Here is a 271,075-nt window from a genome sequence, read left to right on the forward strand (position 1 = left end):
CGCACCACACGCCGTCGGCCCGGAAGCGCCCAGCCCCCTGGAAGGCGGAACCATCGGGCCGACCCCTCCAGCAGGCTGAGCCGGAGACCTTCGGGCGGGGAACCCACTCGCCCGCCATCTTGCCGGGGCGGAGTCCGGGGCGGAGCCCGGGGCGCGCGGCCGCGGGCCGCCAGCAGTGGGCGGGGCCGCGCTGGCCGTGGGCGGGGCCGCGCCGCCGGCGGGGAGGAGCCGGGGCATGGCGACCGCGGAGGGCGGCGTGCGCGCGGGGCGGGCGTCCTGCCCCGGAGCCCGGCCTGGCGGGGCCCAGTGCCGCGCCGCAGGAGCGGTGGGGCCGCCCCCGGGACGGAGCGGCGGCGGAGCCCCGCGGTCCGGGGAGCGCACCCCCGCGGCCGTGGAGAAGCGGGGCCCGTACATGGTGGCGCGCGCTCCCTCCCTTCAGGCCAAGCTGCGTGAGTGAGGCCGCGCGGGGAGGGTCCCTGCGGCCTCGGCAGGGGCCGAGACGGCTGACCCGGGCCTTTACCTTGCAGAGAAGCACCGGGAGCTGGCCAGGGCGGTGCTGCGGAGGAAGGGCGTCCTGGGGGCCGCGGCCTTCCGCCCCGACTCGTCGGCGAGGAGGTCTCGGCGGGCGCGGGGGGACGTGTGCGGGCCACGGCGGCGGATGCGGGCGTCGTCGGGGCCCAGCCCGGGTCCCCCGGCGGGGATGGCGCGGGGTGGGGGCGGCCGGCCGGGCCCGGAGGGACCCTGTCCACTGCCTGCCTTCACGGACGAGGCTGGCCGGGGCTGTCTGCCGGGTGGTGCAGAGAGGCGGGCGGGGGGCTGCTCCGGGGAGCGGGCGGTCAGTCCTCTGGGTGGAGGGGAGGCCTCTGCCCCCCACCCCGAGGCTGGCCGGGGCTGTCTGCCCGGTGGTGCAGAGAGGCGGGCGGGGGGCTGCTCCGGGGAGCGGGCGGTCAGTCCTCTGGGTGGAGGGGAGGCCTCTGCCCCCCACCCCGAGGCTGGCCGGGGCTGTCTGCCCGGTGGTGCAGAGAGGCGGGCGGGGCTGTCATCCGTGCTTGCTCTCCGCTCAGGTCGGTCAAGTTTAACAAGGGCTACACGGCGCTCAGCCAGAGTCCAGATGAAAACCTGGTGTCCCTCGACTCGGACAGGTGAGTGCCCCCCACCCAGGTGCCCCTCTCTCCGCCAGGGTGGCTTGGTTGCAGGACTGCTAGGTAATCCTGCGGTGGGGTGGGACCGACCTGCCCCCTTGTCTCTGCCCCTGGGGCTGGGCCGACCTGTCCCCTTGTCTCTGCCCCTGGGCCCGGCCACCTGCCCCCTTGTCTCTGCCGCTGGGGCTGGGCCGACCTGCCCCCTTGTCTCTCTGCTCCTGGGGCCGGCCACCTGCCCCCTTGTCTCTGCCCCTGGGGCTGGGCCGACCTGCCCCCTTGTCTGTGGGGAGCGCTGCCCTGCTCCTGGGGCTGGCCAACCTGTCCCCTTGTCTCTGCCCCTGGGCCCGGCCACCTGCCCCCTTGTCTCTGCCCCTGGGGCTGGGCGGACCTGCCCCCTTGTCTCTGCCCCTGGGGCTGGCCAACCTGCCCCCTTGTCTCTGCCCCTGGGGCCGGCCACCTGCCCCCTTGTCTCTGCCCCTGGGGCCGTCCCGGGTCTGCCGGCTTCACCGTGAACCGTGTGCTCTTCTCCTAGTGACGGGGAGCTGGGATCCAGATACTCCTCCGGGTACTCCTCTGCAGAGGCAAGTTCCGCGCAGCACCACCGCTCTGCCAAATGCTTGTTTGGTGCCTGCTGCGTGCAGGGCACGGCGCCAGGCTTCGGTCTGTTCTCCTCCCCCAGCAGAGGTATAGGCGCTGAGGAGAGCTCTGGAGAACCCTCGGGGCGGAGATATCCAGGCCGCACCTTAGCAAAGGAATCCTCTTTTCAAAAAGATTTGTTTATTTCAAAGTCAGAGTTACAGAGAGAGAGAGACAGAGAGAGGGGTCTTCCATCCGCTGGTTCACTCCCCAATTGGTCGCAGCGTTCAGAGTTGCGCCAATCTGAAGCCAGGAGCCAGGAGCTTCTTCCGGGTCTCCCATGTTGATGCAGGGGCCCAAGGACGTGGGCCATCTTCCACTGCTTTCCCAGGCCACAGCAGAGAGCTGGATGGGAAGTGGAGCAGCCGGGACTGGAACCGGCGCCCCTAAGGGATGCCAGCACTGCAGGCAGCGGCTTTACCTGCTGCGCCACAGTGCGGCCCCAGGAAAGGAATCCTTGCCGGATCCCGGCTGAGCGTTTACTAGCCTGGACTTGCCTCATGCTTCTTGGAATGTGGAGCTCACTACCTCCAGGGCCTGCTGCCCACCGATCTCAGTCCTGCCTTGTGGTGGAGAAGCCCTGTTAATCCCAGATGTCCTTGCAGCCTGGATCCCTGACCCAGGCTTGCCTTCCCGTGTCACACAGTAACTCACGATGCCTGTCTGTTACTTTAAGAAATTGTTTGAAATCCAGGAAGACACACACAGAGATCTCCCATTCATTGACTGATTGCCCAGTTATCTGCAGCAGCCAAGGGTGGGCCAGGCCAAGGCGGGGAGCTGGGGACGCAGTCTGGGACTCTCACACGGGTGACAGGGAGCAGCTACTGGGGCCAGCACCTGCTAGCAGGACACTGGAGTAGGCCAGGACCCAGCCCAAGCAGCACCCTCAGCGCCGTGCTGAGCGCCTGCCCTGGGTGTCCTTCCTCTGCTTGTCCGTTACCCGAGGTCACCGTCCCTGCCCCTCTTGCCCATTGCCACCAAGCTTGCCGCTCCCTCGCTGGGCTGGCCCGAGAGCACTGGGCTGGCCCGGTGGCCTCGCAGCTCCCCTGGCAGAGGGGGCTGGGGACGGGACTGCACAGCACTGCTGTCTGGACCGCGGGCTCGCTGCACCTCTGCCATAGACGGGGGTAGTTTGCGAGCGGTGTCTAAGGTTGTTCACCTTTAGACCACAGGAAAGCTACCGTCTTCCTCCTGCCCGGCGCAACAGTGAAACCAGGCTGGCGAGTTCCACCTTGCAGGACCCAGTGCTGCTGACCCCGGAGGGAAATGAGGCCGCGCGGCACTCCCCAGCCCCTCCCGGCCGTGAAGGCGGCCATTGCTGGTGGCCCGTGGGCATGGCCAGGGCCCCCTGATATTTCCGAGGGGCCAGGAGTTTTAGTGAGAGCTCCCTGGGGTGACGGCACTAGCCAGGGCTCTGGGTGTCCTGCAGTCCAGGGAGGAGTGTGGACAGCGGTCACTGTTGGCTCGCGTCCTGGCTCACGGTCCCCGCCTCTCCTCCTCAGCAGGTGACCCAGGAAGTGAGCCGGCAGCTGCTGCAGGACGGGTATCACCTGGATGAGGTTCCTGACGACGAGGACCTGGACCTCATCCCCCCTAAGCCTGTGGCCTCTTCCGCGTGCTCCTGCTGCTGGTGCTGTCCTGGGGACTCTTCGTGCACCCTGCAGTAGGCACGGCCGCCCACGCGCCCTGCTCGCAGAGCGCAGCAGAACACTGGAGGCACTGGCCCCTGCGAGGCGGCAGGTGCAATTCTGCACTTTCCCCTGCTGCTGAGCAGACCTGGGGCGGCGTCCTGGTTCTCGCAGTGGGTGACGCGCTGCTGTCGGGGAGGACAGGGCAAGCTGCGTGCCCGGGCTGGGCTGGGGGCGTGGGTGGAGGTGCAGAGGGCACTTCACGGCTGTGGCTGGGACCAGTTCCGGGAACTCCATGTGCCCTCCTCCCCTCCCCGGCTCTGAGATGGGCTGCCGTTGCTGCTGTTAGACCTTTGTCCTTCAGGTTGCACCTGTCTGGCTATGGCAGGGGACAGGAAGGTGGCCTGATGGCTTCCAGTATGCCTGGCCGTGGGTGGGGCCTGCCCACCTGGGCCAGCTGTCGGGTGGGTTTAGTGACGGTCAGCCCCTCCCCGGCTGGCCCTGGAAGCCTGCGGTGTTGTGTTTGCCAGGAGAGGGAGCTGCACGGAGCAGTCAGTGTGCTGGTGCACCTGTGTGGGTTTAGGCCTAAACCGATGCTCACAGGATGGGGGGGACCTAAGGCAGGTCTGGGCCCCACCTGGGGACATCATGTGACAGAGCAGATCATGTGACAGGCTCCAGGGGCCGCTCTCCCCAGCACAGCACAGCCTCTCTGGCCCTGGCCGGGGCACAGCACGCGGGCATTGTTTCCCACGACCCCGTGGACGGCAGTCTGCTATTCCAGGCCTCTCTCTGGAGTTTTCCCGTGGCCTCCTTGTTTTGTGTGAATGGGAGTGGATCGCCTCCCCAGGCCGAGGCAAGGCAGGATGGGGAATGAGGTGATGAGGCCCTGTGGCCACTAGAGGTAGACGGACGGCACGGGCTCCTCTGCAGGCTGCTGGGGAGAGCCCTGCTTGTCGCCTGTCCGCTGTCCTCGGGGAGTCCCTGCTGGGGCTTGGTGGGCGTGTCTGTGTGTGTCAGTGTGAGAGGCCAAGGGGACTCCCCTGTCCAGAGCCATGGCTGGCCTACTCTGCTGGCGGCTTCATAAGGAGACGGGACTGAGCTGGGCCGTTCACCGGGGCCTGGGCTGCAGGGCCAGGTGGTGACCCTGTGCTGCCCAGCCTGCAGGGCGCGGGAACCCTCCATTCGGAATCTGTGTCCGGGCCTTCCTGCTTCTGCAGAGGTGATGTGGGAAGGGATCGGATGTAGGGCAGGTCCGACAGTGGGGGCGCCCAGGGCAGCCAGCTGTGGAGCCACACTCTGGGCAGCTGGTCAGGGAGGAGGAGCCTGGGAGAGCAGGTGGCAGGCCTGCAGAAGCAAGGCCCGAGTGCTGTGGTCCGCGCTGGTGTGCTTGGCTGTGGCCAACCCTGGAGAGACGGACGGGTCCAGGACTGGGCCACCTGTGTACGAGCACAGTGCCTCGTAGAGGCACAGCAGGCCCAGAGCAAGGGGCCGCAGTGAGGCAGGGCGCAAACGGTTGGTCACGTGGGGCCAGGGCCGCAGGCCGAAACACCCACAGAGGCACGGAGCCGCACTGCCTCACTTCCGAGGGCTGGGTGTCTGCAAGGAGGCGCCGCACGGGGTTTGCGCCACTCGGCTGCTCTCGTCCCGCTCTGTATGTTACAATAAACGCGGTCCTGCTGCTTGAGCGGCGTTGCTGTTGCACTGGGTGTGTAGGCCTGGGTAGCCGCTGCCCTGCGGTGGCGCCCCCTGCTGGCTGCCCCCTGTGCCTGCGATGAGCAGGCCCTCGCCGGTCACTCCTTGGGGTGGGCTCCCTTTCGCAGACCCTTCCTGTCTGGCTCATCTGTATTTTCTTAACTGAGAGGATTTGGAAGCCAAAAAACCAAAACACTTCCTCAAGGTGGTTTCCTGGAACTGCACTGCGCACGGGCGAGCGTGGGGTCCAGACCCTCGCCCCCAGCAAGGAGCCGGAGGCCTGCGCGTGCCTGGGCTTGCAGGACAGAGGGGATGCCCTCTGAGGCGCTCCCTGCCGGCTCAGGGGAGGTGGCTGGGCTTCCCCTCACACAGGAAACACTGTTCCCGAGGCGGGGCTTCTGGTCAGCAGGTCCATCTCTGCAGGCCGTGTGCAGCTACTCAGGTTGCCCTGTGGCCTGCACACAGCCAGGCAGTGCACAGACCCACAGCCATGGCCAGGAGCTGGCTGCTGACCCTGGCCACAGGCCCCTGCCTCCCCACTCCCCAGGGAACCTGAGGTAGCAAAGCACGAGTGGTACGGGGTAGCCTCGGCCTGCAGTGAAGGTGGCCTCGCCCAGGGCCAGCACTCGGTACGGGGTAGCCTCGGCCTAGCAGTGAAGGTGGCCTCGCCCAGGGCCAGCACTCAAGATGCTGGCATCCCCCACGAGCATTGTTCCACGTCCCAGCTGTTCTAACGAGCCTTGGGAAACAGCAAAGGATGGCCCTAGTGCTTGGGCCCCTGCCACCCACACAGAAAACCCAGAGGAAGTTCTGGGCTCCTGGCTTCGGCCTGGCCCAGCCCCAAGCTGGTACAGCCATTTAGAGCCCATCAGCAGAGGGGAGGTCTCTGTCGTTCTGCCCTTCAAGTGGTCTGAGAAGATGCCCTTGTCCCACACAGGGCTCCTGGGCTGAGTCCCAGCTCCACTCCTGCCAGCTCAGGACCGAGGAGGCCGTGGTAACCCACATGGAGACCTGCAGTGAGCTCCTGGCCCAGGAAGGCTGCTATGGGCGTTTGGGCAATGAACCAACATGTTGAATTTTGTCTCTTTTCCTCCTCTCAAATAAGTACAAATTAAAAATTGGGCTGGCGCTGTGGCGTAGCAGATAAAGCCACCGCCTGCAGTGCTGGCATCCCATATAGGCACCAGTCTGAGACCCAGCTGCTCCACTTCTGATCCAGCTCTCTGCTAGGCCCTGGGAAAGCAGTAGAGCATGGCCCAAATCTTTGGGCGCCTGCCCCTACATGGGAGACCCAAAATAAGCTCCTGGCTTCTGGTTTTCAGATCAGCCCAGCTCCAGCTATTGCGGCCATTTGGAGAGTGAACCAGTGGATGGAAGACCTCTCTCTCTCTGCCTCTGTAACTGTCTTTCAAATAAATAAGTAAATCTTAAAAAAAAAAAAAAAAAAAAAAAAAAAAAAACTTGACAACACGGCGGGGGCCCCTGCTCGCTCCAGGACGGGAATGCCCAGGGCCGCACGCTGTCCACCCACAGCTCCACACGAGTGATCTTTAATGGCTCTGTAGGCAGCAGTCCACAGGCTTCCTCTTCCTGCGGCTGGGGGAGTGGGTGGGCTGGTGGGGACTCCTCAGACGCCGCCTGGCCTCACGTGACGGGGCTAAGCTAACACACAGCTGACGTGGGCCAGAGCAGGCTGCTGCCTCCCGAGCCTAGGGCCTGGCCAGGTGTGGGGCGAGACTACGAGTGGTGCATGGCCCTTACTGCAGATGGCCAGCCTGGGCGCGCTCCGCAGTCACCACCTACAAGCCACTCCTCCGGGGCACGGCCGTCAGGGCGGGGGCCCAAAGGCCACTGGCGGAGGAGAGCTGGGCTGCGCCTACAGCAGGCAGCAGGCACGGAACAAGAGCAGGTCCTCGGGCACGGTGAGCCGCAGTGAGACGCTCTCGTTGGCCCCGATGAAGAGCACCCCGCCGCGCCGCAGGGCGATGGCCGCCGGGGCAGTGGGCGAGCTGGCGGTCACTGTCCCCTGCACCACCAGGAGGATGCTGGCTGAGTCCAGGGCCATCACCTTGTATTCAGTGGCAGAGCCAGGGACCTGGGCAGGGAGAAACACAAAGGGCAGAGCTCAGCCTCGGCTCGCGTCAGCGCTGGGGCCTGGGCCCGGGCAGTGAGCAAGCTCGGCCGTGCTCCCCGGCAGCAGGGAGGCCGCGTCCGCTCCCTGGTCCCAAGGAGTGGGCAGGTGTGGCTGCCCCCACGGGGAGCTGGACAGCACGAAAGCCAGCCCCGGTGGACGTCACACGTGACCCTTGCCGGGTTCTTCATGCCCCCACTCACCTCCATCTTCATGACTGTGAAGTCCGGCACGGGGGGGTCGTAGATGCTGAGGCAGGGGTCTTCCTGACTCCGTGCTGGGTGGAAGAGCCGGTCCTGGCTGGGGCTGGGGCTGTAGCTGAGCATCTCACACAAGGTGGGCACGTCGATGAACTTGGGCGTGAGCCCAGCGCGGACCGTGTTGTCTGAACACGCCATGCACTCCACGCAGTCTGGGGACAGACAGTCCTGTGCTGAGCTGCAGAAGGCTGCTCCCGCGTTGGGCTCTGCGGGCTGGGCCTCCTGACCGAGCTCCGCCCCACAGGTAAAGCGGCACGACCGGCATTTCCTGGGAGAGTGGAGCTAAGACAGCGGGAGAGACAGGTGCCGGGTCGCCCGCCTTTGTCAGGGGCTACCAGGGGAACCTGAAGCCCCCAACCCTGTGGTCTCCCACTCAGAATCCTGCACCTGCGGGGATAAGCAGTCCACAGCCAAACCGTGACGGTGCCCTCTGTGCACCGTCAGCACCTCAGGGAGGACCGTGCACCCAGGGGACACCCCCAGCCTCCGCCCAGCACCCAGGTGCACTCGACACCCTGCTGGCTGCTGCCCTGCTGAGCCTGGGACCCTCGGAGGGCCGAGCTGGCTGGTGCTCAGAGCCGTCTGTCCAGACGTGGACACGAGGCCCGTGGCGGGGAGCTGAGGTGGGGCTCACCTCCTTTCAGGTAGGCGTGGGGCACGTTGGCCTCCAGGAACATGGCCTCCCCCGGCTTCAGGGTGAGCACGTTCAGGAAGTAGATGGCGAAGCAGCCGATGTCTCCCGGGTACTCCTGGTGCAGCTGCAGCAGGAGCTGCCCGTGGACGTCCTCCATGTGGTTCCCGGCACACACTGAGGGCCACAGCACAGCCCAGGGCCACTCAGGGGTGCTCGGCTCACGCAACACCACCCCTCACCACAGCTCACCTGCGTGCACGCCCAGCACCACACTGGCCGCCGAGAGGGCTGGACTACGGCCCTCCTAACCTCAAAATGTGGGGTCAGACAGTTCTTTGTTGTGGGGGCTGCCTAGGCATTTGGGGTTTTCCACAGCACCCCTGGGCTCTGCTCACCAGATGCCAGCAGCATCCACCCCTGCCACGCCAGCCAGGTCTGCAAACCAAACTCTCCAGACAATGGCCAAGTGTGCTCTGAGAACCACAGCTCCCGGAGCTCAGGCCCCATCTGGGGATGACCCACAGGCGTCCACGCGGGGGACCACCGTGCCCATGGACACTAGAGTCCCCGTCTCAGGCCCTGTCAGGGGATGACCCACAGGCGTCCACACAGGGAGCCACTGTCCCCATGGACACTAGAGTCCCCGTCTCAGGCCCTGTCAGGGGATGACCCACAGGCGTCCACGCGGGGGACCACTGTCCCCATGGACACTAGAGTCCCCATCTCAGGCCCTGTCAGGGGATGACCCACAGGTGTCCACGCGGGGGACCACCGTGCCCATGGACACTAGAGTCCCCATCTCAGGACCTGTCAGGGGATGACCCACAGGCGTCCACGCGGGGAGCCACTGTCCCCATGGACACTAGAGTCCCCGTCTCAGGCCCTGTCAGGGGATGACCCACAGGCGTCCACGCGGGGGACCACCGTGCCCATGGACACTAGAGTCCCCGTCTCAGGCCCTGTCAGGGGATGACCCACAGGCGTCCACGCGGGGAGCCACTGTCCCCATGGACACTAGAGTCCCCATCTCAGGAAGTCTGTGTCCCGGGCCAACAGCAGAAGCAGAGGGTGCCAAGGGCCAGCCTGGGGACCGCGCAGGAGGGCGAGCTCAGCTGACTTGGGGGGGGCAGGGGGGTGCTGGCTTCTGGGGGGCAGAACTGGGTGGGGGCGCAGAGGCAGAGCGGGTTGGGTTTCCCTGAGCAGAGACAGGTGGACGCACAGCGTGTAGATGCTGCAGCCGGTCTGGGCTTTCCACACCAGAAGGGCCACGGGCCCACGGCACAAGGTCTGAGGAAGACAGCTCTCACACAGTGGCGGGAAAACCTCGCACCTGGCTCATGAACCACGCCCCGGGACAAATCCTGGCTCTGCCACGCCCCCGGGACAAATCCCCAGGTCAGAGAGAACCCGTGTCGACACAGACTCACGGGAGCTACAGGGTGTGCCTGCGTGAACTCTGGGCAAGAGTTCTGCTGTGAGGGCCGAAAGCCAATGGGGAGGGCGTGCAAACTCCCCCCCACCCCCCACCCCCCCACACCCTGCAGGAAACAGGGCCTGCGGGGGTGGAGTGGAGAGAGCCCGTGGCTCCAGGCAGCAGAGGGGAAGCACTCTCCGCCTGTGCCCACAGGGACACGGCCACACCCTCAGTCACTTCCTGACCTCTCCTTAGTGAGCAAAGGTTGGGCACACAGGTGGTGTCTAGGGAAAGAGCTAAGGATGGCCCGTAGGAGGCGGCGGCTCCCCTGTCCCCCACAGCACAAGTCCAGCTGGGGGAAGCGGCTGCAGGGTGGGCGAGGAGCTGAGTGCCCCCTCCACGGGGGGCGGGGAGCAGCAGGAAGCAGCAGTCAGCCTGGGAAGCCCAGGACCCGGCAGCGGCAGGGCCTTCGCCCCTGCCCACCTTGCTGGGAGATGCGCATCACCAGCCGGTTGAGCTGCTCCACCACCGCCTTCTTCTCGCTGGTCATGAGCTGGGAGAAGCAGCGCCGCAGCGCCGAGGCCACGGCCTGGGAGCCGCTGCCCACACTCTGCTGCAGCTGCGTGGCCGCGGCGTCTCCGATCAGGAACTGGAACTCGGGTACCTCTGCAGGAGTCGGGGCCCGCGTCAGGAAAGGCAAGAGGGCGGCCCAGAAGCGGGAAGCTGGAGGGCCCCCACCCTGGCCCTAACCCTGCGGGGGAAACCTGCTCAGCCCCCGTCTGGCCCACCAGCCCCTCGGCTCTGACTCCTGGCCGGGTCCCCACGCGCCCCAGGCCCAGTGCGCGTGCCCGGAGCATCCTGCCCAACCTTACTCTGAAGAAAGGCCACGATCTCCTCCACTGGCCGGAAGCCGCACAAGCCCTGGAAGGAGGTGAGGGCGATGGCCATCTCGGGCTTGTGGTTGGCGTCGGGGTAGTGCTGCGGAGCCTGGAGGTGCAGCTTCTCTGCCAGCTCCTGGGGGCGGCCGGGGGAAGACCGTGGTTGGGACGCAGCCGTCACGGACCGAGGACCCACAGCCCTGTCTTCCCCTCCCGACACCGGAGAGCGAATGACAAATGCGATCGAGGCATGATGCGGAGACCTGGGGTTCAGCCAGCCCCGGGCAGGGAAGTAGGCCAAACTGGGGGGGGCACAGGGGCAGACGGTGAGCCAGGAACCCCAAAGGCCAGAACTGGCCGACACTAGTGAGCTGTGTGACCCCTGCTCTGGGTCTTGGCCTGCCTCAGGCTGGGACTCAGAGCCCTGTCCAGGAAGACGCCACAGGTGGGGCTGGAGACAGCCAGTGCCACGGCGGCAGGTGAACAGACCTGGGGCGGGGAAGCAGCCCCGGAACCAGGCCCCAGGCGCAGGCTGGCCAGCTGGCCGCTCAGACTTCCCTGCTCCCGTGTCCCCAGCACTGGCCTAGCAGCGCTAAGTCGGGAGTCAGCAGATCTAGATTTAGCTCTGGGCTGGAGCCTGCTGGGGGTAGGAAGGGCAGCAGGGGAAGCCCTGGGGGAGGGGCACCCCTCTCCGAGCCCCTACCTTGTTGGGGTGCGCCTGGATGGACAGGGCCGTTTCCACCGAGAGCACTTTGAAGAGGAAGGGCAGCTTGCCGTGAAAGGTGGCCTTGACCTTGGAGCCCAGGCAGTCCTGGTTCTCAGCAATCCACTGGCCTAAGGTCTTCTGTGACCCGAGGATCTTGGCATCCCCCCGGGGGTGTGCCCCCATCCACAGCTGCAAAGACAGGGGGGTCTTGAACACCCCACTCTTAGGACAAACGCCCACGCCCAGGACCAGCGCGCTCCCTGCAGGACGGCCATCGCTCAGGCCATTGTGGACACAGCAGGGCCCACCCCCGACCGGGTTCCCTGTGACTCGGTTACTGCCCTTCTGTCTGTCTGTCCAGGAGAGTGACAGCTGCACCGTCAAGGTCACTTACAGGCTGAGACTCTCAAGCAGCCCCGTGGGGGGTTAACACCGGCTCCTCCAACCTCAGAGGCAGGGGCTAAAGGCTTCCTGTGCTGTGGTTGGTTTGCTTTTTTCTCTACCACACGGGCAGGAGGAACAGTGGTTAATAACGTTGCAAAAAAACTCAAACAACTGATCGTCCAGGAGGGCTGAACTAAAACTCCGCAGGTGCTGACAGCTGTCGGGGGCAGCAGGGTACGGGGAACCTCTCGTGGTGCCCGCTCGGACCCTGGACCGGCGCCGACCCGAGGAGCCACGGCGGCCCCCCTCAACCCTGAGGCCGCCCACTCTTCCCGGCTGATCGCAGCCCACGGCGCACCTCTGCGTAGGGCTGGTCCTCGGAGATCCGGGCCGACGGGTCACTGCTGGCCAGCAGCCGCGCCACCTCGCTGCTGGCGCCCGTCTTCCCCCAGGCGTACTGCTGCACCACGCACGACAGCGGGAACACTGCGGGCACAGGCAGGGGTCAGCGGGGCCAGCTGCCGCGCGCCCCGCGCCTCGGGCGCCAGGGCTGTCGTTAAGGGGTTCGTCGGTTGCCGTTGCGCTCCCTCCCTCCCGCCGGCCTCGGTGTTCCCATCTGTAGGATGGGCAGTAGTAAGGATCCGGTGCTGACGCGAGTGGAGAGCCGCGCTTAGGTGCCGGCGAGTGACACGAGCGTGGCCGGGGTCGGCGGAGACCCCTGCCCCGGTGGCCGCAATCCCTGTGGCAGGTGGCCCCCCTCCTCTGCGCGACGCCCACCCCTCTTTCCGCGGAGCCCCGGGGGGAATGGGTGGGTTCGATCTGGCACATCATGCCGGGATCAGGCCCTAGGACCCAGGCCGCCGCCACGCTCGCCGCCACCCGGCCCACGGCTCACCTCGCGGACCCGCCATCCTCGCAGGTCCGGGACCTGGCTCGGCGCACGTCGGCCCTTCCCGGCAGCCCCCGCGGCCCGCGCCCAGAGCATCACGGGAAATGTAGTTCTCAGGCGCCGCGCGCTCCCGCACCTGCGCCGGCGCCCGCGGACCCCTGGGCTTCCGACGGCAAGCTTGGGTCTCTCTTCAGCAGGCGCATGGTTACCGGGAGCTTGCTGAGTGCCACGGCGGCCACACAGAGAGCCAGAGCTGAGGTTCTGGTGAGGGATGGGCAGGTGTACGCAGTCGTATAGCAAACAGGATGCCAAAGGCAGCAAAGGCGACAGAGCAAGGGGCCGGGAGTGCAGGCCGTATCCAGAATTGTTTTCTAATTTTTTGCAATTTGAGAGGTTGAGACACAGAGACCTCCCATCCGCTGGGTCACTCCCCAGATGCCCTCAACCGCTGCGGCTGGGCTGAGATGGGAGCCAGGAGCCGGGAAGCCGTCTGCCTCCCCTGTGGGCAGCAGGAAGCCAGTGACTCGAGTTATCACCACTGCCTTCCAGGGTCTGCACTGACAGAAGGCTGGAGTCAGGGCTCTGAGCCGGATATGGGACCCAGGCATTCCAGCGTGGGACGTGGGGATGGCGGAACACCTACTCCGCAAGGCAGAATGTAAAAGGTTATGGGAGGGGCAGCACTGTGGTGCAGCGGGTTAAGCCGCCACCTGCAACACCAGCATCCCATATGGGTGCCGGCTCAAGTCCCAGCTGCTCCACTTCCAATCCAGCTCCCTAGTAAAGCGCCTGAGAAAGCAGTGGAATATGGTTTGAGCACTTGGACCCCTGCCACCCACGTGGGAGACCCGGACTGAGTTCAAGGTGCTTGGCTTTGTCCTGGCCCGACCTCACCCATTGCAGCCACTTGGTAAGTGAACCAGCAAGTGGAAGATCGATCTAATAAATAAAAATTTTTAAATATTTATTTTATTTGAAAGGCAGAGTTACAGTGAGAGGGAGAGACAGAGAGAAAAGGTCTTCCATCTGCTGGTTCGCTCCCCAGTGTCCGCAATGGCCGGAGCTGGGCCTGTCTGAAGCCAGGAGCCAGGAGCCTCTTCCGGGTCTCCGAGGCAGGTGCAGGGGCCCAAGCACTTGGGCCATTTTCCACTGTTCTCCCAGGTCATAGCAGAGAGCTGGATCAGAAGAGGAGCATCCAGGACTTGAACCAGTGCCCATATGGGACACTGGCGCCTCAGGCCAGGGCTTTAACCCGCTAAGCCACAGCGCTGGCCCTATAAATACTTTAAAAAGGGGACATTTGGGGCAACAGTTAAGTCACCACTTGGGACACTTGCATCCCACATCAGAGTTTCCAGGTTTGAGCCGGACTCTGCTTCTTCTTCTAGCCTCCTGCCAATGTGCACCGTGGGAGCAGCAGGTGAGGCTCAAGTACTGGGTCCCTGCCACCCACGGGGGAGACCCAGACTGTCTTCCGGCTTCTCCCTGACCTTTGGGGGAGTAAACCAGCAGACAGGAGATTCTCTCTCTCTCTCTATCTCTCTTTGCCTTTCAAATAGATATTTTAAGAAAACCCAACAACTAAAGGCTGTCTGGCTAAGCTTCATTGAAGAGGTGGGATCTGAGCACAGACTCAGAGCTGGGGAGGGAAGGGTGTGAATTAGCCAGAGCAAAGGCCCGACAGTGGGATGGAGGGTCTGCCTACGAACTGCTGACGGAGCTGGTGCTGTGGCACAGTGGGTCCGCGTCCTGAGTCCAGCCTCCTGCGAATGGGAGCCCTGGAGGCGGCAGATGATGGCTGAAGTAGTTGGTTCCCTGCTAGCCACATGGGAGGCCTGGACTAAATTCCTGGCTTTGGGCTCTGGTTCCAGCCCAGTCCTGCCATTGTGGGTGTTTGGGGAGTGAACCAGCAGATGGGAGCCCTGTCTGTCTCTCTGCCTTCAAATAAAAGAAGTTGTGGGGCAGAAGCCGCTGCGTGAGAGGCTACAGTCCCGTAGCAGAGCGCCGGCCCCAGTCCCAACGCCTCTGCTCCCAATCCAGCTTGCTAACGCCCCTGGGAAGCGGTCTGAGGGCTCAAACACTAGAGCCCTGGCCATCCACGTGGGAGACGCCGACGGCGTTCCTGGCTTCTGACTTCAGGCTGGCCCGGACTCGGCTGTTGGCAGCCATTTGTGCAGCGAACCTGCAGATGGAAGACTGATCTCTGCCTTTCAAATAAACAAATCTTAAAGGGGGGGGGGGGGGCAGCACAGTGGTGTAGAAGGCTAAGCCTCCGCATGCAGCGCCGCATCCCACATGGGCGCTGGTTCGAGTCCCGGCTGCTCCACTTCCCATCCAGCTCTCTGCTGTGGCCTGGGAAAGCAGCAGAAGATGGCCCAAGTGCTTGGGCCCCTGCACCTGCGTGGGAGACCCGGAAGAAGCTCCTGGCTCCTGGCTTCAGACAGGCCCAGCTCCGGCCATTGCGGCCACTGGTCAGCGGCTGGACCCCGTGCTGCAGAGAGGAAACGCGAACGGCTCGCAAGCTCCCTTGAGGCCACCTTCAAGTCCCACTCCGCTGGGCCCCAAAAGGATACAACTTGTCGTGGGGGGGAATAGGGGCCGGGGGGCCGCGCGCTCGCTCTGAGCTCACTTCTGGCGAGGACCCCTCCGTCCCCCGACCGGGACCCGTGGGAAAGAAGGGGTTAATTTACGTCAGAACACAAAGTTGCCGGGGGTGGGGCGTAGGACTTGGAGGAGGCAGGTGGGACCCCCAAAGCGCGGCCGGAGAGACGAAAGCCCAGGGTGGAAGCGGGCGGCCGACCCGAGCTGTCCAGTGGGCCGGGCAGAGGGCGGGACGCACCTCTGTGACGTCACGAGGCCGCGCCCCTCGGGGAGGGCGCTGCGCATGCGCCAGAACGGTTGCCTCGCTCCCGGAAGTGAAGGGTCTGCTCAGAGCGCCGCTGGGTCTGTGTGCCCGGAGGCAGCAGCGCTCGCGGAGCTCGCCTGCCGGCCCCCGACCGCCATGTCGGCCTTCGACACCAACCCCTTCGCGGACCCAGTGGACGTAAACCCCTTCCAGGTAGAGCCCCTGACTCATAAATCTCTAGAGGGCCAAGGGCCTCCGCCCGGGCCTCTTTCACCGCAGCCAGGAGACGTGGCGTAGGAAGGACGGGCCACCTGCCCAATGGGAGAGCGGGCTCTGAGCGCTGGCCTATCGTAGCGTCCGGAGGGCGGGAGTAGCAGCAGGTGGCACTGAGGAGGGGGCGGGGCGCTCTGGGCTGAGAAGGCGGGCTCTTTGCAGTCTCGGGGGGATGTAGCCCCTCTAACTGGGCACTGCTGGGGAACAGGACTGGAGCGGGCCTAGGCGGACCCTCGGGGAGATGCCCTGGCGTCAGGGGGAGAAGCCAGGGGTGGCTGTCACGTTCCCACCGTCTTGGGAGGACACCTGTCATGAGCCACTTGTGGAGACAGAATGACAGCACCCTAGCGAGGGATGGGAGATACGGGGAGAGCCCAGGACATCCCCGGCTGCCGGTCACCAGCAGCCAAAGTAGCGTATAGAGCACAGGAGAGCGCCTGAGGTTACCGGGAGGAGGGGTGGGGGGCTGGTCCAAGCTGCAAAATGGCCTTGGGTCTTAGAATCCCACGCCGTGGCCGTGGGTCTGGTTTGAAGCGGGTTTTGACTAGATAAGAGAGCCGAGGGAGGGAGGAGGGGCGAATTCCTGTAAGCGCAGGAGCGCTGGCCTGGTGGACCTGTGTGTGATGGCGGGCAGCTGAGACGCGGTGACTCCGGGCTGGCCTGACCTTTGAACAGTCAAGGAGGAAGCAGTCTCCCTCCTCGAAGCCAAAACTCTCCTGCCTTGAGGCAGTGGGCAGGGGGGTGTGTTGTTTGTTTTTCCCTGTTGAAGAGCTCCCGTGCGTGGGCAAGCCCAGTTCTGGGGAAGTGCGCCCGTGCTGACTGGTGGGTGAGCCCTGTCCGGGGTCGCCAGGCGCATTCGCTCATCCCGGGCAGCTCCCGCGCTCCCTGCAGGTGTCGGGCCGGAGAGGCCCTGTGCCTGGCAGAGCGCTTTCCCACCTGAGGCCCTCCCGGGGTCAGCGCCCAGGCGGAGGGGACGTGGACTGAATAATTCCGCGCGCTCAGGAGCCTGGAAATTGTTTGCTTCTTTCTGGTCTCAAGGTGACTTGGCCAGCAGGAGCCCTCAGGGCGGATTTCGTAGCTTGTTCGTTGTGGCATCGGGCAGTGCAGAGCCTCTCTCTGGTAGCTTAATGCTTGCTGACAGCCTTGGCAAGGCCTGGTCCCGGCGCAGGCACACGGCCGCCTCCCGGCGCAGGCACACGGCCGCCGCTCTGTTAAGAAGGAACGCTCGCATTTTTCTGCCGTTTGCTCTCACTCACAGAGCTGTTGTAGGATGCTGGAGTCTGTGTGCGAGTGAGGAACCCGCAGCCCTCGCCCCCGTTTGGTCCCGTGTGCGTGTGCTGTCGCTGACAGGAGAGCGATCAGCTGTCCCGGGCGAGGCAGCGTGTATTAATAGCTCCGTGAAGGTCGCAAACCACATCTCCCGCCCCAGCAATGACTGCGCAGGCTGCGGTAGAAGAACTTCTGCATTCAGGCCAGACGGCCTGTCCATCAGACAACCCCAGGATATGCAGGACAGGAAGCAGCTGTGGTCCCGGAAACCGGCAGCATCTGGTGGGGAATGCTGAGCTGCCCGGCCCCTCCTCCCCCTCCCCTGCCCCTCCCCCTCCTCCCCTCCCCTCCCTCCTCCAGAGCTGGGTCTTTCCCCCTGCAGAGAAGCAGCTTTAGGTGTGCGCCCCCCAGCCCCTTCCCTTTAGAGGGAGGGGCCTGCTTCTGGGTGTGAGCCCAGCTTCTGGTACTCAGGGTGTTGGCCCCGAGCTCAGGAGAGCAGCTGGGGAAGTGGCAGACTTGAACTTGCACACCTCATCGGTTTCTGTCGCCCACATTAGGGCTGACGATCAGGGTGTGCTGAGGGCTCAGAGCCCGTGGTTGACTGCTGGAGCCGGGAACGTTCTCGGAAATCTGCTCCCAACCCCTCCAGTTTAGAGGCGGGGAGACCCAACCCAAGTGGCGAGTGGCGATGGGGCAGGCCAGTCACCTGACTAGCAGCCTGGAGGGCCCGGACCTGGGTCGCATTTCCAGGGCAGTGCTGTTCTATTTATTTGTTTATATTTTATTTATGTAAGAGGCAGAGTGAGCAAGAATGAGTTCACATCCACCGGGTCACTCCCAAAGGCCCGCAACAGCCAGAGCTGGGCCAAGCCGAGCCAGGAGCCGGGAGCTCCATCCAGGGTCTCTCACTGTGGTGGCTCCTCTGCCTCCCAGAGTGTGCATTAAACAGGGAGTGGAGCGAGGCGCAGGAGCCAGCAGTGGAACCCAGTCTGGTGTGGGGTGTGGAGTCCCAGCTGCTGGGCGGAGACTCCGCTGCTAGACAGCCCTGGGTTGTTTCACTGTGGTGGAGGAGAGAATGTAGCAGCATCGCCCTGGCTGCGGCCGCCATTCTGAAGTCAGAGTGCTGGCAGCGCTGAAAGTACAGACTGGTCCTAGCTGTTTCTTCCCAGTGAGAGGATGGGCTCATGCCAGTCTGTGCTTTTCGAGACAGGGTCCTGCTGTCGGTCACGCCAGTCCTGAGCGCGCCCAGCGTTCTGTGGGCCCTGTGCCACGTTCCTGCACGAGCCTCGGGCTGGTTAAAGCTTTGAACAGTGCCCCGGCAAAAGCGTTCGCTCGGCTTTCTCTGACCCAGCATTTCTGAGTCATCCAGCCATGGAGCCCCATTTCTCTCACCCTGGTAACATTGTGGGACCGTCCAGTGGTCGACTTCCTCACCCCTGTGCTTCCTCAGGCCCCTGCTCGCCCACCCCAACCCCACAGTGTGGACGTGGGCTTTTACCACCTCCTCCTTGCATGCCATTCTGGTTGGGGTTTTTAGAAACCTTCCTGTGTAGTAAGAGCTGTGAGTGGGACGTCGGGTCCCCAGGGAGCAGCAGGGAGCAGCACCTCCTGGAAGGAAGCAGGAAGCCGCACTCCAAGCGTTGGCCATTTCACAACCTCCCGGCACACCCTGATTCCTGTTTGTTAGGGTGCGTCTGCCCTGTGCCTGCTGGGTACCCCACTAAGCCTCCTCAGGCAGGGAGGAGGCAGAAAGCTAAGGGAAGTGCTGTCCGGTTCATTTTTCGACAGTCTGCTGAGGTCAGACCTCCCTGGCGGAAGCCTGCACTGTTGTCCCCGTGGCACTGCTGCCGGTCACGCGGCCCGACAGCTTTGATCGCCAGGAGCCGGCTGGGCCAGGTGCTGGTGCGCAGGGAGGATTCAGTGCCCGCCGTCATCCGGTCCCACCCGAGCGCCGCCACCTTGCACTGGAAAGATAATCTCAGTGCTGTGGCTGCTGCCTGGGCCCGGGGATGTTTCTGTCCTGTGGGAGGAGGAACATGATTTGGGTGTGAGCAGAGTTGCACAAAGTTCCCTGCATCCTAGCCCGACTGCCGCGTTGGACCTGGCAGAACCACCGGAGAAAGGGGCGGTGCACCTCAGCGTCTGCAGACACAAGGCTCTCACAGCTCACGGGACGGGGCTGCTCCTGCCGGGATGGCTGCCAGGGGGCGTGGCCAGAGACACGGGTGAACTTCGAGCCTGCGCTTGTTTTCTTTGGAGGCGCTTGGCATGGGACGGTCCTGTGTTCAGGGAACGGTGATATCCAACCAGGACAGACAAGAGGCACTTGGCACTCGCTCGGAGAAGAGCACCGTGTGCGTTGGCAGGGTGTGACTCACGCATCAGGTGTCCCTGGAGACGCTCACACGTGCGTGCACATCGCTGAGGCCCGCTGTGCACAGGCCTGTGCGGGAGAGCGAGGCAGACGAGCAGAGCACACGGTCAGTGCCTGCCGGGGCACGGTCACGGACGCTGACAGCGCACCCCGGGTAGGGATCGCGGGAGGGCGGGCAGCGTCCTGTGGCAGAGAGGGCCTGGCAGACAGGAAGACAGGGTGTCTCCCGTGGAGCACCCAGCGCCGCTCCCGCGTGCTGTCACCCCGCAGCCCAGCCACCTGCTCACTCCCAGGGTCTGAGGTCTCCTGGGGAGCTGTGAGCCCCGGCGCGGCTCCTGTTGTGACACGGCTGCTTGTTTGGCCAGTCTCTCTTACAGTGTCCCTGCCATGGTAGTGCTCGCCACCTCGGCCCGTCTCCCTCCGTCTCATGCATCTGGGAGGACCCGGCGTTCTGTCCTTGGCCCCGTTCTCTCCTGCGCCCCTGGCTTCTGCAGCCCTCCAGTCCTGGGTGTCCGTGTTCCCAGCTCCCAGCCGGGCCTCGCCAGGCATCCCTAGAGCCCGTGTTCCCCTTCACGCCCTTCATCCCGAAGAACCTGCTCGTCCTCACCCAGGATCTCTGCCTCGGTTGGTGCTGGTTCTGCTCCTTCCCTTCCTTTCCCTTCCCATGCAGCCCTGCCCTCCTTCGTCCCCTGACCAGCACAGAGCTCCGAGGCCTCTGGCCTTGGCCTGACGAGGGTCTCTGGAGTCCCTCCCCTCTTGTCCATCCCCCCGTCACTCAGGTCATCCCGTCCTCTGCCATCGTCTTCTCCCACAGCCTGCCACGCGCCTCACCGCTGGCAGATCCCCAGTCCTCACTGCCTTAGGGTCAAGTCCAAGTTCCTTCAGTGCCTGCCCCCGCCCTCTTCCCACCAGTTCCCTGGCACTCCTGGCTGCTCTGCACAGAGTCCAGGCCCCCTCCGCTCCCTGGGCACACGCACAGGCAAGTTCTTCCTGGAGATTCCGTGCCTTTGTGCCTGTGGCTCCTGCCTCCCTTTTCCAGAACTGTATTTTGGTATTTATATACAACAGAGCCTTTTCTGCATTGCCGCACTGTCTTCATAGCCATGGCTTTTTTTTTTTTTTTTTTTTTTTTTTTTTTTTTTTTAAATTTATGAGACAGAGAGAGAGAGGGAGGTGCTGGTTTACCCACAAATGCCCACAATGGGCAGGACTGGTCCAGGACAAAGCCAGTAGCCCAGAGGAGGCTGGGTGGAGCAGGATGGGAAAGCAAGGAGCCGTGCAGAGGCTCAGGCCCAGTTAGGACCTGTGAGATGCGGGAAGAAAGCCCAGGCCTGGCAAGCCTGGGTCTTGTCTTTTTTTTAAAATTTATTTATTTTGTTTGAAACAGAGCTACAGAGAGATTAGGAGAGACACAGAAAGAGAGGTCTTTCATCTGTTGGTTCACTCCACAAATGGCCGCAATAGCTGGAGCTCGGCCAGACTGAAGCCAGGAGCCGGGAGCTTCTTCCGGGTCTCCCATGTGGGTGCAGGGGCCCAAGGACTTGGGCTATCTTCCACTGCTTTCCCAGGTGCATTAGCAGGGAGCTGGATTGGAAGTGGAGCAACGGAGACTCGAACTGTTGCCCATTTATATATATGCTGATATATGTATGCATTATATATAACATATTTATATGTATTTTAAGATTGATTTATTCTGTGTGGAAGACAGAGTTACAGAGAGATGGCCCCCTGCCAGGCTGTTTCCCCCCATGGAGGCGCTCGCTGTCCTGGAGCGTGGTGGGCTGCTGCCTCTTGCTTTCCCTCTGCGGTCCACCTTCCCTCCGTCGTCAGTCTGCCCCTGCTGTGGTCCCTGGCCCCTCTGGGAGTGTGTCCACTTGTCTCAGCTGCCACGCCGTGGTCTCCAGAGGGCGAGGGCTACTCCTCACACCTCTGTCTGCCGAGCAGGAAGAACTGAGCACAGACTTTCGGTCAAGGGCCTTAGCGGCCAGAACGACGCCGAGTGGGTTTTAGGTTACTTCTCCCTCGCAGGTGAAATGTGGCCTCGACTCTGACCCATTTCACAGGCGGTGCCCGGTGAGTGGAAAGCAGCCCGATGCTTGACTGTGTGTGCCTCGGCGTGGAGCTGGCACTCCTCCTCTAGGCAGTCAGCCCGTGTTGATGGTGTTCCAGGAAGGAGTCGCTGGCAGTCACCCCCGGGACGGACTGCTGTGTGTCAGGCTTCGGGGTGCTTCCCCTCCCCAGCTTACCATCCTCTGTCCCTGGAGACAGCAGGCCTAGGGTCTTTCTGGCTCAGCCACTGCCCGGGGCTGACACAAGCAGCGTTGCTTGCCAAGCTGCTGGACAGCTGCTCCTCCCCCGTGCCCCAGACACACCAGATCTATTCCCATTTCTTTTTTTTTTTGACAGGCAGAGTGGGCCGTGAGAGAGAGACAGAGAGAAAGGTCTTCCTGTACCATTGGTTCACCCTCCAATGGCCGCCACGGCCAGCGCACCGCGCTGATCCGAAGGCAAGAGCCAGGTACTTATCCTGGTCTCCCATGGGGTACAGGGCCCAAGCACTTGGGCCATCCTCCACTGCACTCCCGGGCCACAGCAGAGAGCTGGCCTGGAAGAGGGGCAACCGGGACAGAATCCGGCGCCCCGACCAGGACTAGAACCCAGTGTGCCAGCGCCGCAAGGCGGAGGATTAGCCTGTTGAGCCACAGTGCCGGCCCAATCTATTCCCACCTCTGCTCAGACCGCCAGACAGCTGCTCCTGTCCCGTGCCCCAGACACGCCGGGCCTAGTCCCACCTCTTCCAAGCCCTTCCTGCTAATGCACACATCCTGGGAGGCAGGGGTGTCGCCCCGGGTGGCGAGTTCCTGCCACCCACATGCGAGATCCAGATGGAATTTCTGCTTCTGGCTTTGGCCTGGCCCAGCCCCACTATTGCAGGCGTTTGGGGACTGAACCAACAAACACCCTCCTCTCTCTCTCAGCCCCCCTCCCTGCCAGTCTACCTTTAGAATAAATAAATCTTAGAAAGTAACTAGTACCATCTGGGTGCAGGGTGGAGCAGTTGGGTGGCTGTGGACAGTGGGTCTTTAGGGCAGTGGGCAGAAATCTCCAGAGGTCTGAGGTTCAGAGAGAGCAGTGGGCCCTCGTCTTTGGATGACTCAACACGGGCCAGTTCTGCACGGTTGCCAGGTGAGTCGGTGTCGAGTCCCCGCCTCCATTCCTCCACCTCCCTCCCTCTCTGGCCAGGCCTCAGCGTCTCTTGAGCTGCCACAGCTTTGAGACAGAGCCCAGGCCTGGTGAGAGGTGACATGGCCGACGCCTTGGCTTTTGCAGCTCCTCTGCCCAGGCAGGGTGCCTCCGGGCCCTTGGGCCACCGCTGTCCTGCGGGAGCCCCTCTCCCCGTGCCCTGGCATTTGGGCGGTGCTCCTGGGAGTCGGGGCCCTGCTGCGAGCACTGTTGACCAAGGTGGGCTCCGCTCAGGCCTTCGCCAAGCACGGGGTGGGTGGGGTGCAGTAGGATGTTTACTGTCAGTCCGGGCCAATGCCCACGGCACCCCCAGGGCCCCTCAGGCTGCTGGGGTGAAGGGAATGGTGTCCTTCGTGGTGCTGAGCGTGCGTGCCTTGGCCAGGTGTGTGTGCCAGCACCTGAAACTGGCACCAGAGCCGGCCTCTCGCCCCTGGTCCTGTGTGACTCGGACTCGAGTAACCGGTCCCTTGGGGCGTGACTCTGAGCCACTTGTCTTTGGCTCACCTCTCAGGTGTGGCCAGCACATGCATCAGAAGGGGGAACGGTTTCTGAGCCCCGGATCCTGCAAGAAACCAGGGGCCTCTGCAAACCCACAGCCACCCAGGCGTGAAGTACTGCAGGCCCGTTCTCCCGCATCGGGTGTCTCCCAGACCTCCCTGTCACTTTGTCCAAGTTGCAAGAGCCACCTGGGTGGACCGCCATCATGTTTGGAGCAAGGCGGGTGGGATGGGGACTGTGGAGGGCAGGGCTGGCCAGACCCAGAGAGCAAGTTCAGGCAGTGTGCCAGGGACGGTGGGACGCAGCCTCGCCCTCTAGGAGACAGAGGTGTGTGAAAAAGCTGGAGGAGCCGCCAGGCAGCTCGGCAGACCCGCCAGGCCATCTCAGGGTCGGCCATCAGCACTGTGGTGCAGGACTGGGTGTAGAGAGGCTCCGTGGTGGAGGCGAGACTGGGCCTGAAGATGGGTGTGTGTGTGTGTAGGTGTGTGTGTGTAGGTGTGTGTGTCTGTATCTGTGTGTGTGTCTGAGTCTGTGTGTGTCTCTCTGTGTGTGTCTGTCTGGACCTGGTGGCCCCTGTCCCCTCAGGCTGTCCCTCCAGGCTGGGTGTGGCTATAGCTGCACCTGTGCCCTCACCTATTGTAGTAGGGGAGGATGTGTGTGTGTCTGTGTGTGTGTGTCTGTGTGTGTGTGCTGACACTGACCTGGAGGGGAGACAGGGTGTCTGTGCGTATGTGCGTCTGTGTGTCTGGTTGTGTGTGTCTGTGTGTGTGTCTATGTGTGTGTCTATGTGTGTCTGTGTGTGTGTCTATGTGTGTGTGTCTGTATGTGTGTCTGGTTGTGTGCCTGTGTGTGTGTGGTGTGTGTCTCTGTGTCTGGACCTGGTGGCCCCTGTCCCCTCAGGCTGTCCCTCCAGGCTGGATGTGGCTATAGCTGCACCTGTGCCCTCACCTATTGTGTAGTAGGGAAGGGTGTGTGTGTGTGGGGGTGTCCTTCTGGGTAGGGGTCAGGTGAGGACAGACCCACCCAGACCAGCAGGGGGCCCCTTGGGCTAAGAGATGGCAAAGGTCAGATGGGAAAACTTGGATAAGGCTGTATTCTGAGGACATTTTTGTAGTTTTTGAAGAGAATCCAAAAACAACAATCAAAAACACTTTCCTGGCCTTTCCTGTCCCTACTCCCAGCAAGCATGTCTGATTCAATCAAGTCAGCGCTAGCAGCGTGTTTGTGTTCCAGAACCTTCACCAGCCTTTAGAACGTAACAGGAATGGGTGCTTTCTGTGGAGCAGTGAATCAAACAGTAGCAGAAGGCTGAGAGCGAAGTCGGGCTCTGCCCCTCCTGGAGCCGGCACCGCGACCACTGTGAACCTGGGCAGGTGGCGGGGCCTCTCCAGGAAGGGAGAGGGAGGCAGCTGTGCCCTGGGAGGGCACCCCGCGGCCACACCTGCGCCAGGGGTCCCCAGTGCCTCCCCTCTCCGTGACTGATGCTTCTCTTTCCCCTCCCAGGACCCCTCTGTGACCCAGCTGACCAATGCCACGCAGGGTGGCCTGGCTGAATTCAACCCCTTCTCCGAGGTTGGTGCCCACCTTCTGTGCTTCTCCAGGTGGTGCCGGGGTCCCCAGGGCGCAGAGCCCCGCAGAGCCCCAGGCAGCGAGTTCTCCTGTGTACTCAGGGTGGTCCCCAAAGGTTCTCCCTCGGGATCTGTGACCGGAGGCCCCTGCCGAAGTCAGGCCTGTGCCCGAGAGCTCCGGCTCCCGAGAAGCCAGGGGTGTCGCCCTGAACCTGGGGCTGCTGGCCAGGGAGCTGTAGAGGGAGCACCCCTCCCCCGCATGCAGGGACAAGTCACGTGCCATGGGTTTGCCACTCTCTTCCCTCCTTTGGATCTGTCCCACGCAGACAAATGCGGCAACAACGGTTCCTGTCGCGCCGCTTCCGGGGCCCTCGCAGCCAGCGGTTCTCCAGCCCTCGGTGGAACCAACCCAGCCAACGCCCCAGGTATGGTGGGCAGGGGTCCCAGGGCTCCTGTGCAGGAGGGAATCTCCTGGGGCCCAGCAGAGCCCTCTTGCCCCTCCCTCCCAGGCCCTCTTGCTGTGGTATTTGGAACTGTTGCTTGTGAGGGAGGAGCTGCCCTCCCCTCTGGTGTCCTCAGCCCCCCACCCCCACCCCCACCCACGCCAGGCGCGGCTCATGGTGTCCTCAGAGAGTGTCTGGCCCGCGGGGTACTCCAGGCCCGCCCGGGTCTCCTGCCCAGGGCCAAGAGTCTCCCTCCCCTTGACCTCATTTATCCCTCCTGCCTTCCTGTCTCCCTGGGTCCCCACACAAATATGGGGACTCCTGTCTGCTCTGTGCCCACCCAACACTGCCCTGCTGCCTGTGCCCTGCCCCGCGCTGCTCGCTGGCCTGCAAGCGCGGCCCACGGTGGAGGGTGTGATGCGGCTCCGGCTTAGACAGGCCGGCAGGCTCCTGCCTGCACGGTTCCTGGTGGTGAGCCAGCTCTCAGAGGGCAGACGCTGCTGGCAGGAGATGTGCGCTCAGGGACAGCTGCATGCAGAAGCTGCGCAGGTCGGCAGCGTCTGGGTGAGCAGGAGGGCCCTAGAACTCTGGCCTGAGCAGTGACAGTGGCAGGCAGGGGCAGGTGCTGGGCGGGGCCCTTGAGCCCCTCACTCGGAGGAGAGAAAGCCTGCACAGGGCCATGAAAGCCAGGCGGCTCAGGGCCGGCCCCGGCTGGGGTGACTGGCTCAGGTCTGGCAGACCTGGGCAGCTCCTGGGGGGGTAGGGGCGGGTTGCCTCCTTGCTCCGACCCTGAGGTGCGGTGCGCAGGGTCAGCCACTTCGCATCCCCTCCGGGCTCTGGCCTCTCTGGGTCTCTGGCTGTGAGTTACTCACTTGTGAGTTCGTTTCCTCTTTACTCGGACCCCCAGAGGTCACTGTGACTGGATTCTACCTGGACTCCAGTGTGGGGGGCGGGGAGTCACGGGGGATAGGCCCCTCCCTCAGGCTTAAGGCTGAGGGGAGAGGTCATGTGGGAACAGCAGGGCCTGGTCCCGTTGGCCTCTGGGGGCCTGCCCGCCCGGGCTGACCCTGCTCCTGTTGTCTCCTGTGTTCGGTCGCCTCCCCCACTCCCTGTCCTTTCCAGGCCGTGGCTTCTGCAGCCCAGGCAGGCCTGCTCCGGCAGCAGGAGGAACTGGACAGGAAGGCTGCCGAGCTGGACCGCAAGGAGCGGGAGCTGCAGAACACGGTGGCCAACCTGCACGGTACGGGGGCTGCTGGGCCTGGCCACCCTGCCCGGCACAGGACAGGGGCTCTGAGCCGCCGCCTTCCCGGGGCAGCCTCGGGGCGCTGCAGGCTCCTGAGCAGCTCAGAGGCGAGGAGCGCGGTCGGCTGGAAGGTGGAGCCTGGCGGGCGTAGGTGGTTCCCGCCCCCCGCCCCAGCTCTGAATCCTTGACTTCTTGGACAGCGTGGGGTCTGGTTGACCCCAGCCCCTTGCTCGTGAGTAAGGCCTGGTTGTCGTGCCAGGGGCTGGTGCAGGCTCTGTGCATCCCAGTGTTTGGAGCCCATGGCCTTGGAGTGAGCGCTCTCCCAGCCCACCCGATGCTCTGTGAAGACCTCAGTGGCCCGGGGGCGGGGTGCTGTCCGCCTTGGGCCGGCCGGGTACGCCTTGGGCTGCTGCTGAGGCTGGGCCCTCACCCGCCCTCCCTTGTTCCGTCCGCGCAGTGAGAGAGAACAACTGGCCGCCCCTGCCCTCCTGGTGCCCGGTCAGGCCGTGCTTCTATCAGGACTTCTCCACAGAGATCCCTGCCGACTACCAGCGGATATGCAGGATGCTCTACTACCTCTGGATGCGTGAGTGTCAAGCCGGCCGCTCCCCTCCTCGTGGCGGGCACTGCCTCCTGCCCACGGCTGCCCCTGTCTGGGACCCTCCTCGACAGGGGTGGGCAGGGCGAGACAGCCGAGACTGGTGCCTGCAGAGCTCATGGCCCTGAAGGCCCCCCCAGGTGACAACCTCCATCCGTGAGCCCCAGCTCCGAGGGCCAAGGGCAACACTCCCTCTGGTGCTCAGGGGGCCATGCGGGCCCTGGGAGGAGAGTTGCTAAACACAGAGACTTCATTTCCCAGGGGTCAGCCTCCCGGGAAGGGGCTAGCACTGCCCGGGAGCAGACCCAGCCCTGTGCTGCCTCCGCGGCTGCCCACGGCCCAGCTGCTGGGGCCTCCTTTGGCCACTGAGGCCAAGCGTCTCTCCCCCCCCTTCCCAGTGCACTCGGTGACTCTGTTTCTGAACCTGCTCGCCTGCCTGGCCTGGTTCTCGGGCGACAGCTCCAAGGGCGTGGACTTCGGCCTCTCCATCCTGTGGTTCCTCATCTTCACCCCCTGTGCCTTCCTGTGCTGGTACCGACCCATCTATAAGGCCTTTAGGTGAGTGTGGCACGGGCCGTGCGTCCTGGGCCTCATCCGTCTCAGAGCAGCACAGACAGGGGTCAGCACTGTCTTCAGCTGTACCCATGCTGTGTCTCTGGGTTCTTTTGTTTGGTTGGGTTTGTTTTTTAAAGATTTATTTATTGTTTGAAAGGCAGAGTTACAGAGAGAGGAGGAGAGACAGAGAGAGAGAGTTTCCATCCGCTAGTTCACTCCCCAAATGGCCACAGTGGCCAGGGCTGGGCCAAGCTAAAGCCAGGGGCTTCATCCAGGTCTCGCATGTGGGTGCAGGGGCCCAAGCACTTGAATCGTCTTCTGCTGCTTTCCCAGATGCATCAGCAGGGAGCTGAATCAGAAGTGGAGCAGCTGGGACTTGAACCAGTGCTCACATGGGATTCCAGCATTGCAGGCGGCAGTCTTTGAACTAGGCACAGGAGACCAAAGGAGGGAGCAGGAACCTAACCCTGACCCTAACCCTGACTCTTAGTCTTGCTGCTCCCAGTCTGGCCGGGCTGTGGTATGTCAGTCACTGCCGGGAGGAGGGATCTCTATGGGGGACCACGGGGAGCAGGTGCTCAGTGCTGTCTCCAGGCACAGTTACACTCCACAGTGCCTTGTGCATCCAACTCAGCACCAGTACCTGGATTGTTGAGGTTGATTTCTTCTGAGAGGAAGAGTGTGGTTGGGGCAAGAGGCACAGTCACCACACAGACCCCGGGAGTCGGGCCAGAGGCAAGCAGCCTGCAGACTCGTTTATTTCAGTTGCTACAGCAGCTAATATAGCCAAGACAGCCAATCCGGTCAAGGGGCGGTCTATGCCCTAACCAATCACTGCCTGTTGCCAGGCAGTTTCTGTTGCCAGCAGCCATCTTGGCATGGCCTTCTCATTCTACCACATTTCCCCCTTTTTGTTTATTTTTGAGCAACGGGAGGCATGATTCTTGGCCATACCATTGTTGACCCGGTTTCCATGTGGTCTCTGTACGCGGCTGTGCCTGTGTTAGGTTGTCACCCAGGGGATCTTACCCGTCGTTGACTAACCAGCGCTCAAATCAAGAGACCACAGGAGTGCTTGCTCAGATAGGGGTAGGAATGAGGAACAATGGTAATCAGGAATGGCATGACCGCACACAGGCTGTGGGCCATTTGAGTGGCTGACCAGAGCTAGTGGGGTATAAAGCAGTAGTGGATGTGGCTATGGGCAGTTTCTCAGGGTAGGATGACAGGGCAGGTGCGGGCCGGTGCCGTGGCGCAACAGGCTAATCATCCACCTCGTGGCGCCAGCACACCGGATTCTGTCCCGGTTGCTCCTCTTCCAGGCCAGCTCTCTGCTGTGGCCCAGGAGGGCAGTGGAGGATGGCCCAGGTGCTTGGGCCCTGCACCCCATGGGAGACCAGGAGAAGCACCTGGCTCCTGCCTTGGGATCAGCGCGGTGCACCAGCCACAGCGTGCTGGCCGCGGCGGCCATTGGAGGGTGAACCAACAGCAAAGGAAGACTCTTCTCTCTGTCTCTCTCTGTCCAGTCTGCCTGTCAAATAATAATAATAATAATAATAATAATAGGGCAGGAGCGTCTGCTAACAAGGCGGAGTCTCGGTCTTGTTCAGCTGGTTCTGGTTGGCTGTCAGTTGCAGGCTTGATGTTTCTGGCTGGTACCCAAATGGGCTGCCCCACATTCTCTGGAAAGACATAAGCATATCCTCGACCTTTGGTTAGCAGAGGGTGTGGTCCCTTCCATTCTCCTGCCAGGGGGTCTTTCCACCTAACCATAGGGGCTGGGGTCTGGGATGGAAAGGATCCCCAGTGTTTATAAGCTGGGCTGATCCCTTGGGAATCAAAACTAAGAAAATTGATAGTGAAAAGGACTTCAGTCAAAGCAAGCTGTGGGTCTGGGGGCATATGGAATGAGAAGGCCATGCCAAGATGGTCGCTGGCAACACTGGACGAGATACAGGGACCGCTAGCAGATGGACCTCCCTGCCCCCCAGGGGTTTGGAATTGTACCTCGGAGCTGCTGCCATCAGGGCTGGGATCAGCAGGCAGGACCTGAGCCCTCGCTGTGTCTGGCTGCCGGAACGTGGGGGGTGGGGGGTCGGCCCTTGCCAGGTCTTCCCTACGCTCACTACCCCTCGTGTATCTTCTTCCCACCTGGGCCTACGGTTTGTTGTTGATCAACAGGGAGCGAGGGAGAGACAGAGATCTTCTGTCCTCTGGTTCATTCCCCAAATGACTGCACGAGCCAAGTCTAAGCCAGGCAGAAGCCAGGACCTGGAGCTCCATCAGGTCTCTCACAGGAGTGGCAGGGCCCAAGCACTTGAGCCTTCCCAGGCCATAGCAGGGAGCTGGGTGGGAAGTGGAGCAAGTGGGGCTGCATCAGCACTCTGATACGAGATGGCAGCATTGTAAGCAGCAGCCCGACCCTCTGCGCCACACTGCCGGCTCCGGCCCCACCCTCTGCGCCACACTGCCGGCTCCGGCCCCACCTCTGCGCCACACTGCCGGCTCCCGCCTGCGGATTTATTGTTCAAGATTTATGCCCTTGCCTCGGATTTTCCTGCCTGTTATGAAATGCAAAGAAAACACTGCAGGATATGGGGCGTTAGGCTCCAGGACACAGCTCTCTCAGCTCTTTGAGGAAGGCACGAGGCCCTGGGCCCTTGAATTGGAAGGCGTGCGAGGCAAACCCTTCCTGATGGTGGTGGACGTCCGTGTCCTTAGGGTCCCCGGGGGTCCCCTGCCCCGCTGGTCTCAGGAGAAGAGCTGTCACATCACATGCGGGTGCTGAGGAGCACGGCCCCAGCCCCCTGTGACTCCTGTCTCTCTCTCTCTCTCCACAGGTCCGACAACTCCTTCAGCTTCTTCGTCTTCTTCTTTGTATTTTTTTGTCAAATAGGGATCTACATCATCCAGCTGGTTGGCATCCCTGGCCTGGGGGACAGGTGAGACCTGGGGGACCCCAGAGGACCTGGGCCTTGGGCGTGGGGTTGCAGTGACCTGGGCTTGCAGGGCTGTGTCCTGCCTGGAGTCGCGCCTGACGGAGTCTGCACAGGCCCTGGGCCTCTCTGCCGGGGCCGCCTCTTGCCGCCCCTTCCGAGCGTGTGGCTCCTCAGTCCTGGCTGACGTGTCCGCTTCTGCCCCGGTGGGCAGGGAACATTGCACACAGGCCAGCCGGGCCCCTGGCTGGGCGCCCGGGCCTGCAAGGGCCGCACTATTTTGGTGCTCGCCCTCCAGCGGAGCTGGCGACGTCCAGAGCGGTGAGGAGGGGCCTGGCCCCCGGCACCCTGCTCCTTCTCGCCCGCTGTTGCTAACCCGGCCCCTTTTGATCAGTGACCTGATTTCCCCCCCGGGAGCCAGGCGAGACCCTGATGGGGAGGATGTGATTATTCACTGCTGTGTGCGCCCTGGCCCAGCAGCCCTGCTTGGCTCTGGCGCACCGAGCGCCGTGGCCTCCTAACGTGTTTCTCAAGGCCGCCGGTGACTTCTCTCTGCCACCTTTTCTGTTACTGTAAAACACACACAGCGTCAGGTTGACCATTTGATTTGCCGCAGAAACCATTTAAAGATGCACAGCTCTGTGGCTTTTAGGGCATCCGCTGTGTTATGCAGTCACCACGCTGTCTGGTTCTGGAACGTTCTTGTCACCCAGAAGGAAACTCCAGACCCATGAAGTACCCACTCCCCCGGGCCCCTGGCAGCCGGGAACCTGCCTACGGGTCCGTGGCGTGGCTGGTCCCAGGGTGCACCATGTTGGGTGAGCGTGAGCGCCTCACCGCTTCTGTGGGTAGACTGCCTTCAGTCCCAGCTGATAGACGGGCTTGGGCTGTGTCCCTCGGAGCAGAATCCCTGGGCTCTGTGAGGATTCTCAGCCGTTCCTCCCCCAGCAGCGTGTGGGGACTGTAGCTTGTCCGTGTCCTCACTGGTGCTTGTCATTTGCTGCTGCTTTTTCTTCCTTCTTTTAAACTGCAGCCAACTTAGAGATGTGGTGTTTGCTTGTCATTTGGATTTGCATTTCCTGAATGAATAATGATGTTGAGCATCTTTTATGTGTTTGGCCATTTGTGTGTCTTTGGAGCTTTGTCTATCAAGTTCTTGCTAATCTGTTCTTTGTAGTTCAAAAATTCTTTATATATTTTGGATACTAGATCCTTACTAACTTATAAATTTCCTTTTTTTAATTTTTATTTTTATTTATTTATTTATTTATTTTGTCAGGCAGAGTGGACAGTGAGAGAGACAGAGAGAAAGGTCTTCCTTTTGCCGTTGGTTCACGCTCCAATGGCCGCCGCGGTAGCGCGCTGTGGCCGGCGCACCGCGCTAATCCGATGGCAGGAGCCAGGTACTTATCCTGGTCTCCCATGGTGTGCAGGGCCCAAGGACTTGGGCCATCCTCCACTGCCCTCCCTGGCCACAGCAGAGAGCTGGCCTGGAAGAGGGGCAACTGGGACAGAATCCAGTGCCCCAACCGGGACTAGAACCCAGTGTGCCGGCGCCGCAAGGCCGGAGGATTAGCCTAGTGAGCCACGGCACTGGCCAAAATTTCCTTTTTTTTTTTTAAAGATTGATTTATTTGAAAGGCAGAGTTACAAAGAGAGAGAGAGACAGAGAGAGGTCTTCCGTCTACTGGTTCAGTCCCCAGATGGTTGCAATGGCCAGGGCTCTTCCAGGTCAAAGCCAGGAGCCCAGAACTCCACCCAGGCCTGCCCGTGGGTGCAGAGGCCCAGGTACTGGGCCGTCCTCCTCTGCTTTCCCAGGCGCACCAGCAGGGAGCTGGGTTGGAAGTGGAGCGGCCGGCATCACAGGCAGTCTTTGTCCGTTCTGCGTGTCGTTTCGTTCCTGTTCTTGTTCCCTTTGCGCACAGATTCTAGTTCTGATGGTGTCCAGTTTCTCTTTTGCTCTGGCCGCTTGTGCTTTTGGTGTCGTGAGTCACTGGTCACGGGCTTGAGTTCTGGCCCTGCCCGGTTCTGCCCAGGTGAGCTCTGCTGCCTCCCACGGTGTGGCCACATCGAAGGCCGTAGGAGCCACCTCTGTGTCCTGCTAGGAGTTTCACAGTCGTGGGTCCCCCGTCCTGCACACGGCTTCCCAGTGTCCCAGCACCGCTTGTTGAAGGGCCTGTTCTTGCCCCCTGAGTGTTCTGGGTGCCCTGTCCAAGCACACTGGACCACAGGTGTGCAGGTTTGGGTCCGCTCTGCTCTGCTGATCTCCCTCTGTCCTGAGTGCCGGCCCCGCCCGCACTGTTTTGAGATCAGGGAGGGGACATGACAGGGTGGGGGGCTGCGGGCCCTGGCTGGGAGGGCAGGGGACCGGGCGGGGCGCCGCCTGGCCGCACGTCCCTCCTCAGCGCAGTTGAGGGCAGCACCATATCTCCCCTCACGGCTCGGGAATCCATGTCCGAGTCGCCGGCGGGGGACGGGCAGGGCAGTGTGGGCCCCTCCCGGGCCCATTCCCACTCTGCCCCCGGCTTCCTCTTCCCTGTGCAGTGGTTGGATTGCAGCCCTGTCGACGCTGAAGCAAGAGTCGCTGGCCGTGTCCATCATCATGATGGTGGTGGCCGGCTTCTTCACGCTCTGCGCCGTGCTCTCTCTGTTCCTCCTGAAGCGGGTGAGTCGGGGGCCGGGCGGGGCTGGCTCCCGGTGGGCCCGGCAGGCGGGCTCTTCTCACGGCGTCTCTCCCCCAGGTGCACTCCCTGTACCGGCGGACAGGGGCCAGCTTCCAGCAGGCCCAGGAGGAGTTTTCCCAGGGCATCTTCAGCAACAGAACCCTCCGCGGCGCGGCTTCGTCCGCTGCCCGCGGCGCCTTCCAGGGCAATTAGTGCCGACGGCCCCTGCCCAGCCTCGCTGTCGCCTGCCTTCTGAGCTGCACTTTCCTGGGTGCCTTACGCGTGGTCACGGCCGGCACGGCCGCGGGGGTCCAGCCGTGGCTCTCCTTCCGAGCGACTGGCTGACCGTCCACCAGGGGAGGGGCGGGAGGGACAGGGCCTTTTTTACACAAGACAAAAGAGAAAAAACACAACTGTCTGTCTGCTCGGCGGGGCCCCGGGCGGATCCCTGGACTCAGTGGGCTGAAGCTCTCCGCTCCCCGGCGCTGGGGGCGCTGGCTGGCCTGGGTCCACCCACCTGGAGTCCGCCCTCCTGCCTGGGCTGGCGGGCGGATAGCTCTGTTCCCCAGGTCACGCGGGATGGCCATCTGGCTTCCAGAGCCGCTGACCTGGCTGCCCCCGGCCCCAGCACCCACCGGGTGGGGGCCCTCCCCGAGCCCTTCTCTCTCGAGACTTGGTGCCCGCGCAGAGGCGCTGGGAGGAGTCGGGGACTCTGACCCGCAGCGTCCTGCCCTGCCTCTGCTGTGGTTGGCCCGGCCCCGTTCCCGTTCCCTTGACTTCTCGGTGCTGGGGCACAGCTGCCCTTTGCCTTAGCCTCAGCGTCACCACCCCTGCCCCGCCCCAGGAGCTGCGTCCCCAGGCAGGACCGAGGGGCCCGCAGGGTGGAGCCTGGGTCACCTTCACTCGCCCTGTGCCAGCACCGGTCCTCCCCAGGCCGCGGGCCTCGGCCCTGGACTGCCAGGCTGGCCAGCCTGCCTCCCTGCCGCCTCCTGCCTGTGGGACCCGAGGCTGCCCTGAGGCTGTCCCGGGGCTGGGCCGCCTGGGCCCAGAGGCGCCCAGTGAGGGCGGCAGCCACCAGGGTTGTGTAAACTCTTCTGATATTTTCTCCTCCATGTACAAATGTATATGTTATGTCTCAATTTTTGTGCTTAAATAAAGATTTTCTGACAACACTGGTCTCGGTGTCTGGTGGACTTGGGTGACCTGTGGGCTCGGGGCGGAGGCGCTCCCGGAACAGGTGCGGACAGGTCATCAGCCCCTCCCAGAGTGCAGGTGGGCGGCGCACGGAGGACCACCGGGCCTCTCCCCGAGGCGCTTTCTCCCCCAGTACTTCCTACTCGAGGGAGGGGCCCCGCCCCGCCTGGGAGGACCCCCCTCAGCCGCCGCTCGACCCGCCTGCTGGCCCCGGCTCACTTCCGCCCCGCGGGGCCCGGCGAGCGGCGCGACCGCCAGCGCGGGGAGGGGCCGGCGGGAGCGAGGGGCCGGGCCTCCAGCGCGGGAGGGGCCGGCGGGGGCGGGGCTTCGGCGGCGAATGTGGGGCCCGGGCGGCGAGAGGAGGAGCAGGCGGCGGCGAGGGGCGGGGCCGCGGCGGCGAGGGCGGGGCCGCGCCCGGCCTCCTCCCCGCTGCACTTCCGGCGGGCGGCGCTGGGGGCAGCAGGGAGCCCGCGCCCCCGCCGGAACCGGGCGAGCACCTGGGCGCGTGCGCGGCGGCCGCGATGGCGGGGCCCGGCTGGGGCCCCCCGCGGCTGGACGGCTTCATCCTCACCGAGCGCCTGGGCAGTGGCACCTACGCCACGGTGTACAAGGCCTACGCCAAGGTGCGCGCGGGGCCTCGGGGTGTCGGGCCCCGGAGCAGCGCCGCGCCGCGCTCGGGCTGAACGCGCGCCCCGGCCCCGTGGAGCCTGCGGGCCGGGGGACCGCCGGGTGGGCTGAGCGCAGTCCAGGCCCGGGAGGAGGGGGCGGCTGGGAGACCTCGGGGCTGGGGTCCGGGGGCCCACGGCGCGCCTCTCCGGCCAGGCCGGGGCCCCGCCCCCACAGCAGAGCCCACAGCTCCCGTCCCCCCAGAAGGACACTCGCGAGGTGGTGGCCATAAAGTGCGTGGCCAAGAAGAGCCTGAACAAGGCGTCCGTGGAGAACCTGCTGACGGAGATCGAGATCCTCAAGGGCATTCGGCACCCCCACATCGTGCAGCTCAGGGACTTCCAGGTGGGCGGGGGCGGGCGGGGCGGGGCCTCCCGGGGCGCTGCGGGGAGGGCGCGGGCCTCAGGCCGCCGGTCCGCTCCCCGCCCCCGCAGTGGGACAGCGAGCACATCTACCTCATCATGGAGTTCTGCGCGGGCGGCGACCTGTCCCGCTTCATCCACACCCGCAGGATTCTGCCTGAGAAGGTGGCCCGGGTCTTCATGCAGCAGCTGGGTGAGCGCCTGCGACCCCCGCCCTGGCCTGGGGCCCCTCTGAGAGAGGCAAGAGACCTGTCCCAGGGCCCAAGTGCTTTGGCAAGGGAGGGCGAGGTCTCACAGGGCTGGGGCAATCCCGGGAGGCTTGCAGAGAGGCGGCCGGGCAATCCCTTAGGGTTGACCGCAGCCGGGAGGGGCAGGGCAGGGGAGGCGAGCCCGCTGACCTCCCTCCCTGGCTGGGAGCCGCGCCCCAGCCAGCGCCCTGCAGTTCCTGCACGAGCGGAACATCTCCCACCTGGACCTGAAGCCGCAGAACATTCTGCTGAGCTCCTTGGAGCGGCCGCACCTGAAGCTGGCAGGTGTGGGTGTGGCGCAGCGGGGAGGGGCTGGGGGGCGGGGTGTGCGGAGGCCTCCCCGGCCCGGGCTCCCTGCACAGCCCTGGCTCTCACAGAGCTCTCTGTTGAGTTGTCAGACACTGGGCCCTGTGGGCAGGAGGTGGGACCCTCCTCAGGTGCCACACACAGGCCCAGCCGCACTGTGGGTGGGCTTAGGGCTTCAGGCTGCGTGTGTCCAGGCTTGGGGTCCCTGGAAACAGGCCAGGGTTTGGTGTGAGGCCAGCCTCAGGATCTGGCCTGAGTCAGGGTGGAGTGTGCACCGGCAGCAGGGGGGGAACAGGACCCCTCCCCCCTGGCGGGTTGGGAGCAGGGGGTGGGGGGGCGGGAACAGAAGCAGCTGGAATTGGAGCCTGTGGCCCGGCCTTGCCGGCAGACTTCGGCTTCGCCCAGCACATGTCCCCGTGGGACGAGAAGCACGTGTTGCGTGGCTCACCCCTCTACATGGCGCCCGAGATGGTGTGTCGGCGACAGTACGACGCCCGCGTGGATCTCTGGTCCGTGGGGGTCATCCTGTACGGTGAGACCCCCGCCCCTGCCTGCACTGCGCACCCCTGCCCGGTGTGGGCCGGGCCTGGCTTGACCCTGTCCCCCCACCGCCTCTCCTCTGCTGCCGTCCACAGAGGCGCTCTTTGGGAAGCCCCCGTTCGCGTCCAGGTCCTTCTCGGAGCTGGAGGAGAAGATCCGGAGCAGCCGGGTCATCGAGGTGGGTCCGGCAGGGGACGCAGGGCCTGCCCACCGATGGCCCTGCCCACCCTGTGGGGACAAGGCCAGAGCAGGCTTGGGCCCAGCTTCCCCCAGCGTAGTCCAGGGAGGGAGAGCAGGGCCTGAGCAGGCTCCTCCGGGCTGAGGGCTCCGTGCGCAGTGGGGGGGGGGGGGGGGGAGTCCGGGGAAGGAGGCTTGTTCCTCTGGGTCTCAGTTTCTCCACCCGTCAAGCATGGGCGCCCTGGGCTGGAGGCCACGGAGCCCAGTGTGATGTGTCCCCGCCCCCACTCTTGGGCAGCTCCCCCTGCGGCCGCCGCTCTCCAGAGACTGCCGGGACCTGCTGCAGCGGCTCCTGGAGCGGGACCCCAGCCGCCGCATCTCCTTCCAGGACTTCTTCGCCCACCCCTGGGTGGACCTGGAACACATGCCCAGCGGGGAAAGCCTGGCCCGAGCCGTGAGCAGACGGGAGCGGGGGTGGATTGAGGGGTCCCGTCCGTCCCCTGGGTGGTGAGCAGGTGACGTGCCCCGTGAGGGCAGGGGGTGGACACAGACGTGGACGGAGCTGGGCCCGACCCCGGCCTGCTCGCTCCGCAGACCGCCCTGGTGGTGCAGGCCGTGGCGAAGGACCAGGAGGGGGACGCAGCCGCCGCCTTGTCACTCTACTGCAAGGCCCTGGACTTCTTCGTGCCCGCCCTGCACTGTGAGTCCTGGGCAATGCCCCGTGGGTGGCTATGGCCGTAGCTGCGCTGGACAGGTTCCGGGCGTGGCCCGGCAGGGGTTCCATGGGGCGTAAATGGGGACGTAGTGTTTCGGGGGTGCTGGGGGTTCGTGTGGACCTTCCGGACCCCTCGTACCGACACCCGCCTTCCACAGACGAGGTAGATGCCCGGCGAAAGGAAGCGATTCAGGCAAAGGTGGGTGCCGGGCTCCGAGCTGGCAGGGGAGGCGCTGAGGGTGGGCCTGGAGGTGGGTGCTGGTGAGAGGTGGGGTCCAGCCCCTCCTTAGCCCCTCGGCCCCCTGCAGGTGAGCCAGTACGTGTCCCGGGCTGAGGAGCTCAAGGCCATCGTGTCCTCCTCCAATCAGGCCCTGCTGCGCCAGGGGCCCTCTGCCCGCGACCTGCTCAGAGGTAGGCCCCGCCCCTGGCCCACCCGTCTGGTGCCTAGCACACCAGCCTGGGGGTGGGGGGCAGCAGGCTGGGGTCCACTCACCCTGAGCTCTGCCCCTCATCCCAGAGATGGCCCGGGACAAGCCACGCCTCCTGGCTGCCCTGGAAGTGTCTGCTGCTGCCATGGCCAAGGTCTGTGTGCCGTGGGGGTCCCGGTGGGGTGGGGAGGACTCCACGTCCTGACCCTGAGTGGCCTGGTGTCCCCCACGTGGCTGCAGGAGGAGGAAGCTGGCGGGGAGCAGGATGCCCTGGACCTGTACGAGCGCAGCCTAGGAGAGCTGCTACTGCTACTGGCAGGTGTGCCCCTGCCCTATCCCTGTCCCCGTCCCCGGGGCTGGCTGCCCCTGGCAGGTGTGCCCCTGCCCCGTCCCCGGGGCTGGCTGCCCCTGGCAGGTGTGCCCCTGCCCTGTCCCCGTCCCTGGGGCTGGCTGCCCCTGGCAGGTGTGCCCCTGCCCTGTCCCCGTCCCTGGGGCTGGCTGCCCCTGGCAGGTGCGCCCCTGCCCTATCCCTGTCCCCGTCCCTGGGGCTGGCTGCCCCTGGCAGGTGCGCCCCTGCCCTATCCCTGTTCCCGTCCTTGGTGCTGGCTGCCCCTGCCAGGTGCGCCCCTGCCCTATCCCTGCCCCGTCCCCAGGGCTGGCTGCCCCTGCCAGGTGTGCCCCTGCCCTGTCCCCGTCCCCGGGGCTGGCTGCCCCTGGCAGGTGCGCCCCTGCCCTGTCTCTGTCCCCGTCCCTGGTGCTGGCTGCCCCTGGCAGGTGCGCCCCTGCCCTATCCCTGTTCCCGTCCTTGGTGCTGGCTGCCCCTGGCAGGTGTGCCCCTGCCCTATCCCTGTTCCCGTCCCTGGTGCTGGCTGCCCCTGGCAGGTGTGCCCCTGCCCTGTCCCCGTCCCTGGGGCTTGCTGCCCCTGGCAGGTGCGCCCCTGCCCTGTCTCTGTCCCCGTCCCTGGTGCTGGCTGCCCCTGGCAGGTGTGCCCCTGCCCTGTCCCCGTCCCTGGGGCTTGCTGCCCCTGGCAGGTGCGCCCCTGTCCTGTCTCTGTCCCCGTCCCTGGGGCTGGCTGCCCCTGGCAGGTGTGCCCCTGCCCTGTCCCCGTCCCTGGGGCTTGGCTGCCCCTGGCGGGTGTGCCCCTGCCCTGTCCCCGGGGCTGGCTGCCCCTGGCAGGTGTGCCCCTGCCCTGTTCCTGTCCCCAGGGCTGGCTGCCCCTGGCAAGTGCGCCCCTGCCCTGTCCCTGTCCCCAGGGCTGGCTGCCCCTGGCAGGTGCGCCCCTGCCTGTTCCTGTCCCCAGGGCTGGCTGCCCCTGGCAGGTGCGCCCCTGTCCTGTCCCTGTCCCCGTCCCCGGGGCTGGCTGCCCCTGGCAGGTGTGCCCCTGCCCTGTTCCTGTCCCCAGGGCTGGCTGCCCCTGCCAGGTGCACCCCTGCCCTGTCCCCGGGGCTGGCTGCCCCTGGCAGGTGCGCCCCTGCCCTGTCCCTGTCCCCAGGGCTGGCTGCCCCTGCCAGGTGCGCCCCTGCCCTGTCCCCGGGGCTGGCTGCCCCTGGCAGGTGCGCCCCTGCCCTGTTCCTGTCCCCAGGGCTGGCTGCCCCTGCCAGGTGTGCCCCGTCCCCGTCCCCGGGGCTGGCTGCCCCCTCACCACCTGCCTTCTCTCTGCAGCAGAGCCCCCCGGCCGGAGGCGGGAGCTGCTTCACGCCGAGGTGCCTGCTGGGTTGAGAGGGTTGGGGGCTTCTCTTCCCCTTGCTGTCCGCTCCTACCTGTGGGGACCCCCCTGGGTTCCCTGTGGAGTCCCCCACCCTCAGGTGTCCCAGGTGTGGGACAGGCCGTGGGGCTGCTGCAGACAGGATGGCTTCCTGGAGGAGGGAGCAGGCAAGGGGCACAGAGGGCCCTGGAGAGCATGGGGAGGAGTTCGGTGGGAGGCCCCTGACAGCCGTGGGCTCGTCTTCCCCGTGCAGGTCCAGAACCTCATGGCTCGAGCTGAGTACCTAAAGGAGCAGGTCAAGGTGGGCGCCGGGGCTCCCTGGGGCTCAGGGTGTGGGCCGGCCCCCGCCCAAGGCCTCTCCACCCGTCTCTGTGCCCTTCCTCCCGCAGATGAGGGAGTCTCACTGGGAGGCCGAGACCCTGGACAAAGAGGGGCTGTCGGAGTCGGTCCGCAGCTGTGAGTCCTGCCCTGGGGTCTGGCCCTCCACCTGGGGGTGGCCCTGGACTCTGCCTCTCTGGCCAGAGGCCTGAGACTGGCTCCACCCCTCCCCCCCACCCCCCCAGCTTGCACCCTGCAGTGACCGGGAAGGCTGGATGGAGAGGCAGCCGCGCCAGGCCAGGCTGATGCCCAGGACTTGGTGCCCCTGCAGCCCGGGAGAGCCTCGGCTGGGCACCTCTGGGACCCCATGCCCCAGGGTCCACAGCCTCGCTCGGGACCCCCGGACCGCAGAGGTGTGCCAGGGCAGGATGCTGCAAGGAGAGGAGACTTTCTCCCATGAGACCCGTGGGTCCTGACCCCGTGTGGCAGGCGCCCCAGCATGGGCAGCAGTGCCCTGCGTTCCCCCGTCCTCGTCTCCCTCCCTGCACTGGAACAGGGCCCGCAGAGCCCCTCAGGGACCACCCCGCCCATAGCCCTGCCCTCCCGGGTTCTGGGCCCTGCCTGCTTCTCAGTACTTTCCAGTGCTCCTGCAGGCACGGAGCAAACTCCCTTCCCGGGGTGGGCTGCTCCTGCCCTGGCCTGGGCCTGGGCCTGGGCCTGCCGCAGCCCCGGGCTACCCGGTCCTGGGCCTGGTGCTGCTGTGACCCTGGCAGCCCCTTCCCTTCCCGGGGTGGGCTGCTCCTGCCCTGGCCTGGGCCTGGGCCTGGGCCTGCCGCAGCCCCGGGCTACCCGGTCCTGGGCCTGGTGCTGCTGTGACCCTGGCAGCCCCTTCCCTTCCCCGGGTGGGCTGCTCCTGCCCTGGCCTGGGCCTGGGCCTGGGCCTGCCGCAGCCCCGGGCTACCCAGTCCTGGGCCTGGTGCTGCTGTGACGCCAGCGGGTGACCCTGGCAGCCCCTTCCCTTCCCGGGCTCATGGGGACAGAGGGGCTGACCCCTAGAGAAAGGGGCACACCTGGGCTCTAGGCAGCGTTCTCTGACAGAGCTGGGGCGTCGGTGCCCGAGCCCAGCTGTAAGAATGCACTCCCTCGTTTCGCTATTAAATTATTTTCTCTACTTGTGCAGCTCTTCCTGCTCAGAGGCTGGGGTGGGTGCACCTGCCTCCCGACCTCAGCGCCCAGGGACCCAGGAGGGTGTGGCTGGCCTGGGGTGCGTCCCTCTGTACCGTACACTCCCAAGCCCCAGTCGGGGGCCCCTGGCCTCCCAGTGCCCCCTCACCCTGTGCTGGTGAGAGCAGTGAGCTGCACTGGGGGAAGGGCACCTTTTGGGGTGTCTTATGCTCAGAAACCTCCAAGCGGTCACCCTTCCCTGCGGGCTCTGCCCTGTCCGCCCATGTTTGGGTGTGACCAGCACTTTTGGGGAGCAGACCTGGGGACTTAGAGGTGCGCGGGCACCTCCAGGGAGCCACTGGGGAACTCCTGAGAGTGCCCAGGAGCTCCGTTACCCTGGGTGTTAGAGGACTGGCCGCTGGGGGGCAGTGTGGAGCGGCAGCGCCCAGGGCCGGAGGGGCGGCCATGGTGCTGCCTTAGCTCCCCAGCCAGGAACCTGGGGACCCACTGTGGAGTCCGGTTCCTTCTTAGTAGAACCAGTTTGAGGCCGAGTGCCCAAGGCAGTATGTGGGGAGGTGCTGTGCTTGGGCCGGGCGTCCGGAAATGGGCCAGACAAGGGGCCTTGGTCGGGAGGCGGATGAAGACTCCAGTGGTCTGCCCTGCCGGCTTCAAAGGGGTGCAGAGGGGTGAGCACTGCCGGGGTGGTCCAGGAGGCAGAGGCCGGCAGGGGCGCCCGCGACCTGGGGACTGGGAGGAGGTGGCCAGCGCTAGGACCTCTGCTGGCTGAGGCCTGTGGGGAGTGGGCAGACCCGCTCTCCAAAAGCTGTTCTTCCTTTGGGGCGGGAGCTTGCACTTCGCGCCTTCAACACGGGGCGCACAGCACACCCCAGCCTTTCCTCCCACCTGCCCCGGCCCCTTGGCCCCTCCCCAGGAAGCAGTGGACAGGCCTCTGGGCAGACTGAGGGGCCCACTGTCCCCATGCCCACCTGCCCCTCCCTCGGCTGGCTGGGGAGCCAAGGAAGGCTGTCGGTCTGGGAGGAGGTCACCCAGAAGGATCCACCCCGTGGGGAGTGGGCCTGGGGGAGGGACAGGGACACGCCACTGCCCACTTCCCCCAGCAACTCGCACCGCACTTGGACCCTCGCGGTCCCACGGGTGTGACAAGAGGCGGCTTCCACCTCTGTCCCAGGGGCCCAGCTCCCTGCTCTCCCCAGGCTCCCCCCCAGCCAGCCTCAGGCTGTGGGGCTGAGCCTCAGCTGGGTCAGCAGGCAGTGAGCTGCCCCAGATGTCCCCAGTGCCTGCAGGGGGCTCATGTGTGAGGGACCATCTGGCGGTGGGGACTGGGAGACCCTCCACCCTGCAAGCCCTGGCCACCCTCCCCTGCTCCTGCCAGGGACCGCCTGTATCTGCACCCTCCTTCCCCAGGGTCCTGGGCCTGAGCAGTCAGGATGGGTGCAAGGCAGCAGGTGGGGCCCAGGAGCACCAGAGACCCCCCTCCCCAAAATCGCTTGTGAGGCGGAGCCACAGCCCCTGGGACGCTGGGGACCCGCTCAGGTGTCTGCTTCCCCTGAGAGAGCACAGGGGTGGGGTCGGAGGGGCTCGCTCTCTCACTGTCCTTCAGCATTTCCTGTGTCCACGGGGGGGGGGGGGCAGTCCAAACCCTGGTGCTCTGATGGAGCGGTTTTGGCACCATGAGAGGGACGTTGTGGTGGCAGATGGTTTTCTTGGTGGCCTCACATCACACCGGAGGGGTGGGCCCCCCGGGAGCGCGTGATTGTCTAAATAGGAGGGTGTGGAGGGGAGGGCAGGGCACAGCGAGTGCCTGGTGCAGCTCTACTTCCAACCCAGCTTCTTGCCCATCACACCCTAGGAGCCGCCAGTGATGATGGCTCCCGTAGCTGGGTCCCTGCACCCACAGGGGAGACCAGGATTGGGTACCCAGCTCCTGGCTTCTGCTCCATCCAGCCCCAGGCTATTCTGGGGATTTGGGGAGTAGACAGGCATAGAGGATCTGTGTTTCTGTCTCTGCCTTTCAAATAAACGAAAATAAATAGAGGACAGGAGACAATGAGTCCAGCGCCCAAGGGCTTGGGAGAGGGGCCAGTCAGCCCCCAGCATGGAGCAGGGCTGATGGAGGGGGAGGCAGGGTGGGGCCAGCAGAGCCAGGCACCCAGCAGCCTGCTCTCTGCCCATCTGAGCCCCAGACCCGGCCCCCCCACCCCAGCACCTCCCCCACACCACTGCAGGCATTCTACAGACAGGTGGGCTCCTTAGGGTCCCCAGGCTGTGAAGTGGGGGCCAGTGTGGGGGCTCAGCCCCCTCCCACTCCCTGGCCCGGGGCCCCAAGCAGCCCTCTCTATGGGGTTCAGTGGATGCTGCCCCTCCTCAGCTCTTCCCCGCCCACCCGCCCCCAGCCCTGCTAACCACTGAGGGGGCGGGGCCTGTCCAATCCCATTAGGCAGAGGGCCCCTGGGGCGGCCTCCCTGCCTGCCGACGCTGCCAAGCCGGGCTCTGACTCAGGTCTCCTCCAGCTGCACCAAGGTCAGGAGGGGTTGTCGGTGGCCACCAGCCCTTCTCGGGGGGATGCCCGGGAGAAAGAGGCCCAGTGTGACAGCCCGAGCAGCCCTGTCCTCACCCTGTGTCCTTCCAGGCCTACCCCCTTGTCCGCCTGCCCCCACCGTCCCCTCCAGCACAGGTTGTGTGTCCCTTATTTTACACGGAGCCCTGATGGAGGCTGTGCCCTTGAAACCAGGCCTGGTGTCCGCTCCCGCCTGTGACTCGTGGCTGCGTCCCCGCAGGCCGGCACCTGGGCAGCAGCAGGCCAGGGCCCCAGACCCTAGGGTGCCCCTGCACACACATCCTGCCCCAGCACAGGTGATGGGGGAGATTGGAGATTCCTGGTTTTGACGAATGACTGCTCTTCGGGACGTGGATTACTGCCCAGTTTGGGGCTAAGGGGGCTCCCAGGGAACGGTGGAAGTCGGAGTCGCCCAGCAGCGCCCCTGCCTGCTTCGCTTCCATGTCTGTTAGGCAGGCAGCTAGAAGTCAGCCTGTGTGGGAGAGGCCTGGGGAGGACCAACAGCCCGGAAGCACCCCAATATTTTACACTGCAAAGTCCTGCCCAAACCCTGATAACTTCCCAGGTGGTCTCGGCCGTTCCCCCAGGGGAAGCTCCCCAGGAGAGCCCTCTCCCCTCAGCATCAAATGGAGTGTCAGGCACCCTAGGGGAGGCTGCCCTGCCAGGTGGGCTCCCCGCTCTGATAGCCCCGGGGAGTGAAACCGGCAGCAGTTTCTCCTCATTTACACTCAGCAAACCCTTTGTACTGGAGGCGGGGAGGGGCGAGGGGGGGGGAATAGACCCACCCCCTTAAAACCCAGCCTAAGCAAACCGGGCACTGTCTCAGGCTCTGTCTGAAGAGGTGCCCATCCAGTCCTGCGGATGCCCTGGCCCCAGGGAAACCTGGCCGCTTTGCTTTTCCCTGCTCTCTGTCTCCTGAATTCTTCCTTGCGCGAAGACAAGAACGCTACACTCCACTAACACTTCCATCTCCAAAATGAGGAGGTGAGCCGGGCACGGGGCCCCAGATGGCTGCGGTTGAGCTGTGGCCTCTGGTGGCGCCCGTCTGGCCCATGAGCAACCCCACCCACAGCTGCGTGCCAGCCCCGGGTCCTCCCGCCCAAGTCACTGGGCCTAGAGCCATGCCAGGCTATGCCGGCAGAGAGCCTGCACATCTCCTAGGGGCTGCCACTGGGGGTGGGGGGCGCCTGGTCCGGAGGGCTCCTCCCAGCAGAGACGCCCCTCTGGGGACAGGCGCGAGGGCCGGAGGGCGGGAAGAAGTGGAAGGCCGGCTCGTCGTGGGGGTCTTTATTCGTCACTGAGCTGGGAGAGAAGACTCCAGCTATGGAATCCAGAGAGACTTCTACAGGAACAGAAATGAGCTGGGCCCTGGGCCCAGACAAGGCCCAGAGCCGCCTGGGCCGCTGTTCCGTGCCAGCTTCATCCTTGGCGCCGCGCCCCTCGCACAGCAGCGCCCGGCTCCCTCGAGACTGTGGCTGCAGCTGCTGCCCTGAGCAGGGACGGGGAGAGGCTGGGAGGCCCTCCACACCTGCCCGGCCCAGTCCCACTTCACAGAGGACAGAATGAGGCCCAGGGGACAGAGACTCTCAAAGACCATCAACAAGAAGACCGGCGCTCCAGCCTCCAGTCTGCACAGGGCGACCGCCCAGAGCCCCTCCGGGAGCATCCGAGTGTCGGGGTCTAGAGGGGCTGGCCTGGGCGTGGCGCGTCTGCCCAGCATGGGCTCTGCCCTCGCGTGCTGGTGTGCTGGGTCCCTGTGTGGCTCTCACACGTGCTCCCGGGTGCAGGAACGTGGGCCTGGCCCTACACTCCCCAGAAGCCTTCCCCAGGCTGAGCGGAGGGTGGTCCTGGGGGCTTTGCTCCCAGAAGGCCAGCTTGGAGCTTGGATGAGACGGGTTCCAGGGCTAGGGCGGGACGGGGAGAACAGGGCCCCAGGCGGGGTGTGGGTCCCCCGGGGGCTGAGACACACCCTGAGCCCTCCTGTGGGCAGCCCCAGGGAGAGCGGTCACATGATGTAACACTTTTCAGCTGACTGCTTGAGGTCCCCCAGGGTGGCCTGGGCCTTGTCCTTGATGGAGCCGAGGTCCAAGCCAGGGAGGCTGGCCAGCTGCCCGAGGACGGAGGCCTTCTCCTCCTCTTCCTCCGTGTCCTCCTCGATCATCTTGGCCAGCTCCCGGGGCAGCTCCACGTCTCCCCCCACCATCTGGATCTGGCTCTCGTCCGTCTCGTTCTGGAGGGAGGGGGGAGGGAGAAGGCCGGTCCATGAAAGGGCAGGAGGGGGCTTCCTGGCCCCTAGGCTCTCGAGACTGGAGGATCTGCCAGGGAGTAAGGAGACGGAAACACCCAGCCGGGAGTCCCACTGCTGCCGTCAGCTCAGGCATGTGCTGGCTGTCGTGAGCTACACAGAGGGCACAGCCAAGGATGGCACCATCGTCCACCGTGCACCTGACCGACGGATAGCCCTGTGAGGTGGGTGTTGCTGCCTCCACTTTACAAATAAGGACCCTGAGGCTCAGATACACGAGCAGCCTGCCTGCGTTCACACACGTGGTGGGCAGGGGAGCCACCGTCATGCAGCCGTGAGCACACCTGTGGTCACTGCAGGACGCCCAGTAAGGGCCGCTGCACCTCCCTGGCCCTGTCCAGCTGGGTCCCGCGCAGTGGCATCCAAGTCCTGCCTCTCCTACTGGGCACAGGGTTCCATGGTGGAAGGAACCAGTCCGCCCCTAGCTGGGTTTGTGGGCAGGCTCCCCTCTGAGAGCCTTCAGGACCCTGGTGCCCTGTGGGGAGCCCGAGGCGTGGCTGGGGGGGAGGGGCGGCGATAAGTGCAGCGGAGGGAATGTGACATTCAGAGTTGATCTTGGATTCAGCAGAATGGAGCCCTGTGCGTCCAGTCCCCAGTCAGAGGCTAGCACAGTTCTGGGCGCACGGAAAGGAGTGGCCGAGCACCTATCTTGAAGCAGATTTACACTGGAGAGGAGGGAAGGGGATTTCTGTGCGCAGACCCCAGGCCCTGGAAAGCAGCCCCCAGCCCAGGCACAGCGGGCTCAGGATTCAGAGCCCAGAGCAGCCTCCGCCCACCCACCCACCGGCTGCACCACTCGCCACCCTGATGACCCCAGCTAAGCCCCTTAATCTCTCCGGGCCTCCGTTTCCTCATTTGTTGCTGTGAGTGACAGCTACCTGGCAGCCGTATGGGGAGGGCAGGGGAGGACAGGAAGGTCAAGGACCCAGGACAACACAGACAGCGACCTTTCTTTCCCAGCCGGCCCTCCAGGTGTGTTTGGAAGCACCCCCAGCCCACTCCTCTGAGCACCCACCTCTTCAGTAAGGTCCACCACCTCTGGCTGGGGAGGAGAGAGGTGGTGAGAAAGGCCGGGGTTTGCTCCAAAAACAAACAAACAAACAAACAAACAACCTGTCCATCTCCAGAGGACTTTACCCCCTCAACATCAAGCTCTGGCCCTGGGCAGGCACCTGCTCACATCAAGTGACTGAGTGAGGGAGAGCAGGACCCACCGAGCACTGTGTCGGTCTTACCCAGGCTGAGCGCTGCTGAGGAAGGAGCCTGGGGCCAGGAGCTCAGGGCCTGGGATGCACCCGGCAGGTGCACCCCGCTTACCTTGGGCAGCCGGTATTTGTCTCGGAAATGACTCCGCAGGGTGGCACGCTCTGCCTTCCTCTGTGCAAACTGTGCGTCCCTCTCCATCCTGCCGGGCACAGGGGGAGGGGGTGTCACTGCCAGGGATGAGCGAGGGGTCTCGAGCCCCCAGGGCTGCCTGCAGCAGTCCCACCTGTGTGTAGCCAGGGCAGTCCTGCCCAGCTGTGGGGTCCGTCCTTGTCCTAGCACCCATTGTCGCACTGGATGGGTCGAGCAGGCTCTTGCCACAGACCCTAAAAGTTCCACACATCACACCTGCTCTCTCCTCCCTGCCTGAGAGGCTGTGCCTTGGCAAAGAAAGCATTGGGACAGGCTTGGAGCTGCCACCACATTAGGGCTGGACTTGGGGAAGTCATTTACCTTCCCTTCTGTAAACTGGGGATAAGAGTTTGCAATTTACACGGGGTTTTCAGGACTAAGAGAAATGACAGTGCCAGGTGCCGGTTACTGTGCTGAGCCGGCTGCATGCATCAAGCCATTTGCTCTTCAACACGTAGGGTGGACACTATCACAGAGAGGTCGAGAAACTTGCCTAAAGTTACCCAGCAGAATCTGAACCCTGGCAGCCTACTCGCTCTGGGGTCCAGCCCTAAGCCCACCGGAGCTGCCCCCGTTCCAGCCCTGGGAGGTGGGGGGGGGGGTAGGCAGGGTCACTGCCTGAGAGGGTCCCCATCCCGACATCAGCCTCCCACCGCCCAGGGCTCCCCCGCTTCTCAGAGCCCCAGCTGGAACACGCAGGCGGCTGGGACCAGATCGGATTAAGGGATTACTGGTTCTGTCAGAAAGGCACGTGCACCCCTTCCCCATCCCAGGCCCCTCACTCCTCCTGAGCGGGGTGCTGGGCGACTCCGGGGACAGCCTAGAGGGCAGGGACCCGCCGCCCCTAACACTGTCTACCAGAGTGGGGTGAGGGCCTCGGGGCTCGAGTCCGTCCCGCGCTGGCGGAGCCGGCGGCAGCGGGCGGGCGGGGGCGGGGGTCGCCGGAGCCGGGCGGGGGCCCCCACTCACTTCTCCTCCACCAGTTGCCTCTGGTACTCCTCGTACTCCTCCCGGCTCATGCCCTGCGCTTCGGCCGCCGACTTTTCCCCGTCTCCCTTGTCCTCGCCGCCCCCCAGGCTGCCGGTGAGGTTCTTCAGCTGGCCGCCCACCATGGTCTTCACCATGAACGCCATGGTCTTCGCGGGCCGGGCGCCGGCCACGTCCGCACCTGCTTCAGCACTGGGCCCGCGGACAGCGCCCGCCGCGCGCGCTCGCCGGCGCCGCCCGCCCCCGCCTCCGCCCCCTCCCCAGAGGGGCGGGGGGCACGCACGGGGCCGGGCGGGCGGGGCCACGTGCCCGCTCCCCACTCCCGCCTCTCCCACGTGCCTCCCTCAACGCCAGCTCCGCCGGGCGCCGCGGACCGCGCAGCTCGGCGCGCGGTGGGTGGTAGGGCATCCTCCGGGGAACGGGGCTGTGCGGACGGGGGTCCGGGGGTCCGGAGCCCTGCTCCCCTCTTGGGTTTCGGCAGGGAGGTGGGGCAGCAGCCTGGGGGCAAAAACCTTGCCTTGAACTCCATCCCGTTTCCCCCGCCCCTTTCCCCACACCCCCCGACCCCGGCAGCCGCCCAAAGAGCTTGACAGGGAATGGGGGGGGGGGTGGAGACCCGAGAGCCGGACACCGCATCCCAGTTCAGGCTCCGGGAGCGGGGGGCGGGGTGGGGGTGGGGGTCGGGGCTCCCAGGGTGCTCGCTCCTGCGCCTGCCCTGCTGCCCTTGGAGCTGCGGGGAGTGGGGGTGCGTGGGAGATGCCTCTCCTTGTTCTGGGCGCGTTTGGGGAGAATGATACACAGATGTGGCTCCTGCTGCCCCTCTAAGTGCAGACGTTTGAGGGCTCAGTCCATGCCTTGGCCTCCTTGCTGGCGTGGAGCGCACACCTCGCTCCCTACCCAGAGGAGGCGGAAGCCTTTGGGAGAGATCAGAGGGGGAAGCTGGGAGGTCAGTGATGGTGCCAGAGCCTGGGGAGGCAGAGATCACTTTTAATAAGGCGGGAGCTTGCCAGCCGCCGAGGTGTGAGCGGGGGTGGGCACCCAGAAGACGCCACGCTGCCCACTTGCCAGTGAGAAGGGGCTGTGGTCAGGCTTGCGTGCTGGGGGAGACGGGCTGCCTCCTGAGAGCCCCCAGGGCGCTCCCGATGCGTGGGGCAGGGCCCTGAGGAAGGCCGCCTCTGGACAGACACTCCCGGAAGCGCTTGTCCAGCTCCTGTCTGCTGCCAGAGAGAGAAAGGGGACCTGGGTCTCGGTCTTCCGCGCTTTTGAAACCAAGCCCCCTACACTCACGGCACCACAGCCCCCCCTGCCTGGGACCAGCCGGGGCTCCCTGGGCCTGCCACGTAGCTGTACACTCCTCCCCCACCACACCCGCCGGCGTCGAAGAGCTGTCCCAGGCTTCCTGCCATGTTGCACCCTCGTGCACGTGCCCCAGCCTGTGTCCATGGCCACCTGTGCCTTCTCTACACGTCACTGCACTGCCGGGGCCACGGCACAGCCCCACGGATTTTTCTGGACTTGAAATCTCACCACCTTCTTTCCTGAGGCCCTCGGCACACCCCACACCTCTAAGCAGCGCACCCTCACTCCACAAACACCCCCCCAGCAGAAAGGGTGTCCCCCCACCTCTCTAACTCGCTCTCTGCCCCATTTCACAAACTGCTCCTGCCCTGTGCTCCAACAAGACTCGCCGCTGTTTCTCCAGCGTGCTGTGCTGTGTCCGAGCCCCCACGCCTTTGTCACCCGTCCCCGGGCCTCCTCGGGGCTGTTGCCTATCCTGTAAGCTGAGAATGTCCTTGTCACCTGATGACCCTTATCAAGTGTCCCTTCCAGGCTGGGTCAGGTGCTTTGTGCCACACTCCCATAGACCCTGAACTTCCTGTGGGCACGGCCCTGGTGGCCCGTGTGAGTGTCCGAGAGCTATGTGAGAGCAGGCCTCGGACTGGGCAGGGAGGGGGTCTGTGCCTGGTCAGACGATGGGTCCCAGCCTGTGTTGTCTTGCTCCTTCCCCGAGGGTGGTCTGGGCAGCTGCCCTCTGGAGCCCAGTGCCCCCTCTCCAGTGGACAAGCTGCAGCCCAGCACCAAGGATGCCCATGGCACGGGAAGCCCTGCCCAGGGAGAGCCCACCTGAAGTGGACGTAGCAGAAGAAGGCCACAGTCTGGGCGAGGAGGAAGAGCAGGAGGACGCTGGGCCGCAGGCAGGAGGAGACCCCTGGGCACGCACTGGGCGGGCAGGGGGCCTGGACCGCTGTCTTCTGAGAGGGCAAAGGGAGGGGGCTGGAATCTGGGCCATGTGCGGCCCCGTGTCTCCCCGCCCCAGGCTCGGGGTGCCCTGGCTGTTACCCAGGGAGCCTGGAGGAGGGGCAGCAGATGAAGCTGCCTCCCCCACCCCGGCTCCCACGGCTCCATCTGTGAGAACAGCTGGGAAGGCCCAGGGCCTGGGATCCTCAGGGGTCAAGAGAAGAGGGGGAGACTCTGACAGTACCAGGCAAGGAGGAGGGCGAGGGGAAGGCCGAGACAGGGCAGGGGCTCCCCTGACAGCTCCTCCTGCCTGGTCACTGAGCGCTGTCCCTGCTCCCTCCCGGCTTGGTCTCCATCCCCGCAGAGAGCTGCACACCCAGGCAGACAGGCAGGGCGCCAGGGGTCCTGGGAGAGGGGCTGAGCCCGGGGAGGGGCTCCCCCGCTCTCCCGCTGCCCGCCCCTCACCACCACACTCCGCAGGTCCGTCTGCAGGAGCCCGAGGGTCTGCTCCAGCTCTGACAAGTGGTGCTTGGTGCCCACGGGCAGGAAGGAGACCCGCGCTCCCGAGGCCATCAGAGCCGCAGCGTCCCTGGCAGGGGGAGAGCGGGGAAGCTGCAGCCAGAGGTCCTGGTCCTTTCCCGAGATCGCCAGTGGTGGCGGCACAAGGCACACGGAGGACCGGACGGGCCTCTTCTTTCCGCCCCGACTTTCTTCCTGCAACCTGAGACAGCTCTCCCTGAGCGAAGGCTCTGCCGGAGCTGTCTCAGCCCCAGGCTCCCCCCGGGCGCTGCCTTCCATCCCAGCCCGCTGGGCAGTCAGCGCCTCTCCCTTGTGTCAGCCAGGCGTGTGCACGTGTGGGGCGGGTGGTGTTGGGCGCCAGCCGCAGGATCCGCATCCACACCATGCAGGGGCTATCCGAGCCCCGGGCCCCGTAGGCAGCTCTCTCCGAGCCCCGGGCCCGCAGTGGGAGGCGGGGAGGCCAGAGCAGGGCCCGGTGAAGTTGGGGACTGTCTCCTCCCACTGGCCTGACCCCAGCCCGGCTCTTTCGGAGGACCCCATCAGAACATTCCCTCCTCCTTCCAAGCTAAAAGAAGGCTCCTGTGTACTAATCCCCCCGGGGCTGCGGGTGCACAAGTCGCTTTTGAACGAGGACTTGGAATCCTTAAACTTGGTTCCATTCAAATCCAGGTCAGCTAGCAAACCGCACCCCACCTCCAGCCCTGCCAGTCCCCAGGCTTGGTGCCGGGTGGTGAGGGAGGGAGGGGCGGCGACCACTTCAGGCAGCAGAGCGACTTGGTGGGGGCTTCTCCTCCCTCTCCCTGCCCCCTGCCCCCCTGCCCCCCTGCCCCTCACCGCATCTCTCGCAGGGCCTGGAGCAGAGTCCGCTGTCCACAGAGCAGGGTGCTGAGCTGGGCAGAGTCCTGCAGGAGGCCAGCCCGTTGTCCAGGGTCCAGGTCACAGCCCCTGTCTTCTCAGCCCCCCTGGCCCAGGGAACACAGCCTCCCCACCCCCACCCCCCACTCCTCCTCCCAGCAGTGTTAGCCGATCACCTGCACTCTCCTATTTGGACACCTGGCGTTTACCACGTCCACCTGGGCTGCTGGAGCTCCCCCAACCCCTCTCCCCAGGGATGCCTCCCCCTTCCCTTCTAAAGGTGGTGCTGCCCCGCCCCCCCGCCCCCCCAGGGAGTCTCCTTTGCCTCCTTCTTCCCCCAGGGCCGCTTCCAAGCTGGGGCCAGTGCTGATCAGCACCTCCCCCCTCCCTGCTGCCCCCACCGCACTTGGGTCCCTATCCTGTGACCTGGAGAGGGGCCGCCCCTCTTGGGGATGGATGATGGAATCTGGCAGGAGGGGTCCAGGGCCTGGAGCGGGAGCCCCTCCCCTCTGAGCCACTCCGGCCCAAGGACACAGGATGAAGCCCTCACACTGTCACAGCCCGGCTGGCCTCCTGTGCCCAGTTCCTACCACCTGGGCCGCTGCGGCCCTGGGGCATGGCTCCCTAAGGGAGCCGCCGGGATGGCAGCCCCGCTGAAGCAGGGTTCTGGTGCAGCTGAGCGTGCAGCGAGCCGTGTGCACGCCGAGTGCTCCATGCAGATTAGCACCTGGTCTATTTCTGCCTTCGCCTGCAGCCCCCAAATACCTGGCCTCCTTTGCTCTCCCAGCCCCAGCTGCACCTGCCCTGCCTGTCCCTGCCGGCCTTCTGTCCCTGCAGGCCCTGGAGGAGACCAGCCCCCGGCTGGAGCACTGGTTCCTCTTCCAGGCAAATCAGAGCCCACTTGGTGCTGGACCAGGCCTGCAGGTGGAATCTTAGATGCCCGAGGGGCCACTCACCCAGCCTCCCTCTGGCCGGACCTGGCCTGGGGACCCCAGCTGCTGCTTCCACTGCCTCCGTGCCTGGGCCAGCTGCTCAGAGAGACCCCCGAGGGCCTGTAGGACCCGGCTGTGCCGGCTGAGGCTCTCCTCCAGGTCAAGGAACCTTTCCTCTGGGGGGTGGGGCAGAGCTGGGTCAGGCAGCCAGTGGGGGCGGGGCAACAGCCTACCTGGGGGTGGGGCTTCTCAGGGAGGGGCACCAGGAGGTGTAGCTTCTGCCTGGAAGACCCGCCCCTGGGAAATGTGCCTGGGGGTGTGTTGAGCCCCAGCCCCCAGGCCTCCCTCGCCCCATTGGTTACAGGACTCCTGGTTCCAAGGGAAGAGGCTCCCCTGCCCCAGCTGCCCACTCCCCGGGTCCCCAGCCCCGCCCTGGGCACCGGCGTCCGACTTCGGAATGACATCCTCCCGAGCGCCCAGGGCCAAGGTTGCCTGCAGCGCCTCCAGCTGCCTGGCCAGGCGGAGCTGCTCCAACTCTGGGAGCGGCTTTGGGGGAGCCTGGATGGGGAGACAGGAAGTCCAGCTGGAACCCAGGGGAGGTCCAGGGGCAAGGGGTGCCCTCCCGCAGCCCGCTCCCTGACGAGCCAAGCTCCAGGCAGGGGAAGAGACCTGCTTCCAGCTCCCAGCCTCTGCCCCACCCCCGCCGGGCCCCATGCCCTCCCGCCTCAGGCCCTTGTCCACACGGCTCCTTCAAGCTCACGTCCCACAGCCTTCTGTGGCCCCTGGCTGGTCCAGACCCCGTCCTCACGCTCCCACAGCCCCCTGCGCCTGCTGGTTTCCGGCCGCCAGCTCCCTCCGCTCTGAGCTGCCAGCCTGGGGGGCCGTGAGGGCAGGGCCTAGCCCCCGGCACCAGGCCTGAGCATAACTCCAAGATCCTGCGTGGCAGCGCTGGGGGGGCGTCGGTCACCTCCGGGCCCGGCTGGTGCAGACTGTAGGTCAGGAAGGCCAGGACGTCATGGTCATCTAGAAGGCGGAGGCAGGGGGAGGTGGGCCCCCAGCCAGCACCCTGCCCAGGCACCCAGCTCTCGTGGGAGGGCCAGGCAAGCGGTGGGCAGGAGGGAGGGCCCAAGGGCTGAGCCACGCCCTCAGCCAGAGACAGTCCCCAGCACGTGGGGAAAACGGACAGTCCAGGTGCCCCCTGGCACATCCTGGGCTGGAGCGGGGACCACGCAGCACCCTCAGGGCCCAGGCCTTGAAGCAGCCCCTCCTCCAGCCTGGCTCTGATGTCACTGTCCTCCTCAGGAACCTTCCATGGCTCCCCAGTGCCTAGAGTCTAAAGCCCAGATCATTGCAGCGCCCTCATAAGGATGTGATGAGGGCTAACCAAGCCAGCGAGGGGTGGTGCCCTTGTACACCCGGTGTACGGTGCCCAGTGTAGAGTAAGCTCCGCACCACAGACACCAGCAGTTCAAGGACTCCGCGCTCCAACTGCACCTGTTCTTCAGCAGGTGCCCCCGGCATCACGCCCCTAAATGCCCCCACGGCTGTCCTGCTGCTGCTTGCCCGCGTAGCATCCAGTTGGGGTGGGTGCACACCGTGGGGAAGTGGCTCAGTCCCCAGCCAGGGCTCTCTAGAACACTGGGTGAGCAGGAGCTGCTAAGCACAGCCCCCCTTCCCACCAGCCTGGAGGGAGCCTCACCTGCCAGGGTGCTAGTGGCTGCCGAGACCCCAAAGAAACCTCCAGGGGCCAATAGCAGGGGCCCCACCTCGACACAGACCTCATCGGGGTCATGGGGAGTGAGGCCGCTGTTGGAGGATACCTGCAGGGCATGGAGGCATGGAGGCAGTGAGCCCCTCCCTCCCCTGCAGAGTTGGGGGGGGCAGGGCATCGACCCCACCTCTGACTCCCTGGCCCCCGCCCACCGGCCCGCAGTCTGGAAGGACATGTGCGCAGTGGATGCTGGGGCTCCGGGTGTGGGTGGAGGGCCCTGTGTGTGTGTTGGCCTGTGTGTGCCAGGGACCCCGGGGCGTCCGTCACCTAGATGGCCCGCCACGGGGCAGGGCACTCACACGCAGTCTCTGTCCCCAGTAGGTGATCCGTGCTCTGAAGGGGTATGGCCGGTTCCGGAAGTCCCGACGACAGAGGCCCAGCACCCGGCTGGCCCTGCCCCTGTGGGCACTTGGAATGCAGCAGGCCACAAAGGACCCATGGCCGGGCCAGTGGCCAGCAGCTGCTCTGCCCAGGCCTGCAGTGCCGCCCTGCCCCCTACACACTGTCTACTCCAGTGTCCCTTGCCGTGGTTTCTCACTGAGGATGGAGGAGGAAGCAAGCCCTGGCCAGCCGAGGGTTGGGCCCTGTCCCCCACAGAAGGGCCAGGGGCCTCCCTGTGACCCCGCCCCGGAGGGCAGAGGCCTGCGCTGCCAGCTGCGGGGTGTGCGCCCGCCATGCCCCCGGAGCCCGTCCCTCACCCGTCCTCCCTTCGGCCCAGGTTCCCCCGGGCAAGGCTTCTCTTCCTTCCCCTTTGCGATGAGGGGACAAGTCCTAGCGACAAGGACAAGGTGGCCAGCCCCTCCCTGCCAGGGGAGTGGGAGAGCAGCCGGAAGGGAGCCCTGAGCTTTGCGTTCCTCTGGGCACCGTGGGCAGCTCACCCCAGGGCACCCGTCACCGCCGCCTTCAGCCAAGAGGGGGCGAGGCGGCACAGAGCAGAGGGGAGCCCGCCCCGGCGCTGCGTGACCTTGGGCAGCCGCCTCACCCCTCCCCGCCCACGTTCCGGCCTTTACGAGGAGGACACTAACTGCCGCGACCTCGTAAGGGTGTGATGAGGGTTAACCGAGCCAGCGAGGGGAAGGCGGAGGGCTCTGTGCCCGGCGCCGTGGATGCCAGCAATTATTCTAATTGTTACAAGCCAGGGGCTGTTTGCTGAGGGCACCGGCAAACCGGCCCAACTACTGGGGAGGGCGGAGAGCCACGTCAGCTGTGTCATCCGGAACACGGGAGAGGCCCGGCTGGGGCCCACAAGTCCGGGCTCCCGTCTCAGCCCTGCCAGCGGCTCTGTGTCCTCGGGCCAGCCACCTGCTTCCCCTGGGCCTCGGAGGCCTCTGCTGATCCCCACTTACCAAGGGCATGGGGGGGGAGAGGGGCCCTGGGGTGTGAAATGGTCATTCCAGGCCCGCCCCTGTCCTGCCCCTTGGCACTGGGCGGGGCGGGGAGCTCAGGGGACTGAGGGCTCCTGGGCCACCTGCGAGCTAACTGGTCCTGGGGCCCCGGAAGCCTCGCTGAGGCTGTGAGTGGAAGTCCCGTCCTGGGGGCAGCTGGCGGCTCAGAGTGGGAGGCCAGCGAGGATGGCGGCTTGGAGGCTGGGGGCCCGGCGGGGCGGGGGCAGGAATGCCGAGGGTAGCACAGGGGGCTCCTGCCAGACCCTTACCCGAGCTCTGTGCTGGGGCTGTGCCCCTCACCAGCCAGCACGCGGATGGCAGGGCTGTCCTGTGTGGGAGGCGACCATCAGCCGAGCGGGCACAGGTGAGGCTGGGGCGCCGGTGGGGGCAGGAGGCGTCCACTCACCTGGGCGTCCCCGGCCGAGGAGTCCAAGAGGATCCCGACGCCGTCCCACGAGGCTGGCCCCCCCAGGACAGAGCCCACTCGGCCCCTTTCCCGCGTGTACCACACGGCCTGCAGGGCTCCAGCCCCAAAGTCAGGGCTCCCTGCAGGCCGCGGGAACCCCAGGCCCATGGCCCCCTCCCCCTGGGCTCCAGGTCAGGTAGGGGAGGGGGGGCACTCACCATACCCTGGGCCCCCCGGCGCCCCGGTCCCGTCACCCTCAGCTGCACCTCCACCTCCCAGGCAGACAGCAGGACAGGGGCCCTGCTCCACACGGCACCACCCCGGTCCCTCAGGGACGGCGCCAGGCGTACTTCGTCCAGGCCCAGGATGGCGTCTGCGGACAGCACAGCTCAGGGTCCCCCTGTGCTCGTAAGAGTCCATCTTACAGGTGAGCAAACTGAGGCCTCGCGAGGGACGGGGAGGGCCTGGGAGCACAGCCAGGGAGGCCTCCGACTTGTCCACTGGGGCCACGCCCGGCTTCCGGGGAGAGCGGAGGAGGGTGGGAAAGCAAAGGGCAGAGGTGGGAGCTGCCCGCCCGACGGTGAGGAAGGGGCAGAGGGAGGGAGGAAGGGAGGGAAACTGAGGCTGGCTCGGCAGGCGGTGGGGGGAGTGGAGGGCAGAGCTCCAGCTGCTCCCCACCCCCTGGCCTGCCAGCCTGGACGCTGGCCCGGGGCCAGGCCATGCAGAAGCTGCTGATCCAGTGTGTGTTCTGCAGAGCCCAGGAGTGGGGGAGGGGTGGGGAGGCAGGAGCTCCCGCAGTCAGCCGTGCACAGGATCCTGGGCCCTGCTCAGCCCTGCATGGCCTGGCTGGACCCAGGGGCACCGGGTGGGTTTGCTGAAAGGCCAGATTAATCGATCAGCAGGCGGGCAGGTCTCACTGGGTGACCTTGGAGAATGTGGCTCCACCCCTCCCCGCCACTGGCATGGCCCGTGACACCCCCGACTGGGCAAGGCCCCCAAGCAGCAAGGGAGGCACAGGCGGGCCTGGCTCTGCCGCTGTGGGGAGGCGGCCCGCTCTGTGCCGCTGTGGGGGACGGGAAGAAAGACCCTGGGGTGGGGCCGCCTGCCTAGAGGGGGTCTTTGGTTCTGGCCTCTGCCGGGAACCATGCCCGTTCTGAGAACGTACACCTCATGGACAGAAACACGCAGCTGATCTGCTTTCTCTCTTTGCTCTGCCCTCTAGGCGGCTCTGAAGGAAAACCGTGGCCTACTTCTGGGGTGGGCAGAGCTCAGAGCGGTGTGGGTTTGCGACAAGCCGCTCCTCTCACGCCCCCTCTAGCCCGAGTCCCGTTCTTCCGGCTCTCCCCTCTGCTGTGGGCCTCCACAGATCCCTTGCCAACAAGACTGGGTCGGAAGCAGACTGGGGGGTCTGGTTAGGGGGGCTCTGAGCACAGACCAGTGGGCTCGATGCCCCTGAGCTCGCTTCCACCCCAGCACACACACCGGGTGAGAGGTGGGTAGCTGGTCTCTCTCGGGCAAAACTGCAGACAGGAGGGGCCGGGCAGGTGGGGGCTTGAGGTCTGAGAGGCAGAGGAAGGGGAGGGGGTCCAGGAGAGGACAAGGGAAAAGTCAGAGGCAGACAGGGGAAACTGAGGCTGGGGGTGGGGGGTGGGAGGAGCAGGAGCGAGTCTGGGAGGGGCTCCCTGGGCAGAGGCTGGCCCTGGCGCACCCACTGCGCACTCTGGGGTCCCCGTGCCTGGCCCTCACCTCCGTGGTGGCTCCAGAAAGACATCCCAGCCCCAGGCGGTGCCAGTCCCGGTCCTCTGAAGCTGAGCTTGTACTCAAACCTGCGACGTGGAGCACGGCCCCCCGCAGGGCCCAGGAGGAGGAGGAGGAGGAGGCCGAGCGAGGGCCCTGGCCCACGGGTCCCCGGCATTGTGCAGGGAGCTGAAGGCCTGGCCCTGGGGTGGATCGTGGCTGCGAGGCCAGGGAGGGGCTCCTGGGGCTGGGCCAGGCGGGGAGGAGCTGGGTTCTGGCCCTCACCTCTCCCTCCGCCTCCCCTGCACAGACATCCGGTTCCTTTTTGACCCTGTGCCCCCTGCTGCCTGCAGCCTGACCCCTCCCCAACAGCCCAAGCCCCCTGGCCGCTACCCCTCAGCTCTGGCACCCCCTTGGCAGCCCCGGCCTGTCCCCGCTAAGGGAGATGGGCCTCTGTGATGGGCCTCTGTGTCCTGCGGCTCCCTGCATGCCAACCACTCCCAGAAGCCATCCTTGCCAGCACCCCGCCTTCCTTAACAAGTGCCCTGGGAAACGGGGCCTTGAGAGACAGAGCAGGGGCCGGCGCCGTGGCGCAGCGGGTTAAGCCCCTGCCTGAGATGCCGGCGTCCCATAGGCGTCTGGGCCGCCCCACTTCTGACCCAGCTCCCTGCTGGTGCACCTGGGAAAGCCCTGCACCCACGTGGGAGACCTGGATGGAGTTCTGGCTGGCTCGGGGCTTCAGTCTGACCCAGCAGCCAGAGCGGGAGTGAACCAGCAGATAGAAGATCTCCCTCCTCCCTCCCTCTGTCAACTAAATAGAGAGAGCAAATGAATGCAAGATATATCAAGATATATGCCTTGTTTGGAGCCCAAATGTTTAAAAAAGATTTATCTATTTGAAAGGCAGAGCGTTAGGGAGAAACACCCACTGGTTCATTCCCAAAACGGTCACAACAGCTTGAACTGGGCCAAGCTGAAGCCAGGAGCCAGGGACCCATCCAGGTGTCCCAGGTGGTGGCAGGGGCCCACGTACGTGAGCCACCGCCGCTGCACGTTAGCAGGAAGTTGGGTCAGAGCAGAGCAGCCAGGACTCCAACAGGCGCTCTGGTATGGGAGGGCGGTGTCCCGAACAGCGGACCCACGATGCTCACCCTTGGGTGTCAATTTTAACCCAGCAACTGGAAAAAAAAGGGGGGGATACCATTGCAGAAATTTAAACAATGGATTTGATTCTATTAAATAATTCTTAATTCTATTAAATAATAATTATTAAAGTTTTTATGAATATCATGGTATTGTTACATTTTAACTTTTTTTAATGTTTATTTATTTGAAAGGCAGAGTGAGAGGGAGAGGGTCTTCCGTCTGCTGGGTCACTCCCCCGATGGCCAAAACAGCCAAGTCTGGACCAAGCTGGAGCCAGGAGCTCCATCCAGGTCTCCCCCATGGGTGGCAGGGACCTAAATATCTGAGCCGTCCCCCGCGGCTTTCCCAGGTGCACAAGCAGGGAGCTGGATCAGAAGCGGAGCGCCGGCTGAACCCGCTGGGCCACACTGCCTGTCCGTGTGGCTACATTTCTTTTTTTTTGACAGGCAGAGTGGATAGTGAGAGAGAGAGAGACAGAGAGAAAGGTCTTCCTTTTTGCCGTTGGTTCACCCTCCAATGGCCGCTGCGGCCGGCGCATCTCGCTGATCCAAAGCCAGGAGCCAGGTGCTTCTCCTGGTCTCCCATGGGGTGCAGGGCCCAAGCACTTGGGCCATCCTCCTCTGCACTCCCTAGCCACAGCAGAGAGCTGGCCTGGAAGAGGGGCAACCGGGATAGAATCCGGCGCCCCAACCGGGACTAGAACCCAGTGTGCTGGCGCCGCAAGGTGGAGGATTAGCCTATTAAGCCACGGCACCAGCCGTGTGGCTACATTTCCAAAAGAGGACGCTTCAAGTCTGTGGGGAAATCTCTAAAGAGACGTGCGGGGCGGGCGCCTGGCCTGGCAGTGGGGCTCCAGGTAAGGCGCCCCCGTGCACGCTGGGTATTTGGGTGCCACCCTTGGCTCCAGCTTCTGGCTAGTGAGGACATCTGGGGAGCGAGACGGCAGAAGAGACAGATCTCGCTCTGCCTTTCTAATTAAAATACATGTATTTATTTATTCTTTATTTTAAATACACAGATACAGACAGAGCCAGAAACAGACACAGAGATTTTCCCACCCACTGGTTCACTACCCCAAAAGACTGCAGCAGCCAGGGCTGGGCCAGGCTGAAGCCAGGAGCCTGGAGCAACATCCGGGTCTCCCACGTCGGTGGCAGGGGCCCAGCTGCTTGAGCCGCCGGTGCCGGTGTGGAAGGCGCCTGAGCGGCTTCTTACCCGCTGCACCAAACGCCTGGCCCGGAGTTTACTTTAGTGCACAGGATTTTTTTTTTATTTTTGGACGGCAGAGTGGATAGTGAGAGAGAGACAGAGAGAAAGGTCTTCCTTTGCCGTTGGTTCACCCTCCAATGGCCGCCGCGGCCGGCGCACTGCGCTGATCCGATGGCAGGAGCCAGGTGCTTCTCCTGGTCTCCCATGGGGTGCAGGGCCCAAGGACCTGGGCCATCCTCCACTGCACTCCCGGGCCACAGCAGAGAGCTGGCCTGGAAGAGGGGCAACCGGGACAGAATCCGGCGCCCCGACCGGGACTAGAACCCGGTGTGCCGGTGCCGCAAGGCGGAGGATTAGCCTGTTAAGCCACAGCGCCGGCCGCAACAGGATTTTGAGACCCATACACAGAGGGGTCCTTAAAGTGTCCTTGGGGAGTGTGTACTAGGAAAAAACTGCGCATAGCTTTCAGGTTGGTTTTTTTTTTTTTTTAATCAAAATAAATATCTTTTACTTCAATTTTTCATTTTTAAAAAAAAGTTTATTTGAAAGGCACAGTGACAGAGAAGGAGAGAGGTCTTCCATCCTCAGATGGCCGCAACAGCCAGGGCTGGGCCAGGCCGAAGCCAGGAGCCAGGAGCTTCATCTGTCCTCCCCGTGGGTGCGGGGCCCAAGCCCCCGGGCCATCTTCCGCTGTTCTCCCAGGCACAACAGCAAGGAGCTGCATCGGAGGCAGAGCAGCCGGGACTCGAACCGGCGCCCACAGGGGATGCGGGCGTCATCTCAAGGGTTGGCTCAACCTGCTGAGCCACGGTGCCGCCCCGATTTCCGCACGTTTTGAACTTTGGAACTTACCCTGGGGCTAACGCGTTGTGGGTGCAGTGACAAAGTATGTCTGGGTTTGCTCGCTTCACAAAGATCCCAGAGCCGGGGCGAGCAGGTGGGGTGCACATGGCCCAGAGTGCGAGCCCCGGAGCTGGGAGGGGCGCGGGGGCTTCCGGCCGCGCTTCCCTCTGCTCTCCCGTCTGCCGTGCCCGATGGAGGCTGGCTCTCCAGGGCGGCGCAGGTGCGACCTGGCAGCCAGGTGCTAAGCTCCACCAACTGATGACAGCCCAGGCTGTACGTGGAAAACTCGGGGACACGTTAAGAAGTCATTTCTCGACAGGAAGCCCCCGGCCACCCCGACTGGGGCTCCCCTGTCAGTCCTGGCTTCTGCCCCACCCCCACCCCGCCCTGAGCTCCCAGCTCCTCCTCGCCCCCTCCCTCCTTGGCCCCCACCCCGGCTGCGCCCCTGGCTCCCAAGCCTTGCCTGGCCTGGCAGGGGACAGTGCGCCCTCTGCGCCAGCCCCCAGGTATTTCCCGCTGACTCACCCCCTCCGCCCAGGCTGCTCTCTACCCTCGCTCTCCTTATCTGAGAAATGGGGACAACGTCCACTTCCCGGAGTCTGGAGGGTCCCACTGGGGTGGGCTGGCAGCCGGCGAGGACCCCCTCACCCACTCCTCAGACTCCTCTGCCCCGCCCAGCCGCGCCCGGCGCACCCCAGCCTCTCCCTGTCCCCACGTCCCTGTCTGTGCCATCAGAACGGGCGTCCCAAGTCACACGTCGGCCCTACACCCCATCCGCAGCCCCCGCCACCTCCTGAAGCCAGGCCGCTCACGGGGTCTGCACGGCCTCCACCTGTTCCCTAGCCACGCCCCTCGGCACCTGTGCCGGCACACCTCACCGCCTCTGCCCAGGCAGCGCCCTTCCTCGGCCAGGGTGGACCTCGCCCCGCTGCCTGGCACCTGCAGTGGGTGGAGTCGCACGAGGACGAGCTGGCCCACTCACGGCTGGCACAGAGCAGAGCAGGCAGGGGCGAGAGAGGGAAAAACAAAGCAAGAACACAGGAGGAGAGTCAGAGACAGGGCTGGGGCGGGGCGGGGGTGGGAAGCACCAGCTCTGCTGCCACAGCCTCTGAGCGCCCCGCCCTGCCCCCCCCCTGCAGACGGCCAGGCCCAGGGCCCCCTGTGGACAGAAAGCCAGGGCGGGGCTCCCCAGCTGCTGGTTAGCATCTGCCAGGGCACGGGCCGTGTCCCGCCCCATCCCGCCATGGAGGCCTCCCCCAGCCTCCCCAGGCTTCCCCGAGCCCCTGCCGATCTCCCACACGGCCTCCCACTCAGCCCCCTCCTCTGCTCATTGCTACCTGGGGTCGGCCCCCCCAGGGCAGGTACGACAGACATCAGCAAGGTCCCCTGGGTGCTGAAACCCTGTGTCCCTGGCGGGGTGGCACCGGGGGGGCTCCGCTCCCAAGGTCCTCGCCACTGCCGGGCCCTGCCGCAGCCGCCTCCTGTCCACCGCTCCGAGACGACGCTCCTGGGCCCTTCTCCCTTCTGGGCCGGGGTCAGGCCTGGCGCTCCCACACCCTCTCACCTGGCCCTGTCCTCCCTGCCAGGAGCAAGTGCGTCCCCACCCTGGTCAAACCTTGTCCCTGGGCTGCCAGGGCTGCAGCTGGGTAAGACCAGTCTCAACTCATCGCTCACTCTCGGTCCCCTCCCTCCAGTCCCAGCCTCTGCTCACAGTTAAATGCAGCCTCCTCCAGGAAGCCCTCCCTGATCTACCCACATTCCTGAGGCACAGTCTCTCTGGAGGCACTCATCAGTGTGTCACTGACTCCACAGGGTCTCTGGCTCACCACGGAATCCTGGACCTAGCACAAGTACGTATTCAAGTATTTGTGAATGAACAGGCGGTGTGGCAGATGGACTGGGGAGCCGAGGCGGCGGCTGCACCGGGCAAGGAGACCACAGAGGAGGCTGGAGCCACAGCGGCGCCTGGGACACCCCCCCGCAGGGCACACTGCAAAGTCAGGACCGGGGTCTCAGGTGCCGCCTGCAGGGAGAGGAGGGCACAGGGCAGTGTCTACCAGGCAGCTCCCCCAGCCCCTGTCCCAGGGCTGCCCCAGCCCGCCGTGCCCTTCCCCACCGCGGCGGCCCCGGCGGCGGGCTGGGGTCTCCTCAGTCCAGCAGCGCACGGGGGCTGGGGGTGGGCGGAGCTGGCACACCCCGGGCGACACCGGGATGCCCGGGCCAGGGCCTCCTGTCACGTCTCCTCCGCTCCCAGGCCGGACACTGCGGTTCCCAACGTTGCCCAGGGGGCTGCGCCCGCCCCTCGGCCCCCCCCCCAACCCGCGGTGGGCCCAGCCCTCCCCGACACAGCCACAGCGGCGCGACCCCCGCCCCGGGAAGACACAGGACACTCACTCGTGCAGCTGACACAAAGCGGAGGCCACGCGTGCCGGCCATGCTCCCCACCCACAGACACGGGGGACGGACAAGACGGCCGGGCGGCGGAGCGCGGCGGGGTCCGCACGGAGCGTTTATTACGGCTGCGGCTCACAGGCGGCGGCGCGCGACCCCCGGGCCCCCCGGCGGACGCGGACGCGGGCGCATGCAACAGTGCGACACGGTCAAGCGCGGCCGAGGCGACACGGGACGCGGACGGACACGGGGTGGGGCCCAGCCCCCCACCCGCACAGGCAGGCCCGGGTCGGGGAAGGGGGAAAAACGAGATTCGTACTTCTTGTAAAATGCCCACTGGCTGGGTACTTTTTCTCCTTATCTTGAAAAACAATAAAAAATAAACACACGGAAAAAAAAAAGTCTCCGGGAAGGAGAGGGGCAGAACTCTAAGTCAGCCGGCGGGCGCCCCGGGCCCGGGGCACAGCCCCCTCCTCCACCGCCTCCGCTGCTGTCCCCGCCGCGGCCGGCAGGGGGCGCCCAAGCCCGCCGGGCAGGTGCACCGGGCAGGTGCGGGGCGCAGGTGGGGGGCCCAGGACGCTGGGCTCAGTTCAGGGGCCGGGTCCGCGGCCCACCGGCGGACCAACCGACTGACTGGTCATCCAGGCTTGGCCCCGCAGGCCCGGGGCCCGCGGGCGCCGGAGGTCACAGGTGCAGCTCGTGGGTCTTGATGTGTTCCAGCTGCTCCCGCAGCTGCAGGAAGGAGGGCCGGGAGGCGGCGTCCAGGCGCCAGCAGTTCTTCATGACCTCGTAGACGGCGGGCGGGCAGCCGTCCGGGGCGTCCATCTTGTAGCCCTTCTCCACCCGAGGGACCACATCCTTCAGGGGCTGCGGGGCAGGGGGGCAGGTTAGCGCGGGCCCCGGCCTGGCCCCGGGCGGCAGCGGGGGGACCCCGCACTCACAATTCTTGGGTAAGGCACTCGCCCGAAGGAGTAGATCTCCCAGAGGAGGATCCCGAAGCTCCACACGTCGGACTTGGTGGAAAACTTCTGTGGGGGGACGGTGGGGTCAGAGCCGGCCGCGCGTGGGTGTGGGTGGGTGGAGGTCGGGTGGGGCGGGTGGGGATGGGGCCCGCGCGGGTGTGGGTGGGGTGAGTGGGGTGGGGCCTGAGCGCGGGTGGGGCGGGTGTGGGTGTGATGTGGTGGGGCCCGTGCGCCCGGGTGGGGGTGGAGCAGGTGTGGGTGGGGCAGGTGTGCAGCCTGAGTGTGGGTGCGGGTGCGGTACGGGTGGGGATGGGCCCAAGCTCGGGTATAGGTGTGGGTGGGGGTGGGCCTGCGCGCCGCCCCGCCACCCACCTTCTCCCGCAGGGCCTCGGGGGCCGTCCACTTGACCGGCAGCTTGCCCGTGTCCTGGGTGCTGGAGGCCTCCTTGGTGAGGCCGAAGTCGCTGACCTTGGCCATGTTGTCCTCGGACACCAGCACGTTGCGGGCGGCCAGGTCCCGGTGCACGAAGTTGTTGCCCTCCAGGTACTCCATGGCCTCACAGACATCTCTGCACGGGTGGGGTGGGGGCTCAGGGGGCGCCATGGCGGGCCGGGGTCCCCTGCCCCTGAGCCCCCCGCCCCGGGGGCGGCCCCACTCACAGCGAGAACTTGAGGAGGCAGTCTCCGCCCAGCACCGAGCGGCCGCGCGACCGCAGGTAGTCCACCAGGCTCCCCTGCGGGCAGCGGACACCAGGACCCCGAGTCAGCCCCGCCCCCAGCCCGGCAAGGGCCAGGACCACGCCCTGCACCCACTCTGTGGAGGGCCCGGGGAGGCTGGGACGGGGCGGCCACTGGTCCCGGGTCACGGTCGGGGGGGGGGGGGGGCCCACCTTGGCCATGTACTCGGTGACAATGTAGAGCCCGCCCTTCTCCTCCACGATCACGCCCAGCAGCTGCACCAGGTTGCTGTGCCGAAGTTGCCTGCGGCCGGCCGGGTGGGCGTCAGAGTCCGCCCCGCCCCCGCCCCGCCCCCGCCCGGCCGCCGCCCCCCGCCCGGCGGACTCACGTCATGACCGAGGCTTCTGCCAGGAAGGCCTGGGCCGTGGCGTCGCTCTTGATGCACTTCACGGCCACTTTGTTGCCCCGGTAATCGCCTAGCATCACGTCTACGGAGAGCAGAGGCGCTGACGCCCCGTCCCTGGTCCCCGGCCCCCGGCCCCAGCGCCCCCCCCCTCCCCGCCCCGCCCCATCTCCGGCCCCACCCCCAGCGCCCACCCCGCCTCCGGCCCCGCCCCCCAGCGCCCACCTCCCAGGCCCCCGGCCCCAGCGCCCCCCTCCGGCTCCGCCCCTCCAGCCCCGCCCCCAGCGCCCACCCCGCCTCCGGCCCCACCCCCCAGCGCCCACCTCCCTGGCCTCCAGCCCCGCCCCCAGCACCCCTGCCTCCGGCCCCGCCCCCTCACCTCCGAACTCCCCCTTCCCGATGGTCTGCAGCAGCTTCAGCTCTTTCATGTTGAGCGCCCAGCCACCTGCGGGGAGGGGTGAGGCTGGAGACGGGCCTGCGGACCCCGAGCAGGGGATGGCCAGGGGCGGGGCACTTACTGCGGTAGAACTCGTCCTGGGCGGCCACCGTGCCCTCCATGACCTTTGGTTTGATGAGGCGCGTGCACAGTCCGTCGGCGTCCGAGGTGTAGTGCTGGGGGGGGGCAGGCCAGGGCGCTCACGCAACGCCCAGCGCTCGCCGCCAGAGGGCGGCAGAGGCCGGTCCCACCCAGCCCGGCTAGGCTTTGACGGGGAGGGCGCCCCATTTCTGGCAAGCCCAGCCCCTGACACGTGGCCTGTTCTCCGGGCTGCTCCACACCTGGCGGTTGCTACCATTCCGGGCCTCACCGGTATCCTGAACTTTGGCTGGCTCCAGACACCAAGCTCCAGCCAGGTGCGCTCAGAGACCAGGCTACCCCAGGCCAGGGAGTACCGGCAAGGCGGCCGCCTGCGGCTGGGGGCTGCGTGGGCACTGCCCGGGCAGGTGCAGGAGCCTGGGCCACCCCGGGGCCGCCGCTCTGTGAGTGCCTGTGAGATCCCGGCCTCTGGGTCCATCTGCCGGGCCCTGGACTGCTCACTGCTCTGCACCTGTCTCCCAGGCTCCGCAATGGGGATAAAGCCCCCCCCCCCATGGCTGCCCCGCGGGGTCAGGCGTGAGAGCAGCAGGGCCCCCGGACGCCTGTGCCCGCGCCCCAAGGCGGCCTGTGTGCGGGCGCCCGCCGGCCGGCTCACCTCCACCAGCTGCATGAGGTTCTCGAAGTATACCTCCTCGTCGATGCTGAGCTTGCTGGCGTGGTACATGATGCGGTAGTGCTCCACCTTCCCGTCGCAGCTCACGCACAGCGTGTAGTCCCCGGGGTAGTTGGTGCTCTCCCGCACCAGGAACAGGCCCGTCTCCGGCGGGTACAGGAGCCGCTCGGCCTGCTCCCGCGTGATCTTGCCGTGGAACCAGCTGGCGGGGGGAGGCCCGGGGGTCACGGTGGCCCGAGGGGGCGGACCCCGGCGCCTCCCCCCTGCCGGGGTACTCACGGCATGAGGCTGAGCTTGGTGCCCGCCTTCACGCCCTCTCGCTTCTGGACGTAGTTGGCGGGAATGATGCCCTCACGGCCCACCTTGTTCTTGGCTTTGTACCAGTTGGGGTCCTGGGGAGAGGGCGGCCCACACCCTCTGAGGCTCTGCCGGCCCCACGGGGGGCTGAGACCCAGGGCAGCCCGGGGCGGGGGATCCCCGTCTACCTTGGTGACGGCCACGATGGTGAGCACGTCTCCTTTGCAGAAGGGCAGGTCCTGCTCGGCGGTGCCGTGGAAGCTGTACTTGGCGATGCACTCCGTGCCCGAGGGCCAGGCGGCCTGCAGGGGGGCGGCGGCCGGGACCCTCACCCACACGCCCTCCATCCAGGTCACAGCCTCTGCAAGCCCGGATGAGGCGCCCCTTCCGCCGCCCTAAGCCATGCGGGGCCCATGCCTCCCGCTACCTGTATCGCCGACATGGTCTCAGGAGAGCTGGTGTCCCCGAGTCACAGCAGGGCCGGCCTGTCGCCTGGTACCATCAGAGCTGCAGGGAGAAGGGGCAGACCGGCAGGGAAGGAGCTGTGAAGCCCAGGTCACGAGGCCCTCGGCCCACGCGGGTCTTTCACCGACACGCATGCCCAGCCTCTGCCCCTGCACCGGGAGACAGCGCACCCGTCCCCCGAGATGGGCAGAGGGGCAGAGGGGCGCGGCCAGCAGCTCCATTCATGACCAACCTCGGCCCGCACCTGCCCAGCTGCCCGCCGAGGGTGACACGGGGACAGCAGGGAGACCATGCTGCCGCGAACACGGAGAAACCGGCCCTGAAGCAGGCGAGATGGGGGCCTCGCGGTGCCCAGGGATCGAGGCTCAGCCGGCGCCCTGCCCGCCGCTGCTGCTGGGACAGCTTCCCGTCACGTGGGACAGTGCTGATGCCAGCCGCCAGGACAGCACACGGCCTTGGGAGCCAGCAGGAGCCCGGGACACGGCCACGTCCAGCCTCAGCCCCAGGGTCACGGACAGGCAGAGCGGAGCTTCAGCCCCGGCTCCTTCTCCTAGGGCGCAGCTGAGGGCCAGTGACCACCCCCACTGTGAGTCCCAGGTCCTGCATCCAGCAAGGGGGTCCGGGACCCCTGGAGCAGGCTGTGGAGTGTCTGGTGGGTTAACCCCTCAGCGCCCGGCCACAGAAGGGCTCCCTCCCCCCGAGCACTCCTGGCCCCTCGGTCCCGAGGCCAGCCCGTCCACCCCAACGCCTCAACAGGGACCAGAAGGCCCGAGGAGGACGGCTGGAGCCCACCCACATCCACACAACTGAGTCCCCCCAGCACAGGAGGGCCCTGCTCGGTACGGGAGAGCTGTGAGCTCCTCGCTCCACCTTATACGGAGACTCCCATTTGATCCGGGGGGTGGGGTGGGGTGGGGGGGCGGCCAGAGGGCCCTTCTGAGCGGGGGCCCTGCCAGCTCGCCCCTCCCCCACCCTCCCCCAAGCGCACCGCCACCGGGAAGCGTGCAGGCTGCAAGCTGCCAGTCACCCCCAGCTGTCAGTTTGCAAACACTGCTTCCGGCCCGCAGCTGCCGCCGCCGCCGCCTCCCCACGGCCTGGATGATAACAGAAATAATGGCAGGCCCGGGTGCCGGGCGCGGGGTCTGTGCCAGGCCCGGTCCTTGGCACGTGCGGATCCTCAGCGCCCTGCCGGCTGTGGCGGGGGCTGTCATTACTCCCAGCTTACAGGAGAGGCCCGGGCGGCCCCGGCCCAGGCCACCCCTCCAGACAACGGGCAGGCTGAGGCGCCCCTGGGGGGGCCCAGCCCCTCTAGGAGGATGCCCAGCGGGGAAGCCCCTCCCCTGCCAGGTCGGAGGCTGCAGACCCAGGCCTCCTCCCTGGGCGCTGAGTTCTGTCACGTGACCTCCTGGGGCCCACCCCTTCCTCCCAACCTTGGGGTACAAGCCCGCTCCCGGGAGGGGAGGCGGCCTGCACAGCTCCAGCTGCTGTCCAGGGTGCGGACAGCCAAAGGCAACAGGAGCCACTGAAGGACGATGGTGGCAAACAGGCCCGGGCTTCACAGCAGGAGACAGGCAGCCGCCTGCACCAGGTGACGGGGCCCAGCAGTAACAGCCAGGGGCCGAGCCGGGGCCTCGTGCTGTGTGGCACTGGCCGTGCACTGCTCCTTCTGTCCAACCCCCCCCAGCCAGGAAGCCACAGTCCGAGGGGACCAAAAGCAACTGACTCCAAACTCCAACGTCACTAAACATTACCACCACCACCGCCCCCCATCCAAAGGTGGGAGAATGTTCCAGACTGTTCTAGGTTAAACCGGATACTAAAGAAATATGCAATCGAGGCTCAGTGAGTGATCCTAAAGTAGATCTTTGATTGAGGGAAAACAGCTACGAAAATCATTTCTGGACCACTGGGGGAGGGCACTGGTGTGGAATTACAGCCGGTGTCCAGAGGTGTGACGGTGGCACACGACGGATGGGTTAACAGTTACACTGCAGTGAAACAAGGCACCAGGAAAATACATACGCGGGGGTGGGCATTTGGCACAGCAGCTGAGATGGGGCTGGCACTGTGGCATAGCGGGTAAAGCCACCCCCTGCAGGGCCAGCATCCCATATGGGTGTCAGTTCGAGTCCTGGCTGCTCCATTTCTGATCCAGCTCCTTGCTGATGGCCTGGGAAAGGAGTGGAAGATGGTCCAAGTGGGAGACCCCAAAGAAGCTCCTGGCTCCGGACTTCACCCTGGCCCAGCCCTGGCTGTTGTGGTCATTTGGGGGAGTGAACCAACAGATGGAATATCTCTTTCTTTCTCTCTCTACCTCTCTCTTTCAAAAAAAAAAAAAAAAAAAAAGAGAGAGAGAGAGAGAGAGAGAGAGATGACCCTGCCTGGACACCTGCATCCTATCTGAGAGCTGGGTTGAGTTCTTACTTCTGACCCGGCTCCCTGCTGATGCACACACAGCAGGTGACGGCCCAAGCGCTCGGGCTCCTGCCACCCACAAGGGGACACCCAGCTGGGGTTCTTGGTGTCAGCCTGGTGCCGAGCCCAGTTGTTGCAGGAATCTGGGGAGTGACCCTGTGGATGGATGATCTCTCTCTGTCCCTCTTGCCTTTTTTTTTTCTTTTTCTTTCTTTCTTTTTTTTTTTTTTTTTTTTTTGACAGGCAGAGTTAGGCAGAGAGAGAAAGGTCTTCCTTCCGTTGGTTCACCCTCCAAGTAGCCACTACGGCTGGTGTGCTGCACCGATCCGAAGCCAGGAGCAAGGTGCTTCTCCCGGTCTCCCATGCGGGCGCAGGGCCCAAGCACTTGGGCCATCCTCCACTGCCTTCCCGGGCCATAGCAGAGAGCTGGCCTGGAAGAGGGGCAACCGGGACAGAATCCGGCGCCCCAACCGGGACTAGAACCCGGTGTGCCACTGCCACAGGCGGTGCCAGCCTCCCTCTTGCCTTTCAAGTAAAATGGAAATAAATAAATATGCGCACCCTTCGCTGGATCCCACTAGCTGTAGATCAAATATATTCAAAATGTTTCACCCGCCCTGAACAGGTGGACTTTTCTTTGCTGCACAACACGGCAGGGCGACACTGCCCTGAGCACCCCCACTGCACCTGGCAGACTCATCTCCGAGACGGTGCAAGTACCCCGAGGGCACGGGTCAGCAAGGTGCAAGCACGGGGCCACTTCACAGAGGCCTCACCAGTGCCTCTCCAGGAAACAGAGAGTCCTGGACAGTCACCACGGATCCCAGCAGGCCACTGCAGACACACAGGCCTACGCAGACACAGGCCGAGCAGGCCGAGCAGGCCGGCGTCACAGGGCACCGGCGAAGCCAGCTCCTGCAATGCCAACGCCCCTGGAGACCTGGGAACCCTGCTTCCCAACTGATTCGACGGACGAGGGCCTCGCCCACGTGCCTGGGCCCCTGCACCCACGAGGCAGACCTGGGTGGGGTTCCAGGCTCCCGGCTTCCACCTGGCCTGGTTGTCACCGTTGTGGGCATTTGGAGAGCAAACTAGGGGATGGAAGATCTCTGTCTCTTTCTCTTTGTTGCTCTACCTTTCAAACACATAAATACAAAAAAATAAATAAAAAGGCTAGGTGCAGCTCATACGATGCTACTTCAAAGCGGCTGTGGAAAAACATTAAAGATAAGTTTATCTTGGTGCAACAAAATCCTAAAAACCATAGTTTTTTTAATAAGCTTACTTTTATTTCCTTTTTCTATGAACTTTCTGAAATCCCCTGCTGCTACCAGCTTTTTTTTTTTTTTTTTTAAGATTTATTTATCCATTTGAAAGGCAGAGGCAGAGAGATGACTTCCATCCACTGGTTCACCCCCAAGATGGCCGCAACGGCCAGAGCTGCACCGATCTGAAGCCAGGAGCCAGAAGCTTCTTCCGGGTCTCCCATGTGGGTGCAGGGGCCTAAGGACTTGGGCCATCTTCTACTGCTTTCCCAGGCCACAGCAGAGAGCTGGATGGGAAGTGGGGCAGCCGGGACTCGAACCTCCGCCCCCGTGGGGTGCTGGAGTGGCAGGTGGCAGCCTCCCCCACCACGGCCCCACCAGCTGTGTATGTAAAGACGGACACCGCGCTGGCTGCAGGAAGTGGCAGCAGAGAGGGGTGAAGTTTAAGGGACATTTGCTTCTTAACTGCACTATTTCCTGTTTCGTCTTTTTTTAAACCACATGTATCCATTACCTCCCTCCAGTAGAAAACAAGCCACATTTTAAAAGCTGGCTCGCGGAGGCCTCCCTGGGTCCCGGGCAGGACTGGGGACCACGGAGCTCATCACAGCTGCATCCCAAGTGCCTGCAGGCGCTGAACAAATGAATGAACAAACAGGGAGGCGGCCGGCCGCGCCACACCGGGTCCCGTTAGGGACAGGCTATATTTAACCCCACTGGGACAGCAGCTGCCTCCCCACCCCCACGCGGCTCAGGGACGGGGCCCTGGGATGTGGCGGGGTGAGCTCTTCACTGACTTCCTGCCCCAAAGTCTGCTCCCAGCAGCCCTTGAGCCGGGGTCCCGGGAACAGGCTGGGCATTGTGCCCAGGCGCTGAGGTCAGTGGCCACAGCCCCAGGCAGGCCTTTCTCGGGAGCCCAGACCGCCGAGCAGGGGGGGACGAGGGAGGAATTGGGGCCAGGAACTCCCAGGCTGCCCTCTCCCTGCCCCCCTCGCCCAAACGCCGCTGGTTCAAGGGGCGTGGGAGCCTTTGCCAAGTGTTTACACCCAGCTAAAAATACCCACTAAAAGGGGAAGTGTACAGGGACCAGGGGGACGCAGAGCCGCAGCCCCTAGAGACGCTACGGCAGCCACCGGACCCAGCTGGACTCTGTGGGGGCGGGGTCAGCAACAGGAAGGGCCCAGCCTTCCCAGGCTCTGGGCAGTGCTTAGGGAGCCGCCCTGTGCGCCCAGCATCGCCCGTGGTGAGCGGGGAAGGCACCCAACAGAACCAGAGCGAGGACCTGGCCCCGGCCTCCCGGCTGTCCCCAGTCCGCTCAGCACTGTGACAGACCGAGCAGAGAGCGGCGCAGCCCGGGGGGCTTCCAGGAAGAAGGGGTGGGGGTGCCGGCGTGCCACAGAGGCGCTAGGCCTGGCTGCAAGTTTCCTCCAGCTCACCGGCCAGCCACAGCAGAATGAAGTGTGGGATCCCGGCACGCCCTGGGGAAGGCAGCGCACCTGTGGCGGAGCCCAGCAGCTGGGCTGGTTTGGCGGCAGTGAGATCTGTTTCTGCATGGCACCTGACACCCCGGGCCGCACGAGGCGGGCGGAGCGGCCGTGGAGTCCCACTGACCCCAGTGGCCCAGGCCCAGGCGTCTCAAGGTGGGCAGCAGTGGCATCGCACACAGGACCCGTGGCGACGCCGTCACCTCCCTGGGCGTCCGCAGGCAGGACGGGGAGACACCTGCTTCGGCTCCAGCGCCCGCTGCCAACCCCACTCTGGGACCCTCAGCCTTCAGCACCCCTGGCCCCAGGGGAAAATGGCCGAAAAATGCTAAAAACCCGATTACAGCAGCGCGATGTCTTTTCCCCTGCCCTAGTGACTCAGTGGGACCGGAACCCTGTCTAGCGGTTTGGGCAGAGGCGGCCGATGGGGAGCCGCCTCCCCCCCCACCCCCCACCGCTGCAGCCGACTGGCCCAGAAAGGTTTCTAATTACCACTCAGAAACCTAATTACCTACAGGCGCGGGCAACGGGGACTGTGGGCCTCCCTAGGGCCCTCACCCAGGCCTCGGCGGCCCCCAGCCCAGCAGCACAGGCTGTGGCCTTTGCATCCTCATTTGCCTACATTTGCATAAAAGCCACTGGGCCCTGACCTCCCAAGAAATTTTCCAAGTCCTGCAGCGTCCCTGGCCCTCACCCCGAAGTCTCCCAGCCACAGGAGACCGTGGCCCAGAGGCCCCCAGATTCCTGGCCTCCTCATTTCATAACTGGGAGCGGCAGAACTGGCAGCCTGGAGGTGGCACAGGGCCGCTGGCGGGCCAGGGGGGCTTAGCAACGCCCTCCCCCAGCAGCACAGGAACCAGAGCAGCTGCCCCCACCCGGCGCGGCCCCAGAGGGTCCCAGGAAACGCAGAGCAGGGAGCTGGGCTCCGCAGGCCTCTCCTCCCCCTTCCTTGGGCAGCAGAGTGGGTACTGATGACTGGCAGGCACGGGGGGAGGGGGGTCTGCCCCTGGCCTCTGCTCCGAGAAGCACAGAGCCACTGGCGCCCACTTCGGGCTCCGTGCAGACCCCCTGGCCTTGCACAGAGAGGCCTGGAGCTGGCCCAGGGCCACACAGCAACCCCAGAAGCTCCACACTAGGAGCTCTGTTCCCACCCTGCTGCTTCCTCAAACGCTCCCTTATTTGCATGGGCCCCTTCCTAGCCAGGAAGTCCTCCAGGTTGCTCTGGCCCACGTGGCTCCCCAGCTTCTGAGCTCCCACCAGCCCTGCCAGGAAGCTGGAACCACAAGCCCCCACCCCGCCAAGTGACCCCACTGGCCAGCGGGGGAGCTTGTCCCAACCTCCTGTGACCCTGCAGCGTGGCCAGGCACAGACGCCCGCGGCTGGGCAGATCCCGGGCTGCCAGGCAGGCAGCCGTGGCGGACGGGGTCACAGCACACCCAGGTTTCCACCCCAGCGACCGACCGCAGGCCAGCAGAGCGCAGGAGCGTGGGGGCGCTGGCAGCCTCTCTCCTGCTCGCTCGCAGACCCGGAAGGGGAGGGCGACGGCGGGAAGCTGCGGTCGGAGGGGGTGCAGAGCTGTCCTCCTCACTGCACCTCAAAACCAGGAAGAGAAACTGAGGCGGCCCAAGGGCAGGCTGTGCTGGGCTGGACAAACCCTGGGCCTCAGTTTCCCTGGGAGGGGGAAGTGGGCGCCTCTCTGCCAATCTGCCTGATGACGGGTGCAGGCTACGCCCAGCAGGCGGTGCAGGCCACCTGGTGCCCATTCGAGGCACACCCCCAAATGGTGGCGCCCTCCCGAGCCTCAGGCCGGGCGGCCTCACCCGAGCCACGCAGGGAGCACACCGCTTCTCCTTCCCCAGCTCTTTATTTTTAGGTCTGAATTTGACTTTAATCGTTAGTTAGCGGATTCTATTTCCAGCCCTCGGATGAAGGGACCGAGAGGGGAGGGAGGAGGGAGGAGGGAGTGCTCCCTGCTGGGCGTGGGGGGCGGCCCTCTCCTCCACCCATCCTGTCCCCGACTGAGGGCAGAGGGAACTGAGAAATACCCAGAGGGCTCGCGGCAGCCAGGCCAGCATCTTGGGGTGGACCCCACCCTGTGACCTCACCGCAGCCTGAGCCGTGAGGCCAGAGGGCGGCAGCGATGCCCGCTTCCCCTGCACCAAGGCCGGAAGCCGAAGCCTGGCAGCCAGCGTGCAGGTCCCGCACGCACCTGCCCGGGGGACCCTGCCTGGGTTAGCTCCCGTGCGGCTATGGGGTCTCGGGCCCAGGGAAGGCCAGGCGCAGGCTGGCCGCCGCCTCCCTCACCCGCACACTCAGGTGAGGCACCTGTGGAGCAGTCGTCCCTTTGCCCGGCCCCTCGGCCTTGGGACAGGCTGGGAAGACCAGGCTGGCAGGGTGGGGCCGTGGAGTGCCCCGATGGATCCTTGTCTGAGCCTCAGGCTCAGGAGGCGTCTGTGTCCCAGGGAGGGTTGCGCTGGCCTCGCCCAAGCCAGGAGGCAGGAGGCAGCTGGGCACTCAGCTCGGATGCTGCGAGGCCGGAAGGCTGATGGGTGGGGTCAGGCCGGACACCAACCAGCGGCCGTCTCCCCAGGGCCAGCCCCGGGCCTGGGCCAGCCAATCGCAGGGTGACGGGGAGGGGAAGGCAGGCGAGCCAGGCAGGGCACTGGCCAAAGCAGCCCAGACCCTCCGCCTGGAGGGGGCTCTCTGGGTAGGGACCCATGACTGGGGCCCTCCCTGCACCCCCTCCTCGTGAGGGGTGAGGAGAGCAAACGGGCTGTGCCAGCATCCCCATTACATAAAGGACCCTGGCTCCGGGGGTCAGGGACCTGTCCATCGTCCATCCACTCTGGCCGACGTGGCGCGGCCGGGCCTGGCACCCGCGTCGGCCAGCTCCTCTCTTGGCTGCTCTTGGGACACACAGGGATGACCCCAGGGACAGAGGGGCACACCGCACACGCCTGGCCCGAGCGCCCGCGGCCCTCTGCAGCTTTCTGAGGCAAAGTCTCCCGGAGCGCGAGGCCCCCCGGGAGAACGCTCAAACTCGGCATCAGCAGTGGCCGGCGGACAAGGCCTGCAGCCCCCAGGGAAGCTTGGGGCCTTTCTGCTGTGGTTTCTAAGATTTTCTGCTTGGCTTTGCTGCTGGTTGTTGCTTTCTAAGTTGGGAAAACGAGACACCCGTAACTTTCGTACAGTGACCCCAGAACCGCCTCCGCGGACCCCACCTGGCCCCCCTCGGGCCCAGGTGCCCGGGCCACTTCTGCCATGGCGCAGACCCGTGGGGACGCCGCTCTGTGGCCTCTTCCCCAGACTCAACGCCTCTGCCCTTTGGGGACATGTGTCAGGGTTCTGAAAGTCCTCAAGAGGCACGGCCCGGAGCTGCACCCCGCCACCCGCCCAGGCTCTGCCTGCTCCACTGGGGTGGGGGGCTGAACCGGGCCCCTCTCCCTCACGGGCTCGGCCGGGGGCACCATGCGGGGCTCGGCCTGGCGGAGGCAGGCGGCTCCTGGTGCAACGCAGAGGGCAGAGTGGCCACTTCTGAGAGCGAGGGCGGACCCGAGGTCACCGAACAGAAACCACATCCCGAAGCCGTCCTTTCCACACAGGCGGGGGCCCTGGCCTGCCCCTCAAACCCCCCAGGCCTCTCCTGGCAGGCTCCAGCTCCAGGACCCGGCTGGGTCTCCTCCACTGTGCGTGTCCCAGCAACTGGCAGAACCCCAAGCAAAGGCGGCCCCCCCACACCCTCCCTCCTCTGCCCGGTTTCTGCTGGGACCCCCAAGGCCCGGGAGGTGGGGATCGGCCCCTTAGGTGTTCCCGCTCCCACAGAGTTCCCATGCCAAGGTGCTGCCAGTGGGGAGGGGGCTCCCAGGCTCCTGCACGGACAGAGCCACTGGAGGCGTGGGGAGGCCCGGGTGGGGGTCATCCCCTGCAGGGGGCACCCTGCCTCAAGCACCGGGGGGGGGGGGGGGGGGGGGAATCTCAGGGCAGTGGCAGAGGCGGCTGGGCCGGAAGCCCCCTCTCGCCCTCCGCAGGGGAGCACGTGCTCACCCCACAAGGCCCCCTGGGGCTGGGCCTGCGTCCTTGATGGGCGAGGGTGCACCCAGGGCTTCCCCCCACCAGCAGCAGCCCCGGCCTCTGAGCTGGGGGCAAGCACTGCCCGCCTCATCATCCCACCTGAGGCCAGGGGCAGCTGTCCCCCCCTCTGCCCTGCTGAGCCGCAGGTCCCCGCAGGCCGAGAAGGGAGCCCCAGTTAAGCTCCCAGGCTCTGGTGGCTGGACACACCCCTTCCTGACACCTGGCCCCGGCCCTGAGGAGCCTGGGAGAATGGGCTGAGCCCGGTGGCAGGAGGTGGAGGCACGGCTATGGCCTGGTGTCACCTCCACCCAAGACCCAGGCCCTGCCCAGTGTCCCCACCCAAGGGTCAGAGGTCTCTGAGAGTGACAGCTTCAGGCCCTGGACCTGGGTCTCCAGCAGGACTCAGGGGTCCACTGGGGCTTCCGGGCCGGACCAAGGCAGGGGTCAGGAGCAAGCAGGCCAGGGCACCTGCAGAGGCTCCGGCCCACACCGATGCTCTCCCCCCCCCGGGGGGGGGCGGCCTCCGACCACCTACCCACCCAGAGCTCCACCGTCCGGAGCTGGGGACCCGACAAGCCCCGTGGGCTGCAGGCGGTCCCTCCCTCCCTCCCGGCCGGTTCTGACAGTGGCTCCCGGGAGAATTCGAACCCGAGAACGAAGGGGCGCCCCAGGCGGTGGGGGGTGGGGAGTGGCCGCGGCGGCGGCGGCGGCCACGGGAGCGGGACGGGCCACCCCGCGCGCGCCCCCCGCCGCAGGCAGCCGGGCACTCACCTCTGGCGGGGCACTGCGGTCCGGGCGGCATCAGCGGCCGGCGGGCAGGGGCGGGGCGGCACAAAGAGCGGCGGCGCGGCCCGGCGGAGGAGGGGGCGGCCGCGCGGCCCGGGCCGGGCGCGAAGAAAGGCGGCGGCGGAAGGGGGCGCAAACAATGTGGCCCGCGCGGCCCGGCGGAGTTCCGCTTCCCCGCGCCGCCCCGGGGCTCGCCGGGCGGACGTCGCGCCGGCGGCCGGGGGGGGGGGGCGCCCCGGACGCTCGATCGGGGCCGGGGGCTGCACGCCCCGCGGGCTCGGCGGCCGGACGCGGGCTGGGCGGGCGGGACGGCGGCCGCGGGCGCCCCGACGGCGGCGCGCGCGCGCGTGCGCTCGGACCCCGCCCGGCAGGACCCGGGGCGGCGGCGGGCGGGGGGCGCGGCGGCGGCGGCCACCCTCGGCTCGCCCGGGCTCCGCGGGAGGAAGCTCGCAGGCCCCGGCGAGAGGAAGCGCGGCCCGGATCTCCGCCCGCCGCAGCGCGCCTGCGCGAGGGCCGGCCCGGCGCGGCGGGGCGCGGGGGGCGCCCCCTGTCGGGCGCCGGGGACACCGCGGGGGGGTGTGTCCGCGCCGGGCCTCGCGGGCCTGGCCGCGCGAGGGTCCGTCCCGGGGAGCGGCACCCCCGGCCCGCGCGCCGGCCCCGGGTCCGGGTCCGGAGAGCGCGCCCTCGCCTCGCGCAGGGGGCGCTCCTTGGTGCGCGCGGGCTCCTCGGGCCCTGCCCGGGCCGGGGGGGCTCCCAGGAGGACCGCTGGGTCGCCGTCCGGGGGTTCTCGGAGGGTGGGCGGCAGACTGACCGGCCCGGAGACGCTCGCCAAGCGGGAGGTGGTGCGCAAGGTGCGGCGGTGGGAGCTGGGTTCCTGCAGCCACGGGGCTGGGAGGCCCGGACAGCCTCGCCGGGACCCTCTTGGACTTTGCGCTCAGCCCGTAGGTGACAGTGAGGGAGTAAGCGGTCAGTAGCTGAGTGACCCTGGCCCGGTGTCTGAGCCTGTCTGTCTCTGCATTTGATAAAACGAGGGAAATAACAGTTTGTGCTTCTCCGGGGTTTGTGGAGAGGAAATGAGTTAATATGTCTAAATTGTTTTGCGTGCAGCCGCCGGGCGCACGTGGTGGGCCCTCGGGTAAGTACGGGCTGTTATCATTCACCGCCGTGGAGGAGGGGCGGGGAGGGGTCAGCCCGGAGCTGCGGGAGCTGGCAGTGGGCTCAGCCGTGGGCAGGCGGACCAGGAGGTTCCGGGCACCTTCTGGGAATGGGCCTGGAGCGAGGCTCTGGTGTGGGGGGACAGGAGGATGGGCATTCTTCCTGGTGGACCGGACTCACTGGCGAAGTCCCGGGGGACCAAAGGCACGAGGGGGCCGTGGAGACTTTGGGGGCCCAGAGGAGGGAGAGGGAGTGCCTGGGATGCTGGGAGTTGGAGGCCACCGTGCCCCTGACCCTCCTCCCCAGGAGAGGAGTGGCAGGTTGGCCCTCTGACCCCTGGGAGGAGGCACCCAGAGATGGGTGCGGGGTGATGTTGAAAGAGTGTGGATTTGGGTTCAGCTCTCAGAGTTCAGCCTCCTGGGGCTGTGTGACCTTGGGCTAGTTACTTAAGGTCTCTGGGCCCAGTTTCCTCTTTTGTAAGATGAGGTGTGCACCTCCCTCCGGAGAGAGGAGAGATGGTGCAGATTCAGCAAGATAAGAGCGGGTGGAGGGGGTGGCGCTGGGCTTAGCTGGTTTCTCTTTCTTTCCTCTGAAGGCGAGATGGACCGATAACCGGGCTGGCGGATGGATGGGGGGGGGGGCTCTGGGCCTGGGGGAGCGCTGTAGCTCTGCAGAGGCTTCTGGAAGGAAGTGATTGCCACGTCCCTCCCCCAGGGCTGGGTCAGCTGGTGGAATGGGAAAGCAGCCCCTGGGGGGACGTGGGGAGAACGAATTCCCCTTCCAGTGTGGTCACCAGCCTGGGTGTCTTGGACCCCAAACACACTTGACATTTCCACTGCGCTGGGCTGGGGCTTGAACTTTGGAGCCAAACAAACCTGTGTTGGAATCCTGGCTCCACCTGTTCTCTGCTGAGTGAAATCCGTGTTTTAGCCTTCCTCACCCCCAGCCCCTGGGGGTACAGTCAGCAAAGTCTCCTCCGCCCCCCACCTGCCCGGTGCCTCCCAGCCTCTCCCGGTCACTCACTCTGCAGGTGGGCACTGCTCTGGGGGTGCTGGGACCCCGGGAGAGGAAGAACAGATCGAGCAGGGAGGGTGGGCCACACCCCAGGAAGGGCCCGAGCTGCAGAGTGGGGGAGGTGGCTCTCCACACTGCTGTCCACACAGTGCCTCTCTGGCCGGGGAGGCTGCAGGTGCAGGGCTGGCCGCTTGGGGCTGGAGCTGCCGGGAAGACAGGGCCAGGCTGGGGTGACGCTCAACACCTCGTCCTAGGACAGCGCTGGAGACACCTGTGCAAGGTGGCGATGCCGGCCTGCCCAGGCTGGCCCACTTGTCTCCTGCGAGGTGGGTGGGGGGCAGAGGCGAGCTGAGCGGCTGGAGCATCCGCAGGGCGTGGGGCGTGGGCGGAGCTCTCCCGGCTTCCGGCTGCACTCAGGAGCCACAGCCCACGCAGAGCCGGGTTGGTGGCCAGAAGCCAGAGCACCGTGCAGCCAGGGTTCCCTCCCCTGCCTCCTCCCCTCCCCTGAGATGACAGTTTAGAGAAGCGAGCGGGTGTGAAACTGCTCGACACTCACACGGTCTGGGCAGTCCCCTGGGGCAGAAAACAGGAAGCCAAGATTAAAGGCAGATTTCCAGCAAAGTCCCCTCTACTTCCTGCAGAGCAGGTGCTCAGCGGGGCAGCCAGCTCCCCCTGCCCACACCTCTGGGCCCCGCCTCCTCGGCCTTGGCTAGGCCAGCACCGAGCCTCTGCCCCGGCTCTGGGGGCCGCTGTGGAAGGAGCCGGCACCGGGACACCCAACCGTGGCACGGACAGGAAGCAGCGTCCGTGGGCCGGAGCAGACAGAGTGGGGGGTCCCTGAGGCCAGGTGTGATCCTGCGCCAGCCCCGAGCTGTGGGGTGGGAGTCGTGGGGAAGGGGGCCCAGCGGGCGAAGCCACTGCCTGCACCGCGGGCATCCCACCGCGGGGTGCCTGTTCCAGTCCCTGCTGCTTTGCTGTGGGCCCTGCAGGCAGCCGGGGAGTGAACCAGGGGATGGAAGATCTCTCTGTCTTTCAAATAAATCAATAAATCTTTAAACACACACACACGCATGCACACACACACAATCGGTATTCTTAAAAAAATAACTAAAGTGGCAGAAAGGCGACCTTCTCCACAGGCAGCCAGGAGCCCAGAGCAGCCTGCAGACTGGGTCCCCAGGGAGGGGAGAGCACCACTGGGTCCCTGGGGGGGAGAGCAGCGGCCGCCCAGAGCGGGGCCCACTTGCTGGGTGGCCAAACTGCTGTACTCACTGCCAGGGGCTCCCATGACTTTCCCCTTCCTGACCCACCAGCGAGTGGGCTCTTGGGGTCTGTGCCAAGGCAGGCAGCTTGCCTCCCGGGGCCTTCCCCACTCTCCCCCCAGGCCTGGGCACCCAAGTCCCAAAGCTGTCTTTGGGGGGCAATGCACCTGCCCAAATTCAAGAGTGTTCCATTAAAAAAAACCACATTTATTTATTTGAAAGGCAGAGTTACAGAGAGAGAGGGAGAGAGACAGAAGGAGAGGTCTTCCATCTGCTAGTTCTCGCCCCAGGTGGCCACAATAGCCAGGGCTGGGCCAGGCCCAAGCCAGGAGCCAGGAGCTCCTTCCAGGTCTCCCATGCGGGTCCAGGGGCCCCAGCACTTGGGCCATCCTCTGCTGCTTTCCCAGGTGCGTTAGCAGGGAGCTGGATCAGAAGTGGAGCAGCCGGGACTTGAACCCGCGCCCATACGGGATGCCCACGTTGCAGCAGCAGCTTTACCTGCTGCGCCACAGCGCCGGCCCAGGGGTCGCACACTGCGTCTGGGGTGTCACTCAGCCCTCCTCAGGCGGGGTGGGTCTATCAGAGGGTGACGCAGGCCCCTGGTTCTGGGGACAGATCTTGCTTCGCCGCGGGCACAGCCTTTCCTCCTAGGCCTGCTGCTCCTGTGAGCTGTGGGAGACACTGGGGCTGGGGCTGGTGGGGGCTGCCGGCACCGCCACCCACTGTCGTTCCTCGAGCACCCACAGTGTGCGGTGCGGGGCGCCCTTGCTGTCCCTGGGTGGCTGTGGAGCCGGCACTGGTGGCACATACCAGGCACTTCCTAGGCAGGCAGTCTTGGCTTCCGGCACGGGGCTGGGGGGAGGGGGCTGGCACTGGTAGTAGCAGTGGCAATGACCCAACCCAAGTCCAGTGGGACCTGCAGGACCCCGCCCCCTGCCATGGCACACGCCCCTCCTCCTGGGTCCCTGTCTCCCCAGACAGTTCTGCCTGGGGATGGGGCCGGGGCGGCAGTGCGGCACGGATGCTCAGCCAGTTCCCAGGAGGGCCAGGCCGGGCTGTGTGAGCGCCCAGCACAGAACCTGCAGGAGGTGCTGGTGAGGGGAGGAAGGCTCTGAGGTGGCCTACCTTTGATCGCAAGGCTGCAGGAGGGAGCAGGGAGAGGTAGGGAGGCCGAGCAAAACCAACCAGACGCTTCCCTGTTCCTGAATGGGTGCGGCGCCTCCACTCAAACCCCTCGCAGTAGAGCCCAGGGCCTTGTTTACCCATGAACGAGCCGGCCAGCCTGCGGTGGGCGTCTGGAGCAGCGGTTGCGATGCCTGCCTCCCACATCCGGGTGCCTGGGTTCGAGTCCCACTTCTGCTTCCGGGTCCAGCTCCTTGCTGATGCAGACCCTGGGGGGCAGCGGTGCTGGCCTGGATAGCGGGGTCCCAGGCCCCCAGACGTGGGAGACGCAGCTTTGGTCGGGCCCAGCCCCGGTTGTTGTAGCTTAAGATTATAAAATAAACTGAAAGTATACCACTGGAAAACTTGAGGGAGGAGGAGAAGGAGGAGGAGGAGGAGGAGGAGGAGGGCGGGAGGGCGGGGTGGGAAGCATCTCTATGCTCCTAAATGTATCTATGAGATGGGGCTCCTGCGCCAGGCTTCCGCCAGGAGCCCGGGGCTTCCTCCAGGTCCCCCACACTGTGCAGGACCCAAGCACTTGGGCCATCTTCTACTGCCTTCCCAGGCCACAGCGGAGAGCTGGATCGGAAGTGGAGCAGCCGGGACTCAAACCTGCTACACCATAACACCAGCCCCCTTAAATTTTTAAAAATTTATTTAGGCTGGTGCTGCGGCTCACTAGGCTAATCCTCCACCTTGCGGCACCGGCACACCGGGTTCTAGTCCCAGTCGGGGCGCCGGATTCTGTCCCGGTTGCTCCTCTTCCAGCCCAGCTCTCTGCTGTGGCCAGGGAGTGCAGTGGAGGATGGCCCAGGCCCCTGGGCCCTGCACCCGCATGGGAGACCAGGAGAAGCACCTGGCTCCTGGCTTCAGATCAGTGTGGTGCGCCGGCTGCAGCGGCCATTGGAGGGTGAACCAAAAGCAAAGGAAGACCTTTCTCTCTCTCTCTCTCTCTCACTGTCCACTCTGCCTGTCAAAAAAATAAAAATTTATTTAAAAGGCAGACAGACAGGGAAAGAGAGCTCCGACTGGCCAGTTCACTCCAGATTCCTGCGATAGTCGGGGCTGGGCCAGGCCGAAGCCAGGAGCCAGAACGCCATCCTCGCCTGTGTGTGTGTGTGGGTGGGTGTGGGTGTGTAGGTGTAGGTGTGTGTGTGGGGGGGTGGGTGTGGGTGTGTAGGTGTAGGTGTGTGTGTGTGTGTGGGTGGGTGTGTAGGTGTAGGTGTGTGTGTGTGTGGGTGGGTGTGTAGGTGTAGGTGTGTGTGTGGGGGGTGGGTGTGGGTGTGTAGGTGTAGGTGTGTGTGTGGGGGGGTGGGTGTGGGTGTGTAGGTGTAGGTGTGTGTGTGTGTGGGTGGGTGTGTAGGTGTAGGTGTGTGTGGGGGTGGGTGGGTGTGGGTGTGTAGGTGTAGGTGTGTGTGTGTGTGTGTGTGGGTGGGTGTGGGTGTGTGGGTGTAGGTGTGTGTGTGTGTGTGTGTGGGTGGGTGTGGCAGGGACCTAAGTAAGTAACTAAGCCGCCCCCAGCCCGGAAGCTCTGAGGTCGGGGCCTCTCCTCCTGCAGCCTCCCAGGGTCCCCTCTTCCCTGCCGCTCTGTAAGGTCACTGTAGACGCTGTGCCCAGGTCCCCAGCTCCAGCCCCCCTGCTGGTGGCCACAGGAACCTGCCTCAGGGCCGGCAGCTCAATGAGCCCCTTTGTTTCAGAGACTCCGTAGCCTGAAGGGCTTGGGTTGAACCAAGGAGGCCGGCTGAGGGTACCACTGAGCAGGGGCCCGGGGCAGCAAGGGGTGGGCTCTGAGCTGGGGAGGGGAGGCAAACAGGACCGGGTAAGGGGTGGGCTGTGTGTGCAAGGCCCGGGGTCGGGGGTGGGGGCAGAACCTGTCACCCCCACAGCTTGAGCTGCTGTGATTCACAAATTACAAAGACCCCCCCCCCCCCTCAGTCTGGGTGGAGAACTCACGGGCTGACCTCCAGGAAGCTGCCAGGACCCCTGCCCTCTGCTGTGCCCACCACGGCCCCTTCTGTGCCTGGATCCTGGTCTGCAGCTTACATGTTGGCCCAGGGAATGGGCCCGTGAATTTCGGTTCTTCCTCTTCCCCCTCCCCCTCCCCCCTCCCCTCCCCTCCCCCTCCTCCTCCCCCTCCCTCTTCACCACCACCACCACCATCCTTCCCAGTGCAGGCCCCGTGTGTCTGTTTTCACAGCTGCTGGGGTGGGCTCCTGCCTTCCCCCCTGCCCAGCCGTGAGACCAGAAGCCTAACTCGCTGGCCTGTCTGAGCCTGGCTGCTTCTCTAGAGCGGGGATGAGGGGGGTGTTGGGCACAGCCTGGGCCGCTGGCACCCGCTCTCCGTGTGCCTGCACGCACAGCCTGGGAGGCAGCAGGTGATGGCTCAGGGCCTTGGGCCCCTGCCGCCCACGTGAGGACCCGGATGGAGCTCCCAGGCAGACGGTGCTCACCTCCCACTCCCGAAGCAGCCTTTGCGGCTGCCCTGGCTCTCGCCCCCGTCCTCCGAGGGCTCAGCCGGCCTCCCCGGCTTTGGTCTGTGCCGAGCCGATGCATTGAGAGCCCTCGTTCACCTGCTCCCTGATGCGCAGGACAAGGCTCCTGATGTTGCTGCTCCCGGAGCAGCTGGGGCCGGGCAGGGCTGCAGCGGCCCGGGTCCTCACCGGCGTCCGGAGCTCAGAGCCACGGAGCTCCGTGCCACTCAGTGCCCCGCCGCAGCCCTGGGGCCCCAGGCGCTGGTGTAGCCCCAGCTTCCTCCCTGGGGTGCAACTTCAGGAGGGGACGGTGCGAAGGAGGAGTCAGGCTCGGCTTTCGCAAGCCACAGCCAAATCCTCCCCGGCCAGGAGCTGTTCCTGTGGTCTCTGCAAATGACCTGGGGGCCAGCGCCCCTCCCTCCACCATGGGTCCAGTGGTCTGGAGAGCGGGTGTCGGCAGGGACCCAGGCACTGGAGCCACCACGGCTGCCTCCCAGGATCCACACCAGCAGGATTCCAGAGTCGGGAGCTGGGGCTTGAACCCACGAACTCCGCCAGGGGACGCAGGCATCACCTGTGCCCCGTCCATCCTAACCTGATCTCGGGCTCCGGGGGCACCCTCCTCACACAGGGGCCACCTGCAGGGGTCCAGCCACCTCTCCCTGCAGCCAGGGCCGGCTCTGGTTGGACAGATGGGCCCCTCAACCGCCATGCATTGGCCCCGGCAGCCTGGGGCCTTGAGCTCGTGGGAGACCTCAGCTGCTGCTGGTGCCGCCATGGCCAGCCCTCACCACCTGGCTGGCTCACCATGGGGTCAGGCAGAAGGGGAGGGGGCAGCCCTGCCTGGAGCTGCAGGCTGGAGTCCCCAGGGCTCTCGCTGTCGTGGACCGATTGGGGGGATGGGGTGGGGTAGGACGGAGCTGGGGGGCCTTCAGACCCACGAGGGCGGGGCCTTGGAGGGACTTGGAGGCAGCCTCTCCCTCCTCCTGGGGGCAGCCCCTTCCCCAGGCCCTTCTGAGCATTCCCGGGGCCTCCTGGGAGCCACACAATTATTTTGTGCCAGTGTCAGCCCAGGTCAGTTTCTGTTGCTTGTGACTTAGAACCCGGCCTGGCGCCCCCAGCCCCCGGTGGCGGGTAGGAGGATGAGGCAGGGTCTTGCGTGGGAAGGGCCAGGTTCACGGCCTCGATTAGACAAAGGCCACTGTGTCCCCCGCATTGGGCGGGCCTGGCCTCCTGCCCTTTTTTTGAGATGGGGTGGCCTGGGCTGGTCTGAGGGGGAGCAGCGCCCCCTGGTGGCCAGAGTGCAGATCCGGGGGCAGCGGCAGGGGAACTACCTGGAAGTGGGGGGGTCACGCTGGCCTGGCCTGCAGGGCCTGAGCTGTTTGGATTGTTAGGAGCCCCAGGCTCGGCCAGGGCCAGGGCCAGGGCCAGGGCTGACTGCTCCCTGCTGTCCAGACGAGCTGAGGCAGAGAAACCAGGGCAGCCGGAAGGGAAGGAGATAAGGCGCTTCCTGAGAGCATGGGCGAGCGGCCAGCTGCTGACCGCGCTGCAGGACCCAGCCCTTCCAGAAAGCACGCCACGGGCCCCTGTCTGGCTCTGGAGCTGGACGGCCAGACTGGCACGTGGCTGCAGGACTGCCCAGGTCCCCTGCCTTGGGCTGCTTCCTGCTTCCAAGGCTGCCACCGCACTGGCCCCCGGGGCTGCTGGACTGGCCCTGAATCACGAGGGCCAGGCTTGGCGGCACGCCCGCCGTGCCTGCGTCTTTGCTCCTTTGCTCCTCATCCCGGATCTAATCTGCAGGACAAGGGGGACCCTCAGAGGCCCAGCCCGATCCCTGCAGGCTCCCTCTCTCCTGCCCCCTCCTGGGGTCCCTGGGTTTGCCTGGCAGCAAAGGGGGCTGTGAACTGGGCCAGATGTTTGCCTCCAGCTAAGCCACTGGAGCTGCTGGTGAGGGGCAGCAGGGCCTGGGTGCAACCGTCCTGGGTTCCACGTGGGAAGCAGGCTGGGGCCAGGCAGCGGGCTCTTTGAGGGGGCAGCACGGGGCACTGGTGCTAAGTTGGGGTGTCTGGTAGTTGGGGGGGCAGGCGATTCTGTAGGAGCTGCAAGAGCCACCACCAGCCAGCCTGGGGTCAGAGCCAGCTCTGCAAGTGACCAGAGGCGTCCTCCTGGGCAGTGACCCCACATCTGCACCTCTGTCCCCTCCTGCTTGGTGACACCAGCCCACCATCCCCCCCCCCCCGGAGTGCTGTGCTGGCCCCGTGGGGAAGCCCAGGAGGGCCTGCCACAGAGCAGGTGTCAGGGCCCTCAGCGGATGCTCGCGTGGACTCGAGCAGGCAGCCTGGGGGGGGGGGCAGGGGCGTGGCTCCTTGTGAAACTGGCTGCTCCCGTCTCCGTGCCCTGGGTGCACCTGTTGCCAGGTAAGTGAGCAGTGAGAGTGAGGAGGTGAGGGCTGGGCCTGCACGTCAGTGTTCCCCAGCGTGCCCAGGCTCGGGGGCGGTGAGCTCTCTGGGAGCATGAGAACAGGAGCTGAACTTTTAAAAAAAAATGTAGATATATTTTCATTTTACTTGAAAGGCAGAGAAACAAAGATCTTCCATCCACTGTTTACTCCCCAGATGGCTGCAACAGCCAGGACGGGGGGGGGGGGATGCGGGGGTCTCACGTGGCTTCTTAATTGTTGCACCAAACGCCGGCTCCCTGGACGCCCGGGACAAGGACTTCCTGCTTGGGGTGAGTCTGGGGAGGCGGCCAAGCAGTGATGGGAGCAGGTGAGGGGAACCCCTCTGGCCGCGCCTAGTGACCTCTGCAGAATTGCTGCGTAGGAAGGAGCTGAGCCTCGTTTTTCCTTAGGTTGTCTGCTTATTTGGGGAGTGGAGGAGGGAGTGGAGGCGTCCCCAGGACTGCGACTAGGGGAAGCGCGCATTACTGCAAGTGGCCACGAGGGGACAGTCAAGACTGCGTTCTCACGGCTCCAACTCCGGGCTTGCAGTATTGGGGGCGGGTCCCGGCCTTGGAATGGGGCACGGGGATAGGAAAGAGGCGGAGGGGGCTGGGCTGGGGAGGAGGGGCCGCTCCACCCCACACCTCACAGGCTTGACTCTTTTAGGAGGGCGGGCAAGGTGGGGAGCTTTCCTTTCAAGGCGGGGGGGGGGGGGGTCCGGGTCCTGGAACAGGTTGGCAGAGCTAGAAGACTTCCAGGTGTAGCTTCTGGCTCATCCGGGAGAGAAGGAGAGTGTGGCTGCAGAGGAGGCCTGGGGCAGTGCTGACCCCAGGGAGAAGCACCGGGAGGGCGGCTCGAGGCGAGGTGGTGGCTGGGGACTGCTCTGAGCCGCGCTGTCATGGCCTGGCTGGCAGCATGGTGGTGCTGGCTGTGCTGTCTCTCCCCAGAGGGTTAGCTCACTGCCTTAGCCACCCTGTGGCTGGCTGTGGAGGGGTGCTGCCAGGCCCTCTCTGGGGGAGCAGTCGGGCGGTGGGGAGAGCCGGCCCCTTGTCAAACAGGTGCAGCCCTGAGATACAGGCAGAGAGGGCCAGGAACCCCGTGGCGCCACGCCGGGGAGGCAGAGGCCAAGGGGGCTCAGCTGAGGGAGGCCAGCTGCTCCAGGGCCCCGCCTGCCCGCGAGCTTGCAGGTACACAAGACATACGCTCTCGCTCGCACACACTTGGGTTTGCACACACTCACAAAGCTGCATTTGAAGGGAGACACGGTGCAAGGACTGGGGCAAAGGAGATGACTCAGCTGTGGGAGGGAGGCACAGGTGCACACAGCCCCCCCCCCCCCCAGCTCCTGGGATGGGTGGGGCAGGCGGGGCGGGTGGGGAGGCCAGCTTCTTCCTCACCGCCTGCAGCAGGTCCCCGAGCACACAGACAGAACAGCTCCAAGTTCACGGGGCCGAAAGATCCGGGCTTGAGCTCCGGCTTTGCCTTCTCCCGGAGAAGCCTCTGGCCTCTCCTGTCTTAACAGAGGTTCCTGCCTCGGAGCCTTTGCACGCCGGTCGCCCTGGATTCCACCTCCTCTGGGGGGCCTGCCCTCCCCCTCCCACACACACCCTGTCTCTGTCTGCGTCTTCCCGGCAGCTTGACGCCAGGCGTTGTTTGGGAGCTGTTAGTGTCCCTCTCCCCTGGCCTGTGGGCTTCTGAGAGCAGAGCAAAGCCTGCTGGGCTCGCTCAGTGCTCAGTGCCGCGTCCCCCCGGGCAGCTCCGCCCAGCATCGTCAGAGACCTCGTGTGTGTGGAAGAGGACATCTGTACCCAGGGCGCAAAGCCCAGAGTTCAAAAACGGTGACTTCCGGGGCGCAGTGGGTACAGCTGCCGCCTGCAAGGCCGGCATCCCATCTGGGCACCGGTTCTAGTCCCGGCTCCTCCACTTCCGATCCAGCTCTCTGCTGTGGCCTGGGAAAGCAGCAGAAGATGGCCCAAGTCTTTGGGCCCCTGCACCCGCGTGGGAGACCTGTGGGTGGTGTGAAGCAGTGCATGGGAGAGCTCTCTCTGCCTCTCTTGCTACCTCTTCCTCTCTCTGTAACGGCCCCTCAGATGAGCTGTTTAGTCGTTTTTCCTATGGTTAGAATCAATGCCATTCAACGTGTTGGGGGAGAAGCGGAGAAACCGGGACTCAAGCCGGTGCTCTGGCACGGGATGCTGTCGCCAGCGGCAGCAGAGCCCACGCTGCCACTACGCCTGCCCCTCTGTTTTGTTTTTTTTTAAGATTTATTTACTTGAAAGTTGGGGTTACACAGAGAAGGAGAGGCTGAGAGAGACAGAGAGGTCCTCCACCCACTGGTTCACTCCCCAGATGGCCGCAATGGCCAGAGCTGCACCCATCTGAAGCCAGGAGCCAGGAGCTTCTTCTAGGTCTCCCACGTGGGTGTAGGGGCCCACATTGGGGACCTGGATAAAACTCCTGGCTCCTGGCTTCGGCCTGGCCCAGCCCTGACCGTTATGGCCATCTGGGGAGAACCAGTGGACGGAAGATTCTCTCTCTCTCTCTCTCCCCCCATGCTGTAACTCTTTCAAATAAATCTTTAAAAAAAATTCACTTGTATTTTCCTCTTCTGTGAATGGTTCATGTTATTTGCACCTTTTTTATTCAGTTGTTTTTGTTTGTTTGTTTGTTTTGACAGGCAGAGTGGACAGTGAGCGAGAGAGACAGAGAGAAAGGTCTTCCTTTTGCCGTTGGTTCACCCTCCAATGGCCACCGCGGCTGGCGCGCTGCAGCTGGCGCTCCATGCTGATCCGATGGCAGGAGCCAGGTGCTTCTCCTGGTCTCCCATGGGGTGCAGGGCCCAAGGACTTGGACCATCCTCCACTGCACTCCCGGGCCACAGCAGAGAGCTGGCCTGGAAGAGGGGCAACCGGGACAGAATCCGGCGCCCCAACCGGGACTAGAACCCGGTGTGCCGGCGCCGCAAGGATTCAGTTGTTTTTTGTAGGGACTCTGCCTATTGAGGACATTAGCCATTTATCTGTGTATCCGTCCAGGGCCCAGCTCAAGTCAGCGGAATCTGCAGGTGGCATATGGGGGTGGGGTGGGGTTACTTAGCTGGGGGCGGGCAGGGAGCAGAGGGAGGAGGCCCAGGGCAGGAACTGGGGTCCCCATGATCCCTTAGGGCCAAGGGCAGATGGGCTTCCTGAGCCGGGGGGGAGGGGCGGGGGGGAGCTGACAGCACACACCCTTGCCTACCCATGATTCTCTGGAAGGCAGGATGCGTTTATGGGGGGGGGGGTGTAGAATCGGACTTCTGCATTGCAGCTCTTAGATCTGTGTCACACTCAAGGCTTTTCCCAGCCGGCGCTCCCGCGACTCCAGGTGCTTCCGAGGCCCCATGGTGTTGGTTTCCACGCTGAAGGCCTTTGGTGTTGGGCGACGGGGGTGGGACTGTGGGCCCCAGAGAGCTCGTCCACCCTGAAGTGTTTCCACCAGGAATCAGATGTGTGCTTCAGTACCAACGGACACGGCTGAACAGGTGAGCTTTGGTCTTGCTGTCGCCCACCCCACAGCTGTGCACCACCCTGAGGGCCCCTCTCAAAGCCCCTCCACCCGCCGGCCGTCCCCTTGGAGATTGCGAGAGGAAGTAGCTCCAGGGGTCTCCCAAACAGGCTCACCGGTGGCCTGGGCCGGCGGTGATGGGCACAGACACACGTGCCCGGGGGAGCATGGACCTGGGTGGTGAGGTGTTCCCATGTGTGTGAGTCTGCCAGGTACGTGCGTGCTCTCACCTGGGCGTGTCTGCAGGTGTGCCGCCCCCTCCCGTGCCCTCAGGGCGGAGGCAGTCCACGATCAGCCTTCCTGCGATGAGGGTTGGGGGCAGCTGGCAGGGTAGCTGGGCAGGTTTCTGCGCCTCCTTCTCCCTGGCCATGGTTACACCTGAGCTCAGGGAGGCCTGGACCTGGTGACGCTGTCTCTGTGGACAGGGGAGCAGAGACCGTGCCCAGAGCTGCAGGGGGCCGTTGCGGGAGAATGAGGAGCAAAACGCAGGCAGGTGGATGTCGGCGCCCAGCCCCACGGACAGCCCTGCTGTGCGCTGGAGCTTCCACCGTGCACCCAGGCCAGGAAGCTTAAGGAACCAACCTGTCCAATCCTTGCCACTCAACACACAGTCGACAGCTCCAAAGTTCTGGCCAGCCGCCTGCCAGGCGAGGGCGTGCTGGGCTATGTTGCTGGGCGTGGATCGAGCAGCTCCCAGCCCTGCCCCAGAGCCCTGCTAGGGTGACAGTAGAGGCACCTGGAGCCCAGGAGACCAGGTTTGGCTGGGCGGGAGCGGGAGAGGGGGAGCGAGTTTGGTGCAGAGCTGAGCGGAGGCCGGGATCTGCAGGTGCGCTGGCTGCCCTGCGGGGATTTCTGCCTGGGCTGTGGGCGCCCGGCTGCCCCAACCTGCATCCTATCCACTCGTCTTTGCTGCTCAGCCCCTGGGCCCCCGGCTTCCTTCCTGTGGCCGCTCACTCAGTGGTCAGCACCCATGGAGACTGCTGTGGGCTGGACCACACCCGGCAGCTCCACAGATGAGGGTCAGGATGCCTGGATGGGGCAGCCCCTCCAGAAGACAGGCTCGGGGAGCCGGTGCAGGTGGCGGCGTCCTGGGCCTCCCTGGCAGGGGCGGGGGCCTGTCCCTATGGGAGGTGAGCTTCCTCCGGCAGCTCCTTCTCACGCAATGGGCCGGAAGGGGTTGGGGGCCCATTGTTCCCTGGCACGCCAGCACCCCCAGCCCTCCCCAGCTTCTGGGGGAGGGGGGAGCAGTGGAAGGAAGTGGGGCCTGGCAGGGCCCCAGGGAGAGGACGCAGGCTCCCGGGAGGGAGTGCTGCCTCCCGCGTGGACGGCTGGTGCGCTCCCAGCTGCACGTGCGCCACACGCACCAGCCTGGAGACCAGCATTCCTGGGGTGTGTGTGCGTGTGTGTGTGCGTGTGTGTGTGCACGCACCGATGGGTACCTGGCACATCATACAAGCTCGCTAAGCCTCCTACCAGACCTGCAGGGTAGGATCATCCGCCCAACTGCTGGACGTAGAGAGGTTATGTAACCGGCCCCAGCTTAGTGGCGCTGGACCCGGCTCTGGGATCTGCCGGTCCCCTCTCACTCCAGCACGTCTACTGGGGACTGGACTTGGCGGTCAGCACTGCCCAGCAGGGAGCGGGGCTGCCCAGGTGAAGGGTGGGCTGGCATGCTGTCAGGTGTCACCGCGGTTCCCCCAGAGCACCGCTGGGCACGCAGAGCCACAGATGGGGCCACTGCCTCCCGAGAGTCCCGGCCGCTCCACTTCCAATCCAGCTCCATGGTGATGAGGACAGCCCAAGTGCTTGGACCCTGCCCCCCCCCCCCCCCCATGGAGGACCCAGATGGAGTTCTTGGCTCCTGACTTTGGACCTGGCTAATGTGGCCATTTGGGGAGTGAACCAAAGGATGGAAGACATCTCTCTCCTTTTGTTCTCTCTCTCTCTGCCTTTCAGATAAATAAACAAATGTTTAAAAGAAAAGGAGAGGGAAGCAAGTAGTTTCCATTACCTGCTCAGTTCCCCTAATATTTATAATCTTGCAAAAATAGCTCCACTTATTATAACTGATGAGCCAACGCTGATTTAAATTTTTTATAAAGATTTATTTATTTATTTGAGAGGCAGAGTTACAAATAGAGAGGGAGGGACAGAGAAAAAGAGACATCTTCCATCTACTGGTTCACTCCCCGGATAGCAGCAACGGCCAGAGTTTTACCTGCTATGCCACAGTGCTGGCCCGGCTAAGATCAAGTGTAAAATTCATTTTGGGGCCAGCACTGTGGTGCTGTGGTGCAGTGGCCTGGGAAAGCAGCAGAAGATGGCCCAAGTGCTTGGGCTTCTGCACCCACGTGGGAGACCCGGAAGAAGCTCCTGGCTCCCGGCTTCAGATTGGCCCAGTTCCAGCTATTGCAGCCAACTGGGAAGTAAACCAGCAGATGGAAGACCACTCCCCTCCCGCCTCTGCCTTTCAAATAAATAAATAAATCTTTAAAAAATTTGTTATTTTATTTTTAAAAGATTTATTTGAAAGGTGGAATTACAGAGAGAGAGAGAGAGAGAGAGATTTCAACTGCTGGTTCACTCCACAAATGGCCACATTGGCCAGGCTGAAGCCAGGATTAGGAGCCTCTTCCAGGTCTCCTACGTGGGTGCAGAGGCCCAAACATTTGGGCCATCTTCTGCTGCTTTTCCCAGGCCATCAGCAGAGAGCTGGATCGGAAGTGGAGCAGCCGGGACTCAAACTTGCCCACATGGGATGTGGGCACTGCAGGTTGCACCCACTGCGCCTCAGTCCAGCCACCCCCACCCCCAATTTCTTTAAAGACAGTGGCGCAGGTGCTCCCGTTGTGCAATTGGTAGCGTGGGGTACTTAGGAGATACTGTTGCAGTTTTTTGATGAAATCCTGTAGCAGACGCTGGGGGTCCTCCTGCCTTCCGCCCTCAGTGTTGGACACCCACAGGACACGGGCCCTCCACTGCTCTTCATCCCCTTACCATGGGCTCCTGACGCCCACTGGCGCTTCTGCTGTCTCCATCGCTTTGCCTTTTCTGGGGGGTCAAAGGCCAGGAATCTCACTGCCTGTGCCCCCCCCCCCCCCCATGCTGGCTTCTTTCCTCAGCCTCACGACTTCTCATGGCTCCGAGAGCTTTTGATCACACCCAGTGTTTGCTTGTGTCCTTTTCTTTTCTTTTCTTTCTTTCTTTCTTTTTTTAAAGATTTATTTATCTATTTGAAAGGCCAAGTTACAGAGAGGTAGAGGCAGAGAGAGAGAGAGGTTTTCAATCGCTGGTTCCCTCCCCAGATGGCCGCAACGGCCAAGCTCAGCTGACCTGAAGCCAGGAGCTAGGAGCTTCCTCCAGGTCTCCCACATGGGTGCAGGGGCCCAAGGACTTGGGCCATCTTCTGCTGCTTTCCCAGGCCACAGCAGAGAGCTGGATTGGAAGAGGAGCAGCCAGGACTTGAACTGGCACCCATATGGGAGGCCAGTACTGCAGGTGGTGGCTTTACCTGCTACATCACAGTGCCAGCTCCACTTGCCTTTTTTTTTTTGTTTTTAATTTTTTTTTTTTTGACAGGCAGAGTGGATAGTGAGAGAGAGAGAGAGACAGAGAGAAAGGTCTTCCTTTGCCGTTGGTTCACCCTCCAATGGCTGCTGCGGCCGGCACATCGCACTGATCTGAAGGCAGAAGCCAGGTGCTTATCCTGGTCTCCCATGCGGGTGCAGGACCCAAGCACTTGGGCCATCCTCCACTGCACTCCTGGGCCATAGCAGAGAGCTGGCCTGGAAGAGGGGCAACTGGGACAGAATCCAGTGCCCCAACCGGAACTAGAACCCGGTGTGCCGGTGCCGCAAGGTGGAGGATTAGCCTGTTAAGCCACGGCGCCGGCCTGCCTTTTTTTTTTTTTTTTTTTTTTGACAGGCAGAGTGGACAGTGAGAGAGAGACAGAGAGAAAGGTTTTGCTTTACCCTTGGTTCACCCTCCAATGGCCGTTGCAGCCGGCATGCTATGGCCAGTGCACTGTGCTGATCCGAAGCCAGGAGCCAGGACCCAGGAGCCAGGTGCCTCTCCTGGTCTCCCATGCGGGTGCAGGGCCCAAGCACTTGGGCCATCCTCCACTGCCTTCCCAGGCCACAGCAGAGAGCTGGCCTGGAAGAGGGGCAACTGGGACAGAATGTGGTGCCCCGACCAGGACTAGAAGCTGGGGTGCTGGCGCCGCAGGTGGAGGATTAGCCTGTTGAGCCGTGGTGCCAGCCCCACTTGCCTTTTAAAAAGAATCGTGGTTAGGGCTGGTGTTGTGGCGCAATTAGGCTGCAGCCTGCCGTGCTCCCATCCCGTATCCAAGTGCCTGTTCACAGCCCAGCTGCTCTGCTTCTGATCCAGTTTCCTGCTACTGTGCATGAGAGGCAGCAGCTGGCGGCTCTAGTGCTTGGGCCCCTGCATCCACATGGGAGACCTAGAAGAAGCTCCTGGCTCCTGGCTTCTGCCTGGTCCAGCCCTGGCTGTTGCTGCCGTTTGGGGAGTGAACCAGCAGGTGGAAGACCTCTGTCTCTCTCTCTTACTTTCTCTGCCTTTCAAATAACACGTTTACGAACTGTGTGAGAACACACACATTGTACCGTTGTAAGTGTTGTAAGTGCACAGCTCAGCGGTGTCAGTGACACTCACGGTGTTGTGCAGCCGCCGCCCCGTGCGTTTCCAGATGGTGCCCAGCAGACAACGCCCAGCCTGCCCCTGTCGGCCCCCCACGGCCTCTGCGACTCCGCGCCCCACGTCCTGCCTGGATGTGCTCTGCTGCGTCATCTCTGTTGCACCTGCTTCCTTCACCGGGGCCTGGTTCCAGGGTGACCGTGCTGCTGCCCGTGCCAGGAATGGGACTGCACAGGGCCCAGAGTCTTCATCGAGGCCACACACACACTCACACACACATACACACATACACACACACCCAGCCCACACACATATACACACACTCAGCCCCTCCCACTCAGACACACACACACACTCAGCCCCCCACCCTCCACACACACTCAGCCCCCACACACACCCAGCCCCCCCCCCAGCCCTGCCTGGCTTCCAACAGCTTTTGCATCAAAACGAGCTTTCCTTTTTTAATCCCATCTCCCACACACTTTCTGAGGTCCCGTCACACAGGTGGGATGTGTAACCCCGTTTTGTGGGCCAGTCACCTCGCGATGGGCGGTTGGGGTGTCGTCATGTTTCACCTTTGGGAACAGCGTTGTTATGAAGCTTTGGGGCCGAGCTCCTGTTTGAGCTCCTGTTTTCAATTCTTTTGAGTACGCACCTCGGGGTGGAATAGCTGGATCCTGTAGCAATTCTGTGTTTAACCTTTAAAGAGATTTTATTGATGGACTCGTGAGGCAGAAGGAGAGAGTTCCCATCCACTCATTCTCTCCCTAAAATCCCTGCCATCGATTGGCGCTGTGGCTGAGACAGGGGGGAGCCAGGAACCTAGAGCTCCCTGCGGGCCTCCCACGTGGGTTCAGGGACCCAGTTACTCGAGCCGTGGCTGCTGCCTGCCAGGGTCCACATGAGCAGGGATCTGGGTGGGACGTGGAGCAGCCAGGACCTGAACCAAGCACTCCAGCGTGGGGTGCAGGTGTCCCACGCCCTGACTTCACGGCTCTACCTCAACCCCCGCCCACTTTTGAATTTGGTTGGTTGATTTCTCATTGCTAAGACGTGGCAGTTCTTCACGGTCTGGATATCGGTTCCTTATCAGGTGCGTATTCTGTAAACCTTTTCTCTCGGTCTCTGGGTTGACTTTCACGCTCGATATTGCCTTTTTTTTTTTTTTAATATTTATTTATTTGAAAGGCAGAATTACAGAGAAGCAGAGGCAGAGAGAGAAAGAGAGATCTTCCATCTGCTGGTTCACTCCCCCAAATGGACGTAACAGCCAGGGCCGGGCAGGGCAGAAGCCAGGAGCCAGGAGCTTCATCTGGGTTGGGCCCCTTCCTCCCCAGGCGCTTCACGTGTTCAAGACTTGGGCCAGAGCAGAGAGGAGCTGGCCACTGAGCCTGGGACATAGCCCCGGGCCTGGGGAGCGTTGCGCTCTGGGCAAGCAGCCAGCCACAAGACCATTGGTGGGCATCGGGACAAGGAAGCCGCAGACAGAAAGTAGAGCGGCCACTGCCCAGGGCTGGGTGGCAGGGGAGGGTGGGGGTCTGGGGGCGGGGCGGGGCATTGCGGAGGGATGTCCTACAAGCCGGTGACAGACGGCGCAGGTCGGATCTCAGCACAGCTGTTATTGTGAAGAGGAGAGGGTGGCCGAGACCCCAGAGTGCCCGCCGCAGCGCCGCCCTCACTGGACAGAGAAGCGCGGGCGAGCCTGGATGTGCTCACAGCGGGGGTGCTTCATGGTGAGCCCGTAGATGGGGGTCAGGTCCACGGGCACGCCGGGTGGCACGCTGAACTCCAGCCGCTGGAGCAAGATGGCCAGGAAGAGGAAGACCTCCCACCTGGCCAGGGTCTCCCCGATGCACCTGCGCTTGCCCAGGCCGAAGAGCATGACCTTCTCACTCAGGGGCTTGTGGATGGCCGCGCCGTCCGCCGTGAGGAATCGCTCGGGCCGGAACTCCTCCGGGTCCCCCCACAGCTGCCTGCGAGAGGAAGGCAGGAGATCTGACCCTGGTTCACTCCCCCGTTTGCCTGTAATAGCCGAGGCTGGGCCAGGCTGAAGCCAGGAGCTCAGGACTCCACCCAGGTCTCCCACGTGGGTGGCGGAGATCAAAGTACTGGAGCCGTCACCCGCTGCCTCCCAGGGTGCCCGGTAGCAGGAAGCCGGAACTGGGCCTTGAACCCAGGCACTCCAGCATGGGACGGACATGGGCTACGGCGTTCCTGTCTCAAGCGTTGTACCAAATCCTGCCCCCAAACTGAACTCTGTCACTTATTTCTTTTATAAAGCTTTCTTTCACACGATTAGCCTTGAACTGGGCATGGTGGCACAGACGGCTTAGTTCTGGTGCTCGCAACGCTTACAGGAGAGCACGGTCAAGTTCCGACTCCTCCACGTCTGATCCAACTTCCTGCTAACGTGCTCTGAAAGACCGCGGACAATGCTACACAAACGGGGGACCTGGATGGAGGTCCAGGCTCCTGACTTGGCCCTCCCCCGGCCCAGGCTGTTGCTGGCGTTTAGGGAGTGAGCCAGCAGATGGAAGATCCACCTTCCTCTCTCTCCTGCTCTCTCTTAGTTGTTCGGTCTCTCAAGTAGACAAAGATAAACATTAAAAAAATAGCCTTGAAGATAGTGCTTTTTAATATTGATTTTTTTTTTTTGCTTTGTTTAAAGCAAATTAAAACGTGTTTAACTCCACGTCTCTGGCGAGGGGACTCAGCAGTGTGTCTGGGTTCATGCCCTTATTTCAGAGTAGTTGTTAATAGCACAATATTGATAGCACCTTCCATCGCAAGAGTGTCCCAGGTTGGCTGGTAGATCACACGTCCTCTGCCCATGGACTCAGTGTGGCCTTCCTGGGAGAGGAGGCGGCCCATTCACACCAGAATCACCTGAGGGGCTCCGCCTTACCTGCCGAGGTGCGCTCTGGGGGCTGGGGCCAGAATATGGAGCAAGCTTCCCGCCCAGCTCTATTTTTTTAAAAAATATTTATTCATCTGAAAGTCAGAGTTACACAAAGAAAGGTAGGTAGCGAGCGAGAGAGAGAGAGAGAGAGAGAGAGAGTGAGTGCTTCCATCTGTTTGTTCACTCCCCAGATGGCTGCAATGCCCAGGGCTGGGCTGGGCCACAGCCAGGAGCCAGGAGCCTCCTCCAGGTCCCCCACGCAGGTGGCAGGAACCCAACCACTTGAGCCATCTCCACGGCCTCCCAGGGTGCACTGGTGAGGAGCTGGAGCCAGGAGCTGGATCCAGAAATCAAACCCAGGCACGCAGGCGTCCTAACCACCAGGCCAGACACTTGGTCCAGTGACCGACTCTTACGTGCACTAACGTCTGAGAAACGTGGTCTGAGCTTGGCCATCTGGACAGGCTGTGTAGCAGGTGCCGCCTCCTTCCTTCCCCAGACCTGCTCTGAGCAGGCAAAGCAGCCTCCCGACTACCCAACCTGTGCTTGTCTTTCCACGAGGGACGCATACTCACGGGTCGTGGTTGATTTGCCACTGGTTTATGAAAATGCAGCATTCCTTGGGAATGTGGAAGCCGTTCAGTGTGGTGTCCCTGGTGGTGCTGTGGAGGGAAGAGGGCTCCATCAGGCTCCAGGCTGGGGCAGTCTCACTCCTGTGTCCACTGTGCCCCAGTGCCCCGCCCCCCATGTAGTCATGGGCCCCACCCTGGGAGGCGGGGTGAAACTCCCTCCCCTTTCCCCAGCTCCTGTCTTTAAAGCGAGTTTGCTGAACTCTGCGCTCAGCATGCATTTGGCCATTCTGGGAGCCGGCACTGTGGTGCAGCCAGTTGAGTATCTGCTGCTCCACTCTGACCCAGTTCCCTGCAAATGCACCTGGGAAGGCAGCAGGTGATGGCCCAGGTGCTTGGGGCCCCTGCACCCATGTGGGAGACCAGGACGAAGCTCCTGGCTTCTGGCTTTGGCAGGACCCAGCCCTAGACTGTTGTGGTTGTTGGGGGGTGAACTAGCAGATGGACGATCATATGGATAGTAGGGGCCCAAGGAGTTGGACCACCACCCGCTGCCTTCCCAGGCACATTCGTGGGGAGCTGGATCAGAACTGGCACAGCCAGGGCTGGATCTATCTCATAGTGGGCTAAGCCTCCACCTGCAACACTGGCATCCCATATGGGTGCCAGTTCTAGTCCCAGCTGTTTCTCTTCCAATCCAGCTCTCTGCTATCACCTAGGAAAGCAGTAGAGGGTGGCCCAAGTGCTTGGGCCCCGTACACCTGGGAGATCTGGAAAAGGCTCCCGGCTCCTGGCTTTGGATCAGTTTGGATTGGCTCAGCTCTGGGTGGTGTGGCCATTTGCAGAGTGAACCCGCCTATGGAAGACCTCTCTGTCTGTCTCTCCCTCTCTCTGTCTGTAACTCTAGCTCTTAAATAAATAAATAAACCAATGGAAGGCAGACCTTTCTCTTGGTCTCTCCCTCTCACTGTCTGTAACTCTAACTCTCAAATAAAATAATTAAAATCTTAAAAAAATTTTTTTCAAGAAAAAAGTGGAGCAGCCGGGACTTGAACCGGGCATTGATATGGGGTGCTGACATTGCAAGTGGCGGCTTAGCCTGCCGCACCACAACAGCCTCTTGCTTGCTGCTGAAGTCAGTGTTCACTAACTCGCTTGATGTTGGTCAATTTCAGGGCCTAATCAAGGCTCGGTGGCTGTTAGGTCCTGGCAGAGAACGAGGCTGGACCTGCCAGGTGAATCTAAGATACTCCCGGAGGGCAGGTTTGCGTCGGGATTGGCCCCGGGGCAGAGGCAGGGCTGTGGGAGCCGAGGAGAGGGTGGGGGTCATTCCGGGTCCTACACATGCACCGTTGGAGGCTGCTGGGCTGGGGCAAGGGTGCTGGCAGGGAGGGAATGGGTGCAGAGCAGAGGGAGCGCTGTGATCTGGGTGTGGCTTTCTGTGGAGCGTGGCAAGGCCTGGGGCAGGCGAATTGGCCGCCTCACCTGTGGGGGATGGTGAAGGGGACGAAAGAGGCATGTCGGAAGAGCTCCAGGATGAAGGCCTCCAGGTAGGGCAGTTGGGGTCTGTCGGAGAGCCGGGGCCGCCGCGCCCTGCCAACCACGGCATCTGCAGAGCACCAGGGGTGGGCGACGGGCAGAGCTCAGGGCTGCTGTGACACTTGGCACCTGTGTCACTCTACACGGGGCCCCACTGCTCCCCAGCATCTTCGGGGGCAAGGGTGGGCCTCACTGTACATCCAGGCTTTCACAGAGCAGGTGCGTAGCAGGCATCTGTAGACAGATCAAGCCCAGCCACAGGGTCAAGGGCACCACCTACCCAGTTCCTCCTGGATCTTTCTCTGTATCCTGGGGTTGGTCACCAGGTACATGAGGCTCCACGAGAGTGCAGTTGTGATGGTGTCAAACCCTGGGCGAGATAGGAAGGAAGGAAGGCAGGACCAAGGAGACCCGTGTTAAGCAAGCGCCTGCCAGGGAGGGACCAAGCCGTACCTTCCTCTGACCGCAGCCCCTGAGCTTCCTGGGGACAGGGCTGGGCTTCTTGGCGTGGACTTGGGACGTTGGTCATCAGCTGCCGGCATGACAGGGGCCTAGGCTTATAGGTCAGAGGGTTCTTTATCGCTCCGAGGGGAAGCTGAGGTGCGGAGGGGGAGAGGGACTTGGAGCAGTTTCCAGGGGGAGCTGGTGGCACAGCTCGGGCCAGGTTCCTGTGTCCTGTGCTAGCTGGGGTGAGGCTGGGAGGCCGTCCGATGGGCCCTGGGGCTGAGCGAGGGTTGGGTGCCCAGCAGGCACGGGGTGGGGGTGGAGGGGCAGGGTCCCGCCCCTACCAGCTCCAAAGATGTCGTTGACCAGGTTGACGATCTTCTCCTGGGGGATGAGGCCACCGTTGGCCTTGGAGTTGTTTTCACTGTGCTTGAAGAGGGCACCCGTGATGTCCTGGACGCTGTTCTGAAGGGACACGGGCTTAGGGCGCCAAACGCCGGCCCCGGCGGGTGGTGTGTCCTTGGGTGCTGCCCCCCTCCCCTGCCTGGGGCTCACAGCAAGAGGCTTGACCCCTCTCCCAACAACCCAGGGTCCAGTTTCAAAGGAGGAAGAGGCCGGTGTGAACAGGGAAGCGAAGCGAAAGCAGAGCTGGGGATCAGCCGCTGTTGGGGTTCAGGTTCTCGCAGGACAAAGGCTGAGGGCACCCCCCACGGTGCTGGCGGGTCTCCCAGGGCCCCTGATGGGGAAGCGGTAAGGGTGTGGATTCTGAGGGGGCGTGGTTGGCCCTAGGCCACATGGCTGGTCCTGGGGCGGGGGGGTCCCTCGGCAGGTGCGCCCGGGGCTCACCCTGTCGAAGTCCTCATAGTGCTCCCGGACCGTTTTCTGCAGGAACCGCAGGAACCTCCGGTTGAAGTCCTTGAACCTCTGCAGGGGGCGGTTGGGCAGGTAACGCAGGATGGGGAAGAAGTCCACGGGGCTGCCGGAGGTGGCGGTCTCCACGAACTCGCTGCTGTTCCGCACGAGGTCCAGCATCTCCTCACTGCTCTGTGGGAAGTGCCGCCCAAAGCACATGGCCCCGATGACCCTGGCCACGGACACCACCAGCTGGCTGTAGGCGTCGAAGCGCCCAGCCACCGCCATCAGCTCCCGGAACCTGCCGATGAGGTGCTCGGCCTCCTGGCTCACGTGCTCCTCTAGGTAGCAGGAGCTGGAGGAGGCCGGGTCGGAGGCGATGGAGAAGCTCTTCAGGGAGTCCTGGGCCAGGCGCCGGCGGGCGGCCCACACGGGCCCTGAGTCTGGGCTGAAGGTCATGCTCTGGCCCTCGGTGATGAAGGTGGAGCTGTAGAGGTCAGGCCGGCCCTTGAAGTCGTCGCCCTGCCGCACCAAGGCCTGCTTGATGGTGTCCAGGCCGCTGAGCACCACCACGGGCGTGGAGCCCAGGCGGATCTGGAACACGTCCCCGTAGCGCCGGCTCAGCCGCGCCAGCGCCACGTGTGGGTTCTTGCCCAGCGTCAGCACGTGCCCGAGCAGGGGCCAGCCCCAGGGCCCCGGCAGACTCTTCAGGCCTTTGGGGACCCGAGGCCTCGAGGCCCTGACTGCCCAGAACACCAGGCAGAAGACGACAGAGGCCAGGAGCAGCTCGGTGACCGAGAGGGGAGCCGCTGGGGACATCGCCATCTGCAGCAATGGAAGGGGCGAGGCGGGAGGGGCCGGGCTGAGGGTGGGGACGGAGCCACTCCTCCATCCGTGTCCTCATCCAGGCTCTGTGCTTGGCTGCCTGCCTGCTGCAACCCAGAGAGGCTGAGAACTCCCAGAGTGGGCACCCAGGATGCGGAGGTGGGCCCCCAGCACTGTGTGTGTGTGTGCGCACACACTCCGGGGGTTGTGCCAACAGGCCCCCACCAGGGCTGGCTTCCTGCCGGCAATGTGGAGCTCCCCCGCCCAATGACACGGAGGAGGCGAGGTCCCAGGGCTGCTACATCAGCCTCTGGTCCATACCAGGAAGGGTGCCTCTCTCCACCCGCAAGGATGAGTCCCTGTCCATCACAGCCTGGGAGGCTGGGGTTGGGCAGCAGCCTTGGCCAGGCCACCCTCGTGGCTAGCGAGGACCCTCCCCTCCTCTCCCCGACTCCGAGGAGGGACCCTTGGAGATATACTAGGTTAAGCCGCTCCCTGGAGAATGGAGACACTGGCCTGCAGAGCTGGTGTAGTTACGAAGGCCAGGGCTCAGGCCTCCTCCAGGTAACCCAGGGCCCCTCCCCACCCCATCACTGTAGAGCAGGGAGTCCTGAAGGCCGAGCAACTTACCTGTAGAGGCAGGTAGGTGCTTCAGATCGGCGGGGCTGTGGGGGCTGTCCACTGCGGCAGGCTCTGGGCGAGGGGGCCTTTATGTTCCCTACCACCTATCAGGTTGGCCCAGCTGGCTGGCCTGGTCACCTGATGTCAAAGTTGGATCACTGAACAAAGTCGGAAGGATCAACCCTCGGCTTTGGGCCATGAGCCCTCAGCTCCGCCCACTCCCCAGGCCCCAGGCCAGCTCTCTGGGGCTGGGCCAGAGAGGATCATGGTAATGGCCAGCTCTTCAGTAGATGTCCAGTGCTGGTGGATTTGCTTCCCTCCGGGGCAGACAGGGCGCTGGCCCCAGAGGGAGGGTCCCTGCGGGCACTTGGTCCAGGGGCCCACGGCTGCCCCTCTAGTGCCCCCCCCCAACAACCTATGACACCAGCCAGCTCCGCATCTTGGCCTGAACCTTCTAGAAAGTTCCCTCATGATCCCGCCTCCTGGGTGAGACACAGTGAGAAACTAAAGAGCAAATGAGGTTGTCCGTGCGACATGACGGCTCCGGCCAGAATCGCTGAACCAGAACTAGACAAGGGCTGCTCCGGAGGTGGGGCGGCCAGATGCGGCATGCGGAATGTGGCCAGCACACAGAATCTTTCACAGGCTGCAAAGGACAGCTCTGGGAGGAACTGGGGACGTGTGACCGTGACCGTGGCCAGGAGACGGCATCCTGGGCTGAGGGCTGGTCTTCGTCCATCTGCACACAGCAGCATGGGTGTGAGGGGGCTACCCTGGTTTGTGGGGAGAGGGGAGTGCTGGTTAGGGGTGGAGTGCCGTGACACCGGCCGCCTGCTTTCAAATGCTTCTGTCTTTCATCGCTCCCTTTCATCCATCTATTATCATTTATCAATCATCTCTCAATAAGAGATCCATCCTCTATCTACCTGTCTATCCATCATCTGTCTTCTATCTCTCTGGCCATCCTCTATCTACCTATCAACCTGTCTTCCCATGGACCCGTCATCTACTTATCTGCTGGTATCGATTTAACATCTATCGGTCATCTATCTGCTGTCATTTACGTACCCTCTGTGTATCCATTGTCCATCTAGCAATCATCTGCCTGTTATCCAAGTGGATGACATCTATCTGCTATCTTTTTTTAAAAAAAAGGTTTTATTTTTTATTTATTTGAAAGGCAGAGTTACAGGGTGGGGGGAGACAGAGAGAGAGAGAGAGAGAGAGAGAGAGAGAGAGAGAGAGAGAGAGATCTTCCATCCGCTGGTCTGCTCCCTGAATATCCACAACGGCAGGAGCTGTGCCAACTCGAAGCCAGGAGCCAGGAGCTTCTTCCCGGTCTCCCATGCGGGTGCAGGGACCCAAGCACTTGGACCATCTTCCACTGCTTTCCCAGGCCACAGCAGGGAGCTGGATCAGAAGAGGAGCAACCGGGACACAAACTGGCGCCCACGTGGGATGCCGGCACTAGAGGCGGTGGCTTAGCCCACTACGCCAGAGCACTGGCCTCTCTGCTCTCTCTCTCTCTCTTTCTCTCTCTCTCTCTCTCTCTCTCGTCTGAGAAACGTCAGCCTTCTGTGAACGTACAGGTGCTCACTGTATGGAAGGGGCCTTTAAGAGAGGCTCAGGTCTTGGCTGGGTCTGCATTTGCAGCTCGGGCTCCCGTGTCCACTCACGCACGTCTTCCGAGTCTGGCCTGCCGCCGTCGTCTTTAGCTGCTTGTCTGCTTCTCTCAGCCTCCTCTGTGAAGACACCGCCTTGTGAAGTCCCACTCATGACTGCCACATACTGCGGCTCGAGGGGTCAGCCTGGGGCGTGCAGCTGCTGTGGCCCGGTGGGTTAAGCTGGGACACCTGTATCCCCTATGGGCGTGCTGGTTCAGGCCTTGGCCACTCAGCTTCCAATCCAGCTCCCTGCTAATGCGCCTGGGAAGGCAGCAGAGGACGGCCCGAGTGCTTGGGCCCCTGCACCCACATAGGAGACCCGGATAGAATTTTTTTTTTTTTTTTGACAGGCAGAGTGGACAGTGAGAGAGAGACAGAGAGAAAGGTCTTCCTTTTGCCGTTGGTTCACCCTCCAATGGCCACCGCAGCTGGCGCGCTGCGGCCGGCGCACCGCGCTGATCCGATGGCAGGAGCCAGGTGCTTCTCCTGGTCTCCTATGGGGTGCAGGGCCCAAGCACTTGGGCCATCCTCCACTGCACTCCCTGGCCACAGCAGAGAGCTGGCCTGGAAGAGGGGCAACCGGGACAGGATTGGTGCCCCGACCGGGACTAGAACCCGGTGTGCCGGCACCGCAAGGCGGAGGATTAGCCTAGTGAGCCGCGGCGCCGGCCCGGATAGAATTTTTGACTCCTGCCTTGGCTGTTGTGGGCATCTGGGGAGTGAACCAGCTGATAAAAGATCTCTCTCTCTCTCTCTCTCTCTCTCTCTCTCCCCTCTGTTACTCTGCCTCTCAAATAAATAAATATTTTAACGATCTTTTAGAAAAGATTTATTTATTTGAAAGGCAGAGTTACAGACAGATGGGGGGGACAGAGAGAGAGAGAAATCTTTCATCTGCTGGCTCACTTCCCAAATGGTCTCACCGACCAGGGCTGGGCCAGGCCGAAGCCAGCAGCCAGAAACTCCATCTGGGTCTCCCACATGGGTGGCAGGACCCAAGCACTTGGGCCATCCTCTGCTGCCTTCCCTGGCACATCAGCAGGGAGCTGGATCGGAAGTGGAGCAGCTGGGACTCAAACTGGTGCCCACGTGGAATGCCGGAGTCACAGGCGGCAGCCCCCCACGGGGCCACCGCGCCAGCCCCTCCCTCAATTTTGAATACAGTGCGGGTCGCACAGTGGGTGTGTTCTGTCCTTACAGCGGCCAGCGTGGACCTCACAGAGGGGCTGGCACCAGCAGGCAAGCAGCTAACAAGGACCCGCGGCAGGCCCAGGTTGGTGCGGAAGGCGTCATGGCCGGAGGGGGTCCCCTGAACTGACCCTGTTGGACCTGGTACCTCACTTCCTGCTCCCGACTCTCAATGTAAAGTATGTTTGAGGTCTCTCAGGGCTGAAAATAAAAGTCAACCAGGGGGCGGGGGTCAAGCCTGGTGGTTCAGCTGCTGGCATCCCACGCCTGATTCCGGCTCATGCAGCCCCCGGGAGGCAGTGGGGACGCCTGCTCCCGGAGCGGGAGATCTGGGTGGGTTCCTGACCCCCAGCAGGGCGGAGGGCACAGAGCCAGTGCGGAGGAGCCCTGAGAGCCTTGAGCCACAGCTGCAGTCCTTGCATGGGCCACACTCCGCTTGGCAGCCTCTCCACAGCCGCCCTCACGGGGCTCTGCCTTCTGCCCGCTCCCCCCGGCACCCCTGTTCTGCTGGGCCAGCGCCCAGGAGCTGCAGCCTCCCTCCTGGTCTCTCTCACCTGCACAAATGGCCTCTCTGCACGACCCCAGGTGAGGGGCTGAGTTGGGCTGAAGGACGCAGGTGGGGCCTGGTGTGGGTTTGTGCCTGGAGAGGGGGAGGAGCTGCAGGGGGTGAGGGAGCCGGCTGGGGAGGGCCCTGCAGGCCGCAGTCAGGAGGCTGCTCCCTGCATCTAGAATCTTCCTCTGTAAGGGGCGGGGTCTCTGCCTCAGCACAGCTGCAGGTGGGAGGGCGGAGGGCTAAGGGCAGCAGGGAGCAAAGGGGCCGCAGACGCTTGGGACCCGGCTCTGCTGGCGTCCCAGGGCCACCCCAGCCAAGCCACCTCCAGCACAGCTCCCACAGGGCCCAGACGCAATGGACCCACCCTGCCATGGCCCTCGGCAGCCATAGTGGGGGCGTCCGCAGACATGATGAGCCCCCAGAGTGGGCCTGTTGGAGGCCATTCGATCCAGGGTCCAGCTGTTCGACAGGAGCGACCTCTTAGGAGCCTGTCCAGCCTGGGCGGTCTTGTTGGGTTCTGTCACTCAGGGGCTCAGCTGGGTAAGCCGCCCTGGCTGGCCCCTTGGGTCAGAATTTTTTTAAGGTTTATTTATTTATTTGAAAGGCAGAGATTCAGAGAGAGAAGGAGAGAGAGAGAGAGAGAGAGAGAGAGAGTGCTTCCATCTGCTGGTTCAGTCCCCAAATGGCCACACTGGTCAGCCTTGGCTGGGCCAGGCCAAAGCTAGGAGCCAGGAGCTTCTTCAGGGTCTCCCACGTGGGTGCAGGGGCCCAAGCACTTGGTCCATCTTATACTGCTTTCCCATCAGAAGTGGAGCAGCCGGGACTCGAACCGGCGCCCATGTGGGATGCCGGCACTGCAGGAAGAGTTTTAACCTGCTGCACCACAGCTCTGGATCCCAAGGGTCAGCATTGTTTTTGTTTTTGTTTTTTTTAAATATTTATTTATTTATTTATTTCAAAGTCAGAGTTACACAGAGAGAGGAGAGGCAGAGAAAGAGAGACAGGTCTTCCATCCAATGGTTCAGTCCCCAACTGGCTGCAATGGCTGGAGCTGGGCCGATCTGAAACCAGGAGCCAGGAGCTTCTTCTGGGTCTCCCACGTGGGTGCAGGGGCCCAAGCACTTGCATCATCCTCCACTGCCTTCCCGGGCAGCCGGGTCTTGAACCAGTGCCCATGTGGGATGCCGGCATTTCAGGTGGAGCCTTAGCCTGCCACACCACAACGCCGGCCCCAAGCCAGGCTCCTTTGAGAGTGAAAGAGGGCACCTTTGTGCTAATGTCAGGACGACAGCTTAGACCAAGACCGACGTGGGAGAGCCTTAATTACAGCAGTCGGGAGCCAGGGAGCCAAGGGTCTCTGGAGACGGGCAGGGGAGGATGGGATGGAGCTGAGGACTTAGAGCTGGAGCGGCTGGATGGGATGAAGGCGCAACTGGAGACACGTCCCAGGTCTCCACCCACCCAGATTCGCAAATAGCCACGGCCCCAGCCCGCGCAGGGACGCCCGTCTATGCTCCTCATACTCCATGATGGCCTTTAACCCCCTCCCCGGCTGCTCCTGTAGCATTTCCTGACCCTGCTTTGGGGGGCGGCTCCTGTCGGTCCCCTGCCACAGGGCCCTCAGCGGTACTGGCCCAAAGCTCTGGACTGGACGACTCCGCTGAGCCCAGACCTCAGGCTGGGTCTCTGCCCCTCCAACCCAGAGCCCTCTGTCCTCCCCACTGCCCACTGCCCCTGGCCCTGCCCCTGTGCGCCTGGTATTGATCCCTGGGGAGCCCTAGCCAAGTGCTTCTCACGCAAAGGCATGGAACTTTGACCTAGGAATGTGCTCAGCTCCAGGCCAAGGTCCTCGAACCTCCTGCCCAGCTCCCTCCTTCTCTGTCCAGTGCCCAGTGAGGGCCCCCGTCCCAAAAAGGGCATGCCTCTCACAAGCCCATGCACCTGCCTCTTGCCCAGGAGCCTGAGGGCTGGGCACCCTGGTCCAGAGGCCAAGCTCGTCCACCTTCTGCCCCCGTGGGCCAGTAAATCGTGGTGCAAGGGCCCTGTCTAGTGGACAAGAGGCCCGAGAGCCAGGTTCTGCTTGGACCTGCTCTGTGCTGTGCAGGAGGGCTTTTGCCCTCCTGACCTCAGTTTGTCCAGCTGAGAAATGGGAGAACTGGCTTTTTAGCCGATGAATTGGCCAGAGCCAAGAGCCCCTTGGAGGAATGCGAGCAAGCAATGCACCTTCTACGGAGAGATGGGGTTTCCTGAGACCCTGGTCAGGAACCCCAGCACGCGGTGGCCTCCCAGCACCCGAGCCCAGAAACCCAGCACATGGTGGCCTCCCAGCACCTGTGTCCAGAACCCCAGCACACAGTGGCCTCCCAGCACCCGAGCCCAGAACCCCAGCACGCGGTGGCCTCCCAGCACCTGTGTCCAGAACCCCAGCACACAGTGGCCTCCCAGCACCCGAGCCCAGAACCCCAGCACGCGGTGGCCTCCCAGCACCCGAGCCCAGAACCCCAGCACGCGGTGGCCTCCCAGCACCCGAGCCCAGAACCCCAGTACGCGGTGGCCTCCCAGCACCCGTGTCCAGAACCCCAGCACACGATGGCCTCCCAGTACCTATGCTCAGAACCCCAGCACGCGGTGGCCTCCCAGTGATTTTGAAGTGAGGTTTTGGGGTCCGCGCTGTGGCATAGCGTGTAAAGCCACCACCTGCAGCGCCAGCATCCCAGTTCAAGTCCTGGCTGCTCCACTTCCAATCCAGCTCTCTGCTTGGTCTGGGACAGCAGCGAAAAATGGCCCAAGTCCTTGGGCCCCTGCACCCATGTGGGAGACCCGGAGGAAGCTCCTGGCTCCTGGCTTCGGATCGGTGCAGCTCTGACCATCGCAGCCATCTGGGGAGTGAACCAGTGGGTAGAAGACCTCTCACTCTCTCTGCCTCTTTGTAACTCTGCCTTTCAAATAAATAAATAAATAAATAAATAAATAAATAAATCATTTTTAAAAATGAGGTTTTGCATTTTTTTAAACTTTTTTTTTTTATTTGACAGGTAGAGTTATAGACAGTGAGAGAGAGAGACAGAGAGAAAGGTCTTCCTTCCGTTGGTTCACTCCCCTAATGGCCGCTACGGCCAGCGCTGCGCTGATCAGAAGCCAGGAGCCAGGTGCTTCTCCTGGTCTCCCATGGGGTGCAGGGCCCAAGCACTTGGGCCATCCTCCACTGCCCTCAGGGCCACAGCAGAGAGCTGGACTGGAAGAGGAGCCACCGGGACTAGTGCCCGGCACCCCAACCGGGACTAGAACCCGGTGTGCCAGCACTGCAGGCGGAGCATTAGCCTAGTGAGCCGCCGCGCCGGCCGAGGTTTTGCTTTTTTTTTTTTTTTTTTTTTTTTTTTGACAGGCAGAGTAGACAGTGAGAGAGAGAGAGAGACAGAGAGAAAGGTCTTCCTTTTGCCGTTGGTTCATCCTCCAATGGCTGCCATGGCCAGTGCGCTACGGCCAGCGCACTACGCTGATCTGAAGCCAGGAGCCAGGTGCTTCTCCTGGTCTCCCACGCGGGTGCAGGGCCCAAGAACTTGGGCCACCCTCCACTGCACTCCTGGGCCATAGCAGAGAGCTGGCCTGGAAGAGAATCCGGCGCCCCAACTGGGACTAGAACCTGGTGTGCCAGCACCGCAAGGCGGAGGATTAGCCAAGTGAGCCACGGCGCCGGCCGAGGTTTTGCATTTTTCAAACAAACACTCGGGGTGCTGCCTGGTGGAGGAGGTGGAAAGAGCATAAAAAAGGTGGGAACTCAGGCCAGAGGCTGAGTGCACAGGTGTGGAGTTGGTGACACCTCCCTCAGGTGGCTGTCCTCAGAGTGATGGGCGTGGTCTTGCTCCAATCGGACCTGAGCAGCTCAGACCCCTGCAGCGTCCCCCGTGGCTCGCAGAGGCAGCCCCGTGGCGCTCAGCCAGGGCTCCCCACTCAGCCAGGGCTCCCCACACACGGCAGGGCTGCTCCCCCAGGACCCCACCCACCCACCCACCTCAGCCTTGCTGCTAGGTCTCCCGTGCACGGGAGGGGAGGCACCATTCCAGTGCCCTGGTTCTGTTCCCCCCACTCCCACCTCCATCCCAAAACCGGCGCTCCTGCACCAGGTGCTGCCTTCATCCACGCACCCGGATGACCACCCTGCTTTGAACTGCGACCTGCTCCTTCGCTTTCTACCTGGTTCCCTCCCTCGGAGCGCAGACCCCCTGTGCCTGGCGCACAGTAGGCGCTTGCTACTTATTTTGCGCAAGGGAGAGGTGGGTGAGGGGCAGGCGAGGCCGGGTTCTGGCCTGGGCCGGTGCGGACCACGCCGACGACGCCGTTCGCGGGGCTGGGGCCGGCTGAGTGATGAGGGAGCAGGGGACAGGTTGAGCCAGACGCGCAAACACGGCTTTTGTCCCCAGACACCCCAGATCGGGAGGGTTCGGCCTCGCACGGACGGCGTGGCGTCGGACCAGGCAGCCTTGGGCGTAGACCCAGAGCGCGGACGGGACACGCAGGCCGAGGAGCTCCGCACGCAAGCCCGGGCCCTTTGCCCGCCTCGCCCCCTCTCCAATCGCGCGCCTGCGACGCTCGGGCGAGGCCTTGGCCCTTTAAGAGCCGCGCCCCTGGCCCCCTCCCCCCACTTCGCGTGACTGCGCCGGGACCCGTGCCCAGCCAGGGACCCGGGCGGCGAGTTGGCTGCGCGGGCCTCCGAGCCCTTCTCACGCAACCCCTGGGCGCCGCGCCCCCGGCCAGGTGGCGCGGGGAGGGGCCGCGCGACCTCTGGCCTCTGCAAGCCGGGCAGGTGCTCCGCGCCCCTCCGCGTTCCCCCCTCGCACCCTGGCCGGTCCCGGGGGCCCCCTCTAGCCCTTGCGCTCTGTCGCCCCCGCAAAGGGCTAGCGACCCCCCTGGCCTCCTTCCCGGAGCCGAGGGGCCACCTCGAGGGCCAGGGTCCGGCGGGAGGTGGCCCCGGGTTGCCACGCGCCTGACCCCGGAGGCGGCGCCCGGAGAGCCCGCGCGACCCTCGGTCCGTGAGCGCGAGCTTCGCCCGGTTGCCCGCGCCCTGGGGGACGGGGCCAGCTCAGCGGCGCCTCCGGCCTTCCGGCGGCCGTGACCTCGGGCACAGGGTCGCTGAGCTTCTCACGCGAGCAGGGACTCAGTAACCCCGGGGGAGCGGTCGCCAGCGGGCAGCCCCGCCCCGCCTGGCCGGTTGGCTGGGCGGCGGATGGGGGAAGGGGGACTGGCACCGCCGTGTCCCGGTCGGTGCAAAAATGATGGTGGGAGATCCGGATCTCCCGACGGAGCTCCTCGGGCCCCCTTTTCCGGGTGAGCTCCGGCCTCTGCCTCAAACCCCCGCGATGCATAAGGGGGTGCCTTGTAACTGGGGGTCCCAGGTATCCACAGCCCCCACCCCTTTATGTGCAGGCACCTAGATGAGGCCTCCCTGTGGAGGTCTTGTCTGCCCCCTCCTCCCACTTCTCCTCCCACTCTGGAGGGCCCCCAGCCCTCCACTCCCCCCCCCCACCGCGGGCAGCCCCTCCCTCCCCCCTCCAGTAAAGGAGGCGTGGCCACATGCAGCCTCCTATAAAGGTGGCAGTGCCCTGGCCCTCACCCTGGAGGTGACCGTGTCTTGGAGTCCCCTCTCGCCCTCCAGGGAGCTCTTCCAGAGGAGCTCAGCACCTTGCATCCGCAGGTGAGTGCTGGGGTGCACCTCCCAGTGAAAGGGACATTTTGGTGCCTACAGGGTTTCCTAGGGAGCAGTGGAGGCCGGGATTGTCCTCAGTGGCCAGTCAGTCCAGCCCCCAGTAGGGATACTGAGGCCAGGGGAAGAACAGGACTTAGCCCAGTTCCTACGACGTGTTCCAGACCTGTGCGTACAGACACCAGCCCTGGTCGGGACTCCACGGGCAGCTCCAGCTCCATGCCCACACACCCCGGGCAAGCTTGGAGCTGCCCCCATGGGGGCCACCTGGGGGCTAGGATGAGGACACAGCTGAGGCTGTGTTGGGGGAGGGGGTCTTCTCTGGGTGGGACGGCAGACCCAGGGAGCCTGCCGGGTTCTTCCAGCTGTACCGTGCCCTATCTAAAGGCAGCCCCAGTGGGCTCCTCTTTCCCAAGTACTGCTTACCAGAGCGCTGTTTTGAGTAGGACACACACACACACACACACCCCTGTGCTCTCCCCAGCCACTTTCCCTGTCCGTGGGCTCCTCTGCAGGCAGGCAGGCAGCTGTGGGGCAGCCAAGTCCATGGGCCTTCGCCTCCTCCCGTTGTACATAGCTGGAGGTCCCTGGACACCCACTGAGCAGGAGGGGCCCCCGTGGCCACCAAGGCCTGGCAGTGGCCCTGCTCACCCAGGGACTTAGAATCTAGTGTACTTGGGGATTCGGCTCCTACAGGAAACCTGCCGGCAGCAGGAGGTGGCTCTGGGGCTTGAGGTGGGAACGTGGAGCCCCTACTGTAAGACGGAGTGGGCGGCCCCTCCAACAGGACACAGCTGGGTGGCTCTTGGTCTGCCTTCTCTCACAGAAAGGTAAAATGACATCGACACCCACCTGAACCCCAGCACCGGGCCTCCTGACCTACCCGCAGCCCGGGGCCCCAGACAGAGCCGGATCCGTGGACAGAGTGGTCCACGATGCACTTGCCCTTCCTAGACCAAGCCTGCAGGCAGTGCTGTCTCCGCTTCTGCTGGGTTCAGGTCCATTCCTGACTCCCTGGGTTCGGGTGGCCTGGTGGGAGTCTTCCATTGACTCTCTGGCCCCTGGGGACCGGCAGAAGGGGCCGGCGGGGACTCTTCATTCATTGAGAGTTGAGCTCAACAAAAATCCTGGCCGGGATTTCTGTGACTGGGAGCTCCACCTAGCTGATCTCCAGCGGCTTATAAACCGCGGGTGGGAGGAACTCATTGAGCTGGGCTGAGAACGGTGTGGCTTTGGCAGTGGCCTTTGCGCTGCCTGCCCAGCGTAGCCCCTGGGATTGGGCAGCAAAGAAGCAGGGTTCTGGGAGAATTATTCCTCCAGGGCTCCTCAGAGGCTCGCAGCCTGCTGGGGGGGCCGAGCCCCGGCTCAGCACTGTCCCCAGGTGGCTCAGGGCCAGTCCGTGCCCCCTCTGCAGGTCAGCCTTCCCTAAGCGTGCAATGAGGCCAGAGGACTGGCTGATGGCGAGGGTCCCGAGCGAGAGAGGTAGGACTCGAGGGGACTCGGTATGCTCCCCTCCGATCCTGTGCTTATTCCAGTGTGCCACGGGCCACTTGGACATTGAGGACGCCATTCTCGGGCAGGAAAGTGTGCAGATGCAATGGCCCCGGCACCGGGTGGGACGCATGGGGAGGTGGGGGGAGACGCTGCGGACGCCTGGGAGCTGCGTGTTGCCACTTCCTGGCTCTGCGACCTTGGGCGAGTCACCTGCCTTCTCTGAGCCTCACCTCGGCCTCCCTGGCAGGCTTGTGGCCAGGACAGAACGAAGAATGACTAGGATGTTCTTGGCTCAGTGGGGCAGCTCAACAAGCGGCTTCTCCCCATAGCTTGCTCCGGTGTGTGCCTAGTGCGGCGCGCTGGGTGGGAAGGCTCCCCCTCACCCCCCACCTGACGGCCGTGTTGCTTTCTTCCTGCCCTGCCCCTCTGCAGCCACCAGGGAGACCCCACGCCCGCCATGGTTTCCGAGTTTGGACTCCCCAGCTTCATCTCAGCCACCGAGCTGCTCCTGGCCTCTGCCGTCTTCTGCCTGGTGTTCTGGGCGGCTGGAGCCTCAAAACCTCGGGTCCCCAAAGGCCTGAAGAGTCTGCCGGGGCCCTGGGGCTGGCCCCTGCTCGGGCACGTGCTGACGCTGGGCAAGAACCCACACGTGGCGCTGGCGCGGCTGAGCCGGCGCTACGGGGACGTGTTCCAGATCCACCTGGGCTCCACGCCCGTGGTGGTGCTCAGCGGCCTGGACACCATCAAGCAGGCCTTGGTGCGGCAGGGCGACGACTTCAAGGGCCGGCCTGACCTCTACAGCTTCTCCATCATCATTAAGGGCCAGAGCATGACCTTCGGCTCAGACTCGGGGCCCCTGTGGGCTGCCCGCCGGCGCCTGGCCCAGAACGCCCTGAAGAGCTTCTCCATCGCCTCCGACCCGGCCTCCTCCAGCTCCTGCTACCTGGAGGAGCACGTGAGCCAGGAGGCCGAGCACCTCATTGGCAAGTTCCGGGAGCTGATGGCGGCAGTGGGGCGCTTCGACCCCTACAGGTACGTGGTGGTGTCGGTGGCCAACGTCATCTGTGCCATGTGCTTCGGCCGGCGCTACGACCATGACGACCAGGAGCTGCTGAGCCTCGTCAACCTGAGCGATGAGTTCGGGAAGGTAGCGGCCTCCGGAAGCCCAGCCGACTTCTTCCCCATCCTGCGCTACCTGCCCAACCCTGCCCTGGACACCTTCAAAGACCTGAACGAGAGGTTCTACAGTTTCACCCAGGAGAGGGTCAAGGAACACTGCAGAAGCTTTGAGAAGGTACGGGGGATGGGCCGCAGGGCCGGAGAGGCGGAGGGCCCCGGGGGGCTTGGCAAGGCCTCAGGGAGGCATCACCTGGGGTTCAGAAGCCAGCTGAGGACCTGGAACCTCTCCACGAGCCAGACCGCAGTGACCGCTCGCCGCAGGCTCCTGCTCCAGCTGTTCTGGGGGCCGGGAAGGAAGAGCTAGAGTTCGTCTCCTGGCCTCCTTTCAGGAAAAGGGTGGGAGGCACATCCCGGTAATAGCGCAGCGCTCAGTGCATCCGTGTTGCTTGAGTCGGGGCTACTGTGTTCTTTTTTTTTTTTTTTTTTTGATAGGCAGAGTGGATAGTGAGAGAGAGACAGAGAGAAAGGTCTTCCTTTTTGCCATTGGTTTACCCTCCAATGGCCGCTGCGGCTGGCGCATCTTGCTGATCCGAAGCCAGGAGCCAGGTGCTTCTCCTGGTCTCCCATGCAGGTGCAGGGCCCAAGCACTTGGGCCATCCTCCACTGCCTTCCCGGGCCATAGCAGAGAGCTGGCCTGGAAGAGGGGCAACCGGGATAGAATCCGGCGCCCCAACCGGGACTAGAACCCGGTGTGCCGGCGCCGCAAGGCGGAGGATTAGCCTGTTAAGCCACGGCGGGGCCGGGGCTACCGTGTTCTAAGGCAGGCCAGAGCCTTCGAGGGGCAGCTGCAGGGGGTGCTCGGGGGAGCGAGGCTCCAGGTGTGGGATAGTGCTCACCTGCGGCCCCCCCCAGGGCCACATCCGGGACATCACAGACAGCCTGATCGAGCACTACCAGGGGGACAGGCTGGACGAGAACGCCAACATCCAAGTGTCGGACGAGAAGATCGTTGCTATCGTCTTGGACCTCTTTGGAGCTGGTAGGAGCTACCCCCGCCCCGCACCCTCGCGGCACCCACGTGCCCTGGCTCGCCAGCTGCGTCACTTTTCCCTCTCTTCTACGCCGCCCAGGGTTTGACACCATCACAACTGCCATCTCCTGGAGCCTCATGTACCTGGTGACCAATCCCGGGGTACAGAGAAAGATCCAGGAAGAGCTGGGTAGGTGGTGGGGACGGCCTTCAGAGGCTCAGGCGGCCTTCCCAGACAAGGTCTGTGCAGCCTCTGATCCACCACCCCCGGGTGCTCTGCAGATGCTGTGGTTGGCAGGGCGCGGCGGCCGCAGTTCTCGGACAGACCCCAGCTGCCCTACCTGGATGCCTTCATCCTGGAGACCTTCCGACACACCTCTTTCCTCCCCTTCACCATCCCCCACAGGTGAGGCCCCAAGGATCCACTCCTGTCTACCAGGCATCGCTGCAGTCCGCGTACGTGGTTAGGGTGGTGGTGGGAGGCAGGGGTTCCCCTGTGGCCAGGAGCCTGACTGAGCCTCCCCCTCTGCAGCACCACAAGAGACACCAGTCTAGGTGGCTTTTACATCCCCAAGGGACACTGTGTCTTCGTGAACCAGTGGCAGATCAACCACGACCCGTGAGTTGGGAGGGACAGAGACAGCTCCGAGCCTCCTGGGTGTGGGCGGCTGTCTCAGCCGGTCTCCTGGGGGGCTCAACCCAAGCGAGGGTCCTGAGCCCCTCCCCACCCCCCACCCCCCGCCGAAACACCACTGCAGCTGCCTCCCTCTGGTTCCAGGGAGCTGTGGGGTGACCCCGAAGCCTTCCGGCCCGAGCGGTTTCTCACCCCCAGCGGTGCGGTGGACAAGGTGCTGACGGAGAGGGTGCTGCTCTTCGGGCTGGGCAAGCGCAGGTGCATCGGGGAGACCATCGGCCGCCTGGAGGTCTTCCTCTTCCTGGCCACGCTGCTGCAGCAGGTGGAATTCAGCGTGTCGCCCGGCGCGACGGTGGACATGACCCCCATCTACGGGCTGACCATGAAGCACGCCCGCTGTGAACACTTCCAAGCAAAGCTGCGCTTCGAGGCCTAGACTCTGTGCCCCGGGCCTGACCGGGCAGCCTGTGCAGGGGGACCTGTGCAGGGGGCTGTACTTCCGCCTGAAGCTCACAGCCACTGGTCGCGCCGATTCTGTGCTGTCTTGGCCGTGGGCAAACCGGAGGAACTCAGCCTGCCCCCTCCTCTGGACTTGTCCCTCTGCGTGTTGGCCGCGGTGGGGGCCCCACAGGAGCTGCTGGAGGGAGGAGGCCATGAGGGCCTCTGAGGAACTCTGGAAGCCCCCACGCCCCACGGGTGGCAGGCCCCGTGTGGGTGCTGACTGGCTGGGGAAACACGAGAGTGGGCCCCATCAGGGCCTGTGCAGCCTCGCTGACAACCCAGAGCAGCCAGGAGTGAAGGGTGAGACAGCCCAGGGTGCTGGCCCCCAGAGGGCTGAGCCGTGTGCCCTGGGGGTCTGGGACACTGGGCCTATGGGACAAACAGGGCCTCCTCCTGGGAGCAGAGAGCGGAGCGGGTGCACGTGTCCGGGTGCCGGCACAGGGGCTGGTGTTCCCAGCGCCTTCTCCACGTCCCGTGTTAAAATGTCTGTCTTTAACATTAACGCCCTGTGATGCGCTTGCCTGCTTGCTTAAGAGCCGTTTATTGAGTGTAATAGAGAGGATTCTAACCAGCCGCGTGGCGGTGTGAATAAACACACTACCCAGATGTCCTGCGTCCTGCAGGTGCACACTTTGTGTCTTGAGTGAAGCTGGCACCTGTCTGGCTGTCCCCTGGGGCCCAGTCTTGAGCTGGGTTTTCCTGGGGTGGGGGGCAGAGGGTGCAGCCGCTGTTCTCAGGCAGTCTGCCTGGGCCGAGGCCTGATGGCTTTGCTGTCTGCCTTGGCCTCTGGCAGGGAGGATCCTCTGACCGGGTCTGGGGGACTCAGGGTTTAACATCCTGCTTTCCAGGGTTGAGGGAGGGACACACAAACACGTCCTCCAGTGAATTGTGGGCAGGTGCGAATGGGAGGGAGGGGTCCAGAGCCAGGGGTGGGAGAAGCCCCTGCAGGCCAGGGATGCCTGAGCCCAGCCTTCCTGAGAGTGGAGGGAGCACCTCCGTCCCCTGGGGCTGCCGCATTAGACAACACGGTGAGCTCGGGGGCAGCTTGGGTGAGAGAAGGTTCACAGCTCGAAGCTGTGATCTGCGGCTCAGGTCCTGCAGCCACGGTGGGACCGGAGGCTGATACCAGACTGTGGCTCAAGTTTCTTTAAGATTTGTTTATTCATTTGAAAGGCAGAGTGACAGAGAAGGAGAGACAGAAAGACAGACAGACAGGCACACACACACACACCCCTTCCATCTGCTAGTTCATTCCATAAATGGCTGCAAAAGCCAGGGCTGGGCCTGGCCAAAGTCAGGAGCCAGGAGCTCCACCCTGGTCTCCCACATGGAGGGCAGGGACCTGAGTCTTTGGGCCACGATCTGCTGCTTCCTGGGAAGCACTTAGCCGGAAGCCGGATCAGAAGCAGAGGTGAGCTGGATCCCTGGCACTCCAATGTGGGTGCCCCAAGGGATGGTGGTTAACCTGCTCCCCACAAGGCCCGTTCTTCAGCCATTCTTGTAGTGGTTTATTTTGTATCCCAAAACACAGAGGAGCCTTGAAACATGTTCAGTGAAAGCAGCCAGGTGACACTGTAGCACCGTGGGCTAGGCTACAGCCGGGGTCACCCACATCCCACATCAGAGCAAGTCCCAGCTGCTCCACTTTCCATACAGCTCCCTGGAATGCACCTGGGAAGGACGTGGATGATGACCCAACTACTTGAGGCCCTGTCACCCACCTGGGAGCCCAGGATGGAGCTTCAGGTTGCTGCTCTTTTTTTTTTTTTTTTTAATTTTTATTTATTTGACAGATAGACAGTGAGAGAGAGAGAGAGACAGAAAAGTCTTCCCTCTGTTGGTTCACCCCACAGATTGGAGCTGTGCCAATCTGAAGCCAGGAGCCAGGTGCTTCCTCCTGGTCTCCCATGCAGGTGCAGGGGCCCAAGCACTTGGGCCATCCTCCACTGCCCTTCTGGGCCACAGCAGAGAGCTGGACAGGAAGAGGAGCAACCGGGACTAGAACCCGGTGCCCATATGGGTTGCCGGCGCCGCAGGCAGAGGATTAACCAAGTGAGCCACGGCGCTGGCCCCCAGGTTCCTGCTCTTTGGCCTGGCCCAGCCCTGGCTGTTGTGGGCATTTCTGGGATGAACCAGCAGATAGAAGATGGACCTCTCTCTCTCTCTCTCTCTCTCTCTCTGACTTTCAAATAAATTAATAAATCTTTTTTTTAAAAAAAGACACAAAAGACCACATATTGTGTGTGTGCATCTCACAGCGTTTGTGGAAGCTGGAGGGAAGCGATAAGTCCGTTCTGGTGCGAGGTTGTTTAGAAAGTAAGCGGGTGCCAGATCTTCCAAAAGTTCGTGGAAAGTGGGCAGCGTGCGCGGGAGGCAAAGCGTTTGCAGCACGACAAGCTTATTTTTGAATTCGATTTTCCACAAACTTATCAAAGTGGCCATGTTTGATTTCATTTATATGCAACGGAACAGGCAAAATCAGGGGCCTGCGTTGTGGCATAGCAGGTGAAGCCACTGCCTGTGTTCCATATGGGCACCGGTTCATGTCCTGGCAGCTCCAGCTCCCAGCTACTGGCCTGGGAAAAGCGGGGGAAGATGACCCAGGTGCTTGGGCTCCTGCACCCACGCGGGAGACCTGAATGAAGCCCCTGGCTCCTGGCTTCAGCCTGGCCCAGCGCTGGTCATTGCGGCCATCTGGGGACTGAACCAGAGAATGGAAGATTGAGCGCGCGCTCTCTCTCTCGCTCTCTCTTTGGATCTGCCTTTCAAATAAGTAAATAAATCTTAACACAAAAGAACTGTATGGGGCTGGCGCTGTGGCATAGTAGGTTATGCCTCTGCCTGCGGCACCGGCATCCCTTACGGGCACTGGTTTGTGTCCTGGCTGTTCCTCTTCTGTCCAGCTCCCTACTAATGCACCTGGGAAAGCAGTGGAAAACGGCTCAAGTGCTTGGGCCCTGCACCCACATGGGAGACCTAGATGGAGTTCCAGGCTCCTGGCTTCAGGCTGGCTTATCCCTGGCTGTTGAGATCGTTTGGGGAGTGAACTAGCAGGTGGAAAATCTGTCTCTCTCCTCCTTCCTCCCTCCAGGAAGCTAAAAAAAAAACAAAACAAACAAACAAAAAAACAAATGACAAACTCCCACAATCTCAGCCTGTTTCTCTTTTTCTCTTCCTCTGCCTCCCTTATCTTTGGCCTTGAGAGAAAAGACAGAGAAGGGCTACTTGGAGTTGAGAAAAAAAATTTGCAAGTTTAAAAATTGGAAGCATGGAAAAAAACTTCACTTAGCAGCTGTGGGTATAGATATGCTAATGGATGGATAACCTACATGTCAGACAGATGACCTCAGAAACACGCTAGGGGCCAGCACCGTGGCCTGGCAGTTGAAGTCTCCACCTGTAGTGCTGGCATCCCATATGGGCATTGGTTTGTGTCCTGGCTGCTCCACTTCAAATCCAGCTCCCTGCTAGTGCACCTGGGAAAGCAGTAGAAGATGGCCCAAGTGCTTGGACCCCTGCACCCACGTGGGAGACCCAGAAGAAGCTCCTGGCTCCTGGCTTTGGTCTGGCCCAGCTCTGGCTGTCGCGGCCGTCTGGGGAGTGAACCAGCAGATGGACAGACTCTCTCTCTTTCTCTGTTTATAACTATGCCTCTCAAATAAATAAACAAATCATCCAAAGAAAGGGAGAGAGAGAGAGAGAGAGAGACTAATACCCGACCACCCCCCTAAAAGGTATAACTACTGATATTTGGGGGCCCAGGTCTCTGATCTGCTGGCTCACTCCTGATTCTGAAGGGGTGTGCTTTCTTTCCTGTAATAAACTTGTGTGGTTTGAGCCTCAACCAATTCATTGTACGAGATTCAAAGCAACCTGGCCATGCCTGCCTTTGCTCCACCCACAGCCATTAGTGTTGCAAGATTAAAAAAAGATTCAGGCCGGCGCCGCGGCTCACTAGGCTAATCCTCCGCCTTGCGGCGCCGGCACACTGGGTTCTAGTCCCGGTCAGGGCACCGATCCTGTCCCGGTTGCCCCTCTTCCAGGCCAGCTCTCTGCTGTGGCCAGGGAGTGCAGTGGAGGATGGCCCAAGTGCTTGGGTCCTGCACCCCATGGGAGACCAGGAGAAGCACCTGGCTCCTGCCATCGGATCAGCGCGGTGCGCTGGGCGCAGCGCGCCTACCACGGCGGCCATTGGAGGGTGAACCAACAGCAAAAGGAAGACCTTTCTCTCTGTCTCTCTCTCTCTCTCACTGTCCACTCTGCCTGTCAAAAAAAAAAAAAAAAGATTCAGCTCAATTTGAATTTCACCTGTTCAGTGCATCTTGTGTATTGCGTAAGGATACATCGCACTAAAAGGTTACTAGAGATCTGGGGACCAGCTTGAGACGGGACTTATTAGACGTAAGCCTCTGTCTCCTGCTCTAAATATACTCCCTTATAGCAATCAAAACAGAGCTTATGGGGCCGACACCGGGTGCAGCAGGTCATCAGCACTGACCTTGCAGCACCAACATCTAATGTTGGAGCACTAGTTCGAGTCCCAGCTACTCCACTTCTGATTTAGCTTCCTGTCAAAGCACCTGAGAAAGGTGGCCTTGAGAGACCCCTGCCTTCCACATGGGAGACCTGGATTGAGTTCCAGGCTCTTGGCTTTGGCCTGGCTCAGCCCCAGCCACGGTGGCCATTTGGGGAGTGAACCAGCAGATGGAAGATCTCTCACTCTCTGTCTCTCCCTCTTTCTCTCTGTCACTTTGCCTTTCAAATACACAAATCTCTGAAAACATAAAAAATTACAAGGGAATGGAAAAAGATCATTTGATAAACAACAGAAATAAACAGGATTAGCAGAGGCAAGGTGTGTCCAGTGGACTCTCCAAAGCATTCAACTGAGCTACAAAGCAGTTTGATATCCTAAGATAACAAAATAGAGCAGAGACGGTGCTGTGGTGCAGGGGCTTAGGCCACTGCCCATGACACCGGCATCCCATATGGGCGCTGGCTCGAGTCCTGGCTGCTCTGCTTCTGATCCACCTCCCTGCCACTGCATCTGGGAGGACAGTAGAAGATGGCCCAAGTGTTTGGGCCGCCCCCGTCACCCATGTGGGAGACCTGGGTGAAGCTCCTGGCGTCAGGGTGCTGGTTGGAGACCTGGCTACTCCGCTTCTGACCCAGTTCCCTGCTGATGCGCACCCTGGGAAAGCAGCAGGTGATGGTCCAAGTGCCTGGGCCCCTGCCACCCATGTGGGAGACCTGGGTGAAGCTCCTGGCTCCTGTTTCTGGCTTGACCCGGACCTGGCTGAGGAAGGCATTCAGGGAGTGAGGCGGCAAATGAAAGATTTATCTATCGCTCTGCCCTTCAAATTGATGAAAATAAACATCACAAGTGCAGGGTGGGAAGTGGGGTTACAAAATAATGCCCTGGATATAAAAAAAATAAATAAATGAACAAATAAACAAACAAACATACATTACAAATTATATCAGATGAAAAGAAGAATAAAATCTGAAGCATCGTATTTCCTGGTTTCAGAATCTACTAGAGGAGCAGCGTTTGACACAGAGGCTGAGATGCCGCTTGGGACACCCCGTTCCACATTGGAGTACCCGGGTCCAAGCCCCACCCCTGCTCTCCATCCAGTTTCCTGCTTCTGTGCGCCCTGGGAAGGTGACAGATGGCGTCTCAAGCAGTGGGAGACCTGGATGGAGTTCCTGGCTCCCGGTTTTGGGCTGGCCCCGCCCCCGCTGTTGTGAGCACCTGGGGAGTGAACCAGCAGATGGAAGATCTCTCTCCCTGTCCCTCTGCCTTTCCAATAAATGAAATAAATCCTTTAAGGAAAATCTATTGACCAGGGCTGTGTCCTCTATCAGAGTACCTGGATTCAACACCCAGTGCCAACTCCTAACTCAAATTCCCTGCCAGTGTAGACACTAGGAGGCAGTGTGATGGCTCCAGTAATCGGGCTCCTGCCTTTGGTCATTCAGCAGGAGCAAGATGATGGGGATGGTGGGGTGGGCACAACAGTGACCTCCCGAACCCCGGCCTGGGGCGACAGCAGGGGTGGGCACAACAGTGACCTCCCGAACCCCTGCCTGGGGCGACAGCAGGGGTGGGCACAACAGTGACCTCCCGAACCCCGGCCTGGGGCGACAGCAGGGGTGGGCACAACAGTGACCTCCCGAACCCCGGCCTGGGGCGACAGCAGGGGTGGGCACAACAGTGACCTCCCGAACCCCGCCTGGGGCGACAGCAGGGGTGGGCACAACAGTGACCTCCCGAACCCCCGCCTGGGGCGACAGCAGGGGTGGGCACAACACCGACCTCCCGAACCCCGGCCTGGGGCGACAGCAGGGGTGGGCACAACACCGACCTCCCGAACCCCCGCCTGGGGCGACAGCAGGGGTGGGCACAACACCGACCTCCCGAACCCCCGCCTGGGGCGACAGCAGGGGTGGGCACAACACCGACCTCCCGAACCCCCGCCTGGGGCGACAGCAGGGGTGGGCACAACACCGACCTCCCGAACCCCCGCCTGGGGCGACAGCAGGGGTGGGCACAACACCGACCTCCCGAACTCCCAGCTGGAGTGACAGTAGTGTTTGCGGCAGAGAGAACCTCGTGATGCGAGATGGGTTCTCCTGTGAGTTGAAGAAGTCCTTCAGCTTGGCTGATGGAACCCTAACCCCAGGGAAACACAAGAGCAAGAGCCGCCGTGCCAGGACTATCAGCCGCGTCCAGGTGCGCTGTATCTCCTTTAATTTCACGGCAAGGTTGTCAGCTGTTGTCTCCAGTTCCTCTCTGGAGTTGCACAGCTCCAGTTTGTTTAAAAAATAAGTAAATAAAAAGACACAGCTAGGAGTCAACCCTGAGCCTGATCCACACATGGTCCCAAACGACTGGAAAGCATTAAAATAAGTGGATGTGGGGTTGGTGTTGTAACACAATGGGATGAGCCGTCGGCATCCCGTATGGGGCTGCAGGTTCAGTCCTGGCTGCTTTGCTTCCGAACCAGCCGCCTGCTGTCATGCCCGTGAAGGCAGTGCGTTCCTGGCTCCGGGTTTTGGCCTGGTCCCGCCATGGCTAGTGCAGCCCTCTGGGGGAGTGAAACAGTGGATGCAAGATCTCTTGCTATCTGTCACTCCTTTTGAGCAAACAAATAAATAACTAAATCTTTAAAAAGAAATATACTTTATAACTATAGACGTGACCTCTTGTTTCCGGTGTGGCAGTAAGGAATCTTCTCTGTGTCCTAACAATGACTAAGAAGCTAAACAAGGGAGGGGCCTGGTGATTCAGTCGCTGGTTGAGGCATTTGCGTCCATGTCAGAGGGCCTGGGTTTGGGTCCTGGCTCCACTCCTGCCTTCAGCTTCCTGGGAGGCAGCTGGTGATGACTCAGGTAGCCGGGTCTCTGCCACCCACACGGGAGACCTGGTCCCTGTCATTTTATGTCGTGGACATTGACAAACTGACTTTAAGATTCATGCGGAGGGGCCAGTGCTTGGCGTAGTAGGTTCAACTTCTGCCTGAGGAAGTTTCTTAAAAAACTAAACATACCAGGGTCCGGCGTCGTGGCATAGTGGGGTAAGCCGCCACCTGCAATGCTGGCATCCCATCTGAATGCCAGTTCGTGTCCCTGCTGCTCCACTACTGAGCCAGCTCCCTGCCGTTGCCTGGGAAAAGCAGCAGAAGATGGCCCAAGTGTTTTGGCTCCTCCACCCATGTGGGAGACCTGGAAGAAGCTCCTGGCTCCTGGCTTCAGCTTGGCCCAGCCCTGGCTGTTCTGGCCATCTGGGGAGTGACCCAGCAGATGGAAGATCTCTCTAACCCTTTAAATAAATAAATCTTAAAAAAACCTGTAGGCTGGCGCCGTGGCTTAACAGGCTAATCCTCCGCCTTGCGGCGCCGGCACACTGGGTTCTAGTCCCAGTTGGGGCGCCAGATTCTATCCCAGTTGCCCCTCTTCCAGGCCAGCTCTCTGCTATGGCCCGGGAAGGCAGTGGAGGATGGCCCAAGTGCTTGGGCCCTGCACCCAGATGGGAGACCAGGAGAAGCACCTGGCTCCTGCCATCGGATCAGCGCGATGTGTCAGCCGCAGCAGCCATTGGAGGGTGAACCAACGGCAAAAAGGAAGACCTTTCTCTCTGTCTTTCTCTCTCTCGCTATCCACTCTGCCTGTCCAAAAAAAAAAAAAAAAAAAAAAAAAAAAAACAAAAACAACCTGTAAAAATATCAAAAGATCCAGCAATGATGCTCCTTAGTGTTCACCAGACGAACTGAAATCCTCTGTCCACCCGGGAGCCCGCACACAGGTGTCTACAGAAGCTGTATTCATAATTGCCAAAACTTGGCTAGCAACCAAGAAGTCCTTCACTGGACAAACTGACGCCTCCAGACAACGGGATGTTATTCAGCATGGAAAGAAATGAGCTGTCAAACCACGAAAAGACAAGAAGGAGCCTACAATGCACATTGCTGAGGAAGGGAAGCCAAGCTGACCCGACTCCACGACATCCTGGAAGAAATGCAACTGTTAAACAGGAAGACAGGAATTAGCTCACGCAGGATCGACGCTGAGGCATAGTGGGTAAAGCCACTGCCTGCAACGCCGCATCCCATACTTCTGAGCTAGTTCCCTGCTAACGGCATGGGAAGGCCAGCAGAATATGACCCAAGTGCTTGGGCACCTGCCACCCACATGGGACACCCGGATGAAGCTCCTGGCTTCAGCGTAGCCCACTGCTGGCCATTGTAGCCATATGAAGAGTGAGCCAGTGGATGGAAGACTTCCTTATCTCTCTCTCTCTCCCTCTTTCTGTAATTCTTTCACAGTAAATAAATAAATTTTTTTTTTAAATGAGCTTATGTGTGGAAAAGGGGCCTAAGGAAAGCAAAGCTCCTGTGGATAGGAATGTAGCAGCCCGGTATTTTACACAACAAAGTCTTGTCCATATATCAGCCTTCTGCCCAGAGAATGTCTGCCTGGTGCCAAGTGGGGTGCCCAGTCTGATAACACTGGGACACAAAACCTTGGGAGGAATTTCACCTGTTTCACATCCAGGAAGCCCTTCATTGAGGAAAAGAGGGTAGGGGGAAGGAGAAATGGTGGGAAGGCTGGGGCCCCACACCCTACAGGTATAGGGTTCCTAGTAGGAACGTGGACCAGGCACTCTGGAGAGGTGCCCGTCTGTTCTGACAGATCACTACCTCATTGAACCTAGCTGCCTCCTTACTGCTACTCTGTCTCACTCGGAATTCTTTTCTCATGGGACTCCAAGAACCTCCATTCCAGCTGTCGCTGCTAACGAAACTATGGAGGATCGGTGGTTTCCAGGAGTTCCCGGGACGGAGAGGGAACAGTGGAGCTTGGAGGACTTTGAAAAGGGCAGTGGCTTTTCTGTGTGACACAAGATGGATGTCATTAGACGTTCGTCAAAACCCCTAGAATGTACACAGTTGAGAGTGCGCTAATGTAAACAGACTCACGGGGACAGCGTGTCAGTGGGTCCGTCATCAGACTGTGGCACAGGGTGCCCACGCGGGAGAGAGGCTGTGGGTGTCTGCGTGTGCAGCAGACCCGTGGGCACTGTATCTCCTTTCTGCCTTCTGTATCTACTACTTCCTGCTCACTATCGCCCCAAACCTCCAGCTAACAAAAGAAGAGCCAGGGCCCTTCCAGCCTGGTGAATCTGGTGATGCGTGTGTGTGTGTGTGTGTGTGTATAATCCTCTAGGGAGTGGAAACATCATGAGTTTCCTGTTTCAGAATGGCCCTTCCCAACTGGTTGGAAGAGTTTGGACCCCCAAACCTGGCTCACTCGCCAGACGTGTGGAAGAGCCCACCTCTGACGAGGGGGTGGTGGAGGACGGTAGGTATTTATGGACAAAGTTCAGAGTGAGATCCCGGTTGCCTTTGTTTAAGGGGTTGGGGTGAAGGATTTTATGGACTGGAGTTGGGGCTGCGAGGTGCATGTTCAGCTCATGTCCAAGTCCCTGGTTGGCCAGGGATGTCCTGCCCTTCAGGAAATGTTTACAAAGGCCAGGCAGCTTCAGCTGGTGGTGCTGGTGGGGTTTCCATGCAGGTGGTAGGTTCTAACCAGACCTGGAATTCCCCTGGACAAACAGCCTCCAACAATGCTGGTCAAGGTTCTTATTTATTAGAGAAGGAAATTAGAATCTTTAGGGCCAGCTGTACCACCCCCTCAATTCAGTGGATCCCTTTTTATTTTTTGACAGGCAGAGTTAGACAGTGAGAGAGACAGAGAGAAAGGTCTTCCTTCCATTGGTTCACCCTCCAATGGCCGCCATGGCCGGCGCTGCACCGATCCGAAGCCAGGAGCCAGGTGCTTCTCCTGGTCTCCCATGGGGTGCAGGGCCCAAGCACTTGGGCCATCCTCCACTGCCCTCCTGGGCCACAGCAGAGAGCTGGCCTGGAAGAGGGGCAACTGGGACAGAATCCAGTGCCCCTACCGGGACTAGAACCCGGGGTGCCGGCGCCGCAGGCGGAGGATTAGCTAAGTGACCCAGGCGGCCGGGCGGCCCCAGTGGGTTCCTTTTGTTACGCGTTGATCCTAGAGGACAGGCGCCGACACCTTGGGCTAACAGAGACAGCAGAGAGGCTGACGTCTTATCAGGGACATCGGTGCAGGGGTTCGGTCTCACTCCTCATCTGACTTTGGGAGGCCAGGTTTGAAACTGCTGCCCTAGTCCATGCTGTCCACCCAAGCAGTGATTCCCAGACCACGTCAGGCTTCAGGTAGGGCCTCGCAAACTTTAAAGCCTCAAATTCCTCAGCGCGCTCACTCTTGGACTACCAAGACTGTAAAACGCCCGAGGGAGCAGCGTGGCGCCTGTCCGTGTCCCCGGAGCAGCCCAGCGCAGGCTGGCGGATTCGCTTTTTTTAAAAGATTTATTTGAAAGTCAGAGTTACACAAAGGAGAGGCAGAGAGAGAGAGAGAGTCTTCCATCCGCTGGGTCACTCCCCAGATGGCTGCCACTGCCTGCGCTGCGCCGATCTGAAGCCAGGAGCCAGGAGCTTCTTCCGGGTCTCCCACATGGGTGCAGGGCCCAAGGACCTGGGCCATCTTCTACTGCTCTCCCAGGCCACAGCAGAGAGCTGGATCGGAAGTGGAGCAGCCGGGACCCGAACCAGCGCCCATATGGGATGTCGGCGCGGGAGGCAACGGCGGCGGCTTCCCCCGCCACGCCACAGCCCCGGCCCCCAGACTGGCGGATTGTAACCCCACAAAGGCGCCGCAGCGGACCCACCGCGGCGGGACTACACCGTTTCCTGCCAGGCGAGGGCAGTTGGCCGCTCAGCGTGTCCCTGGGCTACGACCTAGCAAGGAGCCAACAGGACCCGAGCAAAGTGCTCATGGCGCTGGGCCCCCGTGGGCCGGGCCGTGGAGTCGGGGTTCAGGCCCACGCACGATTCCACGCGTACGTGGGCGGGAGGGGCGGAAGACGGCTGCCCACGCGAGTTTTCGGAGAGCCGCGCCCTCCCAATCTCTCAAATTTCCCGGGCGCCACGCCCCCTCGGCTCCCGGCGCGCCCGCTCCGAGCCGTCGCGCCGGAAGTGACCTCACGACGGCGGCGTGGCGACGCGGGGGCGCTTCCGGCGGCGGCGGCGGCCGTGGGGGTGGGTGTGGAGAAGCCCCCTCGGCGGGTCCTGGCCGAGCTGAGTTGCCGGCTCGGCGTGCTGCGCGGAGGAGGCCGAGCCCGGACGGCGCGGAGGTGGGAGCGAGGGCGGCGGCTGCCGTGCGGGTGCTCGTGGGCAGGGGCTTCCGGGGCCGCGCGCCTGGCGTGCTCCCGGGCCGTGCGGCCCCCAGGCCCTGGAGACCTCGCTGGCGCTGGGGGCGGGCTGGGCTCGGGGGGTGGCGGGGGCAGCGCGCGCGAGCTCGTGGCCGGCGGCCCGTGGAGACCTCGCGGGTGGAAGGGTGTGGGGGTGTGGGAGGCGTGGCGCCGGGCGGCCTGGCCTGCGGGCCCTCCCCGGGTTCCGCGGCGCCGAGCCCGCTGGTTGCCAAAGCCGGGTGCTCATCCCGCCGGCACAGCGGTGCCTTTCGCCTGGGAACGTCGTGGTTTTGTTTGTTTTTTAATTGAGAGACACAGGATTCTCGGTGGCTGGATGAAGTGGACATGTCCAGGGTTACCCTTGCTGGGGGGTGCGGGTGGGGACGAGGAACTAGAAGTGTCCGGCACTGTGGCCGCAGGCGTTGTACATCTTCACTCCGGACATTTTCCGTTTCATTAAAAAAAAAAAAAAAAAAGTTGGTTACAACTCGCCGGGCGGACTCCGGGCACCAGTGCGCCAGGACCTGTGGTTTCAAAAGCGTTGCGCTAAAATGCCCGCGGTTTCTTGTGTTCCTGAGGTTCTGTGACGGAGCGGGTGTCGCAACCCTGGGGACGACGTGTCGGTTTCTCGAGGTTTGTTGAGCGCTTTCTGATAACCCGGTGGGCAGCCGGGGGCGATTGGCCGGACCGTGGCGGACTTGGGCGCACCTCTGCCTGCAGAGGCCTGCTGGGTGGGCAGCGCGCGGCTGGGACGCGAGGTGTGAACTTGAACTCTGCCTGGAAGCCTTGCTTCCCCGCCTCTGCGAAGTGGAGAGGGGAAGGGTCGTTTGGTGGAGGACGGACTGCCCAGCGCTGCGTGAGGCAGGGCCTCTGCCGACGCGAGTGTTCACGCGGGCCCCACGGCGTCCGCGGCACCATCAGTGATGGCGTGGCCTCTGTGCGGGGAGGCGCAATTTCTGATTCAGCCTCTGTGTTTCATGTGCTTCTGTCTACATTTTCTGATGCTTCTTGAGTGAGTTCGGGTCGTTTTTATCATTCTGGGAATTTGCCCGTTCCCTGTTTTTCCTTTTTGTTTTTGAACTTGTATCCATTCCGGTTTTCATACAGAATTTTATCCTGAAGCACAGGTCATCAAACTTCTAGTTTTTTATTTTTATGTTTTAAAAGGTTTATTAATCTGAAAGGCAGAGTGACGGAGAGAGGGAGAGACAGAAAGATTTCCGTGAGCTGGCTCGCTTCGCAGAAGGCTGCAGCAGCCAGGTGGGCCAGGTGGGCCAGGTGGAAGCCAGGAGCCTGGAACTCGGTCGGCGTCTGCCATGTGGGTGGCAGGGCCAGGGACTGGGCCGCCTGCTGTTTCCCAGCTGCATCAGTAGGGAGCTGGATCAGAAGCGGAGCAACTGGGACGGGAGGCGGTGCTCTCTGACAGGGGGTGCCGCTGTGCCGCGGCATGAGCCCCCATGGAGGTTTCTCTGTGAAGAGCCGGAGGTAGGCATTGTGGGCTGGTGCTTTCTGTCTATGGCTAAGCTCTGCTTGTAGTGCAGAAACCTCCATAGATGATAGGCAGGCAATTGAGTGTGGTTGTATTCCAGAAAAACTTTATTGGTAGCGGGCCAGATTAACTGATTCTTAGCCATTCATAAAATAACAAATTGTAGAGTCAAAAGCTTTTTGGTACCTAATTATCACATAGTCAGGTTTATGAAAGAGCAGTGTGGGGGCTGCGCCATGGCGCAGTAGGTTAATCTTCCGCCTGCGGCATCGGCATCCTGTATGGGCACAGTTCTAGTCCCAGCTGCTCCTCTTCCTATCCAGCTCTCTGCTGTGGCCTGGGAGAGCAGCAGAAGATGGCCCAAGTCCTTGGGCCCCTGCACCCGCCTGGGAGACCCGGAGGAAGCTCCTGGCTCCTGGCTTTGGATTGGCACAGCTCCGGCCATTGTGGCCATGTGCGGAGTGAACCAATGGAAGGAAGACCTTTCTCCCTGTCTCTTCCTCTCACTGTCTGTAACTCTACTTCTCAAATCATTAAATAAAATCTTAAAAAAACAAAAACAAAAAACGATGTGGAAGTTGATGCCTTGGTTTAACTACTTCTCTGTTCCGGTCTGAAGACTGGGACTTCATTTCCGAGGTGTTCTAGAGGGGATTCATGCATTTTTGTTGCTGTGTTTGATCTTTTAAAATATTTTTATTTATTTGCAAGGTAGTTACAGACTGAGAGGTAGAGACAGACAGAAGGTCTTCCATCTGCTGGTTCACTCCTCAGATGGCAGCAACGGCCGGAGTTGGGCCGATCCAAAGCCAGGAGCCTCTTCTAGGTTTTCCACGCGGGTGCAGGGGCCCAAGCACTTGGTCCGTCTTCCACTGCTTTCCCAGGCCTTAGCAGAGAGCTGGATAGGAAGAGGAGCAGCCGGGACTAGAACTGACACCCATGTGGAATGCCGGCGTTGCAGGCAGAGGATTAACCCACTGCGCTGCAGGGCTGGTGCCGCTGTGTGTGTGTGTTTACAGGCTTGGTCCCAAGTGTGAGCAGTAGTAGTCTTGTTGATAAAAGGAGCTATGTGAATGGAAAGGTGGTGTGTGATATGCGATGTGAGCTTCCTCCTGTAGTCTTTTTTTTAGCAATTAAAAAAATTTTTTTTTAATTTTTATTTATTTTTTAAGATTTATTTTATTTTTATTTAATTTTATTTGAAAGTTACAGAGAGAGTTAGAGACAGAGAGGTCTTCCATCCGCTGGTTCACTCCCCAGATGGCCGCAACGGCTGGAGTTGGGCCAATCCGAAGCCGGGGGCAGGAGCTTATTCCAGGTCTCCCACGCGAGTGCAGGGGCCCAAGGACTTGGGCCATCTTCTACTACTTTCCCAGGCCATAGCAGAGAGCAGGATTGGAAGAGGAGCAGCCGGGACTTGAACCAGCTCCCATATGGGATGCCGACACTTCAGGCCAGGGCTTTAACCTGCTGCGTCACAGTGCCGGCCCCCCTCCTGTAGTCTTAGAGATGAATTCCTGTCCTGTGGTTGAGGTCATTGAGACTCAGATCATTCGCCAGGTCACACTGCTTGAGGATGTCCAAAAGTGAACCAGTGCTGGGATGTTGGACCTCACAACTCTGTTTTTTTTCTTCATGTTGCCTATGGAACATGGAAGGTGTGGATTTAGTACTAGAATTGTGCTAGATGGTTTCTTTTCTTTTCTTTTTCTGTTTTTCAAAGATTTATTTATTTATATGAAAGACAGAGAGGAGAGGCAGAGAGAGGGAGAGAGAGAGGTCTTCCATCCGCTGGTTCACTCCCCGATTGGCCACAACGGCTGGAGCTGGGGCTGATCCAAAGCCAGGAGCTTCTTCTGGGTCTCCCACGTGGGTGCAGGGGCCCAAGCACTTGGGCCATCTTCTACTGCTTTCCCAGGCCATAGCAGAGAGCTGGGTTGGAAGTGGAGCAGCTGGGACTCAAACCGGTGCCCATGTGGGATGCCAGCACTGCAGGCAGCGGCTTTACCCGCTATGCCACAGCGCTGACCCCATTTTTTTTTTTTTTTAATTTATTTATTTGAAAGGCGTAGTGACGGAGAGGGAGAGACAAATCTTCCATTGACTGGTTCACTCCAAAATGGCTGGCCCCAGTGACGAGGGCTGAGCCTGTTTCCATGTGGGTGGCAGTACTTGGGCCACCTTCTGTTGCTCTCACAGGTGCACTAGCAGGGAGCGGGGAAGCAGACAGCTGGGACTTGAACCGGCACTTTGATGTGGGATGCCTGAGATGCTGGTGTCACAAGCTGTGGCTTAACCTGCTGTGCCACGGTGTTGGTCCCCTAGATGTTTTCTTTTAAGATTTCTGACATCGTCAAGATTTGGATGCTACAGATACCTGTGCACCTGTCCTCATGTGTGGAAAGCTCCTTAGATTTCCAGAAATCCGTGACTACTCCCTCCCTCACAGATTTTTTTTTAAAGATTTATTTGAAAGAGCGCGAGAGAGTGCTTCCATCTACTGGTTCCCTGCCCAGATGGCCACAATGGCCAGCGGCGCGCCAGGCTGAAGCCAGGACATTAATCTGGGTCTCTGATGTAATTCTGATTGTCCTTAGCAGTTGCCCCTTGGGTCTCAGGGCTATGAGTTCTGTTGATGTGGTCGATGAGATGGAGGTAGCCAGGTCTGTAACTAGTAGTTGACTTGTATTTCACCGGTGGTTTTTTCAAGGGCCTCCGTTCCGTAATGGATGGGGGTCTTTTAGGGTCACCTGACTTGTTGTCTGAACTGAAGGCTTCTTACCAGAGAAGCGAGACAGTGAAGTCCTACACTTAGTTTGCCATTTCGCAGTCCGGAAACCCTGATAGTTGAGAATTTAATCAAAATATTTCTACACTTAAAAGTAACCTGGAAAATGTTAATGTTCTGATGTCTGTGGTTCCCTTCGTAGCTACACAGATTGCTAGGATAAAGTTGAGTAGCAAGTGAGCAAAGTAAGTGGTGGAGAGCTGGCTGCAGCAGCACGGCATTTTTCTGAGAGGTATTGTTGATTGTTAACATTGTGGGTTACTCGTGAAATAACCAGTTCTTTCTAGAGGTGGGATTGGTGGAAGGATTCACTGTCGAAGATAAGCTTTTCGTGGGAAATGTAGACTTCTCTTGCTGTACATCAGACCCTGTCACTGCACTTCGACACAAGGTAGCAGAGAAATGGATTGAAGGCTATCCCAGTGGTGTGAGAGCAAAGTGACAGATGTGTTAGTGGCCTTGCCTAGAGGTGCTTAAGAAATGGAAACAGCAGAAACAACGAAGGGCAAATCAACTTTGAGAGCAAGCTACTGTCCGAAGAATAGTTCATGAAGTTTCAGTACTTGGGAAGTGAGGAAATACTTCGTTGGTAGAAAAGCACTGTGGGTGATAGCCAGAGCACAGGAGGTAGCCTCTGCTCCTCACCAGCATGAGTGTGTTGGAGTGGTGGTACGGGAGCTGGCGGGTGTGGAGGAGCAGGAACCTGCATGCCGTGGCTTGCCTGCGTGCAGATTGTGAAACGGTCCAGCGACTTTAAAAGCGAGCAGTTTCACGTGAAGCCAAGCGGTGTCTCCTCTGTGACTTTCTGTGTGAAAGGCCTGGCAGAAGTGGGTGCATTTGTGCAATGCAGGTGCTTGTGAGAATGCTAATGGCTCTTCGCTGGAGATAACCCACTCTGTCGAGAGGAGAGTGGATAGGCACATGGAAGCTTACTTACACAGTAGGATGGCACGCCCTGGAGGACAGGTGACCTTACGATGCCTGCAGCAGGGATAGCTCTCACAGACGGACTGTTGAACACAAGAAGTCAGGGGGCTTGTGGTGCAGCGGGTTAAAGTCCCGGCCTGCAGCACCGGCATCCCATAGGGGCACCCGTTCGAGTCCCAGCTGTTCCACTTCCCATCCAGCTTCCTGCTAATGGCCTGGGAAAGCAGCAGAGGGTGGTCTAAGTCCTTGGGTCCTTGCACCCATGTTGGAGACCTGGAAGAAGCTTCTGGTTCCTGGCTTCGGGTCAGCTCAGCTCTGGCTGTTGTGGTCATTGGGGCATTGGGGTGTGAACCAACAGAATGGAAGACACCCCCCCCCCCCCATCTCTCTCTCTCTCTTGCTTTACCTCTATAACTCTTGTCTTTCAAATAAATAAAATAAATCTTTTTTTTAAAAAGGCACTTTAAATGGTAACTTTTCTGATTCTATTTGTGTGATGTTCAAAAATAGGCCAGACTAACCTTTCATGATAGGTGCCAGAACAATGGCTATTTTTAGTAGGACACAGTGGAATTTTAGGGGTGCTGGACCTGCTCTCTGTCTTTCTCTGGGTGATGGTTACTCGTGTGAGTTAACGTGTGAGGATTTGTGGAGCTGTGCAGCTGACGTACACAGGCTTGCTCTGTATGCTCGACCTTGGTGTGAAGTGGGGATGAGAGTCCTTTGTGGCTCCTGGAGCCCCCTCAGCTGAGACTTTTGATTGCCGAGGTTGTGATTGCCGAAGCCCCTCCTCAGGGTCTGCCTCTGACTGGAAGCCTAGTGGTGGCAGTGGGCTTGTAGGTTCCTGTTTTCTGTTAATAAAAGACTTCTTTATAAAATAAACCTCCTTGAAGAGTTTCTTTTTCACCTACTTGAAAGGAAGAGCGAGAGCTTGATCTTCCACCCACTGATCCACTCCCCAGACGCCTGCAGCAGCCGGCCCTGGGTGAGGCTGGAGCCTGGGAACCCTGGAGCTCCCACCTGGGACCCCGCAGAGGTGGCAGAGACCCCAGTGCTGGAGCCAGCAGAGCCGGCGTCTGCTGGCTCCTGGGATGCGTTACTAGGGAGCTGGATTGGGAGCGGAGCAGCCGGGGTTCAGACTGGTGCTCTGATACAGGGTGCAAGCTTAACAAACAGCCACAGTGCTAGCCCCACCGAGTCACGCATTCCTGATCACACTTTATAGAGGGAAGTTTCTGATAAAAGGAAAGGCAGTTAAACATTCAGTGGTTACTTTGAAAATTTTTATTTATTTGAGAGAGAGAGAGCTCCCATCCTCTGGTTCACCTCCTGGTTGCCTGCAGCTGGGAACCAAGTTCAGGTCTCCCATGTGGGTAATTGGGCAGGGACCCAATGGCTGAGCCATCACCACTGACTCCCAGGGTCTGCATTGGTAAGAAGTTGGAATTTGGAGCAAAGCCAGGCACTGAACCCATGAATTCCCACATGGTGTGCGGATGTCCCAACACAGTGTCTTAACCACTACGCCAAACGCCTGTCTCATGTAGTTACTCTAAAAACATTTTTTTCTATTATTATAGAACTAAATTGGAAAATATATACTTGTCAACTAGCATTCACATTTTCAAAGTGTTAAAATTTCTACGCAGTTTTTATTAGCCTAATATAAACTTGACTGCATAACATCAGTGTTACTGGTCCTGGAGGCAAATTTGGTGGTTTTTTTTCCTCAGCTCAGTATAGAAATAAAAAACCGGGAAACAGTTTGCGAAGAAGCAGAAACTATTTTTTTGTTCATTCAGTGCCTTAATGATACACGTCAGAGGTGGTGGTTTTGCCTATAGGCTAAGCTGCCATCTGGGACACTCACATCCCGTGTTAGAGTACCAGGTTCAGTGCCTGGCTCTGCTTCCGGTTCCAGCTCCCTGCTCAGGTGCACCTGGGAGCCCGCAGGTGAGGGCTCAAGTGTTTGTGTGTCTGCCACCCACAGGGCAGAATGGGAGTTGGTTCCCAGCTCCTGGCCTGGCCCAGCCCTGGCTGTTGTGGGCATTGTACCAGCAGATGGGTGCTCTGCCTGTCTCCTTCCCTCCCTCTCTTGTCTCTAATCTCTGAAATAAAATGAAAACAAAATGGAGAAGTCTAAGCCCTTTTTCTTTGTATGACTGGTGAATTTCTGGTGTTTTAAAATTCTTGTTACTGCAGGTTTTCATTCTACAGCTATCTAAGTATCAGAGTAGTTATGACGGAGTGTTAATGAAGGAAACTTGTGCTCCTGTGACGTGAATAGACAAAGGCTGAGCAGGAAAGGGAAATGAGTCTGAAGTGTGTGTGCTGTGTGCTTCGGCATCATTGTGAAAGCCGTGTTGTGGTGGAGACTTACTTGCTGTCTTTTTTTTTTTTTTTTTTTTAAGATTTTATTTATTTATTTGAGAGGCAGAGTTAGGGAGGGTGAGAGGGAGAGACAAAGAGAAAGGTCTCCCATCCACTGGTTCACTCCCCAAATGGTCGCAACTGCCAGGGCTGAGCTGATCTGAAGCCAGGAGCCAGGAGCTTCCTCCGGGTCTCCCACGTGGGTGCAGGGGCCCAAGCACTTGGGCCATCTTCTGCTGCTTTCCCAGGCCACAGCAGAGAGCTGGATCGGAAGAGGAGCAGCCGGGACTTGAACTGGCGCCCATATGGGAGGGCTTAGCCTACTATGCCACAGCACTGGCCCCAGCTTGCTCTCTTACATTTTTACATGTCTGTGGATAATTGTTGCCCTGGGCGGTGGGCGTGTGGGGGTTCCTTGTGTGTGGGGGGGTTCCTTGTGTGTGTACGTTTGAAGTCTTCAAAGCCTGCTGAGGCACTGCTGCTCTTATTTCCTGTTTCTCTGCCCGGCTCGTGGTACTGGCGCGGGAGATCACTAGAGAAGGGCTTGGCGCTGACTCATCCCTAGGGCTGGGCTTGCTCGTGCTTTGGCTTCTTACGGGACAGACTCTTTACTATATGAACGTTCTTTTTATCGAACCTTCGTGTGCTTTTTTTTTTTTTTGCTCTCTTTGCTTCTTTTAAACTTCACATTTTATGTAGGCATATGTCTGAAATTTATGTTTGAAAACAGCTTGAGGACCGGCTCCGTGGCTCACTTGGTTAATCCTCCGCCTGTGGCGCCAGCATCCCACATGGGCACCGGGTTCTAGTCCCGGTTGCTCCTCTTCCAGGCCAGCTCTCTGCTGTGGCCAGGGAGTGCAGTGGAGGATGGCCCAAGTGCTTGGGCCCTGCACCCCATGGGAGACCAGGAGAAGCACCTGGCTCCTGCCATCGGATCGGCGCAGCACCGACTGTGGTAGCCATTTGGGGGGTGAACCAACGGAAGGAAGACTTTTCTCTCTGTGTCTCTCACTGTCTACAACTCTACCTGTCAAATAAATTTTAAAAAAATATTAAAAACAGCTTGAAAAGTATTTTATTTCTTTTTTGCATGAGTCACTGAAACCATCAGTGTTTCCTTTGTGCTCAGCGTGTATGTTAGGTTTATTTCAAGTTCTGTTTCCTGACTTCCGTGATTCCAGAGGTGTTAGTTTCAATTCTTGTGTAGGATTTCACACGGAGGATGTTTTAAGAGTGCTGTGTTTTTAGAACCATTTTCAAGAAGAGCCAAGGCGTTTAGGTATCAATAGATGCTGCAGACTTTGAGTGGCTAACTTCTGTCACATTTGCTGTGTCTGGTTTCACCCATTGATTAAATCCCTGAATTGAGTTCCTCTTACATTCTGGGTACTCTTACTGGGCTGAACAAGACAGGTAAGGTCCTTTGCCCTCTTCTGGTAGGGTGCCGCACACTCTATGAACAAACAAGGTGAAGAGAGGTGTTGGGTGGTGCTGAGCAGCCAGGGAAGGTGTCTTTGAGGTGTAAGGAGGTGTCCAGTCCCCGAGCGGAGGAGAGGAGAGCATTCTGGAGAAACCTGGTTTGTAGTTCTCGAAGAGCAAGCTCCAGTGGGTTTGAGAGCAAGGCAGGGGCCGTCATGCCTGGGGAATAGTTAGGGTGGGGGGAGTGTCATGATTTCTGTAACGTGAAATGGGATAGGTCAGACATCTTTGTTTTCCATTTTCTTAGTTCGACTATTTGGCAGACTTTGCCTTTCTGTATATTTTAGAATCAGCTTTCCAGTTTTTCCAAAAAGGTCAACTGGTATTTTGGTTTAGAGTTTGTATTTGATTCCTCCATCAGTCTGGGAGAACTGACAGTACCTCCCTAAATCCTTTCACCCGTGAGAGGAATGCATCTCTCCGCTGCTGTAGAACTCCTCGGATTTCTCAGAGTCCTTGCTCGCTTTCCTTGTAGAGTCCCAGCAGCTTCCTAAGGGTTATCCCTAAGCAGTTTGTGTTTTTAAAATACTATTGTGTTACTTTAAAATCTCACTTGCAGTTGTTGTCTGTTGCTGTTATCTGGAGTCCAGCTGGTTTTTCTGCATCGGGCTTGTGTGCGGCCTTGCGAGCTCATCCGTGTAGTGAGATTTGTCTCTCAGCATCCTTGAGTAGTCACTGATCCTGTCATTGCAGATGTGCACCGTTTCCCTTCTCCTTTCCAGTGCTGAGGCTTTTTGTGTCATGTTTTACTGCTCTGGTTGGGACCTGCAGTGATGTTAAACGGAAGCACACGTGGTCAGAGTGCAGAGGCTTGCTTGGAGGGAACGCGTTCAGTTTTCACCATAAAGTATGATGTTAGCTGTCATTGCTTTGTACACACTAGCCTCCGTGCCCTCCACTATCATAGATGGGTGTTGTATTTTATACTGCCTGCATCTGGTGACCACATATGATTTCCTCATGTATTTTGTTAATGTAATGATGGAAGACATTGATTATTTATTCATTTTTGAAGATTTATTTATTTATTTGAGAGGTGGAGTTACAGAGAGGCAGAGACAGAGAGAGGCCTTCTATCTACTGTTTCACTCCCCAGGTGGCCACAATGGCCGGAGCTGTGCTGATCTGAAGCCAAGAGCTTCCTCCAGGTCTTCCACATGGGTGCAGGGGCCCAAGCACTTGGGCCATCTTCTACTGCTTTCCCAGGCCACAGCAGAGAGCTGGATCAGAAGTGGAGCAGTTGGGACATGAACTGGCACCCATATGGGATGCTGACACTGCAGGCAGAGACTTAACCCATTACGCCACAGCGCCAGCCCCGATTCTTTTAAATTAAGCTTTATTTTGAGATACTGGTAGGACCATATGCAGTTATAAGAAGTAATACACAGGGGCCAGTGCCGTGGCTCACTTGGTTAATCCTCCGCCTGTAGCACCGGCATCCCATATGGGCGCTGGGTTCTAGTCCCAGCTGCCCTTCTTCAAGTCCAGCTCTCTGCTGTGGCCCGGGAGTGCAGTGGAGGATGGCCCAAGTGCTTGGGCCCTGCACCCCATGGGAGACCAGGAGAAGCACCTGGCTCCTGGCTTCGGATCGGTGCAGCGTTGGCCGTAGCGGCCATTTGGGGAGTGAACCAACAGAAGGAAGACCTTTCTCTCTGTCTCTCTCTCTCTCACTGTCTATACCTCTGTCTAATAAATAAATAAAAAGAAGTGGCCGGCGCCGTGGCTTAACAGGCTAATCCTCCGCCTTGCGGTGCCGGCACACCGGGTACTAGTCCCGGTCGGGGTGCCGGATTCTATCCCGGTTGCCCCTCTTCCAGGCCAGCTCTCTGCTATGGCCCGGGAGTGCAGCGGAGGATGGCCCAAGTCCTTGGGCCCTGCACCTGCATGGGAGACCGGGAGAAGCACCTGGCTCCTGGCTTCGGATCAGCGAGATGCGCCGGCCGCAGTGGCCATTGGAGGGTGAACCAGCGGCAAAAAGGAAGACCTTTCTCTCTCTCTCTCTCTCTCTCTCACTGTCCACTCTGCCTGTCAAAAAAAAAAAAGTAATACACAAAGATCCCATATATTATTATTATTATTATTATTTTTGACAGAGTGGATAGTGAGAGAGTGAGACAGAGAAAGAGCTCTTCCATCCCCTGGTTCACTCCTCATGGCCGTCACCACTGGGCCAGGCTGAAGTCAGATTATAGCTCCATCTAGGTCTCTGACGTGGGCAGCAGGGGCCTGAATACGTGGGCCGTCGCCCTGCTATCTTCCCAGGCACGTTAGCAGGAAGCTGGATTGGAAGCAGAGCAGTGGGGACTCAGAGCTGGCACTGTGATACAGGATGTCGATGTCTAACCTGCACGCCACAAGACCGGCCCCCCTGCGCTCCATCTTACAGCTTCGTCATTTCTGAAGTGTTGCATGAATGGAGTCTTGCAGCATGTAACTTCTGGAGGGGTCGGCGCTTTCCACCTGCCCCCACATGACATGCATATACAGCAGATTATTGATTGACCAGTCGAAGATTGTCTGGTGGTTTGCAGTTTGCTGCTGGTGCAAGTAAACCTGATACTAGCACTTGTGTATGTACCGGTTTTTGTGTGAGTGTGCGTCTTCCTTTCCCATGAGTGTAGTTGCTGGGTCACACAGAGCTGTGGGTTTGGATTTTTTGTGACTCACCAAATTGTTTTCCAGAATGGCTGCACCATTTACCATTCCCACTAGGAACATAGGCCTGACAGTTTTTCTGTGTCCTTGGCTAGCACTTGGCGTTATCACTGTTATTTATTGATTTATTTTGAAGGGCTGGGAGGGAGACAGAGACAGCTTCCATCTGCTGGTTCACTTTCCAAGTGCAGTCAACATCCTGGCGGGGCCAGGCTGAAGCCAGGCGCTGGAAACTCAATCAACCTTCACCATGAGCAGTAGGGACCAGTGTACCTAGGGCACCACCAGGGTTTGCATCAGCAGGAAGCTGGAATCAGACGCAGAGTCAGAACGTGAACCCAGGCGCTCTAATATGGGATGTGGGTAGACTATTTTTTTTTTTTTAAAGATTTTATTTATTTGAGAGGTAGAGTTACAGTGAGAGCGAGAGACAGAGAGAAAGGTCTTCCATCCATTGGTTTATTCTCCAAATGGCTGCAATGGCCAGAGCTGTGCTGATCCAAAGCCTGGAGCAAGGTGCTTCTTGCCGGTCTCCCATGAGGGTGCAGGGGCCCAAGTACTTGGGCCAACTTCCGTTGCCTTCTCAGGCCACAGCAGAGAGCTGGACTGGAAGAGGAGCAGCTGGGACTAGAACTGGTGCCCATATGGGATGCCGGCGCCGCAGGCGGAGAATTAACCTAGTGTGCCACAGTGCTGGTCCCATAACCTTGCTTATTGATATGCATGCTTTTTGGGGCTTATGCTGTGGTGTAATGGGCTAAGTATCTGCCTGCAATGCCAGCGTCCCATACAGGCACCGGTTCGAGTCCCGGATCCTCCACTTCCGATCCAGCTCTCTGCTGTGGCCTGAGAAGGCAATAGAAGATGGACCAAGTCCTTGGGCCCCTGCACCCATATGGGAGACCCAGAAGAAGCTCTTGGCTCCTGGCTTCGGATCTGTTGCGGCCATTTGGGGAGTGAACCAGCAGATGGAAGATCTCTCTCTGCCTTTGGCTCTCTGTAACTCTGCCTTTCAAATAAATAAATAAATAAATAAAGTCTTTAAAAAAAAGACGAAAACCTGCATGCTCCTGCTGAAAACAGTTGTATCGGTTGTTTTTATGCTTTATCACCTCAGTTAAGAATGTGACAGTGTGTGTATAAGTAAGCAATGTTTGACACAGAGCCTGCCGTCATATCTACTGTCTGAATTTAATGGAGAATCCGTTCCTCGGTGCACTGAATTGTTGCCTCTCTTCACAGTGCCCTGGCATCGGCAACATGGCTACAGACTGGCTGGGCAGCATCGTGTCCATCAGCTGTGGTGAGAGCCTGGGTGTCTACCAGGGTAGAGTGTCCGCCGTGGATCAGGTCAGCCAGACGATTTCTCTCACGCGCCCTTTCCACAACGGGGTGAAGTGTCTTGTGCCCGAAGTCACCTTCAGGTGAGTGTCCCGACAGATTATCCCCCGCTCAGCCTGGTGCTCTGTTGAGCTGGAGGGGGTCTGGCTGCCAGAACCCCCTTCCCAGGGCCTTGTGAGGCGGGAGCGCCTGTGGTCTCAGGTCTTGACCTCAGCTGCAACTCTGGCTTTCAGCTAATGATTAGGGGTTTGTGGAACTTCACTTAACTCTGTCAGTGTGCAGCAGTAGTTAAGTGGGTCAAATTCAGAGCAACTTTTTTTTTTTTCATTTATGGTTTCTCAGTTTTGTATTTGGGATCTTTGTTAGCTTTCTCCCCGTGTACATGTGCCTCTGTGTGTAGACTTGTGTCATAGTGCATCCCCAGTGCGTATTGTAACCTTGGCTGAAGCCCCCAGGTACGAGCAGGGCCTTTTCTCAGTATTTGCTGGTGGATCTCGACTGGACTTGTGTCTTCACTAGCCTGTGTTCACCGGTTTGGTGCAGACAGGTCCTGTTCTTTTTTCTTTTTTTTAAGATTTTATTTATTTATTTGAGAGTTAGAGTTACTGACAGAGGGAGAAACAGAGAGGTCTTCTTCCGTCAGTTCACTCCCCAAATGGCCGCAACAGCTGGAGCTTCGCTGATCCAAAGCCAGGAGCCAGGTGCTCCTTCCTGGTCTCCCATGCGGGTGCAGGGCCCAAGGACTTGGGCCATCCTCCACTGCCTTCCCGGGCCACAGCAGAGAGCTGGACAGGAAGAGGAGCAACCGGGACTAGAACTGGCTCCCATATAGGATGCCGGTGCCGCAGGCGGAGGATTAACCTACTGCGCCATGGCGTCTGCCCCAGATCCCGTTCTTACATACCTGAAAGGGAGAGGGAGGCTGTGGGTTAGGAGCTCCCCTTCCCCACTCCTGCCACACATAACCTCTCCCGTGGGTACACCCACGCCCATTGTGTACAGGGCTGACCTTACCGTGTCTCCGCATCTTCAGCTCTCGCCTTTCTCCTGGCTCCTTTCTCCTGCATTTCATTCCCGGGCTGCTCCCATGTTAGACACTCTCTTTGCTCTGACCTGGCTTTGGCTGCCAGGTTTTGCCAGTCTTTCCCCTTCCCTTTTTACCCACAGTCCTTTGCAGAGCAGAGCAGTCTGCCTTTGCTCTCCAGTGCCTCCTGCCCTTAGCAGCTGCTGGTTGACTTTGTCATCTTAGGGAAATAGCTGTTGTCAGGGTTGCAGCGCCCCAACCGCCAGCGTTAGTCTCGGTTCTAATCCTGTCTGAATGCTCTTTTCCTTTTTAAAAAGGAGAGGTAGTTTCTCTTATTTCACTTACGAAAGCAGAGAGTTAGATGGCTCTCCCACCTGCTGGCTCATTATCCTCAATGCTCTCAATAGCGGGGGCTGTGTCAGGTGGAAGCAAGACCAGGAGCTCAGTCTGGGTCTCCCACGTGAGCGGCAAGGACCTGCGTGCGTGAGCCATCACCTGCTGTCCCCGAAGGTGCGCGTCAGCAGGAAGCTGGAATGGAGAATGGAGACGGCACTCCAGCATGGCATAGCTGCATCGCAAGCAGTGTCTTTTTTTTTTTTTTGACAGGCAGAGTGGACAGTGAGAGAGAGAGAGAGAGAGAGAGAGAGAAAGGTCTCCCTTTGCCGCTGGTTCACCCTCCAATGGCCGCCACGGCTGGCATGCTGCGGCCGGCGCACCGGGCCGATCCGATGGCAGGAGCCAGGTGCTTCTTCTGGTCTCCCATGGGGTGCAGGGCCCAAGCACTTGGGCCATCCTCCACTGCACTCCCTGGCCACAGCAGAGAGCTGGCCTGGAAGAGGGGCAACCGGGACAGAATCCGGCGCCCCAACCAGGACTAGAACCTGGTGTGCTGGCGCCGCTAGGTGGAGGATTAGCCTATTGAGCTACGGCGCTGGCCAGCAGTGTCTTTTTTTAAAAAAGGATTTATTTGTTTTATTTGAAAGTCAGAGTTACATGGAGAGAGGAGAGGCAGAGAAAGAGAGGTCTTCCATCCATTGGTTCACTCCCCAATTGGCCACAATGGCCGGAGCTGCGCCAATCCGAAGCCAGGAGCCAGGCGCTTCTTCAGGGTCTCCCATGTGGGTGCAGGGCCCAAGCACTTGGGCCATCCTCCACTGCACTCCCTGGCCACAGCAGAGAGCTGGCCTGGAAGAGGGGCAACCGGGACAGAATCCGGCGCCCCAACCAGGACTAGAACCTGGTGTGCTGGCGCCGCTAGGTGGAGGATTAGCCTATTGAGCTACGGCGCTGGCCAGCAGTGTCTTTTTTTAAAAAAGGATTTATTTGTTTTATTTGAAAGTCAGAGTTACATGGAGAGAGGAGAGGCAGAGAAAGAGAGGTCTTCCATCCATTGGTTCACTCCCCAATTGGCCACAATGGCCGGAGCTGCGCCAATCCGAAGCCAGGAGCCAGGCGCTTCTTCAGGGTCTCCCATGTGGGTGCAGGGCCCAAGCACTTGGGCCATCCTCCACTGCACTCCCTGGCCACAGCAGAGAGCTGGCCTGGAAGAGGGGCAACCGGGACAGAATCCGGCGCCCCAACCAGGACTAGAACCTGGTGTGCTGGCGCCGCTAGGTGGAGGATTAGCCTATTGAGCTACGGCGCTGGCCAGCAGTGTCTTTTTTTAAAAAAGGATTTATTTGTTTTATTTGAAAGTCAGAGTTACATGGAGAGAGGAGAGGCAGAGAAAGAGAGGTCTTCCATCCATTGGTTCACTCCCCAATTGGCCACAATGGCCGGAGCTGCGCCAATCCGAAGCCAGGAGCCAGGCGCTTCTTCAGGGTCTCCCATGTGGGTGCAGGGGCCCAAAGACTTGGGCCAAGTTCCATTACTTTCCCAGGCCATAGGAGAGAGCTGGATTGGAAGTGGAGCAGCCGGGTCTCAAACTGGCGTCCATATGGGATGCTGGTTCTTCAGGCCAAGGCGTTAACCTGCTGTGCCACAGCCTCGGCCCCAGCAGGCAGTGTCTTTTTTTTTTTTTAATTTATTTTTTTATTTTTATTTTTTGACAGGCAGAGTGGACAGTGAGAGAGAGAGACAGACAGAAAGGTCTTCCTTTGCCGCTGGTTCACCCTCCAATGGCCGCCGCAGCTGGTGCGCTGTGGCCGGCGCACCACGCTGATCCGATGGCAGGAGCCAGGTGCTTCTTCTGGTCTCCCATGGGGTGCAGGGCCCAAGCACTTGGGCCATCCTCCACTGCACTCCCTGGCCACAGCAGAGAGCTGGCCTGAAAGAGGGGCAACCGGGACAGGATCCTGTGCCCCAACCGGGACTAGAACCCGGTGTGCCGGCGCCGCAAGGCGGAGGATTAGCCTAGTGAGCCGCGGCGCCGGCCCAGGCAGTGTCTTACGCACTGTGCCAAACGCCTGCCTCGCTAACGCTGAAGTACCCTCTCTGCACAGTCTGTGTCATCACGTTGGGTTTTCTTTCCCTGTGTTCTTTGTGTTCCTCTGTTCCTTTACATAGAGGCTTTTTATTTTAAGGCTCTTTTTCTTCTATCTTTTTTTTTTTCCCAAAGATTTATTTATTCATTTGAAACTCAGAGAGAGCACTCATCTGTTGGTCACTTCCCAGATAGCCACAATGATCAGTGCTGGGCCAGGCTGGAGCCAGGAGCTCCATACAAGTCTCCATGTGGGTAGCAGGGGCTCAGGCACTTGGGCCATCCTCTGCTGCTTTTCCCAGGTGCACTAGCAGAGAGCTGGATCGGAATGGAGCAGCTGGGATGTGAACGGCACCCACATGGGAGGCCAGCGTTGTAGGCGGTGGCTTTACCCACTATGCCATAACACCAGCCCCAGACCACCTGTTAAGATGTTAAGATACTTCCTGTTCCATCTTTGGCTCCTTTCTCAGTCTGTGTTCCTGGACAGTCTTGTAGGTGCCCTCTTCTGCATCAGCGAGGGCTCAGCTTTTACCTGCGGCACAGGCCCACTGTCTGCGCTTGAGATGCTCTGTCTGTTGGTCATTTCCACTTGGAGATCACACAGGGTAGCTGGAATTCCGTTTTCTGAGCTGAACTCATTATGCTTAACTGTAGATTTCTCCTTCCAAAGGTCTGCCTTTCACCCAAGTTAGAATTTCGGAGTCATAGTGGACTCCTCCTCTTTAATCCTCACATTTAGTTGCTGAATCCTGTGAAAATGCCGCGTCACCCATTCTCCCGTCTCCTTGTCCCTCACCTGGTTCATCTCCTCTTTCTTGCTTGGTCTCCTTAGTGCCTCTGCCTCTAGTTTCTCTGTCTCACTATAGCCAGTGGGAGGAGAAACCCGGTGAGATCCTGTCTGGTCCCTGGTTGTCCCTGCAGCCTCATTCCTGAGAGCCGTGCATCCTCCCTTTGGGTGACACGTCACGGTTCCTCCCGTGGCCGTGTTTGCAGTCTCTGCCTGAGAAACCTTCTCGCCGTTGTCTGCTTGGCCAGCTCCATCCCCTCGCCCCGCCCAGACTGAGCCCACGTGTTGCCTCCACCTTCCCAGCTGACTTCGGTGTTCTGCTTCTGGTTCTGTAGTCCTGACACACTCTGCCATAGTCCGCTCTGCTTGTGATTGACGTGCTGAGTCTTCTCCCCTGACCGGCTGTGAGCGCCTGGTGGGTGCACAGTGGTTTTCATCTCTGTAGCCTGTTCCTAGCCCAGGGCTCACCATGGAGCCGTGAGTGCTCTCTGTATGCCTGTTAGTGAGCAAGGGAATGAATGTTACTGGGACAAGCCAGTCTCTCTCTCTCTCTCTCTCTCTCTCTCTCTTTTTTAAGATTTATTTATTTAAAGGCAGATTGACAGAGAGGCCAAGGCAGAGACAGAACCACTGGTTCACTCCCCAAATGGCTGCAACAAATGGCTGGAGCTGGGCTGATCCGAAGCCAGCAGCTTCTTCAGGTCTCCCATGCAGGAGTAGGGGCCCAAGCACTTGGGCCATCTTCTACTGCTTTCCCAGGCCACAGCAGAGAGCTGGATCAGAAGAGGAGCAGCCAGGACTTGAAACGGTGCCTTTTTGGGATGTTGGCGCTGCAGGTGGCAGCTTTACCCGCTGTGCCACAGCGCCGGCTCCGCCAGTGTCTTGAGAGACCAGTGCCGTGCCGGCTGGCTGAGCCCTGTCTCCTCTCCTAGTGTGTCAGAACTCGCTGCACAGCAGTCCTGACCAGTGGGGCCTTTTCTTTTGTTTCTTACTACGATTAGAATTCTGAGACTTGGGTCCTCTTGTTTATTTCAGGGCAGGTGACATTACAGAATTAAAAATTCTGGAGATACCAGGTCTTGGAGACAGCCAGAGTTCTGGAGACCTTCATCAGCCAGAATTAGGTCCCTCTGTTGTGGGGTACCAAGTGGGCATCAATCAGAACGGCACAGGCAAGCTGGTCAAGAAGCCGACCTCTTCCAGCAGTGCCCCCCAGACCATCCCCAGAAGGACAGACGTGAGGAGCCAGGATGCCGCCGTCTCGCCCCAGCAGCACTGCTCCAGGAGCTACGTGGACAGGCATGTGGAGTCCCTGAGCCAGTCCAAGAGTTTCCGGCGCCGGCACAACTCCTGTAAGTAGGGTCAAGTTGCTCTTTCTCCTTAATCAGATGCTCTAGGGCTCTGCTCTCCGCTGCTGCTCTCTGAACAAGGCCTTTATTGTTCTGATGGAAAGGAAGCTGGCAGAGCTTCACAGAACACAGCGTGGTTCTCTCACTGCAGATGTTACGGGGAAGGAAATAAGCTGTTCAAGACAAGCGCAAGCTTCCCGCCCCTGCCCCCGCGTCACCTCCCTCCTCGGGAGCCGTCAGAGGTGCCCAGAGTCCACCGAGACTTGGCCGCGGTGGGCGAGGTCTGAGCTGACGTGCACGCGGGCTGTTGAGGAGATTCTGGCGTGGATTGGCTCGGTCCTCAGGAGAGGCGGCACCTGGCCCCACATCTCTGTGATCCCTTGTCTGACACACTGACAGTTTAAAATGTCCTGGGCCAGGCATTTGGCCCAGCACTGAAGACGCCGTTGGGACATCTGCTTCCCATGTTCCAGTGCTTGGGTGTGACTTCCAGCTCTGTTCCTGATTCCAGCTTCCCGCTGATTGCACCTTGGGAGGCAGCAGGTGATGTCTCAACTGCTTGTGTCTTTACATTTATGTGGGAGACTTGGATTAAAAAAAATTGTTTGAAAGGCAGAGGGGGCCGGCATTGTGCCATGACGGGTTAAACTGCTACTTGAAACTCCAACATCCCATAAAGGGTGGAATTGGAATCCTGGCTGCTCCACTTCTGATCCAGCTCCCTGCTAATGTGTCTGGGAAAGCAGTGGAGGATGACCCAAGTGCTTTGGCCCCTCCCCCCATGTGAAGACCCAGATGAAGCTCCTGGTTACTTGTTTCAGCCTGGTTCAGCCCCAGCTGTTGTGGCCATTCAGGGAGTGAACCAGTGGATGGAAGATCTTTCTATTTTTCCTTCTTCTCTTCTGTAACTATGCCTTTCAAATAAATAAAATAAATCCTTTTTTTTTTTTTTTTTTTTGACAGGTAGAGTTACAGACAGTGAGAGAGAAAGACAGAGAGAAAGGTCTTCCTTCCGTTGGTTCATCCGCCAAATGGCTGCTACGATCAGAACTGTGCTGATCTGAAGCCAGGAGCCAGGTGCTTCCTCCTGGTCTCCCACGTGGGTGCAGGGCCCAAGGACCTGGGCCATCCTCCACTGCCCTCCTGGGCCACAGCACAGAGCTGGACTGGAAGAGGAGCAGCTGGGACTAGAACCGATGCCCATATTGGATGTTGGCACCACAGGCAGAGGATTAACCAAGTGAGCCACGGCGCCGGCCAATAAAATAAATCTTAAAAAAAATGAAAGCCAGAGAGAGAGGGAGAGACCAGTCTTTTCTTTGCTGGTTCACTCCCCAAATGGCCACAGCAGCCAGGTCTGGGCCAGAATTCCATCCAGGTCTTAACACATACCTGGAAGGGGCCCAAGCATGTGAGCCATCTGCTTCTGCCTTCCCAAGCACATTAGCAGGGAGCTGGATTGGAAGCAGAACAACTGGTATTTGTACCAGCTCTCTGATAGGGGATGGTGGCATCACAAGCAGGAACATAGCAACACTGCCACAGTGCCACCCCCAGAGACCTGAGTTGAGTTCCTGTCTCTCACCTTTAGCCTGGCCCAGCCCAGGTTATTGTGAACATTTGGGGAATGAACCAGTAAATGGGTGATCTGTTTGTCTTTCTCTCTCTGCCTTTTTTTTTTAAATTTTTTTGACAGGCAGAGTGGACAGTGAGAGAGAGACAGAGAGAAAGGTCTTCCTTTGCCATTGGTTCACCCTCCAATGGCCGCCGTGGTAGGCCTGTTGCGGTCGGCGCACCGCGCTGATCCGATGGCAGGAGCCAGGTGCTTCTCCTGGTCTCCCATGGGGTGCAGGGCCCAAGCACTTGGGCCATCCTCCACTGCACTCCCTGGCCACAGCAGAGAGCTGGCCTGGAAGAGGGGCAACCGGGACAGAATCCGGCGCCCCGACCGGGACTAGAACCCGGTGTGCCGGCGCCGCAAGGCGGAGGATTAGCCCAGTGAGCCGCGGCGCCGGCTTCTCTCTCTGCCTTTTAAATAAATAAATATTATTATTATTTTTTTAAAGAGACAAGTGGGGCTGGCGCTGTGGCATAGCGGGTAAAGCCACCGTCTGCAGGGCCAGCATCCCATATGGGCGCCTGTTCATGTCCCAGCTGCTCCACTTCTCATCCAGCTCTCTGCTATGGCCTGGGAAAGTAGTAAAAGATGGCCCAAGTCCTTGGGCCCCTGCATCTGTGTGGGAGACCAGGAAGAAGCTCCTGGCTCCTGGCTTCGGATTGACGTAGCTCTGGCTGTTGCGACCAATTGGGGAATGACCCAGCAGATGGAAGACCTCTCTCTCACTCTCTCTGCCTCTCCTTCTGTCTTCATGTAACTCTGCCTTTCAAGTAAATAAATAAATAAATATTAAAAAGGGGGGAGGGGTGACCAGCGTTGTGGCATAGCAGTTAAGCCTCCACCTGCAGATCTGGCATCCTGTATGGGCACCAGTTCGAGATCTGGCTGTTCCACTTCCCATCCAGCTCCCTGCTAATTTGCTTGGGAAAGCAGCGAAAGATCACCTAAGTGCTTGGGCCCCCGCACCTATGTGGGACACCCAGAAGAAGCTCTGGACTCCTGGCTTCAGCCTGGCCCAGCCCCAGGTGTTGCGGCTATCTGGGGAGTGAACCAGCAGATGAAAGATTGTTCTCTCCCTCTCTCTCCCTCCCTCTTCTTCCCTCCTCCCCCCTCTTCTTCTCCCCCCTCTTCTCCCCTCTCCCCTCTCTACCCTCTAATGTTGCCTTTCAAATAAAATTAAAAAAAAAAAAAAAAAAAGTTAGTATTTCCTAACTGATGCTGAGTTTTAACAGATCATTGAATGCCATTGGCTGATTATAGAATTTTTTTTTAAAGATCTATTTATTTATTTGAAAGGCAGAGTTAGAGGCAGAAGCAGAGAGAGAGAGCAGTCCTCCATCTGATGGTTCACTCCCCAAATGGCCACAACGGCTGGAGCTGAACCGATCTGAAGTCAGGAGCCTCCTCCGGGTCCCCCACGTGGGTGCAGGGGCCCAAGCACCTGGGTCATCTTCCACCGCCTTCCCAGGCCACAGCAGAGAGCCGGATCAGAAGAGGAGCAGCCGGGACTCAAACAGGCACTCATATGGAACGCTGGCACTGCAGGCGGCAGCTCTACCCGCTGCGCCACAGCACAGGCCCCTGAGTATAGAATGTTAAATCACTAGAGCTTGCTGCATTCTTTAACAGAATCATTAGAGTAATCATATAGTGCATCAAACAGGTTGATCTGTTACGCTCCTTAATGTGAATTAATGAATGTTTTTGTTAAAAATTACTTCTAAATAACATACTGTTCCAGTTTTTGGAATCTCTGGGTTTATGGTCAGAGATGGTGACAGAATACATTAAGAATTCTGGGGCCGGCGCTGTGGCTCACTTGGTTAATCTTCCGCCTGTGGCGCTGGCATCCCATATGGGTGCCGGGTTCTAGTCCCGGTTGCTCCTCTTCCAGTCCAGCTCTCTGCTGTGGCCCAGGAGGGAAGTGGAGGATGGCCCAAATCCTTGGGCCCCTACACCTGCATGGAAGACCAGGAAGGAGCACCTGGCTCCTGGCTTTGGATCGACACAGGGCCGACCACGGTGGCTATTTTGGGAGTGAACCAACAGAAGGAAGACCTTTCTCTCTGTCTTTCTCTCTCACTGTCTGTAACTCTGTCTGTCAAATAAACAATTCTAAGTGAATGTTCTTTTTTTTTTTTTTTTTTAAATTTTACTTATTTGAGAGGTAGAGTTACAGATAATGAGAGGGAGAGACAGAGAGAAAGGTCTTCCATCCATTGGTTCACTCCCTAAATGGCCGCAGTGGCCGGAGCTGCGCCAATCTGAAGCCAGGAGCCAGGAGCTTCCTCCGGGTCTCCCACGCGGGTGCAGGGGCCCAAGCACTTGGGCCATCTTCTGCTGCTTTCCCAGGCCACAGCAGAGAGCTGGATGGGAAGTGGGGCAGCTGGGACTGACTTTTGATGTTGTCCTTTGTCACCTGGCAGGTGTGTGTCAGGTCTGTCCTCTGTGTAGTTGCTATTCCCCCACTTTTTGTGCTGTACTCTTTGGAAGGAGGAGCCCTGCAGACCACACCCAGGGAGCAGGAGGCTACGCTGTCTGTCCTGAGGGCACAGGAGCCAGCTGAGGTCCATGGAGTCCTGCACCAGAGGTGTTTGTCTTCCCGTTTATGACAGTAATGGGTTCAGGGGCTCTTTATGCCTTCCTTTGATTGAGTACTGCTTTACTTTGGTCCTCAGATTGTTTCAGCTTTGGCCACGAGAAGTTCTCCATCATTGTGGGATTTTTCCCTACTTCCTTCCCTTCTCTTCTTGCACTACCAAGATACTTGAGGCTTGTCCTACTTCCTGCCCTAGCTTTTGAGTTAGCCGTCTCTCCACCAAGCCCTGTTCTCTTTTATTGAAGGGGTTGGTCTGGTACAGCAGTTAAGACACAGCTTGGGGATGCCTGCATGGGACGGATGCGTGCTTAGGACTGAGTCCCTGCTCCTCTGTTTTCCTCTCCAGCTTCCTGTACGTGTGCACCCTGGGAGGTGGCAGGTGAGGATTCTCGTGCTCCGGTTCCTCCAGCAATGGGGAAGGCCTGTGTGGAATTCTGGGTTCATAGCTTTGGCCTGTCCCAGCCCAGCTGTTGCAGGCATTTAGGGACTGAACCATTGGATGGAAGATCTGTCTGTCTTCCTGCCTGTTTCTGCCTTTCAAATAGATAAAAATTAAAACAAAAATGGTAATATTAGAAACCAGGATGTGGCACTAGGTACGCTTGTTCCCGGAGTCACCTGTGCAGGTGACAGCAGAGGAATGTAAGTCCGTGTACTTAACCAGTGTGTAGACACATGTCCACTAGTACTTACGTCACCGTCTGTCTCAGCCCACTTTGTTGCTGTAACAGAATACTGAGGCTGAGTCCATTATACAAGAGGCTCACTTAGCTCACAGTTCTGAAGGCCCGAGTCAAGATCAGGTGGCCCCATCTCCTCAGCCTCTGCTGCAGTCTCCCAGCTGTGTCACAGCACGGCAGAGAGGCGGGAAGGGAGACGCGGTATGCGGAGGAGAGTCCAAGCACATCGGGTGGCCTTGCGTTCCAGCAAGCTGTGCTCCCCTGAGAACTAACTCACGCAGCAGGACCAGCATTAACTCCCTCGAGGACTAAAGCCTCATGACTTAATTATCTTAAGGCCACCGCCTTTTTTTTTTGGACAGGCAGAGTGGACAGTGAGAGAGACAGAGAGAAAGGTCTTCCTTTACTGTTGGTTCACCCTCCAATGGCCGCTGTGGCTGGCACACCATGCTAATCCAAAGCCAGGAGCCAGGTGCTTCTCCTGGTCTCCCATGCGGGTGCAGGGCCCAAGCACTTGGGCCATCCTCCACTGCCTTCCCGGGCCATAGCAGAGAGCTGGACTGGAAGAGGAGCAACTGGGACAGAATCTGGCGCCCTGACAGGGACTAGAACCCGGGGTGCCAGCGCCACAGGCGGAGGATTAGCCTAGTGAGCCATGGCACTGGCAAGGCCACCTCTTAAAGGCCTGAACACCACCTTCCTGGGGATTAAGCTGCCGGCCCATAACCCTCTGGGGACACACTCAGCCCAGGTCTGCACCATAGGGTTGCGTGTCCCATGCTAAGCCAGATATGAGTTGGTGCTGATGTCTCCAACTGATCCAGTGCCGCACGCTCTGGCTGCTGCCTCTTGCTTGACTGTGATCTCCCACTGTCCCCAGCCATCTGTCACCTGTGTCAGTAATTGTTCAGTTCCTGGATACGTGTGCGTTGGCACCAGAATTGTAAATATAGAGCAGTGCCTATATGCTGCTGCTTTCACCTTTTTTTTTTTTTTTTAAAGATTTATTTGAGAGAGTTAACACAGAGAGAGAGAAAGGGAGGGAGGGAGGGAGTCTTCCATCCACTGGTTCACTCCCCAGATGGCTGCAATGGCTGGAGCTCAGCTGATCTGAAGCCAGGAGCTTTTTTTGAGTCTCCCAAGGACTTGGACCATCTTCTGCTTTGCTAGGCCATAACAGAGAGCTGGATCAGAAGTGGAAAAGCCAGGACTCGAACCAGTGCCTGAATGGGATGCCAGCACCGCAGGCAGTGGCTTTACCCACTATGCCATAGCACCGGCCCTTCTCCTGTCTTCTTAAATGGTCCATTTCTGAGGCTTGGGTCTCTGGCCCCTTTACTGACTTGCCTCATAGATTCATGATACAGGTAGACTGTTTCTCCACATTCAGCATTCCATCGTGTGATCCCCTAACCTCTTTAATGAGTTTTGAAAATGCATATACTTCAGGGCTCACTCTTTGGTGTGAAGTTCTGTGAGTTTTGACAAATGGGTAGTATTTTATATCTGTCGATACATCAGCATAGTTTCAGTGTCCTGACCGTCTCCTGTGCTTCACCTGTTCCACTCTCCCTGTCTTTCCTCCTCACTTTCCTTCCTACTGATCTTCTTACCATCACGTAGTTCTGCCTCTTCCAGAATGTCCCATAATTAAAAGCATATAGGCCGGCGCCACACCGGGTTCTAGTCCCGGTTGGGGCGCCGGTTCTGTCCCGGTTGCCCCTCTTCCAGGCCAGCTCTCTGCTGTGGCCCTGGAAGGCAGTGGAGGATGGCCCAAGTGCTTGGGCCCTGCACCCGCATGGAGACCAGGAGAAGCACCTGGCTCCTGGCTTTGGATCAGCGCAGTGCGTTGGCTGCAGCGCACTGGCCGCGGCGGCCATTGGAGGGTGAACCAATGGCAAAGGAAGACCTTTCTCTCTGTCTCTCACTGTCCACTCTGCCTGTCAAAAAAAAAAAAGCATATAAGGAGGCCGGCGCTGTGGTGTAGTGGGTAAAGCCTGCCACCTGCAGTACCGGTATCCCATTATGATCACTGGTTCGAGTCCTGGCTGTTCCACTTCTGATCCAGCTCTCTTGTGGCCTGGGAAAGCAGTAGAAGATGGCTCAAGTCCTTGGGCCCCTGCACCCGTATGGGAGACCCGGAAGAAGCTCCTGGCTCCGGATTGGCGCAGCTCCGGCCATTACGGCCAATTGGGGAGTGAACCAGTGGATGGAAGACCTCTCTCTCTCTCTCTCTCTCTCTCTCTGCCTCTCCTTCTCTCTCTGTGTAACCCTGTCTTTCAAATAAATAATAAAATAAATAAATCTTAAAAAGGAAAAAAAAAAAAGCGTACAGGGTGGTATAGCTTTTTCAGACTAGGGTCTGTCTCTTAGCATATGTGTGTGTTTATCCATTTGCCTATTGAAGGACATCTCGGTTGCTTAGCCTTTGGTGATTGTAAAGTTGCTGTAAACATTTATGTCAGGTTTTGGGGTAGATACACTTTTCAGATCAGTTATACTGCCTTGGAGAGCAGTTGTTGAATGTTATGGTAGGGTGGTTGGGTGGTTGGTTCACTGGTTTCTCCCTTCCTCCTCCTCCTCACTAACGAAGAGCTGCAGCACCTCTCTTGAAGGAATACAGTACCTTCAAAGCAAGTGGTTTATCTGACCTTTCACAAGTCACTGGATACATTAACAGGTGTGGTCACTTTGAAAAGTCTACTGTAGCTGTTGCTTATTCTGCTTCTGCTATTAGATCAATCCCCTTTTCTTTTTTTAAATTTTTATTTATTTATTTATTTATTTTGACAGGCAGAGTTAGAGAGAGAGAAAGAGTTATAGACAGTGAGAGAGAGAGAGAAAGGTCTTCCTTCCTTGGTCCACTCCCAAATGGCCGCTATGGGCGGCGCTGTGCCGATCCGAAGCCAGGAGCCAGGTGCTTCTTCCTGGTCTCCATGCGGGTGCAGGGACCCAAGCACTTGGGCCATCCTCCACTGCCTTCCCGGGCCACAGCAGAGAGCTGGACTGGAAGAGGAGCAACTGGGACTAATACCCGGTGCCCCAGCCGGGACTAGAACCCGGGGTGCTGTCGCCGCAGGCAGAGGATTAGCCAAGTGAGCTATGGCGCCGGCCAATTCCCTTTTCATAAGATTAACTGCACATGAATAAGGCAGAGATTGTGGGGCTATAAAATGTGTTATTCTCTTTAGGGAACTTTTTTAAAAGAGATTTATTTTATTTATTTGAAAGAGTTAGAGAGGCCTTCCATTCTGGTTCATTCCCCAAATGGCCACAACAGCTGGAGCTGAGCTGATCTGAAGCCAGGAGCCAGGAGCTTCCTCCACGTCTCCCACATGGGTGCAGGGGCCCAAAGGCTTGGGCCATCCTCCGCTGCTTTCCCAGGCCATTAGCAGGGAGCTGAGTAGGAAGTGGAGCAGCCGGGACTCGAAGTGGTGCCCATATGGGATGCCTATGCTGCAGGCCGATGCTTTAACCTGCTGTGCCGCAGCGCCAGCCCTATAGGGAACTTCTTTGAATCCAGATCAGAGTAGGCGATGTCTGTGATCTAGAATCTGATGGTGAGGGACTGGAACTGGTGTCCTGTAGGAGGTGGAGTCAGGGTTATTTTCTGTTTATTGAGCTTTGTAAGAGGGGTCAAAAGATCTGCCTTAGAACTTCCTCTTCTGATGGTGAGGCTAGTAGATAGTTGAAGATATAAGAATAGACTCCCTAATTCTGTCTCTGAAGTGTTCCTTCAGGGTTAATGAGAGTTGAGAACTCCAACAGTGAGGGGAGAGATTTAGCACAACCCCTTCTTGGGGTTGGAGGTGGGGTAGATCTAAAGAAGTTCCCGAGGCGGGGAGTGTTGTGGCATGGTGGGTTCAGCTGTGCTTGGGACACCCACATCCCCTTTCACAGTACCTGGTTCAAGTCCCAACTCCTCTGCTTCTGGTCCAGTTTCCTACTACTAGGCCTAGCAAGGCAGCAAAAGATAGACCAAGTACTTGGGCCCCTGCCACCCATAAGGGAGACCTGGATGGAGTTCCCAGTTCCTGAATTTGGCCTGATCAGCCCCAGTTACTACAGGCATTTGGATAGTGAACCAGCAGATGGAAGGGGCGTGTGTGTCTGTGTGTCTGTCTGTCTCATTCTGCTCAGAATGCTTGACAGGTGGCTGAGTGGAACATTAGTTTCAGGTAGCAGAGGGAAGCCACTTAAAGCTCGTCAGGGTCAGTTCTGATACAAGTCGAGTCTGTTGAGTCCCACACCAGAGCTAAAAATGATGATTCTTAGGAGCAGTTAAAGGGCACTCCTTAATGAGGTCTCCACCCGTGATCTTGAGCGGTCAAGCCGTTGAGTGACGGCTCTTCCCCTGTTGAACATGGAAGTAGACAGCTGACTTTATTGAGAGCCTTTGTACATCGGCAGATGTGCCACAGGTGCAGCTTTGCCTCTGCTTGGCCTCGTGTTCTGTTTTTCTTTTGGAGGTGGAGAGAGTAAGGAAGTGGAGTAGAACCTTTTAAGTTCAAAGATGTTGGATGTTATCTTGTTGTGGTATGGTTGGGCATTAGTGGTCAATGCAGTGTAACAGTTGCGCCATCATCTAAGTCAGAAGTTATTTTTTTTATAGGTTTTCATCTTCTGATGTTCTCCTGGTTTTTTTGTTTGTTTTAAGAATATTTATTTATTTGAAAGGCAGAGTTACAGAAAGAGAGATCTTCTATCTGCTGGTTCGCTCCTCAAATAGACACAATGACCAGCATTGGACCTGGATAAAGCCAGAAGCCTGGAACTCCATCTAGGTCTCCCATGTGGGTAGCAGGATCCCAGCCATCTTCCACTGCTGTCCCATGTACTTCAGCAGGGAGCCGGATCGGAAGTGGAGCAGCTAAAGCTTGAACTGCTGCTCCTGTGGGAGGTAGCCACAACGCCTGGCCTGCTCTGGACTCGGTATACCTCACAGACTTGAAAGCTCAGGGCCAGGGATTTGGGAGTTGAAGAGGGCCCTTGGTATTCTCAGGCACTTTCCCACGGACTCTGTTGTGTCTGGCATGGAAAATGTTTGCGGTTTGACCTTCAGGTACCCTTTCACATGCCAAGTGCAGGACAAAGTTCCCCTTTACAATATGTGTGTGACAAAACCCAATAAATAAGTGGCACTGAAGGTTACATAACAATGGGTTTGTTACAGGTTGTCCTGGCCAAAGGGCCTCCGTGCCAAAGGCTGGCAGAGAAGTGGCACGGGAGGGTGGCCAGCCGCCAGTCCTAATGGGCGCTTGGCCCCTGCCATTGAAAGGGGCGGACATCTGGGCCTCACTGTTTATCTTCTTCACGGGAAGTGCCTTGCTCTCCCTGTGGCCAAAGGCCAGTCTGCAGAGCCAGACCTTTTGGGCTGAGTGAGCCAAGTGCCGAGACACTCATGCACCCAGATTTCCCCGTGTCTGTGTGCCAGTGTGCGGAAGGGAAGAAGGAGACAGCCGAGCAGGGAGGCCGCCTGTCATTCACTGTGTATTCTCCTACTTCGTCTGGCCCGCGACGCCAGTGCTTCCTCTTGGAAACGGTAATGGCGTCTCCTCTCTGCTTCCTGATGGGTGTTTGGAACACACAGCCAGTGCTTAGTGTGTCTGTCAGTGGATGAATGAAGACCCTGCAGCTAGAGGAGCCAGACCGACCTACAGACCCGGAGCCCTCCTGTGGGCATGTGCAGAGCCGCTCTTGGTGCCCAGTGCCCAGCGTCGCCAGGGCAGGTTGAGGGCCTCCCCCACTGCGGGTGGTTGGCCGGCACTGCTGACGGACAGGAGGTTTACTCTAGCCCAGGCTATGTGCTCTTCTCCGTGCGTTTCAGCAGCTCTTCCTCATGTGGCATGATACGATAAGCAGGCGGTCTTTATTAGCCAACCGTTTTTAAAAAAGATTTTTTTTTTTTTAATTCATTTGAAAGAGTTACACAGTGGAAGAAGGAGAGGCAGACAGAGAGAGAGAGGTCTCCCATCCATTGGTTCACTCCCCAATTGGCCGCAGCGACTGGAGCTGTGCTTCCTCTGGGTCTCCCACGTGGGTGCAGGGGCCCAAGGACTTGGGCCATCTTCTGCTGTTTTCCCAGGCCACAGCAGAGAGCTGGATCAGCAGTGGAGCAGCCGGGACTCAAACTGGCGCCCATATGGGATGCCGGCACTGCAGGCAGCGGCCTTATCCGTTATGCCACAGCGCCGGCTCTGCCATTTGTTTTTAACTGAGCGGAGTGTTTTGTTTCCACACTGCAGCCTCCCTCCACCCCCAGATACTTGTGAACACGGCTGCTGGTGTCAGCCTGTGTCAGCCCTGAACACAGACGGGGCAAGATGGCAGCGACGGTTTTCCAGAGAGCAGACTCTGGCCCTGGCTGACTGGTCCTCCCAGGGCCCCCTGCACAGCTGGGGTCTGAGGTGTCTTGGTTCGTCTGCTTTCTCCTCCAGCTGCTCTTGTACCTCTGGGCTGTCTGTGTCCTTTCTCCTCTGAGCTTTCTCCTGGCCCAGGAGCCGCTTCCTCCTCGTTCATCACGTGCTGATCCTCACCCATTGTGCTTGGTCGAGGAGTTCCTTGCGGCCCGCCTTGGGCCTGACTACGCTGCTGTCCTGGAGCCCTTGCCTCGTGCTCCCTCTCGCAGTATTGTGGACAGATTCACCTTCCTGTCTTACAGTCACAACAGACTTGGGGTGATTATTTATGACTTGCTTTCCTTGTCTTAGTTCACCTCAAGTTGCCCTTTCTCATATAACCTCTTTTTAGACTCTGAGTTTTGTATGTTTGTTTGGTATTTGTTTTTTGAACATGGCTGTTTTTAATTTTTTAAGTTTTATTTTTAAGATATTTATTTATTTGAGAGGCAGAGTTAGAGATAGAGAGGGAAAGACAGAGAGAAAGGTCCTCCAGTCCACCTGTTCACTCCCCAAATGGCTGCAACAGCTGGAGCTGGGTTGATCTGAAGCCAGGAGCTTCCTCTGGGACTTCCACGTGGGTGCAGGGACCCAGTACTTGGGCCATCTTCTGCTTTTCCAGGCCATATAGAGAGCTGGGTCAGAAGAGGAGCAGCCGGGAATAGAACTGGCACCCATGTGGGATGCTGGTGCAGGAGGAGGCTTAGCCCGCTACGCCACAGCGCTGGCCCCTGTTTTATTTCTTAATTCAGTAGAGTTTTGTGTACTTGGTGGGGACAGGCACAGGATGGGGTGATGGGTGTGAGTGACTTGGTTCCTGCTCTCTGCTGGCTTGTAGAACTCCGGGGGCCTTAGAACACGGAATACCATGGAGCCCAGTGGGCGGTGCCAGGTTGGTGTGAAGTTACTGTCTGCGTGGTAGGCAGTGCAGTGAGTGGTAGCTTAGGAGCCATGGCAGTGGGGATCTGTGTGCCGCAGTCCCTGTGGTGTGGTCTGTAAATTTCAGTGGCCAAAATGGTAAGGACATTCCAGTACGTCCAGAGTTGTCCACTGCAGGCATGGGGCGGTCAGGCGTCAGCTCAGTTCTCCAGGCTCTCCTGTGTGTGTTGCTCGTGTTCGATGATAGGAACACAGAAAGCAGCACTGGGGAAGAGTTTGAGGTGGTCAGAAGGTAAGACTCAAAGAAGAGGCTTCCCAGGACCCGTGCCTGAGCGGGTGCAGTGAGCTGCTTCTGGCCGTGCGTGCCCGAGAAAGGCCGGAGACAGCAGCCAGCGCCAGGCAGCTCTGGGAGGGGCAGCAAGCACACGAGAGCGGCTCTTCCTCCGCTTTCCTTCCGTCCCCTCTTGTGCTGCCGGAGCGGGGCCAGCTCCTAAGGGAAAGAGTTGTGTGTAGAGCCCAGCCTCAGCGTGGCAGAGAAAGTGTGGAGCTGAGAGGCAGGGGCGGGAGCGGCGCGCTGGGACTTCCGTTTGTTTGTCTGTCACATAGGTGACAGGACCCAAGTACTCGGGCCATTGTCCAGTGCCTCCCAGGAGGGTGCATTAGCAGGAAGCAAGATGGAGAGAGAAGGCAGGACTGGATCCCAAGGCCCTAACGGGTCATGCCAGCGTCCCACCACAGTGCCTGCCCGGAGACGCGTAATGCTGAGTGAAACACTTGAAGCCCTGGTCTCTGCTCCTGTGGACTGTGCCGGCTGGTTGTTACCGTGGCTGACAGGAAGGAGTGCGCTGAGAGGCGTGGGTGCAGCCCAGCCGACTCTGAAAGGGCTTTGCAGGCCCGAGGTCTCAGTGTCAAATGCTTGACGTGGCCTTTTTAGCACGAAGACATGCTCAAGTGGTACGGAAGCAGATCAGCGTGTCTGTGTCTCAGCAAAACTTGTCAGAGCAGCAGGCAGTGGAGCTGGCCTGGGTAGGGCAGTTCATTCTGGTGCAAAAAAGTATTTTGAAATTCGTGCATATAGTTTTCTCATCATATGCTTTTTCCATGAACTTTTTGATGAACTCCCATGCATAGATTTTTCAAAGATTTTTTTTTTTTTTTCCCCTGAAAGGCAGAGGTAGAGGGAGAGACAGAGGTCTTCTGTCTGCTGGGTCACTTCCTAAATGGCCACAATGGCTGGAGCTAGGCTAGACAGGAGCCAGGAGCCTCTTCTGGGTCTCCCATATGGGTGCAGGGGACCGAAGTACTTCAGCCATTTTCCACTACTTTCCCAGGTGTGTTAGCAGGGAGCTGGGTCAGAAGTAGAGCGAGGGATGCCTGTGTTGCAGGAGGCAGTGTGACCCACTACACCACAGTGCTGGCCCTGACATGCATAGATTTCAAAAATGTTTTACACCAGAATAAACTTACATATTTTTTAAAGGTTTATTTATTTGAAAGGCAGAGTTACAGAGAGGCAGAGAGAGAGGTCTTCCATCCATTGGTTCACCCCCCAGATGGCCGCTATGGCCGGTGCTGTGCCAATCCGAAGCCAGGAGCCAGGTGCTTCCTCCTAGTCTCCCATGCGGGTGCAGGGACCCAAGCACTTGGGCCATCCTCTACTGCCTTCCCAGACCATGGCTGGAGCTGCGCCGATCTGAAGCCAGGAGCCAGGAGCTTCCTCCAGGTCTCCCACGCGGGTGCAGGGCCCAAGCACTTGGGCCATCCTCCACTGCCTTCCCAGACCATGGCTGGAGCTGAGCCGATCCGAAGCCAGGAGCCAGGAGCTTCCTCCGGGTCTCCCACGCGGGTGCAGGGCCCAAACACTTGGGCCATCCTCCACTGCCTTCCCAGGCCACAGCAGAGAGCTGCACTGGAAGTGGAGCAGCGGGCCTGGGACGGCGCCCACATGGGATGCCGGCACTGCAGGCGGCGGCTCTGCCTGCTACACCACAGCGCCGGCCGCAGAATGAGTTTGTCCTGCTGGTGTCCAGGTGCTCCGCCTCATCCACGCGGCGTGAAGTCCCTGTGGACTCATACCTGCCGTCCGGGGCGGCCGTCCTCACAGCAGGTTGGAGTAACCACGCAGTGCTCTCCCCTTGCCTGCATGCTTTGATGGCCTGTGTTCTTCTGACCTGTTGTCCTCTCCCATTCCCAGTGCAGCTGTGCCCTCTCATCCACATCTCTGGCGTTTCATGCAAGCTTAGGATTTGAATCACGTCCTGTCGCCGCTGTTGGCATACACAGTTCTCCTCCGTGCTGAGCAGTGTGCCTTGGTTGTGTGCCATGAGCTGTCACTAAGCACTTTAGCAGATTACGAAATGGACTTTAACCCATGCTCTGGCCCGCTTTGTAGTGTTTCTTAACCCAAGCTGTTGATGGTATGTCAGCCACTCTTTCCCCCCTCGTCATAATATTGATTTTTTTAAAAAGATTTATTTATTTATTTGAAAGTCAGAGTTACAGAGAGAGAGGAGAGGCAGAGAGAGAGAAGTCTTCCATCCAATGGTTCACTCCCCAGTTGGCCGCAACGGTTGGAACTGTGCTGATCTGAAGCCAGGAGCCAGGAGCTTCTTCCAGGTCTCCCACGCAGGTACAGGGGCCCAAGGACTTGGGCCATCCTCTGCTGCTATCCCAGGCCACAGCAGGGAGCTGGAAAGGAAGAGGAGCAGCCGGGACTAGAACCTGCGCCCATAAGGGATGTCGGTGCTTCTGGCCAGGCCATTAACCTGCTGAGCCACAGCGCCGGCCCCATAATAATGATTTTTTTTTAGGGCGTTGTGGGAAGACTGCATCTTCTCTCTGCTGTGAAACCTCTTCTGTACCAGTGTTTGTCCTCAGGAAGACGTGCGCACAGGAGGTTATATTTGCATGGGAATTGATCTTGCTGATGTTGGTTGGCAAGCTCTGTCTACTCACTCCAGCCTTGGGGTGGGGAGGGGTTGAGCAGTACCGCTGGGCTGGTGTGTGTGTGTGATGTATCTGGTGATCGCTGTGACTGCTGCTTGCATGTTTGAGTGATGGAGGAGGCCAGCCTGTGGAAAAGGAATGCCTTCCATGGGAGTAGACACAGAGGAGGCTCGTGCACACAGGGCCTGCTCTCAGGGTAGCCAGATGCCATCAGAGCATACGTTTGGGTCAGGATTCTCTAGGAATGGTTGGATGTTTGGTTCAGGATTCTCTAGGAATGGTTGGCGTGGAGAGTTCTGTGGGTTCTTCTGCCATGGCTGCGACAGTGTTGACTGAGATGGGTCGCCAGAGATGGAGTGGGGCTGGCTGCCCGTGTTCACTGTGTCTGGATGTGGTCTCCATAGGGTTGGCTCAGTGTGGCCTGTGTCATTTTTTGATGGCTCAGAAACTGCTTACCTGGAAGAGAGAAAATTCTGAGAAAAGAGATCACACTGGCCAGAGGGTCTAGACAGGATTCTGCATCAGAATGCCAGTGTATAGTTGTGCACGTACGTTTGGGTCAGGGTCTGAAATCTGTTGTCTAAGCCAGAGATTCCTTCTTGCTGGGGTCAAGCCTGAGATCAGATTTCCCTCATCCGTTTACGGGGAAGTCACTGTGGACTGAAGCCCAGAGGCTGTGGGCTGGCAAGCAGAGGGTTTGGCCACCGAGTAGACTCGCCCTGTGGGCCCCTGGCGCTGGGGTTTTGGGCCTTTATCCGGGGCCTCTTTGTTGTAAGCAGCTGACAGACCTTCCAACTCGGAGTGCCTGCCCGTGAGGAGACCGCTCTGCACGCTCCTGCCCTTCATGCTAACCGCCATTGCCAGTGTCCTCGTGGAGGCAGAGCCCACGGAGACTTCCCGGAGTTCCTGGCTGACCACCTGCCCCACTGGGCGCTGACCGCGGTCACTGTTTCCCTCCAGGGTCGTCCAGCAGCCGGCACCCAAACCAGGCGACTCCAAAGAAGAGCGGCTTAAAGAACGGGCAGATGAAGAGTAAAGACGACGAGTGCTTCGGGGACGACATCGAGGAGATCCCGGACACGGATTTTGACTTTGAGGGGAACCTGGCCCTCTTCGACAAGGCAGCTGTCTTCGAGGAGATTGAGACGTACGAGAGGCGCAGCGGCGCCCGTTCCCGGGGCCTCCCCAGCGAGAGGCCTGCGCGGTACCGGCACGACGAGAACATCCTGGAGTCGGAGCCCATCGTGTACCGGCGGATCACCGTGCCCCACAGCGGGAGCAAGGAGTTCTACACAGGTAAGTGCGCCAGGCCCCGCGCCTGCCGGCCCCTGCCCTTTGCTCTCCTGCCTGGAGCAGAAAGTCCCAGTTTCTGAGGCAAAATCTTGCTCTGGCCATCAGCCGGCTGGGCGGGTGGCTCAGGGTCGTGTGTCCTAGAGCTTGTGGCCAGCCCAGCACCGCCGCGCCGTGGAGGGGCAGCCTCTCCGCCCGTCTGTTGCCGTCCTCTGCTTACTGGGGGAAAGCGCGGGCTGACTGGGTTGAAGCAGGCAGGTCTGTGTTCGCTTTGGCTTCCCTGTTACTGACCGATCATCTCACTGACACTCCACTCTGTTCCTAGCCCTTGCTGGTGCGAAAGAGAGGGCTGTGCTGTGCTGTGCTGTCTCCTGCCAGCCATGGCCATTGAGAGGTGGCCAGTTCTAGTCTGTCCCTGAGGGTTGCGCCTTGGTGGGTAGTGGAGGGCGCCCCGTGTGACGATCACCATGTGTGGCGACCTCGTTGGGTTAGCTCACTCGTGGAAGTTTCTGGAACTTTTCTTCAGATGTTCACATCTGAAGCAGATGAAAGTAGCCATCAGGGAGGCGTCTGCCTCGTCTCAGCCCCCAACCCTTTTCCCTGGAACACGTTGTGAGCTAGACTTCCTGGAGTCCGGGTTACTGAAGGATCCTGGGAGCTGAGAGGGAAGCCGTAATCATTTTAGTAGGCAGAGAAGGAGCAGAATGTGTGTTTGTTTTGGTTTGACGTTTGGAGTGTAGGAAATAAAATCTTTTATTTTCTTTAACATTTATTCATTTGAAAGGCAGAGTGAGGGAGAGGGACAAACAGGGGAGCTTGTCCATCCGCTGGTTCACTCCTCAAATGGCCCTCGTGGCGGGGGCTGAGCGAGACCAAAGCCAGCAGCCTGGATCTCCATCACGGTCTGTCACGTGGGTGGCAGGGACCCAAATACTTGGGCCATCCTCCACTACCTTCCCATTAGTAGGTGCACTAGTGGGGAGTTGGATCAGAAGTGGAGCACCTTGGACCTGAACCAGCACTGTGATGTGGGATGCCAGGGTCACAGTCAGCGGTTTAACCTGTGGTGCTCTAGAGCCAGCCCCGGGAATAAAGTCTGGAATGCTGGCGGCTGTAGCAGGGAGAATTGTACTTGGAGGAAAGAGGGCCCGACTTTTCTGTAGACTGCGGTAGAGCGCTCTTGTGCCTGGCTTTGCTGGGTGTGGATGCTTGTGCGTGCCTTCCCCATGAAGAAACAGGCAGGCTGTAGCCGAGACAGCCTCCGCTGGATCCCCTCTGCCCTCGCGGGCACGCTCTCGTGGGCCTGTCCCCTGACTCGTGTCGTCTCCTTAAGCGGCAGCGCTGGAGCGACTTGATTTTACCCCTGTGTAAAGGCAGGCAGCCTCCCTCAGAGTCAGGCGTAATTTAAATGGCTGGTTTTCACCTTTCCAAGGCAGTTACCAGTCGTTAGGGCTGGTGCCACTGCCTGATCTGCCGACAGCCTGCTGCTTGGAGTGCCCTCACGGGGAAACCAGCTGCCCCTGCTGCCGCTGGATTGTCCCTGACGTGTCCACGCTGCAGGAGTTCCCGGGCCGCGGGCAGTCCCGTCTGTGCGGAGTGCAGTAGCTGGAAGGCTGCGAACAGCAGTGAGGATCGGGAGAGGCTCTCGGCCTGACAGCCTGAGACATGTAGGCACAGACAGGCGGAGACGCCCACTCCGCTGCTGCTCCCTGACCCTCCCACCCGACCCGCCCAGCTGCTTTTTGGTTTTAGTAACAACTGAACATTTCTCGTGAGGCAGTTTTCCTAGAGTTGCCGTCCACTGGCATACTCCCAAGTAAGAGTGCCGGACCTTGGGCAAGAACCGGTATGGCCGCGTGAGGTATACAGCACGCAGTTGCACTGAGCTGGAGCAAGGCACCGCGGCGGGAGCCGGCCGGTTTCGCCTGCTTCTCAGCAGTGGCCAGGAGTGGAAACAGCCCTTTGCCAGGCAGCCCTGGGGAGCCGCTTCCCCTGCAGCTGGTTTCTGTCTCCGCAGACAGCCCTCGGGCAGTGTGCCGTGGTGGGCAGGGTTCCGGTAGCACAGAGCTGGGTCTGCTGTCCAGATGTGAGGATCGGACAAGGACAAACACTCCAGGCCAGGAAGGGTTGGTGTTCGGTTGCATGGTCCCCAGGGTGGTTTTCTCATTTTACAGACGAGGGCAGAAAGGGAAAGTCTGCCTCAAACCCTCCCCCACCCGTCTCCCTTTCTCACTGGACCGCAGCTGCACCAGGGGAGGGAGGGGGAGGGGAAGGGCAGCTTGGGAGCAGAGTAGCCTGCAGTCTCCTGTGTCATGCTGTCTTAGGAGGGGACCAGTTTAGGTCAGCGATTCTTGGGGGTGTCTGAATCGCTCCCCAGCGAGCCCTAGTAGCATCCGTGTCTGGGAACACCCAGTACTTGGTTTGCTGCCCGTTGGTGGTGGCATGGGCCAGGGTTCCGGCGGCTTGCTCCCCTTCCCGCCAGGTGGTGCCCGTGTTTTCCCTGCCACTGTGTGGTCAGGGCAGTGCTCATGGCGGAGATCACACTCAGGAAGCAGCCGAGTTCTGCCCTTGGCACCCAGGCCACCTTCTCTGCAAAGCTCCTTTGAGTCCCATGGCAGGGCTGCCGTCTGCAGCAGCCACAGGTGGTCAGATGTCCCTCCAGCTCAAACCTGCCCACTGCGTCATGGTGACCACCAGTCACCCCAGATAGACCAGGCCTGTCTGGGTCCTGATGGAAGACAGACTCTGTGTGCACATGGCTGAGTGTGTTGGGTGTGTAAAACGCTGGGTGTGCGTGAGGTCTCCAGAGAGCAGTCTCCACACAGCACTCAGAGTATGTGCCACGGGAAGACAGTCTTTGCCCGCGAGTTGTCAGATGCAATGGGAGGTTGCCAGATGACGTCTGTGCCCACGGACAAGTGTGCAGTCAGAGGCTGGGGAGCACCTGTGGCCTGGGCCTGCGGAGGGGCCCGACAGGCAGAGGAAGGGGATTCTCCTGGGTGGGCTTGGCAGGAGCCGGTGAGTGGTGTGAACAGAGGGCTCTGTGAGAGCTTGGTCCTAAGCTTGTTGGCCGGGATAGAGAGCAGCTTTGGACCACAGCACGGAGGCCTTGTGTGCTCATCCTGTCCTTGTCCCATGGCCATGACGAACAGCTGAGGATTTTGGATGGTAAAATTGGTGGAGCCCAGAGGAAGCAAGCAGGTGGTGGAGTTGCTGAGGTGAGGAGCCGTGAAGTCGGGGGGTGGGGTGCATCAGTGAGGGCTCTGTCCAGTGGTGTGGGCGTTCCGTGCTTGTCCGTGAGACAGAATACCAGCTGCAGTGCTAGCAGTAAGTGTTTGACCTCAGATGTGAACTGCAGGAAAGGTGGCCTTCCGCAGAATGCCTGCTGTGCGCCAGGCCAAGGCGGGGCAGCGGAGTGTGACTGTGCAGACAGCGGCAGTGTGCAGGTCCCGAGGCGGCAGGAAGGGGGCGCTGATTTCCAGGGTGGCGCTGAGCCCTGCCCCGCTGCTCTGTTGCATTTCCCTCACCTTTCCGAGGGGCGGGTCTGTTCCCCTCCTCGTGTTCTTGGCTGTGTTGACTTAGTGACTTGAACTCTGGTTCCCTGGGCTCTAGCGGTTCCAGTGAGCCCCTCCTTAGGGTGGACTTTCTCTTTCTAACCACTGCGGAGTCCTCTCAGCCCTCAGGTCCCTAGAAGCCCAGGTGGGGGTGGCCGGGAGCTGTCCCAGCCTTGCCTGCAGGATGCCGTCTGCCGAGACTTAGGGAGCAGCTTGCAAAGGAGGAGAGCCGGGACCAGAGCTGCCGTTTCCTGCCTTGGAAAGAGCCTGTCAGAGCCTGAGGCGACAGCCCTGTGGGCCAAGCCGCAGCTTGTCTGCCTCTGCCTGCTGGCTCGGCCCCGCCCCCAGGACCAAGGGGTACACAGAGAGTTCAGGAAGACACGCAGCTTCACACATGGAAGTGGCCCCTGGGGCCTTGACCCTGCTGGGCGGTGTGCCCCCGGCTCCGCCTTCTCCAGCCATACACCCACCCGGTCCCTGCAGCCCCGCCCCGGCCCCCTGGCCTGTGCGGCCAGGTGAGAGAGAGTCCTGCCTGTACCCCGACCTGAGTGCCATTGCTTTTCCCCGAGCAGGCCAAGGGAGCCAGTTTCTGAGGTCGTGTCCCTGTGACCACCTCCTTTAGTGACTCGGTTGGTTCTGGGAGCCTCGGGTGCTAGCAGATGCCCTCGTGGAGGAAGCAGGACCTTGAGCCTGGGCTCCGATCACCAGGTGGGCAGGTCTCGGGCCTACCGTGGTCACTGGCAGTCTTGGCAGTCTTAGGGGTTTTGGGTGGAGCGGTGCTGTTCAGGCAGATTTCTTGGTTGGGCTCTTACCCGTCATGAGCTTCCCATGGGGAGCGCCTTGTAGCTAAAGCTTTAGGAGTTTAAGTTCCAGCCAAGGGCGGAGGGCCTGCCACCTGGGCACTGTGTGGTGTGGAGGGATGTTTTGTTCTGTTTTAGATTTGTTTATCATTTGAAAGGCCAAGAGACAGATATCCTGTAGGCTGGTTCACTCCCCCAGCGGCCGCAATGGCCAGGTCTAGGCCAAGCTGAATCCCGGGTCCTGAAACTCCATCTGGGATGTCCCACGTGGGCGCAGGGGCCAAGCACTTGGGCTATCCTCCGCTGCCTTCTCAGGCCATTAGCAGGGAGCTGGATCAGAAGTGGAGCAGCTGGGACTTGAACCCAAGTTTATGTGGGTACCAGTGTCACACATGGTGGCTTAAACCCTGTGCCACAACACTGGCCCCTGGTAGAGGTTTTGATGAAGCTGCCGGTCAGTTTGGGAACAGTGCTGGTCTCTGCTGTGGTGGTGGCTTTGCTGATAGAGGTGGGTTAATATCCCGAGTGGCAGAGGGCTCGAGTTCAGCTCAGCTCCCGTCAGATTCAGCACCTCTGAGCTGGGTGACTCACCGTGTCCTCGCAGGCTTGGCCGTCCATTTCTCCCTGTGGAGTTGTTGTTCAGATGCCAGGCGTGCGGTGTGGGGGCCACCTCTCCTCTTCCCTCGCAGGACTTCAGGCCTGGAGGGGACACAGGTGGCCGCTTCTCCTGTGTGAGTCCTGGCTGGAGACTCGACTCTGTCCTCAGGAGTGACCCTTCTGGGTCCAGATCCCTCCCTGCAGACTTGCCCTCAGCCACTCCCACAGGTTCCCTATCTTTCCTGACATCAGCCCTGTGTGGTCAGGCCCTGCCCACTGCTCTAGGCAGAGCCCTTAGGCTGGCCTCTGGCTCCAGGCAGGGACCTTACCATTGGCTCACGTCCCAGCCCTGGAGGAGACTTGCTGTGTGTGGGGTGTGTGTCCCGGGGGAGCCCTTGCTCTGTGTGGTCTTTGCAGGCATCGAGCAGGTGGAGAGTGGGACCCCTCGGCCTGCACTTGCACCCTTTGCCCCTGTGCCCAGGTAACGGGTTCGGGCTGCCGGGTACTGTCTGGTGCTCCTGTGGGTCTGGTTTTGGGCCAGCAAGGTAGGGGCCCGCGCTGTGTTCTTCCTCTGCACACTGCTGTGGAGCACACTGGGAAACTCCTAACTCCTTTTTTTCTCCCCGACTTTTTGTATTAAAAAAAACTGCAGATGGCCGGCGCCGTGGCTCAACAGGCTAATCCTCCGCCTTGCGGCGCCGGCACACTGGGTTCTAGTCCCGGTCAGGGTGCCGGATTCTATCCCGGTTGCTCCTCTTCCAGTCCAGCTCTCTGCTGTGGCCCAAGTGCTTGGGCCCTGCACCCATGGGAGACCAGGAGAAGCACCTGGCTCCTGGATCAGCACGGTGCGCCAGCCACGGCAGCCATTGGAGGGTGAACCAACGGCAAAAGGAAGACCTTTCCCTCTGTCTCTCTTTCACTGTCCACTCTGCCTGTCAAAAATAAAAAAAAAAAAAAAAAAAAAAAAACCACAACAAACTGCAGACTTTCAGAGAAGTTCTAGACTAGCGGCTGAAGGGGCCTCACCTTGTGTTGAGGTCCAGTTGTCTGTGTGTGTGCAGGAGGCCTCTCTGTGTCGCCAGCACAGATCAGCCACACACACTCAGTGGGGCATGGCTCGCACTGTACCACCACACTGTGGGAAACCTACACCAGACATCAGAGTGTCTAACACACAGCCTTCTACACTACTGTCCTGTTGTCTCAGGGCTGTGTGTTTTTTTTTTTTGGTTTTTTTTTTTTTTTGACAGGCAGAGTTAGTGTGAGAGAGGGACAGAGAGAAAGGTCTTCCTTCCGTTGGTTCACTCCCCAAATGGCTGCCACAGCTGGCACTGTGCCGATCTGAAGCCAGGAGCCAGGTGCTTCCTCCTGGTCTCCCACGCGGGTACACTGCCTTCGCGGGCCACAGCAGAGAGCTGGACTGGAAGAGGAGCAACCGGGACTAGAACCCGGTGTGCCGGCACCACAGGCGGAAGATTAGCCTAGAGAGCCGCGGCGCCGGCCAGGGCTGTATTTCTGATCAGCAGCTGTACGTTGCAGGTGTTAAATATCTTTCTTTTAACATAGAAAAGTCTCACTGGCTTGGTTGTCCTTCTTGATCTCGCTGTTTGTGGAGTCCAGGCCGGTTGACCTGCAGATTGTCCCTGGTTTGGTTTATGCGGACATATCTTCAGGATTGGGGTGGGGCCCTGCAGGGCGTGTGCCCCCTCGGTCTGTCCCTGCCCAGGGCCGAGTGTGATTGCTGGGGAAGGTGCTGTCCACCAGCGCTCCTCGTTGCAGAGACATTTGTGCCCTGAGGACTGGTCAGCTGCTGCTTAAGGCCCCCCCCCCCCATCCAGAACTTGCTCCAGTGGAGGAGTGAGGTGCAGGGTCAGTCAGGGTCAGTCAGGAGCATCCTAGCCACACCCACCTGGGTCCCCGACAGGACGCCCAGAGGCGGGCTGGAGTCTGCATGCGGCTGTCCTTCCTGTCCACTCCTGAGCTCCCACACGCTGAGGGCACTGTGGAGACGGGGGCCGCACCCCTGCACTGGGGGTTACAGGCTGGTGAGAGGAGGGGCCGGGGGCAGTGCTTCAGCCCAGGGGAGGGAGCAGCCGGCGGGCTGTGGGAAGAGAGCGCCCACAGAGAGGGCGGCCAGCAGGAAGCTGGGTGTTCAGGAGCCAGAGGGTGTTCGGGCAGGGCGTCTGGGACGTGGTGGGGATGGATGCAGGCGCAGGCGGTGAGGCCAAGGGCCGCACGAGGTGCCAGGGGTCTGAAGCGGCTCCTTCGGGGATGCACTTGACACCAGGCTGCGTTCGGGTGACTGCAGCCGTGTGCACACGGCGGCCTGGGGCTGTGTGTGTACTGCATCCAGGCTCTGTCCCACGAGGGGCCAGGCTGGCGGCGCCTGCCACATGCACTGTGGATCCCTCCTGCTGGAGTTTGCGTCCCGTCCGCGGAGAAGAGGGGACACAGCAGCCTTTCCTGTGGAGGGCCCTGTCCAGGGAGGGCTGAGCTGCACAGAGCAGACACTTGGCAGGGAAGCCCCTGGGACAGAGAAAGGAGAGGGCGGGGAGGGGGAGGCGTGGGCCTGGCGCTGGGGGGCTGGGAGGCTGCAGGCAGTCTTCTCTCGGAGGGGTTCCCGCCTTCCCCCTCTCTGGTCTCAGGACACTTTCGGGAGGGCCCAAGTTCCAGACACCGGCAGGCTTGGCCCCTGCTCCCGCCAAGCGGGCTCTCGCACTCTTCCGTGGGCGCGGAGTCCATCCCTCTGCCCGTCTCCAAGAAGCCGGTCCGACTGGCCAGGCTTGGTCAGTTTCTGAAAGGGATGTGTGTGGTGCTGGCCTGTTGCTCGCCGGGCAGCTGCCCTGTGCGCACACGGCATTCCCAGCCTTATCTCCCTCGGCCGCAGAAACACGCCGGCCGCCGCCGCGCCTCGGCCCGGCCCAGATCGGCGAGGGTGTGCTCGGAGGCGGGCCCCCCTTGACCGGCACAGGCAGTGCTGTGAGGGGAAGGCTGGCTGAAAGTGCTGCTGCCTGCTGCTGGGGGCCCTCAGCCGGAGACGGGCGGGGCGGGCCCAGGACTCACTGCCCTGAGCCTGTGCAGGTGTGCCAGACAGGACTGAGCGGACATGGGGCCGAGCGGGGGCCCTGGCTTGTGTGACTGCACACGGGGCGCGGGAGGGGCAGGTGGTGTACACGGGGCGCGGGAGGGGCAGGTGGTGTACACGGGGCGCGGGAGGGGCAGGTGGGTGTACACGGGGCGTGGGAGGGGCAGGTGGGTGTACACGGGGCCCGGGAGGGGCAGGTGGGTGTACACAGGGCGGGGAGGGGCAGGTGGGTGCACACAGGGCCCAGGAGGGGCAGGTGGGTGTACACAGGGCGGGGAGGGGCAGATGGTGTACACGGGGCGCTGGAGGGGCAGGTGGTGTACACGGGGCGCGGGAGGGGCAGGTGGGTGACTTGCCAGGCAGCTCGGGACTCTTGAGACCCGCGTCTGTCTTGCTCGCTGCTCTCGGGTTCTGTGTTCTGGTGACTTGTGCGCCTGAAGCAGGCCATGCACGTGGCTCTTGGAGTCAGCTGTTCCCTGGAGCCGGGCTGCGGCCTCAGCACTGCCAGCTGGGCCACTGAGACTGGCCCTTCAGAGAAGTGCGGCGCCTCCGCTCAGGAGAGCCGGCAGGATGGCGTTTGATTGGGTGCACTGGGCATTGTTCCTGTCCTTGTCACGTGCGTTATCCGGCCTTTCCCGGAGAACAGACCTGGTGCTGTGGCCGGGTCAGTGACTTCCCTGAGCATTTGTACCTTGGAGTCAGGCCAGACCAGAAATGGCGCCAGGTCTGTGGGCCTCACGCGGGGTGTGCTCACCTCTGATAGCCAGAGCCGCGAGGGGGTCCCTGCATGGAGGGCCCCCCGCCCTGTTGCTGAGGCCTGGTCTGTCCCACCAGATGGAAACGGCCCAGTGTGACTTGCTCCTGAGCTGTGCGTGCTACCCTGTGCCCCCCGGGGCGCCCTGGGCAGCCCCTCCTGCTGCTGGGCCCTGCAGGCCCCTGTGGGGACTCTGGCCGCCGTGGACTCGCTCTGAGCCAGGGGAGCCAGGTGCTCGCCATGCTGTTGCCTCAGTGACTGGGCCTTGCCCCGCCTCTAGAAAGGGATCTTTATTGGCCTTAAATGAAAAATACAGCTGGTCTCCAGGTAGCTTGGTGTCCCCTCCGGTGTGTTCCTTCCCGTGGTGTGAGGGACAGACACAGGTTCTTTGAGGAAGCAGGTGGCCAGCTGGGTTTCTGCAGCAGAGGAGTCGACGGGGCCGTGGAGGTGGCAGGAGAGCCCCACGGCAGCACAGCCGCACCTGCTTTGGGAGAGGCGGGCCGTCTCTCGGGCCAGCAGGCCGCCCTCACCCGTGCCTCCCGGCCCCCGTCCGCTGCTTGGGCTCCATGGGTGGTCTGAAGGTGCTGCCAGGTGCGGGATCCTGGGGAGAGGGCGCCCGTGTTGGGACCTGGTTCCCTGAGGCTGCCCCCCTCCCTCACCTCCTCCTGTGCTGCAGACTCGGGCCTGGTCGTCCCCAGCGTTTCCTACGAGCTGCACAAAAAGCTCCTGGCGGTGGCCGAGAAGCACGGACTGACCCTGGAGCGGAGGCTGGAGGTGACGGGCGTGTGCGCCAGTCAGATGGCACTGACCCTCCTCGGAGGACCCAACAGGTAAGCACCTCTTGTCCGGCCGGGGCTGCATGTGGGGGGCTGGGACGTGCATTCAGATGCGCAGTTAGGGATCTGGAGTTAAATGTGTCACTGCTCCCAGGGCGCCATGGGCTGTTACCCACAAAACTGCACCCTGGGGTGCGTGCCTGCCGGCCTGTCTGCGGGGTGTACTTGGGAAGGGTGTGGCTACAGAGCTCCCGTGTGGCTACACAGCAGCTGCCACCTTGCCTTTGGAAGGCCGCTGGCTGACTGTCCCCGTTCCGCCCTAAGCAGGGACCAGGCCTGGCGGCCCTGCTCCTTGCCCTCCTGCCTGCCAGCCGGGTGCTGCCGGCGGTGACACAGTTGCAGGCTGACCCTGCACAGCTCGCTCGGCCTCTGGGAGCAGGCGGCTCTCCGCCTCGAATGGCGGGAGGCTGGAAGTGACCCTTCCTCCAGGGCAGCTGCCGCCTCTGGTCAGCACCGGTGAGGCGCTGTGTGCCCACTGCTGCGAGCCGCCGCGAGATGGTGGCTGGTGGCTCAGTGCTCGGGCTCCTGCCGTTCACATGGATGAGCTCCTGGCTTCTGGCCCAAGCCTGGCCCAGCCCTGGCTGTTTCAGGCGTTTGGGAGTGAACCAGTGGATGGAAGACCTCTGTCTGCCTCCTTCCTTCCCTCTCCCTCCCTCTGCCTTTTAAATCAGTGACTCCCCACCCCTAGAGCACGGTCTAAATCGGCAGTGGCTGGGAGTTAGACTTGAGGAAGGGAGGGTCAGTGCGGGCAGAGCCGGCCCAGGAGAGGTGAGGTTGAGCTGGGCTCCAGGCTGTCAGGGCAGGGCCACTGAGCGCCGGTGAGCTGGGGAGAGCCGGCAGGTGCAGGCGCGCTGGGGCAGAGCACGGAGAAGGCTGCAGGGGCGGGAGGCTGTTGGCCAGGCGGAGTGAGTCACAGCAGGGACCCATCCCGGCAGCAAGGTGGCATTGGGGTCACGTAGCCTGCAGGAGGGCCCAGGCCTTGTGAGCCGCGGTTGGGGTACTGGTGAGGCTGCAGCTGGCACTGCTTCCATTCCATTCTAGGTTGAACCCCAAAAACGTTCACCAGCGGCCCACGGTGGCGCTGCTGTGTGGGCCCCACGTGAAGGGGGCTCAGGGGATCAGCTGTGGCCGGCACCTGGCCAACCATGACGTGCAGGTCATCCTCTTCTTGCCCAACTTCGTCAAGATGCTGGAGTCCATCACCAACGAGCTGTCTCTCTTCAGCAAGACCCAGGGCCAGCAAGTGTCCAGCCTTAAAGGTAGGTGCGCCCTCTGCTCGGGCTGGGAGAGCTGCTGCTTCTTGGCAGTCAGGTGGTCTGCTGGCGCCACCCAGCGGCTGCTGGTGGAAAAGCACCAGTGTGTGGCCAGCCCTCTGGGGGAAGTGCCCTGGTGCCACTGCCCTGCTTCCCGCTCTCACGGCTGCCGTGGACAGCTCAAGGCCCGTTGATTCCACGGGGACTTACGGAGTAGCCACTGCTCCTGATGCCAGGGCTGTGGCCACAGATGTTTAAAATCCATTCTTCCAGGGAGCTTCCGTCCTTACATCCCGGTCAGGAAACAGGAATCCATGACACATTTGGCCAGGTGGCAGAGAGGAGGCAGAGGGAGTGTTGGGTGGGGGGCAGGAGTCCCCAGGGCCTAGGGTTTGGCTCTGCATGAGGAAGTGGCGGGACGAGACCCCCCAGGCTGCCAGACGGTGCCGGACAGGAGCCTGCAGGAGTGCAGAGGTGTTAACAGGGACCTGGTGTGAGATGCCGGGCGGCGGCCCCGGGCTGTTTCCAAATCCATCTTGAAGATGGAACCAGCAGACGGCGGGGCTAGGGGCTGGGATTCAGGATGGCTCCGTGGATCATGGCCTGTCACCGAGGTGCCGTCCCAGCCGGGGGCGGGGGCTGAGACCAGTGGGCTGTGCAGGTGGGGGCTTGCTGGCAGTGTGGATCTGGAGTCCTGGTGGACAGAAACATTGAGGCCGTGCTGAGACGCCCCCAGGGGAGGCTGGAGGAGTGGAAGGCCAGGCTGTGGGTGAAGTCGGGGAATTGAGGTCCCGCCGTGCAGGCTGGCAGGAGCGGTCAGTGCCGGAGGGGAGCTGCGGTCAGCTGTGGCTGCAGGGGGCACGGCTCAGAGTTGAGTGTGACGAGCAGTCTAGGGGGCGTTGCGGGGCAGGGTGAGAATGGGGAGGAGCACTGAGGAAGGGTGTGGTCGGGCAGGCCTCTCTGGGTGCACACGGGACTCCCTGCGGGGCAGCTGGGGCTCTGCTCGGGCTCCCTGGCGTTGAGGCCTCTCCAGGCAGTGCTCCCAGGGCCGCCCTGGCGGCTCCGGTGCTTTCTCCAGGTCAGCCTCTGAAGGGCATCAGGGCGGAGTCTGGAGAGCAGACGCGTGTGGCGCCGCGGCCCTGTCAGCGGCACTGTCTCCCTGCAGATCTCCCCAGCAGCCCCGTGGACCTGGTCATCAACTGTCTGGATTGCCCGGAGAACGCCTTCCTGCGGGATCAGCCCTGGTACAAGGCCGCTGTGGCCTGGGCCAACCAGAACCGCGCGCCGGTGCTCAGCATAGACCCGCCCGTGCACGAGGCCGAACAGGGCATCGACGCCAAGTGGTCCCTGGCCCTCGGCCTGCCCCTGCCGCTGGGCGAGCACGCGGGCCGTGTCTACCTGTGCGACATCGGCATCCCCCAGCAGGTCTTCCGGGAGGTGGGCATCAGCTACCACTCGCCCTTTGGCTGCAAGTTTGTCATCCCCCTGCACTCCGCCTAGCGGCCCTGCCGCCCCCGCCGCCCACCCGCCGCCGAACGCCTTAAGGATGTGAAGCTTCTGGGACCCTGTCCAGTTGTCTGGGGCTTGGAGCTGGCCCGCCTCGGCCAGGGCGTGCAGCCGCTCTGCGCCCGGCCCCTGTGCTGGGCCCTGTTTACAGACACGGGTAGCGGTCAGGCTGGGCCGGGTCCTGTGCCCGTGTCAGTGCGTGTGCTCTGCCTTCCCGCTCCCGGCCACACAGCCCCCCTCTGACACAGGGAGCCGCTGCCCTCCCTAGCCTCGCCCCAGGTTTCCTGCTGGAATCCTGGGACTTCCCCTCCTTCCCACTCCGGCTCTGAGAGGCAGGGGAGGGGTGGTGTCCTGGGCACCCGAGGGTGTTACTGTTGAACCACAGTGCCCACCCACAGGCAGGGTGCAGCTTTCATGTTCAGTGTTGGGGAGGCCCCTGGGGGAGCCTGGTGCTGAGCCAGAGGCGGCTCCCTGGTGCTTCTGTCCTAGGCCGCCCCCTCCCTGCCCACGTGTGAGCCCGTTCCGCCCTCCCGTCCCACAGCAGGGGGCACACCCCTGCCTGCACACGGCTCCTCCAACCCCATACAGCTGTCTGTGCCAGAGAGGTGCCAAAACAAGGCTAGTTCTGGGGGAGCTGGCTGGAGGGGGATTGTCCCGGACCCCATGCCCTGGAGCCCCAGCAAGGCCCTTGGCAAAGGACTCAGCCTGAGAGACTTCCTTCTGCCCTGTGCGGTCACTGGCTGTGGCTGGGAGTTCAGCTGTTTGCGCCTTTTCCCTGGGAACAGACCAGCAGGCAGGAGGGCCGGCCCCTCCTCTCCTCCCCTCCCCCGTGAAGGTGTCTCTGATAGTGGGAGGCAGCGCCAAGGACTCGGCTTTGGGGCTGAGTGGCTCTTAGCCAGGCCGTGACCCCGGGCGGGTGCAGCGGGTTCTGGCCTGTGGTGGATATGGCCTGGCTCAGGACTGCCCCCTTGCAGGGGCACTGGGAGTGTGTGTCCAGCGCGACAATAAAGCTGAGTGATGGAGTGGTGACTGCCCCGGTGTCATGGCCGCCCCCCCCCGCCCCCAGGTGGTGATACTGGCTGGCCGACCCAGCGCACACTCAGCTCTCCACAGCCGAACTGCTGAGAAAGACTTTATTCTTAGGGGAAGGCAGCCTGGAGATGGACACACTGGTACCAGGGGTTACAAACAGTAAGAAACACTTTATTATAACTTTACAACATATAAATAGCTTGGGTCCGGTCTGTGCTTTCTGGCAGCTGGGCGCCAAGTCCCGCCCCCCAGGCTCCTGCCTGCCTTCACAGTGCACTGTTCATTGGGTGGCTCTGGCCCTGGGCCTGGTGGGAGAGGCGGGAAAGGAGCCAGCAGCCCAGTCCCACCGCGTCTCCCCATGCGGCCTGCGCCTGTCATCTGCTGGGGTTGCGGCTGGTGTGGAAGGAGCGCTCCTCGGGGGTCAGGCCGCCAAAGAAGGGGTGAAGCAGGGCCTCGGCCAGTGTGATGCGCTGGGCGGGGTCGAACTCCAGCATCCGCCGCATCAGGTCGAACAGCTGCACGTGCTCCAGGGAGTCCTGCAGCATGTAGCTCTGCGGGGAACATGGGGGGCGTCAGGGGGGGCGCCGGGCGGGGGTAGGGGGGCAGCCGCGGCGCCTGCGCTGGGGCCACGGGGGAAGCTGACCTGGAGAGGTTTGCAGTTCTCCTTCACGTAGCGGCCATCCGAGCTGTTCTCGTCCCAGACCAGGCCTCCTTTGTAGAAGTACTTCTGCTTCCTGACAACGGGGCAGGGGTCAGGCAGAGGCGCGGGGCCAGGCTCCCCCCGCCGGCGGCCGCGGTTCCTTACCGGGTCCGGTGGATCATGTGGGCTGGGATGGGCCCTAGGATCTTCTCCATCATCACCAGGTGCTCTCGGTTCTCGTGGGTCTGCAGGAAGCCAGAGAGAACGTGGGTCAGCTCCTGCCTCGGGCCCCAAAGGGGTGAAGGAGGCATGGGCGCCGCCACGCAGGCCCCGGGGCTATGCCAGGGTTACCTGGAAGAGCGTGAAGCCCCGGTAGTACTCAAAGAGGATGCAGCCGATGCTCCAGACATCACAGGGCTGTGCCCAGCCCAGCTCTGCAAAACAAGAGGTGCCAGGCCGTGAGAGCCACCCCCAGCCTAGAGGTCTCTGGGCAAGGCCCGGAGCGGTCACTCACCAAGGATCACCTCTGGTGGCCGATAGTGCCGGGTGGCCACGATGGTGGTGTGGTGCTCGTGATCGAAGGTGGCACTGCCAAAGTCGGCCACCCGGATGCTGGTGTTCTTCACCGCCTTCTCCTCGCAGCTCTGCAAGGCAAGGCAGCCGGCCGGTCCCGAGCCGGTCCCCGCGGCCCAGCCCTGGCCGGGCCTCGCTGCGCACCCACCAGTACCTTGTGCTCGTTGTAGAGGGTCTCAAACTCAGAATTGACGAACAGGATGTTCTCTGGCTTCAGGTCGGTGTGGGTCAGCTGGTTCTCGTGCAGAACTGCAAGGGCAGGCAGCACTGAGCCCCGCCGGCCCTGCACCCCCCCGCTCCCCCCCAGGGCGCTTGGCCGGAGCCCTGCAGGGAACAGTCCTCGCCTGTGTGCCACAGCCACAGCCACAGCCACAGCCACAGCCACAGCCGTTCAGGCTCCGGAGACTGCCAGGAGGCCTGCCGGGGGCGCTCTGCCGGCACCCTCTACCCCCAGGCCGTGGGGGCTGGCTGGGGACACTCACAGCGCAGGGCGTGGCAGAGCTGGTAGGCCATGTGCCGCACATGGGGCAGGGGGTACGGCTGGAAGTTGTTCTCCTTCAGGAACTCGAAGGTGTTCTTGCCCAGCAGCTCGAAGGCGATGCACATGTGACCGTGGAAGTTGAACCAGTCCGACATGAGCACGCACAGGCTGGGGGAGCAGTGGGGGGCTCAGAATCTGGGCCCCTGTCCCTGGGCCCTTCCCCACTCTCCCAGGACACAGGTGCACGTGGACACTCAGCCAGGCAGGCCCTGCACCGGCCATCACCCAGACGGTCCTGGTAGGCACAAAGCCCCGGGCTCGGCTACAAGGAGAGGACGGGCCCACACGCCTGCCCGCAGTGCCCCGCAGTGCCCGCAGTGCCCACACGCCTGCCCGCAGTGCCCGCAGTGCCCCGCAGTGCCCCGCAGTGCCCACACGCCTGCCCGCAGTGCCCACACGCCTGCCCGCAGTGCCCGCAGTGCCCCGCAGTGCCCACACGCCTGCCCGCAGTGCCCACACGCCTGCCCGCAGTGCCCCGCAGTGCCCACACGCCTGCCCGCAGTGCCCACACGCCTGCCCGCAGTGCCCACACGCCTGCCCGCAGTGCCCCGCAGTGCCCCGCAGTGCCCACACGCCTGCCCGCAGTGCCCGCAGTGCCCACACGCCTGCCCGCAGTGCCCCGCAGTGCCCGCAGTGCCCGCAGTGCCCCGCAGTGCCCACACGCCTGCCCGCAGTGCCCACACGCCTGCCCGCAGTGCCCGCAGTGCCCACACGCCTGCCCGCAGTGCCCCGCAGTGCCCCGCAGTGCCCGCAGTGCCCACACGCCTGCCCGCAGTGCCCGCAGTGCCCACACGCCTGCCCGCAGTGCCCGCACGCCTGCCCGCAGTGCCCACACGCCTGCCCGCAGTGCCCACACGCCTGCCCGCAGTGCCCACACGCCTGCCCGCAGTGCCCCGCAGTGCCCACACGCCTGCCCGCAGTGCCCACACGCCTGCCCGCAGGGCCCCGCAGTGCCCACACGCCTGCCCGCAGTGCCCACACGCCTGCCCGCAGTGCCCACACGCCTGCCCGCAGTGCCCACACGCCTGCCCGCAGTGCCCCGCAGTGCCCACACGCCTGCCCGCAGTGCCCACACGCCTGCCCGCAGTGCCCGCAGTGCCCACACGCCTGCCCGCAGGGCCCCGCAGTGCCCACACGCCTGCCCGCAGTGCCCACACGCCTGCCCGCAGTGCCCGCAGTGCCCACACGCCTGCCCGCAGTGCCCCGCAGTGCCCCGCAGTGCCCGCAGTGCCCACACGCCTGCCCGCAGTGCCCACACGCCTGCCCGCAGTGCCCCGCAGTGCCCCGCAGTGCCCACACGCCTGCCCGCAGTGCCCCGCAGTGCCCCGCAGTGCCCACACGCCTGCCCGCAGTGCCCACACGCCTGCCCGCAGTGCCCACACGCCTGCCCGCAGTGCCCACACGCCTGCCCGCAGTGCCCACACGCCTGCCCGCAGGGCCCCGGGCCTCCCCGGCTGCAGCCCCAGGCACTCACAACTTGTTCTCCTTGTCCTTCTCCTTGATCTTCTTGAGCACGTTGATCTCCAGCCGCGCGGCCTCCCGGTACTTGCCCACGTTGCGGATGATCTTCAGGGCGACCTGAGACTTCCCCCTGGGCCCAGGGGGCAGAGGCGCTCGTGAGGAGAGGCCGCCCAGGGACCCTTGTTAACCCCAGGAGGGCCCCCACGGTCCCTGCGCTCACACACCCCATCCACCCTACCCCCAAGGATGTGAGCAGAGGAACCCACTGAGGTGGCTCCCAGGCCGTGCCAGCAAGGGACAGTGGGGACATGAGCTGGGGAGCCCCGGCTGTGACAGGGTGCCGAGGCACTTTCTAGAAAGCGTCCTGCTCCCCGTGGAGGGGCCCACAGCCTGTCAGCCACCAGCCGCCTCACCCCTGCGTGCAGGCAGCTTAGTGCCCTCGGCTCTGCCGCGTGTCCCTTTGCTCCGAGCCCGAGCCCCAGGAGTTTCAGGGGAGCCGGCAGCAAAGGGGAGGCTGGCTCTGCATCACCACTGCTGCGGGCTGGCTCCACGCTGTGGGGGCCCCGGGGGACACTGGCACCCAGCTCCACTGCGAGCACAGGTGCAGGTGGCCCTGAGCACGGTGTGACGAGCCACACGGGACACCGGCTCTTTGTGGCTAAGGCACAGGAGGGTCCCCGGTCCCCGGGGAGCAGCTTCCCCAACCCAGGGCTGCAGGAGAGGCCGTGCGGGTCCGGGGCTCGAGGTAGGTCTGCCAGGGAGCATGGCACACGGGCCGCACGCCGGGCGGGGGCAGAGGCGGACGCCCGCGGTCTCAGGCCATGTGTGTGACAGTTCCCACAGCATCTCCCTGGTTTCGGGCCATCAGCAAGCCCTGACAGAAGCCCGCTGTGGACCGGCTGCGCCCCTCACCTGGCGTGGTCCAGGCACTCCACCACCTTGCCAAAGGTGCCCTCACCCAGGTTGCCCACGATCTCGTCTAGGAAAGAAGAGAGGCTGGCGTGAGCGCCCGTGGGGCGGGGGCGCGGCAGCTCCTGCAAGTTGTTCTCAACAACAGAGGTCTCTCTCTCAGCTACCCTCAGAGCTGCTACGTGCGGCATTCAGAATTACTGCTGGCCGCTACGGCCACGCGCTAGGCCGCTCTGGGCAGCAGAGGCTGGTCTAACAAGGGGTAGGAAGTAGAGGTAAAGTTTACGAAAGGTGGCTGTACATCGCTCCTGCAGCCAATCGCCGATCCGGCACACCAGGTGGCCCTCCTTGTCATCTTCCACACTCCGGCTGCTGCGCTTACTGCTCTGTTGGCTTCTCTGCATGCACCGCCCCCCGAAACGCCATCCGACCAATCGCATGGTAGGCGGTTCCGATTGACAGATTGAGGTGTCAGTCAAAGGCAGAGGTGGAGACGGTGAGGAGCCGGTGGGTTGGTTGGTTGGATTTTCCAGATCCCAGCATTTCATAAGGCACACAGCATATATAACGATAGGGATATTGCAAGGGACACGTCAAGACACAAACTGACTTCAAAAACAGAAAAGTAACAACAGCTACAGGTACGTAAGAGACTCGGACGTTATCTAGGAAGAGCGCCTGGGGCGCCGGCGCAGGAGCCTCCGCCGCGGCGCTGCCCTCCCAGGCCCCCCCGCGGCGGCTCTGGTCCGAGCTGAAGACGCAGCAGAAACGGCGCATCCCGACCGGACCCTACCGGACCCCACCAGGCCGACTCCAGCCGCAGAGCCCGCCGGCTCGCCTGCCTCTGGCCGCCCACGCGGCCTGCACGCGCCCGACAGCCGCCGCTCAGGGCCGAGCTGCTACCTGCCCCAGTCGGCACCCCGGCCACAGCCACGTCGCTACCACAGCCAGGCCTGTCCGGGACTCCTGCCACCAGCCTCGAGCAGGCCCCTACCGCGACGGCCCCACGGGCCCACGCCAGCCGCTGCCCCGGCACAAGCCTCACGCCGAGGGCACCAAAGAGAAGCAGAGCCGCAGACCCACGCCGCCCGCCTGTGCAGTGCGCGGCACAGGCCACGCCGCACTCGCCGACCGAGTCCACCTGAACCCACGCAGAGCAGTGAGCCCGGCAGGAAGCAGCCCAGCGGGCCAGGGAGCGCACTCCGCGCTCTGCCCCCAGGCTCGGGCGCGGGGGACCGTCCAGGCGAGGAGCGCTGGTCAGGTCCCTGGCGGGCAGCCCGCACCCTGCCACCAGACGAGGCCTGGGGCGGGGGTCGCCTCCTGCCCCTCCCTCTGGAGGCCGGAAGTTCGCAGGCAGACTGCCAGGGGGGCACTTGAGCCCGGGCCTCTGGGGACAGGCCGCACAGCCGCACACCACACAGCAACCTTGCCGGCACCCCAGAAGGGTCCCGGGCAGCTCCCCCACGGGGCCTGGGGACAGAGTTCAGGGACCCACCAACGCCGGAGCCAGAGTCCCCCTAGTTGCCACTGTCAGGTCAGGAGAGAGGAGCGGCGCCCTGGACAACGCGCACGCGCACACGCACACGCACACACGCGTGCGGGGCTGGCAGTACTCACCCACACCAGCCAGCCCGAGAAGCCTACAGAGCCGAGGCCGGAGCCCCAGCCGGCGCACTCTGGCCACCACTCACCGAGGAGGCGCTGCTACAAGACCTGGTGCGGCGCTTGTGGCAGTGGTGGGCGTGCCTGCGGGGCCGGTAGGGCGCCCTGTCGCGGGACCGCCGCCGGTGCCGGGAGCGCGAGGGTCCATAGCAGTCCTGGCCGAAGGAGGGGCTTCGCTCCTCGCAGCGGTAGGCAGCGCCGTCGTGGTGCTCCCGGTACCTCCGCTCGTAGGGCAGGCGGTCGTGGCTGCCGGGGGGCACGGGACGGCGGTCAGGGGGCCCGGCGAAGGCGGGGGCCGGCTCCCCACGCCCCCGGGGAGTCGGGCGCCCCTCACCTTCTGGAGCGGGATCTGCGGGACGGGTAGTGCAGTCTCCGGTCGCGCTCCCGGCTGTAGGACCTCCGCCTCTTCCATCGGTAGCTCAGGTACGGGTCTGGCTCGGGGGAGCGGTATCGCTTACAGTGGTGCATCTAGGCTGGGACACAGAGCGGCCGCTAGGCACAGAGCCCCGCTGTTCTGTCGGGCGGCCCCTCCCAGGTTTGTGAGGTGAACTCTGAGGTCACACAGGCCACACAGGCCCCAGGCGGAGGGAAACGCCCTTCCCCGGCAGGCCGGGCCGGACACCCTGTGCTCGGGTCCTCTGCCCTGGACAGAGGAGCCAGGGACTGAGCCGGAGCAGGTGGCCTGCGCACACCCAGGACCCCTTCAGAAGCGAGCTGACGCCTCAGAGGCGGTGGCGCACGGGGCCCCCGAGGGGCCGGGGCTGTGGCCTAGCAGGTAAAGCCACCACCTGCAGTGCCTGCGTCTCAAATGGGCGCCAGCTGGAGTCCTGGCTGCTCCACTTGCGGTCCAGCTCCCTGCTAATGGCCCAGGAAAAGCAGCGGAAGAGGGCCCAGGTGCTTGGGAGACCCGGAAGAAGCTCCTGGCTCCTGGGTTCAGCCTGGCCCGCTGCGGTGACCACCTGGGGAGTGAACCAGCAGATGGAAGAGTTCTCTGTCTTTCCCTCTCTGTAACTCTTTCACATAAATAAATAAAACGTAAAAAGCAAGACGAAACAAACAAATCCCCGACCTTGCCCAAGGGCTTAGCCAGGCAGGCACGCCCGGGGGTCTGCCCGGCCCACACTGCGTCTCTCGCACCCTCCCCTCGCCCGCAGGGCCACCTTCTCCCAAGGGTACACAGCACGGCCCTGCTCTGGCACCCGCCAGGGCCCCGCACTCCCTGTTCCGTGGGGACTGCCATCCCCACAGGCAACCACAGACGCCAGGCCCAGCCTTCGCCTGGCCAGAGCTGGCTTCGTCACCCACAGCCCAGGGCCCACCTGCCCAGGCATATTCTGGACAAATCCACGGAGGCTGGGTCTGTCAGGAGCCGGATCGGCCTCCCCCGGCCCCTCTGCCCACCGCAAGTCACCTGCAGACCCGGGCGGCCCGGCCTCCCACCAGCTCCCTTGTCCTGACAGCAGCTGACGAAGGCTTCACTGTTTCCCGCAATTACCCGGGTCAGGTGCCCACGCCAGGGACGGAAGGCAGAGTCTGGTCTCCCATTAACTGACCAGAGGACGCGGCCTGCCAGGGCACGGCCCTCCCACAGGCATGTGCGGTCCTGCCTCCGCGTCTGGGCGGCTCACGCAGAGCTGGGGGCACAGCTCCGCTCAGGCCGGGCCAGCCTCCCGCGTACTCGCTCAGGGGCTGGGGAAGGGACGGCGCGGAGCCAGACGCCGCGTCCAGCTGTACGTGACACGGCGCGGGGACGGCCACAGGCCCACGCGCAGGCACGAACGCAGCTCTTCACCAAGCCCCAGGCACCCCGCGAGGGCCTCGGCACAGGGGCGCTCTGGCCCGGAGCCCCGAGTGAGCCCCTGCACTGCACACCGCGCTCCAGGCCTCGGCCCCGCGCCTGGGGCAGGGAGATAAGCAGGCGCCACTGGCGGGGACGGCGTCTTGGGGCACGGGGTAGGCTGCCGTCTGCGGTGCGGCATCACCTCCCGGAGCGCAGGACCCGCACCCAGCCCCCTGCAATGCCCCCGGGTAGGCCGCAGAGGAGGGCCCGAGTGCTTGGACCCCTGCCAGACACACAGGGGACCTGGGAGGAGCTCCTGGCTCCCGGCTTCCACCTGCCCCAACCCGGCTGTTGCGGCACTGGGGAACGAACCAGTGGACGGAGGCTCTCTCTTCCCCTCCCCTCCCTCCCTCTGTCACTCTGCCTTCCAAATAAACAAATCCGAAAAGGAAAACAGCCACCGCCCGTTCGACAGGTCTGGGCAGGTGGGCCCTAGAAAGCCCAGACGCCCCTCGCCACGGGCCGGCCGGGACCCCAACAACCGGCGAGGGCGGAGGCCAGGGGCCGCCAGCGCCTTCCGGGGCTCGGCCCGCCCGGCTCCTCGCGCTGCTCCTGGCCGGAGACCTGGGCCGCCGGCAGCGCGCCAGCCGGGCACGGCCGCCCCAGCGCCCCAGGGTTATTTTTGGCCGGCGCGGCCCCACCGCTGCAACCTCAAACCTGCCGCGGCCACCGGCGCCGCCGCTCCTCCCCCCAAGGGCACGGCGGGGCGGAGCTGGAGGGGCGCCAACTGCGCCCGGACCGGGGCCGGGCCCCGCGCCCCGCACAGCCCGGCCCCGGGCGCTGTCAGCACGGGCGGGCGCCTGCGGTCCTCGCTCGCGGCCCCTCCCGGGGTCTCCGGGCCCCGGCCCCGGTAACCGGCGCCCAGGCGGACCCCCGAGGCGCAAAGGAGCAGCCAGCCCGGGCCAGGACCAAACTCCTGGCCGCGCGGGGCCCGGGGGCCTCGAGCCGCGGGGAGCGGAGGGGCCCGCGAGTCCCTCCAGGCTGCCCCACGCCGGCCCCCGGCCCCGTTCCGCGGGCAGGCCCGGGGGGCTCCGGGGGCCGCTTGGGCTCCGCCTCCCACACGGCGGGGTCCGGAGGTCGGGGTCTGCAGCGACCGCCCTCCGGGGGGAGCAGCGGCGGGTCAGGGGTGAGAGGTCGGGGCCGCAGAGCAGCAGGAGAGGGAGCGGGTCGAGACCGAGCGCGGACCCCCCGGCCCGCCCCAGCGCCGCCATCCGCCGACTCACCCCCGCCGCCGCCGCCGCGGGCCTCGGCCCACACTCACCGTCTCCCAGGCTCCGGCTGCGTCTAGGCCCCACTCCCCGCTCCGAGCGCCTCTTCCGCTTCCGGCTCCGGCCTCCGCCCGCGCCGCCCCGCCCCCTCGCGTGACGCAGGCGCCGTCGGCGCCGGCTCCGCGCCCCGGCCTCTCTAGCCGCCCGACTCGAAGGCTCTGGCGCACCCGCCTTCTCGGTCCGGCGGGCGGGCCGCGCCCGCGCCCGCGGGTTCCGGGCGGCCGGAGGGGCGGTGCGGCTGCGGTCCGCCCCCGCCGTGTCGCGGCGCACGTAGGACCGTGGGGCCGGCGCGGGGCCCTGCCGGGCCGCAGCTCCCTGCGCTCGAGTGAGGCGGCAAGCGACACCCTGGTCGCTCGACTGTGCGTGTCGTTTTGGGGAGCCTCCCGGAGGGTCGGGGGGGGTCCCCGTCCCTGGAGCCCCTCGCCGCGAGCCGGGTCTGGGGCTCCGTTGAGAGGCCCCGCCGCGGCTGCTTTGGCGGAGCCCGAGTGTCCCGCGCCGGCCGGGTCACGAGGCCCCATTTTCCAGATGGGAACGCCGAGGCCGGGGCCCTGCGCGAGACGGCCCCCCGCCCCGCCCCATGAGCGCGCGCGCGCCCCGACGGCTCTGGCGGGGGTCCCCGTCGCCCCACGCCGCGCCGGGGCCGGGGGCGTCCCTCCAAGACCCCCACACCTGGCCGGCCAGGGGCGGCCCCTGCCGCAGGCGACTCCGTCCCTCTCCCCCAGACCCAATTCCTCCAGCAGCCCCCGCCCCGCCCCGGCCTGCTGCCCTTGATGCGCCCACTCCCCGTGCCCACGGCCGCTGGACGGCCGGAGCCGAGCAGCCACCCCAGGACTCCCTGCACCGTGTGGTCAGGGCTGGACCAGAACACGGACCTCCCCGCGGCCGAGCCACAGTGGGTGGGGAGGCAGGGGCTGGGGGCCAGCCGCTCCGGGTGGGACGTGCGGCCCCCACCCCGGCCCATGGCGGCAGCCCCCCCTGCAGTCAATCAGCAGGGGACCCAGCCCTGCACCTGTGGAGGGACCTCAGGCTGACGCTTCGCGGGCCACTCTGGGTTCTGTCCTGCTCTCGGGGCCCACTGTCCCGAAGGCCAGCCCTGCCGGCCGTCCCCTCTGGCCCCGGGCCATGTGCACACACTGAGCCCCTCCGAGGGGTGCAGGTGGGCATGGGGAGGTGGGCACAGCGCCCCCGGGGCCTCTCCCGCTGACAGGTGCTCAGGGGGCTCAGGGGGCCCAGGTGCAGCCCAGGGGGAGTGAGCTGTCCTCGTCTCGCCCCCTTCCTTGCCTCCTGAGTCACCAAGGTCCCCTGTCCGGGCCGAAAGCTCCGGAACGCTCAGGGCTCGGGCCCACGTCTGGTGTCCTGTTCCCGGCACGCAGGCTTGCCAGAGTCGGCTCGGAGCGCCAGGGCGGGAGAGGGCGGGGGCGGGGTCCTGGGTTCGGTGGACAAAGCTTGCTCGGAAGGTGAAGAGGAGGCTGCCCTGGGGTGGCCTTTAGCGACCCGGCGTCCCACCCCACAGCCGCCTCACCTCTGGTGCCTGCCCCCTGTGACGGTCCCCACCGGCCTCAGGGCCCTAGCTGCCGGCGCCCACGGCCCTGCTGGGGGCTGGCTCCTGGGGCATGGTCCCTGGTGCACCCACAACACCTGTCTCTGCTGGGCTGTCCGTGAGTGAGTCTGCCCGCCTGGGGGAGGTTCCGGGGCCCAGCCAGCAGGTGGGGTGTGTGTGTGCTCCCTGGAGCCCAGGGACTGGGACTTGGGAGATAAGTGAGGGTGTGGGACCTGGCAGGGAGGGGCAGGGGACAGGCGGCTGCCACCGCTCTCCAGGGATCCTGCTACCGGGTGTGGGCCAGATGTGCCCACAGCCCCTTGGCCCGGAGCCAGCCCGGGGACCCCAGGCAGGTCTGACACCAGACTCTGCCCCCTGGGCTCTGCCCTGTCATGCCAGCCACCCTGCCCTGCTGGAGCAAAGTGGGGGCAAGGAGGGGCCGGCGGGTGGCGCTGTGGGTTAGCTGCCACCTGTGATGCCGCCGTCCAGCTCCTGGCTCTGGCTCCAGCCTGGCCCAGCCCCAGCCGCGTGGCCATCTGGGGACTGAACCAGCGGCTGGAAGATCTAACGTCTTTCAAATAAATAATCCTAAAAAGAAAAAGTGGGGGAGGGGGTAGCGCAGGGGCCTCTGTCCGGCACCGAGGGAGCCCCTCCCAGCATCGGGGACACCCCAACATCGTCACATGAGAACACAGACCAGAGGGTGGGGCGGCCAGGCCCCGGCCACACATGCCCTTGATGTGGGGGTCCCGGCCCTGGTGTAGCCTCAGGAGAGCCAGGGTCCACATGTGGCCTCCGTGGGCAGCCGGGACCCCTGCCCAGCCCAGGACACAGCCCTCTGCAGCGTCAGCCGTGAATGTTCACCCCGCTGGGTCAAGGCAGCTGACAGGGACAGCTCCACGGGGGGCCCCGACTGAGCCAGGCCATGCCTGCCCGGGCCAGGGGCAGAGAGGCGGGAGAGAGAGGCAGGGTTCCGGGCTTGGGTGAGGGGCACCAGGGACAGTGGGAGAGAGTGCCGGGGAGACAGGCTGGAGCGGGGCAGCCGGGAAGCTTGAGGCCCCACCCCAGTGGAGGCCAAGCCTACCCCTACCCCCTTGGCCACCCTCCTCTCAATGCCCCACCCCCCAGGTGCCTCTGGCCTCAGGCCACGCCCCCTGCCTCTTGCCCACCTGCTGGGTGCCCTGCCCTCCTCCAGTCAGATGAGACCAGCCCTTGCCGGACAGCTCATGGCTTGGGGGGGGGGGGGGCACACGGCAAGTCTGGGGGTGGGTAGGGAGAGGCACTGTGGGAGCTGCATGGGAGGGCAGATAGACAAGCCCCCCCCCCCAGCAGAGGGCAAGAGGGGCATGTCGGCCAGAGGAGCTGCACGCAGAGGCCCAGGAAGGAAAGGGGTGGGGGTCTGGCATGTGGTCTCCAGCCCAACTGAGGGGTGGGTGAGGGGCCAGCTCAGGGGCTTGGTGTCCCAGGCCCTGTCCACCCAACTCCAACTCCAGGCTGGGACTGCCCCCCGCTTAGCCTGCTGGACACACGGAGACACCGGCGGCTGGCCGGAACGAGAGCCTGGCAGGTGCTGGGCCGCGTAAGGGCTGACCTGTTGACATGTGTGTGCCTCGGGCTGGGGCCGGGCCGGGCCAGGCCGAGGTGGTCTTCTCTGGAGGGGCAGTGTTCCTGCAGTGGGTGATGACCATCCCCAGCGAGAAAAGGCAGGCGGGCCTGACGGGGTCCTGGCCCCACTCCCCACTCCAGCTCAGGCACTCGGCCCCTCCCCCCCAGGGAGACCTGGGCGGAGCTCTGGGCTCCTGGCGGTGGCCTGGCCCGGCCTCAGCTGTTGCAGGTCCTGGGGAGTGAACCAGCAGAGGGGAGATGTTTCTCTCAAAGATTTGTTTATTTATTTGAAAGGCAGAGTTACAGGGGGACAGACGCTCTCATCTGCTGATTCCCTTCCCAAGGCTTCCACTGTTTTCCCAGGCGCGTCAGCAGGGAGCTGAATCGGAAGTGGAGCAGCCGGGACGTGAACCGGTGCCCACACGGGATGCTGGCGCTGCAGGCGGAGGCTTGACCCACCCACTAAGCCACAACGCTGGCCCTGTCTCTGTCTTTCTCATCGTCTTTCTGCCTTTCAAGAAATAAAATGAAAATAACTTAAGATGCGGGCTCCTGGCAGGAGGCGCCAGCGCCGCCCACATCCTGAGCACCAGATGGCTGTGACCGGGGGTCCTGGCCTCGTGAGAGCACAGCTGTGAGCCACGTGCCCCACACACCTGTGCCGTGGGCCAGCGCCCAGCAGGGCCCCCTCCGCAGCTGCCCAGGCCATCCCTTCTCTCTGGGTCTCTGGGGAGCCGGCCTCTGTGAGCACTGGGTGCCCGGGCCCTGGGCCTGGCCAGCATGCAGGTCCCCGGGCAGGGGTGAGCCGCCGGCCGCCAGCACTGCTTCTGGGTCCTTGTGACACCATGGGACTCGGCCCGGGTCGCAGCCAAGTGGCCACTGGCCTTGGGTGGGCTGATGACACTCAGAGTGGCTTGGGGCGCCCACACCCTACCCATCGGCGTGCCTGGGAACCCGTCCAGCCTCTCTTCCAGTCCAGCTTCCTGCGATGTGCCTGGGAGGACTTGGTGGGTCCTCGGCTCCGGTTTGGGCCCAGCTTTGGCTGCTGCCGCCATGTGGGGAGTGACGGGCACCCAGAGGTTGGGATCAGGCCCTTGTCCACTCCCCGGGAGGCAGGGTTTTCCTCAGTTGTCAGGGTGGCCCTCTTGGAGCTGGCGTTAGCACAGTGCCCGCCAGGGACCCTTGGTCTGGGGCCTGGACATCTCCGGGTGAGTGCCATTCCCTGTGCCTCAGCTCACCCCAGTCCCCGTTTTGCCCAGAGAAGGCAGTAACTTGCCCTGGGTCACACAGCCCCCGACCCCCTTACCTGTGCCAGAGGGGGTTTCCCAGTGCCCTTTGCCCATCGAGCTCCAGTTTCAGCGAGGCGGGCTGGGGTCGGCACCTCCTCTGGGTCATCTCCCCTCCCCCTGCACAGCTGTGGCGGGCCCTGGGCTCCCAGAACCCACTCGGCTGCAGGGCCGAGCCACGTCTCCAACGGCTGATCCCAGGCTGGGCTCCTCCCTGGGGCCGCTGGACTTGGAGCAGGAGTAGCCAGGGCTGAAGACCGGACACACACAGGCGGGAGCTGGATTCCCACGAAGGGCTGACAAACGCCCAGGATGGGGGGCCGGGCTGGGGAGGCTCGGTCCAGCCCTGGGGTCGCACATCAGGAGAGGACGTGAAGCTGACCACAGGGGCGATCGGTCCCTTTGCATGCACTGACCCGAGGCGTGCTGTCGCTGCTGTGAGCCCAGCTCCCCCCCCTCCCCAGCCCACAGGGCTCACCCCCGCCCGTGTCTGAGTCAGAGCTGGGCAAGGTCTGCACCTCCCGGGAACCTCGTCCTCCCCCCCCCCCCGCCCTTCGGCAGCCACACCCCTGTCCTGACTCAGGTGCTGGGCAGGTGGAGGTGCAGCCGGGTTGGGGCACACCGCTCTTAGGCTGTCAGCCCGTCAGCCCGCCCCCTAGCTCCCATTGGCCCTGGGGCGGGCATGTGGCCCAATCCTGGCCAATGGAGGGCAGAGTGCAGCTTGGGGGACAGCCAGGCCCTCTGCCTCCATCCGCTCGCCGCAAGCCCCGCCCGCCGACCACTAAGAGGGTGACCCCGGCACCTCGCCCCTCGTCTCTCCGCCTGCTGTGGCCGCTGTACCAGGGAGGTCTGTGGCTCAGCTCGCCAGCAGCCGGACCTCCGGCTAGATGCTGTCTCTGGGCCTCAGTTTGCCTAGCTGTAAAATGGGGCTAACAGCCGCCCCACCTCGTAAAGATTCCCAGGGTTAAATGTGCTCACACGTAAAGTGAGAGCAGCACTGGCCACTCCAGGTTCAGTAAAACCCCGACCGCCAGTCTGCCCCAGCCTCTCCATCTTCCAGGCGCAAACCCAGGGCGAGGTAGTGCCCGGTTCCCTCCCTCACAGCCTGAGCGCCGCGGCTCCACCCCCAGGACTTGCCGGCTCCAGTGTTGTGCTGCCACCTGCTGGTTCGAGTCCCAGCTGCTCCACTTCCGCTCCAGCTCCTGCTAATGCGCTTGGGAAAGCAGTGGAAGATGGCCCGGGCCCCTGCACCCACATGGGAGACCCCGAAGAAGGGCTTCCTCCTTGCCCAGCCCTGGCTGGTGGGCAACTTGGGGAATGAACCAGCTGATGAAAATCTTTCTCTAAATCTTGAAGTCTGTGCCAACCCCACAGTGCGAAACGGTTCCTTGTGCACCTCCCTGATGCCCAGGTCGGGCCATTTCTCTTCCTGGGGCATCACCCCCTCCCCGGCCCTGGGCGCCCAGTGGCAGAGCCCCGCCTGCTGCTCCCAGCCCCCTCCTTGGGGAGGCCACGGGGAGTCGGGGGGAGCAACAGCAGCGGCTGCCCACCAGCAGTCCAAGCACACTGGGGTTAAACACGGCCTCTGGTGCTCAGAGGGCACCCAAGTCCAGGCCAGCACCCGGCCTCGCCAGGGCCCCCCGTCTGCAGTCGGCAAGCCCCCCCCCCCCCCGAGCCTCTGCTCCGGGAGCTGCCTCCACTTCCATCCGCCGACCCAGTTCCGCTGCGACGCACACCACCAGGTCTTTCCCCGGGGAGCAGGCCTCTTCCCTCAGATCTGGCCCGGCAAGCGAGCCCGGGGGCCCGCGTCTGCCAGGACACCGAGCCAGCGCCCCGGGACACGGCGAAGACGGAGCCCAGAGACAGGCCTGTGCGAAGAGGTAGAGGTTTATTGAAATACAAACATTCGAGAACAAGATAGAAAGCACAACACAGAGGACGTGAGGTATCTCCTGCTGCCTAGGCTATCCCTGTGCTATCCGGGTCCTGCCTGGAGTCCACGCGGGACGGAGGGGAGGGGCGGGGGGAGCGCCCCAGGCTCGGGTCCTGGCTGAGCCCCTGCTGCTGGCCTCGAGCGCAGTGAGGGCTCGCTGAGGGGAGGGAGAGGATCGGGGACCAGGGACGCCGCGGCCTCTGGGTGGAAGAGACCTTCCTTCGTGACCAAAGCCCTGAGAAAACCACACTGGCCGAGTCTGAGTCGCCCCAGAGCGCCCGGCGCCAGCGGCTGGGCTCCTCACGGGCCGTGCCTGCCAGGTCGGCCTCGCTGGCCGGGGCGGTGTGTGCGCAAGGCTGTACCTGTACGCTGACCGCGTGGCCGTGAGGGGGACAGCAGTGTGCGTGGACGCGGTGGGGGAGGGCAGTGCCGCGGGTCACCCGGTGAGACACCTGTGCTGCTGCCCGGCCGGAGGCGTCACAGTGGGCGGGGCCCCTCCCAAGGCTGGACAGAGCCCAGCCCTCCTGTGGCCAACAGGGAGCTCCCTGCCCCACTCGGGGCTGCCTCGGCCAGGCCTCCCTCCCCGGACCTGAGGGCGTGCGTGGCGGGAGCGGGGTGGTACCGGCGTGGGGACCGTCCCCCTGCCACGCGGATCCCTGAGTGGCCCGCTGGCTGCCCCGAGGGCCGGGCCAGCAGACGCCTGCTTGGCTTCGGGTGCGATCTGGTTTCATGTCTTTGGTGCTACAACAAGGACAAAGACCATGACGACGACAAATAAAAATTTAAAAATAAAAAAACAGAAGTCAGCAAAACACATATAAAAAAGATTTCAGAGATGCAAATACTTGCTGAAGAGTCAGACAACAGTTACAAATCTGAGGTATTTCAATGAGCCCGGACTGGGGCTGGGGGCCGGGCCGCTGCAGGGTGGTGGCGGGGCGGGGGGGGGGGGGTCTTCACTGGGACCATCGCGGAGGGGGGCTTCGGGGCCCTGAGGACTGATTCGAGACTCGCGTGAGGGGCCCACACCCGGGAACCCGACAGCAGGCAAGGTGGGCTCGGCAGAAGAGCCCGGGGGACTTCCTCCTGGGGTCTGAGCAGGAGGCGACCAGGAAAATAAATTAAAGGGGGAGGGGAGGGAGGCCGCCAGCCAGATTGTCGCTACTGTGCCCCGAAGGGAGGTGGCCGCCCCAGACCCCGCCCGCTCTCCAGGACAATCCCTGATTGGACCGCGGCGCCCCGCCCCCGCCCCTCCCGGCCCCCGAGTGCAGCAGGACCCGGGCGGGCCGGGGCGCAGGGACTGGGCCCGCAGATGAGGTAAGCTGTGCACGGGCCCTCCACTCCCCGTGTCAGACGGACCAGCTGGTGGAGGGCTCGGCGCCGGGCGTGCCCCGAGACGAGGTAGGGCTGGGCGAGCAGTGCGAGCTGCCGCCGCCGCCGCCGCCACTGCTGCTGCTGCCGCCGCTGCCCTGGGGCGCCGCCCCGGCGAGGAGGTGGACCACGGGCTTCTGGGCAAAGAGCACACCTGGGGGGAGACATGGCTCAGCGCTCCGCGGCAGGTGCGCCCCCCTCCCCCGCCCCGCAGTGTGGCGCTCTGGGCCGCGGGTGGGGTGGGCTGCTCGGAGAGGGGCGCCGGCATGGTGGTGCCGGCCAAGGGAATCTGGGACAGACAAGGCAGGATGGCGGAGGCGCAGCCTGAGGACTGGGCCGCAGGGTCGAGGGCCTCCCAGCATGCTCGGCTGTCCCCCATGGGGCCAGAGTGAAGCCTGCAGGGAGATGGGCGGGGGTAGCTGGGGGGGGGGTAGGTGAGGGCGACGTGGAGACCCAGCCCACGCCTGCCCTGCACTCTCCACAACCCACTACTCCCAAGCCCCTCAGTTAAAGGCAAAGGGCCAGCCCTGCCTCCTGGGGCTCTCCCGTGGTCGCAGCCTCACCCCAGGGCCAGCAGCGTGGTGAGGGGCGTGCAGCCATCGCTGCTGCCAGAGGCTCTCTGAGGGGTGCAGCCCCCAGAACAGAAGCATCCCACCGGACAGGAGCAGCCCCGATGGATGGGGCAGCCGCAGGGGCTCCCCACGCGACCCTGGGGCTCTGGGGCCTGTTCACCGTGGTTCCAAACAGCCCTGAGCGATGGCGTGGAGCCGCACCGCGGTCCCTGTGAACAGGGCCTCTGCCCCGGCGGGCTCAGCCAAGCACAGCCTGTGTCCTGGTGTGGCAGGTGGAGCCAGCGCTCCGGTGCCTGCATCCCGGGTCAGAACACAGTTCACGGTCTACGACGCTTCCGACCCGGCTCCCTGCGTGGGCACCTGGGAAGGCAGCGGAAGACGGCCCAGGTGCTGGGCCCTGCACCCATGCGGGGGACCTGATGGAGCTCCAGGCTCCTGGCTTCTGCCTGGCCCAGCCCCAGCCGTTGTGGCCATTTGGGGAGTGAACCAGCAGATGGAAGATCTCTCTATGTCTTTCCTTCTCTCTCTGTAACTCTGCCTTTGAAATAAAAAATACCAAAAAAAAAAAAAAAAAAAAAAAACAAAAAACAAAAAAACCCAATAAACTGAAACCCCAATAAAACACCCACATCCGCACTGAACACGGACAGGCAATGGTGCAGAGCCGCAAGTTTCCCTGGCACGGACACTGCGTCAGGTGCAGTAGGGAGGGACTGGAGGTGACTGACAGCACACAGGACGGCGCGGGGTTCTGGGCGGGTGCCACACCCTCTCAGAGGGGCCCGAGTGCCTGGCCAAGGTGGTGAACCAAGCAGCCGCGACACCGCTGCCAAGCGAGGTGCAGGGAGAGGAGACCGTGAAGGACAGGAGTCACAGAGACAGGCGGATTCGGCTGCACCCGGCCCCTCTGCCCGTGCCCTGTGACTGGACGCCGAGGGTGGCAGGTGCTGCCCCCGCGCGGGACCTCTCCGCCAATCAACCAGGAAGGGGCTATGAGCTGAGGCGGCCCCGGAGGAAGGTGTGCGGGGCGGGGCGGGGCTGCGGGCTCCAGGGCCCTCACCTGCATAGGTGGTGCCGTCGATGTCCACAGACATGTGGATGCTCCCGATGCCGCTGGTGGTCAGGCTCAGCGCAGCAGCCGAGGCCTCGGCTCTGTCCTCTGCAGACACGGGGGCAAGAGGCTGGTCAAGTCCCCACGGTCCCCTGCTGCAAGGCCACCTCCTCCCCAGCCTGTGAGACCAGCGGCTGCCAAGACCCAGCCCCGCGTCCTCCTGTCCTGCCCATGAACACCGGAAGGCGTGGGGCCGCTGCCTCCTCACCACACGGAGCCAGGAGTTCCTCCAGGTCAACTGCCTGTTCTCTGTCCCGGACCAGGGCACAGGGCCCTGCACAGGCGCCACCTCCTGGGGGGGGGGCCTAGGCTCCCTGCACAGGCGCCACCTCCTGGGGGGGCACTCAGGCTCCCTGCACAGGCACCACCTCCTGGGGGGGGTGCTCAGGCTCCCTCGTGGGTGCCCACCTCCTGGGGAGGCGCTCAGGCTCCCTCGTGGGTGCCCTCCTCCTGGGGGGGTGCTCAGGTTCCCTCGTGGGTGCCCTCCTCCTGGGGGGGGTGCTCAGGCTCCCTCGTGGGTGCCCACCTCCTGGGGAGGCGCTCAGGCTCCCTCGTGGGTGCCCACCTCCTCCTGGGGGGGCGCTCAGGCTCCCTCGTGGGTGCCCTCCTCCTGGGGGGGGCTCAGGCTCCCTGCACAGGTGCCCACCTCCTGGGGGGGGCGCTCAGGCTCCCTGCACAGGTGCCCACCTCCTGGGGGGGGCGCTCAGGCTCCCTCGTGGGTGCCCTCCTCCTGGGGGGGCTCGGGCTCCCTGCACACCTGACCCTTTCCCGGCATGGACCATGCTTACTCAGCTGCCAGAGCAGGGCGGGGAAAGGGAGAGGGGACCGGGGCAGAGCGTGGGCTGGGGAGGCTGCCGACTCGGGGTCTCTGGCAGCCCACACTGAACTCTCAGCCCTGGCCACAGAGCTCGCCTCGTGCCTGCATCCCACACGGTGCGGGTGCTGGGTGAGCCCTTCGGTTGAGATCACAAAGCGGGGGGAGGGAGGAACCCAGCGGCTGCCAAGGCCTCTGGCGGCCTCCCGGAGCAGCTGCCCTCCTCCTCCCAGAGGCCAGGGCACTGAGGAAAGCGCCTGGGCTCGCAGCCTCTGCCCCTCCTGGGCCCGGGGGCAGGACTGGAGGCCCCTCTCGGTCAGCAACAGCGAGCTGGGCTCACCCCTGCCGTTGATCCTGATCCTCACGGGCAGCGGCCGCGCCGTGCCGAGGCAGCCGCGCTGGTAGGCCTGCTGCACCAGGCGCTGCTCCTCCTCCGACAGCCTCGCCGCCTTCTTCTCGGGGGGCTCCCCCGCGCCCAGCCGCTCCCGCAGCTGCTCCAGTGTGGCCGTGCGAGGGCCGGCCCCCTGGCCTGCCAAGGTCCCGGGCACAGCCAGGCGATTCGGCACAGGTGCGGTGTCGCCTGGGGAGGAACCGGAGCTGGAGCGACGCCCGTGCCCCCCTCCCACCGAAGGCCCAGTGTGAGACGAGGCCCAGCTGACCTTTCCTGAGTGCGCTGGCCGGGGCCACCCGCGAGCCGCCGGCGTTGGGGCCGCCGCTGGAGCCCAGCCCGAGGAGGGGAAAGCGGATCCTGGGGGGGGTGAGCAGTGCAGGGGCGCCGGCAGCGGAGGCGGCAGATGGCGAGTAGCCCACGAGGGGGGAGCTGTAGCTGGGCCGCCGGCCCTCCCTGCGGTTGCCGTCGATGGCTGCCTGCAGCTCGGCGGGGGAGCTCAAGGCCTTCTTCTCACACTCGTAGGCGTAGAGGTACTTCATGTACCTGTGTGGAAGCAAGGCAGCAGGCAGTCACCATGGCCCAGAGCCCGCCCGGGCGCAGGCAGCCCGGGGAGAGCGGGCCCAGGTCGCTGGGCTCTGCTGGCCTCGTCCCCAGACGCCGTGCGCTGATGGAGACGGTGGCATCAGCAACGTCTGCGCAGCGGCTGCCCGGGGAGAGAGGAGGCCCTTGGGTCAGGCGGGTGGAGGAGCAGCACTGCTCTCCCGACAGCCTCTGCGGCACGGCATCTTTCAGAGACAAAGCCCTCGCCCGAGCCCCAGGGTCACAGCCGGGATGCCGGCTGTCCATGCACACACCTCCCGGAGCGACTCCAGAGTGGCCTGTGCTCTCCAGGGCCACTGGGGGTCTCCCCACTTCCCGCATGCCTCCCCTCCCCCGTAGTCCAGGGGGACAGTTCACCCATCCAGCAGCCTGGCCACCTGCTGCCTCTGGGTCTCCTACTGGGCAAGCAGAGCCCAGGGGCGTGGCCGCCAGGAGGCCCAGGCTCGGCCCCGCTGTGCCACTCACTGGGTCCGCAGTGTGAAGGCGGCGCTGGTGATGGAGGTGGGCAGGTTCAGGCCCTTGGTGATCTCCCTCCAGATCTTCTTGTTGATGATCTCCACCAGGCCGCCCTTCTCCGTCACCAGCTTGTACAGCATGTACAGGTCCAGTGTCTGCTTGGCCATGATGGGGATCCGGTTGATGGGGGTCCCTGGGGTTGCCAAGGGGAGAAACAGCGGCGTCACCACCAGATGACGGCTACGCACGCTCCCCCGGGGTGGAGCTGGGAGTGAGGTCCAAGAGCGCGCCCAGGGCGCCCGTGGGCTGTCCCATCTAAGTAAGAGCTGACCTCGACAACGTCCAGCGCTCCTGGTGGTTTGCCAGACCATTCTGTACAGACTCGCAACTTACACGCCCTCCAGGCTCGCCAGCACCCTGTCCGGTCGGCGGGCTGGACAGCTCCGGTGGGGTTTGGAGGGTCCCCATGCACACCGCCTGCTCTCTCCTCCCAGAGCCACACTTGCTTTCTCTCCCGTGTGCCTGCCGCGTCCGAGGAGCTGGACACACGGGCCTCTGGGGAGCGAAAAGCCACTGAACCATTCTCTCCGCTGACTGCTCCACCCCCCCTTTGGCCTCTCCAAGGAGGAGGGTCACAGCAGCTTCCGCCCGGCCCGAGGGGAAGTGAGGGGAGCCAGGGACTTGATTAGGAAACCTGGCACCAAGCAGGAAGGACCGCTAACAAGCACCAGGGGACAGGGGGCGGGGCCGTGCCTCCCAGGCCTGATGGATGACTGTCATTTGGCAGCCCCAGGATTAATGATCCAGGGGTCAGAGGGGAGAATTCCACAGGGAAGGGCCACCATCCGGGGCAGGGCAGACTTGCTGCCCTTTGATGGCAGGCTCCTCTTACTGCACACGGCGGCACCTCTCCGCTCACCCCTCCCCTGCCTCCCCCTGCCTCCCCCTGCCTCCGGCGCTGAGGTCCCCAGAGCTGACCAGCGCCCGTGGTTTCCGCTCCTCTTCTCCCCGCCCTCCCACGCCCAGGACCAGCAGTGTTGTTCTCAGGCCTCGTGTCAGCCTCATCAACTCCGGTGCAGGATAACTTGACCACAGGAGGGAGAGGAGGTGGTGGTGCTGAGGGAGCCCCCCCACCCCCCCTGTGAGCAGGGCCACACGGCACCCCTCCCCCCACCCTGCCCTGGCCGGACCAGGCCTCCCTCCTAAGCGTGGGGAGGAGCTGCTGACCTCTAAGACCTCAGTCCTGGGAGGGTCAAGGACAAAGGGGCCAGGGGGGAGGCACGGAAAACCAGAAGGTTCTTGGTGCTGCTGGGGCGGGGCAGCCTCAGGCCTTGGCCCGTCCACACCTTCCATCTGCCGTCTGGGAGGGCTCCAGAGCGCTTCCCACTGGGGCCTGCTCGGCCTCCTGTCCCCGATGTCCTCTGGCCTCCCGGCCTCCCACTCTCAGGCCGCGGGGGATGCCATCCTTCCCCTGAGCACTTGCACTCTCGCGGCCGATGCCTGCAGCAGCCTCTCCTCCACACTGCTGGGCCGTCTCGCTGCGAGGCGACTTCCACGTGACCTTCCTCCCTGTCGGGCAACCTACACAGGGGCAGGTGCTTGCCCTGCGCCATGTGGGACGCCCACATCCCACAGCCGAGCATCTGGGTTTGAGTCCTGGCTTCCTGCTGATGCGCACCCTGGGCGGCGGCCCCCTGCCCCCGCCCCCTGCGTGAGAGACCTGGATCTTTCCTGGTTTCTGACTTGGGCGGCCCAGCTCTGCAGGCACCTGGGGACTGATGCAGCACATGGAAGCGCCCCGTCTGTCTCTGCCTCTCAAAATGAAGCCGAGCAAAACCGTGCACCGACATGCTGCGGGCCCAGCCGCGGCACGGCACGTGTTCCCCAGCACGCACTTACAGGTCACGTAGGAAACATTTCTTTTTAAAAAAGATTACTGATTTTACTTGTCTGAAAGGCAGAGTGATGGAGCAAGGCAGGGAGGGAAGGAGAGAAAGAGATCTTCCGTCCACTGGCTCCCTCCCCATTCCGGATGGCTGTTAACAGCTGGGCTGGGCCAGCCTGAAGCCAAGCTCTCTCCAGGTCTCCCGCGTAGGTGGCAGGGCCCCAAGCACTTGGGCCGTCCTCCGCTGCTTTCCCAGGTGCACTAGCAGGGAGCTGGATCACAAGCAGAGCAGCATATACACAATTCCACGCATCCCAGGGGCCAGCGTTGTGGCACAGGGCAAGCCTCTGCCTGTGGTGCTGGCATCCCATATGGGCACTGGTTCAAGTCCTGGCTGCTCTATTTCCAATCTCTGCCGTGGCCTGGGAAAGCAGCAGAAGATGGCCCAAGTGCTTGGGCCCCTGCACCCATGTGAGAGACCTGGAGGAAGCTCCTGGCTCCTGGTCAGCCCAGCTCTGGCTGCTGCAGCCATCTAAGGAATGAACCAGTAGATGGAAGATCTTTCTCTCTGCCTCTCAAATAAATAAGTAAATCACATGGATGTGTATACATGTGCACTCAGGCATCCCCTGAGCATGCACGCACTCCCACCGAGTCACTGAGTTGGGTCTTCCCACTGTCACCGTCCACCCAACCCAGCTCTGCCTGTGCTCGACTCCCCCGAGCCTAGCACGGGTTCAGTGCGCGATGGCTCTGCTTCACGGTACGGGGGGGGGGACACACACGACCTGATGGCTCTAGGAAGGCGGGGCTGTCTTCCTGGGGGGGGTGACGGCTCTAGGAAGGGGGGCTGTCCTCCTCTGGGGGGGGGCTGACGGCTCTAGGAAGGCGGGGCCGTCCTCCTCTGGGGGGGGCTGACGGCTCTAGGAAGGGGGGCTGTCCTCCTGGGGGGGGGGTGACGGCTCTAGGAAGGGGGGCTGTCCTCCTCTAGCACGCCTCGAGACGCGAGTGCATACTAAACGCTGCTGCGCAGTCTCACCCGGGAAGCGCCAGCACTCCCCAGCCAGCTCCCTGTGGCACAGACGAGAGCCTCTTGCTTTTAGGGTCCAGCAGGAGAGGACTGGGGGAGAACAGGGCCTTCACAAGTGGCGGCGGAGGAGGCGGGGCAGAGGGCGGGGTGCGGGGCACACCCAGGGTGGCCCTTTCTGGCCACGCGGACGTGCTTGATGGCACGTGGTCTTGAACTCCGCGAGCCAGCAGTGTTCAGACTGCACTGTGTTCTCCCAGAGCTCTTCAGCCATGCTCAGCACGCACCGAGAGCCTTTGGCTCTGAGAAGCGGCCCCCACTGGTCTGCAGGCAGCCTGGTGCACAGGGTGAGGGCCCAGGCTGCTCACCGACTGCGGACGGATGGCACGGCGGGGACAGATCCACTAGGGCCACCTCCAAGGAACTATGCCCTAGTTCTGAGTCATAGCCAGACAGGATGGCGTCTGTGACAGCAACGCCGTCCTGGACACAGACATTTCATTACAGTTCAGCCCCCCCGCCCGCTCCCAGCAGGGAGACCAGCTGGACACAGGACTTGGGCAGCCGTGGAAGGTCGAGGCTGTGGCATGACGAGCCTTCCCCACCCCGGCTCCTGCCTGCCCTCATCATGCAGTGGCCTGGTGGACGGGGCACAGAGCTCTCTCTGGACCACCCTGTGGCCGTCACAGAACACAGGCACCGCCGAGAGCATCAGCCGTTGCTACTGCCCTGGAACTACGCAGATCCTGCCACCAAGAGGTGGCCTCAGGGCCCACTCCCCGCATGTGGACGAGAACCCACACGCGACACACGACACCGCCGGGGGGGCCACACACCCAGGCCTCAGTTTCCCCACCTGTGAAACGAGGACTCTGGGCGCTTTCGGTTCCAAAGTCTCACGAATAAAACCGACAGAGGTGCTCACTGTGGTTCCTAGCGAAGGGTCGAAGGGTCGGTGGCTGGTCTGCAGGACCTGCCTGAGGCATGGAATGATTTCCCAAGAGAAACGGAGGCGTGGGGCCCCCTCCTGGGAACCCCTGTGTGGCTTCAGCGCAGGCCCATGAGGTCCAAGTGCATCTTCCTGGGAGAAGACCCTCCACCAGATGGAAGCAACCCGCCGAGGGGCAGGGCCCCCAGCCTGCAGACTGGCAGTCACTGCTGTCCAATGGGGCTGGGCCGGCCATTCATCATGTGCTCTCTGACAGCAGCCCGGAGCCTTATCTGCACCCCAAGAAACCGCTGGTCTCCAGCTCCCTCAACACAGGCGCTGACAGTCACAACAAAGAGGCCCCGTATCAGATTTCAGCCAGGCTGCCCCAGGCTGCCCCAGGCTGCCCAGGGCGGATATAAAAGGCTTTTATGAGGGCTAGGACCCATGAGGCCTGGGCTCCCGGGCATTAACCCTTGTTGGTGAGAAGGGCCCCGGGCACTGGCACTAGCAGCCAAAGCTGGCCGGTGCCGCGGCTCACTAGGCTAATCCTCCGCCTGCGGCGCTGGCACCCCGAGTTCTAGCCCCGGTTGGGGCGCCGGATTCTATCCCGGTTGCTCCTCTTCCAGGCCAGCTCTCTGCTATGGCCCGGGGAAGGCAGTGGAGGATGGCCCAAGTGCTTGGGCCCTGCACCCCATGGGAGACCAGGAGAAGCACCTGGCTCCTGGCTTCGGATCGGCGCGGCCGTAGCAGCCACTGGGGGTTGAACCAATGGAAGGAAGACCTTTCTCTCTGTCTCTCTCTCTAATTCTGCCTGTAAAAAAAAAAAAAAAAAAAAAAAAAAAAAAAAAAAAAAAAAAAAGCAGCCAAAGCTGAGCAGGCGGCCGCCAGCTAGGCAGCAACAGCGGGTGGGGGTGGGGTGAGGCCCCTCCCGCTCTGCAGCTGGGAGGGGGCACGACTGCTGGAGGAAAGCCACCTCCTCCCCTCCACAGGGGCAGGTCAGTTCCAGTGAAGACCGGGAGCCACGGGGCAGGGACCCGGCACACCCCGGGGCACACCCCGGGGCTGCGGGCCTCAGAGCCAGGGCGTGGCCTGCCAGGGACCCAGCTGCTCTCTCCTGGCCTTGCAAAAGACCAATCACTGCCATCCCCTGAGTGCAGAGCGCCGACAGGGGGCCCCGTGGTACGCGGGGACGGGCGGGGCGGGCGGCCCTGCTGGGGTCCGGTTCCCGGAACACGCAGAAGGAGTGCTGATCCTGTCTGTGCACACGGGGAGTCTGGCAGCGTGCAGGCAGCGGCCCAACCTAAGGACGCAGCTCATGTCAGCGCCTCCCGGACCCCACCTCACACGCCCCTGCGCCTCCCGGACCCCACCTCACACACCCCTGTGCCTCCCAGACCCCACCTCACACGCCCCTGCGCCTCCCGGACCCCACCTCGCACGCCCCTGCGCCTCCCGGACCCCACCTCGCACGCCCCTGCGCCTCCCGGACCCCACCTCACACGCCCCTGCGCCTCCCGGACCCCACCTCGCACGCCCCTGCGCCTCCCGGACCCCACCTCGCACGCCCCTGCGCCTCCCGGACCCCACCTCACACACCCCTGCGCCTCCGAGAGCTCCCTGGAACCTCCCGCCCACTGTGCTGGGGGCACCTCCACCTTCCGTGCCACTCAACGCTCCTCAGCTTCCCCTGAAGGCAATCAGAGTGCGGCAAGGCCGGGCCTCTCCTCCCCAGTGCGGGCTGTGCCCCCGGCTGCTTCCTTCTTGGCGCTGGGCAGTGTCCACGGTCTGGTCAGGCCGCAGCCCACGGTGCCAGGGGGCGCACCCCTCACCAGGACCACGCCTAGGCAGCCGGACAGCGGCCGGTCACGGCGCAGCCAGTGCTCAGCTTCGGCACGGGGCGAGTTCTGCTCGGCCCACAACCCGGCGGGCTGATTCTAAACTTTCTCCTTTTTGCGCTCCGGCAGGGACTGCGGCTCTCGGCAAGTTCAGCAGCAGGTGATGTTTGGGTTCTGCTGCAGCTGATACGGAAATCGCAGCTATGACCTGACACCGCTTTAAAGCTTTTTGTTTTTTAAAAATTACTTATTTATTTGAAAGTCAGAGTTACAGTGAGAGAGGGAGACAGACAGGAAAGTGATGTGCTAACCACTGGTTCACTCTCCAAATGGCCACATGACCAGGGCTGGGCCAGGCTGAAGCCAGGAGCTGCTCTCCCACGCACATCAGCAGGGAGTGAGACGGGAAGTGGAGCAGCCGGGACTTGAACCGGCCCCATGTGGGATGCTGGGCGGGGGTGGGGGCTGACCAGGTATGGGGAGGTGCCGCGTCAGGCCTCCTGGCTTCACCTGCTGCTGGCTCGCGGGTGGGCTCTGTCACTGTACCTACACAGCCAGGCGAAGCTCCCTCCGGAGGTTTACTCTGGCTCAGGTTTACAGGGCAGGATCAGGCAGCCCCACTGGGTTGGGGGGGCTGTGTATGCGGTGACAGCAGGCACAGAGAGCCAGAAAACAGAGGGCCGCTGGGCCCAGCTCAGCGGCTGTGACCGGCCCTCGTTAAGAACTGCCCTCAGAGGGCACAACCCCAGCGACCCAGGGCCCCTGTCAAGCCCACCTCCAGGCACAACCCTGGATCCCGCTCCCACCCTCTCAGCATCAGCAGCCCGCGGTCGTGGGGCCTGGCTGTGTGCGCGAGTGGGTGTCCATCAGTATCCGTGCCACGCAGCTCAGACACAGCGGGGCTCCCCACGGCTACAAGTGCTGCACCCTCGCCCCTGGCACCTGGGATTACTGAGTGTCCCTTACCTCAGACAAAATGCACAACTATCGAACAGCTCGCTCTGCCAAGCACTGCAAGTTCCAATCAGGTCCTGAAGAGGCTGAATCTAAACAAAACTGGGCCATGCAATGTACAGCTTTCAAACACCGGGCTCCCCTCCCCATGCTGCAGTTAACCGGCTACTAACAGGGCAGGGACTGTGAACAACGCGAAAGTAAAAGCTGTATTTAGCAGCAGCTGGATGACTGGAGAAGAGATCTGGCCCCAGACAAGGGTGAATCCAGAGGCTCCCTCGGGGCTGGTGTGGGCACCCTCGGGGCTGGTGTGTGTACACCCTCGGGGCTGGTGTGTGCACCCTCGGGGCTGGTGTGGGCACCCTCGGGGCTGGTGTGGGCACCCTCGGGTCTGGTGTGGGCACCCTCGGGGCTGGTGTGTGCACCCTCGGGGCTGGTGTGGGCTCCCTCGGGGCTGGTGTGGGCTCCCTCGGGGCTGGTGTGGGCACCCTCGGGGCTGGTGTGGGCACCCTCGGGGCTGGTGTGGGCTCCCTCGGGGCTGGTGTGGGCACCCTCGGGGCTGGTGTGGGCACCCTCGGGGCTGGTGTGTGTATACCCTCGGGGCTGGTGTGTGTATACCCTCGGGGCTGGTGTGGGCACCCTCGGGGCTGGTGTGGGCATCCTCGGGGCTGGTGTGTGTACACCCTCGGGGCTGGTGTGTGCACCCTCGGGGCTGGTGTGGGCTCCCTCGGGGCTGGTGTGGGCTCCCTCGGGTCTGGTGTGGGCACCCTCGGGGCTGGTGTGGGCTCCCTCGGGGCTGGTGTGGGCACCCTCGGGGCTGGTGTGGGCACCCTCGGGGCTGGTGTGGGCTCCCTCGGGGCTGGTGTGGGCACCCTTGAGGCTGGTGTGTGGCACTGTGGGTTAAGCACTGCTCCAATTCCAGCATCCCTCACGAGAGCGATGGCTGCTCTGCTGACGTGGCTGCCTGCGAACGTGAAGGCAGCGGACGATGGTTCAAGTGCCTGAGCCCCTGCCACCCATGGGGAAGACCTGGACGGGGTTCCTGTCTTGGCTCTGGCCTAGCCCAGACCTAGCATTTGGGGAGTGAACATTGTGGGCATTTGGGGAGTGAACCAATGGATGGAAGATGATCTCTCTCCCCCTTTCTGTCACTCTGCCTTTCAAATAAATAAATAAATCTTAAAGAAGAAAGAAAATGAAGCCCCAAAGCTCAATTGTACCTGACAAAGACAACATACTTCAGTCCACCAGGAGGCATGGCCAGGGCACAAGGCCAGGTCCTGCAGGCCAACACAGCACACGGGCCATGGCCTCCCCCAGCCAGCAGGGCAACTGTCAGGGCTGTTCTGTGCCTGAGGTGGGTGGAGAGGCACGCGGGGGAAGGGAACCCATCCAACCAAGGCCTCTCCCACAGCAAGACAGATCCCACAGTCCGTTTGGGACAACCAAGGCCACCTCGCAGCTCTCAGAGCCCCACCTGGGCCCAGATGGGGGAGCTTTGCCTGCAGGCATCTCTCGGGAGCCGCCCACAGCAAGTCAAAGCCCCAGGAGTTGTTTAGCAAATCACTGCGCATTTTACACAGGTAAGGGCAGTCAGGGTCTGACACTACAAGGGCGTCATAGTCTTCTAGAGGGATACTTGGGGAGGAGCTCGTTTAATTCCACGTTTTCAGTCTGCAAGAGAGGAAATTCACCGCCCAGCCAGGACAGTGCCGGGCCGGGGCGACGCCGGGACCCAGGCACCGAATGTAAGGAGAGGGGCGCAGGACCACAGACAGAACAGGAGCTCGCAGCCAGACCGAACTGATTCAAAGAAAACAAACTCACAGGTCGGCCAACTGCCGGCGTGTACACAGGTGGACAGAACACACAGCGGAGGGCCCAGGCCCCGGCAGGCCGGGCTGGGGTGGGGGTGGGGCAGTGGTGGACATGAGCTTCCCCACTGGCGTCCAAACTTGGGGGAGAATGCAGGGGTGGGGTGGGGACAACACCGGAGGTGAGACTGGACTGGTCTCCTGAGAGACGCAGGGGTGGCCAGAACCCAGCACGGCTGCAGCTGCTGTCCCGTCCATCGGTCCTGATGGAGATTCGCTAAGGGGCCGTCTCATCTGCTTTTTGTTCACTGTGGGCAGCTCTGACCCTGCTGTGGGTGCAGACAACGTGGAAACGTCCAGGCTGACTGGGACTGAAACCCTCTCCTTTTATAGCTCAGCAGGAGGCGGGGAGCCTGATGGGCACTCTTCCCAGGCTCATCTGCTGGCTGGGGAGGGGCCCCCAGGTGCAAGGCACCCCTGCAGGGCCCAGAAACAAGGCCCAGCTGCGGGTCAATTCACCCCAACATGTTAACAAGGAGAGCTGGCCTCCCAGTTTATCACCTGCAGCTGCAGTCATTCTGCCCCGCTGGGCGCCCGCTGGGCGCCCGCCTCCCTCCCGGCCTGTCGCTTCCTCTGCAGCTCCAAGCCGCCCAGCCCCACTCCCAGCCTTTCCAGCTCAGGCTCCGGTGACTCCGTGGTGGCCCCGACCTGCTGCGGAGGCCTGAGGCTGCTCCTGGCCTGGGGAACACATCTGCTCCCAGTTCTGCCTTTCCAACCACACAGAGCCTTCCAGGAGGGACCCCACTGTGGTCCTGCTCAGTCTCCCCGCTCCAGCCCAAGCACAAGGTCTGCCACAGCAAGTTCCCCAAGGCCACGGCTGCTCTTCGGAGGGGGCCCTGGCCACAGGTGCCGCAGTGTCTCTGCCCCCAGGCTGGAGGCTCCGCACAGACGACCTGAGCCGTTTGCACTCTGAGGCGTTTGCACTCGTTTGCACTCTCGAGCACTCTCGCACTCTCCCATCCTCCACGGCTGCTCTCAGCGGGGTGTCTCCCTGCTGGGGACACTGAATCTCTAGAGATGCTTCTGTTTGTGGCCAATGACATGGAGGCCTAGGGCAGCCCCACAACAAAGGTGGTGTCCAGCTGAGAAGCTGGACGGTTTCCTGTCCCCAGAGATGCCGGCAAACAGTGAAATGCCTGACCAAAGTGTTGAAGACAGGGCGAGGACTTACTTAGGACCTGAGCAGCCACACAGATGCTATCAAAGGGCTCCTGGATCCTGCTTGGCTCACTCACACACACGCGCGCTGCGGCTGTGCGACCACCCGCGTGGCGGCCAGTGGAAGGCAGCGCAGCCACCCTGCGTGTGGCACTCGGAGTCAGGAAGACCAAGGGGACACGCTGGGCCCTGCACAAACTCTGGGGACACAAAGCCAGTGTCCCTGGAGGCCCCTCGTCCATCACCCATCTTCACCCCTGCCTACGGGATCTCGCTTCCATTTTCCTTTGGAAATCCTTCTGGGAAGGGAGGAATAAGGGGGGGGGGCTGCACTGCTGACCCCTTCCCACGCAGGTCACCCCTGGGGAAGGCTGGGCCTGGGCCTGCCCCAGCTGGGCCTGTGGAGCTTGTAAATCATTAGCAGGTGATTGGAAGGGGAGGCCAAGGTACTAGGTGGGTTTCTGTCCCGCAGGGCGACCTGGGAGTCTTGGGCTACTGGTCACCCTCTCTCAGGGCTGAGAACTTTCTCCAGGTAGCAGCCAGAGGTGCAGGTACTCAGGCTGGGTCAGCCAGCAGTCGCCGGCAGCTACCAGGGGGCCATGGAGACTCTGGAGCACAAGGGAGGAAGAGGCCGGGGACGGGGCGTTAGCTCAGGGGTAGGAAGGTCTGGCCCGCTGGGTCTGCTCTAACCACAAGTGCAGGTAGGACTAGAAGTTCAATACATCTGTAGCAGGTTCATTTCTGTGTGGCTGCAAAGGATGTCATAAATAGCCAAATGGCAGAATAAAGGTTCCCCACCCACGTTGAGGCTGTCGCCGGAGATCGGCCTGGGCCCCAGGGGGAGGCCGAGGAGAAAGAACGGCCTTTGCTCGCTCTGGGGTCCTGAGGGCCGTGTCAGAGCCAACAAGAATCCCACCCCTATTCCGGCTGCCCCCAGCAGCTGTGGGACTAGGATAAAATTGCATCTGAATTTGAATGGACCCCAGAGACCGGTTAATTAGAAGAGAGATGGAAAACAAGGCGGGGCCAAACAGGGATCCTCACTTTATCCACTCTCACCGGCCCGCTCTGCCCTCTTCAGCTCTGTTTTCAATTACTGGGCCAAATCCAGACGCCAGCAGCAGCGCGGCCCCGGGTCCCCCTGGGCCTGTGGCGGTGTGCACTCACCCCTCTTCTGCATGAAGATGAAGAGGTCATCCAGGAACTCTCTCCTTTCGGGGTCACCGTCCAGTTCGTACAGCTGCAAGCCCAAGCCCAGAAGAGAACATGAGGAACTGCACCTTGCCGCGGGAGTCTCCCCAGGACAGCAGAGCCGCTCCTGCGCAAGCAGCCCCTGCCCCGTCACCAAGGACGCGATACAGACCTTGGCGAAGTCCCGGGAGATCTCTCTTCCCCGGCCTCCGTCCGCATCATCACTCCAGGTCAAACCGCCGTTCTGAGGGGAACAAGACACGAGGCTGAGAGAGGCAGGGCTGTCCTGGGAGCTGCAGACCCGTAGCAGTTCTGCCGCCTGGTTCGCAGCACCACCTCTGCCCCCTTCGAGGGACAAGAATGATTGCCTTTTTTTTTTTTTTTTTAAACGTGATTACCCACTTTACTTATTATTATTTTTTTTTGACAGGCAGAGTGGACAGTGAGAGAGAGACAGAGAGAAAGGTCTTCCTTTTGCCGTTGGTTCACCCTCCAATGGCCGCTGTGGCTGGCGCACCGTGCTGATCCGATGGCAGGAGCCAGGTGCTTATCCTGGTCTCCCATGGGGTGCAGGGCCCAAGCACTTGGGCCATCCTCCACTGCCTTCCCGGGCCACAGCAGAGAGCTGGACTGGAAGAGGGGCAACTGGGATAGAATCCGGTGTCCCAACTGGGACTAGAACCCGGTGTGCCGGCGCCGCAGGCGGAGGATTAGCCTATCGAGCCGCGGTGCTGGCCTTTGAAAGAGTTATATATAGAGACTGGTCTTCCATCTGCTGGTTCACACCCCAGATGGCCACAGTGGCCAGGGCTGAGCCAGGCCAAAGCCAGGAGCTTCATCCGAGTCTCCCACGTGGGTGCAGGGGCCCAAGCACTGCTGTTCCCAGGCCACGAGCAGGTAGCTGGGCGGGAAGTGGAGCATCCAGACAAGAACCAGGGCCCGTATGGGACGCCGGGGCTGCAGGCAGTGGCTCTACCTGCTGTGCCCCAGTGCAGGTCCCGTTTTCTGCTTTCAGTCGGGATTCCTGCCTCAGAGGGGTCAGGTGGACAAACCTCTTCAGCTTGCCGGGGTGGAGTGGGTGCCACTTGCACCCGACCGTCTTAGAAGAGGACACAGGCTCAGTCTTGCCAGGACCTGCCCACCCCAGAGGATCCCTCAGAAGCCATCCCGCAAGGCACAGCCCGGTACCTAGTACCGCACACCTAGTACCAGGCCTGGCCCCCCCCCCCCCCCCCCCCGCTCCGAGGGAGATAAAGCGTCCAAGGGCCGGGCCCGCATCCTGAAGCTGCGGTCACTGAGGCTCCCATCAGGCTGACGGCACAGTCTAGCTACGACATCACCGCAGCCCGAGACGCCCCCACAGCACAGACGCGGTGCTCCTGCGGCGAGTTCACTTCCATTAGACTCAATCGGACAGGACTGGCGGCCTGTGTCCTGTAGACCTTTCTTCCTCTGTCCCCTGGGCGATCCTGGGCTTCCTTCACTGGGCTGTCCGACCTGACCAGGAGCAACGCCGCCGCTGTCCAGCTCAGGCTGACAGCTACCCTGGAATGAACTCAGCCCCCAGCCCGCCTAGAGAGCAGGGGTCTCATTTCTACTCTCAGCACACTGCACGCCGTCTGGCACAGAACGAATCGCTTACTGGAGCCAACTGAGCACCTCTAAGGACAGCACACCACGGGGGGGACTGGGCGCTCTCCGAGCCTGGCACCACACTCCCCAGGACCAGATGCCACCCGGCTGGCAGGGGAGGGCACGTGGGGCTGGGAGCAGAGGTTTCCAGGTCCTTGGACTGCAAAGGGCTTACAGTCGAGACCAGCCCAGTGAGAGGAGGGCCTGGCCCGGTGCAGGCTCAGCTCCCCTCGACTCCAAGGGCCTGGGAGCAGGAGGCAGCACTCGGTCCTGCTTAGGGGCCATACTCTGCTTCCCCTGCTCAAAGTGGGGTCTGACAAAACCCGCGTTCTGACAGCGGCAATTCGGCACACAGCCGGGCAAGCCCAAGCAAGACAGTGAAACGAACAGCCACACAGAGCCCAGGTGCGCTCGATGCCGTCCGACCCAGGCCCACGGCTGCAGCGGCAGCGTGCTCCACTTTCAGCTCAGGGGAGCGAGAACCATGTGGGAGGGGTGCTACTGTGAAACGAGGCAAAAGCTCACCCCTGCATTGTAATTACAGGCACCAGAAATCTAGTCACTGTGGCAACGGGTACACGGAACCCCAAGGATGGGTGGCGCCAGTCAGCAGACACAGGCCCAGCCACTCTCCCGCTTTCCGAAGAGGCAGGAGCTGGCCTGAGCTAGCTGCGCTTGAGGCTTGGGATGGTAATTCCCGAGAAAGGCACTTAGCCCGAGCACGATGGCTGAAAGATATTTGGGGGTGGGGGTGGGGGAGGAGGTGGATGTGGACGTGGACGTGGAGGCAGTGGCGTGGTCCTCCCAGTGTTCACTGGGCAGCTCCACGCCCCACCGTGATGCTTCACCAGAGGGCTCTCCCTCAGTGGTCACCCAGAGAGGGCTTTTGTTGTTTTTCTGATTACAATTAAAATAACTTCCTGGCATGGCACTCTGAAGGCTCACTCAGAAACTATTTAGCACTCAGCTGGGTGGAGAGGGTGGAATCCACAAGCCGGCAGGGGGAGGGTGGGGAGGGCAGCAGCGGCTGGTGTGAAAATAAACACCCACGTGCAGGACAGAGAGGAACCCTGGCGGGCCCCAGAGGACAGAAGGGCTGCAGGGAGCGGGCCTGACCTCTTACCTGCTCAGCTGGGTGGCTGAAAAGCAGCCTAAGCAGTTCCTGCTGTCTAGGGACCGCTCAGCAGGGACCCTGCCTCCCTGCACTTTCTGGCTGAGGTGTAAGAAGTCTTGATCCCACCCCCACCCTCAGTCCCACTGGTATGCAGCTCACCTCCCCTGCTGGGCTCTGCCACCTAAGGTTCCAGCTACCTGGGCCCCTGCATCCCCCAGTGCACAGAAGATAGATCTGTTGACAGACAACATGCGACCCCTCCCTGGGACCTCCAACCCCCGCAAAGGGCAGGGCTCACTATTGCCGCGCAAGGTGCCTCAGCAGACTTCTTGCCCTCTCAGCAGGTGTGGCTGTGGCACAGCTGGTTAAACCACTGCCTGCAGCGCCAGCACCCCAGCTCCCTGCTGACGTGCCTGGGAAAGCGGCCAAAGATGGCTCAAACGCCTGGACTCCTGCCACCCAGCTGCGAGACCCAGATGAGCGCCTAGCGTCAGCCCGGGCTGATGCCGCCACTCGGGAGTGAACCAGAGGATGGGAGATCTCTGTCTGTCCCTCTCTCTGTGTTACTTTGGCTTCCAAATAAATAAATGAAAACAACAGAGAAGAAAGTGGCCAGCGCAGAAGTAGCGGTGCCACGGAAACAGATGAGGCTGAGGCCGCAGAGCTAGCAGAAATCAGGGAGGTGGGAGGAGCACCGAGACCTGGCAAAAGCTGACAGCACTGGGCTGCAGGGTGCTGTGGGCAGGCCGTCACTGTCACCGTCCCAGGCGCACGGAGCGCCGGCAGAGGCCACAGTGGTCACCATGGCCTCCGCAGCCCCTCTTCTCCAGAACCTTCTCTGCACACCTCTGGTCTCACCAGGAGCTCACAGCAAACAGTTTGTCCCCACTGCTTACTCCCACAGAGCGCCTTTTCCCAGGGAAGCCTTGGTGCTATGCGTGTAAGGCCCTGGCAAGCAGCAGTGAGAGGAGGCTGGGGAAGCAGGGGCAGAGCCCGCATGGAGGGGCATTCAGGTACCGGGGGCAGGGGCGGGGCGGGGCTCATCCGCTCCTCACCTCACTGGCCTCCATCTGGGTGCTCTGGCCAGAAGAGAAGCAGCCCTCCTGTGAGCTGGGGCACTGCCAGGAGCACCTCCACACAAAGCAGCCACAGCACCCAGGGGCCAAGGGGGCGGGAGGGAGGAAGGGGGCGCGCCTCTGAGGGACGCCAGGAACGTGGCTCCCAGCACTGGGACAGCTACCTGACTGCTAGTCAAAAGCAAAATGGTGCTGCGCCAACATCTCCACCCTAGAAGACCCCCAAGAGGGGGAAAGATCCACGGCCCTTGGAGACGAGAAAGGGGGGCCGGTGTCGTGCCGCCACTTCCGATCCAGCTCCCTGCCACTGTGCCTGGGAGGCAGCGGAAAGATGGCCCAAGTGTCTGGATCCCTACCACTCACGTGGGAGACCTGGCTGGAGCTCCTGGCTCCTGGCTTCGGCCTGGCCCAGCCTGGTCACTGTAGCCATTTGGGGAGTGAACCAGCAGAGGGAAGAGCTCTCTCCGTCCCTCTCTGTAACTGCCTTTAGAATACATAAGTAAATTCTTAAAAAAAAAAAAAAAAATTCTAAAAGGCCGCCCTGTGGAAGAGGGGCCAGGCTTCCCTTTCTCGAAGTTCTCCCCAGGGGAGGTCTCAGGTCCAGTAAGAGTGACCCTGCCCCTCGCTCAGCAATTAGATGTGCCCGGTGAGGAGCAGACAGCTTCTTACCTCTGATGACCACCTGTGTGGGCAAGGCAGGGCTGGCCTGACAACTTCCCCTCACACAGGTGTCCTGAGGATCCACGCTGCTGGGGAGGACACCCCCCACTCCCCACCAGACAGTTCCCACCGTGGAGTTAGGAAAACAAGCTGGACACACAGCACTTACTAGGGCAAGGCAGCAAACACTGGGGGTGGGGGCCTGGGCTGGGGGGGGGGATTTAGTCTCAGTGAGCCCGGAGGCGGGATAAACAAGGCGGAGGCGGAGGCGGAGGCGTGTTTTGGCAGGGAGGCTGTAAGCTGAATGCTTAGGGTGGAAACTGGCTGTGAAATGCCTGGAATACCAGCAGGAAATGTAAACTCTGCTCTGAGAAGGGGAGGGGGCCTGGGCACTTCCTGAAAAACAAATGACTAAGTCAGCGTTTGCCACTGCTCCCAAGACCCCTTCTGCTGGACAAGGCACACACACACAGGGACAGCCGGACTCCTAATACATCTCACACACACACACACACACACAGGGACAGCCGGACTCCTAATACGTCTCACACACACACACACGCACACACACACAGGGAGAGCCAGGCTCCTAATATGTCTCTCTCTCTCTCTCTCTCTCACACACACACACACACACACATACACACAGGGACAGCCGGACTCCTAATACGTCTCTCTCTCTCTCTCTCTCTCTCTCTCACACACACACACACACACACACAGGGAGAGCCGGACTCCTAATACGTCTCACACACACACACACACACACACACAGGGACAGCCAGACTCCTAATACGTCTCTCTCTCTCTCTCTCTCTCACACACACACACACACACACACAGGGAGAGCCGGACTCCTAATACATCACACACACACACACACACACAGGGACAGCCGGACTCCTAATACGTCACACACACGCACACACACAGGGACAGCCGGACTCCTAATACGTCACACACACACACGCACACACACACAGGGAGAGCCAGGCTCCTAATACGTCTCTCTCTCTCTCACACACACACACACACACACACACAGGGACAGCCGGACTCCTAATACATCTCACACACACACAGGGACAGTTGGACTAATACATCTCTCTCTCTCTCACACACACACACACACACACACACAGGGACAGCCAGACTCCTAATACGTCTCACACACACACAGGGACAGTTGGACTAATACATCTCTCTCTCACACACACACACACACACACACAGGGACAGCCGGACTCCTAATACGTCACACACACACACGCACACACACACAGGGAGAGCCAGGCTCCTAATACGTCTCTCTCTCTCTCACACACACACACACACACACACACACAGGGACAGCCGGACTCCTAATACGTCTCACGCACACACACACAGGGAGAGCCAGGCTCCTAATACGTCTCTCTCTCTCTCACACACACACACACACACACAGGGACAGCCGGACTCCTAATACATCACACACACACACACACACACAGGGACAGCCGGACTCCTAATACGTCACACACACGCACACACACAGGGACAGCCGGACTCCTAATACATCACACACACACACGCACACACACACAGGGACAGCCGGACTCCTAATACATCTCACACACACACAGGGACAGTTGGACTAATACATCTCTCTCACACACACACACACACACAGGGAGCCAGACTCCTAGCAGGGCTGTGACAGTGGAAGGCTGACTTCTTGTCCCAGTGGCCCCATCACCTGGGATGCAACAGAATCTGTGAATGGTGCTGAGCTGGCAGTCCAGAGGGGAGAGCGGCAAATGAAATACCAATCACCCAACTGCGACTTTGTGTGTGCAGAAAACTGTTATTGTTTTCCGGATGAACTGCTGATTCATCTGTCAAGAGTTATCTGTAGGGGCTGGCGCTGTGGCACAGTGGGTAAAGCTGTTGCCTGCAGAGCCAACATCCCCTATGGGCGCCAGTTCCAGTTCCAGCTGCCCCACTTCCAATCCAGCTCTCTGCTATGGCCTGGGAAAGCAGCGGAAGACGGCCCAAGTCCTTGAGCCCACGCACCCACAGGGGAGACCCAGAAGAAGCTCCTGGCTTCAGATCGGCGCAGCTCCGGCTAGTGTGGCCAACTGGAGAGTGAACCAGCGATGGAAGACCTCTCTCTGTCTCTCCTTCTCTCTGTGTAACTCTGACCTTCAAATAAATAAATAAATCCTAAAAAAAAGCGTTATCTGTCACTGTCTCCGGCGTGCACCGCACTTGTGGGTGGCCACCCCTTCCGTGGTGGAATGTACCTTCCTGCCCCCCGTGACACCGGACAGGGCAGCGCCTAATCTCTGCACGTGGCACTGGGGACTGGTGAGGGAAAGCCGGCAGTGTCCCAACCTTGAATCAGTGCCAGGAACAGGGGAACCACCTGGGCACCGGTGGATCTGGGGTGAGGAAGAGGAAGGTGAGTCCGAGAAAGGGATGCTCTGCCCCAGACAGAAAAAAGCTGAGCGGGGACGGGGGAGGAAGCCAGGAGCAGGCTGGCGAGGGATGGGAAATATTCACCCAGCGTCTCCGGACCCAGGAAGGCTGCCCCTGGGCCTTTCTGCTGGGATTTGAAGGGGAAAAAAAACCAAGCAGCAGCCCAGACCACGCCTCCAAGATCTCAGGAGCCAGGCTGCATTCCTCAGAGCTTCGCCTGAGGAGGGCCTGACTTTAAAAGCAATTAAGCATCGAGGCTATTTTAGGATTACTCCTTGGCCACCTGGAATAGCTTATTAAAGCCCAGCTCAGATGTCCAAAGCAATTTTAGTTCCCATTCCTCACTCCTGCCCAGGCAGCAGTTAACCCTTTGCTGGGGGAGAGAGCATGGGGCTCAGCCACCGCCGATTCTTACAGAGAGCCTCGAGTGCCCTCTGCAAACCGGGCGGCCACGGTGTCCGCAGTGCACCCCAGGGCCAAGGGTCCAGGCGACTTCCTAGGCCTGAATCTCAGAGCAGCCATCGGGAAAACCACCACGCTTTCAGGGGGCACAGCCCAAGTCTCTGGCTTGGACAAGAGAAGCCAGAGCCCGGTCCGGGGGCAGCTGGGTGTGGGCAGTCCTGTCGGCTGCAGCTACAGGGCGTGGGAGCACCGGCAGAACGATGCCCCCAGTCACTAGTGACCCCAAACACAAAATCAGCAGAGCACAGGAGGCTCCGGCCAGCTCTGAGAGTGTCCCCCCACACACACGCCTGGGATGAGGTGGGGACGCTCCTCCAACTCGCAGACCTCAGTACAAAGAGAAGCGCTCTTTGCCCTGCCCGGGTTTAGCTGCTCCCAGGTGTAACGGGCAGGACTACAGTCCTGAGGCTCAGAGACACTGCTGTGCGCCACGCTGTGGGACTACACGGCCTCTGATAAGATCAGGATTACCGCCCTCCGCTCAGGCCTCCTGCCCAGGCCGCGGAAGCTGGGCTGTAATTATCAGATGCACACCTTCCGCCACCAGGTCACGTTAGCAGGAACCAGAAAGAGCCTGTCCACCTACTACTAGCAATGGTGATCCATTCCAACGCGGTGGCCTGGAAAAAGTGCTAAGGACCCCGAGGGAGGGAGTGTCGGGCTCCTGGCTTTGGATCCGCTCAGCACTGGCTGTTGTGACCATTTGAGGAGTGAACTGGTGGATAGAGGATGTCTCTCTGTCGCTCACTCTGCCTTTCAGATAAATTTTAAGAAGAAAATGTGTCGTTTAAAAGAAGTTGACTGAACCTTTTGTGAAGCGTGCCCTCAGCCAGCTTCCCGGTCCTTCAGGCCTGATCTCCGTCCCCATGGAGGCCCGCGGCCCTGAGTGAGGCCCTGTGTGTGAGTGGACGTCAGCGGCCACTGTGGAAGCCACGGTGCTGCCAGCCCAGGTCCCACAGAGGGAAGGAGTGGGGACTGCCCCGGGCTGCTCAGACCTGGGTGTCCTCCTCCTGTTCTCCCCCGACCTGGGTGGGAAGGTGGGACCCCACCCTGGCTCCCCTCCCCCGCCCTGCCCATTCAGCTGAATCCGGGCTTCGGAGACATCCGACCCCCATTCCACACCTTTCCTATTAATCCTAGATGGCGTAAACAGCGACACAAGAGAACAGAGCCGTGAAGCGTGAAGCGGTAAGAGCAGTTTTTCTTACTAAGCTCCTCCTGGTGAGAGAGAACCGCGTGTGGAGTTAAAGCGCCTGCACCTTCATAGACTGATGTGAGAAACACACCTCCAGGCCAGGGCCTCTTCTGGGAGGAGTCACCACACAGAGCGGCCGGCCATTCTCCCAGCAGACACACACGGCAAACACATGAAGACAGGAAAAACCGACCGGTGTTCACAAGGGTCAGGAAAACACATCCTTGGTAGCAGAGCCAGTTAATACCTTTGGAGGACTACATAACCCCACCCCACACACATCCAGCCTGGACGATGACCCCTCCCACACCCAGCAGGGCACAGGCTCACACACACAGGAGGGGGTGGGTGAGTCACCGAAGCCCTGCTTTAAACCTGAAATGCGTACTGCGTACCACGCTATATCACTCAGCTCCTCATGAGTGCACACCCACACTGCTTATGTAATTTTCAGATAAGGGATTATAAAAGAATGGTACACACCTTCATGAACACAACACACAAGATGGCCACGGCACTGAGTAAAAAAAACCAAGTCAGAGAACAGGCGTAGAGTTCTGAGGGTTGTTGATGACTGTCGTGGCATAGCAGGCTGGGCAGCTGCCCACAGCACCAGCATTCTATACAGGTGCCAGTTCGAGTCCCGGCTGCTCCACTTCCACTCCAGAGTTACAAAGACAGAGAGAGATGTCTTCCATCAGCTGATTCACTCCCTGAACGGCCACAGCAGCCAGGGCTGGGTCAGGCAGAAGCCAGGAGCCCAGAGCTTCCTCCAGGTCTCCTACACAGGAGCAGGGCCCCAGCACTCGGCCCATCTTCCACTGCCTTCTCGGGCGCATCAGCAGGGTGCTGGATCGGAAGTGGAGCAGCCGGGTCTCGAACTAGCGCCCACATGGGATGCTGGTGCTGCAAGCAGCTGCTGAACCCACTGCAGCTCAACACCAGCCCCTCAGGATAAAGTCGAAGATAAAAACTGTTCATGGTTTGCCAGATGAAGAAAGCTGGGCACACAATCCTATATAACACTAAAAAAATCTATGAGACATATCTCCCTTCAAAACACAGAGAAATACGCGAATGTCACAGTGATATCTAAGTTACCTAGTTGTGCCTGCATTTTCCTGTTTACAAACTCTTATGCTTTCCACATTCCCTGAATGGGCCTGAATCACTTGAACAGTCAGAAAACATAAACACAGCTATTTTAGAGTCATGAAACCACTGAGAAAAGATGGTCTTCCTGCTCCGTGTGGACAGGGCGAGGGACTAGGAGTGAGACTGCCCGGGTTCCCGCTTCCCAGCCGTGAGACCACGGCAGCCCGGTCTGTCAGCTCTTCCGTGAACACCACACACACCAAGAGGAGCAGCGAACAGCAGGCTGCCTCAGCCGGCCCAGAGCAGAGGAGGTCAGAAAGACCTCGCTATTTAACACACAGACACACACACACACACACAGGGGCAGGTGTTTGGGCTAGTGGTTACACTGGTGTGCCTCGGTTCCTGCATCCTCTACACCCCGGGGGGCCGTGGAGGATGGCTACAGAGTTTGGGTCCCCTGCCACCCACGTGGGAGACCCAGATGGAGTTCCAGGTCCTACCCCTGTTGCTGTAGGTGTTCAGGGAGTGAACCTGCAGATGGGAGCACTCTCTCTCTCTCTCAAATAAATAGAAATCAAAAACAAGCAAGCAAGCAGAGAACAATCCCGAGTCGGCTGTGGAGGAGCTCTGCCATCTCCCTGGCTACCCTCCCGGCGCAGAGGAAACCTCCTGCAGAGAGGCCAGCTGGAACTGCACACCTGCGGAGCAGAGACAGACAGGGAGGCGCAGCGGGCAAGCGGACGTGGGCTGACAGGCTCAAGGGACCTGGACGGAGCTCTGAACAGCAGAGCGCCCGCAGGACAGGAGTCCAGGCTGCAGGCCCCTGCCTGCCAGGACCAGCACTGAGGTTACTGCCCAGAGCCGGAGCCAGGAGGACCACATCTGCTTCCCCCGTGAGTCGGACCTGGAAAAGCTGCCACTGTGGCCAGCACTGTGGCATTGTGGGTAAAGCCATGAGCTGCGACGCCAGCACTCCTCCTGGGCACAGGGTCCTGACCCGGCTGCTCCACTCGGATCCAGCTCCCTGATAACGGCCTGGGAGAAGCAGAAGAAGATGGCCAACTTCTTGGGCCCCTGCCACCTAGATGGGAGACCCAGATGAAGCCCCTGGCTCCTGGCTTCAGCCTGGCCCAGCCCTGGCCATTGTCTCTACTTTGCTCTCTGTAACTCTAACTTGCAAATAAATAAATAATGTTTGAAGAAAAAGAAAAAGAAAAGCTGCCATGCCCGAGGTCCCCTGTGGCCAGAGTGTCCACAGAAACTCGCTGGGCAGAGATGCAAACTCCAGGCCCACAGCAGAAGGGAGCCCCGCAGGGACGCTTCCACAGTAGGGCCCCGCGTGAGCACACCCAGAAAAACCAGCAGCAAACACATCACAACAGCGGCACGGCTTGCGGCGTGAGAATGCATGCTGACAGCACAGTGACTGGAGAGCATCCTGAAAATGAGCATGATTTACAAGAGGGGCAGGGTGCTGACGTCTGCTCAAACCTGAGCAAGGGACTCAGTGGTTCTCACCACGCTCTCTGGCTTGCTTGAAATTTCTATACGAATTTCTTAATAGAAAGCTTTAAAAAAGAGGTGTTCAAAGAGCTAAAGGAAAAGAGAGACCATCAAGAGCAGGCCGATTTGTAAAAGGCAAAAATGTCTCAACAATTAAACACAATGATTAAGAAACACATTTTTTAAAAGAGCTATAAAGTAGAATAGACAGAGTTGAAACCAGAATTAGAAATCGTAAACTTCAACGTGCGAGTGTTCCAGGATGCAGGAGCAACAAGGGGTAAGGGTCTCAAAGTAAAGACGCGAAGAGGAGCCAGGGGGCGGGGAGCAGCGCTCACACACGCCCATCAGGCTGAGGGAGCAGCCCAGGCGCAGGAGGGCCAATGCCAGGGGCTGGCATTGAGTGCAAGTGAGACGCTGCGCACACCAGGGCGCACAGATGGCGGCGAGTGCCGGTTCCTGCTAAACACCAGAGAAGGCAGCAGGAGACGCCAGAGTGCTTGGGCCCCTGCACGCACGTGGGAGAACGGGGGAGCTCCAGGCCCAGGCCTGGCCGTTGCAGCCATCCAGGGAGGGAACCAGCAGATGGAAGACCTCTCTCTCTCTCTTGCTCAGCCTTTCAATGAATGAATAAATCAGTAAACAAACATTTTTTAACAAGCAAATCTAAACCTAGAATATTGAAGTGGGAGAGTCAAAATAGCAAAGCCACAGAAGTAGTAAGATTGACAAAAAAGCCTTCATTGTAAAAACAACGAAATCCATCAACACAGTGTCAAGGAAAGTCAGTCAACACAGACTCTATGGCTATGAACAGCTCCACCCACGGAAGTTTCAGCCATAGGAAGACCAATTATTACACAAAAATCTGTGGTTAAAAAAAAAAAAGTGAAGAAGGAAAGTGGAAAGTGAGCCCAGAAGGAGACAGTGGCTATATTAATGATGAGAAAAGAAATGCATAACCTTGGTAAATCTAAAGAAAAAATGATGGGGCCTGCACTGTGGTGCAGGTAAAGCGGCCACCTGCAGGGCCAGCACCCACATGGGCGCCGCTTCAAGTCCCGGCTGCTCCACTTCCGATCCAGCTCCCTGTTAATGCCCCGGGAAAGCAGTGGCAGGTGGCCCAAGTGCCTTGACCCCTGCACCCACGTGGGAGACCTGGAATTAGGTCCTGGCTTCAGGGTGGCTCAGCCCCAGCCATTGGGGCCACATGGGGAGTGAACCATTGGATGGAAGATACATCTATATCTATGTATCTATCTATCTATCTATCTCTATCTCTGCATCTTGAATAAATCAATCTTAAGAAAAAAAAGAAGACTAATGGGAGAAAAGGCCTAATCTGCAGTAAGATTAAAATAATTCAGAACTAAAATACTGGCCACTGTAAACTGGAAGGTGGGATTAGAGAGACAAAAGCTAAAACCAGAATTTCTAAAGTACTAAGGCTTGAAAGTAGTATTGGAAGAATGTAAATTTCAATAAAAAAGCAAGCAATTGGGTTGGTGCTGTGGTGTAATAGACCAAGCCTCTGCCTGGGGCGCCAGCGTCCCATATGGGTGCCAGTTTGAGTCCTGGCTGCTCTCTTATGGCCTGGGAAGACAACGAGAGATGGCCCAGGCCCTCGGGGCCCAGAACATGCGTGGGAAACCCGCAAGAAGCTCCTGGCTTCGGATTGTCGTCGCAGCTCCGGCCATTGTAGCTATCTGGGAAGTGAGCCAGTGGGTGGAAGACCTTTCTGTCTCTCCCTCTCTCTGTAACTCTACCTCTCAAATAAATAAAATCTTTTTCAAAAAGAAACCAAAGAGTAGAAACAGAAAGTATAACCTGCAAGACAGAATGAGGACAGCACAAAACCCAACTCATTAAGACGGGCAAGGACAGGGAGGGTTCCTGAAAACCCGAAAGCAGAGGGCAACACAGGTCGGCGGGCACCATTCAGTGCCCGGCAACCACACAGTGACCCCACAGTGCCACCAGCGCCCGGCAACCACACACACTCAGTGACCCCGGCAACCACACAGTGACCCCGACAGTGCCACCAGCGCCCGGCAACCACACAGTGACCCCGACACACACTCAGTGAACCCCACAGTGCCACCAGCGCCCGGCAACCACACACACTCAGTGACCCCGACAGTGTCACCAGTGCCCGGCATCCACACACTCAGTGACCCCGACAGTGCCACCAGTGCCCGGCATCCACACACACTCAGTGAAGCCCACAGTGCCACCAGTGCCCGGCAACCACACACACTCAGTGAACCCCACAGTCCCACCAGTGCCCGGCATCCACACACACTCAGTGACCCCGACAGTGCCACCAGTGCCCGGCATCCACACACACTCAGTGAAGCCCACAGTGCCACCAGTGCCCGGCAACCACACACACTCAGTGACCCCCACAGTGCCACCAGTGCCCGGCATCCACACGCACTCAGTGACCCCGACACACACTCAGTGAACCCCACAGTCCCACCAGTGCCCGGCATCCACACACACTCAGTGACCCCGACAGTGTCACCAGTGCCCGGCATCCACACACACTCAGTGACCCCGACAGTGTCACCAGTGCCCGACATCCACACACACTCAGTGAACCCCACAGTGCCACCAGTGTCCGGCATCCACACACACTCAGTGAAACCCACAGTGTCACCAGTGCCCGGCAACCACACACACTCAGTGACCCCGACACACACTCAGTGAACCCCACAGTGCCACCAGTGCCCGGCAACCACACGCACTCAGTGACCCCCACAGTCCCACCAGTGCCCGGCAACCACACACACTCAGTGACCCCCACAGTGCCACCAGTGCCCGGCATCCACACGCACTCAGTGACCCCCACAGTCCCACCAGTGCCCGGCAACCACACACACTCAGTGAACCCCACAGTGCCACCAGTGCCCGGCATCCACACACACTCAGTGACCCCGACACACACTCAGTGAACCCCACAGTCCCACCAGCGCCCGGCATCCACACACACTCAGTGAACCCCACAGTCCCACCAGTGCCCGGCAACCACACACACTCAGTGACCCCCACAGTGCCACCAGTGCCCGGCATCCACACACACTCAGTGACCCCGACACACACTCAGTGAACCCCACAGTCCCACCAGCGCCCGGCATCCACACACACTCAGTGAACCCCACAGTCCCACCAGTGCCCGGCAACCACACACACTCAGTGACCCCCACAGTGCCACCAGTGCCCGGCAACCACACACACTCAGTGACCCCGACACACACTCAGTGACCCCCACAGTGCCACCAGTGCCCGGCAACCACACACACTCAGTGACCCCCACAGTGCCACCAGCGCCCGGCAACCACACACACTCAGTGACCCCGACACACACTCAGTGACCCCCACAGTGTCACCAGTGCCCGGCAACCACACACACTCAGTGACCCCCACAGTGTCACCAGCGCCCGGCATCCACACACACTCAGTGACCCCGACACACACTCAGTGACCCCCACAGTGTCACCAGTGCCCGGCAACCACACACACTCAGTGACCCCCACAGTGTCACCAGCGCCCGGCATCCACACACACTCAGTGACCCCGACACACACTCAGTGAACCCCACAGTGCCACCAGTGCCCGGCATCCACACACACTCAGTGACCCCCACAGTGCCACCAGCGCCCGGCATCCACACACACTCAGTGACCCCGACACACACTCAGTGACCCCCACAGTGTCACCAGTGCCCGACATCCACACACTCAGTGAACCCCTTAGTGTCACCAGTGCCCGGCATCCACACACACTCAGTGACCCCACAGTGCCACCAGTGCCCGGCATCCACACACACTCAGTGACCCTGACAGTGTCACCAGTGCCCGACATCCACACACACTCAGTGAACCCCACAGTGCCACCAGTGCCCGGCAACCACACACTCAGTGACCCCACAGTGCCACCAGTGCCCGGCAACCACACACACTCAGTGACCCCCACAGTGCCACCAGTGCCCGGCAACCACACACACTCAGTGACCCCCACAGTGCCACCAGTGCCCGGCAACCACACACACTCAGTGACCCCCACAGTGCCACCAGTGCCCGGCATCCACACACTCAGTGACCCCCACAGTGCCACCAGTGCCCGGCATCCACACACACTCAGTGACCCCACAGTGTCACCAGTGCCCGACATCCACACGCACTCAGTGAATCCCACAGTGCCACCAGTGCCCGGCAACCACACACACTCAGTGACCCCACAGTGTCACCAGTGCCCGACATCCACACGCACTCAGTGAATCCCACAGTGCCACCAGTGCCCGGCATCCACACACACTCAGTGACCCCCACAGTGCCACCAGTGCCCGGCATCCACACACTCAGTGACCCCCACAGTGCCACCAGTGCCCGGCATCCACACACACTCAGTGACCCCCACAGTGCCACCAGTGCCCGGCAACCACACACACTCAGTGACCCCCACAGTGCCACCAGTGCCCGGCAACCACACACACTCAGTGACCCCCACAGTGTCACCAGTGCCCGGCAACCACACACACTCAGTGACCCCGACAGTGTCACCAGTGCCCGACATCCACGTGCACTGCTGAGCTAACAAGTATTAAGCAGGAGGAAGGCGGCTGTACACTGAATTGGCGTTGTAACTGAGTCTCCCTCGGAGACCGCACTAAGAACAGTCAGCACAAGGAAGATCTGAGCAGCCCAGTTAGGCAGCCTGATGCGATCGACACACAGCCCTGCTCCCCTGAGGGGTGTCCGCTCTGTCCCAGCACGCAGGGGACCTAGGGACAAGCACAGCCCACGTCCCGGGCGCGGGCATCGCAGCAGTCCTCCTCCAACACTTAAGGAAGCTACAGGCTGACAGGGAGACAAGACGTCAAAATGTGCGGCACACAGCGCAAGACGGAGCCAGAGAACAGGCTACACATCATCAAACGCATTCGGCAAGGGACAGGCATTTCGGGAAACGTGTTAAACATACAACTACAGCAGCTTAGGACAGAACAGACACAGGCACAAAAGGGAGTCAAAGGGAGAGAGAAGACATCGGGAGGAGCGCAGGGCTCCTGTTGGCATGGATACCACTGCCGGCGCCCTGCGGCGCCACACCACGTTACCGGGGAATGGACACAGTGTAGGAGGGATTGCTCCTGTACACTTCCTACAACCCAGGTCAAGCTACAGTTATCTCAACAAAAATTTCAGCGAAGAAAACAGAAAGCACACAGCCAAATCCCAAGCACAACACCAGCAGACGCTGGCGAGGACGCGCAGCGCCGCACACGGGAAGGACAACGAGGTGTGGCCCGCAGAAAACCTCCTCTCACCTCACCACGCAGCAACGGCGCACCTGCTGCGTACCCAAACGCATGCAAACCGCGGCCTGACAGCTAAGCCTCCACCTGCAATACCAGCATCCCAGATGGGCACCAGTTTGTGTCCCGGCTGCTCCACTTCTGATCCAGCTCCCTGCTAATGGCCTGGGAAAGCAGCAGAAGATGGCCCACGTGCCTGGATTCTTGACACCCATGTGGAGAACCAGAAGAAGCTCCTGGCTCCTTGCTTCAGCCTGGCTCCGCCCTGGCCACTGTGGCCACCTGGGGAGTGAACCAGTGGATGGAAGATCTCTCTCTCTAACTCTGATTTCAAATAAATAAATAAAATCCTAAGAAAAACAGAAATCGGCGCTCACACAAAACTTGCTTATACATGGACGTTATAGCAGCTCTGTTCACAGTTGCCAAGACCTGGGTGGGATGCGGTGCGATGTCCCTCAGTGGGTGAGAGGATAAAGGCTGTGGGACACAGAGAACGGGGGTCCTCAGTGCTGACACAGATGAACCCCAAGCCGTGAGAAGACAAGGAACCCTTACACGCATTTACCCAGACAAAGCTCATCGGAGACCCACATCCTGGGTGCTCCCAACTCGGTGTTCTGGAAAAGGCAAAAGGAAAGAGACAGTGAAGCCATCAGTGGTTGCCAGGGCGGAGGGGCGGGAGGGGGGACAGAATAGGGAGCCCAGAGGGTTTGCGGCTCTGATCTGCACTGTGTGACCCTGTAAGGGTGGACACTCATCATCACACATTTGTCAAAACCTACAGAGCGTACACTAAGCATGCAAAATATGGACACGGGGCAGCTATGTCCTGGCTCACTGTCCTAGGACCTGGGTCCGTGTGGGGAGGACCTGTGACAGTGTGGGGCCCTGTGTCCGTGTGGGGTCACTGTCCTGGGACCTGTGTCCGTGTGGGGAGGACCTGTGACAGTGTGGGGCCCTGTGTCCCTGTGGGCTCACTGTCCTAGGCCCTGTGTCCGTGTGGGGAGGACCTGTGACAGTGTGGGGCCCTGTGTCCGTGTGGGGTCACTGTTCTAGGATCTGTGTCCGTGTGGGGAGGACCTGTGTCAGTGTGGGGCCCTGTGTCCGTGTGGGGTCACTGTCCTAGGACCTGTGTCCGTGTGGGGAGGACCTGTGACAGTGTGGGGAGGACCTGTGACAGTGTGGGGCCCCCTGTGTCCGTGTGGGGAGGACCTGTGACAGTGTGGGGCCCTGTGTCCGTGTGGGGTCACTGTCCTAGGACCTGGGTCAGTGTGGGGAGGACCTGTGACAGTGTGGGGCCCTGTGTCCGTGTGGGGTCACTGTCCTGGGACCTGGGTCAGTGTGGGCTCACCGGTTACAACGAATGTTCCCTCTGGTGCAAGATTTTGAAGGAGGGGGGTGTGGGAATTCAGTGAGGGGCAGCAGGTGTGGGAAATCTTTGTACCTTGCACTGAATTTTGCTGAGAACCTAAAACTGCTCTAATAAAATAAAGTCTTCTTAGAGACACAAAACACAGCCACACACACAAACAGTAAATGATGAGAAAGTGGCAGAAACAAACATCTCCGGGAGCCTGGTGTGCAATCACAGCACTGCCCACTGAGGCCGGTGTCCTCTCGGAGGTCCCCCTTTGGTCTGGGAATCGATGCACAAACCATGGACACGAGGTCCACTGATCACATAAAGGGGGAACCTGATCCACACTGGGCGTGAACGGCACTGAGCAATGGGTGGGCAGAGACAGCACGCCGGGCACAGCGGGCCGCTCAGAAGGCAGAGTACAGAGACAAGGCTACAGCAGCGGGCGGGGTCAGATCATGAAGGGCCTGGACTCAATCTGGAAGGCAGAGGTAGAGAGGCAGAGGTAGAGAGAGATCTCCTATCCACTGGCTCACTCTCCAGATGGCTGCAATGGCTGGAGCTGGGCTGATCTGGAGCCGGAGCCAGGAGCTTCCTCCAGGTCTCCCACGCGGGCGCAGGGGCCCAAGGACTTGGGTCATCCTCTGCTGCTTTCCCAGGCCATAGCAGAGAGCTGGATCGGAAGAAGAGCAGCCAGGACAGGACCTAGTGCCCATGTGGGATGCCAGCGCCACAGCACTGGTTCCGGTTTTGGATCTTATAACTGGAGCAGCTGACATCATAACTGAAGGGTATTCAAGGAGTGACATCTGATTTTTTTAAGATATTTTTATTTTTATTTTTTTTTTTAATTTTTAAAATTTATTTATTTATTTTGACAGGCAGAGTTAGACAGTGAGAGAGAGACAGACAGAGAGAAAGGTCTTCCTTCCGTTGGTTCACCCCACAAATGGCTGCTACGGCCAGTGTGCTGCACCGATCCGAAGCCAGGAGCCAGGTTTCTCTCTTCCTGGTCTCCCATGCGGGTGCAGGGCCCAAGCACTTGGGCCATCCTCCACTGCACTCCCGGGCCACAGCAGAGAGCTGGCCTGGAAGAGGGGCAACCGGGACAGAATCCGGCGCCCCAACCGGGACTAGAACCCGGGGTGCCGGCGTCATAGGCAGAGGGTTAGCCAAGTGAGCTGCAGCGCCAGCCAGATATTTCTATACACTTTACTTATTTGAAAGCCAGAGAGCCAGACGGTGAGACAGCAAGGGATCGGCAGGTGAACCATCTTCCCTCCGCTGGTTCAGGTTCCAGGTGGTTTCAGCAGCCAGGCTGGGCCAGCCAAAGCCAGGAGGCAGGAGCTACACCCAAGTGTCCCACATGGAGTGGCGTTCCAGGCTCCTGGTGTTGGGCTGGCCCAGCAGTGGTGGCCATTTGGGGAGTGACCCAGAGAACAGGAGATCTTTGTTGTCCTCTCTCTGTAAATAAAATAAATCTTAAAAAAAAAAAAAAAAAGGTCAGCGCCGTGGCTCAACAGCCTAACACCAACGCTGACTTAATAGTCCATGTAACTCAGTCACAAGTGACCCAGCATTGATGCCTTCAGCTCCACGGTCAACCTCCAGAAGGGCATCAGAGCTCACACCAAGCGCTAGGCTGAAGAACTGGGAGACGGACGTCTGACTCACGGTCTAGACACCCACACCCCCCCATCATGGCGCCTGGCTCTGACTCCTGCTCAGCACCAGAGCCCTGGGAAGCAGCAGGTGACGGCTGAAGCACTTGGATCCCTGCCAGCCACGAGACCCAGAATGAACTTCAGGATCCTGGCTTTGGTGGGGCGACAGCCTGGCCACTGTACGCACTTGGGGAGCGAACCAGCAGATGGGCGTTCTCCATCTGTGTGGAAAGAGGGAGGGAGGACAGCCCTACACACAGAGGTGGCCAGAGAGGACCCTTTGGGAGAGCCAAGTCAGAGATCTGGAATTCTGGATCCAAACTCTCACTCTACTGACCACAGACTGGACACAACTGGACACGGGTATTAAAAACAGAAGTGCAGAAAACTCAAGGCTGCCAATCCCCTTGGGTATTGAGACACGGACCAGAGCCTGGGCAGCCCCTGATCAAAGCACAGCGCACGCTCTCTCGCTGCTGCACAACCTAGAGCAGTGTAGCCCCAGCTCACAGGACCGCACGGCGCCGTGACGCTGCCAGGGCCTGTCCTGGGTGGGCACTGCGAGTCCTTCAGCTGCACCCTGGCCTCCCCCACCAGCTGCCAACAGCACTTCTGCCCTGCCCCAGGCACCACACCCAGAACCGGTGCCCTGGTTAGGTGGCGGTCCACCCTCAGATACGAACCACCCTGAAGATCCCACTGACGTCGGTGACCGGTGGCAGAGCGTGTTACCAAGGAAGTGGGGGACGCCCGCCGCCGCTTCCCCGGGGAAGAGTTCGTACTTTTTAGGTGCTGCGGTCACGCGACCCCGCACACTGCGGACGGCCAGACTCTGGAGACCGGCGCCCACCAACTGCCCAGCAGGAAGTCACCTCTCACAGCGGGAGGGGACAACAGGAAGTCACCTCTCACAGCGGGATGGGGCAGGTTTTGAGTGTGAGGCAGACAACCAAAACAAGATTCCCTCTGCTCAAGTCTGTCCCCTTGGTCGCCTGGTGCCCACCTAACGTGAGGCCTCCCCCTCCTCACAGAGAGTAGAGGCTCCTCCAGAGAACCCTGGGGGCGCACGGAGCCGTCACCAGCTGAGCCGGCCCCACGGCTTCCAGGCGTGTGGCACTGCTGATGCCCTGCTACCCACGTGCTTAGCAAGCTGTAGCAGAGGGAGTTCTTCGACTGCAAACTTTCTGAAATTACTCTTTGCACTGTGAAAGCAATTCTGAGGCCACGCTTTGCAAAACCTGCCAGAAGGGGAGGGAAGCGCGGAGGCCAAGTTTCCTGAGCAACAGCTCTTAGAGCCCCACCCCGAGCTCGCTGTGGCCCCCACACAGGCTCCCCACAGGGACCAGCTCCTGCCGGCCCTGCCCGCCCGCCCAGCCAGCCCTCGTCCTCCGATCCACGGAGGCCGTTCAGGTCCTTCTAGAAACCTAGCTGATCAGACAATGCCTGAACCGCCCAGGACAGAGGACCACGCCGAAAGGCCGGCAGCACCCCCGGCTGGCTGCCATCCCCTGTGAGACGGACGCTCGGTTCTTTGTCTCCGTCTTGTTTTACAAGTATTTACTTGCCTGCCGGGATTGAGCAAGCTGGGCTCAGGGGCACCATCCATCTTCCCGTCACCCCAGTGCCGGAGGACGCTGCACCCCAGTGACCGGGCCTTCAGAAACAGAATTCCCTAGGAGCCGATTCAAGGAGAACCCAGGAAGCCATCTGACATTCCACGTTCCAAGAAAGGGCCGCCGGCTCCAAGGCCAGGCTGCGCTCCTGCGGCTTTCCCACTTGGCCTTCCTTAGGGCACGTGCCGAAAGCAGCCGCCCGCCCCGTCTCACAGATCGCCCACCAGCACTCCGGGTGCTGTGCCCGGCCGTGCTAAGCGGTAGACAGTGTCCGCTGTCTCACTCTGGTCTGGCAAACACGGATGTTAGCTTCCAGTCCTCAGCACCACAGCACCATGGACCAGGCCCTGGGCTTCAGTGGGCTCAGGGCACAGACAAGCACAACCAAACCCCTGGAGCTGCCACCGTGCAGCCACCAGACCACCAGCTCCCCGGGGCACAGACCCGTTTTTTACAGCAGGGGCCTGGCACAAGGTAGTAGCTACAACAGGCGGTTGTTGGAAAGAACAAAATGGATACTGTAACACGTGCCCAATGAGATCTGAGGCCTTTGTAACTACTGCTACACAAAGGACACTGTTTCTGTACTGCAAAGTTAACTGTGTAAAGACACACAGGACTCAGAACAGGTTTTTAGGAAAGCTAGTCTCAGGTTTGTAACGGTTTCCACTGGGTCTCCCCAAGGATATTAATTTTTTAGTCCTTCCAAAGTGCAGCTAAAAAAAAAATGCTTCAAATCCACACATTTTTTTTTTTTTTTTACTCTTAAAGCAGGATTTGGACAAGGGAAGAGAGTACAGAACAAAGTGATGCTGAAAAATTAAATTCGAGAGAGGAGAAAGGAGGGGCACACATCTGGTTTTAAGTAGCTGCTGCCCGATGCCCCTCACCCGGTTCCCCACCTCCCAGTACAGGCAGAGGAAAACCTGGGGTCCGGGATTGGGCTACGGCAACTCAGCCTGAGTACAGCACTTCAGCAGGTGCTCTGCCAGGCGGTCCAGCCCTAGAGGAAGCCTCGGAAACTGGAACGCAGAGGGTTCCAGACGCCAGCAGCCAGCCCTGAGCGCTGGGCAGGGCGCCCTGCCGCGGCGCACACGTGTGTGCCCGCACACGCCGGTTCTCAAGAGTCTCTTTTTTCAAAGCTCGAATGGCCTGACCTCAACACCTGCTGCACTTCCTGCAGACAGACAGGCTCTGGAGCTCCACTTGTTCCTCGCACGCGGCGGCACTTTCTAGGAACGACCGCACACACGCGGAGGCTGGCCGGCTGCCAAGGCGGGGGCAGCCCAGCCGCCTCGGGCCTGAACTCTCCCGGCGCTGTCAGGGCGGGATCCCGCTACGGGCTGACTCAGCGGCCGCCGTGGAACTCTGCCAACCACACAGGCGTGCGGGGGCTGCCGGCAGCTCACAGATGTTTTGCTGAACTAAAGCAATCAGCCGGCAGGCGGGCCTGGGCTGGCAGCCAGGCGCTGCTGTCGGGGAAGTCGGGCCTCTGACTCCAGCACTAGCCGTGCCAGAGCCATGTGCAGTCCCAGCGCCTTCCCCGCCTCAGGGGCGTGTCTGTGTGCTCGCAGGAGAGGGCGGCCCTGGGCCACCACGCGGGCCACGTGCCAGCCCAAGGGGCTGCGAGTCACTTTCACTTCATAGATGAGAACACAGGCTCAGCCCAGAGCCCTACCAAGAGAGCACAGGGGAACACAGGAAAATGACGGGGCTGGGGGCCACTGCTCTAAGCACTGCTGCCCGAGACTCGTGCCCAGGGCTCCCGGACCCACAGCGCTGGGCTCTCAGGCCCCGAAGCCCCTGTCCTGTCTGACTTCTCAGAGGCCCCGTGTGAACCCACAGCTCTCCACACATGACGTCAAGCAAGCACCCTGGGCCCCCGTGAGAGCATGTGCCTATGGCGGGTACCCAGATACTCCAGCTTCCTCGAGACTCCCTGCCTCAGCACCCACAGGTCCCTTAACCTGGCCCAGCTCACCGCTCCCCTTCTCTGGGTGAGGAGAAGCCCAGGCAGAAGACGAATCGGAGGGGCTGGCCCTGCGGTGCAGGTTAAGCCGCCGTCTGCAATGCCCGCATCCCGTAAAAGCTCCGGTTCCACCTCCAGCTGCTCCCCTTTTGATCCAGTTGCCTGCTAATGCCCTAAGAAAGCAGCAGAGACGGGCCAAGTGCCTGGGCCCCTGCACCCACCGGGAGACCCAGATGAAGCTCCTGGGTCCTGACTTCAGCCTGGCCCAGCCCTGGCTGTTGCAGCCATCTGGGGACTGAACCAGCGGATGGAAACTCTCACTCTCCCCGTCTCTCCCTCCAACTCTAATTTTCAAATAAATAAATAAATCTTTTTTAAAAAAGGTAGACTGTGGGGCTGGTGCTGTAGCACAGCGGGCTAAGCCTCTGCCTACGGCACCAGCATCCCATATTGGTGCAGGTTCAAGTTCCAGCTGCTCCACTTCCGATCCAGCTCTTTGCTTTGGCCTGGGAAAGCAGCAGAAGATGGCCCAAGTCCTTGGGCCCCTGCACCCAGGTGGGAGACCTGGAGGAAGCTCCTGGTTCCTGATCAGCTCAGTTCTGGCTGTTGCAGCCATATGGGGAGTGAACCAGCAGATGGAAGACCTCTCTCTGCCTCTCAAATAAATAAAATCTTTAAAAAAAAAAAAAAAACACGGCCACCTTCAGAGTCCTGGTCCAGTCGTCCAGAGGGTGGAGCCTGGGCAACCTGGGTTCTCAACCTCACCTTCGGCTTCTAATTTTTCCTTTTTTAAAAGATTATTTTTTGGGGGCCAGCGCTCTGACGTGAGTAAAGCTGCGTCAGCAGTGCTGGCATCCCACATGGGCACTGGTTGGAGTCCCGGCTGCTCCACTTCAGATCCAGCTCCCTGCTAGTGGGTCTGGGAAGCAGCAGAGAATGGCCCAAGTCCTTGGGCCCCTGCACCCAGCTGGGAGACCCAGAGGAAGCTTCTGGCTCCTGGCTTCAGCCTGGCCCAGCCCTGGCTGTGTGGCCATTTGGGGAGTGAACCAGTGGATGGAAGACCTCTCTTTTTGCCTCTCCCTCCCTGTAACTGTGACTTTCAAATAAATAAATAATTTATTTATAAATAATTTATTTGAAAGATATGGGGGAGAGGAGACAGAGGGAAGGAGGGAGGGGGAGGGAGAGAAAGAGAGTGAGAGATAGAGAGAGACTAAGAGAGAGAGTGAGAGCGTGAGTGCACTTCCATCTGCTTTCCTGGGCTACGGAGGGAATACTGAAGTCTATCCATCCCCATTTCTTTTCTTTCTTTTTATTTTATTTTTTTAAGATTCACTTATTTATCTGAAAGGCAGAGTTGGGGGGGGAGGAAAGAGGGAGAGGGAGGGGGTGGGGAGAGTGAATGTCAGTCTTCCATCTGCTGCTTCACTCCCCAGATGTCTACAAAGGCCAGGGCCGAGTCAGACCGAAGCCGAAGCCAGGGGCCACGCGCTTCACCCGGGTCTCCCACGCGGGTGCAGGGGCCCAGGCCCTAGCAGGGAGCGGGATCAGAGTGGAGCAGCCGGGACTGGACCAGCGCCTGCAGTGCCGGCTTTCCTTCCACCACCACCCCGCTCCCCCACCATCCCCATTTCCAAGGAGATGGGGGCCCTGAAATCCCACGTCCAGGGCTCTCTGCTGGAACACACACACAGTGCAAGTGCTACTTATCAGCTGCGATCGGCTGCAAAAGAACACAGTGTCCTCAGAGGAGCAGGGCTCGGGCACAGACGCTGAACCCGCGAGACTGCTCTATCGCCGCTGCACAACTATAATTAGAGGCACACATCTCATTTTTAGACACTCGCACCGTTCGCGCGGGCTCACCCTTCCTCTGGAAGGCGGCACTGCCTCGCTCGCACGAGGAACTGGGACAATCTATATTAGGAACGACTTGTGCACTCCACTGCTTTCACGGGGAAAGCCCATGGCTTGGCCACGCCGAGGCTGGAAGACCCCCTGGCACAGGCGCTGCCCCCGGCCCTCAGGAAGGACACGTGACCACCGTGGCAGAAACACTGACCTGCTTGAGCTGCTCGTCCAGATTCCAGGTGGGCTGCCCCGCTGCGGCCAGGGCAGGCGGGGCCCGGGAAGCATCTTTGGTATGATCGTCTCTGGCCTGGTGCCCTGGCGCGGGCAGCACGCTGGACACGGGCGCCACACGGGGCTCCTGGCGAGCCGCTTTCTGCACGTGAAAGTATCTGGAGGCCGCCTGGGCCTCCTTCTCGGCCTCGGCCTCCCCGTCTGTGTCTGCCAGCCCTCCTTCCTCTTCCTCAGCCTCTGAGTTCACGCTGTGCTCGAAGACGCGGGCCGCGGCCGCGGCTGGGGCGCCTCTGGCTGACGGAGCCAGGGCAGGGCTGCCAGCAGGCCTCCCGGGCGTGGCACACAGGAGGGCCGGCTGTGCGGCCAGCTTCTGCGCATACAGCACCTGGGCCTCCCGCATCTGCTGTCCCTGTGGCGGCCGGGCATCCATCTGCGGAGCAGCCAGGTGTGGTGGCGGCGGCGGCGGCAGCGGCTCCATCCCGGCTTCCCGCGTCACCCACGCACGGGCATGGCTCTGAGCTGGGCGCAGCCCGGCAGGCACACCGGCTCTAAGTCTTAACCTGTTAGAAAAAACAACTACGTAAAACAGGTGTAAAGAGGCGCTCTCCTCTCCGGAGCGGCCTGGAGTTCTGACCCCAGGCGCACGCTCCTGCGCCTGATTTTCTAAGGTGAGAGAGGTGGTCTGGGCAGCAGGGGAGGGGCGAACAGGGTATGAGAGGGGAGTGGGCTGAGCCGCAGCGGCAGTTACCGAGGGCTTTAAGGAGAGCAAATCGGGACAATAACAGCCTGTGAACACCTCATCAAACAGTCCTGAGAAGGCAGCCGAGTGTACAGAACGACAACCACAGTGGCCGAGGGAAGGCTCCTGCTACCGGGGGAACAGGCTGACGTTCCCAGGCCCGCCGGGGACAGGCACCGCCGGCCCGGCTGGACACGGAGTTACCAGGCCCACGGGAGCGACTTCGCCCACAGAAAAAGGGAGGCCGAGAAGCGCTCCTGGATGCAAACGTTCCGAACGTCCCCGACTGGAGCGCGGGGGCCGGGCTAACCGGACACTGCGGCCCGGAGAGAGTCCAGTTTCAACAACAGCAAAGAAGAAACACGCGGGCAGGCGGGGGTCTCAAATTGCAATCCTCGCTCAAAAACAAACAGAGGGGAATTCCTCTGGAGATTTTAAAAGTTAATTAATCTGAAACAGATATCGCTGGTGCCTTCCAAACAAGCTAAACGCTTCTTTTCCACGGCCGGCCAAGGACGCCTCTTCCCTGATTGGCTCCCAGGACATGGACTCTATGATGAACACAAAAAGAAAGGGCGATCGGGCCAAAGCATTCTGGGGGCAGGTTTATCTGCATTCCTCCCCGTCGGCCCCCTCACCCCTCCTCCTCCACCCCCTTCCGGCCCTCCGGGCCCCCACCCCAGCAAGACTCCCTGGGGTGGGTCTCCCCCAGGCCTCGCCACGGAGGGCATTACAATGCAGGGGCAAACTTCAGGGTGGGCAGGCCTGGCCTCCCGGCACCGGCACACAGGCTGGGACTTGATATCTGCATTGTTCCACGTTTAGGGCCAAAACAGGGGAAAAAATGTCTTCAGCATCTTCAAAAATTCATGAGGAAGTAATCACATCCCTAGCAATAAAAAACTGCTCGGATTTATGAATTTTTTATAGGTGAGAGAGAGGGAGAGGGGGGAAGAGAGAAAGATACTTTTTTTTAAAGCTAGGCAAAAAAAAAAAAGTAGGGATTAAAAAAAAAAAAAAAAAAGCAAAACTCTCGCTGCTTGTCTTCAAAGGGCCGGCTGTGCAAGACCCAAGTCCCAGCGAGCCCCTCAGCGCCCTGGCTCCCCCGGGCCCTCGGCCAGGCCGCCGGGCCCCCAGCACCGCATCCCTCATCGCACCCAGCGGCCAGGCAGCGCGAACGGCCGCGGCCCAGGACACTGCCCGGCGGCCCCTCCCCGGCGCCCCAAACTCCGGGGGCCCCGGCCCCTCAGCGCCCCCACGCCCGCCGCGGCCCCCCCCCTCGAACGGGCGCCCCCCGGCTCCCCGCACACCTGCCTCCCCGCCACCTGCCGCGGCCCCCGCAGCCGGGACCCCGCGCCGCTCACCTGCGCGGGGCGCCCGGGCTCGCCCGCCGTGGTGGACGCGGCCGCTCAGGCCCCGGCGCCGCAGCTGCGTCTCGAGCTCCTCGGCGGCCGGGGGCCACAGCCGGGGCGGGGCCCGCACCGGAAGCGGCGCCGCGGGGCCGCACCGCCGGCCGGGGGCGGGGCCGCGCGGGACGGGGCGGGGCCCAGGGGCGGAAGCGGCTAAAAAGGGAAGGAGGGGTGGGGCGAGGCGGAAGTGGCGCCGCGGACGGCCCCGCCCCCCGAGTCGTGGGCGGAAGCGGGCGGAAGCGGGCTGGCGCTTCAGCCAATGGGAGCGCGCGGGCGCGGAGGAGTTCCGGCGCGGGCACTTCCGCGGGCAGTTGAAAAGAGCCGGGCGGGCGGCTGGGTTGTCCGGTCGCGGAGGCTGGCGCGGGTGCGCCGTGGGGCCGGGGGGCAGGTTGATTAACGACAGGGGGTGCTGGGGCGCTCTGCCGTGTCGGTCGGTTCCCCGGCTGTCGTGCCTGGAGCCCCCTCACGTGGGCTCGTGTTCTCACCTGGGGGGCCCCGGGGTGGGGGGCTCCGGGCGGCCACCCCCGCTGAGGTCGCCTGTGGACCTGAGCGCCCAGCCCCTGGTCTGGCTTCCCCGGCTGCGCGCACACCCTCCCAGCGCCCGCCCGCCGGAAACGCCCCTCCTCCGAGCCAAGAGCGGGCGACCCCCTGAGGGGTCGGCATAGCAGTTCTTCCTTTATCTCGGCCTCCCAGCCCTAGAAGGCCTCAGGTTATCGCTGCTGATCCGTTAACCCCCCCCCCCACCTCCCTCCTGCGGGGAGGGGACGCGTTGTTAGGCTCTCTCTCCTTTCTCCCTCTCTCCCTCTCTCTGTCTCTCCCTCCCTCTCTCTCTCTCTCTCTCTCAAGATTATTTATTTGAAAGGCAGAGTTAGAGACAGAGATCTTCCATCTGCTGGTTCACTCCCGAAAGCCAGGAGCTTCCTCCAGGTCTCCCACGTGGGTGCAGGGGCCCAAGCACTTGGGCCATCTTCTACTGGGAAGAGGAGCAGCTAGGACTCGAACCGGCGCCCATATGGGATGCCGGTGCTTCAGACCAGGGCTTTAACCCACTGCGCCACAGCGCCGGCCCCATAAATAAATCTTAAACAAACCTCAACTGTGGTCAGAAATTTCCTATTTTTCAGGTCAACTTGTTCTCCACTATTTCGGCAAATCCCTACCCCTTCACTTCCTGTCCACTTCCTGATTATCTTGCTAACGAAAATGCAGAACACTGAAATCTACAAGTCCACTTCTGTGTCCGCCCACATTCTTCCTTCTTAGAACTATTCCATCAAAGATACTCATTGGGGGCCGGCGCTGTGGTGCAGTAGGCTAAGCCTCCACCTACCGCGCTGACATCCGGCATCCCATACAGGCACCGGTTCAAGTCCCGGCTGCTCCACTTCCGATCCAGCTCTGCTATGGCCTAGGAAAGCAACAGAAGATGACCCAAGTCCTTGGGCCCCTGCACCCACGTGGGAGACCTGGAGGAAGCTCCTGGCTCCTGGCTTTGGATCGGCACAGCTCTGGCTGTTGCGGCCATTTGGGGAGTGAACCATCGAATGGAGGACCTTCTCTCTCTCTCTCTCTCTCTGCTTCTCCTCTCTATGTGTAACTCCAACTTTCAAATAAATAAATAAATCTTTAAATATATATGTATGTATGTATATTCATTGAACTCCCACCATGTGTCAGAGGACAGGAGACAGGAAAGTGCAGTGTCTGGGACTGTCCGGGTGAACAGTGGTGTCGGCAGCTGCTGGCTGAGATGTTAGAGAGGGCCTCCTTGATAAAATGAAACAGATTAACTTGGTGGGGGTGGGGGAGCCGGGTGATGTCCAGGGCCAGAGTGTTCGCAGGCAGAGCCGCCAGGAGCACGCGTGGCAAGCTGTAGGAACAGCAAGCCGACCCCCAGGACTGCTGCGGAGTGAGGGCAGAGTGACAGGAGGGGAGGGGACAGAGGTGGCCAGCAGCCCAACGGTGCAAGCGGGCCAGCTACCACTGACGCTGCTGGCGAGTTCTGAGTGCTGTGGCGACTCGATCCGGGCTAAGTCCCCAGCAGCAGTGTGGCTCAAAGGGGAAGCCGACACGCCGGCCGGTTTCCGAGACAGCCGCGGAGGTGGCGAGTAGCGTGCTTGGGCAGGGCAGTGGGGCCGCGGCAGGCTGCTGGCGGGTTGGTTACTGGATAGGTTAGAGGAGAGAACTGAGCGTGACGGCGAGGTCTGGCTCATGTGACCAGTAGAGCAGTGGTGTCACTTACTGACCTGGGAATCCTGTGCCCGCCCGGACCTCAATGGGCTATTACTCAGCAGAAAAAGGAGGCACGTGTTGAAATGCGCAGCACCCTGGGGTTGTAACAGCACCACCACAAAAGCGGTGAGTCAGGTGGGGACGCAGAGGCAGCATCAGAGAGACAGCAGGAGGGAGGTCTGCGGACACCTCGCACCCTGACTGGGCGGTGACGCAGCTCTGCTCAGCTGTTACAGTTCAGAGGACTCTGTGCAGCCCAAAGTCAACACATTAAAAGTGAAGACAGCCCTTACCATACCAGCACAAGGGCAGTGCCCCAAAATGTCACCTCGTAATCGATGAACACTAATACTAAGCCGATGACGACAGCATGAATCTGAATGGTGTGGCATTATAATGTGGCTTTTTCTTTTCTTTTCTTTTTTGGCATTGTTTTTAAAACCAGTGAGATTTAGCCAAGTAAATAACCTGTACAAATTTCTGAGATCAGCTGGTAGCATGCAGAATGGTCTTTTTTTTTTTTTAAGATTTATTTATTTATTTATTTGAAAAGCAAAAAGCAAATTATGGAGAGAGAGGGAGACACACACACACAGAAACAGAGAGAGAAAGGTGTCTTCCATCTGCTGGTTCACTTCCTAAATGGCCACAACAGCTGGAGGTGGGTGGATCCGAAGCCAGGAGCCAGGAGCTTCCTGCGGGTCTCCCACTTAGGTGCAGGGGCCCAAGGGCTTGGGCCATCTTCCACTGCTTTCCCAGAGAGCTGGACAGGAAGTAGAGCAGCTGGGACCCAAACCAGCACACATGTGGGACGCCAGCCCTGCAGGCAGCGGCTTTACCTGCCACACCGCAGTGCCGGGCTTCCTGGTCTTTACTCGTGGAAACGTCCCTAGTGGAGCCAGACACGGTTAGTGGTGTAAGAGAAGCACGCCATCCAAATCAAAAAACGGTCCTGGGGGGCCGGCATTGTGGCTCAAGTCCCATCCAGTTCCCTGCTAATACACCTCGGAAACTGGCAGAGGATGGCCCAAGTACTTGGACCCTTGCCACACGCACAGGAGACCCGGATGGAGCTCCTGGCTCCGGGCTTCAGCCTGGCCCAGCCCTGGCCATTGCAGCCATCTGGGGAGTGAAGCAGTGGATGGAAGACCTCTCTCTCTCTATCTATCACTCTGCCTTTCAAATTAATAGAATAAATCTTAAAAAAAGAAAATCAATGTTCACACTACCTACTTGTAGAGGGCCCACTGATGCGGAACGTGTCCTCGGCGGGATTGTAGTGAACAGGTGTGCATTGGAGAGAGCGGTCGTACCACCGTAATGTCATCTAGAAGAAAGGAAGCTAAGGAGATGACTGGGAGTGGCAGAAGCACAGGCTCATGACGGAACCAAACCTGCAGGCGGCTCCATGTCCCAGAGCCCTCCCAGGGCGCCTGCAGGCCTCAGGGGGTGCAGGTGGAGCCCCAGGAGCCCAGGGTCTGAAATGGCAGGGCTGTCACCTGGCCTCGGCGTCCACCAGTCATTCACTGAGCTCCCTGTTGGTGCGCACGGCCGCCACCCAGCTTTCCTGAATGATGAGGGTCTCCCTGAGAGGGGCGCGGGTGGTTCTCGGCTGCCTCGGGTTTTCTTGCAGATCCCCCTCCCCTCCAGGTCCGAGCAGAGCTTCACCTGGCCCCTGCGTCTCCTTTGTCTCCTCCAAGTGCGCTCCTGGTGCCCTGTGGGCTCCTTTTGCAGCCTCAGCGGAAACCCCGCTGTCTCCCTGTGCAGCCGGGAACTTAACTCCCGCACAGTGTGGGCCGCGCGTGAGCTCTGCCGCCCTCCGTCTCTCTTCCCGCAGGGAAGCCCTGCTCAGTGCTCTCCAGGAGCCCGGGAGTCACCCCCCCCCCCACGCTGGCTGGGGCGGGCTGCTTGCTGCTTCCCTCTTTGCCTGTCCCGTCTCTGTGCCCATCCTGGCCTCCCCACTCACCGCCCGCTTCCTTCCTGCAGGGCCAGCTCCTGCCTCGCGGTTTCCTGGCCTGGCATTCATGCTGCGTGCACGGCCAGCGTTGTCCTCACCCGCTGCTGGGTCCACACACATACACACACGCCAGCGTCAGTCACAGGGGTGGAGGCAGGAGTCACCTGTGACCCAGAGTAGAGACCTGCTCTGTCCAGAACCTCTGGGAACAGGGTCTGTAGTGATGAAGCACCGGCCCCCACCTCAGGGCTGTGGCCTTGACCCCCATCCTGGAGGTGGCCGCTCCTGGGCCTCAGCCCAGGCTGACTCCTCCCCTCTTCCTCTTAGGCCCCCACCCCCACCCCCGCCCGGCAGTGCGTGCCAGGGTGGCCAGAGGGCCCTGCCCCTGTCTCAGGCTGTTGCGTGCCACCGGCAGAGCAGCTCACTGGCTGAGGAGGCATCTGGGGGCGGGCAGCAGGCCCTCCTGGCTCCAAAGACTCACCACTGCCTCACCTGTGTCCCCGGGGCCACTGCTGCGGACTGGGAACCCTGTGGACTGTTCCATGTGTAAGGCAAACGGGGGCCCAGCTGCCGGGCAGGCCATGAGTTGGGCCAGGGGGAGGCAGGGCCAGTGGGATTCCAGAAAATACATCCCTGGCGTGGCCCCCCAGCTGACGCCCCGATTGCTGCTCTCGGCTGTGAGGTGTCCGCGTGCTCTGTTCTTTTGCTTCCTGCTCCAGTCTGAGTTGAGCATTTTCTAGGCTTCCTTTTGTCTCCCTGTCTTTTACTATGAACTATACTTTTCACATGTTTTTTTTTTTTTAAACTTTTGACAGGACAGTGAGAGAGAGAGACAGAGAGAAAGGTCTTCCTTTTTGCCTTTGGTTCACCCTCCAATGGCCGCTGCGGCCGGCGCACTGCGCTGATCCGAAGCCAGGAGCCAAGTGCTTCTCCTGGTCTCCCATGGGGTGCAGGGCCCAAGCACTTGGGCCATCCTCCACTGCACTCCCTGGCCACAGCAGAGAGCTGGCCTGGAAGAGGGGCAACCGGGATAGAATCCGGCGCCCCAACCGGGACTAGAACCCGGTGTGCCGGTGCCGCAAGGCGGAGGATTAGCCTGTTGAGCCGTGGCGCCGGCCCTATTTATTTATTTTTGAAAGGCAGAATGACAGAGACAGAGAGAGACTCTGCCATCTGTTGGTTCATTTCCCAAATGGCCACAACAGCTGAGGCTGGGCCAAGTTGAAGCCAGAAGCCAGGAACTCTACCCAGGTAGTCTCCCACGTGGGTGCAGGGTCCCAGGACCTTGAGCCATCCTCCACTGCTTCCCAGGTGCGTTAGCAGGGAGCTGGATCAGAAGCCGTGTAGCGGGGACTTGGGACTTGAACTGGCGCTCTGATGTGGGATACAGGCCTCCCAAGTGGTGGCCTAACGCGCTGCACCACAGCACCTGCCCCCATTGTTGCTATTTGCAGTCACACAAACTTACTTGTTAGACTGAATAAGAGAGAGAAAATAGTTTATTTCACCTTGTTTTTTTTTTAATGAATAAGGTCAAGTTTATTTTATAAAGTTTTTTCTTTTTTTCTAAGTAGCCAGACCTTCCATGAGCGGGTGAGGCCTCTTCCTGGCTCTCAGGGGTCTCCACGTGCCGTAGTGGACCTTCCGTCAGTGCCCACACAAGCTCTGGCCTCACCCGTGTGTGGCCTCAGTGTCTCTTGTGTGGCTGCACTGGGGCCCACTCAGAGAGCAGGGGTTGGTTGCCCGCTGTTCCGAAGGCCAGGGAGTCCGGGGCCTTTGTGCCACATCACAGCCAGGTCGCTCAACTGGCTTCCCAACAAGTCCATGCTGGTGCTGGCTGAGCCATGCCCACGGGGATTGCCTGGTCGCCTCTTCTCAGGGCCCCCTCCCAACAGATGAACTTCACAGGGAACGCACATCGCACCCATCTTGGGCTTTAAAAAAGAGCAAAAAGGGACCAGCGCCATGGGTAGGGCCTGCACGCCGAGTCCCGGCTGCTCCACTTCCCACCTGACTCCCTGCTAGTGCACCTGGGGAAGCAGTGGGGTGGCCCAGGTACTTGGACTCCTGCACCCACGTGAGAGACCTGGAAGAAGCCCCTGGATGCTGGCTTTGGATCGGCTCAGCTCCTGCCATTGCAGTCATTTGGGAAATGAACCAGCAGATGGAAGACCTCTCTCTCTCTCTCTCTCTCTCTCTCTCTCCCTCCACCTCTGCCTTCCAAACAGATATTCTTTTTAGGAGCACAAAGCCCACCTTGCCCACCCCATGACTGAAGTCTTCTCTCTCACTTCCGCTCCCTGGCCAAGCTTCTGGAGTTACTGCCCTCCCTGCGGCCCAGGTGACCAATTCCTCTGCTTCCCTGACGCCTGAGGGCGCCCCACCGCTCTCGGCATCAAAGCCTGGACTCCTTCCTGCGGCCCTCAGCGGCCCAGGAAGAACTGCCCCCCCCCCCCCGACCCCTTTGGTGTCATCGCTTTGTCTCAGGCTGAGAAAAAGCGCCTGCCTCCCCCTCACAGAGACGCTAACCCCCAGACAGACAGACACCCCCTCCCAGCAGCCACGGGGCTTTCTCCGGAGCTAGGCACGGCCACGTGACTGACTTTGGTCTACGGGACACTGGCACGTGGGGTACGAGGAAAGTCTTAGGGAGCGATTGCAACCGGGGCCAGTGCTTCCTCGCTCGCTTGTGCTCTCTTTAAAAAAAGATTTACTTACTTATTTGAAAGGCAGAGTTGGGGGGGGGGGGTCTTCGATCCACTGATTCACTCCCCCAAATGACCACAATGGCTGGAGCTGGGCCTGTCTGGAGCCAGGAGCCAGGAGTTTCTTCTGGGTTTCCCACACTGGTGTAGAGCCCCAACAAAGTGGGCCATCTTCCACTGCTCTCCCAGGCACATTAGCAGGGAGCTGGATCAGAAGTGGAACAGCTTGGAGTTGAACCTATGTGTCTCTCTCTGCTTCTCAGATAAACATTTTTAAATTTTAAATAATTTAAAAAATTATTTAAAATAATTTTTAAAAAATGTAGTCTTCACTGTACAGTGCATAAACAGTAAGAGACAGGTAAGTGGCCTGATACAGAATGATGTAAGTGGTCATAACGAAGGAGGGGAGAATGTCTTTAGTTTGTGTCGACATTAATTACTGATGGAATTGTGTCTTTCTTAGAGACTAGCATGAGTCGGTAGCAATTTTGGGGTTCAGGGAACGTGTAAAATCTTTTCCCAGGGTTGGCACTTGGCACAGCCCTAAGCGGCCACTCGGGACACCCACATCCCATACTGAGTGCCAGAGTTTGAGTCCAGCTCCATCCCGGTTCCAGCTGCTTGTCCGTGCACACCCTGGGAAGCAGTGAGGGTGGCTCCGCTCTCTGCCACCTACGTAGGAGACCCGCATGGGGTCTCAGGCTCCTGGCTTGGCCCGGCCCAACTCTGGCTGTTGCAGGTATTTGGTGAGTGAACCTGCAGATGGAAGAACTCTATTTCTCTTTCTGTCTGTCATTCTGTCTTTCAAATAAAACAGCAACAACAAAAATTCAAGTGGGGACTTTATTGTAAAAAATTTTTAAAGATTTATTTTACTTATTTGAAAGGCAGAGTTACAGAGAAAGAGAGGGAGAAGCAGAGACAGACAGACAGACAGACAGACAGAAAGACAGAGAGAGATCTTCCATCCGCTGGTTCACTCGCCACATGGCTACAGCGGCCAGGGCTAGGCCAGACTGAAGCCAGGAGCCAGAAACTTCATCTGGGTCTCCCATGTGGGTAGCAGGGGCCCAAGCACTGCTTTTCCCAGGCTATGAGCAGGGAGCTGTATGAGAAGTGGAGCAGCCAGGACAGGACCCAGTGCCCTGTGGGATGCCAGTATCGCACACAGACAGTGGCTCCGCCCGCTGTGCCACAGCGCTGGCCTCTTGGGGAGCCTGCTTGCAGTGGATGTAGCAATAGCAAACTCGCAGAGAAAAGAGACAGAGGTGGCTACTGAACAGCGTGTGAGGGCATCAGTCTGTGGCGCAGTGGGTGTCACAGTGACGCTGCCTGTCCCATGCCTCCCCTGTCACAGGACCGTGCGGCTTTTAAACCAGACACTTGGTGTTTGGTGTCTGGTGACTGGTTTATGTGTGCCCCTAATCCTCCACCAGCCGTGCACCTAAGGCTAAACTTGAACTTCTGGAATCTGCTGACGCTCCTGGGCAGGGAGCAGCCCCGCGTTCCCCTGGAGGTCCTGCCGCTCACTCCCTTTCCTGCCCCTGCGGCCGGGGCCTCGGCTGCCGCGCCAGCGTCGGGGTTTCTTGCCCTGGCTGTGCCGTGCTGATTGCCTCTCACCTCGGCTCTTTCCAGAGTCTGTGGCAGCCCGGCACTCAGCAGACGCGTCTGCCAGGGCTGCCGGCAGCAGGAGGCGGTTCAGGCCCATCTGTCCCAGAGAGAGACATCTGGTCACAGCCTGCGCGTCTGTCGGGGCTCCACGGCAGCCATCTGGTCCCCCTCTCCCTCTGACCGAGCCAGGAGGAGCCAGGCGCTGTCGGGTTCTGGTGAGAGCCAGAGGAGAGGGAGTCCGGTGGTGAGCTTGGCGAGCTGGCGGGATCGTGGGGCCAACCAGCTCCTGTAAATGCGGCACAGACACCTGCCCGGCCCGGGGCCTCACAGCCATCAGAAACGCTTGTTTCCAAGCGCCGACCAGTGGCAGGTGATCAAGGACCAGGATGCCCGTTTCCTGTCGTCAGGCTGGGCCGGGAGTGTTACCCCTTCTGGGCTAAGGAAATGGAACTCTGTTTCAGAGGTGACAGCGTAGAGAGGTGGCTGAGGATGCTGGGCAGGCATCCACAGGCATGAGTTCAGGAATTCCAGAGAATTCTAGAACATTTCCTGGGCAGGCGTTGTGGTGTAGCGGGTGAGGCTGCCACTTGCCAGCTTCTCACCCAGTTCCCGGCTAATGTGCCTGGGAAGGCAGCAGAAGATGGCCCAAGTGCTTGGGCCCCTGCCACCCGTGTGGGAGACCCGGACGGAGCTCCAGCCTCCTGCCTTCCCCCGGCCCAGCTCTGGCGGCTGAGATCATCCGGGGAGTGAATCAGCGGCCGGAAGATCTGCTGTTTTGTTCTGTCACTCTGCCTTTCGAATAAATAAATTTTAAAAATAAATAACTAATGTGTGTGTGTGTGTGTGTGTGTGAGTTTCCCAAACGCAGTGGGGGTGAGGACACTTGGGTGTGAGATGTCTGGGCTCCTGGTTCCTCTGCTGGTCAGCTCGGCACTGACCGACCGACACACGACCACGCTGTCTCAGCGGGAGTTCCTGAGATCTTACTAAGCTAATGAGTTAAATGCCAGAGAGCTTGAAAAGCTGTGTGCGCCCCAGGCCTCTGCTCACTGCCCTGTGGCCAGGGCACCCGGGGGACATCCCGGCTGTCCCACGCCAATCTCAACATGGAGTTCTAGCCCTGCAGCCGGCACAGGGACGCACAGACAAACCTCGCGTGGGAATCGGGTTCGGAAACCACGCCTTTCTTCCAGGGAGAGGGAAGCCTTGCTTTCCAACGCTTCAACGGCTGCTGGAAGAGAACACAGCAGGTTTTTTTTTTTTTAAGATTTATTTATTTGAAAGGGAAAGTTACAGAGAGGCAAAGGCAGAGAGAGAGAGAGAGGTCTTCCATCTGCTGGTTCACTCCCCAGTTGGCCCCAATGGCCAGAGCTGTGCCGATCTGAAGCCAGGAGCCAGGAGCTTCTTCCAGGTCTCCCACGCAGGTGCAGGGGCTCAAGGACTTGGGCCATCTTCTACTGCTTTCCCAGGCCATAGCAGAGAGCTGGATTGGAAGTAGAGCAGCTGGGACTTGAACCCACGCCCATATGGGATGCCGGCTCTGCAGGCAGCGGCTTTACCACTATGCCATGGTGCCGGCCCCAAAGGCAGCAGTCTTGAGGCTGAGCTGGCACACGCTCCCTGCTGAGTCCTTTCCGGGCCGGGTCTCCCTGCCCAAGGGGCAGAACGCGGAGCTCAGCGCCGCGGGTGCAGGCTCCCTAACATGAAGTTTCACTTCTGGGATCTGAGCGCTCAGAGGGCTGTGTTTATGTCTGTGTACATCTTCTGCCACAGTGGGTAAAGCCGCTGCTTGCGGTGCTGGCATCCCATATGGGCGCTGGTTCTAGTCCCGGCTGCTCCTCTTCTGATCCAGCTCTCTGCTGTGCCCTGGGAAAACAGTAGAAGATGGCCCAAGTGCTTGGGCCCCTGCACCCATGTGGGAGACCCAGAGGAAGCTCCTGGCTCCCGGCTTCAGATCGGCGCAGCTCCGGCATTGCAGCCATTTGGGGAGTGAACCAGCAGATGAAAGACCTCTCTCTCTGTCTCTCTGTCTCTCTCTCTCTGACTCTGCCTCTTTGTAACTCTGCCTTTCAAATAAATAAATAAATCTATTTAAAAAATAGGTTTGTAAAAAAAAAAGAAATGAAAGAGGTTTTTCATGCACTGCTATGCAATGCTAAGACACCACACGAAACCAATAACATTCACTGCGGGATGCTCAGCAGCTGCTTTCTCGGGGCGGGACTGTGGCGCAGCGGCCTGCGGGGCCGGCATCCCACGTCAGAGCTCCGGCTCAGGTCCTAACTGTTCTGCTGCCAACCCAGCTTCCTGCTGATGAGCCTGGAGAGGCAGCGGACACAAGTGCCTGGGCCCTGCCACCCACCCGGAGACCCGGATGGAGCTCCTCGCTCTGGCCGGGCGTTCGGGGAGTGACCCAGCAGACAGGTTTCCGTCGCTCTCTTTTGTCATGCTGCCTTCCAAGTCAATCACCAATTTTTTTTTTGGACAGGCAGAGTTAGACAGTGAGAGAGAGAGAGAGAGAGACAGACAGACAGACAGAGAGAAAGGTCTTCCTTCCATTGGTTCACCCCCCAATGGCCACTACGGCCGGTGCTGTGCTGATCCGAAGGCAGGAGCCAGGTGCTTCTGGTCTCCCATGGGGTGCAGGGCCCAAGGACTTGGGCCATCCTCCACTGCCTTCCCGGGCCACAGCAGAGAGCTGGACTGGAAGAGGAGCAACCGGGACAGAATCCGGCACCCTGACTGGGACTAGAACCCGGTGTGCCGGCGCCGCAGGTGGAGGATTAGCCTAGTGAGCCGCGGTGCTGGCCAACCAATGTTTTAAAAATTAGTTTTTGAAAAGGACACACATCCACATGCAACTGTTAGGTTGAACGAGCCTGGTCCGTGGGTTGTGTGTCAGTCAGTTGATGTAGGTGTGACTTCTGGAGGACAGCAATGGGTCTCTGCCACAGTCACCCTCTCTGGCCACCCAGTTCATACTCGCCCCTCCCCTGAGAGGAGGAAGAGGAGGAGGAGGAGGAGGAGGAGGAGGAGGAGGAGGAGGAGGAGAATCCATCCCGCCCTGGACTGTCACCACACCACGGTGTGGCCGGCCCTGCTGGCCTGGATGAATTTCCTCACAGCCCAGCGCCTGAGAGCTGAAAGCTACGTTGCTGCTACTTGATGGCCACCCCGATAAACCCACCCACCTGAGGGACGGTGACAGAGCAGGGACAGGAAAGTGGCAGCAAAAACACGCATTCGCAAGAGGGAGAGGGCACGTGCGAGCGCCGGCTCCTGAGCCACCAGGGGGTCCCGCCGGCTGTGCCGGGGCGTCCCAGGTCAGCCCAGATTTCACTCTTCTGAAGAAATGTGCCTGTCCTAGCTCTCCTCCTGCCCGTCCCTGTGTGGCCGCCGCCCTCCCTGGCTGTGGGGAGGGGGGAGAGTGCCCTCCTCGGGGACGACCCAGCATCCGGAGCCGCCTCCAAGCGTGGCTTCATTGACTCATTTGTCCGGGCCAGCCTTGCAGGTTCTGGGGACAAGATGGTCCCTTCAGATTTTGGATCTATCCACTCCCTGCTCTGCACTCCCTGTGTTCCTCGGGATGTCACTTGCAAACCAGCCTGTGGGGGCCTGCGTGCCGGATCGGGAGCGCCTGCCTCCAGGCCTGGCTGCTCAGCTTCCAATCCAGCTGCCTGCTAATAGGCGCCCTGGGCGGCAGCAGTGATGGCGCGAGGACTCGGGTCCCTGGCTGGGGAGCCTGGCCCCCGGCTTCTGCCTGGCCCAACCCTGGCTGTTTGCAGGCACGTGAAGGAATGAACCAGGGGACGCAAGACCTCTCTCCATCTGTTTCTCTGTCTCTCTCTCTCTGCCTTTCAAATAGTAATAATAATAAAAAATAAAATAAATAATAAAAATAATAAATAATAAAATATATAAATAAAATAAAATAAAAATAATAAATAATAAATAATAAAATAAAAAGTAATAATAATAAAAAGTACTGGCTCCATTATCAGACACACGTGGGTCCCTGTGGCATCGCTCACTGGTGGGAACCTGTTCTGAGACACTCGCTGAGCGACGCTCTCAGCCCCAGATGGTGTGGAGCTCTCGTCACCGCCGTGACCAGGAGACACGCTCAGCACGAGAGGCTGCTGCCACACGCCCCAGCCCCAGCATGCTGTCCGAGAGGAGGCGGTCTTTTAAATAAGTAGAAAGAGTTGGGGCCAGCGCTGTGGTGCAGCGGGTTAAAGCCCTGGCCTGCAGTGCTGGCATCCCAAATGGGCACCGGTTCTAGTCCCGGCTGCTCCTCTTCCAATCCAGCTCCCTGCTGTGGCCTGGGAAAGCAGTGGAGGATGGCCCAAGTCCTTGGGCCCTGCACCCACATGGGAGACCAGGAAGAAGCTGCTGGCTCCTGGCTTTGGATTGGCTCAGCTCTGGCCATTGCGGCCATCTGGGGAGTGAACTAGCAGATGGGAGACCTCTCTCTCTCTACACCTCTCTCTGTAACTCTTTCAAATAAATAAAATAAATCTTTTTTTTTTTAATAAGTAGAAATAGGACACTCTAAGCAGGCTGCACAGGATTACTATTCCGGCCCCCTGATGGGCTTTGCCCCCGCCTTGTGATTGACTGTAGCTGTCACTCTGCTCCCAGAGCTGTGCATAGAGGACCCCACACTGGCACGGTTCTCTGGGGACTCCTCCCTTTCAGCCCCCTCCTGACTGTGTGGCAGGAAGTTGCTCACTTAAATACATCTTGCTTTGCTCATTGTCAGAGAGAGAGAGAGAGAGGGAGGGAGAGAGAGAGAGAGAGAGAGAGAGAGGGAGGGAGGGAGAGTGTACTCTAAAATAATGATAAAGCTTGGTAAACGCAGGGACCAACCCCACAGCCCGTTATTGCTGCCCACCCTGTACTGCCCACCCTGTACTGCCCACCCTGTGCTGCCCACCCTGTGCTGCCCACCCTGTGCTGTCCGGAACGGCGCCAGCTGTGCTTCTAAACAGAGGGCAGAGCCGCCACCCGTGACGCGACAGCTACGGCACCGCCGGGGCCAGCAGTTTTCAGCTCCACTACAACCCGATGCACGCGGTCCCTTGCTGATGGGATGGCTGCTCAGGGGCCTGGCGGGACAGTGCTATCCTTCTGCCTCCACTCCCCAGGCCCCAGGCACCTCGTGGGGACCCCATAGTCCCTCACACTTGGCGCTTTTTCTGCATGAGCAAGGCTCCGGCATGGGGGAGGGAGGCGTCTGTTTCCTGCTCGCTCAGGGAAGGGCTCCTCCTGCTGCCATTCCTGGAGCCAGTTCCCTTCCCACGGTCTTCGCATGAGCTGTGAGTGCTGCTGGTGGCATCCCTAGGTCACATAGCCCTAACCTGACTCACGCGCGAGCCCCTGGGGGGAGTAGAGGCAAGCTGCAAGGGATGCTGGGAAATACAGCTTGGCCTTTTTTCCTGCAGCAGACAGAATGTGAGTGTAGAGAACCACAGGTCTCCCCAGAGCGGGGATCAGAAAGCACTTTTTAAAAAGATTTATTTATTGGCTGGCACCGTGGCTTAACAGGCTAATCCTCCGCCTTGAGGCGCCGGCACACCGGGTTCTAGTCCCGGTTGGGGCGCCGGATTCTGTCCCGGTTGCCCCTCTTCCAGGCCAGCTCTCTGCTGTGGCCCGGGAAGGCAGTGGAGGATGGCCCAAGTGCTTGGGCCCTGCACCCGCATGGGAGACCAGGAGAAGCACCTGGCTCCTGGCTTCGGATCAGAGTGGTGCGCCGGCCGCAGCGGCCATTGGAGGGTGAACCAACGGCAAAAAGGAAGACCTTTCTCTCTGTCTCTCTCTCACTATCCACTCTGCCTGTCAAAAAAAAAATATTTATGTATTGACTTATTATAGGATCTATTTAGTTATTTGAAAGGGAGAGTTACAAAGAAGCGGAGGCAGAGGCAGAGAGAGGTCTTCCAACTGCTGGTTTACTCCACAGATGGCCAAAACGCTGAAGCCAGGAGCCAGGAGCTTCTCCGGGTCTCCCACGCGGGTGCAGGGGCCCAGGCACTTGGATCTTCTGCTGCTTTTCCCAGGCGCTCTATCAGGGAGGTGCATTGGAACTGGAGCAGCTGGGGTTTGAATCAGCGCTCACGTGGGATGCTGGCCTCGCGGGAGGTGGTTTAACCCGCTTCGCCATAGCTCGGCCCCTCAGAAAGCATCTTAGTTTTGGTCTTCCACTGAGCCTTTGACCCTCACTGTAAAATTCACTTACCGTGTAGGCTTTGGGGCAAGTGCGTTGTGGCACAGCGGATTAAGCTGCCGCTTGGGAAACTGTAAGCCACACTGAGCGCCTGGTCTGAGTCCTGCCTCTGCTTCCCGCCCAGCGCCCCGCTGAGGCGCCCTGGGGGCAGCAGTGGTGGCCCACGTGCTTGGGTCCCTGCCGCCCACGTGGAGACCTGGACTGAGCTCCTGTCCTGGCTGCTCCGCTTCTGATCCAGCTCCCTGCTAATGCACATCTGGTAAAGCAGCAGAAGATGGCCCAGTTCTTGGGCCCCTGCACCCACGTGGGAGACCTGGAAGAAGCTCCTGGCTCCTGGCTTCAGATCAACCCAGCTCTGGCCATTGCGGCCATTTGGGGAGTGGACCAGTGGATGGAAGACCTCTCTCTCTGTCTCTCCCTCTCTATGTCTGTAACTCTGTCTCTCAAATAAATAAATAAAATCTTAAAGAGAAGAGAAGAGAAGAGAACAGCACTCCCCTTGGGCACATGCCCCCTGTGGTGGGAGCACGGCCTCTGAACTCGAACAAGGAGTCTCTTCTTCCAAGGAGACTTGGAGAAGGGACTCAGACTGGACTTCAGCCCCACGTGCACCCCCAGCCCGGGGCCTTAGCAGTGTATGGACCCCTCGAGCACAGGGGCGGGACGGGCGAGTCTCAGGGAGGCATCAAACACTTGCTTGCTTGGCCAGGGTCCTCCCAAGCGGTGTCCGCATGCCCTGGGGCTGGCAGGTGTCTAAGGCTTACCTTTTTATTTGTTTTAAACTTTATTTATCTGAAAGGCAGAGAGACAGAGGAACAGACAGAGCTCCTCTCTGCTGGTTCTCTCCCTGGACCACTGGGGCCAGAGCCGGGGACTCAGTCCAGGTCTCCCAGGTGGGCGGCAGGGACCCAAGTACCTGAGCCACCGCCGCTGCCTCCCAGATGCGCATTAGCGGGAAGCTGGGATCAGACGCAGAGCTGGGACCTGGACCAAGGCCTCGGGTTGCTACGCGGACGTCCAGGGCCCAGACCGCGGCATGCACCAAGCACCAAGCACCAAGCACCAAGCACCAAGCACCACCCCTCCTCTTTCCTTCCGTGGGCTGTGTCCCTGAGTCCGCTGAACTCCCTCCTGCCGTCACTGGGGCTGTCATCCCCACAGTTCCCTGTGCATGGGCAAACGCCTGCTTTAGGGCAGCTTGTCCGTGAGTCCCCCCAGGACCACAAGGCGTCCGGAGATCGCCTTCAACCCCCCTCCTCCCCATCCACTCGCTTCTCTGGGCAGCTTCCTCGCCCGGGGCCTCTCTGCCACGCAGGTGCAAAAAACAGGTGGGCTGAGGAGGGTCTGAGGGTCTGGGGCATGGAGGCTTTGTCTGCGCACCATTATTCAGTGCACTGTTGGGGAAGGCTCCTTTCAAACTAATCCGTAGGGGCCGACGCTGTGGTATAGAGGGTGGAAGCCGCCGCCTGCAGTGCCAGCATTCCATGTGGATGCCAGTTCAAGACCCGGTGGCCCCACTTCCGATCCAGCTCTCTACTATGGCCTGGGAAAGCAGTAGAAGATGGCCCAAGTCCTTGGGCCCCTGCACCCGCGTGGGAGACCCTGAAGAAGCTCCTGGCTCCTGGCTTCGGATCGGCGCAGCTCTGGCCATTGTTGCCAGTTGGGGACTGAACCAGCAGATGGAAGACTTCTCTCTCTGCCTCACCTTCTCTCTCTGTATAATTCTGACTTTCAAATAAATAAATAAATAAATAAATCCTTAAAATAAATAAAACTAATTTGTAAAAATATTTATTTATTTATTTATTTATTTATTTTTTGACAGGCAGAGTGGACAGTGAGAGAGAGAGACAGAGAGAAAGGTCTTCCTTTTGCCATTGGTTCACCCTCCAATGGCCGCCGCGGCTGGCGCGCTGCGGCCAGTGCACTGCGCTGATCTGATGGCAGGAGCCAGGTGCTTCTCCTGGTCTCCCATGGGGTGCAGGGCCCAAGCACTTGGGCCATCCTCCACTGCACTCCCTGGCCACAGCAGAGAGCTGGCCTGGAAGAGGGGCAACCGGGACAGAATCCGGTGCCCTGACCGGGACTAGAACCCGGTGTGCCGGAGCCGCAAGGCAGAGGATTAGCCTAGTGAGCCGCGGCGCCGGCAAAAATATTTATTTTAAAAACAAAATGTCAGAGAGAGAGAGAGAGAGAGAGAGAGAGAATCTTCCATCTGCTGATTCACTCCCCAAATGTCTGCACCAGCCAGGCTGGAACCAGGAGCCTGGAACTCCACCTGGGTCTTGGACAGGTGCTTAAGCCACCTCTGCTCCCTCCCAGGGTGTGCATTAGTTGGAAGTTGGATCAGAAGCTGAGCAGGGACTGGAACCCAGGCCCTCCAGCAGGGGATGCTGGTGTCTTCTGTCTGCCAGTTTTCTTTTTTTTTGCGGGGGCGTGGGGGAGTAGTTGGTTTAACCATTGGCTTTTGCATACTTTCAAATTAAAGAATTCACATTGGGGCTGGCGCTGTGGCATAGCGGGTAAAGCTGTCGCCTACAGTGCTGGCATCCCATGTGGGTGCTCGTTTGAGTCCCGGCTGCTCCACTTCCAATGCAGCTCTCTGCTGTGGCCTGGGAAGGCAGTAGAAGATGGCCCAAGTGCTTTGACCCCTGCACTGTGTGGGAGACCTGGAAGAAGCTCCTGGCTCCTGGCTTCGGATCGGCGCAGCTCCAGCCGTTGCGGCCAACTGGGGAGTGAAGCAGCAGATGGAAGACCTCTCTCTCTCTCTCTCTCTCTCTCTCTCTCTCTCTGCCTCTCCTTCTCTCTGTGTAACTCTGACTTTCAAATAAATAAATATTTTTTTGAAAAGAGAATTCACATTAGCACTGACGGACGCTAGGACCAGTGGGTGAAAGCTTTGAGGCGCAGGACATAATCTCAAAAGGTCCCCTCGATGTGTGTTCACTGCTAATGCAGAAGGAACAACTCGCCAGCGGGAAACCCGGCACACACCGACCCCGGCACCTCCTTCCCGGACAGGCAGGCACCGGCCCCCTGCAGCAGCCCGAGGAGAACGTGTGAGCCCAGTCCCAGGTCAGCAAGTTAACCCGCTGCGCCACAGCACCAGCCCCTCGTCTTCATTTTACCTGTGGTCAAACACACATCCCACCTGAGCAGCTTTCTCTGTGCCGTTCAGCCGTGTGCGGTGCGTTCACTTGGCTGGGCCACCAGTCCGCAAACCCTGCATCCTGCAGAGCTGAGCCTCCATACGCACTGCACAACAGGTGCCCCGCCCAGGCCCCAGCCCCGCCCCGGCCCCGCCCAGGCCCCGCCCCAGTCCCGCCCCGCCCAAGCCCCACCCCAGCCCAGGCCCCGCCCCAGCCCCACCCCCAGCCCAGCCCAGCCCACCCCAGCCCACCCCAGCCCAGCCCCGCCCAACACAGCCCCAGCCCCGCCCCAGCCCAGCCCCACCCCAGCACCAGCCCCGCCCCAGCCCAGCACAGCCCACCCCAGCCCCGCCCCGGCCCCAGCCCAGCACAGCCCACCCCAGCCCAGCCCCGCCCCGCCCAGCCCCGTCCCAGCCCCAGACCCGCCCCAGCCCCGCCCAACACAGCCCCAGCCCAGCCCCGCTCCAGCCCCAGCCCAGCCCCGCCCCGCCCAGCCCCGTCCCAGCCCCAGACCCGCCCCAGCCCAGCCCCAGCCCAGCCCCGCCCAACACAGCCCCAGCCCCGTCCCAGCCCAGGCCCCGCCCCAGCCCCGCCCCGCCCAAGCCCCGCCCCGCCCAGCCCCAGCACCAGCCCCGCCCCAGCCCAGCACAGCCCACCCCAGCCCAGCCCTGCCCAACACAGCCCCAGCCCAGCCCCGCTCCAGCCCCGCCCCGCCCCGCCCCTGCTCCGCCCCAGCCCCGCCCCAGCCCCAGCAGCCACCATCTGTTCTTCCTCCGTGACCTTGACTTCTGGTTCCTCCTGGAAGTGGAGGCGTTCAGCGCTCGTCTTTCGGTGGCAGGCTTCTCAGCATCTCCAGGTGTCCACATTGCGGCGTGCGTCAGAATTGCCTTTCTTCTCAATACTAAAGAATATTTCACTGCGTGGAGGCCAGCACTGTGGCACGGCAGGTAAAGCCACTGCCTGCGGTGCCAGCATCCTGCAAGGCACCAGTTCATGTCCCAGCTGCTCCACTTCTGATCCAGCTTCCTGCTAATGGGCAGCCCAGGAGGTAGCGGGTGAGGGCTGGAGTCCTGGGGCCCTGCCACTCACGTAGGAGACCTGGGCCGAGCTCCTGGCTCCTGGCTGTTGCAGCCATCTGGGGAGTGAACAACAGCTGAAAGTTTCCCTCTCTCTCTCTCTCTGTAACTCTGACTTCCAAATAAATAACTTTTTCAGAAATGCCATCGCCTGTGTGCGCCACACTGTTACCAGTCATCCACGGTGGGCCCTTGGCTGGCTCTTGTGAGTGATAGTGAGTGATAGTGACTCGATTGCCCGCTCTCAAACTTTGTAGATGTCTACCCTGTGTGGTGTCTGGGCTCTGGTTCCCTCCCCTCAACATCAGGGGAGGCTTGAACAGGGTGGGCTTGTGAAAACCACCCACCCTGTTCGAGGGTACGTAGTATTCCACTGTGCGATCACATCCCACTTTGTCCATCCTGTCACCGGTGGTCATTTAGGCTGTTTCAGGCTTTGTCTGCAATGAATATGCCGGCGTGTCTTTCGCTAGATACGTGTACACAATTCTGAGGGTAAACACCAAGCTGTTAATGTATGATTAGTACCAGTAGATACCGTTACTCAGCTTTCTGAGCCGCGTCTGCCCTGTCCGAGCACCACAGACCCTCAGCGATGCTCCACAGGTCGTGGTAACTTGAGTCGTTCTCGCCGGTGTGAAGTGGTGTCTCCTCTGGTCGCCATCCGTGTTCCCCTGATGACCCAGGAGCTGGGAACATCTCACCCTCAGCAGCCCCCTCCCGTGTGAAGGGCCTGTTTGTGCCTCGTGCTCTGTATTTAATTTTCTGGTTGCTGTTTTTCTTATTGATGTAGGTTTTGTTGTGCGTGGACGTCCTCCCCAGAGGGTGCCTCTCCACTGCGGGGCCGAAGCCTTGCTCCAGAGCTCCTAGGACCTGTCGGGCCCGCGGGAGTGTGGGGCTGTGGGCGTGGCTGCAGGTGGACGTGGGTGTGCATGGGCGTGGCCAGGGCCCCCCTGGCATCTCCATATTGCAGGTGCAGGCTTCCTGTCCGTGGCCTGCCTGCCTGCTTCCCTGCGGTTTTAATGGCCCAAGTGGATGACCGGAGTAGCTCTTCATTTTAGAAAATTCAAGATTGTTTGCATTCGTCCCTGAGGCCAGAGCTTCCTGTGTCCCGCTCCCTCTGTTCTTAGAGTGCACCCAGGAATAAAGGAGTGCCCACCGCGCTGCTGTTGGGTGGCCCCCACGGCCCCCTCTGCTCCGGCGTGAGACCCGTGGTCTGGCCGCCCCTGCCCGCCCTCCTGCCAGCGCTTCCTGAGCAACAGTGAGCCGGAGGGGGGCACTGGAGCCCGGGTCTCGGGCCCCCACGCAGCCCTGAGATCACCACGTGCAGTCGCGGCTCCACACTCCTCCTGCCACGGCCGTGGGGCCAGTTCTCCTGCGGGGATGTGAGCTCCGGGGAGAGACCGGGAAGAAGTGGCTGGCCCTCTTCTCGCACTGGATGTCACTGGGTGGGTGGAGCGCAGGTGGGTGGGCTTGGCTCCAGGAACCTGGGTCCTTGCTGGCATGGAAGGGCCTGGATCACACCATGCCTGCACGCCTGCCCCTGCTGCCTACGTGGCCCCAGCAGCGAAGCCACGGGGAGCCAGGGCTCCTGTCCCTTTAACAGAGCCCCTCACCAGGAGGACCTTACCCGCCCCTGGGAGAAGGACTGCAGGTGCGCACTTTGTATTTGCAGGTGCAACCAGCCTCAGGTCAGAAACAGGCAAGACGGCCGGCTGACAGTAAAATGAGGACATTGAAGAGACTATTTTTTTTTTTTTGACAGCAGAGTTAAACAGAGAGACAGAGAGAGAGGGAGAGAGACAGACAGACAGACAGAGAGAAAGGTCTTCCTTCCGTTGGTTCACCCTCCAATGGCCACTACGGCCGGCGTACTGTGCCGCTCTAAAGCCAGGAGCCAGGTGCTTCTCCTGGTCTCCCATGCAGGTGCAGGGCCCAAGCACTTGGGCCATCCTCCACTGCCTTCCCGGGCCACAGCAGAGAGCTGGACTGGAGGAGGAGCAACCGGGACAGAACCCAGCGCCCCAACCAGGACTAGAACCCCAGGGTGCCGGCGCTGCAGGTGGAGGATTAGCCTAGTGAACCACGGCGCCGGCTGAAGAGACCAATTTTTAAAAATTGTCTCTTGGGGGTGGGCATTTGGAGCAGCAGTTAAAATGCTACTTGTGGGGCTGGCGTCGTGGTGCAGCGGGTTAAGCTGCCACCTACAGTGCTGGCACTCATGTGGGTGCTGATTCAGTCCTGGCTGCTCCACTTCTGATCCTGGTCCCCGCTAATGCACCTGGGAAAAGCAGTGGGAGATGGCCCAAGTGCTTGGGTCCCTGCACCCATGTGGGAGACCTGGGAGAAACTCATGGCTCCTGGCTGTGGCCTGGCCCAGCCCTGGTCATTGCAGCCATCTGGGGAGTGAACCAGGAGCTGGAAGGTCCTCTCTCGCTCGCTCTCCCTCTCTCTCCTTGTCTGTGTTTATAACTGCCTTTCAAATGAATAAATAAAATCTTTTTAAAAATGCTGTCTATGAAACCACATCCCACATCAGAGTGCCAGGCTCAACCCTCAGCTCTGCTTCCAATCCAGCTTCCTGCTAATGTGCACCCAGTGAGGTGGCAGCCGATGGCCCCCCGGGTACTTCAGTCCCTGACACCCACGTGGGGCCCAGACGGAGCGGCCTGCTCCTGGCTGTGGCCTGGCCCAGTCCCCGGTATGGACATTTGGGAAGTGGACGCATGGACAGGAGCTCTCTGTCTCTCAAAACAGACCAAAAAACCCACAATAAGTCTGCATTCCTCCCAGCGTGCTTGGTAGGCCGTGACTTCCAGTGTCCGCAAAGCATCCCTGACCGAACGGGATCCAAGCCCCAGTCCCTCCCTCCAGAGACTTGTTCTTGTCACTGCTGTCGCGTGGGACGCGCTCCCTCAGCCCAGAGCCGTAGCGGTGAGAGCAGCACCCTGCAGGCCGCCGCACAGGCATCACGACTCCCGGGCTCTCCACAGTTCCGCGAAAGGTCACGTGAAAGACCGTGACCCTGAGCTTGAACTCTACCACAAATACAGTTTGCTGGTCAGAGGCCGGCACTGCAGTGCGGCGGGTTAAGTTGCGACTTGCAACGCCAGCCCCACGTAGGAGCGCTGGTGCCAGTGCAGGGCTGCCCTGCTTCTGACCCAGCTCCCTGCTGGTGCTCCTGGGAGGGCACCAACGGTGGCCCAAGGGCTTGGGCCCCTACCGACTTGGGAGACCCAGATGGAGCTCCCGGCTCCCGGCTTTGGGCTGCCCTGGACCTGCTGTTGCAGCCTCTCCCTGCCACCCTCCCTCCCCACGTTGCTCTGCTTTTCAAATAACTAAATATTGGCTGGCACTGCGGCTCATTAGGCTAATCCTCCGCCTGTGGTGCCGGCACCCCGGGTTCTAGTCTCGGTCGGGGCACCGGATCCTGTCCCGGTTGCCCCTCTTCCAGTCCAGCTCTCTGCTGTGGCCCGGGAAGGCAGTGGAGGATGGCCCAAGTGCTTGGGCCCTGCACCCGCATGGGAGACCAGGAGAAGCACCTGGCTCCTGGCTTCGGATCAGTGTGATGCGCCGGCCACAGTGGCCATTGGAGGGTGAACCAACGGAAGAAAGACCTTTCTCTCTGTCTGTCTCTCTTTCACTGTCTAACTCTGCCTGTCAAAAAAAAAAAAAAAGAATTTTCTGATCAGCATTATATCTATAGCAAAAGGCTAAAAAATTAATAAGTAGTATAGTTAACTACTAGTCATTTATCAAAACATTATTTTTAAATTTTAATTTATTTTATTTGAAAGAGAGAGAGAGAGAGACCTTTCATACAGTGTTCACTCCCAAAATGCCTACAACAGCCTGGGCTGAGCCAGGCCGAAACCGAAAACAGGAGCCCACGGCCTCCCCGTGTCTGCATCAGAAGGATGGCATTGGCAGGGGAACCAAGACTCAACCCCAGGCTCTCCACTATGGGAAACAGTGTCCTAACCGCTTTACCAAATGCCCACCCTGAAACGCTGAACTCTGAAATACTTTCAGACGTACAACGGTGCTCTCAGGCGAGCTTAAACACCTCCACGTGCCCCTGATTTAGGTTCCCCCAATGTTTTAGAGATCTATTTACTTATTTGAAAAGCAAAGCAACAGAGAGAGAGAGTGAGAGACAGAGAGCGAGCGAGCGAGCTTCCATCCACTGATTCACTCCCCCAATTAACCGCAACAGCCAGCTCTGGTCCAGGCTGAAAGCAGGAGCCCAGAACTCCATCAGGGTCTTCCCCATGGCGTCCTGGCCCAAGCACTTGGCCATCATCAGCTGCTTCCCAGGTGTGTTAGCAGGGAGCTGGAGCAGAAGTGGAGCAGCTGGGACTCGAACTGGCATCCAATATGGGGCTGGCATCGCAAGTGGTGACAACCCACTGCGCCACAGTGCTGGCCCCTAGGTTTCCAAAATGTTAACATTTTATATTTTAAAAGTTTATTTATTTATTTGAAAGACAAAGTTACAGAGAGAGATGGGGGAGAGAGAGAGCTTCCATCTTCTGGTTCACTCCCCAAATGGCTGCAATGGCCGTGGCTGGGCCAGGCCGGCGCCAGGAGCCAGAGGCTCCATCTGGGTCTCCCAAGATGGCAGCAGGAGACCATCTTCCACTGCTTTCCCAGGCACATTAGCAGGGAGCTGGATCAGAAGTGGAGCAGCCAGGACTCGAACCAGCACTCATATGGGATGCCGATGGTGCAGGCAGCAGCTTAACCTGCTGAGAACCATTTATACTTGTTTTATTTTCTGTCTACACTCACACACGTATTATAAAACATATTTATTTTTTCAGGATCACTTAAAAATCAATTGCAGACGTTGTGAGTTTGTGTCCTGCTTGTTTCCTACAGGAAGACTGATCGCATTCTGCTTCGTGACAGCAGCGCAGTGGTAAAGTTTGGAAAACGCCGTGGCCGCCATGACTGTGTCCACTGCCAGGCCTCGTCCCGCTGTGGGCAGCGTCTCCCTGCTGCGCGGCGTCTCCTGGGGCAGCAGGCCTGCTCGTGGCCTCTGGCCGGAGAGCCCCTTTGCTTCCTTTGAGTCTGGAATAGCCCCTCAGGATCTCTGCCTTCCTGTCCTTGTCACTTGGCGCCCCTCAGCTCGGGCTTGTCTGGTTTGGGGAGTGAACGATCGGATGGAAGACCTCTCTCTCTCTCTCTCTCTCTCTGTGTGTAACTGACTTTCACATAAATAAATCTTCTTAAAAAAATGCAGACGGAGAGGCAGGTACGTGGGTCTGTGGTGGCGGGAGGACGGGGGCTGTCTTGGGTGGGGCCGGTGTTGATGGAAAGGCGGCAGAGAAGGGCTCATGTGGTGCTGCCGGTTCTCTGTCTGGAGCCAGGTGCTGGTGGTGTGGGTGAGTTCACCAAGCTGCATGCTGGGTGTCTGTGTCCCTGTGTGCGTGTATGTTATTGTGGGACACGTGGTGCTGTGTTGTCCAGATCTGCCGCAGCGAGAGGGGCCGGTGGACAGTGTGGGCTGTCGGCTCCCACAGAGCCTGCCCAGCCACAGAGGGCCACGCACCTGCAGTCACGCCCTGCCTGGGCGGCCTCGCCCGGTGACCGAACAAGGCAGGGGTATAAAGGACAGCCATGTAGACCTGATGCAGGGACGGTGACCTGCTGATGGCACAGGCGTGGCTGAGCTCGGCGCACGGGTGGGCGCCCCCTGCTGGCAGGCGTGGCTCCCTAAGCAACATCTGCTTCCCAGCCTGAACCTCAGCGTCTCCTGGAGACCCAGCACAGGTTACCCCCGGGGTCTGGGGACGGATCTGACCCGTCTGACCCTGAGGGCCTCACTTCTGGAGGCTGGCGGTGCACGGCGAGCCAGCGGACACTGGTCCAGGCAGCTGGCCGCTCTGGAGGGCGTGAGGCGCCAGGTGCTGCAGGGGTGTGCGGGGAGCGACCAGGGCCCAGGGCTCGGCAGCTCCCTGCTGCAGGATAACGAGCAGCTCTGGGCCAGTGGCAGGCAACAAGGGCCAAGCTGTGACACCAAGAGGGCCTCTGTGGTCTAGAACGTGGCTTGGCGACAGCAGTGGGGGTCCCTGGGCCCTGGAGCAGTGAGGGGCAGGTGGCCATCCTGAGCTTCCAGAGGTTCCACAGTGACACTCACCCTCACGGCCGGGGAGGCAGCCAGGGGACCCGGCCCACAGAGAGCCGGGGATGCTCCTAACAGAGCACAGTGCCCACGCCCAGGAGCAAAACAGATGGGCCGCTGTGAAGAGGAACGCTCAGCTCCTACGAGTAGAAGAGTCGAGGGCAGCCCCAGGAAAAGTGAAAATCCCTCTCCCAGTGCCCACACTTGGTCAGTTTCTGGGGTTGGATTTCCATAACTCAAGAGGTGGCTGGGGGGCTGGTGCTGTGGCACAGTGGCTTGCAGTGCCGGCATCCCATATGGGCACCAGTTTGAGACTCGGCTGCTCCTCTTCCAATCCAGCTCTCTGCTATGGCCCAGGAAAGCAGTAGAAGATGGCCCACGTCCTTGGGCCCCTGCATCTGCATGGGAGACCTGGAGGAAGCTCCTGGCTCCTGGCTTTGGACCAGCTCAGCTCTGGCCGTTGCAGTCACTGGGGGAATGAACCAGCAGATAGAAGACCTCTCCCTCTCTCTGGCTCTCCCTCTCTCTGTAACTCTGTATTTCAAATAAATAAAAGAAATCTTTAAAAAAAACCAAAAGAGGTTTGTATGGCTGTAGCAGGAGCATAACAATGACCCCCCTCACACCCCCCCCCCATGCTTTCTCCTCTGGCAACTGAAGGGAGGCCACCCAGACATGGCGGGGTCTGTCGAGAGCAGGGTCTGTGCCGGCAGGGACGCTGGGGACCGGCAGCATCATCACGCCCCTCCCCACTACAGCTGGGGAGACTGCAGGCGGCCAGGCAGTAAGTGGACTGCTGGCTTACCATGGGCTCCCAGTGGGTCACTCATCGATCCCTCCTCAGTCCCCGAATGTCTCATCGGGACTGGTTACACTTGGGGCTCTGGGGACAGGGGGACCTGATATTACAGTTCCAGGAGGCAGGCACGGAGGTTTTACCACACCTCTGTTGGACTCACCGTCCCTGACCCTGCAAAAAACAGGCGAATCTGTGGGTGACTGTGGGGTTCAGACTGTGCCGCACGTTCAGTGCTGGGGCCCCAGCGGCAGCTGCTGTGCCCGGTGAGGTCTGTCTGCCACCGCAGGTCACTCTGGCCTCAGCCCACGCTGTGCAACCACTGTTTGGGCAAACGCGTTCTTTTCTACCCCGTAAGGAGAATGTCTGCACTGACGCCAAGTAGACAGCATGTGAAGCCCCGGCCCCCGCCCCGAGGTTGCATCTCCTGTTCTCCCACAGCCTGGGGAGACTTGGCCCTTTCGGGCATCCTTCCGCGATCACGCTGATCCACGTGGGCCCTGACGTGTGACGTTAGTGAGTCAAGCGAACACGGGCGCAGCCACTGGAGGCCTGGCTGAGACAGTGCCTGAGTCGGGGTGTGCTGGGAGACCCCGAGAGAGGCCGGTTATTGTATCGTATCCCCGCTACCACAGAGAAGGAAGCCTGTGCCGGGCGGGTCTCTTCACATGGGAGACCTGGGTGGGGTCCCTGGCTCCTGGCTTCAGCCTGACCCAGCCCCAGCTATTGCGGCCAGTTGGAGAGTGAGCCAGCAGATGGGAAAATGTCTCTTACTTTCTCTCTGCTGTCTTTCAAATAAATAAATCTTAAAAAAAAAAAAAAAAAAAGGAAAAAACGAAAACAGAAAGGCTGGGCAGGAGACACTGGATGCCTTGGAGCAGGACCCCCTCTCTCACCAGCGCTCGATTCCTCTCCACCACCAGGAGGCCCAGCCACAGCCCCTCACCACAGCGAAGGCAGGCGCCTGGCAGGTGTCACCGCACCATCACAAGATATGAGAGGGGCAGGCGCTTGGCCTAGCGGCGAAGATGCTGGTGGGACAGCTGCATTCCACACCAGAGTCCCTGGGTTTGAGTCCCAACTCCGGCACCTGACTCAACTTCGTGCCAAAGCACACCCTGGGAGATAGCAGACGATGGCTCAAATAATTGAGTTCTTGCCACCCACATGGGAGACTTGGATGAGTTCCTGGCTCCCTGCTTTGGCCCCAGCTGGAGTCTACTACAGGCATCTGGGGAGTGAACCAACAGACGGGAGCGTACTCTGTGTGTGTGTGTCTTCTCAAAAAAATATTAAAAAACAGAAGACGTGAGAAAGCTGTGTGGGCAGACGGCCCAGACTCCCACAGTCCCCCTGCTGCAGAACCAGGGACTCCTGCTTGTGACTGGGGGAGTTCTCGAGATCGCAGCCGAAGAAGGGAAAACGCCTGTGCCCGGGCTTAGGTTCCAGACGGGTCAGCTTAGCACACAGGTGCAAGCCACACGTGGACAAAGGATGGTGTGGTGTGGAGGTGGCCTTGTCGGACAGATGGTGGGGAGGGGAACTTGGGCAGTGCCCCTGGTGACCCGCTTGGTGCAGGAGCAGACGAGACCCCGAGTGAGATCACGCAGACTCACGGGTAGTGGCAGATGTCCTGCGTGACTGGTCAGGGGCCTGGCAGGAAAAGTACCGGAGGACTGGAGACAGGAGGTCCGGGGTGGAACCCTGTGGTGGACACACGGGAGTGGGCCCAGGTGCGAGAGCTCTGTATCACCTGGCAACGTCCACTAGGATTGAGCCAGACATGACTGAGCCAGAGCACCTCGGCGCCAACAAGGCAGCCTCAGCCACGGAGAGGGTCCCTCCCACTCAGCCCGTGGCCCAGCTGCTGCCCAGCCCAGTGTCCAGTTTCCCAACACCAGAACGCCAGGAATAGGAGCGCTCACTGAGGAGACCCACTGGCCACACGGCGGATGTCTGACCATCCCGAAAGGGCCAGAGGTTCATTCCCACAGGGACGAGCACACGGTCCAAAGGGAGTGTCCCCACCACAGCGCCTCAGCCAGCACCACCACCACGCAAGAGCCGCGGGGGCCTGCTGTGGGGGCTCACAATGGGCGTGGTGTTTACAGGCCACGCCCTCCACTGGGCCACACGGGAGCGGCTTGTCTGGTCCAGCGTTGGTGCGTGTTCCCTGCAGAGATGGACACAGGGCACCCCCCACTGAACCAGCGTCACAGGAGGGCGCTCAGGTGAGCTCAGGGGTCCCCAGCCCTCTGCCGTCCGACCCTCCTGCCCAGGTGGGTCCCCAGCCCTCTGCCGTCCGACCCTCCTGCCCAGGTGGGTCCCCAGCCCTCTGCCGTCCGACCCTCCTGCCCAGGTGGGTCCCCAGCCCTCTGCCGTCCGACCCTCCTGCCCAGGTGGGTCCCCAGCCCTCTGCCGTCCGACCCTCCTGCCCAGGTGGGTCCCCAGCCCTCTGCCGTCCGACCCTCCTGCCCAGGTGGGTCCCCAGCCCTCTGCCGTCCGACCCTCCTGCCCAGAGCCTGCAGCCGCGCCAGAATGGGCACCATGGAGGATTCAGATGGTGGCTATGCCCGGCTTTCCACACCAGCACTCCTTTCATTATAGAAACACATCAGGGGGCCGGCGCTGTGGCATAGTGGGTGAAGCCACCGCCTGCAGTGCTGGCATCCCATATGGGCACTGGTTCGAGACCCCACAGCTCCACTTCCGATCCAGCTCTCTGCTGTGGCTTGGGAAAGCAGTAGAAGATGGCCCAAGTGCTTGGGTCCCTGCACCCACATGGGAGACCTGGAAGAAGCTCCTGGCTCTTGGCTTCGGATCGACTCAGCTCTGGCCATTGCAGCCAATTGGGAAGTGAACCATCGGATGGAAGACCTCTCTCTCTCCCCTCTTTGACTTTCAAATAATAAAATAAATCTAATTTTTTGAAATAATTTCAAATTTCACAGAAAAATTGCAGGTGCCAGACTTTTTGTGATCCGAGCCATTTGAGAGTTCAGGTTGCCAATACGTCCAGCGCCTGGTGGTGCACGACCTCAGCTGGGGCGACGCCGGCTGGCGCTGATGTGACTGTTGATGAGGACGGCAGCTTCTGGGCCACTCAGCACTCGGAACCTGCGGTGTGGGGCTTGACCGGCTCCTCGCTTCAGGGCGCTGCTGTTCCCAGTCGCTCTGCACGGGCAGCTCGGGAAGTGTGTCTTACACACACGGACACGCACTCACGCGTGTGTGCATCCTCTCCACGCGTGTCACACCACGACCACGGATTCACGCTCAACTCCTCCAACCCCAACCGACACCACAGGGTGTCCCCAGCTTTCTCCATTGCTGTATTTGTCATTTCCCCCCTAAGTTTTTGACTTATTTATTTGAGAGGAAAAGAGAGAGAGATTTCTTCCATCCCCTGGTTGATTCCCGGAATGCCCACAACAGCTGGGACTGGGCCAGGCTGAAACCAAGCGTCTGGCGCTCAGTCCAGGCTCCGCGTGGTGGCAGGACACAGACCTCGGAGCCGTCACCGCTGCCTCCCAGGGTGCACGGCAGCAGGAAGCTGGGATCAGGGGCTGCGCCGAGACTCAAACCAGGCCCTCCAACACGGGATGCAGGCACCCCGAATGACGCTTCTTTTCGTTTCTTAGCAGAGTTACACACAGAGAGGAAGAGACAAAGACACACACACACACACACACACACAGAGAGATCTTCCATCTGCTGGCTCACTTCCCAAATGGCCACAACGGTCAGAGCTGGGACAGGCTGAAGCCAGGAGCGTCATCTGGGTCTCCCATGTGGTGTGCGGCGAGCCAAGCACCTGGGCCATCCTCCACTGCTTTCCCAGGAGCACGAGCAGGGAGCTGGATCAGAAATGGAGCAGCCAGGACCCGACAGGCGCCCACGTGGGATCCCTGCAATGCAGGCGGCAAGTCAACCTGCTACACCACAACCCTGCCCCCCGGCAAGTGAAATCTTAACCGCTGTGCCGAACGCCCGTCCCTAACACACAGAAATTTAAAGTTCACATTCCAGTAGGGAGAGGCAGGTAATACACACATGCATAGTGCGTGTGCGTGTGGTGCACACACACAGAGTGGGATTCAGAAAGTTTGTGGAAAAACAGAATTGACAGGCAAGGGACAGCTGGTGGAGGCCACCCCGGGGAGTCCCCAGACTGCAGACCGAAGCCCTCTGGGGGACCGCCGCGTGCTCCTGGACGCGTGCACTTCCTGCCATTCTCCCCGAAGGATGCCCGGCCCTGAGTCTCCCCAGGCCCGGAGGCTGCCCCAGGCGCAGTGAGGGACCTGGGGGTGGGTCCCGGGCAGGAGCCTCGCCACTCTGCAGAGGGGCCTGGGGTGTCCGGGGTTTGGGTATCTGGAGGCGCCCTGGGAGCCACCCGCCCCCAATCGTGGATACTGTGTTTAGTGGATAGAGGAACATGTGACGGTCGGTGTTGAGGATCCAGGGGAGGGGACACCGCTGGGCAGTGGCTTGGCCTTTGATGGGGGTGACCAGCTGCAAGGCAAGCTGCGCAGGAAATGGAGGGACCCCTGCAACGCAGGCAGGGGCGGCAGGGGGTGGGGGTGGTGCAGAGAGGTGTGGGGGGGGTGGGCGCACAGCGCGCAGAGCCTCGGAGACCACCGAGAAGACCTGGGCTCTGACTGCGCGAGGGGCAGGGGTGTCACTCCGAGCATCCAGCAGAGCGGTCAGGTTTTAAAAGGCCGCCCCCCCCCCCCGCGGGGGGGGACGACCGTGAAGTAGGCCGACCTCAGCGGAGGGGTGGGAAGCCTGGCGCCAGTGCCACTGCCGTCCGCCAGAGGGCACTGCGCACGTGTTCGGGAAGGACACCTGCCACGCTCGCTCTCCGGGCTCCCTGCCGGCCTCCGAGGGGGCCGTGTCCACGCGGCGGCGCGCTGCTGACCGCGCCTCCCTCCGCCTCTGCCCCGGACACTGACCTGCACCGCAGCCGAGGGCGGAAGGCAGTCAGGGGCCGGCGTGCGGTTCTCTGTCGCGGGCACGTGGCCTCTTTAAACCTCAGCCCTGAAGGGGGAAAAAAAATTGCAAAAATTCAATTTAGGAACGCTGTAAAAAAAAAAATGTAAAACGCACAAAAGAGTTTATTGATGCACCCTGCGAGCCACAAACCCAACTTTAAATTTCCAGTTACGAGGATGGCTGGGAGTTTGGCTTAGTGGTTAAGATGGCCACGTCCCACAGCAGGGTGCTGAGGCCCGGTTTGGTCCTGGCTGCTACCCCCGCCCCCGCCAGTGCAGACCCCGGGAAGCAGCAGTGGTGGCTCAGGTGCCCCCCACCTGGGAGGACTGCAGCTCCGGCTGCCAGCTGTAGCCTGCCCCCGCCCCAGCCCCCGCCCCAGCCTTGGGGGCATCAGGAGAGCGAACCAGCCGTGGAGAAAGCTCTCTCTCCCTCCTTCCTCATTTCTCTATAACCCAAATAAGCAAAGAGATAAAAGAGCAACTTTTATTTAAACATTACATAAGGAACCAATATTTTTTAAAGTAAAAAAAAAAAAAAAGTGAAGATAAGCCCAGTGGTATCTTTGAAGGCCAGTGTTGAGGCGCAGTGGGTTGGGACGCTTCTTGCAATGCTGGCATTCTAGGTCTGTGTGTTGGTTCCTGTCCCAGCTGCTTTGCTTCCGAGCCAGTTTCCTGCTAATGTGCCTGGGGAGGCAGTGCCGCACGGTCCACGGGTGCCCTGCCACCCATGCGGGAGACCAAGATGGCGCTCCTGGCTCCTGGCTTTGACCCAGCACAGCCCTGGCTGTTTAAGGAAGTGAACCAGCAGATGGACGACCTCTCTCTGTCTCTACCTCTCTCTGTCAATCTGCCTTTCAAATAAATAAAAATAAATTTAAAAATATAGTTGACATGAGATTAAGTAAAATATATTTTTAAAAAGATTTATTTGAAAGTAAGAATGACTGAGAAAGGGGGAGAGATAGAGAGAGAGGTCTTCCGTCTGTTGGTTCACTCCCAAAATGGCCGCCAACGGTCAGAGCTGAGCCGACCTGAAGCCAGGAGCCAGGAGCTTCTTCAGGGTCTCCCACGGGGGTGCAGGGGCCCAAGCACCTGGGCCATCTTCCACTGCTTTCCCAGGCCACAGCAGAGAGCTGGATCAGAAGTGGAGCAGCCGGGACTCAAACTGGCGCCCATATGGGATGCTGGCACTGCAGGCGGCAGCTTTACCCCCTACACCACAGTGCCAGCCCCTCGCCCACTCGTGACGCTGCATCTCTGTGTGTGGTGGCTTCACTCTCTTTCACATAAATCCTGCTCTCACTTGGTCCCTGTATTTATGCCATGCTTTGAACTATTACCTGTGTGGGGGCAAGAACCTGGGGTAAACGCTGAGCCACGTACTCGGGCGACAGTGCCGCTCTCCCACCCGGCTGCGGCTCGGTCGTCTGGCAGACCTGTCTTCTCTATGCCGGCAGCGTTGTTCCTCCCTCACCCCCAGGACACCAGCTCTCACGTCCTACAGGGCTTTTTTTTTTTTTTTTTTTTTGGACAGGCAGATTGGATAGTGAGAGAGAGAGAAAGACAGAGAGAAAGGTCTTCCTTTTTGCCGCTGGTTCACCCTCCAATGGCTGCTGCGGCCGGCGCATCTTGCTGATCCGAAGCCAGGAGCCAGGTGCTTCTCCTGGTCTCCCATGCAGGTGCAGGGCCCAAGGACTTGGGCCATCCTCCACTGCCTTCCCGGGCCATAGCAGAGAGCTGGCCTGGAAGAGGGACAACCTGGATAGAATCCGGCGCCCCAACCGGGACTAGAACCCGGTGTGCCGGCGCTGCAACGCGGAGGATTAGCCTGTTGAGCCACGGCGCCGGCCTACAGGGCTTTTTAAAGACCGCCACTCTCGTGTGGACGCCCGTGCTCGGCTCGCTTCTCGCGCCTCGGCGCTCTGCACCGCGCAGCGAGCCTGTTTAACCGAGCGTCATGTCTGCCTCTCGCAGCATCCGAGCGGGGGCTCCCCTCCTTCCCCTTCTTTCGTTCATTACTCTAGCAGCCTGGCCTGTGGCAGGCGCGCAGACGTGTTTGTTGAGTGAATAAAAGGAGAAAGAGACGATGGGGAGTTGATAATTCCGAGCTATTTATGCTGTCGGGTAGGAAGATCGTGATAGCCGTGAACTTCAGACTTCGCTGGGCGACATGTGCGTGCCACGCTTTCCAGAGGACAGAAATAGAACGGCCCCTTCCGCGTCCGCGGGAGAGAACGCACGGCAAAAGGGAAAATTGGATGCATCCAGTGGAAGGCAGGGGTGAGGCAAAAGCAGCAAAGAACAGCATGGACACAGAGAACATGAAGCTCCCGACAAAGACCGCAGGTGCTGGAACCCCCTGAACGGCAGGTGCGGAAACCCTGAAGACCCTTCGCAGCCCTGCGGGCTAACAAGGAAGCAAACGCACTCCCCCAGCCCTCACCCACAGGGATCTGCCACCACGGGCCAGCTCCAGGGCTCTCAGCAGAGCCCGGGCCTGTGGTGGAGCGGAGGGCACGGGTGCTGGCCCCAGAGGGCACCGCTGGGGAAGTAACCGGGACAGGCCAGGGAGGGACCCGGGGGACCAGTCCGCTGCGAGGCGCGTGTGGAAACCGGTGATCGGCTAACTCACAAAGAAAAGCCCAGTGACTTCAAAAATAAGCAGGAGTAAAGTCAGTATTCTGTGATCACAGCTATTATGTTATATATCAATAAACAGAAGCAAAAAAAAAAAAAAATCTGTACCTGCAAGTTTGGAAACTACGCTGTCAAACCGCGCCTGCGGGATTTCACCAGGCGGCACCGCTTAGGGAGCAGCCGTGAGACACTCGGCAGTGAGAGCGAACCTCAGCCCGAGACGGAATAAACCCAGAGAAAGCAGAAGATGGAACTCACAGAGATGCGAGCAGAAACCAATGAGCTCGGAAACGGGAAGGCGGTGTTTGGAGCTGGAGGTGGCCCGGGCACTGGGGAGACTGTTCTAACAGGGGAGGGGAAGGTGCCCCTTGCCCCTTGCCCCTGCTCTTCCTTCACCCCCCTCCCCTCCTGCCCTGTCTGCACCCTGGAAGGCCCAGCCCCGTGTTCACCCGCGCCACCATTCCCCATCAGACCACGCCGGGCAGCACCTATGCCGCCTGGGAGCCACCCCTCTGCAGCGGCTGCTGCTTGTTCTTTTTTGTTTATTTATTTGGAAGGCAGAGTTACACACACACACACACACAGAGATCTTCCATCCGCTGGTCACTCCCCAAATGTCCATAATGGGCAGGGCTGGGTCAGTCCGAAACCAGGAGCCTGGAATTCCATCTGGGTCTCCCATATGGGTAGCAGGTGCCCAGGCATTTGGGCCATCTTCCTGCACTTTCTCAGGCACATTAGCGGGGAGCTGGGCCAGGCAGAAGCCAGGAGCCTGGAACCCCATGTGGGTGGGGGAGGTCCGAACCAGCCTCTGCTGCTTTCCCAGGTGCGTTAGCAGGGAGCTGGGTTGGAAGCGGGGCAGCCGGGACTGGAACTGGCGCTCTGACATGGGCTGCAGGTGTCGCAGGCAGTGACTTAACCGGCCGAGCCACAACGCTGGCCCCACACCTCTCACTTTAAAGCAGAAGCTCGGTGAGGGAGGCAGGTGTGGAGCTGAGACAGAACGAAAGTGAGGCCTCTTGTGCCAGTCAGCCAACTTGTGAAAGCAAAGGGCAAGTTCCTTTTTATTTCTTTAAAAAAATTTTTTTTGACAGGCAGAGTGGACAGTGAGAGAGAGAGAGACAGAAAGGTCTTCCTTTTCCGTTGGTTCACCCCCCAAATGGCTGCTACAGCCGGCGCTGCGCTGATCCGAAGCCAGGAGCCAGGTGCTTCTCCTGGTCTCCCATGGGGTGCAGGGCCCAAGCACTTGGGCCATCCTCCACTGCACTCCCGGGCCACAGCAGAGAGCTGGCCTGGAAGAGGAGCAACCGGGACAGAATCCGGTGCCCCGACTGGGACTAGAACCCGGTGTGCCGGCGCCGCAAGGCGGAGGATTAGCCTAGTGAGCCGCGGCGCCAGCCTTTATTTCTTTATAAGATTTATTTTATTTATTTGAAAGACAGAGTTACACGGAGACGTAGAGCCAGAGAGAGAGGTCTTCCATCCGATGGTTTACTCCCTATATGATGGCAACAGCCGGAGCTGAGCTGATATGAAGCCAGGAGCCAGGAGCCAGGGGCCAGGAGTTTATTCTGGGTCCTCCACGATGGGTGCAGGGGCCCAAGCACCTGGGCCATCTTCTGCTGGTTTCCCAGCAGAGAGCTGGATTGGAGGAGTAGCAGCCTGGACTTGAATCGGCGCCCCTATGGCATGCTGGTGCTGCAGGCTGGGGCTTTACCCTGCTGCGCCACAGCAC

At 61.3% G+C, this 271,075-nt stretch overlaps 12 protein-coding genes across 23 annotated transcripts; 5 read left to right on the plus strand and 7 right to left on the minus strand.

Annotated features, from left to right (window-relative positions):
• Positions 1-235: 235 nt before the first annotated feature.
• FAM219B (family with sequence similarity 219 member B) lies at positions 236-6,519 on the plus strand. Of its 2 annotated transcripts, none has more exons than XM_062206452.1 (5): positions 236-449; positions 528-615; positions 1,065-1,142; positions 1,675-1,723; positions 3,284-6,519. In XM_062206452.1, the coding sequence occupies exons 1-5, from the start codon at positions 236-238 to the stop codon at positions 3,446-3,448; spliced, it is 594 nt and encodes a 197-aa protein (XP_062062436.1). In that variant the 3' UTR covers positions 3,449-6,519. The 2 variants fall into 2 exon arrangements, with proteins under 2 accessions (XP_062062436.1, XP_062062437.1); XM_062206453.1 differs by having other exon boundaries at positions 3,287-6,519.
• A 65-nt stretch (positions 6,520-6,584) lies between these two features.
• MPI (mannose phosphate isomerase) lies at positions 6,585-12,454 on the minus strand. Its single transcript, XM_062206451.1, has 8 exons — positions 12,407-12,454; positions 11,870-11,997; positions 11,125-11,316; positions 10,416-10,557; positions 10,027-10,209; positions 8,130-8,303; positions 7,439-7,647; positions 6,585-7,199 (listed from the first exon to the last, which is right to left on the minus strand). The coding sequence occupies exons 1-8, from the start codon at positions 12,420-12,422 to the stop codon at positions 6,981-6,983; spliced, it is 1,263 nt and encodes a 420-aa protein (XP_062062435.1). The 5' UTR covers positions 12,423-12,454; the 3' UTR covers positions 6,585-6,980.
• A 2,849-nt stretch (positions 12,455-15,303) lies between these two features.
• Positions 15,304-34,081, plus strand: SCAMP2 (secretory carrier membrane protein 2). The gene is made up of 9 exons (XM_062206454.1): positions 15,304-15,458; positions 24,409-24,477; positions 24,800-24,898; positions 26,039-26,156; positions 26,617-26,745; positions 27,156-27,315; positions 30,153-30,254; positions 32,793-32,913; positions 32,990-34,081. Exons 1-9 carry the CDS (start codon positions 15,402-15,404, stop codon positions 33,122-33,124), a joined length of 990 nt encoding a protein of 329 aa, XP_062062438.1. The 5' UTR covers positions 15,304-15,401; the 3' UTR covers positions 33,125-34,081.
• Positions 34,082-34,597: 516 nt separating this feature from the next.
• On the plus strand, positions 34,598-40,742 carry ULK3 (unc-51 like kinase 3). 5 transcript variants are annotated; one of them, XM_062206455.1, is made up of 16 exons: positions 34,598-34,728; positions 34,976-35,116; positions 35,206-35,326; positions 35,562-35,666; positions 36,076-36,219; positions 36,323-36,405; positions 36,703-36,858; positions 36,999-37,104; positions 37,278-37,318; positions 37,410-37,530; positions 37,637-37,701; positions 37,788-37,866; positions 39,211-39,251; positions 39,507-39,554; positions 39,643-39,709; positions 39,817-40,742. In XM_062206455.1, exons 1-16 carry the CDS (start codon positions 34,627-34,629, stop codon positions 39,831-39,833), a joined length of 1,437 nt encoding a protein of 478 aa, XP_062062439.1. In that variant the 5' UTR covers positions 34,598-34,626; the 3' UTR covers positions 39,834-40,742. The 5 variants fall into 5 exon arrangements, with proteins under 5 accessions (XP_062062439.1, XP_062062441.1, XP_062062442.1 ...); XM_062206457.1 differs by having other exon boundaries at positions 39,214-39,251; XM_062206458.1 differs by having other exon boundaries at positions 37,428-37,530.
• Positions 40,743-45,318: 4,576 nt separating this feature from the next.
• Positions 45,319-48,146, minus strand: CPLX3 (complexin 3). Its single transcript, XM_062204867.1, has 3 exons — positions 47,983-48,146; positions 46,936-47,023; positions 45,319-45,543 (listed from the first exon to the last, which is right to left on the minus strand). The coding sequence occupies exons 1-3, from the start codon at positions 48,144-48,146 to the stop codon at positions 45,319-45,321; spliced, it is 477 nt and encodes a 158-aa protein (XP_062060851.1).
• Positions 48,147-49,084: 938 nt separating this feature from the next.
• LMAN1L (lectin, mannose binding 1 like) lies at positions 49,085-58,021 on the minus strand. Its single transcript, XM_062206676.1, is given in 14 exon segments — positions 49,085-49,214; positions 50,125-50,252; positions 50,704-50,827; positions 51,592-51,694; positions 52,048-52,099; positions 52,569-52,718; positions 52,971-53,102; positions 53,512-53,567; positions 54,244-54,364; positions 54,615-54,708; positions 55,964-56,028; positions 56,107-56,214; positions 56,325-56,479; positions 57,853-58,021. Coding segments are annotated over 14 exon segments (1,587 nt in total).
• Positions 58,022-63,520: 5,499 nt separating this feature from the next.
• On the minus strand, positions 63,521-77,552 carry CSK (C-terminal Src kinase). The gene is made up of 13 exons (XM_062206460.1): positions 77,451-77,552; positions 67,407-67,486; positions 67,168-67,281; positions 66,962-67,074; positions 66,665-66,884; positions 65,993-66,086; positions 65,854-65,919; positions 65,460-65,559; positions 65,284-65,374; positions 65,054-65,127; positions 64,767-64,962; positions 64,374-64,460; positions 63,521-64,299 (listed from the first exon to the last, which is right to left on the minus strand). Exons 2-13 carry the CDS (start codon positions 67,419-67,421, stop codon positions 64,117-64,119), a joined length of 1,353 nt encoding a protein of 450 aa, XP_062062444.1. The 5' UTR covers positions 67,422-67,486; positions 77,451-77,552; the 3' UTR covers positions 63,521-64,116.
• An 18,776-nt stretch (positions 77,553-96,328) lies between these two features.
• LOC133770386 (cytochrome P450 1A2) lies at positions 96,329-103,029 on the minus strand. The gene is made up of 7 exons (XM_062206462.1): positions 102,923-103,029; positions 101,462-102,292; positions 100,960-101,080; positions 100,452-100,541; positions 100,118-100,241; positions 98,639-98,725; positions 96,329-97,137 (listed from the first exon to the last, which is right to left on the minus strand). Exons 2-7 carry the CDS (start codon positions 102,290-102,292, stop codon positions 96,840-96,842), a joined length of 1,551 nt encoding a protein of 516 aa, XP_062062446.1. The 5' UTR covers positions 102,923-103,029; the 3' UTR covers positions 96,329-96,839.
• An 8,876-nt stretch (positions 103,030-111,905) lies between these two features.
• On the plus strand, positions 111,906-117,403 carry LOC133770387 (cytochrome P450 1A1). The gene is made up of 7 exons (XM_062206463.1): positions 111,906-112,010; positions 113,946-114,807; positions 115,545-115,671; positions 115,763-115,852; positions 115,945-116,068; positions 116,195-116,281; positions 116,441-117,403. The coding sequence occupies exons 2-7, from the start codon at positions 113,971-113,973 to the stop codon at positions 116,730-116,732; spliced, it is 1,557 nt and encodes a 518-aa protein (XP_062062447.1). The 5' UTR covers positions 111,906-112,010; positions 113,946-113,970; the 3' UTR covers positions 116,733-117,403.
• Positions 117,404-128,423: 11,020 nt separating this feature from the next.
• EDC3 (enhancer of mRNA decapping 3) lies at positions 128,424-177,144 on the plus strand. 3 transcript variants are annotated; one of them, XM_062206465.1, is made up of 7 exons: positions 128,424-128,525; positions 141,536-141,717; positions 146,906-147,222; positions 163,300-163,635; positions 173,096-173,249; positions 174,297-174,514; positions 175,674-177,144. In XM_062206465.1, the coding sequence occupies exons 2-7, from the start codon at positions 141,554-141,556 to the stop codon at positions 176,006-176,008; spliced, it is 1,524 nt and encodes a 507-aa protein (XP_062062449.1). In that variant the 5' UTR covers positions 128,424-128,525; positions 141,536-141,553; the 3' UTR covers positions 176,009-177,144. The 3 variants fall into 3 exon arrangements, with proteins under 3 accessions (XP_062062449.1, XP_062062448.1, XP_062062450.1); XM_062206464.1 differs by lacking the exon at positions 128,424-128,525 and adding an exon at positions 128,972-129,215; XM_062206466.1 differs by lacking the exons at positions 128,424-128,525; positions 141,536-141,717; positions 146,906-147,222 and adding an exon at positions 147,464-147,762.
• Positions 177,145-177,151: 7 nt separating this feature from the next.
• CLK3 (CDC like kinase 3) lies at positions 177,152-186,004 on the minus strand. 5 transcript variants are annotated; one of them, XM_062206468.1, is made up of 13 exons: positions 185,934-186,004; positions 183,167-183,305; positions 182,862-183,078; positions 181,472-181,568; positions 181,174-181,240; positions 180,275-180,391; positions 178,742-178,917; positions 178,414-178,508; positions 178,201-178,330; positions 178,038-178,120; positions 177,852-177,931; positions 177,690-177,780; positions 177,152-177,597 (listed from the first exon to the last, which is right to left on the minus strand). In XM_062206468.1, exons 2-13 carry the CDS (start codon positions 183,298-183,300, stop codon positions 177,421-177,423), a joined length of 1,464 nt encoding a protein of 487 aa, XP_062062452.1. In that variant the 5' UTR covers positions 183,301-183,305; positions 185,934-186,004; the 3' UTR covers positions 177,152-177,420. The 5 variants fall into 5 exon arrangements, with proteins under 5 accessions (XP_062062452.1, XP_062062455.1, XP_062062453.1 ...); XM_062206471.1 differs by having other exon boundaries at positions 183,167-183,300; positions 185,934-185,955; XM_062206469.1 differs by lacking the exon at positions 185,934-186,004 and adding an exon at positions 185,896-185,920.
• Positions 186,005-193,637: 7,633 nt separating this feature from the next.
• ARID3B (AT-rich interaction domain 3B) lies at positions 193,638-235,840 on the minus strand. The gene is made up of 9 exons (XM_062204868.1): positions 235,786-235,840; positions 233,663-234,242; positions 208,647-208,718; positions 208,451-208,523; positions 197,629-197,812; positions 196,832-197,106; positions 196,513-196,752; positions 195,308-195,406; positions 193,638-193,829 (listed from the first exon to the last, which is right to left on the minus strand). The coding sequence occupies exons 2-9, from the start codon at positions 234,158-234,160 to the stop codon at positions 193,654-193,656; spliced, it is 1,617 nt and encodes a 538-aa protein (XP_062060852.1). The 5' UTR covers positions 234,161-234,242; positions 235,786-235,840; the 3' UTR covers positions 193,638-193,653.
• Positions 235,841-271,075: the final 35,235 nt, after the last annotated feature.

Source organism: Lepus europaeus, chromosome 11, assembly GCF_033115175.1.
Source record: "Lepus europaeus isolate LE1 chromosome 11, mLepTim1.pri, whole genome shotgun sequence".
In the NCBI taxonomy this organism is placed as follows: Eukaryota; Metazoa; Chordata; class Mammalia; order Lagomorpha; family Leporidae; genus Lepus; species Lepus europaeus.

Bases quoted from the DNA above. Each gene is read 5' to 3' on its own strand.
- FAM219B (XM_062206452.1), top strand. From the start codon at position 236: ATGGCGACCGCGGAGGGCGGCGTGCGCGCGGGGCGGGCGTCCTGCCCC. The intron at 616-1,064 runs GTCTCGGCGGGC...CTCTCCGCTCAG, and splicing joins CCCGACTCGTCGGCGAGGAG to GTCGGTCAAGTTTAACAAGG. The intron at 1,143-1,674 runs GTGAGTGCCCCC...CTCTTCTCCTAG, and splicing joins GTGTCCCTCGACTCGGACAG to TGACGGGGAGCTGGGATCCA.
- MPI (XM_062206451.1), bottom strand. The intron at 7,648-8,129 runs GTGAGCCCCACC...GTCTGTCCCCAG, and splicing joins CCACGCCTACCTGAAAGGAG to ACTGCGTGGAGTGCATGGCG. The intron at 7,200-7,438 runs GTGAGTGGGGGC...CTCCCTGCCCAG, and splicing joins TCACAGTCATGAAGATGGAG to GTCCCTGGCTCTGCCACTGA.
- SCAMP2 (XM_062206454.1), top strand. From the start codon at position 15,402: ATGTCGGCCTTCGACACCAACCCCTTCGCGGACCCAGTGGACGTAAAC. The intron at 24,478-24,799 runs GTTGGTGCCCAC...TGTCCCACGCAG, and splicing joins AATTCAACCCCTTCTCCGAG to ACAAATGCGGCAACAACGGT. The intron at 26,746-27,155 runs GTGAGTGTCAAG...CCCCCTTCCCAG, and splicing joins GCTCTACTACCTCTGGATGC to TGCACTCGGTGACTCTGTTT.
- ULK3 (XM_062206455.1), top strand. From the start codon at position 34,627: ATGGCGGGGCCCGGCTGGGGCCCCCCGCGGCTGGACGGCTTCATCCTC. The intron at 35,667-36,075 runs GTGTGGGTGTGG...CCTTGCCGGCAG, and splicing joins GCCGCACCTGAAGCTGGCAG to ACTTCGGCTTCGCCCAGCAC. The intron at 39,555-39,642 runs GTGGGCGCCGGG...TTCCTCCCGCAG, and splicing joins ACCTAAAGGAGCAGGTCAAG to ATGAGGGAGTCTCACTGGGA.
- CPLX3 (XM_062204867.1), bottom strand. From the start codon at position 48,146: ATGGCGTTCATGGTGAAGACCATGGTGGGCGGCCAGCTGAAGAACCTC. The intron at 47,024-47,982 runs GTGAGTGGGGGC...TGTGCCCGGCAG, and splicing joins AGGCAACTGGTGGAGGAGAA to GATGGAGAGGGACGCACAGT. The intron at 45,544-46,935 runs GTAAGCGGGGTG...CCCTCCCTCCAG, and splicing joins ACAAATACCGGCTGCCCAAG to AACGAGACGGACGAGAGCCA.
- CSK (XM_062206460.1), bottom strand. The intron at 64,461-64,766 runs GTGGGTGGCGGG...GTCCCCCCACAG, and splicing joins CCGAGGCCCTGCGGGAGAAG to AAGTTTTCCACCAAGTCCGA. The intron at 64,300-64,373 runs GTGAGTGCGGGG...CCTGCCCCGCAG, and splicing joins GAGTGCCTTACCCAAGAATT to CCCCTGAAGGATGTGGTCCC.
- LOC133770386 (XM_062206462.1), bottom strand. From the start codon at position 102,292: ATGGCGATGTCCCCAGCGGCTCCCCTCTCGGTCACCGAGCTGCTCCTG. The intron at 101,081-101,461 runs GTGAGCCCCGGG...GTGTCCCTTCAG, and splicing joins ACTATGAGGACTTCGACAGG to AACAGCGTCCAGGACATCAC. The intron at 98,726-100,117 runs GTGAGGCGGCCA...TTCCCTCCACAG, and splicing joins CCCTTCACCATCCCCCACAG to CACCACCAGGGACACCACAC.
- LOC133770387 (XM_062206463.1), top strand. From the start codon at position 113,971: ATGGTTTCCGAGTTTGGACTCCCCAGCTTCATCTCAGCCACCGAGCTG. The intron at 115,853-115,944 runs GTAGGTGGTGGG...GGTGCTCTGCAG, and splicing joins AAAGATCCAGGAAGAGCTGG to ATGCTGTGGTTGGCAGGGCG. The intron at 116,069-116,194 runs GTGAGGCCCCAA...CCCCCTCTGCAG, and splicing joins CCCTTCACCATCCCCCACAG to CACCACAAGAGACACCAGTC.
- EDC3 (XM_062206465.1), top strand. From the start codon at position 141,554: ATGGCTACAGACTGGCTGGGCAGCATCGTGTCCATCAGCTGTGGTGAG. The intron at 141,718-146,905 runs GTGAGTGTCCCG...TGTTTATTTCAG, and splicing joins GTGCCCGAAGTCACCTTCAG to GGCAGGTGACATTACAGAAT. The intron at 147,223-163,299 runs GTAAGTAGGGTC...GTTTCCCTCCAG, and splicing joins CCGGCGCCGGCACAACTCCT to GGTCGTCCAGCAGCCGGCAC.
- CLK3 (XM_062206468.1), bottom strand. From the start codon at position 183,300: ATGCACCACTGTAAGCGATACCGCTCCCCCGAGCCAGACCCGTACCTG. The intron at 183,079-183,166 runs GTGAGGGGCGCC...GCCCCCCGGCAG, and splicing joins CGCAGATCCCGCTCCAGAAG to CCACGACCGCCTGCCCTACG. The intron at 181,241-181,471 runs GTACAGCCACCT...CTTCTTTCCTAG, and splicing joins CGATTGGCTGCAGGAGCGAT to ACGAGATCGTGGGCAACCTG.
- ARID3B (XM_062204868.1), bottom strand. From the start codon at position 234,160: ATGGAGCCGCTGCCGCCGCCGCCGCCACCACACCTGGCTGCTCCGCAG. The intron at 208,524-208,646 runs GTCTGTATCGCG...TTGGGCTTGCAG, and splicing joins TCTCCCGGGACTTCGCCAAG to CTGTACGAACTGGACGGTGA. The intron at 197,107-197,628 runs GTGAGTGGCACA...GCTTCCACACAG, and splicing joins GCCTTCACACTGCGGACCCA to GTACATGAAGTACCTCTACG.